We start from the raw sequence: 288,358 nt of genomic DNA on the forward strand, positions 1-288,358 counted from the left end.
GCCCTCCAGACTTAATTTCTTCGAAAATTACAACCATTTTGCCAAAATCGCCGAAATGAAATATAACCAATTTTGAGGTTTTTAAAACTGCGACTTTGGACCCGAACATTTTGAAAATCGCTTTGTTTTTCAATACAATTTTTTTTACCTTTTCATAAGTGCCTCTAAAATACACTAAAGGAAATTATTTTGTTGATTTTCGTTCCGGATGTTTTTTGGCTAGATTTCTTAAAAAATGTCAAGTATTTTTTTCAGAATTGCCAAAATGGAATGTAGAAATTTTTGGAAAACAAGAATTGACTTTATTTCCATTACCTTCGAAGATTTTTTTATAGATCTCCAGAAATTGCTTTTGACAAAATTTATTCACACTTTTTCATTGAACTCTGTCAATTTTTAAACTTTTTAAAAAATTTAATTTTGAGACCAAATATTTCGAAAAATTTAATACATTTTTTTTATCCAACTGTCGCAATCTATCTTCAAGAATTGTTTGTACATTTTTAGGCAACTACGTGAAAAGCTCAATTTTTCAATACGAAATTTTTGAACTTTTTTCCAATACCTTTGAAATTTATCAAAGGAAATTTTTTATTGATTTTGGCCTCCAGTTTTTGGCTTAATTTGTTAGAAAATTTCTATTTTTTTCAGAATCGCCAAAATAAAATATGGAAATTTTTGGAAAACCTTGAAAAGTTGACTTTTTTCTACCTTTCTTCCACCACTTTCCAAAAATTACCCAAAGAGATTTTTTTAGATATTGAACTTACTTTTGGTCTCCTTTCTTGGAACAATCCTACCATTGTTCCAGATTAAAAGATAAAAATGATTTTGAACCAAATATTTCGAATCTTGGTATATAACGCATTTTTTTTTATTCATCTCGTCGAAAACCATTTCCCATAATTTTTTGTGGATTTTTTGGTCAAAGAATTAATTTTTCAATATGAAATTTTTGACATTTTACTGAACAAAGTCGAAAATTATCAAATTTTTTTTTATTCATTTCGACCGGAAATTTTATACGGCTTGTTTTTTCGAAAATCCAGAATAGCCAAAATAAAATAACAAATTTTCAAATATTAAAAAAAATGACTGAAGCTGATCTATATTCCAGAATTTTTTGTGGACCTTTCTCAACAGCTCAATTTTTCAAAACTCCCCCCTTATGAAAATTTCGACTTTTTTCGACCACATTTGAAAATTACTAAAATATTTTTTATTGATGTCGACCTCCAGACTTAATTTCTTCGAAAATTACAACCATTTTGCCAAAATCCCCGAAATGAAATATAACCAATATTGAGGTTTTTTAAAACTGCGACTTTGGACCCGAACATTTTGAAAATCGCTTAGTTTTTCAATACGAATTTTTTTACCTTTTCATAAGTGCCTCTAAAATACACTAAAGAAAATTATTTTGTTGATTTTGATTCCGGATGTTTTTTGGCTAGATTTCTTAAAACATTTCAAGTATTTTTTCCAGAACTGGCAAAATGGAATGTAGAAATTTTTGGAAAACAAAAATTGACTTTATTTCCATTACCTTCGAAGATTTTTTTATAGATCTCCAGAAATTGCTTTTGACAACATTTATTCACACTTTTTCATTGAACTCTGTCAATTTTTAGGACTTTTTTAAAAATTTAATTTTGAGACCAAATATTTCGAAAAATTTAATACATTTTTTGTATCCAACTGTCGCAATCTATCTTCAAGAATTTTTTGTACATTTTTAGACAACTACGTGAAAAGCTCAATTTTTCGATACGAAATTTTTGAATTTTTTCGAATACCTTTGAAATACATCAAAGGAAATATTTTATTGATTTTGGCCTCCAGTTTTCGGCTTAATTTATTAGAAAATTTCTATTTTTTTCAGAATCGCCAAAATAAAATGTGGACATTTTTGGAAAACCGTGAAAATTTGACTTTTTTCTATCTTTCTTTCACCACTTTCCAAAAATTACCTGTAGAGATTTTTTTAGATATCGAAGTTGCTTTTGGTGTCCTTCCTTGGAACAATCCTACCATTGTTCCAGATCAAAATAAAAAAATAATTTTGAACCAAATATTTCGAATCTTGGTATAGGACGCATTTTTTTATTCAATTCGTCGCAAACTATTTCCCATAATTTTTTGTGGATTTTTTGGTCACAGAATTAATTTTTTAATATGAAATTTTTGACATTTTACTGAACACAGTCGAAAATTCTCAAAATTTTGTTCATTCATTTCGACCGAAAATTTTGTATGCCTTGATTTTTCGAAAATCCAGAATCGCCAGAATAAAATAACAAATTTTCAAATATTAAAAAAAATTACTGAAGCTGATCTATATTCCAGAATTTTTTGTGGGCCTGTCTCAATAGCTCAATTTTTTAAGACTCCCCCCTGATGAAAATTTCGACTGTTTTCGACCACGTTTGAAAATTACTAAAATATTTTTTATTGATTTCGAACTCCAGACTTAATTTCTTGGAAAAGTACAACCATTTTTCCAAAATCGCCGAAATGAAATATGACCAATTTTGGGGTTTTTTAAAACTGCGACTTTGGACCCGAACATTTTGAAAATCGCTTAGTTTTTCAATACGAATTTTTTTACCTTTTCATAAGTGCTTCTAAAATACACTAAAGGAAATTATTTTGTTGATTTTGTTCTCCGAATGGTTTTTGAACTTAATTTCTTCTAAAATTTCGACTATTTTTTGGGAAACAAAAATTGACTTTTTTCCATTACCTTCGCAAATTACCTAGAAATTTTTTTATAGATCTAGATTTACTTTTGACAACATATATTCACTTCAATATTCACACATATTCAATTTTTAATACGAAGTTTTTGATCTTTTTTCGAATACCTTTGAAATACATCAAAGGAAAATTTTTTATTGATTTTATCCTCCAGTTTTTGACTTAATTTCTTAGAAAATTTTTTTTTCAGAATCGCCAAAATAAAATATGGAAATTTTTGGAAAACCTTGAAAATTTGACTTTTTGCTACCTTTATTCCACCACCTTCGAAAATTACCTAAAGAATTTTTTTTTATATTTCGATCTCCAAAAGTTATTTTTGGTTTCCTTTCTCTCTAAAAAAGTAAAAATGTTTATTAATTTTATTTTACTTTTTTTCCGCATATTTTACTTCTGGCGAAAATTTGGAAAAATATCTAATTTGTTATGCAACGAAGATTCGGATTGCTGATTATGTAAAATAATAAAATAAACGTAGATCTCAAAGAAAACCAGACGTTGCATAAAATTTATTTTTCCTAAAACTTGCTTAAAGCGCCTATTTTGCATTTTTCGGGCCTAAATTCCCCGTTTTGATCGCCTATTTTAGGTCCTATTTTGTTTTAGTTTATTAGCCTAAAATCCGCCGTTTACTTATGAATATAAGTATTTAGAAAACATATGTCGTAACATCAATCAAAGTTAAACCGAACACGTCCTCATATCTTTCCGGCGACTTTTCCCAAACCTCCTCTCTGCGAAAACTCCTCGAAAATTCCTCCTCCTCAATATTCCAGACCCAGATATTCCCCAGTCTCATTTATCGAAACAATGAAAACGTAAATAACGAGCCAACAAAAGCGAGCCGGGGCTTCAAAATGAAATCAAATCTGTGCCGAGGAAAATAAGTGTAAGAGATTGACGTCGGATGAAAATTGAAAAAGGAAATTTCTTTTTAGACTCAATTGTTTCGCTCGGCTGGTCCGTACGGTCACCGGACAGTGTATAGACCAACTTGATTAGCAACAGTGCTTCCATCTCCGTTTCCCCTTTTCGAATTTAGCGGCAGAAAGAGTAAGAAGGGCACGATGTAGGGGAAGTCGGACGACGATGGAGTCTGCATACAACGAGATTATGGTACCATTGTATCCCGACTGCGATGCAAACTAAACTCCAGGGAGTTCTGTTATTGGATAACCTGGATGTTAATACCGATGGGAATCAGCTCCAGCCTTCTGATGTTCGCTTGTTTGTCTGCGCCCTGTTATTTCCAGGTTTTGCATAAAAGAGGTGCATGAATGGGGAAGGAGGGTGCATTTAGTGTGGATGTTTGTGTTTCTGGGGCGGACAATAACGGGATGCTTACCGAAAAATGGGAAAATCGGCAGGGGCCGGGATAAGTTTTTCTACACATTTCGATAAACTGACACTTATAAATTTTCAATTCATTTTGCCAAAATAAACTAGCTATAGTTTATGATGTATGTCGGGGTTTTATTAGTAGTTAGTCATTAATTTTCGCTTTTTTGAAAAACACAAAATATGTTAATTTCTTATTGTAATCGAGTCCGTCTATCCGTCTGTCCGTCTGTCTGCCGTCCCGATTTTTATTATACCAATAATATCCGAAAGTATTTTTGAGTTTTTACTCAAAACTGTGCAGATTTTTGGAAAAAAATCAAAATTGTAGTAATAGTTTTAATTTATTATTTGCCTTACAGGCTTAATAAGATTCCCAGTAGAGGTACAAATTAACTTGATCTACATAATACAAATGAGTCAATACAATAAATATTCGAGTTTCATATAATAGTAATTGTTCTATTCTTTCTGCTTGCCCACTCCTTGCCTTAGTTTCCTTATTTTCCGTACTTCTTTCATCCATTCCAGTCCTCTTCCATCCTCGTTTAGCACTTCTTCCCTACTTTCCTCCAATTCTCTCAATCCTTCACATCCTTCCATCCAAAAATTATTCTCTTTCTCTTCATTTCCGCACCTAAATCTCGCCATCATTCTTTTCTCCTTTATACTCTCTCTCTCTGTGTACTTTGGTACTTCATCCTTTACTATTTTTCTATACTCTGCATTATATCTAGACTCCGATATTCTCGATCTGCGTTCTTGCTTATTTATATCCTTATCTCTTACACTCAGTTCTTCTTTCATACTCCTTCCCATTTCTCTCATTCTCTCTATTTCTTCACATGCGTATCCCTTTCCTTCATAATACTTGTCCCTTTCGTTCCAAACATGTTTTCCCCCTTCCTTTCTTATTTCTTTCCAACATTCTTGCAATATTTTACAGTCACCTCTCTCACTAAACTTCTCTTAAAATCCAATCGCCCTTTTACCCGCTTCCACTCTCATTTTCTCCCTTTTTGTTTCTTCTCTCACTATATACCCCGGCGTACACTTTTACAATCCCAATGTCCATTTTAAGTATTTTTCTTGGACTCTGTCTATTTCTTCATATTCCCTCCTTCCCCAAATCTCAGTTCCGTACAAAAATACACTTTTGATCAAACTATCAAACATCATCATTCTTCTCTTATAATCATGTCCAAATTTTCTCTCTCCTATTCCCCATACTATTCCTATCACTTTGTTCGCTTTCGGACCATTTCTTGAATATGCGCTCTATCTCAGTTATTGCTCTTTAATGTATATCCTAAGTACTGGAATTCTTTCACCTGTTCAATCTTCTTCCCTCTCCATGCCCATTCTTCCTTCTTCTTTCTTACTTTCTTCCCAAACACCACCATTTTTTTTTCTTTCACATTCAATTCCAATTCCTTTCTTTGTACGTAATTCTCTTTAAATAATGGACTTATTATGCCTTCTCTCCCCTGTCAAGGAAACCCTTTTCCCTTCCAAACTCCATATACCACATCCCATATCCTTTCTTTCACTCCTTCTGTCCCCAACATCCACGCTTCGTTCCGGATTCCATCCCCTCCTGGTGCCTTTCCTCTTTTCAGTCTTTCAAACTGTTTTCCTATTTCATTTTCTGTTATTTCCGAACCTCTCCACATTTCTTCCGTCGTTGTGATTCCTTTATTTATTTTGTAACATTTTTCCTCACAACCTTCCAATAATTCCATAAAGTGTCTTTTCCATTCATGTATTTTGATTTTCCTACTGACTTCAGTCTTCCTTCTCAGTTCCTTGTTTATATATCTCCATACTTCTTCTTCTGTTTTCAGGGACTTTATTGTCTTCTCTTCTTCTTCTCATTTTTCTCTTTTTCTTTCTTCACATTTTCTCCTATAATTCTCTCTTGCTTTTAAGTACTCTTTTTTCCTTCCCCTGTTATACTTCAATTTTCTTAATTTTTCTCTTCAACATTCTCGGTTCTATCCATTATTCCTCCTTTGCCATATGTATATCTTTCTTTTTTCCGTAGCTTCTACAATTAAGTTGATCAGTTCTGTTATCACACCTTCTATATCTTCTTTTACTTCGAATTTCTTTTTTTTTTTAGTCTACTTCTGTATCTTTGAATTCCCTCGTCATCCCATATTCTTTTTTCTATTTCTTTCCTTTCGTTTCTTCTCTCTTGTTTTTCGTACTCTTGCTCTTTTCCTTTGATTTTTATTTCTAGTGGCATGTGGTCTGATTCTGCAGTTTCCCTCACTTTGACACTCTCTATTTCTTCCCACGCCTATTCCTTGACAATCCCATAGTCTATAATTGATTCTCTCCTAGCCCCTACGTACGTCCATTTTCCTTCTTCATCTCCTTCCTTGTTTCCATTCAAAATTTCCCATCCCATTTCTTCTATTATCTTCCACAATATTTTCCCTTCTTTGTTATTTGCTTCGTCTTTTGATCCTTTTTTCTCTCCCGTTTCTTTATCTATTATTCTTGTCCCCTTACGGCCCAGTCTTTTTCCTTTTCTATGTTTATCTTGGTTTCCTCCATTTTCTTGCTATAAATGATTATTATTTCCCATCTATTATTATCCAGTTGTATTACTTTCTTGATTAGTCCCTTTTCCAATTCTTGCATTTCTTTTCGAATTCCCATTATTTTTTTAAGGTTATGATAGGCATTATAAATTTTTATTCAAAATATATTTACTTATCCCCTCCAAAAAAGTGATGACGCCAGCTCAAAATTTTGCCGAATAAATCCTATCTAAAATGTGCAAAATATGATGAGTTTTTACTTGTGATTCATCATCGCATTCATATTTTTTATTGAAATTAAGAACGAGTCACCCCATTTTCCCGAAAATGTTAATGTCTTTATTTAATAAGAATTATAATAATGATATTCAGAACATTGAGTCGATTATATAGCTTACTACTTAATAGTTTTGATTCTCTGTTTTGAGTGGACGAACTCATTCAAATCAAACTAATTTCGACGTGACATTCTTCCGATGTGTAAACATAAACAATTTCAAGTTGTTTTTCTTTTCGAGGATAACCTAAGGACGTACAGTAATGGAGTCGATTTGGTACTTTCATATTTTTTCGATATTTCATAACCCCCACGGGGAGGCTCAGGGATGCTGAGTCTCCCCTAGACCTGGACAAGTTATAATTAACCAAATGTGAATTACAACATCGAAAATCAGAATACAATGTAGTGTTTTATTCAATAAGCGGAAATGAGATCCATAAAAAAGTCTGGACCGTCGGCATTGTGATCCGGTTATTGCAATTCGTAGAAAACATCGTTCAGTTTGGTTTGTGTTTTACTCTCATGTCTACAGTTTGATATGTAGAGAGCGGATTTCTAGGTTTAATGCTTTTTGTGAAAAATCTAAGCACTTCAAAACTTTTTTATATCTGTAACTATGATACAATTTGGAGTCATTTGACACATTTTTTTTATGCTTATTTACTTTTTTTTCAATTTTATGCATATTAAAACTTATATGCTTATTTAATGCTTTTTTCGACGAATATGAGTTTTAATGCATATTTTGTTCAAATGCCGGCCTTGTCTGGATGATAAATACTTGTTAGTTAGGCGTATCGTATCGTATGCATTTTACTTGGACTTGACCATTGAAGTACACTTACTCAAGACCCTTTCTGTGAATAGGTTCCGGTCGTTTGGGTAATAAAATTTTATTATAGGATTGGAAAAATACTCCATAGATTTTATGACTTTAAATCCTTACTTCCGTTAATAATGAATTAAAGCTTTTAACCAGATGTTCTTTTTCGGCATTTTGCGGCAAGACCGTTGAAGATTTTCTAGAAAAAAGGATTATTGTACCCAAATACCTACCTTAAAATTTTTCTAATGGAAACTTTTAAGTAAATGAACCGTTTATTTCACAACCATCAGTCTATCGCATCTGTCGTAGTACAGTGTTATACGTGGTTCTCCCTTGTTACATGTTGAGTTCTTTTTGGTAATATTACTAATATTTTAAAAGAATGCCGAAAGTAAAATCGACGCCGGATGAGTGGATAAGGGATTTTCCAGAATTAAAATTAGAAAACAACAAAATATTCTGCAGAGCTTGTGTGAAAACCGTAAGCCCACTATTTTTTTTATCTATTTTCCTTTGTTAATCCTGTATATGTACGTTGTTTTAGATTCAAAGTGATAAAAAATATAACGTGACGCAACATGTCAGAACGACTCTTCATGTAGAAAGGAAGAAAATGTTTGAAGTTTCTAAAATTAAACAGCAGACCATACATGAATCTGTTGCATCTACTTCCACAAAAGATGAGCAGTTTCAGGTTAATTTCGATTTATGTAAAATGATGATCCAGTCCAATATACCTTTAAAAAAATTGGAGAAAGGCCCTCTTCTAGAATTCCTTGAAAAACACTGCAAGTGACATATTCCGGTTGAAAGTACTCTCCGAAAAAATTATGTAGGCCCAATGTTTCAACAAGTTTACAACGAAATTAAACATCGCATTGGAGATAATTATTTATGGTTCGCTGTCGATGAAACAACCGATAGTTGTGGAAGATACGTGGCAAGTTTAATTGTTGGAATCTTAAATGAAAATTTCCCTAGTCGAGGGTATGTAGTAATTTTGAAAATGTTAGATTAAACAAATGGCAATACGATTACCAGATTTGTAAATGACAGTCTTACGTCACTATTTTTGCCAAATGCCGTACCGGCGAATAAAATTTTATTGATAATCTCGGATGCACCTCGTTATATGTTGAAAGCAGGGAATAATCTAAAAATATTGTACCCCAATTTAACTCACTCTACTTGCGTTGCCCACGGTTTAAACAGAGTGGCTGAAGGAATACGTTTGCAGTTTCCTACTGTTAATAAATTAGTGGCAAATGGTAAAAATATTTTTGTTAAAGCCTCACTAAGAGTGCAACATTTTAAGGAAAATTTTCCAAACATACCATTGCCCCCAGAGCCGATTATAACGAGGTGGGGAACATGGTTACAAGCCACATTTTATTATGACAAATATATCAAAGAATTTGAGGAAGTAGTTACGGAGTTTAGCGAAGATTCTTCTCAATCGATTAAAGATTGCATAAATATTTTGGAAAACAAAGATTTGCGACAAGATCTAAGAAGCAATTATCAATTCGTATGTGAGGTAATAGAAAAGTTAGAAAAACCCAACATGTTGTTGGTAGATGCCATAAACTTAGTGAAAGAATTTAAACAACAAGCAAACGCAGTAAGGGGTGATATTGGTACCAGAGTATCTCAAAAACTTGACGAAGTGTTAAATAAAAATGCAGGTTTCGGTGTTCTTTCCGACGTTGCTCGTGTTTTACAAGGCCAGAAGGTGGAAAATTTGGAGTTAGATTCAACATTAGTTGCAAAATTCAAATTTGCGCCAACAACGAGTGTGGATGTTGAACGCACATTCCCCAATTTTAAACACATTTTAAATGATCGGCGAAAAAATTTTACAGTGGACAACTTGGAACATATTACAATCATAAATTGTTTTAAAGAAAACTGAAATACGTGTGTAAAATATAAAGTCTAGGATTATTATAACAATATTTTATCCAAAGTTCTAAGAAGTGTTCTTTGATTTGTAATATGATTACGTTTTTAATGCTTTTTTGCTTAAAATAAAACTTTTTTATTGAAAATGTTGTGCTTATAAGCGCTTATCTTAATTTTTTTTGGGTTTATAAATCCGCTCTCTATTGATAAGCGTTATCGCTATTTGTCTTAAACTATAAATAGCGTAAATGATTTTCAGTTCAGTCGCACCTTTGGACGAGGGAAGTTCTGTCGAACTAATCTTCGACCAATTTTTAAATCTTGTCACGACTTATAGTTTTACAATTAATTTAAAAAGTTCAACTACGAGAACAGTTTTCCTCCATGGTAACGTTTTCCACGACACACATATATCATTAATGAAAATTCAAAAATCACAGCTCCTAGCGCGCTTCTGAGAATTAGAGAAGCTTTTACGCTTCGTTGTTCTTTTGTCTTGAAGAAACAAAGCAAGTTTTCTCGTGTCTTGTAGAAATAACTCTTAGAAATTTGAAGGGAAGAATATCCCCGACTTCATCCTCCCGTCACGTAGAACTCGGTCATTAGTCCTTATTACTCATAATCCTGCGCACAGGTGCTCATAAGCCGTCTTACCGCGCCTGCATACTTGATGTTCCTAATGGTCGGCGGTGGTGAATTACATCCACCCCATCTCCCACAGGATCTGCCCTTCTGCAGCGGGATAACGCAACAACCCGCTAAATCTTCGGTCAATAATGCATAACGATCAGGGTCGTAGCGAGAACAGATTTCAGAAAAGGGACGCTTAAAATCAAGGAAACAACAATCACGGACTACAGTATCTTTACACAAAAATTAGTATTATCATTGTTAAAAAAAACGAAGGGACTTAGACGAGTAGAAGCAGGAAGTTAGATTGGTCACACATACTCCGGCGGTTTTTGACTACGGCCCTGATATCTCTAAAGAGCCGAAACGGTGTTGGATTTCAAACTTTCCAGCTCGCTGTTTCCGTGCCGAAAACTCGAAATTAATTGGGAATGTTGAAAACTTCGTTCCATTCAAAGGAATCAGGACGTTAATAATTTAGGTGGAAGAAAGGCGCATATGTTGATACTAGAAGGCCGTGCGTGTAACCCAAGCCCTCTACGACCGTTCTAATCCAACTCCTGCCGTGCTTCAACTGTCAACACTTGACAGTCGATATAATCGCCCCAGGCCGGCCGATATCCTCCTACGCTTCATTTATAACTTATTGTGCTGTTTGTTCCTCTTTGCGGGATATTGGAGTCGGAGTGAATGGAGAGGTGCGCTATTTTTAGGGTTTAATGAGAGGCTGATAGCGTTAGCAAGGACTTTTTGCGAAGAGCAGTGGTGTGGAAGCCGTCAAAAATATCTAGCAATAAAAAACGAGAATTGAATAGATCAAATTAAAAATAGATGTGGGAGCGGTGGAAGAATGCGGGATTTTCGCATGTATAATCGGGTAATAAAACGGAAAATTGCCTGCCTAGAGTGGAAACTAAAGGCGGATTCATAAATCATTGTATGTAAAGTTGTATAAAACAGTTTAATTGTTTTTGTCCATTTAAGAAAGAATTACTTGTCCCAAGTTGTCTAATTGCATCGAATCCTAAGATTGGGCACATCCTATTTTTGTTATTTTATTTATATAGTTATTTTACATTGTACAGGGTTTCCATAAATAATTATAAGGTCGAAGTAGGTCATGAAGACGTGCCGCTTCTCAGTTTGAACCTTACTAAATGCCCAGGGGCGCACGACAAATACCACACGCATCTGTATAGCTGGTTGCCTAAATTCTTCACTCTCTTTTTAGTTTCAAAAATGTTCTGTAATCCATTGGTTAATGCCCATTGTTCGATTTCATATCAACAACCTCCTCCAGATACTGAAGATCTTCCACGAGATTTGCTTGTGTTGACACTGCCCGTAACGATGTTTCTCAAAGTAAATCGTAAAATGTTTTAATTTTATTTTTTCAAGATATAAGACTGATTTTGGCATTTTTGACATTTTCGACCATTTTTCAACCAGAAGTCATTTTCCGCTTGGATTTTTAAAAATTCCGTCAAAATCGCTCGGTATAAAATCTAAGAAAATAGGTGATGGGTGAGCGGTGCTAGCATTTGATAAGATGAAACTGATTTTGACACTTTTGACATTTTCGACAATTTTTCAACTATTTCGAAAAATTAGTTCAAGACATTTTCTTGTAGATTTCGATATCCAGAAGTCATTTTCGGCTTCGGAAATTCCTACTATTTTTCCAAAATTTAGCGCTTTTTTTACTGTTTTCACCTCCTAGATTCTATTATTATTTTCCACTCCCACTCGACAGAAGAACATAATTGGCCCCGCCCACCCACCCTGCCTCCTTTTCAGTGATTGATTTTATCTGATCTGAATGAAAGGAATTATTTTATACTGAACAGAAATAAAATTAGTCGTTATAATTCGAAGACATGCCCTCTAATAAAATAAAGGGTGGGTGGGCGGGGCTAGTATTTGATAATATAAAACTGATTTTGGCACTTTTGACATTTTCGACGCTGTTTCAACTATTTACGAAAATTAGTTGAAGACATTTTCTTGTAGATTTCGATATCCAGAAGTCATTTTCGGCTTCGTTTCTTCAGAAACTCCTACCGTTTTTCCAAAATCGTTAATTGAAATATAGCAATTTTTATAAGTGCATGCTAAGATAAGACTGATTTTGGCAAATGACATACCCTCTAAAAAATAGAGGGTGGGTGGGCGGGGCTAGTATAAGTATACATAACAAAAAAATTACTAGTAGCGCTTTTTTTACTGTTTTCACATCCTAGATTCTATTACTATTTTCCACTCCCACTCAACAGAAGAACATAATTAGCCCCGCCCACCCACCCTGCCTGCTTTTCAGTGATTAATTTTATCCCAGCTGAATAAAATGAATGATCTTCTACTTAACAGAAATAAAATTAGTAGTTAGAATTAGAAGAGGGGTAAGTGGGCGGGGCAAATGACATACCCTCTAAGAAAATAGAGGGTGGGTGGGTGGAGCAAGTATTTGATAAGATAAGACTGATTTCGGCACTTTTGACATTTTCGACAATTTTTCAACTATTGCCGAAAATTAGCTTTTCCAAAATCACTAGATAAATATAGCAATTTTTACAGTTTCGTCAAAATAGCTAGCTATAAAAATTTTGTAAATAAAAAAGGAAATTATTATTAATTTTTGTTTCACAAAAATACAATTGCCTCCAGAATGTAATTGGTGGTTTTTATATATTTACAAAAATGTTTCAAATTTGTTTATCTGGGACAATAGAGAAGTCAGGACAGGTCAGCTCACCTTAGATCAAGTCAGGTCAGGTGCGTAAAATAAGAAATAAATTTTATAATAAATAGTATAACAAAAAAAATACGATTAGCGCTTATTTACTGTTTTCACATCCTAGATTCTATTATTATTTTCGACTCCCAGTCGACAGAACATAATTAGCCCCCCCCACCCACCTTGTCTCCTTTTCAGTGATTGATTTTATCCGATCAGAATGAAAATAATTATTTTATACTAAACAGAAATAAAATTATTCGTTAGAATTAGAAGATGGGGGGTTTGGCGGGTGTAGTACTTGTTAAGATAAGACTGATTTTGGCAAATGACATACCCTCTAAAAAATAGAGGGTGGGTGGGCGGGGCTAGTATTTGATAAGATAAGACTGATTTTGGCAGTTGAAAACATGTTCTTGTGGATTTCGATATCCAGAAGTAATTTTCGGCTTCGTTTCTTCGAAAATTCTTACCGTTTTTCCAAAATCGCTAATTGAAATATAGCAATTTTTACAGTTTCATCAAAAGGAAATTATTATTAATTTTTGTTTCACCAAAATACAATTGTATTAAGAATGTACTTTGTGGTTTTTATATATTTACGGAAATGTTTAAAATTTGTTTATCTGGGACAAACACGTTAGGTCAAGTCAAGTCAGATACATGAAACGAGAAATAAATTTTATAGCAAATAGTATAACAAAAAAAAAAAAATGATTAGCGTTTTTTTTACTGTTTTCACATCCTAGATTCTATTATTATTTTCCACTTCCGCTCTACAGAAGAAAATAATGAGCCCCGCCCACCCACCCTGCGTCCTTTTCAGTAATTGATTTATCCGAACTGAATGAAATGAATGATCTTATACTGAACAGAAATAAAATCAGTGGTTAGAATTAGAAGACTGATTTTAGCAAATGACATACTCTCTAAAAAATAGAGGGTGGGTGGGCGTCTCTAGTATTTGATAAGACACGACTAATTTTGGCATTTATGATATTTTCGACCATTTTTCAGCTATTCCCGAAAATTAGTTGGACATTTTCTTGTCGGTTTCGATATTCAGAAGTCATTTTCGACTTCGTTTCTTCAGAAATTCCTACCGTTTTTCCAAAATCGCTAGTTGAAATATAGCAATTTTTACTGTGTCGTCAAGTACTTGCTAAGATAAGACTGATTTTGGCAGATGACATACCCTCTAAGAAGATAGAGGGTGGGTGGGCGGGGCTAATAGGAAAGGAAAGTAATCTGATGTATTCCGAACTTAAACTTGGTTTGTGACTCAATTTTTGAAATGATAATATTAATTCAAATATAGTAATACAGATATATTGTGGCCAATGGGAATCAAATACGAAAAACTAAAACTGTTACTAATGGAAACATTTTATGCCAACTTAATTCATGTGACATGTTTGGCTCACGCCTTAAGTTTAGTAGCTGAACTTACAGTAGACGCCGCTTAATATGATCACGGTTAATGTTATCAACCGCTTAGTGTGATCAAAATGGCTTGGAACGGGCCCACGCAATACCAATGCATTAAAATTTTTCCGTTTATTGTGATCAATATTTCGCTTATTGTGATCAATCTCGCAATTCTTATACAAGCGGGAATTGTTTTTTTGGAGAAGCGAGACGATTGAAACTACTATTGTTTTTTAATGAACATTCATTGCTCTCAAAAGATAAATTCGCTTATACTATTCACTTTATACTCTCATAGATCTTAGCTTATCAGAGAAAAAAAAAAATTCTCAGCCCTTACTTAAGAAACTTCTACAACCACCAAAGGAAATCGAGGGTTCCTTTCTCAGAATGGTAACCAAAATTTATTTTAAAATTTCTTCTGTTTATGTACCTTTATCTACCAGCACAATAAACACTATCTTGTTCATGATTTTGTATTATTTTGAGTTTTACTGTCTCTGATGATGGTTTTCGCTTATTATTATCAGTCGGTTAGTGTGATCAATTTGTCTGAGTCCCAAAGTGATCACATTAAGCGGCGTCCACTGTATCTGGAATCAATTTGAAGATGTCAACGGTTTAATTTCCAATGTAAAGAAAGTATTTTTTAAAGTTGATTTGAGAATCCAGCCCTTCCGGATTGTACATTGCCTCCAGAACCTGTTCTGGCAAGATGGGGCTCATGGATTGAAGTGACAATATATTATTTAGATCATTTTGACGATATAAAAAAGTTTTTTTTAATGCTATTCATAATTTTGTTGTGTACTTTTAAATTAAATGAAACACTTTAGGTTATTATGGAATTTGACTCCACAGTGTCGAAATGCATCGCCGGTGCTCAATACTATTTCCAATAAAAGCATCTCAAACATAATTTGGCTTACATAAAACCCATTTTACCATCTAAAAAACAAGTATAACTAGATTAGAGACCATTGGGCTGACCTTAATTCACTCTGTGGATACAACAGAGCAATGGAATAAGCGATTGGAAGAAACTCCGGGAAGAGTAGGTGAAATGGCATTTAAAAAGCTGCAAGATACTTTACAAAAAAATACCGGGTATTAAAAGCTTAAACTTGTCACCAAAGTATTACAAGGCGAAAATGTAGAAAAAGATTTAAAAATGAAACCCACGACATTTCTAATTTTAAATATTCTCCTTTAACACCGTGTGATGCTGAGAGATCCTTCTCTACGTATAAAAATGTCCTAACAGACAACAGGAAAAAATTCTCTGTCGAAAATTTAGAAAAATTATTATGCAAATTGTAACGAAGATTAGGATCGCTGATTATTATATGTGAAATAATAAAAAAAATGATCTAAAATCATTTAGACAGGACTCCCCTAGCACCTGAAGACAAATATTCAAACAAATTCAATGTGCTAGAAAAAAAAATGTCGACAAAGATGGGATCTAACCCAGTTCAAGGTCCCTAAGAAATCTACATCAGCTCCATCCGCAGTCGTTATGCACGTAACCCAAATATCACCTATGCGCACACAAATTTTTGTAAACTAATTGTGATAAAAATCAAGGCAGACTCATAAGTCACAAATATAGGACGAGTATTTTATGTTGTAAATTGTAAATATGAGTTACTACGAAACAAAGAGTATCAGGTTGGCGTTTAAATAAACAAAAGAAAAACCTGTGATAAAAAAGCAGTAGATGAAGTAAAATAAAAAAAATCGATAATATTTAATACCTGTCATTCTAAAAATAATAATAATAATAATATAACCTTTATTGCTAAAATACATAGTATATAATAGGCGATAGAGGTTAAAATGAGGCTGTATTGTTGACACACAGCAAGGCGAAGTTTATTTTACATATAGTTTAATGAAATGTTTAAATTAGATTGTGAACAGAATCAAACACCAAATAAAACGGTTTATAAACAATTAATAATATTTAATTTGAATATTCTTGGGAAAAAAATTGAAAAAAAAAATTTCTTCTTCACGAAAAATCAAAAGGAGAAATTATCTGAACATACGCACTTAAGAAAAAGCGTGCATAAAAAATTAAATAAAATACTTACAAAATATACAACAAAAAGACGTTAAAAAAATGTTTGATGAAAAAAAATAAGGCAAAATTACCGATCAAAATAGCCTTCATAAAAGATTAAAAAAATGTAAAAAAAAATGAAAAAATTCTAACCTCTGGGCTTCTTTTTCTGCTACAATTTAGCGAATCCCCTCATCTTCATTTACGAACCCACTGCAACAAAAAACACATGAAATTTTTGTGTACACAAAGAAAAATACCATAGAAGTTAACAACATGCATTATTGTAACATACAACATTATATATATACTAATTTTTAATAACGGTGCACTTCAACATTCACAGGTTTAATAAATAGACAAAATTACAAAAAAAAAATACCAATCACAAAATAAATTCTTAGCAAAATTTTACACATTTGCTAATTAGATAACAGATTCAAAATACGCCGAAAAAAAGAGTTCCACAGAATATTTGCCTAAAAATTCGCTAACAAACAAATAGACGGAAACGGAAAATCGATATTTTCACTTCATAAACTGTTCAGAAAACAAGAAATGAAAGTTTAATACAAATAACCCTGCTACACTACGTTTGGAAATTAAGAACATTCTAGAGTTAATTTAACCGAAACTTCAACAAACCCAAACATTAAAGACCACTGTCTGAAACGTTTTGCTGATTTAGTGAACTTATTTTAGTTGTCCCAAATACAAAAATATTTTCAAAACAATTCTGAAATTTAAAAAAACGATAGCGATGATTGCAATGAATAATATTATTAATTGCAGTGAAGCGTAAAACGTAAAGACGGTCCATAATGAGATAAAAATCAAAATTGAATTTCATTTTTAAATAATTAACATTGATAAAATTAAAAACTTTTTAGATATTCCAAATTATTTCAGCCGAAAATGCCAGTTTTAAAGAATAAGTACAAACATATTTACTAAGTCGTTAAGTAAAGATTTGTACAATACAACTACTTGTGCCTTAACATCCGTATTTTTATATCAATTCAAAATAAATAATTGAAGAAATAAGACACAATACATTGAATAATAAACCGATACATACAGCCTAATAGCAACACTTACCCTTTAAATCCTGATTTGTTTCCCTTCCGCGCCGATCCTTGCAGACTCCTTCCTCATGGACACATCACAACACTCACCTTTCACTTTAAGCCCGAAACCAAATTATTTTTAACAAAAATAAACCACTTAAACAATTAATTTACTCACAGCACACGCGTTCAACAAAGACAAAACCGACAGAACTCCTTTGCATGCGTAACGCGAAAAATGAGCAAAAAATTCTCGCCGACACCTTATCAGAAATTTTTTGCAGAGTTTTTTTGTCGATGCATCGCACACTAAATGAATCTGAATTAAAATACTACAACATTATTCATTTTAGCAGAACATTATTTTCGCGCTGCGTGGATGAATAAGAAATTACGAATTTACATACAATTCGCCAAAAACAAATTAGAAAATACGTTTTTCGAAAATATTTTATTTTTCGACAGTTAATGACACAAATTTTTCACCATTTCTGCTAAAATACTCATGTCAAATAGATTCATACGGAGTGTTCTATTAAACATTCGCTGTAGACTACATATAGAGTGTTCCGTTTAACGGCTGCATTTGTCTACTTTCACGTTTTATCGACGTTGCAAAATCATAATATATAAAGTAAAAATCTGAACAGATTAATCAACGAAATCACGTTTAAGCCTTGTTAGTATACCAGGAGGGGTGAAGGGTTGCGTGTATAGTTTACCGCGCCAACTCGATCATGTTTTTTCGCTACGAATCCGCGTCTCGAAACCGAACACCCCCAAACAGTAAACAAAATTGCCATAAAAATTACCAACGCATCTCTGGGCGCACTCAGTTTGTGTCCCAAATGTTGCAATCTGCGTATCGAGTTACCTGCGATAATTCGGTAACAAAGGCGTATCGTACGCGGGGGCCGATGCGCTCAGACAGGCGCGCTTGAAATTAGAGTAAGCCATGGAAAATGAGCCGCCTGCTAATAAGGTGGCCGATTACAGGCTAAATTTGATCTTTGATGCGAATAATATCGATTTTATACCCTGTTGCACGCCTCATTCGGTATAGGGTTCAGCAGAATTCGGTTACAAGGAGCGCTACTCGTCTTGTGAATGTAGCCGAACTTGTTGCCAACTGTCGGGACGAAAATTCGCGAAACGTATGAATGGGCGCTAATGGCCGGAGTAATTTGTTGGAGCTTTTGGGAAATCCGAGAGGATTACGGGTCTGTTTCCTGTACCTTTTTAATCGCATCAGTAAGAAGCTTTGCAGCGCAAACATGCAAACAGAGGTGCATACAACTGCGGTGTAGTAGATATTTTAGCTTCGATTTGAGGAGGGTGTGCCGGACTAATCTGACAAACCACAATGGAGAAAGCGGATTTGGGAAGATGATTGACACCGGTGGTTCTGCGAGGACCATTCACTCTGCCCATCTAAACGTTATGGATATTTTTTGAAAACAAAATTTTGTAAGAGTGTGAAAGCCTATTATTATTGGTGCACAGTTTCCGAAGCTTTGAAACAATTTGTAGAAGATTTAAACTGCAAGTTAAGTATCAATTTTGCATCAAGTTTAAAAATTTATTTGTTAATATAATCCGCAGTAACACAGCTTCGACTTCTATAGTCTGTGTTTATTAATTATAATTTCCCTTTCTTCTCCATATTATGTCCACTATACTATACTTTTTTACACCCCTACAATTTACCTTTCTATCCATTGATGCCTACACAGTTTGAAAATGTTTGACTATTATTTTTAGCTTACGCTTGGGAAGTAAAAATTAGGTAAGAGTTTTATTCTTTTTACAGTTTTTTGAAGGCACTTTTGCAATTCCAGAGTAAGCAATTAGTAGTTTCGAAATTAGTTTTTTACTGGACTACGAATGACAGTGACACCAAGACAGAGGGACCGCGAAACCTGCATTTTAGTGTTCTACAAGTTGTGAGACCCTCAAGAAAACATAAATAAAAATAGTAAATTACAAATATCTCAAATTTGTTAGGAATGAAAAATATTTAAAAATAGAGTGCTTTTCGTAAAACTATACAGACGACAGACAGAAACGAGAGACAAAACATGAAAAAAAAAAACAAGTAAACGTGCCGAATATTACAATACTTCCTTACCTTACGGTGGGAAAGTAAAATGAAAAACAAAAAAGAAACTAAAAAAGTAATGATTAATTTATTGATAAAAATAAAATAAAAGAGAATAAAATATACAGGATCACAATTACTTATTACAAAAAATGAGGTAAACTGAACCATTTAGAGCTGCTATTTATTTCTTTTTTTTCAAATATACCAAAGTTACACTCTACAACTAGACAACAAGATATATTTTGTTAAATGTAACACCGTATATATTATTACTGTTATTAAATTTCTCATTAAAAAAATAGGTATGAGTATTCAACATATTATTTGCATTTCTACATAAAAAATGATCATATTTTTTAAAAAATCTCAACTCCGACATGTTCAAAGATGACTACTAGCATTTAATACAAAAACTTTTAGTCTCCTTCTCTTTGAAAACATAAAAAATTTGATATCTACAGAACGATTTAATATGCTAGTTGGTTGTTTTTTCATATTATCATTAAAACATACAACATTCGCGAGATTATCTTTAAATATATTTTGAGATTTATTCTAACAGTTTTTTTTTTTTTTGAAAAACCTGGCATTAGAAAAAAACTTATTTAGAGACAAATTCAAAAATCAAATTAAAAAACAACATTATACAAACTTCTAATTCTTCAATTTTAAAAATGATAAAGCTGTGAATTTTTAATTTTAAATATAACGATTTTCTTTCCATTTAGAAATGCAAATACATAATTATCTTAATACCGTGATTGTTATATTTAAAGCAATTTGAAATAATCTCGGGGACCATTTATATCTTCTTTTTGAAGTAATTTGAAAGAATCCCGGGGTCTCTTGCGCTTTAAAGGCTATTTTAAAGGCTCTCGTTGACTCCTTTTGTTTTGTTTTTGAAGTAGTTTGAAAGAATCTAGAAGATCCCTCGTATTTCAAATTTTTGAAGAAGTTTAAAGTAATCTCGGGGATCCCTTGTGCCTGGTTTTTGAAGTAGCTTGAAAGAATCTTGGGGATCTCTTGTTTTCTTGAAGTATTTTTAAGGCTCTCGTTGACCCCTTTTGTTTTGTTTTTAAAGTAGTTTGAAAGAATGTCGAGGACCTTTGAATTTTGTTTTTGAAGTAATTTGAAAGCATCTTGGGGATCCATTTTGCCTGATTTTTGAAGTACATAGTTTAAAATAATCTCGAGGAGCCTTATGTCTGGTTTTTGAAGTAGTTTAAAAGAATCTTGAGTATCCCTTGTGCCTGGTTTTTGAAGTAGTTTGAAAAAATCTTGATGACCCAATGTCCCTTTTCTTTTTGTTTTTAAGTAGTTTTAACAACTCTCGGGGACCCCTTTTGCTTTTTTTTTGAAGTAGCCTGAAAGAATCTCGGGGATCCCTTTTGGCTGGTTTTTAAGCAGTTTGAAAGAATCTCGGAGACTCCTATGTCCGATTTTTGAAGTAGTTTAAAAGAATCTCAGGGATCCCTTTTGCCTAATTTTTGAAGTACATAGTTTAAAATAATCTCGGGGACCCCTATGTCTGGTTTATGAAGCCGTTTAAAAGAATCTTGGGGATCCCTTGTACCTGGTTTTTGAAGTAGTTTGAAAAAATTTTGGTGACCCAATGACCCTTCTGGTTTTTTTAAGTTGTTTTAACGGCTCTCGGAGACCCCTTATGTTTTGTTTTTTTTTTTGAAGTAGTTTGAAACAATGTCGAGGGCCCTTTTATTTTGTTTTTGAAGTAATCTGAAAAGATCCCGGAGACCCCTTTAGCCTGGTTTTTGAAGTAGTTTGAAAAAATCTCAGGGACTTCTAAGTCTGATTTTTGAAGTAGTTTAAAAGAATCTCGGGGATCCCTTGTGCCTAGTTCTTAAAGTAGGTAGTTTTTGAAAAAATCTCGGGGATCCCTTTTGCCTAGTTTTTGAAGTAATTTGAACGAATCTCGGGGATCCCTTTCGCCTGGTTTTTGAAGTAGTTTTAAAGAATCTCAGGAACCCCTATGTCTAATTTTTGAAGTAGTTTAATAGAATCTCGAGAATCCCTTGTGCCTGGTTTTTGAAGTAGGTCGTTTGAAAAAATCTCGGAGATCACTTGTGCCTCGTTCTTGAAGTGGTTTGAAAGAATCTCGGGGACCCCTTTTGCTTTGTTTTTGAAGTAGTTCGAAAAAATTTCGGGGATTCTTTGTGTCTGGTTTTTGAAAAAGTTTTAAAGAATCTCGGGGATTTCTTGTTTTGTTATTGAAATAATTTGAAAGAATCTTGGGGACCCCTTGTGTTTTTTGAAGTAGCTTAAAAGGATCTCGAGGACCCCTTTTGTTTTGTTTTTGAAGTAGTTTAAAATAATCTCTAGAAACCCTAGGTCTGGTTTTTGAAGTAGTTTAAAAGAATCTTGGGGATCCCTTGTGCCTAGTTTTTGAAGTAATTTGAAAAAATCTCGAAGACTCGTATGCCTGACTTTTGTTGAAATAGTTTAAAGGAATCTCGGGGATCCCTTTTGACTGATTTTTGAAGTACATAGTTTAAAATAATATCGGGGACCCCTATGTCTTGTTTTTGAAGTAGTTTAAAAGAATCTCGGGGACTCCTAAGTCTGATTTTTGAAATAGTCTAAAAGAATCTCGGGGATCCCTTGTGCCTGGTTTTTGAAGTAGGTAGTTTGAAAGAATCTCGGGGATCCCTTTTGCCTCGTTTTTGAAGTAAATTGAACGAATCTCGGGGATCCCTTTCGCCTGGTTTTTGAAGTAGTTTTAAAGAATCTCAGGAACCCCTATGTCTAATTTTTGAAGTAGTTTAATAGAATCTCGAGGATCCCTTGTGCCTGATTTTTGAAGTAGGTCGTTTGAAAAAATTTCGGAGATCCCTTGTGTCTCGTTCTTGAAGTGGTTTGAAAGAATCTCGGGGACCCCTTTTGCTTTGTTTTTGAAGTAGTTCGAAAAAATTTCGGGGATTCTTTGTGTCTGGTTTTTGAAAAAGTTTTAAAGAATCTCGGGGATTTCTTGGTTTGTTTTTGAAATAATCTGAAAGAATCTTGGAGACCCCTTGTGTTTTTTGAAGTAGCTTAAAAGGAGCTCGGGGACCCCTTTTGTTTTGTTTTTGAAGTAGTTTAAAATAATCTCGAGGAACCCTATGTCTGGTTTTTGAAATAGTTTAAAAGAATCTTGGGAACCCCTTGTGTTTAGTTTTTGAAGTAGCTTGAAAAAATCTCGAAGACTCGTATGCCTGACTTTTGAAATAGTTTAAAAGAATCTCGGGGATCCCTTGTGCCTCGTTTTTGAAGTAGGTAATTTGAAAAAATCTCGGAGATCCCTTGTGTGTAGTTCTTGAAGTGATTTGTAATAATCTCGGGGACCGCTTTTGCTTTGTTTTTGAAGTAGTTTGAAAAAATTTCGAGGATTCTTTGTGTCTGCTTTTTGAAAAAGTTTTAAAGAATCTCGGGGATTTCTTGTTTTGTTTTTGAAATAATTTGAAAGAATCTTGGAGACCCCTCGTGTTTTTTGAAGTAGCTTAAAAGGATCTCGAGGACCCCTTTTGTTTTGTTTTTGAAGTAGTTTGGAAGAATGTCGGTGACCCTTTTAATTTTATTTTAGAAATAGTTTGAAAGAAATTCGGGTATTCTTTTTGCCTGGGTTTTGAAGTAGTTTGAAAAAATCTCAGGGACTTCTCAGTCTGATTTTTGAAGTAGTTTAAAAGAATCTCGGGGATCCCTTGTGCCTGGTTTTTGAAGTAGGTAGTTTGAAAGGATGTCGGGGATCGCTTAAATTTTGTTTTTGAAGTAGTTTGAAAGAATCTCGGGAATCCCTATGTCCCCTTTTTGAAGTGATTTAAAAGAATCTCGGGGATCCCTTGTGTCTGGTTATTGAAGTAGTTTGAGAGAATCTTGCAGACCCCTTGTGTTTTTTTGAAGTAGTTTAAAAGGTTCTCGGGGAACCCATTTGTTTTGTTTTTGAAGTAGTTTAAAAGAATCTTGGGGATCCCTTGTGTCTAGTTTTTGAAGTAGTTTTAAAAAATCTCGAAGACTCGTATGCCTGACTTTTGACATAGTTTAAAAGAGTCTCGGGGATCCCCTGTGCCTGGTTTTTGAAGTAGGTAGTTTGAAAGAATATCGGGGATCCCTTCGAATTTGTTTTTGAAGTAGTTCGAAAGAATCTCGGGGATCCCTTGTGTCTGGTTTTTTAAGTAGTTTGAAAGAATCTTGGAAAACCCTTGTATTATTTTTTGGAGTATTTTAAAGGCTCTCGTTGACCCCATTTGTTTTGTTTTTGAAACAGTTTGAAAGAATGTCGGTGACCCTTTTAATTTTGTTTTTGAAATAGTTGGAAAGAATTTCGGGGCTCCTTTTTGCCTGGGTTTTGAAGTAGTTTGAAAAAATCTCGGGAACTTCTCAGTCTGATTTTTTAAGTAGTTTAAAAGAATCTCGGGGATCACTTGTGCCTGGTTTTTGAAGTAGGTAGTTTGAAAGGATGTCGGGAATCTCTTAAATTTTGTTTTTGAAGTAGTTTGGAAGAATTTCGGGGATCCCTTTCGCCTGGTTTTTGAAGTAGTTTGATAGAATCTCGGAAATCCCTATGTCTACTTTTTGAAGTGATTTAAAAGAATCTCGGGGATCATTTTGCGTGGTCTTTGAAGTAGTTTGAAAGAATCTCGGAGACTCGTATGTCTGATTTTTGAAATAGCTTTAAAACATCTCGAGGATCCCTTGTGGCTGGTTTTTGAAGTAGGTAGTTTGAAAGAATATCGGGGACCCGTTTAATTTTGTTTTTGAAGTAGTTTGAAAGAATCTCGGGGATTCCTTGTATTGTTTTTAAAATAATTTGAAAGAATCATGAGGACACCGTTTCTTCGGTTTTTAAAGTAGTTTGAAAGAATTTTTGGACCCCTTGTGTTTTTTTGAAAAAGCCCTTTTTTGAAGTAGTCGGCCCTTTTGTATTGTTTTTTAAGTAGTTTGAAAGAATTTCGGGGATCCCTTTTGCCTGGTTCTTGAAGTAGTTTAAAACAATCTTGGGGATGCCTTGTGCCTGGTTTTTGAAGTTGGTTGAGAAAATCTCGGGGATCCCTTTTGCCTGGTTTTTAAAGTAGTTTGAAAGATTTTCGGGAACCCCTATGTCTGATTTTTGAAGTATTTTGAAAAAATCTCGGGAATCCCTTGTACCTGGTTTTTGAAGTAGTTTGAATGAATTTCGGGGACACCTTTTTTTGTTTTTGAAGTAGTTTGAAAGAATGTCGGGGATCCCTTTGATTTTGTTTTGAGGTAGTTTGAAAGAATCTCGGGGATTCTTTGTGTCTGGTTTTTAAAGTAATTTAAAAGAATCTCGGAGTCTCGTGATTAAGGACGGCTAGCGGGAAAAATTTAGACTGGCGCCTGAAAGACCGAAATTTTGTATATAAAATTTGGATGGGCACCGACGCTACTGCCGTCCCTGATCTTAATAATTGCTAATAATCAAAAGTCTGTTTTATTTTCTTTCTTCATAAAGAACCTAAATCTATTAACATACCTATATTATGTTGACCTTTGTCTGAAAATTCTATAGGTATATTTGAAAATAAGATATTCAACCTGTATATACATAATGACTCTACTAAAAAAAAAAATGATCGAAGGCATGAAGGTAGAAGTCTACCGCCATTGTCGAAGATTATTTCGACAGAACTTTCCTCGTCCCTGAAATACAATCCAACAAATCCCGCTTTTTTAAAAAATTGTAAGTACAATTTGATTTTGCGACATTTTATTTGTGATAAGTTCTAGATATAAAAAATTATTACTAATAGCATTGCAATAACAGGTTAAGAAAAAGACATAGTTTGGATTTTTTGCGAAAATTTTGTTGCCAAGGTAAAAAATCAAAGCGGATTCATAAACCACAAGTATGAGAGTATGTGTTTTTTTTCGAATTTTCTCAAGTTATATCGACAAAAAAAAGGCATCAAACTTACAGGACAGAAATGTATAAGAAGTAGATAGAAAATCAATAAGAAAAAAATTGAACTGTATACAACCGACTAGAATTTAGCACACGACGTGGACTAGAACTGTTAATTACTCATTAAACAAAAACAAAAATTTGCTTCGTGTTAAATAGTTCGTAGACACCAATAATAATCTACGACGATCTCGAATCTTTAAGCGAAAAATTTATTCCGCCTCGATTTTCTCTTTAATTCCAAATATTGCAAGAAAGCCTCCTCCCTCAGCTTCGTCCCTTGTATTTTCAGCATTCTCTCGACACAAAAACGATCCTCAATCCACAACCAATTATTGCCCAGATAAAATCTCCCTTTATCTTTTTTTGTTTTTTCTCACCAGATAAACACGATGGTCGAAATAATGACGAAACCGTAACAATAACCACTTCCTTCGGCAGAAGCGAGCTTTCTAATGTCGAATCCCTCATTTAACGCGATGGCCTCAAAGATAGGGTGGTCGACAAGAAACCGTCATTTTGTACATCAATTAAAACACGCTCCGTGTGACAATAGATGTCGAAATGACAAAGTGTGATAAGTCGCGATAATAAAGACACTTAACAATCGTATCAACGATCTTTTTGGTAGACGGCCTCACTAATGTCATCTGCCAATGGGTTTTGTGTTACCTACCGTTGGGGGATTCGACCAGATAACGCACGCTCCCAGCTCTCTATGTGATTACATCTAGACCATTTTGTCATCGACGTTTACCAGATTTTTATTCGCTGGTAAACAAAAGGTGCGACGAGTGCAAGAGGCAGTAAAATTAGCGTTTGTGGTGATCCATTCACTGATTCTAAAACCACAATGACCTCGTCACCCCATTGTGGACGACAGCTTTAGGAGACGGTCCATCAACCTTTGACATGGATGCCGTAAAGTGTCTTATTGGTGTGACCACCGGTGTCATCGGTTCTTATATTTATGTGATACGGAGAACCATTATGCGGACAAAAGGTAATAATTGTTAACTGTGTCGAAAAAATGTATTGCCACAGTAGTAAATTTAAAAAATGGTAGCCGGAAGTGAGAAAAATCCTTTTAATAACTACCAAACTATTAAATTACACATTCTGCAAAAGTGAAATCCTACACCCAGCTTATCGCAAATCTGTGGCTGTTTCCACTGGAATTTTGTTATTTTCGGGCCTTTGTTCAGCGTCTCTGTGTATAAAACACAACATAAAGGGTTCTCCAGATTGCAGATAACCATGAACAAGATGTCTGATCTATTTATACACTGCGAGCTTCTTTATAAAAGTTTGAAAGGAGTTTGGTACTCACTGATCTACGCTTTGTGTTGATTCGTTCAAGGATCAAGGATTACATCATGTCATCCCCGAAAACATAAATATCCTATTTACATCTGTTAAATTGGTAATTGTAACAAAACATACATAATTCAATCCTATTACTATACAAACTCAACTAAAAAATGAGGGGGCGACTCTTGTTTTGTTGCATACGGTATTATGAGCTTAAAGTGATGTGTTAAATGCGAGGGGGATCATCTAAAAAGCATTTAATTCATGCTGCAGATTTAAGCTTGCTATACTTATTTGGCTGAGGCGGAGTGGGAAAGCTGACATGGGGGATTACATAACCTGGATTTTTTTATGTAATGCTAAGAGCGTGGTAATGAAGTTAACACAACCGCAGCTTTTACAATAACTTAAAAAATTGGTCGAAAGTTATTTCGACAGAAGTTACCTCGCTCCTGAAGTACAATCCAACAAATACTGCTTCTCTGAAAAATTATAAAATTTTATTTTGCCGAATTTTACTTTTTCGTGATAACCTCTATAGAGTAAAAATAATATAGAAGGTACTAGTCACAGTGTAAGAGAAAAAAAGGTGTCACCTGCATGCTTAAAAAAAGATAGTTGGGAGCCCGATAAAATTTAATATTCTTAAAAAAAGACACTTGGAGCCCCGAGAAGGTTCCACATTCTTAAAAAAAAATGCATTAGAGATCCCCAAGAAGCTTTTACATTTTTAAAAAAGACAGTTGGGTCCCCCGAGAAGGTTTCATAATAGACAAAAGGACATTTGGGGCCCCCTAGAAGTTTTCACATTAAAAAAAACGGTTGGGACCTCGAAGAATGTTTCACATTAAAAAAGAAGATTTTTGGTGCCACCAAGAAGGTTTCATTTTCTTAAAAAAAGACATATTTGGCTCCGAGAAGATTTTACATTTTTAAAAAAGCTAGTTGAAACCTCCGACAAGGTTTTACATTCTTAAAAAAAAGGCAATTGGGACACCTTAAAAAAAAGATATATGATGCCCCCAAGAAGGTTTCACATTTAAAAAAATTGATTTGGGACCGCCGAGAATGTTTCACATTCTTAAAAAAAAGACATTTGGAGCCCCGGAGAAGGTTTTACATTTTTAAAAAAAGACAGTTAGGTCCCCCGAGAAGGTTTCACATTCTTAAAAAAAGACATTTGGGGCCCCGAGAAGGTTTTACATTTTTAAAAAAGCTAGTTGAAACCTCCGACAAGGTTTTACATCCTCAAAAAAAAGGCAATTGGGAACTCTTAAAAAAAAGATATTTGGTGCCCCCAAAAAGGTTTCATATTAAAAAAAAACTGATTTGGGACCGCCGAGAAGCTTTCACATTCTTAAAAAAAGACATTTGGGGCCCTGGAGAAGGTTTTACATTTTTAAAAAAGACAGTTAGGTCCCCCGAGAAGGTTTCACATTCTAAGAAAAAAGTACATTTGGGGCCCCCGAGAAGGTTTTACATCCATAAAAAAAACATTTGAGGCCCCCGAGGTTTTTTTACATTTTAAAAAAGGACAGTTGGGTCCCCGGGAAGGTTTCATATTCTTAAAAAAAAGGAGATTTGGGGCCCCCGAGAAGGTTTTACGTTTTTAAAAAAGACAGTTGGGTCCCCCGAGAAGGTTTCACATTTTTAAAAAAGACAGTTGGAAGCTCCGACAAGGTTTTACATTCTTAAAAAAAGGCTATTGGGACCCCGAAAAGGTTTCATATTATAAAAAAAAAATTTGTGGTCCCCGAGGAGGTTTTTTTACATTTAAAAAAAGACAGTTGGGTCCCCCGAGAAGGTTTCATAATAGACAAAAGGACATTTGGGGCCCCCTAGAAGTTTTCACATTAAAAAAAACGGTTGGGACCCCGAAGAATGTTTCACATTAAAAAAGAAGATTTTTGGTGACACCAAGAAGGTTTCATTTTCTTAAAAAAAGACATATTTGGCCCCGAGAAGATTTTACATTTTTAAAAAAGCTAGTTGAAACCTCCGACAAGGTTTTACATTCTCAAAAAAAAGGCAATTGGGACCTCTTAAAAAAAAAGATATTTGATGCCCCCAAAAAGGTTTCACATTTAAAAAAATTGATTTGGGACCGCCGAGAATGTTTCACATTCTTAAAAAAAAGACATTTGGAGCCCCGGAGAAGGTTTTACATTTTTAAAAAAGACAGTTAGGTCCCCCGAGAAGGTTTCACATTCTTAAAAAAAGACATTTGGGGCCCCGAGAAGGTTTTACATTTTTAAAAAAGCTAGTTGAAACCTCCGACAAGGTTTTACATTCTCAAAAAAAAGGCAATTGGGACCCCTTAAAAAAAGATATTTGGTGCCCCCAAAAAGGTTTCACGTTAAAAAAAAACTGATTTGGGACCGCCGAGAAGCTTTCACATTCTTAAAAAAAGACATTTGGGGCCCCCGAGAAGGTTTTACATTTTTAAAAAAGACAGTTAGGTCCCCCGAGAAGGTTTCACATTCTTAGAAAAAAGAACATTTGGGGCCCCCGAGAAGGTTTTACAATCTTAAAAAAAGACAATTGGTGCCCCCGAGAAGGTTTCACATCCTTAAAAAAAATATTTGGGGCCCCCGAGAAGCTTTAAATTTTTTTAAAATACATCTGAGGCCCCCGAGAAGGTGTCTAATTCTTAAAAAAAAACATTTGAAACCCCAGAGAAGGTTTTACATTTTCAAAAAATACATCTGGGGAACCGAAAAAGTTTTAAATTCTTAAAACAAAAAATTTGGGGTCCCCGACGTTTTTTTACATTTAAAAAAAGGACAGTTGGGTCCCCGAGAAGGTTTCATATTCTTAAAAAAAAAGGACATTTGGGGCCCCCGAGGTTTCCTATTCTTTAAAAAAAAAAAAACATTTGAAACCCCCGAGAAGGTTTTACGTTTTTAAAAAAGACATCTGGGGCCCCGAGAGGGTTTTACATTTTTAAAAAAGACAGTTGGAACCTCCGACAAGGTTTCACATTCTTGAAAAAAAGCCTATTGGGACCCCCGAAAAGGTTTCATATTCTTAAAAAAAAAAAAATTGGGGTCCCCGAGAAGGTTTTTTACATTTAAAAAAGACAGTTGGGTCCCCCGAGAAGGTTACATATTCTTAAAAAAAAAAACATTTGGGCCCCCCGAAAAGCTTTTACATTTTTAAAAAGACAGTTGAAACCGCCGACAAGGTTTTAGATTCTTAAAAAAAGGCAATTGAGACCCCCGAGAGGGTTTTACATTTTTAAAAATCCAGTTGGAATCTCGGACAAGGTTTTACATTTAAAAAAAAAAAGGCAGTTGGGACCCCCGAAAAGGTTTCATATTCTTTAAAAAAAAAAAAATTGGGGTCCCCGAGAAGGTTTTTTACATTTAAAAAAAGACAGTTGGGTCCCCCGAGAAGGTTACATATTCTTAAAAAAAAAACATTTGGGCCCCCCGAAAAGCTTTTACATTTTTAAAAAGACAGTTGAAACCGCCGACAAGGTTTTAGATTCTTAAAAAAAGGCAATTGAGACCCCCGAGAAGGTTTTACATTTTTAAAAAACCAGTTGGAATCTCCGACAAGGTTTTACATTAAAAAAAAAAGGCAGTTGGGACCCCCGAGAAGGTTTCACAATAAAAAAAAGACATTTGGGACCCCCGAGCAGTTTTCACATTAAAAAAACAGTTGGGGCCCCGAAGAATCTTTCACAATATAAAGAAAGATATTTGGGGCCCCCGAGAAGGTTTTACAGTTTTAAAAAAAGACAGTTGGCTTCCCCGAGGTTTCACATTCTTAAAAAAAAACATTTGGGGCCCCCGAAAAGCTTTTACATTTTTAAAAAGACAGTTGGAACCTCCGAGAAGCTTTCATATTCTTAAAAAAAAAAAAAAGAAATTTGGGGCCCTCGAGAAGGTTTTACATTTTTAAAAAAGACAGTTGTGATCCCCGAGAAGGTTTCACATAAAAAAAAGACACTTGAAACTCCCGAGAAGGTTTTACATTAAAGAAAAATATTTGGGGCCTCCGAGAAGATTTTACAGTTTTAAAAAAGAGAGTTGGGACCCTCGAGAAGTTTTCACATTCTTAAAAAAAGTCATTCGAGCCCCCGAGAAGGTTTTAGATTTTTAAAAAACACATTTGGGGCCCCCGAAAATATTTTACATTTTTATAAAGACAGTTGGGTCCCCCGAGAAGTTTTCACATTAAAAAAAACAGTTGGGACACCGAAGAATGTTTCACATTAAAAAAAAATATGTTCGGGACCCCCAAGAAGGTTTTACATTAAAAAAAATACAGTTAGAACCCCCGAGAAGGTTTCACATTTTTAAGAAAAAGACATTTGGGGTCTCCGGGAAGGTTGTACGTTTTTAAAAAGACAGTTGGAACCCCCGAGAAGATTTCGCATTAAAAAAAAAGGTCGAAGATTACTTCCAGAGTACTTTCTTCGCCCATAAACTACAACTTGTCAAATCCAGGTCTTTCCAAAAATTAAAAGATTTGATTTTGCGAATTTTATTGTTTTTTATGGAAAACATCGTAAGCTAAAATAAAAATATGTATCTAATGTTTGAGTAAAGGTAAAGAAACGTGCTAACCGTTCGTTACAAGTGAATTTTTCTATTACAAAATTTTGTGTTGATGTCATCCACATTTTTGCAAGGACATATGTAACAATTTGAATGGATGGATTGTAATACTGATATTTAAAGTATTGTATTATTGTTATTCTTGAATACAGATTTATATTCAATAAAATAACAAAACAATTTAATCACGTCTGCCGTATGTAATAACAGAGGTACGACTGAAATCATTTAAGGTATTCGTAATTTAAGACAAATAGCGATAACACTTATCAACCCTTAGACCTGAGAGTGAAATAGAAACTAAACTAAAAGATGTTTTCCACGAATTGCTATAACCGGATCACAATGCCGACGGTCCAGACTTTTTTATTGCTCTGACTTCCGCCTATTGAATAAAACACTACATTTTATTTTGATTTTCGATATTGTAATTCACATTTCGTTAATTATAACTCGTCTAGATCTACGGAAAGCTGAGCAATCCCTAGCCTCCCCTAGCTACGGCCTTGTCTAGGGGTTATGAAATATCAAAAAAATATGAAAGCACCAAATTGGCCGATCGACTCCATCACTGTACGTCTTTAGCTTATTCTCAATAAGAAAATCAACTTGAAAGTGTTTATGTTTATACATCGGAAGAATGTCACGTGGAAATTAGTTTGATTTGAATAAGTTCATCCTCTCAAAACAGAGGATCAAAACTATCAAATAGGCTACAATCGATAAAATATTCTGAATATCTGTATTATAATTCTTATTAAATAAAGACGTTTGTATTTTCACATTTTCGGGAAAATGAAGTGACTCGTTCTTAATTTGATCAATTAAAAATATGAATGCGATGATGAATCACAAGTAAAAACTCATCATATTTTGCACATTTTGGGGTAGAATTTATTCCGCAAAATTTTGAGATAAAGTCATCAATTTCTTAGGAGAAATAAACAGATTTATTTTGATCAACAATTTACCATGTTTGCAATTACTTTAAAACGTCTGCAAGTATTCAGGTTTGCAATTCTTGATTTACTCATTAGAATAAATTGACTGACTTATTAATTTTTCGACTCACCCTGCATAAGCAACTCGCTTACGCTCAGGAAGAAAATTATCTTAGGGGAAAGTCCCCCTTATTGGACCAGTGCCTGCATTGAACCACCCTATTTTTTTTTAATCTAGAATAGTTGCCGACATCTAGTGCATATTATTCGAAAGTATTTGGCGCCAAAGCAGTCTTGTGTAAAATTCCATTCTGTAGCGGTAAGTGTCTGCTTGTTAAATTGCAAAGAAATTTTGCTACCATTGTGATACAACTTTTCGCATGTTTTTGTAAGGATATATAGCCTAAATTATTTCATAAATACAGTGCACAAAGACTACATTGGTCAAAGCGTAATAAAATTAAGAACCTAACCTAGAAATAAATATGTTTTATTTCGTTATAGCGTTTTAACACAAGAAAATAGTAAATTTTATACCAGCGCGTATATTGGACCACCTTAGATTCTCCTTATTTGGACCGGTCTAATTGAAGGAACTCCCGATTTGACCAATCACGTCACAGTATCTAGGCGCGTAATTTTAGAACTTCGTATTACAATGCCCAATAATAAATTTTTTTATAATAATCTATTAACTATGATTTTATACTAGATGGATGCGGAAAAACAAGCAAAAAAGAAGTATTATAAATGGAGCGAAGAGGACGTGGATAACGCACTAACTGCTTTTCGTAAAAATCGACTAGAGTTGAACGAATGTTGTCGGCAATTTAATGTGCCAAAAGCCACATTTAAAAGACGTTTGTCAGATAGTAACAAACACATTAAGGGCAGTACGAAACGCGCCGGGGTGATTACAACGTTGCCTGCCGAATTAGAAGCTGATTTAGTGGAACACGTCCTTAGGTTAGAAGCTTGCTTTTTTGGAATCACCAGATGAGATGTGATGAACCTTGCATATCAATTGGTGGAGAAAAACAAAATATACCACAGATTTAACAATACTCTACAACGTGCTGGAAAAAAATGGTATTACAATTTCATCAGAAGACATCCCGAACTATCACTTCGATTACCAGAAAAAACATCCATGGCTTGGGCGAAGGGTTTCAACAGAGAAAATGTTACAGAATTTTTTAACATATATGAACGTATTTTTTTTTTCACATTTTAAATAAAATTATGTTCATTTCATGCATTTTTACCAAGAAGGTCAAATTTAAGAACCGGTGGTCCAATTCAAGAATATAGTGGTCCAATTTAGGAACCCAGTCTCCTAATTTGGACCACTTGCAGACCTTAAAAAATTATTTTTTTTAACCAATTTGGATGTTTCAAAAAATTCTAAAAAAATTACCAAACATTGAAAACATGTCAAAGTTAATGGCTCAACACTAGATAAGTTAATATCGTATTACATTTTGGTATTAATTGAAAAAATGTCCCACTAGGTCCGAATGAGGGGACTTTCCCCTATTATATCTTGAGACTCAAGTTATAATTATTACCAATAATTGTGTTTTGTATTTTTATTTTTATTTTAATTTGTGGCTTTCAAATGCATTCACTAAACACACCAATTCCAAAAACAATACGTTTTTCATTTCGGCGACATGCCGTTATTGTTTTTCAATCGGCGTGCAAATTCAGATTTGCATTGATAAAAACTGCAATTACATAAAATCACTGAGTGAATTTAAAACGCTTCTGCATTTGAAATAAATCCAAATAATGAATCAATATAAAATAGTTATCAATTATTTTTCGCTCTGTTAGATTTTGTGTGCATAGACAGAAGTTGGTGATGCAGAAAAATACAATAGGGAAGGGTGGATGGTAATCGCTTTGTCCCATTTATATTCAAAACGATTGACCGGGGCTTTTGATACACCAGCAGAATTATGTATTAGCAACACTTTTATTCTTACAACGTTAAAATTATCATTAAAAATCAGTCTAGGTCGTTTCTTGCGACGTTGTAGGGGGACTCGGGACCCAACCTTCTGGAACCGTTGTTGTACCATTTTGGCGCATAATAAATCAAATAAGCCACCAGGGACGCTAGAAGAATGACCAGCAGCGACAGGAACGAAATTAAAATCCTGTGGGACTTTTTCCCGAATTTTTGGGGGTAGCACAACGGCACGTTTCGCTCAGTTACGTCGATTAACTTCTTCGAGTTGAGGGTGGTCGGAGATGTACATCTAAAAAGAAAGTACAATCACTGTAGCAAGACTGTATTAATGGTTGCCTATTCACACTTACTTAATCTTATCGCTTTTGTACAAATTGTCCACTTCTTGAAGCCACAACAAATCGCAGTCACAAGTCCACGGATTATCCGTCAAATCGACCAAATCCAGCGTCCTAAAAAGATACTTGTAGGTGATATTCAAGTGCTGTAACGCATTTCCAGACAACGACAATCTCTTCAACTTAGAAACCATATTCTTAAACATCGCCCCGAACACCAGCTCGTTAAATTCTTTCAAATTGTTACAATTCCGAATCGACAACTCCTCGAGAGCTTCCAAATTATAGAAAGCGTACGGATGAATATTTTCCAGTTTTTTCATTCGATCGAGTCTGAGGGTTTTCAAAGAGTGATAACTCAACTGTTTCACTTCAAGGACTGAGATATCCGAACCAGAGAGGTCTAAATATTCTACAGAGTACGGCACCCGGGGGACTTCCTGGAAGTGGTTATCGGCCAGTGAAAGGTGCTTCAAGTTGGTGTAATTAACGAAATATAAATTCCCGAGATCGGTTAAGTTCAAATTATCTAACTTGATTGTTGAAATGTTCAAACTAAGACCGAGCTTGTGGGTTAAGAAATCCGAATTTTGGGTCAGCCATTCACCAAGAGCGTTGTCGTTGTAGCTCAAATCTATAAACTGGAGTTGAACTAGTGGCAAGAAGACGTCGATTTGAATTGTATTAATGTGGTTGAAACTCAAGTCCAAGTATGTCAGTTTTTGGCAGTTTTCGAAAAGGGCTCTATTATCCAAGGTAGTGATCTTGTTGTGACTCAAAATCAGTTTTCTTAGATCGGGGATTTCGCTGAAAAATTTGTCACTAATAGAGCTGATTTCGTTGTATGATAATATCAAAGTCTGTAAGGTGCGGCTGGAAAGTTTGTTTTTGTTTTCGTCCAGTTCTTGGATTTCGTTGTGCGACAAATCCAACAAGTTTAAATCAGCAGTCAACTGATCCTGACTTGGCACACTCTGTAGATGTATTCTAGAGCAGTCTGCTTCCGTAACCACTGAACTCTCGTCTTGGCTTGTAACACGTTTACAGACACAATAATTTTCGGTTTTTCTTACGGAACATAGTTGGTCGGACGCCCCGTTTTGGAAAAATAAAAATATAAACACTATTGCGGCGGATAACTTGTACATTTTCACGGTTTACTGAGTGTACAACTCACACTAAATAATTTAGGTGAAAGATTATCACTATTATCACAGTTCAATGAGTTCTCGATATTTACAGGTACTGCTACTGATATCTAGGGTAAATAAAACAATTGTGAAAATAATCTTAGGTTTATCTGTTCGTATTTGCGATATAATTAATAAATATTGTTTTATCTATGAATCATAATCCGCTACAGTAAAAACCTAATATGTATTTTTTTGATCTATTGGAACTTTGTCTCCGCTAAGGTCGATTAGATATTATAACTACAAGGGCTTACATTTTGCCCTTTTTTCTTAATATTCTTTCTTTTCACAACAAGACAGGTAAAACATGTTTAAAATGGGTGGAGCTTAATTTTTGGCTTCGTTTTTTCTCAATACACATAGTATTCTTTGAACAACGCGATACTTAAAAAACATTTTTATTATTTCTTGTGGAAAAATAAGTATTTTGCAGTTAAGCGCCGCCCCGTTGGTTCACGGCGAATAAAAAAATCATCACAATTGAGACAGGGCGGGTGGGCGGGGCTTATATTTAGCCCTTTTTTCTTAATATACATAGCCATCTTTTCACAACAACACACAACAAGAAACTTAAAACATGGTTAAAATGGTACATTTTTGCAAGGAAAAATGTATATCGACAGTTCTTTATACCAATTTTCCATTTTAAACATGTTTTAAGTTTTGTGTTCTGAAAAGAAGTCTACACATGTTAAAACAAAAAGGCAAAATGTAAGCCCGCCCACCCACCCTGTCTCAATTGTGATGATTTTTTTATTCAAAGTGAACCAAGGGGGCGGAGCTAAAACTGCAAAATACTTATTTCTTTGCACGAAATTAAAAACATGTTTTTCAGTATCGTATTAACCCCGCCCATCCACCCCATCTCAGTTGTGATGATTTTTCTTAAGTTTCTTTTTAGAAACCTAAAACAAGTTTGAATAGGTAAATTTTTGTAAGGAAATGTATATACAATTGAGATCGAGACGGATGGGTGGGGCTTCTGTTTTGGTTTTCTTTTTAAATTAATACATTTTGTTTTATTTGTGTCACCTGATTACTTAGGAAATTATTTCACATGGAAATTTCTCGCAGAAAAATAAGTTTTTTTCACAACAAGAAACGTGATACATTTTTGCAAGGAAATATGAATTTTGCAATTATGGGACGGAGCCTAATTGCAAAATCGATATTTCTTTATACGAATTTTCCATTTTAAATATGTTTTAAGTTTCATGTTGTGCTAAGAAGTCTACACATATTAAAACAAAAAGGCAAATTGTAAGCCCGCCCACCCGCCCTGTCTCAGTTGTGATGATTTGTTTTATTCGCCGTGAACCAAGGGGGCGGAATTTAACTGCAAAATACTTATTTCTTTACCAGAAATTAAAAACATGCTTTTGAGTATCGTGTTGTTCAAAGAACACTATGTATGTTAAGAAAAAAAGCCAAAATATAAACCCCGCCCACCCACCCCATCTCGATTGTGATGATTTTTTTTTTTTATTCTTAGAAACTTAAAACACGTTTAAATTGGTAAATTTTTGTAAGGAAATATGGATTTTGCAGTTACGCTACGTCCCCTTGCGTCAAGACGAATAAAAAAATCATCACAATTGAGATAGGGCGGGTGGGCAGGGCTTATATTTTGACTTTTTTTTTTCTTAAAATGTGTAGTCATCTTTTTACAACAAGAAGCTTAAAACATGTTTAAAATGGTAAATGTGTATAAGGAAATATCGATTTTATAATTATGCTCCGCCCCTCGGTCTGACAACGAATGAAAAATTCATCACGATTGAGATTGAGGCGGATGGGTGGAGCTTCTGTATTGGTTTTCATTTTTAATTAATACATTTAGTTTTATTTGTGTCACATGATTACTTATGAAATTATTTCACATGGAAATTTGTCGTAGAAAAATAAGTACTTTACAGTTAAGGTCCGCCCCTCAGAATTGAGATAGGGCGGGTGGGCGGGGCTTATATTTTGCCTTTTTTTTCTAAATATACATAGCCATCTTTTCACAACAAGAAATATGGTACATTTTTGCAAGGAAATATTGATTTTGCAATTATGGGACGGAGCCTAATTTCAAAATCGATATTTCTTTATACAAATTTTCCATTTTAAACAGGTTTTAAGTTTCATGTTGTCTAAAGAAGTCTACACATATTAAAACAAAAAGCCAAAATGTAAGCCCGCCCACCCGCCCTGTCTCAAATGTGATGATTTTTTTTATTCACCGTGAATCAAGGTGGCGGAGCTTAACTGCAAAATACTTATTTCTTTACAAAAAATTAAAAACATGTTTTTGAGTATTGTGTTGTTCAAAGAATACTACGTATGTTAAAAAAAAACAAAATATAAACCCCGCCCACCCACTCATGTGATGATTTTTCTTATTCTTAACAACTTAAAACACTTTTAAATAGGTAAATTTTGTAAGGAAATGGATATACGATTGAGATCGAGACGGATGGGTGGGGCTTCTGTTTTGGTTTTCTTTTTTAATTAATACATTTAGTTTTATTTGTGTCACCTAGTTACTTACGAAATTATTTCACATGGAAATTTCTCGTAGAAAAAATAAGTACTTTACAATTAAGCTCCGCCCCTCGGCTTACGACAAATAAAAAAAATTCATCAGAATTGAGATAGGGCGGGTGGGGGGAGCTTATATTTTGCCTTTTTTTCTGAATATACATAGCCATCTTTTCACAACAAGAAATGTGGTACATTTTGCAAGGAAATATGAATTTTGCAATTTTGGGACGGAGCCTAATTGCAAAATCGATATTTCTTTATACGAATTTTCCATTTTAAATATGTTTTAAGTTTCACATTGTGATAAGAAGACTACACATATTAAAACAAAAAAACAAAATGTAAGCCCGCCCGCCCACCCTGTCTCAATTGTGATGATTTTTTTATTCGCCGTGAACCAAAGGGGCGGAGTTTAACTGCAAAATACTTATTTCTTTACCAGAAATTAAAAACATGATTTTGAGTATCGTGTTATTCAAAGAATACTATGTATATTAAGAAAAAAAAAAGCCAAAATATAAACCCCGCCCACCCACCCTATCTCAATTGTGATGATTTTTCTTATTCTTAGAAACTTAAAACACGTTTAAATTGGTAAATTTTTGTAAGGATATATGGATTTTGCTAAAGTCACTAGATCTACTATTACTTTTACTTTATTTCAAGATCGAGTCACATTAGATTTTGCAGTTACGCTACGCCCCCTTGCCTCAAGACGATTAAAAAAATCATCACAATTGAGATAGGGCGGGTGGGCGGGGCTTATATTTTGACTTTTTTTTCTTAAAATGTATAGTCATCTTTTTACAACAAGAAACTTAAAACATGTTTAAAATGGTAAATGTGTATAAGGAAATATCGATTTTATAATTATGCTCCGCCCCTCGGTCTGACAACGAATGAAAAATTCATCACGATTGAGATCGAGGCGGATGGGTGGAGCTTATATATATCTTAATATACGTCGTATTTTTTGAACAACACGATACTCAAAAACACATTTTAATTTCTCGTAGAAAAATAAGGATTTTGCAGTTAAGTTCCGCCCCCTTGACTCACGACTAGTGATGTAAAAATGCCGTATTTTATTTTTGCGGTATAAAACCATGGTATAATACCGTTTTATACGGTATTTTATATGGTATTATATTCAAATTTTGGCGCCAACATTTTTCATTTTTAGCTTTATGGTAAACGTCATCTGGTGATTTACTAACTAAAGTCGCGATCTTTTCTATAGAACCACTCCCTAGTGTAAATTTTCAAAATTTGTTTGGTGTAAGTAACGTTGACGGGTTTCTGGGGGAAAACATATGCGTCAAAAATCTGACAGGTTAGATGGCCCCATTGTTAATGTAGATATTTTATTTTAATAAATAGATGAACAGAACGTACAGTCTGCACGGGATACAGTGCGACATAGCTGAGGGCAACCGAAAGATTCGTGTTGTGCTAGTTTCGATTGCCATATCAACTACCGCTACCAACCGCGTTCGGCGTAAAGTACTAGATGACAGGGCTACCAACTTGACTTTTTATCGAGTGGTTCCGTAGAAATGACCACTACTGTAGTAGAGAGAATAAAAGAAAAACACTTCACGAAGAATTTATTATAAAAAAAAAAAAAAACAATAAACTATATAAATATGAAAATAAAACATTTTTCTCAATTAAAAAAAAATTAACAAAAGTAGAGACTATTGTTTTATTGATCTTCATCAACTACGTGATATTATCATCGGCAATGTCGAGATCATTATCTACATCGTCTTGCAATTTGAGGATATTCTCATTGTCATCCTCATAATCATAAATATTATTTTGCAATGATAAATTGCTTTTAATGTAACTTAATGAGTTAAAAAAATTACGATTGACATAACCTAAAAATTTAATTTTATACCAGTGGTATAAAAACATTTTATACATACCGTATAATACAGTTTTAAACCGTGGTATTATACAGTCTGTATTATACACTCACATCACTACTCACGACGAATAAAAAAATCATCAGAATTGAGACAGGGTGGGTGGGCGGGGCTACATTTTGCCTTTTTTTTTCTTAATATGTGTAGACTTATTTCGACAACAAGAAACTTAAAACATGTCTAAAATGGTAAAATTTTGTAGTAATTAACTTAAATCCTCTGCTTTTCTCGTGCAACCCCTTTAAATATGGCAAAAGTTGAACATCAAAGTTACTAGCGATGGCAATTTGGCATCGGAGTTTATAAATGACAATTTTCAGTACTAAAAGCAACATCAGCGGGAACTTGCATATCAACAGCAAGTTTATAAATCCCACTTTAAAAATGGGGTCGACCTTGAGGCGTTGTTTAGTCAGTCGCTATGAATGTCACAATATATCCAAACATCATGTCAAGTCAAAAAGATGTGAAACATTCTGTATATACTCAACAAAAATTATAGGCAACCAACAATACACTGCTACTTACTAATAATGAAATCGTTCCCGCTCAACTCGATAAGTACTTAAATGGAAAGCACCTTGTTATTAGCTGAACTAAATAAGAGTGGCACTACTTTTAAACGCCACGAGCTCACTTTTCTGGTACTTTTATTTCAATGATTTTATTTATTTTAATTTAATTCATCTAAATAGGTAATTTTAATTGTTGCATGTTCAATAAAATCAGTTACTTTAATTGAAATAACATAAACTTATACACAATTATTATATTAAATATGGTTACTAGTATATTCCGCGTGATCCGAAATAACTGAGTCTGTTGGCAGTACTTTTTAAACAAAAAGGTGAACTTTTCTTGCGTTTATGTTGGCGTGACGGAAATAATTATGTGACAGATATGTCAATCGTAATAACATGCGATGAATTTAGGTTATGTTTTGAATACCTTTCGCATATTAAAAATGTTAACAATTTCTCGATCTTGACAGCTGACAACTGGAAATTAAGAAAACATCATGATACCAATTTCAACTAAAAATCCAGAATTGCCAACAGACTCATTTTTGATCACAAGTGTTTTCTAATAATTGACAAGGTCATAAGTAACTTTGACTGCATTTTAATTGCTAAATCACTTATAATTATAATAACTAGAAGTTTTACTCTAAAAATGAAGTCATTCAAACATTACTTATATAACGTTTGAAGAAAAAATACTTATTATTTAATGTGTTTTTACTTCGAGCTAGGGAAGTATTGTAATCGCGTCCATCGGCCGACTCCTATTTTCACATTTTCTCGACCCTTCATGACTCCTAGAGCACCATCCTTCACGACTCTTTTAATCACAACACTTACAACAGGTTACAAAATGAAAACACTCAGTAGCAAATACAAATGTGATATTTTTATATTACTCAATTTAAACGCAAACTCAAAATTAAAACAACTACAGCAATGACGTGTACTATTTACACACAACCTAAAATATATGTTAAAAATACCATATCATACCATTTAAAGTCTTATTATATCGAGATTGAAAAAATATAAAACTGGTATTCTACAAATTGAAACTTCGATATCATTTTTACAAAGTTTACACAGAACTTTAGCAAATGACCTAACCTTGAAAACAATCTATAAATGCAGACCGAAGTTTTTTTAGCAACATACATTAAATAAATAATCTGCGAGACTTGTTATTATCAAAAAAGCGTGTATACAGTTAAGACACTAAAACATTGCCTCTGCTGCTCTCCGACGCCGAGACCTGCTCTTCCTGCTTCGAGTTCGAACTAGGCGCGTCCAAACCTCTAAAACTAATATTATACTTCTCTCTGTATTCATTAATTTCGACCCCCTTCTTAGTAATCTGTTCCTTGAGCTTCTCGATCAACTCCTTCAACTTTTCCAAATTCGAAATTAGGGCCGGCAGAACGTCTTTCACTTTTCTTTCAGTCAAAACGCCCCCCACTAATCTGAAACAGCGCCGGTCTTCGTTCACGTTCTGAAGAGTGGCGATCACCATTCTGAAAAAGTGAGGTTATGGTGAAGTTGCGAAAGAAGTTCGAACGATTTACGTAAGTTGGCACGCCGAAGACGTTATTTCCGTTATTCGGGCTATAAATAGCGCGGTTCTTCGACGAAAATGGGGCTATTTTGGGTTATAACCCGAAAACTACTTACTTGTGTTCGTTGGAGTCGGCTTCAAATTCTGTCAGTTTAGACGAGAGATTGCGCTGCTCTTGTCGAAGGGTTTGAAAGCCGTTGAGAATTTCTTCAGGGCTGAGCCCTTTAGAGGACTTACGATCATGCTTTTTCGAATCACTTGCCATTTTTGGTAAACATAAATCGGAGCCGGAATGTCACTTTGTCACGGTCACGTGATTCGGGGTGGCAACCTGGCGCAACTAAACGCACTATTTTTGTTTTTTAAATGTGGAAGAAAGACGGGAATTACAATTTTAAAAATAATTGATTAGTTGCGACGAGTTTGCTGTTGGTTTCGTTTCGTCTAAAATCGCATTTTGTTTTTTTTGTGCAAAATTGATTTTTTTTGGTGAGTGCTCTATTTAGTGACTTTAGTGGATTCGGTAGCCATGTTGGAACTATAATTTATGGGGCAATTAAATTGCTCCAAACGTAGGCGTTTACATTTTACATAAATCGAAAGTGTTTTAAATTAAGTTTTGGTTATTTTCAATCAAAACAGTGTCGGGGAGTGTTTACGACAATTCTTGTTTTCGTTTTGGCCATTTCTTGTGCGAAAATGTGTGCGAGAAGTTCCACCTTTGGAAGAAAAAACCGCTCAGAAGCCGCCGATTAAGACCATCGGATTCCGCTGGTTTTAATTACCATATAAAAAAGTATTGGCGACAAATGCAGAAATAATGGGCTTCGATGAATCGAACCCGGAAGAGCCCTACGGCGCTAAATAACGGAAACTCGCAATTTTTTTCAAATAGAAAAAGACATGTTTACAAAATGTCATCAACGCTTCTGAAGAGTCATTGAACTTGTTATTAATGAGTTAATTTGGAATTCGCCGAAAATTGTTAAACGAAGGTGCCGTCAAACGATCACTCATGACATTGTTTTGTACTAGAGAGTTCCATTTTTGTAAAAATTCATGGGCAACGAGAACCGAGATATGGAGACTGAGTCCATAAAGTCCGAAAACAGTTCAAGATCGAGACGTTCCAGGGGGCATAGAGAGAGAAATAATTACCGACAGCATTCCCATCGAAGCACCAGGTAAAAAAAATTTTGTTTAAGTTAGTGATTGAAATCGCTTTTCAGAAGTAGTAAATCGCGCAAGAACGACGACATGGCCCCCTTTCAGACCGCCGTCACGCTCACCCCCGACAACCGCGACGGACAAGAAGTCATCGAGGTCCAAATTTTGCCCCAGGATGACAACTGGGGCGAAAACACCACTGCCATAACGGGAAACACGTCCGAACAGTCTCAATCCACCGAAGACGTGAGCAACTGGCCTGGTGAACCTGACACCGGGCTGTCTTTCGTCTGCCAAAGATACATGGGAACAGTGCTAACTTACGTTCTTTCCATAGTGGCCTTCCTGAGCCCCCTAGCCATGGTGGTTTTACCAAAACTGGGCTTCTTCCCCGCGCTGTCGTCACGATTGGGGCTAGCAGACAGCACCAAGCTGCTGGCTTGTGGCGCCGAATGCAAAGGACAGTTAGTGTCTTTAGCTTTCAAAATGGCAATACTGGCAGTAGGGGCGTGGGCGGTTTTTTTGCGGAAGCCGCACGCGACTCTGCCTAGGTTTTTTCTGTTCCGAGCTGCCGTGTTGGCGTTTGTTTTAGTTTGTAGTTTCGCGTATTGGTTGTTTTATATTGTTCAGGTGACGGAGACGGCCAGGGCTGCCACCACTCCGGAAGAAACGGTAGATTATAAGGCACTAGTAGCGTATGCTTCTAGTTTGACTGATACGTTACTTTTTATTCACTACTTAGCTGTAGTTTTAGTGGAAATAAGGCACCTGCAACCTATGTATTACATCAAGGTTGTACGGAGTCCAGATGGCGCTAGTCGTGCTTACGGTATAGGGCAGCTGAGTATCCAAAGGGCGGCTGTTTGGGTCCTCGAGAAGTACTACACCGAGTTTCCGATTTACAACCCGTACTTGGAGCGCATCCCGGTGTCCAAATCCCGGAAGAACTCCTCTAGTTTTAAGTTCTATGAAGTCGACGGTGTCAACAACACGAGTTTGCAGCAGTCCCAGTCCCGAGCTATGTTGGCGGCGCATGCGCGCCGCCGTGACTCGAGCCACAACGAGCGCTTCTACGAAGAACACGAGTACGAACGAAGAGTGAAGAAGCGCAGGGCGAGGCTAATCACGGCCGCTGAAGAGGCTTTCACACACATTAAACGCTTACATAACGACCAAGTGCCTGCCATTCCGATGGATCCTCACGAAGCCGCGCAGGCGATTTTTCCTTCGATGGCTCGGGCCTTGCAGAAGTACCTCAGGGTGACGAGGCAGCAGCCGCGTCACTCCGTAGAGTCGATTTTAGCGCATTTGGCCAATTGTTTGAGCAACGATCTCACCCCTAAGGCGTTTCTGGAGCAGTACTTAATCAGCGAGCCGGTTTTGCAGAACGAGAAGGAGGTGAAGGAGGTGCAGACGTGGGCGCTGATTTGCGAGGAGTTGCTGACGAGGCCTATAGGGGATAGTACTAGTTTTCAGCTGAGGCAGAACGACGTGTCGCTGTTGTGTTCTATAAGGAAGTTTCCGCATTTTAATATTACGGAGGAGGTGGTGGATCCGAAAAGTAACAAATTTGTTTTGAGGTTGAATTCGGAAACGTCGGTATGACCTATAGTTTACGATCGACTGATTTAGACATATCAGTTGACGAGTTGATATTCCATTTGTATAAGTACTGTGTGTATTTTTGTAAAAACGGTTTTTCTTTTTTGTATAGGATACTCAAGCAATTGTGATATGTTTTGGTTGCAATAATCATTTCCGCTCAAAGAATACTCTCTATTTATTTCTTTTTTACTTTTTTATTATTGTTTACGAATGCACAAAGTGTAAATTTTAGCACAGCGTAAGTTAATTCCGATAGTGAATCTCGATTTTACTATGTACATACTTCATGAGTCCAATTTCTTGTAAACTGTTGTTGATATATTATACACACGTGGAGTATTTAGAAAACCATTTACAAAAATGTAGTCGAAGTAGAAATAGTTTGCAATACTTTGGACGAAAGGTGCCTAACATTTTAGACAAATTTTTAACATGTGGGTGCAATTTCTATACTATGTAGCCTTTTAGCTTATCGCAAAGATCAGTATTCCAAAAATAAGACATGAATGTAACATTTTATAAATCTATTGATGTATGTACACCGTTTTGTGAAGTGTGAATAAATGTACTAATTTTTAAAAAGTTTTTTTTTTCAACATGTATATATAAATTTGCCGCTAAAATTGCAGTTTCAACGAAGCGGCAAAAGTAACGCCCATGTTAATATGACGCTCTTTATAGACCTGATAAAACCAAAATGTGTTACATAATCCACGTTTTTTTTTTAAGTAATTTTTCTCTAATTCTTCATTAAATTGAAAATATAAACATAAACACTATTGTTGGATTTTTAATTAACGTTTGAATGAACTTTGCAAACAATAAAAAAGAAATGCAGTAATTAAGTATCAGTTAATTGTTAATTTACATGAAAAATTTCCATTTTGGTGCGCGACGCTTACCACCCAAACATTGTTGCCTGTGTTTGCAAGCTGCGGTGTCCGAGTGGTTAAGGAGATGGACTTGAAATCCATTGGGTTCTGCCCGCACAGGTTCGAATCCTGTCCGCAGCGTCCTTTTTTTTTTCATTTTGTGTATGCATATAAATATGAAAATTGCATAAACGTGTAATATTTGTATTTGATTTTAATAAAAAAAGTAAATTTTAATGTCACATACACTGGTATCTATGTACGAGATTTAAAAAAAAAATCAAGCAATTCTGAAAATGTCGGAAATCACCAAGTACACATTGACTGTGTTTTTGAAATTTTGGTAGTACACTGATTTACAGAAAATGATAAAGTTAATAAAAATTACTCCTATAATTTATCCCTCCAAAATGTTGATAAATTTAAAACATGTTTAAAATGGAAAATTTGTATAAGGAAATATCCGTTTTTAAATTAGGCTCCGCCCATAATTGCAAAATCCATATTTCTTTGCAAAAATGTACCATTTAAATCATGTTTTAAGTTTCTTGTTGTGAAAAGATGGCTATGTGTATAAAAAAAAGAAAAATATAAATACCTGTCAAGATAAGACTAATTTTGGCAAATGACATATCCTCTAAGAAAATAAGGGTGGGTGGGCGCGGCTAGTACTTGCCAAGATAAGATTGATTTTGGCAGACAACTTATTCTTCTAAAAAAATAAAAATAAAAAAAGAAAAATCGACAAATTGAAAAATCGGATAAATGAGAAATCGGAAAATTGTACAACTGTATAATCGGAATATCAGACATCGAAATATCGGAAAATTGAAAAAAAAACAAATCTTATAAAATCCAACTCGAAATTCCAGTTTTCATTTTTTTTAGTTTTTAGATTTTTCAACTTTTTACGTATGGTTGTGTGTTATTTTTTTGAAGAAAACGAAGGATGATGATTATTATTATTATTATTATTATTAAATAATTTTATCACAAAACTGAGTGTTTTTAAAAAATTAGCTTCAAGAACAACAACACCAGGGAATTTTGAAGAAATTTTCACTTACGGTAGAATCTAAGATTTAAAACAAAGTAAAAACTGGCCACCCACCATTCTGTTTTGATCACTCATTTTATTGGCTCTGAGGCGGAAGCTCGGTTTTATATTGACAAATAATAGAATCTTGGATTACTTTTTTCATAAAAATTTATTTTTACCAGTTTTTTTTTTCGAAAAACTAGTGCCGAAAGTAATCACAATGAGGTACAATTGTAAACGCCGCCCCCTGTTTTCCGAGCCAATGAAATGATTTATTAAGGTGGAGCTTGTGCGAATGGGAGGAGCATCGGGAGTACAGCTCGTAAATATGATTCTCACGTCAGGCGTGCTTATTTACCATCAGCTTAATACCTTCTAGTGATTTTGTTTAACATTTTTTCTATTTTATCATCAATGGTTTAACAGATTTGCCTAAGATAATAATGTTATTAATTAACAGTGTTAAGAGTAATCACTAGAATGAAGAGCGGGTGGGTGGGCGGGCCTATTGCTTGCTTATAAAAGGGTGTAGGAAAAAGTTAACCTAGCATCACCCACTCACCCATTCTCTCATTTTTTTTCTTCTCAAATAAGATAAATTTTATAGCAAATAATGTAACAAAAAAAAAGGGATTAGCGGTTGTTTTTTTTTTTTTTATAGCCTACACACTACAAAAGAACATACATATAATTTATATATATTTATACCGCGTGTCTGAAAAATTTCGGATTAACTCTCCACTACGCTCTTAATCATCAAAATCTTTCGGTATGGAAAAAATAGTACAAAAATTCCTTCTCGCACTTTGGTGGAGTTATATAATGATTTTGAAATTGGTTCTTTTGCTAAGTTTAATAACTAAACAACTAATAAAACTTTTAGTTAATATTTTTCTCGCCCATGACCATGTTTAATTACCATTTCAGTTAGAATTAATATACAAAGAAATGATTGTATTGTTTTTGTAATAGTGAGTTAATTTTAGGCCCCTGGTGTTTCATTTTCGGATAAATTGAAAAGAATCTGGTGTTTTGTTGCTGGATGAACCTGAAAAAATATTTTGAGCTTTCAGTGTTTTATTTTTTATGAATTTGAAAAAATCTTGAGTACCGCAATGTTTTTTTTTTTTTTTGTAATTCGGAAGACTCTTGTGTACCTATGGTGTATTATTTTGGGAGCCCTTGGAAATTTTGTGTGTAAATTATTTAAAACAATTTTGGGGGACTTTAGTGTTCTATTTTTGGAAAATTCTGACCTGACCTGTTTTTGAGTTAATTTTGGGACCTCGCTTTTTTTTTGAAAAATTTAAAACAATTTTGAGGTTCTAGGTGTTCTTGTTTGGACAGAATTTGAAAGTGCTTTGGACCCTCTAGTGTGTTTTCTTATAATAATTCAATTAAATTTCTTAAAGGATACGTCATTTGCTAAAATTAGTCATATCTTGGCAATTACTAGCCCCGCCCACCCACCCTCTCTTTTCTCAGAGGATATGTCATTTGCCAAAATCAGTCGTATCTTGGCAAATACTAGCCCCGCCCACCCACCCTCTCTTTTCTTAGAGGATATGTCATTTGCCAAAATTAGTCTTATCTAGGCAACTGCTATCCCCGCCCACCCACCCTCTCTTTTCTTAGAGGATATGTCATTTGTCAAAATTAGTCTTATCTTGGCTACTAGCCCCGCCCACCCAGCCTCTCTTTTCTCAGAGGATATGGCATTTGCCAAAATCAGCCGTAACTTAGCAGGTATTAGCCCCGCCCACCCACCCTCTCTTTTCTTAGAGGATATGTCATTTGCCAAAATAAGTCTTATCTTGGCAACTACTATCCCCGCCCACCCACCCTCTCTTTTCTTAGAGGATATGTCATTTGCCAAAATAAGTCTTATCTTGGCAACTACTATCCCCGCCCACCCACCCTCTCTTTTCTTAGAGGATATGTCATTTGTCAAAATTAGTCTTATCTTAGCTACTACTTTGAAAAAATTTTCCAGACATCCGGTATATCCAGATTTATAAATGTAAACACAAAAATTCCTAAAAATTCTACATATCTTTCAAAAGATTTCACAGTGTGTCCATAAACGTTTATAAGTCAAGTGGCTTTTGCAAAAATTGTCAAAAATGTTGATTAAAATTTGCGCACTTTTATTAAATGATTTACTGGTTATCTAACTCGCAGGCGCAATTTATCGAAATATATATTTTTTGAAAATAAAAATACCTCTATTGACAAGTTTAAGTAAATTAGTCTATTGTTCGTTCTGCTTTGATTTGATAGCGTACAAAACCCATAAGCAATGCAGTTGAATATGGTCTAAAATAATTTTTGTAACCAAGAAGTACATGTTTGACATCGGTATTTGTCTTTAAAGTAAAATTTTTAAACTCGTAAATTCAAAGTTCCTTAAAATTCTTTCGCCCAAAAGATTCTACAGTGTGTCTACAAACTTTCATAGGTCAAATGGCTCATGGAAAAGTTATCAAAAGTATTGTTCTAATCAAATTTGCCACTTTTATTAACCTTGAGTTACTGGTTGCCTATCTCGCAGGCGCAATTTATTATAATTAATTAAAATGAAGGATTTTTTAAAATAACAACACAAGTTGAAGTCAATTAGTTTAAAATAAGAAATTAACAAATCTCAGACTACATTATTATTATTAATAATAGGCAAACATTAGTAGACAAATCTAATATTTTTATTTTTCAACTTCTGGTATTTATCAAATATAAGGTGCTAATTTAGTACACTTCCCCCTTAAAAGGGCACGACAAACCGTAGTTTTTTGCCACTAAAAAAATCGGCATTCGGATGACCAAAAGTATAACGAAAGTCGCTTCAAACCATAGTAATTAATAAATATTATCAATTTATCACCAATAACAATCCGAACTCACCCAAAAACGCGCACAAGAAACGAGTAACCAAAAACCACACGACTCCACGATCAGTTAAGTTTTTTGAACGAAAACACCATATTCATAAATACAGTGGAGAAATGATAGCTTTGCAGGCATTGCAAAACTTAAAAAAAAATAACGTTCTAGATAGGGGAACAATGGCAATAGTGTTAAAAATAAAACAATAAAACTTCATTTATTAGTCAGATTCCATGTAAAAGTCGTTGTTTTCATCTTCCGAACTTGCTTCATCAAGTTCCATTTTGTCTTTATCATTCTTCATTCTTTTTGCTATTTCGTCACCCAGCTTCATCACGTACTGAATGGTAAATTTGTTAAATTCGCAACTAAAAATAAACAAATAAATTATTTTCTCTGGTTTAGGTATTTTTAAAAAACTTACATTTTTGAGATTTGTTCGTATTTCCTATGCAAGCTCTTTTCCAAAGCCAACAAATACGCCATATTTTTCTGCGGGGCGATTTTAGGCCCATGAATCGTCAGTAAATTTTGGGCCCAAATTAAATAATACTCTAGATGTCGCGAACTGTCCAAAGCGCTAGAAACAATTAGCAAAAGCCTGTGGACGTATTGTTCACTCAAGGCAGCAACAATTAACTCAACTAAAAATTAAACAATTAATCAAAAATCACTTCAAGTAACGTGAAAATATTACCATCCTTGACCGGTATATTTTCCATGACTTCTTGAATTAAAGGAGCCTCGTTGAGTTTCATAGCCATCGTCAGAGCTAACAAAATAATAATAATAGTAATAATAAGGTGAAGAGCGCCCCCAAACAATCACTAAACCTACCATTAAGATTGTCTCCATCTCTGAGACAATTTTTCACCGCTTGTGGCGTAATCCCGATCTGTAAATCCCACGGGTCGAAAACTAGACCCGACGATAACGAATAGACGAGGAGTCCTTCAGTGGTGGCAGCAGCCCACTGTTGCCCAGTTGGTGAAAATTGTAAAGAAAAAATGCGCACTTCAGGCTTTAGGACTCTACTAGCCATATCACCTTTCCTCGCCCCAGGCAATTTAAGCGTCACGTTACCCCCTTCCATCTCCTCGCGTTCCTCCACAAGAGCGACGTTGCCAAACTCGTTCAGTTTTCGCCGATTAATGAAATCCTAATTTCATTATGGATTATTAATTTGAAGTATATGTATAGCAAACACTTACATCCACTGCATCCAGTGACCGATTCTGCGTAACCTCAAACTTTTTCACAATCAGAGACTCGGCAATGTTGTAAATGCAGACGTTCTTTGATTGGCCACCCGCCAAAAGAAACTCCCCGTCGGCGGAATAACACAAGCTTGTAAAAGCTCTGAAATTGTTATTTTTATCTCTACTTCAATTGTTTTATTGCAGTTGTCATACTTAGCCTGAAGCGTCTTCTTCGCTGTTATTAAATCGGTATCCGACCGTCCGCTTCCTAAGTCATTTCTGCCTTCAATACTCTTCAGTTGACTGGCAGTTTTCACATCGAAAATCACAATTTGACCGTCCAGGGTTGCCACAGCCACTTCTTGTCCGTTGGGTTTAAAAGCCACACACAACCCATCTGACAACAGTTCCACTGTTTCATGGGCTGAACCCTTCTCAATCGCATCCCATATTCGCAGAGTTTTGTCCCAGGAAACCGAAGCCATGCAGGTGCTGGTGACACTAGGACTGAACGCCACACTAGTCTAAAACAGTATTCAATTCCATCTGTTCGGTAAACGGTAAACGCGTTACTCACCACTGGCCCCTCGTGCCCGCTCAAAATCTCCAAAAGCTTCCCGGTTTTGATTGACCACAAGAAAATTTCGAAGACGTCTTGGCCGCCAGCGGCCACGAATTCTCCGCTACTGTCCACAGAAACCGACGCGAACTGAACAGGTCTGGGTGAGGCGAAAGTGCGGAAATTTCGGTAACGGATTAGGTCGTAGGCTCGCACAGTGCCATCCAGGGATGCCGATACCAGGAATTTTTTTGAGCCGCTGAAAGCCACGCTGGTTACGGCACTGGAATGTTCACTGAAAGTGACAAAGCAGAAGCCCGAGTGGACATTCCAGAGTTTGACTTTGCCGTCTTCGCCGCCGCTGGCGAGGAGTTGGCCGTCCGTGGAGTAGCAGATGCTGCTCATGTTGTTGGAGTGGCTTTGTTGCTTCAAACGGTAGATTTCGCCTGGAAATTTTGATTAAATGCACATAAACTGTTCAGGATGTTTTTAGACAAAAGTGAGGCATGAATTTTTTTCTTCACGTTGGATAAACTGATTCATTGACAAGATGGTTTGTCTGTCAGTACGTGAGACTGACGTTCACTTGATTTGCTACATTTATTACTTCTCGAGCGTAAGCGAAGGAAGCTGTATGTCTGTCTGTCTGTCTGTCTGTCTGCCGTCACATATTAAACTAAAGTATGATTCATTAATGAATGCGTAAAAAAGTCTCTCCCGGAAACTTAACAAGAATAACGTGTACTACATTAGTTGCTTATCGGCGGAGTGACCGTCGTCGTCGCGTCCAGATCTAAACAATTCATCCAAATATATAAACAAACATGTGTTACTCTGAATGTTGAACCAAAATGTGGTCTAAGGTTACTTATACACAACTTCCCTCGCCCTTGAAATACAGTCGAACAAATACATAGTTTAGCTTTGTCTAGATAATGCCAACGTGGTTGGCGAAACGCGTCGAGAAATATTTTGTGTGTTTTCGGTGTTGTGGAAATACACGTTCTATAAAATACAAAATGTTCGAAAAAGTATAAAATTTGATTTTGAGAATTTTATTTTTACATCCTGAGCATAAGCAAAGAAAGTATTTTAATCGAGTATATCGGGGGGCGACTGGCTACTTTTATGTTTTCTCGACATTTCATGACCCATAGAGTATGAAAAATTAGGTCTCGTGGCTCAGTCTGTGTACCGTCTGTTCAGATTTTTACTAGGCAGATAATCTCGAAACTTTTCATTATTTTCTGTTAAGTGCTAATACAACCCCTGTATTTTTTTATTCTTAAAGATAAACCTGTAGTTCTTTGAGCAAATTTGTATCATTTTAAATGTGATGGCAACCAGTAGAACCGGAAATGACGTCAACTTTTATTTTTTTCTATGGAACACTAGTTATATTTTCTCATAAATGGAAAGATTAATTTTTTCTAAAAAATCAAAAGCAACTAATATTCTAAAATCAATATTTAAAAAGTTAATCAATAAAATAGGCGAAAAATTCATATTTATTTATGACAATCTAGTCGCTTGAAAAATTTACAGTCATGTCATTTATTCACATAAGTGATTGTTGTCGTATCGACTCTGGATTATTTTTCCCAATAGGTGGGTCTTGTTTACGCAAGTATGATTTTTTTCATAATTTTTGAGCTCTCACTTTTTCCAGAATTGCGCTAAATATAGGTAACACTTAGTAAAAATGCAACGATTGTTTAGGAATTTTTGATATTCACCTACAATTTTGGTCCGGGATTTTAACATGTTATGTTTTTCGATTCAGCTTCTCGAAATCTATATTCCAGATTTTGTTGTGGTTTTTTGGACAAATTCGCCAAAATTCAAATTTTCGGGTTATTCAAAATTTTTGATCATTCTTCGGAAAATCCCAAAAAATTTACGTTTTTTAATTTCAACATGTAGAAGTTTCCTACGGCATTATTTTTTCTCTAACTGCTACCATTTTCTCAGAATCACTGAACAGAAATGTGATAAATTATGAGATTGTTTGAAAATTTGAATTTGAAGGCGAATATTTCGAAAACCAGTTGTCGTATCGACTCTGGATTATTTTTCCCAATAGGTGGGTCTTGTTTACGCAAGTATGATTTTTTTCATAATTTTTGAGCTCTCACTTTTTCCAGAATTGCGCTAAATATAGGTAACACTTAGTAAAAATGCAACGATTGTTTAGGAATTTTTGATATTCACCTACAATTTTGGTCCGGGATTTTAAGATGTTATGTTTTTCGATTCAGCTTCTCGAAATCTATATTCCAGATTTTGTTGTGGTTTTTGGGCAAATTCGCCAAAAGTTCAAATTTTCGGGTTATTCAAAATTTTTGACCATTCCCCGAAAAATCCCAAAAAATTTACGTTTCTTAATTTCAACATGTAAAAGTTTCCTACGGCATTATTTTTTCTCTAACTGCTACCATTTTCTCAGAATCACTGAATAGAAATGTGATAAATTATGAGATTGTTCGAGAATTTGAATTTGAAGGCGAATATTTCGAAAACCATTTGTCGCATCGACTCTGGATTATTTTTCCCAATAGGTGGGTCTTGTTTCCGCAAGTATGATTTTTTTCATAATTTTTGAGCTCCCACTTTTTCCAGAATTGCGCAAAATATAGGTATCCCTTAGTAAAAATGCAACGATTGTTCAGGAATTTTTGAGATTCACCTCCAATTGTGGTCCGGGATCTCAACATGTTATGTTTTTCGATTCAGCTTCTCGAAATCTATATTCCAGATTTTGTTGTGGTTTTTTGGACAAATTCGCCAAAAGTTCAAATTTTTGGGTTATTCAAAATTTTTGACCATTCCCCGAAAAATCCCAAAAAATTTACGTTTCTTAATTTCAACATGTAGAAGTTTCCTACGGCATCATTTTTTCTCTATCTGCTCCCATTTTCTCAGAATCACTGAACAGAAATGTGATAAATTTTGAGATTGTTCGAAAATTTGAATTTGAAGGCGAATATTTCGAAAACCAGTTGTCGTATCGACTCTGGATTATTTTTCCCAATAGCTGCGTCTTGTTTGCGCTAGTATGATTTTTTTCATAATTTTTGAGCTCCCAGTTTTTCCAGAATTGTGCTAAATATAGGTAACACTTAGTAAAAGTGCAACGATTATTCAGGAATTTTTGATATTCACCTACAATTTTGGTCCGGGATTTCAACATGTTATGTTTTTCGAATCAGCTTCTCGAAATCTATATTCCAGATTTTGTTGTGGTTTTTTGGACAAATTCGCCAAAATTCAAATTTTCGGGTTATTCAAAATTTTTTACCATTCCCCGAAAAATCCCAAAAAAATTACGTTTCTTAATTTCAACTTGTAGAAGTTTCCTACGGCATTATTTTTTCTCTAACTGCTCCCATTTTCTCAGAATCACTGAACAGAAATGTGATAAATTTTGAGATTGTTCGAAAATTTGAATTTGAAGGCGAATATTTCGAAAACCAGTTGTCGTATCGACTCTGGATTATTTTTCCCAATAGGTGGGTCTTGTTTGTGCAAGTATCTTTTTTTTCATAATTTTTGAGCTCCCACTTTTTCCAGAATTGTGCTAAATATAGGTATCACTTAGTAAAAATGCAACGATTGTTCAGGAATTTTTGATATTCACCTACAATTTTGCTCCGGGATTTCAACATGTTATGTTTTTCGATTCAGCTTCTCGAAATCTATCTTCCAGATTTTGTTGTGGTTTTTTGGCTAAATTCGTCAAAAGTTCAAATTTTCGGGTTATTCAAAATTTTTGACCATTCCCGAAAAATCCCAAAAAATTTACGTTTCTTAATTTCAACATGTAGAAGTTTCCTACGGCATCACTTTTTCTCTAACTGCTCCCATTTTCTCAGAATCACTGAACAGAAATGTGATAAATTTTGAGATTGTTCGAAAATTTGAATTTGAAGGCGAATATTTCGAAAACCAGTTGTCGTATCGACTCTGGATTATTTTTCCCAATAGGTGGGTCTTGTTTGCGCAAGTATGATTTTTTTTATAATTTTTGAGCTCTCACTTTTTCCAGAATTGCGCTAAATATAGGTATCACTTAGTAAAAATGCAACGATTGTTCAGGAATTTTTGATATTCACCTACAATTTTGGTCTGGGATTTCAACATGTTATGTTTTTCGATTCAGATTCTCGAAATCTTTCTTCCAGATTTTGTTGTGGTTTTTTGGCTAAATTCGTCAAAAGTTCAAATTTTTGGGTTATTCAAAATTTTTGACCATTCTTCGAAATATCCCAAAAAATTTACGTTTTTTAATTTCAACATGTAGAAGTTTCCTCCGGCATTATTTTTTCTCTAACTGCTACCATTTTCTCAGAATCACTGAATAGAAATGTGATAAATCATGAGATTGTTCGAAAATTTGAATTTGAAGGCGAATATTTCGAAAACCAGTTGTCGTATCGACTCTGGATTTTTTTTTTGCCAATAGGTGGGTCTTGTTTGCGCAAGTATGATTTTTTTCATAATTTTTGAGCTCTCACTTTTTCCACAATTGCGCTAAATATAGGTAACACTTAGTAAAAATGGAACGATTGTTCAGGAATTTTTGATATTCACCTCCAATTTTGGTCCGGGATTTCAACATGTTATGTTTTTCGATTCAGCTTCTCGAAATCTATATTCCAGATTTTGTTGTGGTTTTTGGGCAAATTCGCCAAAAGTTCAAATTTTTGGGTTATTCAAAATTTTTGACCATTCCCCGAAAAATCCCAAAAAATTTACGTTTCTTAATTTCAACATGTAGAAGTTTCCTACGGCATCATTTTTTCTCTATCTGCTCCCATTTTCTCAGAATCACTGAACAGAAATATGATAAATTTTGAGATTGTTCGAAAATTTGAATTTGAAGGCGAATATTTCAAAAACCAGTTGTCGTCTCGACTCTGGATTATTTTTCCCAATAGGTGGGTCTAGTTTGCTCAAGTATGATTTTTTTCATAATTTTTGAGCTCTCACTTTTTCCAGAATTGCGCTAAATATAGGTATTACTTAGTAAAAATGCAACGATTGTTCAGGAATTTTTGAGATTCACCTACAATTTTGGTCCGGGATTTCAACAGGTCATGTTTTTCGATTCAGCTTCTCGAAATCTATCTTCCAGATTTTGTTGTGGTTTTTTGGCTAAATTCGTCAAAAGTTCAAATTTTCGGGTTATTCAAAATTTTTGACCATTCTTCGAAATATCCCAAAAAATTTACGTTTTTTAATTTCAACATGTAGAAGTTTCCTATGGCAACATTTTTTCTCTAACTGCTACCATTTTATCAGAATCACTGAATGTAAATGTGATAAATTTTGAGGTTGTTCGAGAATTTGAATTTGAAAACGAATATTTCGGAAATCGGTTGTGGTATCGACTTTTTTTCCAGAATTGCGCTAAATATAGGTATCACTTAATAAAAATGCAACGATTGCTAAGGAATTTTTGATATTCGCCTTTAATTTTGACTTGAGACCTTTAGCATGTCGTCTTTTTCGAATCAGCTCCTCGAAATCTGTCTTCTGGGATTTATTGTGATTTTTTAGGCAACTTCGCCAGAAGCTCCAGTTTCCAGAATCTCTCGAATAATATATGTCAAGTTTGACTCCAGATATTTCCAAAAGTAGTTACAGTATCGACTTTGACCGTACAAAGTGGGTTAAATTTAGCAATAAGATGATTGTTTATCTTTAAAAATAAAAAAGTTACAGGGGTTGTACCAAGTAAAAGAAACACGTGGTATAATATAATATATCATATCAACTTTGTCCTACATAAGCAAGTAATAGCCCCGCCCACCCACCCTCTCCTCATTCTGGTGACCACTCTTAATACTGTTAATTAATGACAACATTATTATTTCATTAGAATCTTAGACAAATCCGTTAAACCATTGGTAAGAAAATAGATAAATTGTTAAACAAAATATTCAAAAAGTATTAACCTATAATTATAAAATAATAATGAGTGATTAAAATGGAATACAAGTGGGTCAAAATAGAAATCAATTCTCATTTTCCAGTAAATAAAAATTATAATAAAGAAGGTGGGCGGGGCTAAATTTAGCTTGTTTCTACAGTCTTATAAGTAAGAAGTAGCCCCGCCCATCCATTCCTTCTTCAATCTAGAAAGTATTCCTAATATTGTTCAATCTTATCTTAACAAATGCTTACTAACCCTGACCATTCGCTCTCTATTTTCTTGGAGGCTATATCATTTGCCAAAATCAGTCTTATCTTAGCGGAAACTAAGCCCCGCCCAGCCACCCTTGAATTCCTTAGAAAGTTTGTGATTTGCCAAAATCAATCTTATTTTAACAAGTATTAGCCCCGCCTATCCGCCCTGGTTAGAAGAAATGGAGAAGAATCAAGGAAAGAAGAGGATTCAGAGAGTAGAAGTGCACGACTGACATCGAAGAGAGAAGTTAGTCAACCTGGGTTAGAGAAAATTCTAACAGAATTCAACTTTGAAAGATTTAGATGAATATAGGTATAAAGTTTCCATGAAATTGGAAAACATCCGAAAGATCGAGAGCGAAAATCTAGAAAAATTACGTCGTTCATACAATTACGCTAATATCAAATCTAGATGTCTAGAGTAAAAATCAAAGTGGTTTCATAAACCACAAATACAAAAGTACGTTATTTTAAGAAATTTACGTCATCATATTGTTGAATGAGAATTGAAAATTTGGGAACGAAATATTGAAAAATTGAATAAATGAAAAAGCAAAAATAATTCAAAAACTTTAGTATTTAAAAAGTTAAAGTTTCGTAATTCATTTTAAAGCTTCTACTTTTGTTTGAAAGAGTTCCAATTTTTGGCAAAACTGCTTCGTTTTAATGTAAACAACGGTAAAATTTTAAAATGAGGACCTCACGATTTATGCTATATTTTTATTATTTCAAAATTTAAAGCTTACGCTTTGACAATTATATCTTAAACGTCTAAAAATCGATCTTCGAAATTTGAATAGTCAAAACTTTAAAATTATACCGCAAGCCTTACGATTTAAAAAGTCAAAGCCTTGAACCTAATTTTGACCTTTTGACTAGTTGTCACGAGAAAAAAGCGTCAATCTTGTTTTTAATTTTATTTCGTTTTACTGAAAATATAAAGAATACATCACACTTGAAAATTTTAAAACAGTAAAGTTTTGATATTTAAACAAATGTAGTTTCGACATCCAAAAATCGAATTTGAAAATTCTGAACCTCCGATTTTATTTGTCAAAAACTGTCAGTTCTAGATATTCGTGGTATAGGTTATAATTATGTTTTATCACCAAGAATCTGATACAATTATATGGAAGTTTTGAGATTCAAACTTCAACTCCGGACTTCGAAATATTATAGTCCAGAAATCCAAAAATCGATATTTGTTGGCTAGTACTTGCCAAGATAAGACTGATTTTGGCAGATGACTTATTCTTCTAAGAAAGACAAATTGAAAAATCGGATAAATGAGGAAAATTGTACAACTGTATAATCGGAAAATCAAAAACTGAAATATCAAAAAATTGAAAAAAAAAATTTTATAATATCGAATTCGAAATTCCAGTTTTCATTTTTTTTTAGTTTTTAGATTTTTCAGCTTTTAAATATTTCATTTGATAATTTGTTTGACAATTTTGCAGTTTTTAATTCCAATTTTATGATTTTTCTCAAGTTTTAACTTTACAATTTTGGAATTTTTTGATTTTTAATTTTTCAAGTTCTCAAGTTAAAATTTTTCCTTTTCACGATTTGTCATTTTTCGATTTTTTAACTAAAAGAACAAATTTATTCGAACGGAAATTTTGAAAAACCGAAAAATCCAAAATTGAAAATTAGAAACAAAACTTTTTGATGTTTTAAAGCAACAGCCCCGCCCACCCACCCTCTCTTCATTCCAGTGACTACTCTTAATATTGTTCAGTTTTATCTTAGTAAGTTTTTTTAAAACAGTAAATTTTTATGGGGAAATATCGATTTTGCAATTATGCTCCGCCCCTCGGTCTGATAACGAATGAGAAATTCTAAATTCATCACAATTGAGCTTGGGGCGGGTGGGTGGGGCTTCTCTTTTGGTTTGCTTTTTTAATTAATACCTTTAGTTTTCTTTGTATAACACGATTACTTAAGAACATATTTCAGATGGTAAGTAGTTTCTAATTAAGCTCCGCTTACGACGAATAAAAAAAAAATCATCAGAATTGAGATAGGGTGGGTGGGTGGGGCTTATATTTTTTCACAACAAAAAACTTAAAACATGGTTAAAATGGTGTAATTTTGCAAGGAAATATGGATTTTGCAATTATGGGGCGGAGCCTAATTGCAAAATCGATATTTCCTTATACTATTCCATTTTAAATATGTATTTTTAGTTTCATGTTGTGAAAAGAAGTCTACACATATTAAAACAAAAAGGCAAAATTTAAAAACTAAATAAACGAAAAATTGGAGAATCGAACTTAAAAAAATCGAAATTTTGAAAATTTCAAACTTGAAAAGTTGAAATATTGCATATCGAACAAGAAACTAAAAAATTCCAAAGTTGAAATAGATCAATGGAAAAAATAAATGAAATATCTAAAATTTGAAAAATCGAAGGACTGAATAGCGAGAAACTGAAAAATTAAAAAATTCAAAAGTTTAAACATTGAAAAAACGAAAAATAGTAAAATCCAAAAATTGCTAATCCAAAAATTGAAAAATGAAAAATTCAGAAGTCGAAAATTCAAAAATTTTAAATTATAAACTCGAATAATTTTATTGAAGAAATAAAAAATTAAAAATAGCACAAAAATAAAAAAAAATGGAAAATCATAGAATCGCAAAAATGGACAGTTGAAAAATTTTAAAGTAGAAAATTCAAAAAATTCAAAAATTTAAAATTGAAAAGTCCAAAAATTTAGAATGTATGTGTCAGATGACGTTTTCTTAATTTTTTTTCAGTTTAAATTTTTTTAATTTTTGGCTTTTGAGTTTTTCAATCATTCAATATTTCGATTGTCAGTATCTTTTTGACTTTTTGAGTTTTCAATTACTCATTGTTTCGATTTTACGATTTTTGAATTTTTAGATATTGTAATTTTTTGTTTTTTTAATTTTTCAAAGTTTCGATTTTTGTTCTATTTTTAATTTTCCGTTTCTTCAATTTTTCCATTAGGAATTTTTTAATTTTACTGCTTTTCGTTTTTTTTTCAATTTTTAAAATTTCTTGAACGAGTTTTAAACTTTCGGCATACTACAAAACCTGGGCCCATAACCTGGTCAGAGCTTCTTACAAAACAAGTTTCGACATACTACGGTTTCTTTTAATAATTCATGTGTCAGACGATGTTTTCCGAGAATTTTTTCGAGTTTTCAATTTAAATTTTTTTTCATTTTCGACTATTGAGCTTTTCAGTCATTCACTATTTCGATTTTTTAGTCTCTTGATTTTTAATTCTTCGTTTTTCAATTTTTCGAACTTTTAATTTTAATCTTTGAGTTCTCGACTTTTAAAGTTTTTAATTATTCATTATTTTAATTATTTAATTTTTTGGTGTTTCGATTCTTGTTCTATTTTTTATTTTTAAATTTTTATACTTTCTTGAAGAAGTTTCCGAATTTTCAGCATACTACAGTCTCTTTTCATAATACTTATATGTTTCAGAAGACGTTTTCTCCGAAATTTTAGCAAACCTGGATCCATAACCGGGTTTAAACTATTTTTATGTATAAGTATTCAGGAAATAATAAATATTATGCAATTATGGTTAGAAGTTACGGCAGTCTTTTTTTAAACGTTTAAATGTCAGACCCCTCTTTATTGGTTTCTTAGCAACTTTAGCAACCATGGGTCCATAACCTGGTCAGAGCTCCTTGGTCTTCAAAACTAAACGAAAATCTTTTTATAATTTATTGTCAGACGACTCTTTATTGTTCCTGGGTCCATAACCTTGTGAAAGCTCCTTATATTGTGTATTTTGTGCGTCTTATGAACGTAGAAAACCAGAAAAATTATTATCGAAAAAGTTATCAAATCAAAATATTGTTTATGAAGGTATGTTTTTATAATTTGTATCTCACACGACTCTGTAGTTTCTTTAAAAATGTTAGAAAAACCTGGGTCCATAACCGGGTAAAACATATTTACATTGTGTAGTTTGTGCGTCCTATAAACGTAGGAAATCTACAGAAAGAATACAAAATGAAGCTATTGTTTTCAACATTTTAACATTTTCACTAAATCTTTGGGTGTTCGTTAAACTGAAAAAGTAATAAATTTGGTCTTAATTTTTTAAATATGAAATATATGTATTTATTGTTTTTTTTTTTAAAGTCCACCACTTGTTGATTGCAGTTGCCATAACAAAAAACCCTATGAGTTAGTAATTTTTGTTGAACAAATTGGCAATGATTATTTTTAAAATCTGTCACAATTTTTCCGCAAATTGTCACTTTTCAAACTGAAACCATCAAACACATTGAATGGCGAAAAATTTTAGTTTATAAATAAAATAATGTGACAGAAAATAAAGAAAATAGGTTGTTGATTTTTATGCAACATTTGTCAAAATTTGACACTTTGCAAAGTTCAAAAAAAAAGTGAAATCGGCGAAAAAATTTGTACTCGAGTCTTCCTTGCAAAGAATTTTGCATGTCGGTGATTAAACCAACATAATCAAAAATGTTGATAAGGATCACTATTACTTATTCAAATGAAGCACGTTACATGTCAAATCAAAATTATTTTCAAAGGTAACTATGCCATCTTTCTTTTTTTATTTATTCTTACTTAAGAAAAATCAAGTCATCTCGAAAACAAACGAAGCAAAAAACATAGCGACCCTGTATATAAGAGAGACTTACTTTGCCATTCCCAGACTAGGAGTTGGCCCAGCCCACCACAACCAAGAGCGATCCAATCCCCCGTCGAGTTCAACGAAATCGACGAGATTTTTTGATTGGATATAGATAACGAGTGAATTAAACTGACGTCGGGGAGTTCGTGAATGAAGAAAGATCCGTTTGAGAAGCCTATGGAAAGTTGAATCAGTTTTGAAGTAACAATATTTACAGACACATCTACCTGTAATTAAAATTTTTGTTTTTTTGTGATACGCGGCAGAAGTGAGCACCGCTTGACTGTCTTCTTTTCGCGCTTCATCCGCTAAGTAGTGACGCGCTAACCGTTTATAGAAAAATTTATCATTTTGATCGACTTTTTCTTCTTTGTTGTCTTCCAAAGCGGCTGCAATTTCAGCCTCTGTGGGTTCTATGGCTTTAGTAATATCGATATCGTCTTCGTCAGAGTCGGCTGATTCTTTCTATAATCAAAAAATCTGTTAATAAAAAATAACGCTCTGTTTCTGCTTACCTTTTTTTTCCTTGGTGGTGCCTTATCCAATGGAACTAATTTATCTGGGTCTACACTACACTCCCATATACACGCCTGTCCATTCCTACTAATCGTCGTAATATCATATGTATAGTCCTCAAAAAAGCACCCCACAATGCTATCAGTATGATTTCCCAAAGAATAAATCCGGAAATTACTCCACCTAAATAAAAACCATTAATTATCAATTTCGTTGCTAAGCATAAACCATACTTGTCCAGAGGGTACAACTTAACAGCCATATCTTTTGACCCAACAGCCAAAATTCTTGAATCAAAAGACCAATCAAGACAGGTGGTTTCATCATAAGCCCCATGGAAAACCCGCTCCATGATAAAAGCGTTATATTCACCAGATAGAGGTCCCGGGGCTTTAAACACAAAAACTACAAAAAAAACCGTTAGTTAACGAACTCGCACAAAATCGCCACAACCATTGTTTTCTTTGCACACTGCGAAATGTTTACCATCGGGGCTAAACTTCACAGCTCGCACTTTCCGTTTAAACCTGTACTTGTGGACGATGGTTTGTGAGATTAGACTGATCCAGTGGGCTTCGCCTTCTTCGTTTATGGCAATGAGGGAGCAGCCGTTGGGGCTTAAATCTAAAGCTGTGTAATTGTATCTGCTTTCTACAGGTAGTGTGGTCACTTTGTCACTAAAATTAGTATGGTTGTATTACTTAATTTTGGTAAGAGTGGAAGCGGAGTTACTTTTTTAAGTCGAAAATGCTTAATCGGTTGCCGACGGGGCTTACAACCGAGTTTCCGTCCGGGGTGAATATCAAATCGCCCTTTTTATACACAGTTCCGAGGAGATTGTTAAACTGGAAAAAAAAGCTAAAGGGTTGTTATATTAAAGTGTTTATTACCTTATAAGAAAACTTCATTGCAAAAGAGTTGAATTTGCACGTGTTATAAAATCTTAATCACCACAAACATAACCTTAAAATAGATGTAAACATAACCTAAAATGACAAATTTATTGGTGTGTAGGCAACCAACTATACACCTTACGCCATTCCACCTTTCAAATAAAAAAACCTGTCATGGTTGCAATGAAAAACTTTGTCCGTTCACGATCTTTATATAGTAGGGTTGGCCATGAAAATCTAGTAGTTTGTTGGTATTATGCAGAAGAATAAAAATTCCCTGAACTTTTTCCGTTAGGTTATGTTTTATTAAATTAAAGTTTAAAAAATATGCCAGAATATAAACATTGTTGCCGATACTTTCAGTTTTCAGTACCAATGACCAAGTTAACGGTATCCATAAAACTTTACGCTATTTAAAACAGTTATTCGGCTTTTTGTGTTTATTTCATATGTAAGGAACAAACACTAAAATTTCACTTAAACACTGTTTTTATACGATCTAAGGGTTCTACCACAGTAGATCAGTAACGAAACTTCAGCAATATTTGCGGAACGGGTGTGACCTTGGTAGCCCGTTCCCGGGAAACACGAAGATTCAAATATTTCGTAGCATTCGTATGTGATGATTCATATAATACTAATAATTGTACACAAAAACAAAAATGGTTGGCATGTACTAGTGACATTGGTCATTTTTTTCTTTCTTATAAATTATCAATATATTCAAGTAAAACATTTTTATTCAATTTTTACGTTTTAAACTGCGTTTATTAAATCCTTAACAAGTCTGACAAATAAGTTGTTATCCACAAGTGAATTGCAAAATTTTTAATTCACTCTTAATATTTTTAAATCACTCACAAAAAAATAAAAAACAACTTCAGGAACATAAACATTATGCTTATTATTTTTAATAGTTTTCACAGAATACCATTTGTTTACAATTTTCACTAAAAGGTTGCTGCAACTAAATTAGTATTGTTTGACATATTTGTTTGGTTCTGTGAGGCGTCAATTTGGTAATTGTATAAATCCCACACCAATAGAATTCCAAAAAACGTTTCGGGAACTATTTACTACAGATTATTTCGATACAAGTGTAAGAACCAACTATGAAACACTATTTTATTTGAAATGAAAAATTTGCTAAGGTGTTTTTTTAAACAAACTTCCACAACACATCTTCCCTGTATTCCGGTCTCTTCAACAATCATTAAGTGATGTGAGTTACCGGAAACTCACCTTGAAAGAACACAAATGGTATGTTTGTGGAAACTCATTAATACGAAAATTCTTACACCACCACTTCTGCGAAGTTTGTGTGAACTTTGCACATTCTTACGAAGTGGTACATCCTGTTTTAATTGTGTGACATTTTAAAGTCTTCAATGAAGATGTGATTTTTGGCGATTTAATGATGCCACCTAAACATTTTGCAGTTTATACTCCGGTAATGGATAATACATTTTGTGAGTTTTTCCCAATTTATGCACCGTAGTCGTTAACTGGTTTGCGGCTAAAAAACGAACCATACAAAAATACCATTCCACCACCCCTACAAAGACTTTCCTCTTGATTACCTCGTTTTAGTTTTTATTAGAGTTAGAATTTTTTACACACTAAAATTTAAAAATAAATCTTGGACCGCTCAAACACGCACACACCGAAAATTAAACTATTTCGTTTAACCTGCAGTTTGTTGACCTCTTTAGCCTGTAATTTTCTAGTATTTTTTACATGTATCGTAAGTATCTATTACTTTGTTAAAATTAATTTTACGTTTGTTTTTAACCCCATAACCCAACATCCCGTACGATTCCGTAATTAATATGACATTTCTTATTGACAAAACCAGACAAAACGTTCACCGAAAACCTTAAAATGAAAAAGAAACTATGTTCTTCAAGGTCGGAGCACCTTTAGAACGCTAGAGACCTCTTTATGTCGTCCCGTAAGCTCCCCATGTATTTCTTATGGAATCAGCTGAGACTTTCATAGCCCTGAATATAGTAACAATGGCAAGTGAACTAACAAGTGACTTGAATGCAATTGACAGTGATAATAGTGGGAAATTATTCAGTGCAAAAGAATTAAATACGTAAGTATTAGTTTATTTATAAATATAAAATATTTTACATTGGTTAATATTGTGTGTAAATACATACTAAAATCTTTGTAAGGTTTTCTAAGTTATCTTTCTTGCTGTTTTGAGGGTCATACGGAAAAATTGAGAAAAAAACTACGAAACTTAATAGAGACTTAATATATACAGGCTCATCAAAATTGATTGAGAGAGTTGGTACCCCCTGTTTTTGTCGTGAAGTTTGTCAACTTTATGACAGATTTGTTTAAGGTTATATGGCAGTGAATTCAGTGGCGTGACAAAAATTAGAAACTTCAAATCTGACAACTAATGTTTTTACCAAAAAAAAGTCGAAAAAAGACGCCACTGAGTTTTGAAATTTGAAACTTGAAACTTCAAATCTGACAGCTAATATTTTTATACAACTTAATAAACCAAATTATTCAAGTTCAGGTTTACCAACTCTCTCAATCAATTTTGATTACTCTGTATATATATATGTGTGTGTGTGTGTGTGTGTGTGTGTGTGTGCGTGTGAGTGAATATTTCTTTTTAAAAGTTAATTCTGTCCTAAATATATATACATGTTATTAATAATTCTATTTATATTTAATCATTTTTAGTACTGCAAAACCACCATGCAAAAACCAAAGCAGAGTATCAAAAAGCGTATAGGGAACGCGAAAAAGCTAAAAAAAAATGAAAATAAGCAAGAAAGGTACGATATAAAGCAAAGATATCCTCTAAAGTAATGAAAATATTTAAAAAGTTTATTGATTATTCTTTTAAATAATTAAAATAATAAAAAAAAATTCTCCCTTCAATTCCAAACATTTAAATATATATATATTTTGATAATTCTATTTTTATTAAATCATTTTTAGTACTGCAAAACCACGAAAAACCAAAGCAGAGTATCAAAAGGAGTATAGGGAACGCCAAAAAGCTAAAAAAAATGAGAATAAGCAAGAAAGGTACGATATAAAGCAAAGATATCCTCTAAACTAATGAAAATATTTAAAAAGTTTATTGATTATTTTTTTAAATAATTAAAATAATTAAAAAAAATTCTCCCTTCAATTCCAAACATTTAAATATATATATATTTTGATAATTCTATTTTTATTAATCATTTTTAGTACTGCAAAACCACGAAAAACCAAAGCAGATTATCAAAAGGAGTATAGGGAACGCCAAAAAGCTAAAAAAAATGAGAATAAGCAAGAAAGGTACGATATAAAGCAAAGATATCCTCTAAACTAATGAAAATATTTAAAAAGTTTATTGATTATTTTTTTAAATAATTAAAATAATAAAAAAAAATTCTCCCTTCAATTCCAAACATTTAAATATATGTATATATTTTGATAATTCTATTTTTATTAATCATTTTTAGTACTGCAAAACCACGAAAAACCAAAGCAGAGTATCAAAAGGAGTATAGGGCACGCCAAAAAGCTAAAAAAAATGAGAATAAGCAAGAAAGGTACAGTATAAAGCAAAAATATCTAGTAAACTAATGAAAATATTTAAAAAGTTTATTGAATTTTTTTTTTTAAGTTAAACAAAAAATCTATTTTTATCATTTTCAGTACCGCAAAACCACGAAAAACAAATGCAGAGCGTCAAAAGGCATTCAGGGAACGTCAAAAAATGATGAAAATTAAAAATAAACGAGAAAGGTACAATACAAAAATATCGATGTGTATGTATACATACGAGGGTGCTCCCTTTTTTTCGAATTTTATTTTTGGCCTCATCTACGAAAAAGTATTATTGTGAATTAGAAAAAGAAAAATTACTTTCTGAGTTTAGAATAATAATTCGTGTGTGGAGTGAAAATATATAAATTCAAAGAAAAGAAGCACTCAAATGTATACAGGGTTAGTCACGAGAGAATTACTTCTGAAAATTATTTTTACGCAACCCAAAATACGAATACCATATACCATTTGATACTAACTGAATTTAAAATGAAATGCTTAATCCACGATTGCTTTGAGTTTGACAATCTCATTTTGACAATTGTGGAAAAGGAGGTTACGCGAGTGTCCATGGTGGTACCGCAGCCAGTCGGAAATCTCTTCCGGCGCCGCTAATAAATTTGTCAGTGTGCCTCTTGATCTTTCGCAACCGATTAATCACGAGAAAATTATTTCTAAAAATTCCTTTTACGGCATTTTATTCAAAGGTTACAACACGAACTCAAACAAGTAAGTAAATAATTTAACTACTAATCTGTTGAAAATGTTGGGCATTTTGGGGGGATGCTACGGCTTTTTTGTAAATGGATGGCCGAAGAAGTCCAGAGGTTGCAGATTTGCACTTCGAAGAGGCTCTAGGTGACGCAGAGATGGCGAATTAACACATGCACATTAGCGGGGGACAACATTGGTAGAGCACTTACGGCTTCAGTATAGCCCAGATTGATCTGACTGTATGTCGTCGATCCAATGGGGCTCTAGAGGCGAGTCAACGATGAAAAAAAAATGTTAGAAATTAATTAACGTCAAAGTGACACTGCCAAAGTCAAAGCAATCATGGATTAGGCATTTCATTTTAAATTTAGATAATATCAAGTGGTACAGGGTATTAGTATTTTGGGTTGCGTAAAAATAATTTTCAGAAGTAATTCTCTCGTGACTAACCCTGTATATAGAAATGTTTTTTTTTCATGTTAAATATATTTTTTTTTAATAACGCTACATTAAATGCACCATCTAAAACTAAAAAAACTCAATCTGAACGCTGTAAAGAGTATCAGCAGAAATCTAGATTGAAAAAGCAGCGTGTTCAACTTGATGCTTTACTATTTGAAAAGAGTGAAGTTCCACAATCGTAAGATATTCATTTTTGTAATTCACATTTACTATGTAAAGAAACCCATTTAAATGTTTAATATTTTAATTTCAGAAAAAAAAATCAAGTTGATTGATATACAGAATGTAACAAACAAAAAATTTATTATGAGATACAACGAAATTTTGACTGATCGAATCATCTAAAGAGCTGTATGTATTTCAAAATTTGTATCTAACTTTTTTCATAATTGTTTGACGTGACAACGTCTTATAATTCGATTGAGCCGGCTGCACGCACGAAAAAACATGACTCATGCGGCGTTACCTCGCTCTGAGGCGTTCCATGTAAGGCTTGAAGTGCAAGCGAGAACGCGGAACGAGCGACAAAGAGGCACAATCGGCCTTCGCGTTCGGCAGCGTTCGCCATCCGTCTCTCTCCTACTTGAGTGAGCGATGCGTTTGCGTGGACAGCTGCTATATTATAGTACATTTACATGTTTTGGTCGAGTATCAAGTGCAGTGAAAAGTGAATGTAGTGTCAATTTTTTATACCAACGATAATTGCAGCGATAAAGGTAATGATTCTTTCGATATTAATTATATGTTCAGTGATATATTGTCGAATATTCGTGCTTTCATCATTAAAATAAATAGCATCGGTCTGCTAGTGCAGCTATTGTAGGTTATGCTATAATTGAATTGGACTGCGCGTTGCTGTTTGGAAACCGTATAAGTAATGTTGTCAACATGATTAGGCAACCAGTAATATCCATTGGGGGCAAAAGAGTACTGAGCGACATAGGAAAATTATGGAATATTTGTTTTTACATCAAACACTAGAGGTATTTAATGTTTGTTTAGCATCTAATTAACATATAATCACAAACAACATTGCTTGAAACAAATATTTATTTAATCTGATAGCTAATATGCAAAAAAGACATTTTTGACGTGACAACGTCTTATAAATCGATGGAGCCGGCTGCATGCACGAAAAAGCATGACTCATGCGGCGTTACCTCGCTGTGCAAGCGAGAACGCGGAACGAGGCACAATCGGCCTTCGCGTTCGGCAGCGTTCGCCATCCGTCTCTCTCCTACTTGAGTGAGCGATGCGTCTGCGTGGACAGCTGCTATATTATAGTACATTGACATGTTTTGGTCGAGTATCAAGTGCAGTGAAAAGTGAATGTAGTGTCAATTTTTTCAAGACACATTAAACTAAAAAAATTGACATAATTGTATTTATGCGTATAAATAAATCTAACTTGATCAATTTCATTGTAATTTCTAATTACCTCCTTCTCTATATACATACAAATCTATTAAACAAATGAAATTAAAATTTCCTTTTGAAAAATGCTACCATTCCATCAGTATTTTCTTAAGACGTTGTCACGTTCAACTATCGTCAGTAAACCGACTTTACAGACAACCGATTTTTTTTGTCATTACAAAGGTGGAACATTTTATATTAATAGATTTGAAACGAAAAAACTATTGAACAAACTTTATGAATCTCAACAGACTTTGAGAAATCTGTTAAGACTGTCATAATAATGTGATATAATTTTGAAATTAATTACTATAAATCGATTTAATATATTTATACATACACTATACATAATCGTTTTCCTGGTTAAGTTTACACGGTTCCAACCCGGAAAACGATCATGTATAGTATATGTATATGTATATTATTCCGACCGTAGAAGCCTCCGAAATTATATACATATACTTACCGAATTTTAATTGATATCAATTTTGAATATCTGTGTCTAATCCTGTTATCAAATTCATTTCGTTATTCGCTTATTTCGATGACGAATCTGAATTGCGAAATAAATTTTTAGAACAAGGTAATTTAGTTGAATATGGTGATTATTTAATGGATCCTGATTTAAGATGTGATCGTCTAATTCGCAAAATATATTTTTTAAATTAATGTCTTAATTCTTAAATTAAACCATGATACAAGTAAATTTACTTATATCATGAATTAAACAGGATCAGTTATTCTCGGCCGTAGGTAGCGATTAGGATGAGTATAATTTTATGTTTTGAAATAGAAAAAGTAAAATTTGAACAACAGTAATTTTATATGTATTAATAGTAAAACTGCCCTATTACAACAGTTCCCTTAGCTTTGCTAAGGAAGTAAAAATAATGTAATTAGTTGTAATAATTAGTAATTACTAAACCTGTGAAATGAAACAGTGGGATCTTGTCCGTATCTTTGTTGGCAGTTAAATGCCACGCAAGGCTTCACCACAGTGGATAAAATGTCATTTACACGTAACAATTTAACTAAAAATTTAATATTTTATAGAAAACAGTCCAAAATGAACGAAGTGCCCCAGTTTTTTGCTATAATTGGGTTCGCGCCAATTTACACCAATGATGCTTTTGCCCCGAATGGGTATTGTGTGTTGCCTAATCATGTTGACAACAGTTTAGAGCGGGCACGAGCAGTCCAATAATAGTAGGTCCATGTATAATTGACAAAATTAAAACAATAAGTTAACAGAACTATTTCACGATGAGTAAAAAATCGATGGCTTTACTATTTAATCGAAATAATTATCGAGCGTAGCTATGATTTAAAAAAATTAAAACATAAATATTAAATCTTCCACATATCACAACAACGTGTCTGAAATTACAGGTTGGACCAGCCCAAGATTCGTAAAGTACATAGGTTGCCTGGTAAGTATGGGCCAATCAGAGCGAGGCGGAAACTGGCGGGAATTGACGTCACTCAGCAGCCTCATTTAAACAACGTTATGCATAACGTGACTCGCTAACTGTTCAGCAACAATCAAATTTTGTTGTCAAATCAAAAATAATTATGTTAAATGAAAAAAAATGTACTATCGTCAAATAAAATTGTAGCTCACAGACGCTGTGAACACTGTTAATCACAAATTTCTTGGAGTGAAGTAATAGGTGACAGAAAAAAATTTGTTAGTACCTTAGTATTATATATTTACTTATTCAGTTAATTGACATGTTTTACTGTTATAAAGACAACAATCTAGTTCTACTGCAAGTCATCTTAGTTTTGAGTATATCCTGTATTCGTTTAAAATTGTCGTGTCTACTTCAACATATTTTTTAAGCAACTTGTGATCTTTTTAAATCAACACATGAAATTATATTAGAATAAATTATTGGTATCGTTAGTGTTGTTACAGGTAATAGTGCAAATCTTACTTGAATGCCGCTCGTTTATTTGGGTAAATGGTGGGTTTAAAATAATAACAATAAAACTACGATAAACGAAAAGACGTTTTAATTTAGAGTTTTCTTCATTTTTTTTACTGTTTTTGTAGATGCACCTGCTAACGCATGCTTCCGTTTCCGCAGTTTCCTCTGCTTTATTTCCGCTCTCTTTGTCCGTTCTGTAATGGCAGTGGTTGAGCTACATGACTTGGGCAGTAAGTGTAGAGAAGGAACAGCTAAAAATTATATATTTTAGAGAATATGTTACAAAGCATAAACCACGTTACATACCGTTTTTTTTCAATTTTTTTGGCCTAATTTTTAATAATCTAGCTTGCAACAAATCTTCATAATCATCGGGTGTAAAATGATCGCTGCAAACTCTTTTATTTTGTGGGTCAAATTTGTCTTTCCGATGGCACTTCCTAACCCATTCCTTCCTAATCTGGGGATCTTTAGGGAAGTTAAAAAACATCTGACTTTGTCCACTTTCTTTCGCCTTCTTGGAATTGTTCTTGCAAATAGCAACGCTACAAATACTTCCTCCAGGCATCTAATAAATTAAAAGAATATAGCTAACACATCACTTGTTTACAATTAATACCTATTACCATAAAATACTACTATAAACACCGGTAGAACAACAAATTTTCAACAAAATCACTCAGTTTCACTACAGTTAACAAACTGTCTGCAAGCTGTGGGCACGCTGGATGACGTAGCAATATGGCGACACCTCCCACCACTCGTTAGTTACCAGGCAACCTATATACTTTACGAATCTTGGGACCAGCCAGCCGTCAAAGGGAACATTTTCTCCTATATCAAACACATTGAGGCGGGCTTTTTAAACACTAGATTTACGAAAATCTTAATATTTCCAAATTTTAAATTTTAAATGTAAGATTTATAAACAATAATTTAATCATTGTTTATTCTTATAATGAATTATTTGAAATTATTACTTTTTTATAACAAATTACAATTTAATTTGCAAAAATAATTAAGTGACTATTGAAAAAATTTAATTATATTATTAAAATAATAAAATCAAAATTTAAATTTTAACAGCTGAGTAAAAATTTAAACAATAAATTTTATTCAAGTATTTTGTTGTATTTTTATTTTTTTAAATTTAAAATGATTTTCTGAATGAAGAATTTTATGAAAAAATTTTTTAAATTGTTTCGAACGACGATTTATTTTGCAGAACTGCTTACAAACGCACCATGGAAAAAAAGCCTGACAAACCAGAGGATGTTACGAATAAGCCTTTACCTTCAATGAGTGAACCCATGGAGGCTCAAGATGCTGTAGCATTTACTTTAGCAACGCCATTCGCGCAGCCAATAATCGCTGCTTCAAAATCAAAAGCCCAAAAACAACGTGAGTACAGACAGCGTATCAAAGCATCTAGAACTCCTGCTCAGGCGGCTGCTGCGAGAAAATCGAACAACGAAAGACAACGCAACAACAGATTACGCCAAGCTGCTAACTTGGCTATTGCCAGTAATTCTCTTGAAACGACAACTACATCACCATCTTGTTCAGGGGAAGAGTCAAACAATGTTCAAACTAGAAGTCAACGACAACACGCGCAACAACAATCTACCACCACTGCAGATCAACCTGATGAGCGTGTCAATCTCACAAATGAGCCACTCTTTCCTGCAATTCCTGTTCCCATGGAGGTTCAAGAAGCTGTTGCATCTACCTCTGCGACGCCATTTGCAGAACCAATAACTGCAGCTCCAAAAACAAGGGCACAAAAAAAACGTGAGTACAGACAGCGTATCAAAGCATCTAGAACTCCTGCTCAGGCGGCTGCTGCGAGAAAATCGAAAAACGAAAGACAACGCAACAACAGATTACGCCAAGCTGCTAACTTGGCTATTGCCAGTAATTCTCTTGAAACGACAACTACATCACCATCTTGTTCAGGGGAAGAGTCAAACAATGTCCAAACTAGAAGTCAACGACAACACGCGCAACAACAATCTACCACCACTGCAGCTCCAAAAACAAGGGCACAAATACAACGTGAGTACAGACAGCGGATTGCTGCATCCAGAACTCCTGCACAGGCAGCAGCTGCAAGAGAAGCACGTAATGCAAGAGATCGAAACAACAGATTACGCCAAGCTGCTAACTTGGTTATTGCCAGTGGTTCTCTAGAAGCGACAACTACATCCTCATCTCGTTCAGGGCAAAGGTTAAACACCGTCCATATTGATACTCAACGACAATTTACCGACCAACAACGTCAAACTTTAGCAACAGAACCAGCAGAAACTACTGTACAACCAAGTAGTTCTTCAGATCAAATTGAAGTTCAAGCACAATCTACTTGGAACACTAAATGGTCATCATCAATCATAAGATTCAAATCTACTTTTTGACGTGACAACGTCTTATAATTCGATTGAGCCGGCTGCACGCACGAAAAAACATGACTCATGCGGCGTTACCTCGCTCTGAGGCGTTCCTTGTAAGGCTTGAAGTGCAAGCGAGAACGCGGAACGAGCGACAAAGAGGCACAATCGGCCTTCGCGTTCGGCAGCGTTCGCCATCCGTCTCTCTCCTACTTGAGTGAGCGATGCGTCTGCGTGGACAGCTGCTATATTATAGTACATTTACATGTTTTGGTCGAGTATCAAGTGCAGTGAAAAGTGAATGTAGTGTCAATTTTTTATACCAACGATAATTGCAGCGATAAAGGTAATGATTCTTTCGATATTCTTAATATATATAAATCTCGTGTCACAATGTTGGTCCTCAATGGACTCCTAAACCACTTAACCGATTATAATAAAATTCGCACACCATGTGCAGTTCGATCCAACTTGAGAGATAGGATAGTTTAAATCTCAAATTATAGTCGCAATTTTAATTTGTTGCTAATTATTTGTCTGCTATTATTTGACAGTCACAATTATCTGTTAACTCCAAATGATTCTAACAGATGTCGATACCTTTCGACTGGGTTCATAGATAAATAATACTACGTAAATAGAATGCAAACTCCCACTTGATTTTTGGTCTCAATAAACGCCCCCTGGTGCCTTGTGGCCGGTGCTAAAGCATGAACTACTAGATGCGTCATTGCTGCATATTTTATAATTAATATTTTATTTTTATTATCACTAATAATATCAAAAACACAAAGTAGAATAATATACAATTTATTAGTATTGTCTACGATTTTTTGACTTTAATTTTTTTTGGTACATTATACAAGCGTTTTGATATAATGCATTTTTATGTGTGGAAACTCTTGTATCGCGACCGCTTAAAATTAAATTCAAACCTTTTACAAACGTAAAAATTGTTAAATATATAATTTTATTACATATTTCACTTTCAATTAATTCCTTATGTTCACAATGAAACGAAAATTTGACATGATGAGATACTATAAACGAAATTTTGTTTTTGATGTTGTCGAAAGATGTACAATTGTTTAAAACGATTCTTGAAATATTATAAATTCTGTTAATGTTTTTTATAAAATCTAACTTACAATATTGCAATTTTCTGTTATTACAATTGTATTCTCTTATACGTATTAATTTGTAACATTGTTCGTCTTCCGAAAAATTGTTTAAAATTTGGGTTTTACAATATTCACACTTCAAATTTCTTAATGTTTTCGCAACCCAGCCAGACACACAACCAACAACACTTTTATGAAGATCTTTTTCTAAATTATATGGAGACAGTTTTGAAATGTACATATTCACGTTTAAAATTTCGTAACTCGTTTCATTTACTGAAGGTTGATTTATGTTTTTATCCACAAGTCTTTTAATATGAAATAAATCCGGTATGTTCGTTTTCTCACAGTTTGCGCCCACTGAATTTGAACTATAAAAATTGCGTAATAATAGAGATTTGAAACTTTCCTTAAATTGGGCTGCCGTTAGATTAGTTGCTCGATTTCTTTGACTTCTGATTTTGCCAAAATAGTTTTCAATAACATCTTGATTTAAACATCTAGGTAAAAAATATTTGCACCTGCACTGTTCTACTAAAATTGTATGTAAATCCACAAAACCTTCTAACGTTGTAATCCAGTTTTTTATACACGGAGGTACTACCATTTTTCCGGCCTCATCGACGAAATACATATCACCCAAAATTTTGATAGCTTCCTTCCAAAAATGTTTATGACCAGAAGATTTAAATACGCCCCCAGAAAATGGTTTTCCGCACCGTGGTTGAAAAGTACTGCCATTTACACTGTCGAAGAGCTTGTCAAAAAATTTTATAATTCGTGCTGTTCCCATTGCCTCGTGTGTTAAACTGCATTCGGCTGTAAAATTAAATTGTAAATGAATCTGTTAATTATTTTTAAATTTGTATTTACTAGATTTAACCAATAGCGTAATAGTCGATGCCATTGAGTGACTCAAAACTTGTGTCGCATAGCACACCTTCATCTTTTGAATTTTTTCCGGAATTACGTGGTGATCCGTAATTTTGTGTAGAGCCCGTAATTCTCCACATGTTTGATCACTGTAGTACGCATCGATTATATGTTTCCAATTTGCAACCAAAATTTCCTCGCTTGTTTTCCACACTAAATTTTTAGTAAGCAGATTGTTCCTAATACATTTAATTAAATGAGGCGTGTCATATAAGGGAATAATTTCTTGATCCCCTAATAAAATTCTTCTTTTAGGTTCCATCCCTTTATGTATATAACGTTGTTTCGACTCCTTTAGCAGAGAATTTATAGCTGCTTGGTTTGGTTGGCCTTGATCACAAATTGTAACCAGAATTTTGAATCCACAATTTTGTATTTTTTCAACCAGAGTTTTTATAATAGTTGTCAATATGTAAGATTTTGTAGACGAAAAAGAAAATGCAAAGTATATTGGCTGTTGCCATTTTTTAAACACTCCGCGAATGAAAAAAACAAGAACATGATCTGCTATCTGTAAATTTTGTTCAAATCCAAAATTTTGAAATCCGAAAAATGTATCCGTATATTTGTGATAGTCTATGTGGGGCATTATGGACATTTCATCAAAAATTAATGCACATATTCTATCTTGGTTATTTAATTTTGAAGCAGATTCTTTAAGATTGTCGAAAATTATTTTGTTTATACCAACGTCTACTGGAATTTTGTTCAACATAGACATAATTGTTTGACGTGAAGGCAGTGCAAAAATCTGTCTCATTTTTCTATAACATCTCCCAGACTGTTTATAAAACATTAATGCAAATAATTTATCTTCAGTGGTAAACCTGCGACCCTTTGGTTTGACATTTCGTCTTTTTAATTGTGATAAACAAAAATTTATAGCATCCTGACTTAAAATTTTGCTTTCTAATTTTACTTCAAATTTGGAGTATAATTTCAATCGTTGGCGATACGAAGTTACCTTAATTTTGTTTCTACGGGCTGTACGCGAAATATTCCTAGAATTTGAATGTAAATTTAGTATTCGAGAAGATTCTTGGTTTAAAGTTTCGTTTAGGGTTTCTCTGGAATTTCGAGATACTTCAGTACAAAATTTTTGAGAATCCAGTATAGAAATAGGGTTTACGGGATCATGGGTGTGTCTTTCGGGGTCGTTCATATTATCTGAAATTATTGTAAAAATTATCTATGGCATTCACTTGCACACAAATATTTACCATGCATAATTTGAATTGTAGGAATGGCAGTATTTTTAAGTTTTTGATTGGGGCCAAAATCCGTTTCTTTAAAATGTACATCGCAAAGAAAATATCCATTTTTATATATTTTCGTGGGATCTAATTTGCCTAAATTTGGATTCCCTGTCCGTTCCAACCAAATTTTAAAACGCTCGTTGTATTTGTAGGGGTTGGGAAAACGATGGCGTTTAATAATTTTAGTGTTTAGACATTTCAAAACACTGCATAGTTTCATATTTTACGCTTTGTTATCACGTATAATCACACAAATGACACTTTTATACTAATCATAAATGACATTAGTTTTTTTATTGTTTCTTAAAATTGGCTGTGGAAGTTGTCGCCAAGTAATTTTTGGAAAAAAATACTTCACTGCTATCAGTGCTATGCAAGATACATAGTACTATGTATCTTGGTGCTATGTATCAGTGCTATCTCTTATTATGTGGCCGGTACATAAGCCTAGACACAAACCTGGGACACGCATTACAGCCGAGTTTGCATTCTATTTTACGTAGTATTATTTATCTATGACTGGGTTTCTAATATTTAAACGATTAAATTATTATTGTCAGTCAAATGCCACCGAAAGAATCTAACCTCAACAACGCGAGCAGCAAAGGGTCACGACGCAAACGTGTTGAAAGAGCTCAGCAATTACCAGAACAAATCGAAACAAGAAATGCAGCTGAAAGAATCAGGACTGCAGAAAGTCGTGCACAAGAATCTCAAGAACAGCGTGACGAACGTGGGCAACAGAATATTACGAGAACAAGAGCGACACGAGAACGAAACATAGCTACAGTACGAGTACTAGATCGACAAAGGCAACGGATCAGCCGCTCATTAACACGTGCATCATTCGTTCGGCTTGCCTTTGAATATGCACCAGATATTAACTACTCAGGGCATTCAAAAATTGCTATCGGTGGAATGGATAAAGTATGTCAATATTGTCAGGCATTGAAATTTCGGAATGAAGCAGCCGGCATGTGCTGCGCATCAGGAAAAGTTGTGCTGTCACCTCTACCCGCTCCGCCGGAGCCTTTATTATCCCTTCTTACTGGCAATTCAGATGATTCCAAATTATTTTTGCGTAAGATACGCAAATTTAATTCTTGCTTCCAAATGACGTCATTTGGGGCAACTAAAATTTGCGATCGTGCATCCGATGGACGTAATTTTGAAACTACATTCAAAATTCAAGGCCAGGTGTACCATAAAATCGGATCACTGATGCCAATGCCTGATAACAATCCGAAATTTCTTCAAATTTATTTTATGGGCGATTGTGAAGAGCGCGTGACGACTCGGTGCCTGTATAATTTTATTGAACAAGCAGAGGAAAGAGCAATTGTGATATTATTGGAAAATTTTTTAGAAGATCACAATCAACTAATTCAATTGATCAAAAGAGTTTCGCCACGACTGCAAAATGACAATTATCAAATCGTCATAAAAGCCGACAAAGTACCATTAGATGAACATGCTGGTAGATTCAACGCTCCAACTGTTGATGAGGTTGCTGTTATCATGGTTGGTGATCCAGTTGACAAAAGATCTATAAAAATTACACGGCGAGACAACACTGTCAGTACGATTTCGGATCTACACCGTTCATATTCAAATTTTTATATTATTTTTATTTAACCTCCATTGAAAATTATTTTGCACTTATTATTTCAATGTGCTATGATAACATGTTTTTCAGTTCCTCTTTCTAATATTTAAACGATTAAATTATTATTTTCAGTCAAATGCCACCGAAAAAATCTAACCTCAACAACGCGAGCAGCAAAGGGTCACGACGCAAACGTGTTGAAAGAGCTCAGCAATATCAAGTGTAAGAACATTTTAATTAATTGTGTTCAACGTACTTCCTCTTCAAATCTCAATCCAGTGAATTTGTATACCAACATCAACATTTTCGTCTTTGTTCGTAAATAATTTCATTGTACTAAAGGGTTGTAGTAGTAGAAAGTCAAATAAGGAGATCACCATATTTTTTTACAAATACCATCTGTGTGAAAAAGCATAGTGGACTCCGTGACTGATGTTCTCTTATTGTTCCTCTTAGATTGTTTACTATAATGTAATATAACAAAAACTTTAGCCACAGCAACGCGTGGCCGGGTCAGCTAGTTAATTATATGTTCAGTGATATATTGTCGAATATTCGTACATCCCATCATGGAAGTTGATACCGATATACCAATTCTTCTTTGTGGCGACTTCAACACAAATGTGAAAAATGACGAAACATTCATCAAATTCATGAAAGACATGTTTAATGTCGATTATGCATCAGACGTTAATAACTCAACAACACTAGGAGGCACCACCATCGATTTGACTTTTTCAAGACACATTAAACTCGAAACACTCCCTTTCATTTCCTATTTTTCCTATCATCGTCCTATTCTCAACAGAATAACACATATTGTAAGAAATTAAATATTACACATGTTTAACAGTTGTAAAACAATTGCTCAACGCACATTTATACTTGTAAAAACTATTAAATTGTAAAAAAAAATTGACATAATTGTATTTATGCGTATAAATAAATCTAACTTGATCAATTTCATTGTGATTTCTAATTACCTCCTTCTCTATATACATACAAATCTATTAAACAAATGAAATTAAAATTTTCTTTTGAAAAATGCTACCATTCCATCAGTATTTTCTTAAGACGTTGTCACGTTCAACTATCGTCAGTAAACCGACTTTCCAGACAACCGATTTTTTTTTTTCTAGGGCTCGAATGGAAGCCTTACGACGACGACAGAATCCCTCCCCACAAAAGTAAGTACCCCAATAATTTTATTTATTGTATAATTTTAATTGAACGTAAATTCCAAACAATTTTTGTCTATTATTTCTTGCGCTCTCGACAGTGTATGCACTTGTATGAAAGAACGTCTTCCCGCCATTTTTCAAAAACAAAAAAAAAACACACAACGTAGGTTCTTATTTGTCAGACGATCACAGCCAAGGCCAAACTTTGAATTTTTGAATTTTTCGCGGGCCTTTCAAACTCTTTCAAGGTCAATTTTTAAGGCGGGAAGTTTGGGTTATCACAATGTCGATGATAAGTTTCTATAAATTGCCACTCCACCTGCTGCATTTGTTTCAGAATCTGATCGATTATTCTGCCGGGCTACACATTCAAAATTTTCAATTGAAATTGGATCACAATTATCACGCATCCACGTTTCAGTCAGAATCAAATAATCAGACCTTCGAATCACTGTGTTCCGCGTTCTCGCTTGCACTTCAAGCCTTACATGGAACGCCTCAGAGCGAGGTAACGCCGCATGAGTCATGTTTTTTCGTGCGTGCAGCCGGCTCAATCGAATTATAAGACGTTGTCACGTCAAAAAAGTAGGAGACATCTGTTCAACTAGTACGTTTTTTTGCAGCCCACAGGAGTTCCCAATTACGATCAAACAAGAACTGCTAGAAGTCGAAGACATCAAAGAAGAATTCGACGTCAAAGAAGAATTCGACATCAAAGAAGAATTCTCAATCCACGAAGATCCTCTACAAGTCACACCATTTGAGAATCTCCCGAGTACCAGCACCCAAAACAATGTTGCCGTTAAGGAAGAACCACTAATTCAAGTGAAGAAAGAACCCAGTTTTGACAGTGATAGTGTGGAAGAACTACGTGTAGTGAGCCCAGTAAACCAAGAACAGTCGCTTCCAAATCTACATCTGGATTCTGTTGATCTAATGTTCCTTGACTTTGCGCGAAAATTTAAAACCTTTTCGGCTACAACACAGTTCTTTTTGAAGAATAGGTTTTTCAAAATGATGGCCGATGCAGAAATGGAAGAAAGTAGTGGGACGCAAAGTGTTTGTGTGAATGGTTTCTTGTAGGTACGATAAGACTGAAAATTATGAGAGAAAGCTGTAATAGATTTATACCATTAGTTTTGTATAGAACACGTGTTTTGTTTTCCTTCGTGCCCGATCCTTTTAGCTTGTTCCAGGTAAGTACTACTTGATGACAGCTCAAGTCCTTCTAAGAATTTTCTTCCACTTAAGGAAATATCACAGGTAAGTTTCTTTAATCTTCCAAACTGCAATTTAAATTCTGAGATAAGCCTCACCCAGAATATTGCACGCAAATCTTTGTGAATAATTAGCCAAAACGAGAGATGGTAGTACCAAATACTAAAAATTTTGACACAAAATGACTGTAGCATTATAAATCAAAATTAGCAAAAAAACTCTCTAACATCTTAGCAGGAATGAGCTGATTAACCACCCAATTTTGAAAAATTGTCCCGTCCATCGTTTTATGATAGTCTCTATCGTTATTTTTTGAATTTAAAAAATTGTTACAACCACCCAAGAACCCCGTTGAACAACCCACGTGGAGAATAGTAAACCTTGATCCTTCACTTTTAATGTTGGTGGAATTGCTTTTTAGATCAGTATCGTGCACCCAGCGACGAATGGACGAACCATTTTGATAGATCCATGTTTCATCCAAATACACGAAAGTCAAATTTTTACAGGAATTTAGAAACTGTAAATATGTTCTCAAAAACGTAATTTTGGCAGCAACGACATGTTTTTGTTCACATTGAATTTTGCGACCATTTACTTCCCTGTGTTTATAACCCATTGACTTAAGAATTTTGTATAATGTGGTTCGCCCCCCTTTAAATTCCAACTGTTCCCTAGAATATGCCAAAAGAGTATCTACAGTGAAATATTCGTTTTTTTCATTAAGTTGCCAAATTTGTCGTTGCAGGTTTTTCCGAAACATATAATTTGTAAATAAATCCGTTGGTTTTCGCTTGCCAGATAGTGATGTTTTTAAATTTGGTCCCCTGTTGATAAAATTTTCGCCACAGTTGATGTTCCTACCTATGAGAAAAAAAATTAAAAATTATTTTACAGCGTATTTTTACATTACAGAAAATATGTTCGAGACACTCATAGTTACTTCTTCGAAAGAAAAATCGGGTCTGTCTTTTCGAAACTCCAAAAAACATCTTTTTATTGCAATTTTTGTTGCAGTAAAACTATTTTAGGCATTTTCTGTTTAAATAATGTCGCAATGATCTGTGAATCAGTCACAATAACAAATTATCTATACAGACAAAATTAAAACATTTGTTTGCTTGATTGTTTCTAATAATTCTGACCTGACCTGTTTTTGAGTTAATTTTGGGACACCGTTTTTTTTTTGACAAATTTAAAAGAATCTTGAAGATCTTTTATTATGCCTGTTTGGACAGAATTTGAAACTGCTTTGGAGCCTCTAGTATATTTTCTTATAATACAATTAAATTTCTGAAAGGATATCATTTGCGAAAATCAGTCTTATCTTAGCAGATGCTAGCCCCGCCCACCCACCTTCTCTTTTCTTAAAGAGTATCTCGTTTACCAAAATCAATCTTAGCAGGTGCCAGCCCCACCAGCCCACTCTCTCTTTTTTTAAAAAGTATGTCATCTGCTAATATCAGTCGTATCTTATCAGGTACTAGCCCCGCCCACCCACCCTCTCTTTTTGTAGAGGGTATGTCATCTGCCAATATCAGTTTTATCTTATCAGGCACTAGCCCCGCCCACCCACTCTCCTTTTTTAAAGGGTATGTCATTTGCTAAAATCAGTGTCTTATTAAATGCTTTTTTGGTTTGTTTATTAATGAAAAATTACAATAAACTGATTTTGGCAAATAACATGTCCTTTAAGAAAGGGGAGGGTGGGTGGGCGGGGCTAGTACCTGCTAAGATAAGACTGATATTGGCAAATGACATACCCTCCAAAAGAAGAGAGGGTGGGTGGGCGGGGCTGACACCTGCTATGTTTGGAAAATTCTGACCTGACCTGTTTTTGAGTTAATTTTGGGACACCGTTTTTTTTTTGAAAAATTTAAAACAATCGAGGTTCTAGGTATTCCTGTTTGGAAAGAATTTAAAAGTGCTTTGAAGCCTCTACTGTCTTTTCTTATAATATTGCAGTTAAATTTCTTAGAGGATACGTCATTTGCCAAAGTCAATCCTATCTTAACAGGTCCCAGCCCCGCCCACCCACCCTCTCTTTTTTTAGAAGGTATGTCATCTGCCAATATCAGGCGTATCTTATCAGGAACTAGCCCCGCCCACCCACCCTCTCTTTCTGTAAAGGGTATGTCATCTGCCAATATCGCTCTTATCTTAGCAGGTACTAGCCCCGCCCACCCACCCTCTCTTTTTTTTTTAAAGGTATGTCATCTGCCAATATCGCTCTTATCTTAGCAGGTACTAGCCCCGCCCACCCACCCTCTCTTTTTTTTTTAAAGGTATGTCATCTGCCAATATCAGTCTTATCTTAGCAGGTACTAGCCCCGCCCACCCACCCTCTCGTTTTTTAGAGGGTATGTCATCTGCCAATATCGGTCTTATATTAGCAAGCACTAGCCTCGCCCACCCACACTCTCTGTTTTTAAAGGGTATGTCATTTGCTAAAATCAGTGTTTTATTAAATGCTTTTTTGGTTTGTTTATTAATGAAAAATTACAATAAACTGATTTTGGCAAATAACATGTCCTTTAAGAAAGGAGAGGGTGGGTGGGCGGGGCTAGTACTTGCTAAGATAAAACTGGTACTGGCAAATGATATACCCTCCAATAGAAGAGAGGGTGGGTGGGCGGGGTTGACACCTGCTATGTTTGGAAAATTCTGACCTGACCTGTTTTTTAGTTAATTTTGGGACACCGTTTTTTTTTTTGAAAAATTTAAAACAATCTTGAGGTTCTAGGTATTCTATTCCTGTTTGGAAAGAATTTAAAAGTGCTTTGAAGCCTCTAGTGTCTTTTCTTATAATATTGCAGTTAAATTTCTTAGAGGATACGTCATTTGCCAAAGTCAATCCTATCTGAACAGGTCCCAGCCCTGCCCACCCACCCTCTCTTTTTTCTTAAAAGGTATGTCATCTGCCAATATCAGTCTTATCTTAGCAGGTACTAGCCCCGCCCACCCACCCTCTCTTTTTTTTTTAAAGGTATGTCATCTGCCAATATCAGTCTTATCTTAACAGGTACTAGTCCCGCCCAGCCACCCTCTCTTTTTTAGAGGGTATGTCATCTGGCAATATCAGTCGTATCTTATCAGGTCCTAGCCCCGCCCACCCTCCCTCTCTTTTTGTAGAGGGTATGTCATCTGCCAATATCAGTCTTATCTTAGCAGGTACTAGCCCCGCCCACCCACCCTCTCGTTTTTTAGAGGGTATGTTATCTGCCAATATCGGTCTTATCTTAGCAAGCACTAGCTCCGCCCACCCACCCTCTCTTTTCCTAGACTGTATTTCATTTGCCAAAATCAGTTTTATCTTATCAGGCAATAGCCCCGCCCACCCACACTCTCCTTTTTTAAAGGGTATGTCATTTGCTAAAATCAGTGTCTTATTAAATGCTTTTTTGGTTTGTTTATTAATGAAAAATTACAATAAACTGATTTTGGCAAATAACATGTCCTTTAGGAAAGGAGAGGGTGGGTGGGCGGGGCTAGTACGTGCTAAGATAAGACTGGTATTGGCAAATGATATACCCTCCAAAAGAAGAGAGGGTGGGTGGGCGGGGCTGACACCCGCTATGTTTGGAAAATTCTGACCTGACCTGTTTTTGAGTTAATTTTGGGACACCGTTTTTTTTTTGAAAAATTTAAAACAATCTTGAGGTTTTAGGTATTCCTGTTTGGAAAGAATTTGAAAGTGCTTTGAAGCCTCTAGTGTATTTTCTTATAATATTGCAGTTAAATTTCTTAGAGGATACGTCATTTGCCAAAGTCAATCCTATCTTAACAGGTCCCAGCCCCGCCCACCCACCCTCTCTTTTTTTAGGGAGTATGTCATTTGCCAATATCAGTCTTATCTTAGCAGGTACTAAATGAAGTAGAAAAGTGGCAATCCAGCTCAAAGCAAATGTCAATCAGACTACTGACCGACAAAAAACTAAATCATCAAATCAGTTTATCCAACTTAAAGAAAAAATATCAAAGCCTATTTTACTATATAAAGATCGTGAATGGATAATGCTCATAATTTTTTATTATTAGCAGTGTGGATGAATCTTGCACCCACTAACTTTCCAGATTGTTGTAAATAATAGACCTTTCTCTAATAGTAATTTATTTAAGCAATAGTTAACCTAAGTTATGTTCTACGAGTTCATTACAAAATACATATAGGTATGTTTAACTGGACGGAAAATTTAACAGTTTAAGAATAACATCCCGATATACAGGGCCCCAAAGACTGCCCAAGCAGTCGGCAAACATGTATATCCTCCTGAAATGTCAATTCTAGAAACCGTTAACGGACGGTTAAGTATCTTCCTTACAGCTTTTAAGTACATCTATTCAGTTACTTCTCTACTTAAGTAGTGTCACTAAGTGTTACCCTATTCAATTTTGAACACTTTTGAGTATAAATACCAAAACTTCGTGTTTAAAAATAATTTAGTTACTCCAAATCCGTGATTTATACCTGATTAGACGGCGAAAGCGTTCCTAGATTAGTAGTCCATTCCTTGCAATCTAACCTTATTGAGCAAATTATAAAAATGGCAGTGTAAATCGAGAATGGACTTAAGTACATTACATTCTTTGGTACAAAAGTGCGAATAAATAATAGTTCTCATACTTCCCTGGTAATGATGTCAATAAAAAATCAACTAAAACTACTTAGGTTGCGGAGTTGTAGATCTCCTGTACGAAGACGATGGTAAACTAAGACCAGGAGGCAAACTGGCAGTGTTGGAAAGTGTGTTATCCAGTTTTCGCGCCTCGTGCTCCAACAAAAGAGCATCGAGGGACGGATCCTGGGACACCGTGCGCAAAGAATCGCCCAAGGCCTGCCTCAGCTGCTGCATCTCGCGGCCAGCCTTAGTACTCCTGAGAACGTACTGCTGTCGTCTTTTGATTTCTTGGTTTAGTTGTTCTCTTAGCAGAGTTACTTGGTTCTCCAACCGTGCCACTTGCTGCCGATGACTCTGCTCTCTGGCCTCCAGCAACCTCTCAGCTTGCAACTGAGCCGCTCTATATCTCTCAATCTCCGCCCTATCAAACTTAGCGTCCAATCCCGGCCGCTGAGTCCTCAACCTCATCAACTCCGAGTCTTTCTCGGCCAACTCCTCCTCGAGGTGCGAGATTTTGTGACGCAGCTCTCTATTTTCTTGTTCGTACCGTTCCAACTCGTTGATTCCCGAATCGCTTTCGTACTTTTCCGGGCGCTCGAACGACTTGCTTCGAGTGGTCGATTTGGCCAAAGACCGCTCCATGTTTCGCTTTTCCGCCTCCACTTGTCGCACTTTGTTGTTGAGGGAGTCGACTTTTCCGCGAAGCTCGCTTCGCTCCCGCTGCACGGCCTGCAGCTGCCGGTGGAGCTCTTCTTCTTGGTGCGAGCTGATAGCGCCGTCTGCTGGCCACTGCGCTAAGCGCAGCTGAGATTCGAGGCCCGAGCGCTGCACTTCGTTGTTCGCTAGCTCGTTGTTGAGGCGAGTCACTTGGTCCTGGAGGATTTGGTTGTTGCGTCTCATCTCGGCCAGGTTTTGTTGGGTGCTTTCGAAGCGTTCGGTGAGAACGCGGCGTTCATTTTCGCTGTTGGCGAGGGACTTGTGGAGCTGAAATGGGGCGAAAGTAGAGTAGGTGCGCATGCGCGGTATCAAGCGATCAGATTCGGACGCAGGGCATTCGCACTCAGGTCCCTATCATACACACATCATAATTTTTTTTCTTTACCTGCTAAAATGGACAAGTGCACTCAGGCTATTAAATCTGAACAAATAATTTGCATTTGATCCTAACATTATATAATTTCGTCATCAAATCGTAGAACGAGGTTATTTTTGAAAAATTATAAAATTTTGTTGCGATTTTTTTTTTCTGATAAGCTCTATAAAGTAAAAACTAGTGGAGTAAATAATACTTCCGCTGCTTTTTTGACTTCAATTTGTAAGTTTTTAATATTTCTTTTTCGGTTTTTCGTTTTCTTTATTTTTTTAATTTCTCGTTTCTTCAATTTGAGTTTTCTCAATTTTTCGTTTCTTCAAATTTTCGATTTGAAATTTTTTGTTTAGGTCTTTTTATTTTCTTTATTTTAAAAATTTTTCGACTTTTCAAAGTTTCGATTTTATAACTTTTTGTTTCTTCAATTTCAGTTTTCTCAATTTTTCGTTTCTTCAAATTTTCGAATTGCGATTTTTGTTTTTTTTCTTTAATTTTACATTATGCAATTCTCCCACTTTTCATTTTTAAATTTTTGCAATTTTTCGATTTGCAATTTCATGAATTCTCAATTTTTTAATTTTTCATTTCTTCAATTTTTCGGTTTGTAAATTTTCTTTACTTTTTCAATTTTTCGGTTTTTCGACTTGCAATTTTTTGGTTTTTCAATTTTAGATTTTTCAGTTTCTTGATTTTTCATTTTTAAGTTTCTTCAATTTTTTATTTGCAATTTTTCTAGTTTTCATTTTAGAATGTATGTAATAAGGATTTGAAAATTTTTCACTTCTTCAATTTTACGATTTTAGAATTTTTCCGTTTTTCAATTATTGCGGAAAAATTCTAAAATCGTTTTTAAAATGTTTTCATTTATTCAATTCCAATTTTACGATTTTTAATTTTTCAATTTTTTGATCTGCGAATGTTACAGTTTTTCGACTTTACAATTTTGACGATTCCGTAATTTTTCGCCCTCGCGTTTTCTAGTCTTTCTAATTTTTCTATTTTTTTTTTAGTTTTTCAACTTTTCAATTTTTCGTTTCTTTAGTTCCTCGATTTGCAATTTTTTGATCGTCCACTTTTTCGATTTTGAAGTTTTTAGAGTTTTCAGGTTTAAATTTTTCAGTGTTTTAACTTTTCAAATTTTAAATTTTTCAGTTTTTAAATTTTGCAATTTTTCGCAACTTTTTTCGTTTTTTTGTTCAATTTTTCGATTCTTCAATTTTTTTATTTCTTCAAATTTTCGATTGGAAATTTTTTGCTTCGGTTGTTGTTTTTCTTTATTTTTATTACTTATTTACAATTTTTTGGTTTTTCGTTTCTTCAAATTTTCGATTTGCAATTTTTCAATTTTCCGTTTTTTTTGTTTCTTTAATTTCACAATATGCAACTCTTCGAGTTTTCGTTTTTAGATTTTTGAGTTTTTAGATTCTTGCACTTTTTCGGTTTGTAATTTCATGAGTTCGCAATTTTTAATTTTTCAATTTTTCATTTCTTCAATGTTTCGATTTGTGATTTCTCGTTTCGGTATTTTATTTTCTTTATTTTTTCAATTTTTCGGTTTTTCACTGTTCTGATTTTATAATTTTTCTCTTTTTCAACGTGAAAATTTTCAATTTTTCGATTTCTCAACATTTGTTTTCTAAATTTTCGTTTTTTCTATTTTTGATTTGCAATTTTTCTAGTTTTCATTTTAAATATGTTTCTTTTTTTGCCATTTCTGAATTTTTCAAGTTTCTCGATTTTTAATTTTCCAATATTTCAATTCTTCGGGTTTTGAGGTTTAAATTTTTCAGTGTTTCAATTTTCCAAATTTTGAATTTTTCGATTTGAGTTTTTCCAGTTTTTAATTCTTCAATTTTTCGCTATGGTTTTTCGTTTTCTTTATTTTTTCAATTTTTCCTTTCATTTTTTATTTCTTCAAATTTTCGACTTGAATTTTTTTGTTTCGGTTTTTTGTTTTCTTTATTTTTATTATTATTTGCATTTTTTTATTTTTCGACATTCCAATTTTATAATTTTTGATTTCTTCAATTTCAGTGTTTCAATTTTTTCTTTTCTTTTTGTTTTTTTAATTTTACGATATGCAACTCTTCGAGTTTTCATTTTAAAATTTTTCAGTGTTTCGGTTTTCCAACTTTTGTGTTTCAATTTTTAGATTTTGGCAATTTTTCGATTTGTAATTTCGTGAGTTCTCAATTTTTAATTTTTCAATTTTTCATTTCTTCAATTCTGCGTTTCTTTATTGTTTTAATTTTTCGATTTTACAATTTTTGGGTTTTCCAATTCCAAAATTGAAAAATTACAAAATCGTAAAATTGAAAAATCTAAAAATTCAGGAAACGAAAAATTGAAAAATAGAAAGAATAAAAATTGAAAAACTTAAAAAATCGAAAAAGTGCAAAATCGAAAATACGAAATATTGTAAATTAAAGAAATCGAAAAATCGGATAATTGAGAAATCCAAAGACTGAAATTCTGAAAAACTGAATAAACGAGAAATTAAAGAAACATTGAAAAAATAAGGAAATGAAAAAAGCAAAAATTTTGATACACAATGGAGATAATAAAAAGTTAAAAATCGGGAAAATGAAAAATTGTAATATTGAAAAATTGCAAATGGAAACGTTGAAGAAACGAAAAATTGACAATTTGGAAGTCGAGAAACTGAAAAACTGCAAAAATTATAGCCAAAAAAAAAGAAAAATAACAAAATCGAAAAACTGAAAAGTTAAAGAAAATGAAAAAAAAAATTGTAACGTCGAAAAATTGAAAAATTAAAAAGTCAGAAAATGAAAAAGAATAAATTAAGAACTAGAAGAATTGAAGAAATAAAAAATTGAATAATCAAAAAATTGTAAAATAAAAAAAAAGAACTTGAAAAATTGAAGAAACGAAAAATAGAAGAATGAAAAAATTTAAAATTGAGAAACTGAAAAATCGAAAAACGAAATATTGGAAATTAAAGAAATCGGAAAATCGATTGAGAAACCGATAGATTGAAAATCCGAAAAACTGAATAAACGAAAAATTATAAAATCGAAAGAAACATTGAAAAAATAACGGAAATGAAAAAACGCAAAATTTTGATACACAATGGAGAAAATAAAAATTTTAAAATCGGGAAAATGAAAAACTGTAATATCGGAAAATTGCAAAATTTGGAAATTGAAAAAAAAAAAATTGAGAACTTGAAAAATAAAAATCAAGAACTTGAAAAATTGAAAAAACCAAAAATTGTAAACTGAAAATTTGCAAACCAAAACACTGAAAAAATAAAGAAAATAAAAGCACGACGAGAAAATAAAAAATTATAAATTAAGAATTAGAAAAATTGAAGAATGAAAAATCGAAGAAATGAAAAATTGAAAAATCAAAAAATTGCCAAACTGAAAATAAAAACAAATCAAGAACTTAAAAATAAATATCAAGAACTTGAAAAATTGAAGAAACGAAAAGAAAAATTGGAAAATCAAAAAGCCAGAAAATGAAAAACAATAAAGTAAGAACTAGAAGAATTGAAGAAATAAAAAATTGAAATATCAAAAAATTGTAAAATTAAAAAAAAGAACTTGAAAAATTGAAGAAACGAAAAATAGGAAAATGAAAAAATTTTAAATTGAGAAACTGAAAAATCGGAAAACGAAATATTGGAAATTAAACAAATCGGAAAATCGGATGAGAAATCTACAGATTGAAAATTCGAAAAACTGAATAAACAAAAAATTATAAAATCGAAAGAAACATTGAAAAAATAACGGAAATGAAAAAACGAAAAATTTTGATACGCAATGGAGAAAATAAAAATTTTAAAATCGGGAAAATGAAAAATTGTGATATCGAAAAATTGCAAAATTCGGAAATTGAAAAAAAATTGAGATCTTGAAAAATAAAAATCAAGAACTTGAAAAACTGAAAAAACGAAAAGTAGAAAAATCGAAAAATTAAAAATTGAGAAACTGAAAAATCGAAGAAAACGAAAAATTGTAAACTGAAAATTTGCAAACCAAAACACTGAAAAAATAAAGAAAATAAAAGAACGACGAGAAAACAAAAAATTATAAATTAAGAATTAGAAAAATTGAAGAATGAAAAATCGAAGAAATGAAAAATTGGAAAATCAAAAAATTGCCAAACTGAAAATTAAAAAAAATCAAGAACTTAAAAATAAATATCAAGTACTTGAAAAATTGAAGAAACGAAAAGAAAAATTGGAAAATTAAAAAGCCAGAAAATGAAAAACAATAAATTAAGAACTAGAAGAATTGAAGAAAGAAAAAATTGAAATAGCAAAAAATTGTAAAATAAAAAAAAACTTGAAAAACTGAAGAATCGAAAATAGAACAATGAAAAAATTTAAAATTAATTGAGAAACTGAAAAATCGAAAAACGAAATTTTGGAAATTAAAGAAATCGGAAAATCGGATGAGAAACCCACAGATTGAAAATCCGAAAAACTGAATAAACGAAAAATTATAAAATCGAAAGAAACATTGAAAAAATAAAGGAAATGAAGAAACGAAAAATTTTGATACGCAATGGAGAAAATAAAAATTTTAAAATCGGGAAAATGAAAAATTGTAATATCGAAAAATTGCAAATGGGAAAATTGAAGAAACGAAAAATTGACAATTTGGAAGTCGAGAAACTGAAAAACTGCAAAAATTATAGCTGAAAAAAGAAAAAGCAAAATTACAAAATCGAAAAACTGAAAAGTTAAAGAAAATGAAAAAGGATAAATTAAGAACTAGAAGTATTGAAGAAATAAAAAATTGAAATATCAAAAAATTGTAAAATTAAAAAAAAGAAGAGCTTCAAGAATTGAAGAAACGAAAAATAGAAAAATGAAACAATTTTAAATTGAAAAACTGAAAAATCGAAAAACGAAATATTGGAAATGAAAGAAATCGGAAAATCGGATGAGAAACCGATAGATTGAAAATCCGAAAAACTGAATAAACGAAAAATTATAAAATCGAAAGAAACATTGAAAAAATAACGGCAATGAAAAAAACGAAACATTTTGATACACAATGGAGAAAATAAAAAGTTAAAAATCGGGAAAATGAAAAATTGTAATATCGAAAAATTGCCAAATTTGGAAGGTGACAAACTGAAAAATGGGTAAAAATGATAGTTCAAAAAAAAAGAACAAGAAAAATTATAAAACCGAAACATCAAAAAAATCGAGACATTGAAAAAATAAAGAAAATAAAAAACGACGAGAAATTAAAAAAATAGGAATTAAAAATTGAAGAAATGAAAAACTGAAAAATCAAAAAATTGCAAAATTAAGAAATTGAAAAAAAATCGAGAACTTAAAAAATAAAAATCAAGCACTTGAAAAATTGAAGAAACGAAAAGTTGAAAAATCGAAAAATTAAAAATAAAAATTGAAAAATCGAAAAACGAATAATCGAAAAAAACGAAAAATTGTAAAACTGAAAATTTGCAAACCGAAACACTGAAAAAATAAAGAAAATAAAAAAATATAAATTAAGAATTAGAAAAACTGAAAAATGAAAAATCGAAGAAATGAAAAATTGAAAAATCAAAAAATTGCAAAATTAAAAAAAAATGAAGAACTTGAAAAATAAATATCAAGAACTTGAAAAATTGAAGAAACGAAAAGTAGAAAAATTGGAAAATTAAAAATTGAGAAACTAAAAAATCGAAAAACGAATAATTGTAAAATTGCAAAATTGAAAAACTAACGTTCGCAGATTTTAGAGCATTCGGTTTTGCAGTTTCAAAGTTAAATTGCAAAATGTGGTTAGGTTACACAATTGTGATTTTTTTTCCAAAATCTGGATGTCTAAGTTGAAAACTCAACACGGATTCAAATAAATTTACCATTGTAAACTTTGGAGATGAGGTCATCCAATTGGTGGTGGGGATGATTAGCCAAAAAACAAATATTCAGACAGACATACAGACAGACTTTTTTCATACCCTTGGGGCCATGAAACGTCGAGAAAACATAAATCTTTATTTTTGCTACATAAATCGAGTACCAATGAAAAAATAAATTGACACTAACAAATAAATATCAATCCAAATTACCCTTAGGTGTCCCGAGTGCAAGTATCCACTGGGATTAGTGTTTTGTTACCTGAGTGAGGCAAATATCCATCTGTCAGATTCACACTTACCTGTTTAAGCTTCTCGGCTCCTGTTTGCGATGAGCTCGTCACCTCCAACAGCGACCTCTGTAGGGTTTGTATCTCCGTTCTGAGTTCATTCTCACCAGTGGATGCTTTCTCTAGCGATAAAGTCAACTGATCGATCGTGGACTTCAGAGACATACAGCGTTCTTCCAAACTCGCCAGAGTACGACTCTGATGATCGCACTTCTCTTGTAATTTCTAAAACAACCCGATAACATATCTGATCATCCTAGATAACGCCCCACCTGTATGGTGGCATCTTTTTCTTGCAGCATCATCTGCAATCTCTGCAAATCACCCTCCGTCGACATCCTCTGCAGCTCCAATTTCGTCGATCTGCTCTCAGTCCTGCTCAACTCCTCCTGCAGCCCGCGCTTCTCGGCCTCAAGCCTCCCTAAAGCCATCTTCATCTTCTCCAGCTTATCCTAAACATTCGCAACTTTTCCGTTAGAATCTTATCAGACGATTGCTGATTAAGCGATTACAATTAAAAAATCATATTTATAATTAACAAAATAAATAAAGATATGAGACACTTAAAGTCAACGATTTTTTTTAATCACCTCGCACTGCAATCTCTCTTCATTTCCACTGCTTATCGATAACTCCAACGATACGATTTTGTCGCGCATCTGCTGATTCTCTTCCATTTTTTTGCTCAGAGCGGTAGTCTAAACGAACGATTAGTGAGAAAATGCCACGAACTACAACTGACGTCATACTTGCGACTGCAACTCGACGGACTTTTGGCTGAGTTTCGCCTCCAGAGCCCCTTTCTCATCTTGGAGGCCTCTCAAAGTCTGCAACACCTTGTTGAGTTTGCTGTCGCCTTTGCTCTGACTTTCGTGTGCTTCATGTAGCTGCTTCTTGATTGTGGAAACTTGGGTTTTGTAGTCGTCCTAGAATCGACAGTAGAAAATGGTGATGAAATTTTTTATTGTCTTACCCTTTCGCGTTCGATCTGTGCCACTTGCTGCATTAAATTGCGTACTCCTTTGCGTACGACTTCTGGATCCACGTCGATTGCGCCATCTCTTCCATCATCATGTCCTGGAATAATAAACACAGATTTTGGAATAATAAACCGGAGAGCGTACATAAATAATTAGATAAGTGGTTTTACTGTGATAAGGTTTCCGGCTGATAATGGTTTATTCCCGTAATTAACCGGAGATTTTTTGGAATTATATTCATTGTCGTTTCGAAATTGAAGTAAATACGCTTTCGTTATGTAAGGATGTATTGATTGGCGGTTTTGAAGTAATTTTAAAAGCATTTTCATAAAATAAACACTGACGTAAAACCGATGCTGGGAACAGAATTTAGTTTGTGTGTTTTTTCGCTTGTTTTATTTGTATTTATTACGTAATCGGCAGATTAACACAGCATATTTGCAAATTTGTTATCAATGTTTCAGCAACACGTATAACGAGACTTTGATTCGACAGAGTACTTGAAAAGTGTAAGTCGACATGTCAATCATTTTTTGATGTTTTTGTAAATATGGAATAAACGAATGTAGCGAATAACAAAGTCTAATACAGTTGAAAAGGTAAAAATAAATCTTTTTTTTAAACTACACAAAACATATGTATTGCTTGTCAAAATTGTGGTGTTGATATTATTTTCTTAAAAGCTTCGTTTAAGATCTATATACAGTGTGTTCATAAAATATGTAACACAGCTCATAAAAACAATAACCACAAAAAATAATGCAAGCGCTGAAAAAATTCGGAATTTTTCTGAAACTCTAAAAAAACAAATTTGATTTTTTTTACATATCTCAAGTTGTGACGATTTTTTATTGGCAATTTTTTCAACCAAAATTCTGTCCAAATTAATGGTCCGCGTTGTCGAATTAAAATCTCTATTTAAACGTAACAAAAATATAGGTTATTCCATAAAATATATATACAGGGTGTATCATAAAAAGTGACAGAATTTTAACGGCAGTACTGATTTGAAATTAATTAGACCCATATTGTTTATTTTAGCTGAAAACTCAATAGGATGAAAATTATAATATAAACTTCAAACTAAATTTAATATATTCGTAATAAACAAAGCAACTTTATTCAAATTTTGTATAAGACGAGTCTGGTTGAAGATCGTTTGTTACCTCTGGCAGGACTCCACCTCCTCGATGGACTGAGCAACCGATACGGCATGCTCACAGACCCATCCAACTGCACTCCCGCAATCCTGCGCAAAGTCGAAACAACGCTGAAAAGCTTCTGCTCCACGTCGCGTTTCAATCCTTCCAGCTGCGCCAATTGCGCTTCCAAAGCTCTGACTCTGCCTTCGGAACCTCCGAGTTTCGCCTACGACACCCAATGCAATCTCGATCACAAAATAAACAATTACTCTCACCTTCAACTCTTGGATCTGCTGCGTAGCATCCACCAAACAAACCTCCAAATTGTGCTTCTGGTCCTCCAACCGCTTCTCCCTAGCCCGGCTGTCTTCCAAGTGGACCAACAAATCTTGTTCTCGGGCGTGCCACTGCTCCTCCAACTGGGCGCTGTGCGAGCGAGTCCTGCCCAGTTCTTGACGGGTCTGGTCTAGGTTTCGGTCCAGTTCGGACATCTGGAGAAGACGTCATGGATACATGATTAATTGACAATTGTGGGGGCGGATCTAGATACGTAGGAACCTAATGCTACTATTTATTTGGGTCCGTTTTTTCTTATTATAAATAGGAGTTGTTTAGAAAATTTAATTTGAATAATGTCAATACTTTAATATACATATGTAGAAAAAAAGAAGAAAGTAGCAGGTTAAGGTGTAAAGAAACTTGTGAATTTTCGACATTTTATTAACTCCTGTTCTTGTTGAAACTTAAGTTTCCTTATTTATCTTCCACTGAGATATTATTTCCGCTCAAGCATATGATTAGATTACTAATAAGTGGCTGACTGGCTGCAAGTCATAAATTACTGGAACTACTGAAAGTGCTCAGTTTTGCATTTTGAACCGTCTCGAGATCCTATGTGTCAACAAACGCTCAGGCGAATTGTATTTTTGTAATAACCAAATTAAAAACAAATCTATTTTATTTTCCTGATGCTTCAGTATTACAAACATCCTTAAAATCTGCCTCTGGTCGGAAGCTGCACAAGTACGCACAATGTAAAATATAATTACAGCAGATAACCAACGGGAAAAATGGCCTCTCAACAACATGCATAGTACAATTTTGTTTGATTCGAATGAGTTTATCACCTCAAAATAGAGAACTCGAGAAATCAAAAAATTGGAAAGTGGAAAAAATCGAAAAATCAAAAATGGAAAAGTAGAATGATTGAAGCATTTGAGTATCGAAAATCGAAAACTCGAGAAATCAAAAAAATGGAAAACTCTAACAACTGAAGAATGGAAAAATTGAAAAATCGGAAATTCAAAATCCACGAATGGAAAAATTCCCAAAATTGAAGTATTGAAAAATTGAGAAATCAAAAACCTGAAAAATCGACAAATCGTAAAATTTTAAACGTTGAAAAAATTTGAAAAGCACGAAAAATCGAAACACTGAAGAAATGGGTTGAAAATTTGAGAAATCGAAAAGTAAAAAAAAAAATTTAAAGTTTAAAAACTGAGGAATGTGAAAATTGAAAAATCAAAAAATCAAATAATCAAAAATGGAAAAGTAGAATGATTGAAAATTTGAGCATCGAAAATGGAAAACTCGAGAAACCAAAAAATCGAAGTCAAATAATCGAGAAATCGAAAACTGAAGAATGGATAAATTTTAAATCGAAAAGTACAAAAATTGAAAATTCCAATACTGAAAATTCTAAAAAGTAAAAAAATTGAAAACTCTAAAAACTAAACAGTGGAAAAATTGAAAAATCGGAAATTAAAAAAATCGAAAATTCGAAAATTTGAGAAATCGAAAAATTGAGAAATCGAAAGGGAGACAAATTGAAAATTTTAGAATATAGAAAACACGAAAGTCCGAGAAATCGGAAGAAAACCGAAAGTTCGAATATCTAAAAATCCAAGAATCAAAATAAAGAAAAAACGAAATATCGAAAGTGGAAAAATGGAAAATTCCAAAATCTAAAAATCGAAATTAAGAAATTCAAACATCGAAAATTAAAAAAATGGAAAAATCGGAAAGGCGAAAAAACAAAAAATCGTAATATTGAAAAATTGAAACATCGACAAATCGAAACATCAAAAAATCGAGAATTCGAGAAACAGACAAACCAAAAAATCTAAAATTAAAATATCGAAAAATTGAAAAATCCACGAATGGAAAAATGCCTAAAATTGAAGTACTGAAAAATTGAGAAATCAAAAACTTGAAAAATCGACAAATGGAGAATTTTAAACATTCAACAAATTCAAAAGCAAAACAAATCGAAAAATCGAAACGAGTAGGTAGTTGAAAACTGAAAAATCGAAAAGTAAAAAAAAATAGAAAATCTAAAAACTGAGGAATGTAAATATTGAAAAATCAAAAATTGAAAAATAGAATGATTGAAAATTTGAGTTTCGAAAATCGAAAACTCGAGAAATCAAAAAATCGAAGAGTCAAATAATCGAGAAATCGAAAAACTGAAGAATTTTAAATCAAAAAATATAAAAGTTAAAAATTGATAATTCCAATATTGAAAATTCTAAAAAGTAAAAAAAATGAAAATTCTAAAAACTAAAGAATTGAAAAATTGAAAAATCGGAGATTCAAAAAATCAAAAATCGAAAATTAGAAAATTTGAAAAATCGAAAAATTGAGAAATCGAGGAGACAAATTGAAAATTTTTGGAATATCGAAAAAACAAATTCTGAGAAATCGGAAGAAAACCGAAAATTAGGAAATCTAAAAATCGAAAATCGGAAAGTCCAAGAATCAAAATAAAGAAAAAACGAAATAGTGAAAGTCGAAAAATGGAAAATTCCAAGATCTAAATATCGAAATTAAAAAATACGAACATCGAAAATTAGACAAATGGAAAAATCGAAAAGTCGAAAAACCAAAAAATCGAAATAGTGAAAACTTGAAACATCGACACCTCGAAACATGAAAACATCGAGAATTTGAGAAATACACGAACCAAAAAATCTAAAATTAAAATATCGAAAAACTCAAAAATTCACGAATGGAAAAATTCCCAAAATTGAAGTGTTGAAAAATTGAGAAATCAAAAAATTGAAAAGAAAAAAAAATCGAAAAAAAGAAACATTGAAGAAACGAGTTAAAAATTGAGAAATCGAAAAGTAAAAAAAAATTGATAGACTAAAAACTGAGAAATGTAAATATTGAAAAATCAAAAAATCGAAAAATCAAAAATGGAAAAATAAAATGATTGAAAATTTGAGTATCGAAAATCGAAAACTCGAGAAATCAAAAAATCGAAAAGTATAAAAATTGATAATTCCAATATTGAAAATTCTAAAAAGTAAAAAATTGAAAATTCTAAAAACTGAAGAATTGAAAAATTGTGAATTTTTGGAATATCGACAAAACAAAAGTCCGAGAAATCGGAAGAAAACAGAAAATTCGAAAATCTAAAAATCGAAATTCGAAAAGTCCAAGAATCAAAATAAAGAAAAAACGAAATAGTGAAAGTCGAAAAATGGAAAATTCCAAAACCTAAAAATCGAAATTAAAAAATTCGAACATTGAAAATTAGAAAAATGGAAACATCGAAAAATCGAAACATCAAACGATCGAGAATTCGAGAAACAGACAAACCAAAAAATGTAATATTGAAATTTCTAAAAAGTAAAAAAATTGAAAACTCTAAAAACTGAAGAATGGAAAAATTGAAAAATCAAAAATTTGAAAAATCGAAAAATTGAGAAATCGAAAGAGACAAATTGAAAATTTTCAAATATCGAAAAAATGGAATTCCGAGAAATCGAAAAAAAAACGAAAATGCGAAAATCTAAAAATTCAAAAAACGAAAAATCCAAGAATCAAAATAAAGAAAAAACATTGAAAAATCGAAACATCATAAGACCGAGAATTCGAGAAATAGACGAACCAAAAAATCTAAAATTAAAATATCACAAAACTGAAAAATCACAAAATGGAAAAATTCCCAAAATTAAAGTGTTACAAAATTGAGAAATCAAAAACTTGAAAAATCGAAAAATTTTAAACACTGAAAAATCGAGAAGTCGAGAAATCAAAAAATTGAAAAATCAAAAATGAAAAAGATCAAGAATTCGCGAAATAGACAACCCAAAAAATCTAAAATTAAAATATGGAAAAACTGAAAAATCCACGAATGGAAAAATTCCCAAAATTGAAGTGTTGAAAAATCGAGGAATGAAAAACTTGAAGAATCGACAAATCGAAAAATTTTAAACATTGAAAAAATTGAAAAGCAGAAAAAATCAAAAAATCAAAACACTAAAGAAACGGGTTGAAAATTTGAGAAATTGAAAAGTAAAATAAATTGAAAGACTAAAAAGTAAGAACTGTGGAATGTAGAACTTGAAAAATCAAAAATTCAAATACTCAAAAATGGAAAAGTAGAATGATTGAAAATTTGAGAATCGAAATTCGAAAACTCGATAAATCAAAAAATCAAAAAGTCAAATAATCGAGAAATCGAAAAACTGATGAATGGAAAGATTGAAAATCGAAAAGTATAAAAATTGAAAATTCCAATATTGAAAAAAAAAGTAAAAAAATTGAAAATTCTAAAAACTGAAGAGTGGAAAAAGTGAAAAATCGGAAATTCAAAAAAATCAAATTTGAAAAATCGAAAAGGAGACAAATAGAAAGTTTCTGGAATATCGGAAAATGAAAGTCCGAGAAATCGGAAGAAAACCGAAAATTCGAAAATAGAAAAATCCAAGAATCAAAATAAAGAAAAAACGAAATAGTGAAAGTCAAAAAATTGAAAATTCAAAAATCTAAAAATCGAAATTAAAAAATTCGAGCATCGAAAATTAGAAAAATGGAAAAATCGAAAAAAGAAACAATGGAAATATAGACAAATTGAAACATCGACACATCGAAACATTAAAAGATCGAGAATTTGAGAAAGACACGAACCAAAAAATCTAAAATTAAAATATAGAGACACTCAAAAATTCAGGAATGAAAAAATTCCCAAAATTGAAGTGTTGAAAAATTGAGAAATCAAAAACTTGAAAAATCGACAAATCGAAAAATTTTAAACATTGAAAAAATTGAAAAACAGAAAAATCGAAAAATAGAAACACTGAAGAAACGGGTTGAAAATTTGAGAAATCGAAAAGTAAAAAAAAATTGAAAGTCTAAAAACTGAGGAATGTAAATATTGAAAAATCAAAAAATTGAAAAATCAAAAAATCGAAAAATCAAAAATGGAAAAGTTGAATGTTTGAAAATTTGAGTATCGAAGGTCGAAAACTCGAGAATTGAAAAAATCCAAAAGTCAAATTATCGAGAATCAAAGACTGAAGAACCGAAAAATTTTAAATCGAAAAGTATAAAAATTGAAAATTCCAGTACTGAAAATTCTAAAAAGTAAAAAAATTGAAAACTCTAAAAACTGAATAATTGAAAAATTGAAAAGTAGGTAATTCATAAAATCAAAAATCGAAAATTCGAAAATTGAGAAATCGAGGAGACAAATTTAAAATTTTTGGAATATCGAAAAAACGAAAGTCCCGGAAATCGAAAGAAAACCGAAAATTCTAAAATCTAAAAATCGAAAACTTTGTATGAAAGGAATTTGCATTTCAGTAACGAATTCTACGTTTAAAGCTCAAAAGATTACGTGCTTGGATCAACGAGCGGATAGCTTTGAAAAGAAACAACTTTAAAGAATGTGCTACATTATATTTTTATACGAATATCGTGTCTGACTTGTAAATTTTCAAAACAGAATTATGCATTTGGTTCGTTGGTTACTAATTTCAAGCTTTTTTGGTAATTCTCCGTACAAAACTGTAATCTTTTCAATCATTTTTTATGATATTGTAAAGGTATTTTGTATTGTGCTTTCGAGGCTTAACATAATATATTGTAAAACCAGTGGGGTGCACGAACATGAAACTTAATTTATAAGGGTGGGAATTGTGTACACTGTATTATAACCGAGATTATGTCTAGCAGGGTAATTTTAAACGTATATTAAAAAAAGTACATTTATGAACTTGCATTGTTAGTTAGTAGGAGAATGTGGACTAGCTTTCATTTTAAACATTGATTATTGGTTTATCATTTATGTTTGGGTTCTTTACTTTTCTTAGAAAAATAGTCTACTTTATCTTTTAGAGGTTGTTTTAGTTTAATTCTCTCTATAGATTCCAATAATTGTTAAGTAGTTAGTGAATTATTTAGTGAATTATGAAAAAATATTATTTTGTAGTCACTCAAAAAGAAGTGGTCGAAAGCTGTTCCGACAGAACTTCCCTCGCATTTTCAAGTTGAGTTTTTACTTTACACAACATTTTTGTAAGAAAATAGAGGGCGGGTGGGCATAGCTAGTATTTGTTAAAATAAGATTGATTTTGGTAAATGACTGAACAATATTAAGAGTAATCACTGGAATGAAGAGAGGGTGGGTGGGCGGGGCTATTGATTACTTATGAAAGATTCGTTAGGAAAAAGTTAATCATAGTTAATCAAAATAAAAAAAACGAAATAGTGAAAGTCGAAAAATGGAAAATTCCAAAATCTAAATATCGAAATTAAAAAATTCGAACATCGAAAATTAGAAAAATGGAAAAATCGAAAAAACAAAAAATAATCGAACTAGTGAAAAATTGAAACATCGACACATCGAAACATCAAAAGATCGAGAATTTGAGAAACACACGAACAACACAAAAATCTAAAATTAAAAAATCGAAAAATTTTAAATATTGAAAAAATTTAAAAGCAAAAAAATCGAAAAATCGAAACATTAAAGAAACGAGTTGAAAATTGAGAAATCGAAAAGTAAAAAAAAATTGAAAGTCTAAAAACTGAGAAATGTAAATATTGAAAAATCAAAAAATCGAAAAATCAAAACAGGAAAAATAGAATTATCAAAATTTGAGTACCGAAAATCGAAAACTCGAGAAATAAAAAAATCGAAGAGTCAAATAATCGAGAAATCCAAAAACTGAAGAATTTTAAATCGAAAAGTATAAAATTGAAAATTCCAAAATTGAAAATTCTAAAAACTGAAGAATTGAAACATTGAGAAATCGAGGAGGCAAACTGAACATTTTTTGAATATCGAAAAAACGAAAGTCCGAGAAATCCGAATAAAGCCGAAAATTCGAAAATCTAAAAATCGAAAAGTCCAAAAATCAAAATAAAGAAAAAACGAAGTAGTGAAATTAAAAAATTCGAACATCGAAAATTTGAAAAATGGAAAAATCGAAAAGCTGAAAAGTAGAAAAATCGAAACATCAAACGATCGGGAATTCGAGAAATAGACAACCCAAAAAATCTAAAATTAAAATATGGAAAAACTGAAAAATCCACGAATGGGAAAATTCCCAAAATTGAAGTGTTGAAAAATCGACAAATCGAAAAATTTTAAACATTGAAAAATCGAGAAGTCGAAAAATCAAAAAATTGAAAAATCAAAAATGAAAAAGTAGAATGATTGAAAATTTGAATATCAAACATCGAAAACTCGAGAAACCAAAAAATCGAAAATTCAAATAATCGAGAAATCGAAAAACTGAAGAATGGAAAAATTGAAAATCGAAAAGTATAATAATTCAAAATTCCAATACCGAAAGTTCTAAAATAAAAAGTAAAAAAATTGAAAACTCTAAAAACTGAAGAATGGAAAAATTAAAAATTGGGAATTCAAAAAATCAAAAATCGAAAAGGATACAAATAGAAAATTTTCGAATATCGAATAAACGAAGCTCCAAGAAATCGGAAGAAAACCGAAATTTCGAAAATCTGAAAACCGAAAATCGAAAAATCCAAGAATTAAAAAAAAACAAAATATCGAAAAATGGAAAATTCGAACATCGAAAATTTCAAAAATGGAAAAACCAAAAAGCCGAAAATTCGAAAAAACAAGAAATGGAAATACTGAAAAATTGAAACATCCAAAAATCGAAACATCAAAAGATCGAGATTTCGAGAATTAGACAAACCAAAAAATCTAAAATTAAAATATCGAAAAACTGAAAAATCCACGAATGGAAAAATGCGCAAAATTGAAGTGTTGAAAAATCGAGGATTAAAAAAATGGACAAATCAAAAATGGAAAAGTGGAATGATTGAAATTTTGAGTATCAAACATTGAAAACTCGAGAAACTAAAAAATCGAAAAGTCAAATAATCCAGAAATCTAAAAACTGAAGAATGGAAAAATTGAAAATTGAAAAGTTTGCACAAAAATAAAAATTCCAATACTGACAATTCTAAAAAGTAAAAAAAAATTAAACTGTAAAAACTGAAGATAGTGCAAAAGGAAAAATTGGAAATTCAAAAAATTAAAAATCGAAAGTCCGATATTTCGGAAGAAAACCGAAAATTCGAAAATCTAAAAAACGAAAATTCAAAAATTCAAGAACCAAAATAAAGAAAAAACGAAATATCGAAAAATCGAAAAATCCAAAATTAAAAATCGAAATTAAAAAATTCGAACATCGAAAATTTGAAAAATGGAAAAATCGAAAAGCCGCAAATTTAAAAAATCGAAAAAAACAAGAAATGGAAATATTGAAAAATTAAAACAACCAAAAATCGAAACATCAAAATATCAAAATTTCGAGAAATACACAAACAAAAAAATCTATAATTAAAATATCGAAAACTGAAAATCCACGAATGGAAAAATTCGCAAAATTGTGTTGAAAAATTTTAAACATTGAAGAATCTCTAGAAATCAAAAAATTGAAAAATCAAAAATGAAAAAGTAGGATGATTTAAAACTTGAGTATCAAACATCGAAAACTCAGAAACCAAAATATCGAAAAGTCAAATAATCGAGAAATCGAAAAACTGAAGAATGAAAAAATTTAAAAACCGGAAATTAAAAAAATCAAAAATCGAAAATTCGCAAATTTGAAAATTCGAGAAATCGGAAGAAAACCCAAAATTGGAAAAACTAAAAATCGAAAATCGAAAAACCTAAGAACCAAAACAAAAAAAACGAACTATCGAATGTCGAAAAGTGGAAAATTCCAAAATCTAAAAATCAAAATTAAAAAATTCGAACATCGAAGATTTGAAAAATGGAAAAATCAAAAAGCCGAAAAATTGAAAAAACAAGAAATGGAAATATTGAAAAATTCAAACATCGAAAAATCAAAACATCAAAAGATCGAGAATTCGAGAAATAGACAATCCAAAAAATCTAAAATTAAACTATCGAAAAACTGAAAAATCCATGAATGGAAAAATTCCCAAAATTGAAGTGTTGAAAAATCGAGGACTCAAAAACTTGAAAAATCGACAAATCGAAAAATTTTAAACAGAAAGTGCAGAAATAAAAAAATTGAAAAATCAAAAATGAAAAAATAAAATGATTGAAAATTTGAGTATCAAACATCGAAAACTCGAGAAACCAAAAAATCGAAAAGTCAAATAATTCCAAAATTCCAATATTGAAAATTAAAAAAAGTAAAACAACTGAAGACTCTAAAAACTGAAGCATGGAACAATTGAAAAATCGGAAATTCGAAAAATCAAAAATCGAGAATTCGAGAAATCGAAAAGGAGACAAATTAAAAATTTTCGAATATCGAAAAAAACAGAAATCCAAGAAATCGGGAAAAAACGAAAATTCCAAAATCTAAAAATCGAAATTAAGAAATTCGAACGTCGAAAATTAGAAAAATGAAAAAATCAAAAAGCCTAAAAATTGAAAAACAAGAAATCGAGATACTGAAAAATTGAAACATCGAAAAATCGAAACAGCAAAAGATCAAGAATTCGAGAAAAAGATAACTCATAAAATCTAAAATTAAAATATCGAAAAACTGAAAAATCTACGAATTCCAAAATTTCCAAAATTTGAGTGTGGAAAAATTGAGAAATCAAAAACTTGAAAAATCGACAAATCGAAAAATTTTAAACATCGAGCGGTCGAGAAATAGAAAAATCGAAAAATGTAATATTTAAATAAATTAACTCAATCATGAATTTTTTTGAGACACCCCCTATAAGTTAATCTAACAAATGCAGTCAAAGCATTCGGTTTTGCGGATTCAAGATTAAATTGCAAAATGTTGTTTTATAATTTAATTTTTTTCCAAAAATCCGGACGTTTCGGGTAAAAACTGCATAGCGTCATAAACTACATGTGTAGGACTATGTTAATTTATACAATTTAAAACCCATTTACTACGTGCAATTTTGAGGTGACGTCATCACATTATTGGTGGGGATGAGTAGGCAAAATTTGACAACAATAGGCTCAGTAGTTTCGGAGATTATCTATCTATTAAAAATCCGGACAGACGGCAGACAGACGTCGACCCTGGATGTGTGAAGCAGAAATTCCACCATTGAGCTACGTCAGTGTAACGTATTAAACAACAAACAAATATAGTAATAATAAACAAAATTAAGATAAGATTCGCAAAACACAACTACAGGAGTACCCCACAAGTACAGAAGTACCTATATTATTTCACACAAATCGGTTAATATTAATTATGCAATATAATGAGCGAAGGTCATCAAATTGTTGGTGGGAGTGATTAGCCAAATTTTGATTACGTTTTATCATCTACATGATATTCCTAACATACATACAAAATTTGACAACAATCGGACCAGTACTTTCGAAGATTATCGGTCTAATATAAATCCAGACAGATAGACAGACAGACAGATGGAAAAGGTAGACCTATTTAAAAACATAAGAGTAAGGAATAACTAGTACACACTTGTTTCTTAAGTTGGTGGACTTCCTGATGGGCGCGTTCTCGCTCTTCCACTTCATTTAGAAGTCGGGCTTGTAACTCCTTCTCTTCGGCTTGCTGCTGGGTGCCGGCCGCTTGAGATCTCTGGAGCTCTTCGTAGATGGACTGCGCCTTATGTTCCGACTGCAACTGCTCCTTCTCCAAGTCTCTTATCTGGTTCTGGAGCCTGTTCTTCTCATTCTCGATGGAAAGTTTGATATCTTCTAGATCTACAACACACCGGTTTAGTAAAATATTTAGCAATACCCGATTCTGCTTACTCGTAATCTTCTGGAACGTTTCTTCCAGCTGTCTACTCTGCTCTCTTTTTTCTCCCTCGATTTTCTTTACGTGGTCTCTCAGCTCCTTATTCGTGTTGTGATACTTCTCTTTTTCGAAGTTGCTATCCGCCAGGAGTCTCCTAATATCGGTGATTTCCTTCCTGAGACTCTCCGAGTTATTCTCAGCTAAAACGACACGTTCACATTCCATTCAAGCACTATTCAAACACTCAGTCAATACCTTCTTTGAGCTTCCTGATCGTTTCGTGGAGTTGGTTGTTGATACTTTCACTCTTGTCTTCGCTCAGATGTAGTTGAACTTTCAAGTTCTCGACTTCCGTCTGCAGTCCGTCTCTTTCCACTTTGATCTCTTCGATCCTCTGGTCCAACTTCACCTTCTCCTCCTCGGCACGCGTCCTGCTCTCCTCCAACCTCGTCCTGTACTTGCCTAGTTCTTCCTTCAACTGGTTGATGTTCGAGCGGTCCTTCTCGAAGCGACCATTCGCCTCCCTTTTCAACCTCTCTAATGCCTCTCTTTCATTGTTCAGCTCCCTTCGCGCATCCTCCAGGCGATCTTGCAACGCTTGTTGATCATGATGCGCTTTCGTGCAAACAACATTTGTTTAAATACCGGCGATGTTTGTGGATTTAATTTAACATTTTCTTTGTCAATTTTTAACGAGGATCTGGCGAGTAAATATGTACCAGTTCGAAATGATAAAAATGTATTATTTATGCGACGGTAATTTTAGAAACAAGTCATTTCCCAAAACGACAGGATGATATCATGCTAATGGTGCTATTTTAATCAATGAAATCAGCACGTGATTTAGACTATTCTTTAAAAATAAGTTTCACTCCGATCGAAATCGATCGAACGGGAGCCGAGAGGTATTTCAAATTCGCAAACGACGTTCGTAAAAATGCCGAAAATGCGAATGCGAGCGGCTTATTCGGATTTCTAGTGTCGCTCATTTAAATAACGAGTTCCGAGCGACGACAACGTGATAAAAGGAAAATATAACTTAATTGGCCCGTGGCCATTTATTCAAACGCTTAGCGCAAATCGCCAAAACCGCGTTTCTGAATTAAATTTGCATTTTAGCGCATGGAAACACAAACAGTGAAAGTGCTACGTTTCAATGCGACCTCGGAGGACAAATCGAAGCGCATCGGTAAAACCACGCAAAAACTGGACGCAGTCCAAAAAATTGGTGGAATGTTATTGCGATAGAACTTCCCTCACCCCGGAAGTGCAGACCAACAAACCCGCTTCTTTAAAAAAATATAAAAATTGTTTCTTTGTAAAGTACGTAAATAACACTCGCACAATCTTTTTGACTTGAATTTTTCAATTCTTTAATTTTTCATTTTTTTGTTTCTTCAGTTTTTCGAGTGGCTCTTTAACGTTTAATTTTTTTCAGTTTTTCAATTTTCCAACTTTCCAATTTTTCGATTCTTTAATTTTTTATTTTAGTCTTGTCGATCCCTCTACAAAATTTTGTAACATACGTTTAAAAAATTGCGATTTTTTTGTGAACTCTTCCAATGCCAAAAAATGTCAAGAAAATTGGAATAATGTGGCAATGTCCCATCCAAATTTCAAAAATAGATTGTCATTATAACTTAGGCTAATAAGAATATGTAAAAAAAACCTAGGGTTAGATATTGACTCTGTATAGTTAAAAATAATTTCAGAGTATAGTCCTCAAAAAATCGTAGAACCTTCTTTGACTTTTTTCTATCTCTAATAATGATTAATGAGATATCGAGGACAGCACGTTTGGTGTCTCACTCTGTATATTTATCTCCAAACTATATTCCACAATGTTCCTATTCTTTTATTCACAATAACTTTCAATTTTTAGATTTTACAATATTTCGTATTGAGTTTCTCGAGTTTTCAATTTTTTTATTTTTGAATTTTTCGATTCTTTCTTTAATTTTTCATTTCTTAAAATTTCAGACTTGGAATTTTTCATGTCTGTTTTTTAGTTTCTTTATTTTTCCAATTTTAATTTTTTCAGTTTTTCGTTTCTTCAATTCTTTTTAATAAATTAAATTTGTTTTTTTGGTTTGTGTTAACTTGAATTTTTTTCTATGATTTCATTTGGTTTATTCTGGGTTAATAAAGTTTTTATCAGTATGCATTGTCAGCTAACCTTTTGTATTTTTGTGCAATAAATTCTATCTGTCTTATCTTTTTTCAATTTTTCGATTTGCACTTTTACAGTTTTTATTTATTTTATTTCTTCAATTTTACAACTTCGAGTTTTCATTTTAAAATTTTTCAGTTTTTCGATTTTCCAACTTTTGGATGTTTCAATTTTTAGATTTTGCAGCTGTTCGATTTGCAATTTCACCAGTCTTCAGTTTTTGATATTTTGATTGTTAGATTTTTCAATTTTTCATTTCTTCAAAGCAATTTTTAGCCACGGTATTTTTTCTTTATTTTTTCAATTTTTCGGTTTTTCAATGTTCTGTTTTTATAATTTTTCTTTCCTTCAATGTGAAATTTTAAAATTTTTCGATTTTTCAAGCTTTCGATTTTTTAATTTTTGATTTTTCAATCTTTCGTTTCTTTCATTTTTGATTTTCGGTATTTCCAGTTTTCAATTTAAATATGTATCTGACAATAATTATAATTTTTCGATTTTTAATTTTTTAATTTTTCCACATTTTTGGATGTTTCAAATTTTAGATTTTGCAATTTTTTGATTTGCAATTTCACGGGTTTTCATTTTTTGATTTTTCAATTTTTCGATTTGCAGTTTTTAGTTTCGTTTTTTTTTGTTATTTTTTCAATGTTAGGTTTTTATAATTTTTCTTTTCTTCAATGTGAAATTTTTTAATTTTTCGATTTTTCAAGTTTTAGATTTTTTAATTTCTCGATTTTTCAATCTTTCATTTCTTCCATTTTTGATTTGCAGGGTTCCAGTTTTCCATTTAAATATGTATCTAATACTAATTATAATTTTGAAAATTTTTACTTTTAGGATTTTAGCATTTTTGGATTTTTCAATTTTTCGATTTTTAATTTTTTAATTTTTCCCTATTTTTGGATATTTGAAATTTTAGATTTTGCAATTTTCTGATTTGCAATTTTTCGTGTCTTCAATTTTTCGATTTGCAGTTTTTCGTTTTTTCAATTTTTAGTTTTTTCAATGTTGTGTTTTTATAATTTTTCTTTTTTCAATGCGAAATTTTAAATTTTTGGATTTTTCAGCTCTTAGATTTTTTAATTTCTTGATTTTTCAATTTTTCATTTCTTTCATTTTTCGAATTTTAATTTTTCCCAATTTTGAATATTTCAGTTTTTAGATTTTGCAATTTTCTGATTTGCAATTTCACGAGTTTTCATTTTTTAATTATTCAGTTTTTCAATTTCTCAATTTTACATGTTTTCAATTTTTCGATTTGCAGTTTTTCGTTTCGTTTTTTTTGTTATTTTTTCAAAATTTCAGTTTTTCAATGGTCTGATTTTATAATCTTTTTTTCCATGTAAAAATTTTAAATTTTTGGATTTTTAAATTTTTCGATATTTCAAATCATAGATTTTTTAATATGTCGTTTTTTTTAAATTTAGATTTATCAGTTTCTTGATTTTTCAATTTTTCGTTTATTCAATTTTTGACTTTTTCAATTATATGATTTTAAAATTTTCCCATTTTCCAATTATCGGATTTTAAAACTTTTTCATTTTTTTTCGATTTTTAAGTTTTTCAATTTTTCGTTTCCTCAGTTCTTTGAATTGCAATTTTTCATTTTTGCACGTTTTCGATTTAAGTTATGTCCGATTTTTGAGTTTTTCGTTTTTTCAACTTTTCGAATAAAAAGAATGGAAAAATTGCAAAATTGTAAAATTCAAAATCAAAAATGAAAAAATGAAAAAAGTATAAAATGAAAAATTGAAACATTAAAAATTGAGAAACTTGCAAATCGAAAAAGTGTAAAATCGAGAAAACGAAATATATATTGTAAAATAGAAATTTTGAAAATCAAAGAAATGGGAATCCAAAAATTGCAAAATTGAAAAATTTCAAAATTGAATAAACGAAAAATTATAAAATCTTTGAAGAAGCATTAAAAAAATAAAGGAAATGATAAAACGAAAAACTGTGATAGAAATTAAAAAATAAAAAAAAATTGAAAAAATGAAAAATTGTAAAATTGGAGATTTGCAAATCGAAAAATTGAAGAAACGAAAAAATCAAAAATTTGGAAGAAATCCAAAAATTGAAAAAACGAAAAATTATGAAACCGAAAAATTGAAAATGGAAAAATTGAAAAATTAAAGAAAATAAAAAAATGAATTTTAAAGTAAAAATAAACGATAAACGTAACGTCAAGGTTTCTCGATTTTTAGTATCTCAATGTTTCAATTTTTCGTTTCCTCATCTTTGATTTGCAATTTTCCAATTTTTCACTTTTTCGGTTATACAATTTTTCATTTTTGCACTTTTCAAATAAAAAAAATGGAAAAATCGAAATTGTAAAATTGAAAAACCGAAAATGAAAAAACGAAAAAGTATAAAATGAAAAATTTGAAAAATCTAAAAATTGGCAATCAAAAACTTGAATCATTGAAGAAATGAAAAATCGAAAGATTAAAAATTGAGAAACTTTCAAATCAAAAAAGTGCAAAATCGAGAATCCAAAAATTGGAAAATTGAATAAACGAAAAATTATAAAATCGATGAATAAGCATTGAAAAAATAAAGGACATGAAAAAACGAAAAATTGATATAAAATCGAGAAAATAAAAATTAAAAAATTGGGAAAATGAAAAATAAAAATAAAGAACTTGAAAAATTAAAAAATGAAAAATTGAAAAATTGATTAGATTTGTAAATCGAAAAATTAAAGAAACGAAAAAATGAAAAATTTGGAAGACGAGATATCCAAAAATTGAAAAAACGAAAAATTATGAAACCGAAACGTTGAAAAATGGAAAAATTGCATAATTAAAGAAAACGAAAAAAAAGAAAAATTGTGATATAAAAAACAGATTTTTCTAAAAATTATAAGATTTGATTTTACCAATTTTAAGTCAAAGATATGTACGTAATGTCAAGGTTTCTCGATTTTTAGTATCTCATTGTTTCCATTTTTCGTTTCCTCATCTTTGATTTCCAATTTTCCGATTTTTCACTTTTTCGATTTTACATTTTGTCATTTTTCGATTTAAGTTTTTTACAATTTTTGAGTTTTTTGATTTTTCAACTTTTCAAATAAAAAAAAAAAATGAAAAAATTGCGAAATTATGAAACTGAAAAACCAAAAATGAAAAAACGAAAAAGTATTATAAAATGAAAAATTTGAAAAATCTCAAAATTGGCAATCAAGAACTTCAAACACTGAAAAAATGAAAAATCGAAAGATTAAAAACTGAGAAACTTTCACATCAAAAAAGTGCAAAATCGAGAAAACGAAATATATATATTGTAAAACAAAAATTTTGAAAATTAAAGAAATCGGAAAGTCGGACAACTGGGAATCCAAAAATTGCAAAATTGAAAAATTAAAAAATTTGATAATCGGGGATTTTATAAAACAGATTGAAAATTAGAAAAATTGAATAAACGAAAAATTATAAAATCCATGCAGAAGCGTTGAAAAAATAAGGACATGAAAAAACGAAAAACTGATATAAAATCGAGAAAATAAAATTTAAAAAATTGGGAAAATTAAAAAATGAAAAATTGCAAAGATTTGCGAATCGAAAAATTAAAGAAACCAAAAAATGAAAAATTTGGAAGACGGGAAATCCAAAAATTGAAAAAACGGAAAATTATGAAATGAAAAAAAAAACAGATTTTTCGAAAAATTATAAGATTTGATTTTACGAATTTTAAGAGAGAGGAGATTACGTGTCTAATAAAAATGGATATAGACAGATAGACAAACAGACGGAAACGGAAGTCCACTTTTTTCGTCCTCTAGAGGTCATGAAACTCGAGAAAACATGGAAGTGGCTAGTAGCTTTCGCTCAGGAAGTAAAAAAAAGCGCAAACCGAATCAAAATGGCATTTAATTAATGACCAAGTTTAAGTCCCTCACTTTTCGCAGTTTTCATCAACGATTAACCGAACTCATTTATATTGTGTGACGTTTTAAATCAAATGCCTCTGACTGGTTTCTGAGAGTGAAAGAGTTATACTACAACAAGTATTGACGTACTTATTAACGTTTAAAGCAGCAGAAATTTTAGTTTCTACGTTGGCGACTTTCACACACACTTGACTTACGTATAACTGTTTCAGTTGCATCAGTAAATAATAAAAGCAAAATAAATCATCTAGAAACAGAAAAGATCAAGAACCAAACAAGACGTTGTCTACTGTTTTACCGATCAAGAGCGCTTTCTGTTTATCGTTTTCGGCCCTCAACATCAGCTCTTCGTGCTGTTGCACCATGTTGTCGATGTGGTTTTGCAGCGACTCAATCCTGTCGATCAACTGCTGAATCTCGGCATCTTTTTCATGCGTCAATTGCTGTAAAGACTGCTGCAGACGCTTCTCCAATGTCGTCCTAATTTTTTCCCTTTCTTCTGTCAATTTCTTGATATTGTCTTCATTTTGTGACTTCAATTTCTCTATAGTTTGTTTAAATTCCATCTCCTTGTTGCCACTCTGTTGCAGCAAACTATTTTTAACCTCAATGCACCTCTTCTCCGACCTTTCTAGATCTTTAGTCAGGCGAGCAATTTGCGCCTTGAGTTGCTCTTGTTTAACCAAAAGTTCTTGTTGTTCGCTCTCCAGCTGGAATTTCTTGGCTTCTGAAGCTTCCAGGTTCGTCTGTGTGTCGAAAAGCACAGCTTCCAAAGCTTCTTTCTCGGAACGCACTGCGGCGAGTTGTTCCTGGAGGCGCTGCATGTCTTTGTCCAAGGCGTCCAAAGCGCATTGTTTTTCTTCGCATTCTTTCACCAGGTCTTCTAGGTTTCTGTTAACGCGGGCGTTGGTTTCGTTGGCTTGTTCTAGTTTCTGGCGGGTTCTGATTAGTTCGTCGTTTAGGGCGTCTCTTTTGCGCCCCAGAACGGTCAACTGGTTGCTGAGGTCGTTTCTTTCTCGCGTTACTTGGTTGAGTTCCATTTCGATCTGGAAATTGTGGGTTTAGTACAGTCGGTTCGGGATTTTGGGTACACAGATTTTTTTTTAGGTTCTGTAAAGGGACCAAGTGTGAGTCTAAAAATGAGTATTCGGAACTGGCCTTCTTGACTCTGACAAAAATTTTGGGAATTTTTGCAATTAATAATAATAATAATAAACCATTAATAAAAAAATTAAGAAAAACTACAACAATGAACTATTTTTTAAGTTTCACATACATATTTTTTAATACGGGAAAGTTCAGAAAGTGTTTTTTTTTGGATTATGGGAATGTTGTAATAATAAAAGTTTCAACATTTTCGAATATGTACATACATATAGCTTTCAAATTACCTCTAATCTTGAAGTTTGTGAAATTTTCATCTTTATTCTAAGGTAATCTATAGATATTGAATATGTATAATGTTAAGCTTATTCTGGTTCTCTTTTTTTCGATAACTGCTGTATGCATTTTTTTTACTTAGAAAAAAAAAGATTTTCAAACCGAATATTTCTAAAATCTTGCCCCAGGATTACAAACCCGCTACATTTTTCGAATCAGCACGTCGAAATATATATTCCCGAATTTTTTAGGAATTTATGATAATTTTTGAAAAGCAATTTTTCAAAATTTTGGCAAATTTTCGACTTTTTTCAGAATTTAACTCAAGACATTCTCTTATAGTTTTCGATCTCCAGGGGTTGGTTTCAGCCTCGTTTTTTTCGATAACTCCTACCATTTTTGCATTGCATTTTTTTTATATAAAAAAACCATTTTCAAACAAATTATTTCAAATATTTTCCCCCGAGACCATACATACGCTATATTTTTGGAATCAGGAATCAGCACGTTTAATTCTATACCTGATTTTTTAAAGAATATATTGGTAACTTTCAGAAAAGCAAAATTTTTCAAAATTTCGGCCAAATTTTGACCTTTTTCGAAAATCCACTAAATAAATTTTCTTTTAGATTTCGACCTCCAGAAGTCGGATTCGGCATGATTTTTTTCAATGCCTCGTATGACTTCTAGAATCGCCCTCTGAAATACTACAGTTTTTTTTTATTCATAAAGAAAAATGATTTCCAAACCGAATATTTCTAAAATCTTGCCCCAGGACCACAAACCTGCTTATTTTTTGAATCAGCACGTCGAAATGTACTTATATTCCCGATTTTTTTTGACAATTTTTGAAATGCAATTTTTCAAAATTTTGGCAAATTTTCAACCTTTTTCAAAACTTAATTCAAGATATTTTCTTCTAAATTTCAATCTCCAGGGGTTGGTTTCGGCCTTATTTTTTTCGATAACTCCTACCATATTTGCATTACTTTTTTTTTTAATAAAAAAAGTTTTTCAAAACAAATATTTCTAAAATTTTGCCCCGAGACCATAAATACGCTACATTTTTGGAATCAGGAATCAGCATGTTTAATTCTATACCTCCGAATTTTTTAGGAATTTATTGGTAATTTTTATAAAAGCAACATTTTTAAAAATTTTGGCCACTTTAGACTTTTTTCTAAAATTAACTAAATAAATTTTGTTTTAAATTTCGACTATAACTTTTCTAGAATCGCCCACTAAAATAGTGCATGTTTTTTATTATTTATAAAAAAGAAATGATATTCAAACCGAGTATTTCTAAAATCTTGCCTAAGGACCACAAACCCGCTTATTTTTCGAATCAGCACGTCGAAATATATATTCCCCAATTTTTTAGGAATTTTTTGACGATTTTTGAAAAGCAATTTTTCAAAATTTTGGCAAATTTTCGACCTTTTTCAGAACTTAACTGAAGACATTTTGTTATAAATTTCGGTCTCTAAGGGTTGGCTTCAGCCTCATGTTTTCGATAACTATTACCATTTTTGCAATACATTTTTTACATAAAAAAAAAATTTCAAACAAATATTTCTAAAATTTTGTTCCGAGGTCATAAATACGCTATATTTTTGGAATCGGCACGTCGAAATCTACATCGCTGAATTTCTTCAGAATTTGAAAAGAAAAAATTTTCAATTTTTGACTTTTTTCGAAAATTAACTGAAGAAATTTTCCTATACATTTCGACCTACAGAAGTTCATTCTCAAATCTTTCCCTGGAACAATAACCACGCTATATTTTAGAATCAGTGCCTTGAAATCTATATACCCGAATTTTTTCGCAAATTTTTCAAAAACAAAATTTTTGAGTCCCTTCCCCATAAAAATTTTAACTAATTTTCGACCTTTTTTGGCACTTAACTAAAGACATTTTCTTATATATTTCAACTTCTAGAACTCGTCTGTGGACTCATTTTTTCGATAGCTCCTACCATTTTTTCAGAATCGTCCATTCAAATATTGCAATTTTTTGTAATTTAAAAAAAAAAAAAAATCAAACCAAATATTTTTTAAATCTTGTCCCGAAGCAATTAAAAATATAATATTTTTAGGATCAGGATGTCGAAAAGCTAATTCCCTGATTTTTAGTAATTTTGTGTCAAATTTTTCAAAAGTACGTATTTCAAAATTTTGGCCAATTTTTGATCTCTTTCGAAAATTAACTAAAGAAATTTTCTTATAAATTTCGACTTTTCAGAAGTTAGTTTCGGCCTCATTTTTTCGATGATACCTATAATTTTTCCAGAATCGCCCATTGAAAAATTGCAATTTTTGAAAATAAAGAAAAAAGATTCTCACACCGAATATTTCTAAAATCTTTCCTCGGGACTACAAACACTGTATATTTTAGACTCAGGGCCTCGAAATCTATATCCCCGAATTTTTCGCAAATTTTCCAAAAACAAAATTTTTGAGTCATTTTCGCCCTTTTTTGAAACTTAACCAACGACATTCTCTTATAGATTTCAACTTCTAGAAATCGTCTCCGGCCTCATTTTTTCGATAATTCCTACCATTTTTTCAGAATCGCCCATTCAAATATTCCAATTTTTTGTAATTTAAAAAAAAAAAAAAGATTTTCAAAACAAATATTTTTGAAATCTTACACCGAGACAATTAAAACTACGTTTTTGGGATCAGGATGTTGAAAGCTACTTCTCTGATTTTTTAGTGAATTTTTTGTAAAATTTTTCAAAAGTAAGTTTTTCAAAATTTTGGCCAATTTTTGATCTCTTTCCAAAAAATTAACTACAGACATTTTCTTATAAATTTCGACTTTTCAGAAGTTGGTTTCGGCCTCATTTTTTCGATGATATCTATAATTTTTCCAGAATCGCCCATTAAAAAATTGCAATTTTTGAAAATAAAAAAAAGACTCTCACACCGTATATTTCTAAAATCTTTCCCTGGGTGTATAATAAATACTCTACTTTAGAATCAGCGCCTCGACATCTATATCTCAGAATTTTTCGATAACTTTTTCAAAAGCACAATTTTTCAATGAAAATTTCGGCTAATTTTTGACCATTTTCGAAAATTAACTGAAGAAATTTTCTTAAGTTTTCGACCTACAGAAGTTGATTCTCAAGCCGAATATTTCTAAAATCTTTCCCAGGAACAATAACCACGCTATATTTTAGAATTTTTGAGTCCCCACCCCATGAAAATTTTGACTAATTTTTGACCTTTTTCGAAACTTAACTAAAGACATTTTCTTATATATTTCAACCTCTAGAAGTTGTCTCTGGCCTCATTTTCTCGAAAACTCCTACCATTTTTCCAGAGTCGCCCATTAAAAAAAAAAAAAGATTTTCAAACTAAATATTTTTGAAATCTTGTCCCGTGATATTAAAAACTAGATTTTTGGGATCAGCATGTCTTTGCTATATCCCTGATTTTTTAGTAATTTTTTTGGCAAATTTTTCAGAAGTAAGTTTCTTAAAATTTTGGCCAATTTTTTATCTTTTTCGAAAATTAACTAAAAAATTTTCTTGTAGATTTCGACTTTTCAGAAGTTGGTTTCGGCCTCATTTTTTTCCATGATTCCTATAATTTTTCCAGAGTCGCCCATTGAAATATTGCAATTTTTGAAAAAAAAAAAAAAAAAAATTTCACACCGAATATTTCTAAAATCTTTCCTCGAATCTATAAACACTCTATAGTTTGGAATCAGCGCCTTGAAATCTACATCCCAGAATTTTTCGGTAACTTTTTTAAAAACAAAATTTTTCATTGAAAATTTCGGCCAGTTTTCGACCATTTTCAAAACTTAGCCAAAGATATTTTCTTATAATTTCGACCTCCAGAAGTTAGTTTCAGTCTCACTTCTTGGATAACTCTTACTTTTTTTTTCAGAATCGCCCATTCAATTATTGCAGTTTTTCGGGTTTTTGAAAAAATTCATTTTCAAACAATATTTTTAAAACCTTGCCCCGGGATCTAAACATTCTATATTTTTGGAATCGGCACGTCGATATATACATCCCTGAATTTTTTAAGAGTTTGACAACTTTTTGAAAACCAAAATTTTTCAAAATGTTGGCGAATTTTTACCTTTTTCGAATATTAACTCAAGAAATTTTCTTATAGATTTCAACCTATAGAAATTTATTATCAAACCGAATATTTCTAAAATGTTTCCCCGGAACAATAACCATGCTATATTTTACAATTTTTAAGTCTCCGACCCATGAAAATTTTGGCTAATTTTCGACCTTTTTTGAAACTTAACTAAAGACATTTTCTTATATATTTCAACCTCTAGAAGTTGTCTCCGGTCTCATTTTTTTGGTAAGTCCTACCTTTTTTCCAGAATCGCCCATTCCAATATTGCAATTTTTTGCGATTTAAAAAAATGATTTTAAAACCAAATATTTTTTTCCCGTGACAATAAAAAATATATTTTTGGGATCAGCATGTCGAAAGCTATATCCCTGATTTTTTAGTATTTTTTGGCAAACTTTTCAAAAATAAAAGTTCTTCAAAATTGTTGCAATTTTTTTCAGAATCGTCCATCGAAATATTGCGATTTTTGGATATTAAAAAAAATATTCTCAAGCGGAATATTTGTAAAATTTTTCCCCGGGTCTATATAGACTCTACATTTTAGAATCAGCGCCTCGACATCTATATTGCAGATTTTTTTTTAAGCAAAATTTTTCAATTCTCCGCCATGAAAATTTTGGACAATTTTCGACCTTTTTCAAAATATTTCATTAATTTAATTTGTAAAATCTTACTCGAGGAACATAAATACGCCAGATTTTTGGAATTAAAATTTTTTGGGAATTTTTTCACAAATTTTTCAAAAACAAAAATAAAAATTTCGACCAATTTTCAAGCATTTTTGAAACTTTACTAACATAGATTTTGAACTCCAGAAGTTAATTTCGTTTTTCATGGAATATCTGTAAATTTTTACATACTCGGATTAGCGTTTTCTTAGGCTTTAAAACCAATTTATGTTTGAAATCGTGTTGTTTTCTTGAATTTTTTGTTATAATGCAAATTTAATATTCATAAAAAAAAATTCAATAGGTCAATAGGGTTATTTTTACCATCTGTGTTGCAATATTTTACAGACAGATAAATAAAGTTTGCTTTTTATTAAAATTCAATAGTAACATACAAAGTGTTCAGAAAAAAAGTAAAATATAATTTTCAAATAGTCATAATTCAAATTCACCGAGGAACAGTCAAAAAATACGATCAAAGGCAGCCATGGAGTTTTGAATTTTCGCCTTTTCACATTACTGTCAATTTGTAAATGTAACGATCAAAGACAAACTGTCAACAAGCCATAGCTACCTTTGACAGTGTTTTTATTGCTTCCTCGGTATATCAAAAATCCTGACTAACGGTATCAGTTTTGCTACTGCGAAAATCGTATGTTTAATTCAAATTGTTGACATTTTTATGACAAATGGACAAACAGGTACGTCAAGGTAAACACTTGATGTTAAGTTTTTAGTATCACACTATCTGTGTTAACTAATAAATAAAACATAAACAAAAACATGTTTCAATAATTTGGACCAAACACATGATTTTAGTAGGAGTAAAACTGATCCCGTTAGTTGAATTTTCTTACTTTCAGAAAAAAAGAGTTACGTCTCCTGAGATTCCTTATTCCCTACAATATTGGGCACAGTTATCAATAATTCTATGATTATTTTTTCGGGATTTTTCGGTATTTCGTGGTATTTTTTTACTATTTATAAATACAATCTCTAAAAATTCTTATCATAATTTTTTACGCTTCACTCATATTTTTTTTATTATTGATATTAAGTGGAAAAATTATTTATAAAATTTTATTACATTATCCACAAAAACGCCATGGACAAAATTTTTGGCAGACTTCAGTTATGGACACATGAAAAAATTAATTGTACCCTTAGTTTCAAGGTGACCCTCAACCAAAATACACGGTTGTCCGTTTTTTATCGCTGGATTGACAGGATTTGAATTTTCCAGTTACCTTTCCTTTGTCGATTTCCAAAAACTTGCACTTTTCCGAAAGCGACACCTTATCGGACTCCAAATCCAGTCTTTGTTGCTCCGCCTGGAGCAGCTCCTTCCGCAAAGACTGAATATCGTTTTGCTGATCATTGGACTGCATTTGCAAAGCCAGCTTTTCGTCTTCAAGCTAAAACAACCAATTAACACCCAACAAAATAACCCCCCTCAAACAACCTTCTTCAAATCGTCCAGAAGCTTCTTCTTATCACTTTCCAAATTCGCCGCTATATTCTCCTTCTTCATCAACGAATCGTGAACGTTGCTCCTCTCCCCCAGAATCCGCTCCAACTCCATCTCGTACTCGCCTTTCGACTTCTCCAAGCTACTAATCAAGTTCTCGGCTTCCGCCTTCTGTTGCTCAAGCATGTCGTGCGACAAATACAATTTGTGTAGATCTTCGCGCGTACTCAACAATTCCTCCCTGATCCTGCTACACCTCTCCTCTTCCCCGCGAAGATTGATCTCTCGAATGCTGGCTTCCTGGTTCAGGCGATCGATCTCCGTTTGCAGGAAAATCTTCTCGTCCTGCAAACCGTCGATCTCCTTCTGCAGTTTGTTGTTGTTCTTTTGGAGTTTGTCGTAGTCGGCGTTGAGCGACTCCACTAGGGAGTTGATTTCTACTCGGTGACGGTCTAGCGCGATCTTTTCGGTTTTTAGAGTGTCCAGGGACTTCTGGAGGAACTCTTTGTCTTGGGCGAGTTGTGAACACTGTGAGCGACTAGCATCTAGCTGTGCCACCAGTTCTTTAACCCGGTTTTCTAAACCAGCTACGTTTTCTTCGGAGTTATCGAACTGCTTGCGAACTAACAAAAGTTGCTCCCTATTTGATTGGAGCTTCACCTGGAGGCGCATTTTTAATTGTTTAATGTGTTGTGGGTAAGAAATGTGGCGTACTTACCTGTAGTTCATGTATCATGGACTGATACCTATGTAGAGCTGCTTGTACTGCAGATATGGTGCTCTCAGCAAAAGCTGCTGGGGAAGTCATACTACGCGCTAAGCCTCTTTTTGGCGATCTAAACATTTAACTCGGTTTCAAATTTTATTTATAAAGGGTGAAAGCATACTTCTGGGGCACAGGTGTGGAAGCACTGAGATGTACATGAGTGGTTGGAATCAGTTCTGGATCTTTTGTTTCGGCGTCTTGGATCAGAGCGTGAGCGATGTCACGCAAGGCCCCTTGGAGGATGTCGATTTCTTCTTGCATTTTCATTACTTGGGATACGTTGTGCTCGGCGTCGGCACATCTTTCTTCCTAAATAGAGAACAAAGAATCTACTGAGCTCGCAGAGTGTAAATTTCTGAAAAAGGTGATACATGAATCTTACCGAAATTATCTTGTCATTCCGCTTCTGTTTGTGTTAAAATTTAGATTTTTATATGCCAAAATTTCATAGTAAATCGAATTATTTCTTGAATTTTCATTATATTAAAACCGCTTTTTTGTATTTTTTTATCACGTCATATTTCAAAAACTATTCAAAATTTTGTCCTAGTTTTTAAACGGTACTGATACTTTTAAATTTACAAAAAAATATATCTTTATTATTTTAAATTATCAACATGGGATTTTTTTTATTATTAAATTATTTTAAAATGTCCAATAATAAAAAAAATCTCGAAGGTATGAAAATTTCAATCCACCTTTTGTGGAAGTAACAAAGAAATATTTTTTTGGTAGAAATTCAAAAACACTAGTACAGTAAAAATTAAAATTAGTATATTTGGTTATATCACAATTAAAAAACTAAGACACAATTTTGAATAGTGTTTAAAATATGACGTAATAAAAAACCAAAAAATGCAATTTTAAAATTATGACAATTCAAGAAAAAAATAACACGAATAAAAGAGGAATGACAGAAACTTTAAGATAATTTGTGTAAGATTCATGTATCAACTTCTTCATAAATAGGTAAATTTTTGGTAACTGACAGTACCACTACAAATTCTCCCATATTCCTACGGGTTTTGTTATAGTTAGTAGTTAAATAGCCGGCCATTTTCAAAAATAGCCTTAATAGCTGGATATTTATCCAGATCTTTAACCGGATACTTTTCGGCTATCTATTTACTAACAATACTAGTAGGTTTTGTACACTGTATAGTCCAAATGGCTCGAAAATCTAGGAAGCTATGAAATTTATTTGAAAATAATAATGTTGACATTACCATTGCTTGACACCTTTGACAGTTATGTGACCGTCAAAGTCCCTAAATTAGTGTTGCCGTTGACGTTGGGTTTTCAACCAATCAAATTTCGGTTGTGGCTAGTACTGCCAACTTGAAGGAAAATCTCCTGAAGTAGAGGGAACCATGGTATAATAAGACCATGAGGGGGGGGGGGGGGGGTGAGGACATTTTTCTGGTTACAGTACTTACTCCTTAATTTTCCCTTTATAATACTTTATATTCTTTGAACAAAACGATATTAAAAAAAAAAACATGTTTTTATTTCTTGTAGAGAAATAAGGATTTTGCAGTTAAGCTCTGCCCCCTTAGTTCATGATGAATAAAAAAAAATCATCAGAATTGAGATAGGGTGGGTGGGCGGGGCTTCTATTTTGCCTTTTTTTTCTTAACATACATAGCCATTTTTCACAACAATAAACTTAAAACATGGTTAAAATGATACAATTTTGCAAGTAAATATGGATTATGGGGCGGAGCCTAATTGCAAAATCAATATTTCCTTGTACAAATTTTCCATTTTAAACATGTTTTAAGTTTCATGTTGGGAAAAGAAGTCTACACAATCATATTAAAACAAAAAGGCAAAATATAAGCCCGCCCACCCGCCCTATCTCAATTCTGATGATTTTTTTTATTCGCCGTGTACCAAGGGGGCGGAGCTTAACTGCAAAATACTTATTTCTTCACAAGAAATTATAGACATGTTTTTGAGTATCGTGTTCTTCAAATAATACTATATATTTTAAGAATAAAAGACAAAATATATAACCACGCCCACCCACCCCATCTCAATTGTGATGATTTTTTTATTCTTAAAAACTTAAACTATTTAGATCAGGGCATGTCTGAGTGGCGCTTTAATTTTTTTCTTACGATTTCTAACGATTTTGCAATTAAACTCCGCTCCTTTGGCTCTCGAAGATTAAAAAAAATATATTACAATTGAGATAGGGCGGGTGGGCGGGGCTTATATTTTGCCTTTTTTCTTAGTATACGTAGTCGTCTTTTCAGAACAAGAAACTTGAAACATGATTAAAATGGTAGGTAAATTCTTTAGACAAATATGGATCTTGCAATTAAACCACGCCCCTCGATCTGACAACGAATGAAAAATTCATCACAATTGAGAATTAATTGACTTTATTTTTTTCCTAATATACATAGTATTCTTTGAACAACACGATATTCAATGACATGTTTTTAATTTCTCGTAGAGAAATAAGGATTTGAAGGTAAGCTCCGCCCCCTTGGCTCACGACGAATAAAAAAAATCATCAGATTCGAGACAGGGCGGGTGGGCGGGGATACCTTTTTCCTTTTTTATAAATGACGATTTTCAGCTCTAAAAGCAGCGTCAGCGGGAACTTCAACGTCAACAGCAAGTTTATAAATCCCACTTAAATGTCAAACGGATTACCAAAAACCATGGCCAACTAAGATCTAGCCCTGGCGTCCGCTGCGCTCCATACCTCAAAAATCGTTGGGTAAATAGCGCTATCTACTGTCATTTTCTTTAATCAAACAAATTAAAAGGTCATCTTTTTATCAAAAGGACCGTAGTTTTGATTGATTAAAGGCGATCATTTTGAAAATTTACAGAAAGTATTGGGATAAAATGTTTTGCATGTGGAGTAAAAGCATTCAAAATCAGAAAAACAGACAATTTATATAAAAGCAGCTCAGAAAAACTTTGTGTCAAAAATATATACAAACCGTTCAGGATGTTTTTAGACAAAGGTATATGCAAAGATCCCTAATGAAAAATGAACTTTATCATATTAGGTTAAGTTGTTTTGTAAGGTTAGAAAATCTGACCAAAACTGTAACACTGTTGGTTGCCAGTAATTTTAGACTTTGTATTTTCCAGTCCAGTAAGTAGGATTCAAAGCACTGAAGTAAACGATTATTATTTTAGTATTTAATATGCATTGTCAATATAATCAAATTTAAAATCTCATTTGAATAAGTAATAAGCAATTAAATTTTTTAAATAACAAATTTTTAAAAACTTTAACTTTAAAAAAGTCACAGAAAATATAAAAAAAAAAGAAAAATTTTATGGCTCACTTTTCTCTATAAACATCCTGAACTGTTTATAAAGGTCATAATTTTCGACCTATGATCACTCAACTTACCAAAGTTTGCATATCTTTCAGCAACTGCTGAATTCGCTCTTCTTTCATTCTGACCTCAGTCTGGCAACTGTCGTGATGGATTTTTAGAGAGTCGAGTTGATGCTTAAGATCGGTAAGTTCCTGCTGGTGCAAATACCGTTCCTTACCCTAAAACAAACCAACAGTTTTTCTCCCCAAAATTAAAAAAAAAACTTACACCGAAAACCGTTTCCGTGAACAAATTCGTGTCCATTCTACAACAAGCCGTCATCATATCTTTACCCAAACTGCTAACTTCGCTCTTCAAATTGTTCAAATCTCTCTCCGTGGTTGACTGAATCTCCATAAACAACCGCTTCACCGCAACAACGTCCCTCCACAAATTCAAAAGCCTGTTGTGTTCGCTGCTATAGTAATCATTGAACGCTTGCTCTTCGTCCTTCCATTCGTCTTCCTTGATGATCATCTCCTCTCTTAGTGCCTCCCAATCGTTGGTCAGTTTCTGAAGATCTCCGGTCAGACTCTCGTTGGTGTTGTGCGACTCCTCTAGTTGTTCCCGTAAAGTCATATTCAGCTGCATTAGTTTCTCGTTTCTGTACAATTAAAAATTTCATTTAAAAAACAATACTCATAAAATAAACGCTCCTACTTCCTCTTTTCCTCGTCTAACCGTCTCAAAGCCGTCTCCAGATCCGTTATCCTCTCCTCCCGCATTTCTCGTAGGTGTTGTTGTGCCTGTTCCAGGGCCGTACTTTGCGGTACGCTTGGAACGTGCACTGGTGTTCTGGATGTGGAAGGTTCGGAGTACTTGGAGCTGTCTATCATTTGAGCTTCGAGGTCGGCGCATCGTTGTTTGTATTGTAGGACCTGCGAAAAGTATAGTAGATTTGGGGGGATAGGGGTGGGGGTGGGAGACCTTCGCTTGTAGACGACTGACTAGGGCCGCTTGGTCTTGTTGCGCTTGCCGGTAGGCGTCCAAGCGGCGCCGGTAGATGGAAGCTTCTTCTTGGAGTCGTTGTCGGAGGTCGAGTTGTCGGGAGGAGTCTTCGTCGCTGCTTCCGCCGCCGTCTCCACGTAAGCGACCACCATCTGCCCTGCTTCCACTGGCACTACTCGACTGGAATTGTAGCAAGAAACTCTTAGTGGAATATGCAGGAATTTTGAAAATTTACCTATATTATTTTAATTATTTCTGTGTTTATTTATTTTTGACATGTTAGAATATGAACTGATTATACATATTTTTCTAAGATTATAAACAATAAAAAATTCCCTTAAAGATCTAAGATATATTTTTGTCCACTAAAATTTAATTCTGCCTGTGTTAAAATAATTGTTTCCACTTTTTTTGTTAATTGTAGAAATGCTACAAGAAAAATTTGTAATTCAAAATGTGCCAAGAATCCTCTAATTGCTAGCTTTACATTCCGTTCAAACTGAGTTATTTTTAACATTAAATTTTTTTTTTTCATTTTTAGTTTTTTTTTCACATTTTTTTCACTTAATTTCGCCAAAACGATTTCAGATTCCCAATCTACAAAGTCGCTCTTCTTTCCTCTCAATTAGAGGACTTTTAACTCTTTCAAAAAATCGTTTTTCAAATTTTTGAAAAATATATTCTTACTTTCCTCGTTTATTTAAAAAGATGCCGCAAAAAATATTTCAGATTTGCAACTTGCGAAAAATTCTTCATAGATTAGCTTTTTTTACTCCGTTTTACAAATGATTGAGAAATTTTTGAAAAACTTTTTCTCACTTTCCTCGCTCATTTAAAATTAAATTTACATAAAGACCTTCAAGATTTGTCATGTGCAGATAATTTTCAATCAACTATCCGTTTTTCTATATGAATAGATCCATTTTTAAAGTTTCAGAAAAAATATTTGAAAATTTTTGGAATTTTTTACTCATTGAATTCGCTTAGTTGAAGAGATCTCGCAAAAATGATTTTAGATTCATAGTTTGTTTAGAATTCCCTAAAGATGAACCTTTTTTTTTTCTCTAATAGACACATTTCGAACGATTTTTAAAAAATTTTGGAAATTTTTTTGAATTTTTTTCTTGATTTCTCAGTTACTATTTGAAGGGGTATGGTAAAAAGGACTCCAGATTCGGAATTTGCGAAGTATCATCTATAAACTTGCCTCTCAGGGGCAGTTTTCTTTGACTTTTTTAAAAAACCGTTTTTCAAATATTTGAAAAATACATTCTTACTTTCCTCGTTTATTTAAAAAGATGCCGCAAAAAATATTTCAGATTTGCAACTTGCGAAAAATTCTTCATAGATTAGCTCTTTTTTTCTCCGTTTTACAAATGTTTGAGAAATTTTTGAAAAACTTTTTCTCACGTTCCTCGCTCATTTAAAATTAAATTTACATAAAAACCTTCAAGATTTGTCATGTGCAGATAATTTTCAATAAACTATCCGTTTTTCTATATGAATAGATCCATTTTTAAAGTTTCAGAAAAAATATTTGAAAATTTTTGGAATTTTTTACTCATTCAATCCGCTTAGTTGAAGAGATCTCGCAAAAATGATTTTAGATTCATAGTTTGTTTAGAATTCCCTATAGATGAACCTTTTTTTTTTTTCTCTAATAGACACATTTCGAACGATTTTTAAAAATTTTTGGAAATTTTTTGAATTTTTTTCTTGATTTCTCAGTTACTATTTGAAGGGGTATGCTAAAAAGGACTCCAGATTCGGAATTTGCGAAGTATCATCTATAAACTTGCCTCTCAGGGGCAGTTTTCTTTAACTTTTTTAAAAAACCGTTTTTCCAATATTTGAAAAATACATTCTTGCTTTCCTCGTTTATTTAAAAAGATGCCGCAAAAAATATTTCAGATTTGCAACTTGCGAAAAATTCTTCATAGATTAGCTCTTTTTTTACTCCGTTTTACAAATGTTTGAGAAATTTTTGAAAAACTTTTTCTCACGTTCCTCGCTCATTTAAAATTAAATTTACATAAAGACCTTTAAGATTTGTCATGTGCAGATAATTTTCAATAAACTATCCGTTTTTCTATATGAATAGGTCCATTTTTAAAGTTTCAGAAAAAATATTTGAAAATTTTTGGAAGTTTTTTACTCATTCAATTCGCTTAGTTGAAGAGATCTCGCAAAAATGATTTTAGATTCATAGTTTGTTTAGAATTCCCTATAGATGAACCTTTATTTTCTCTAATAGACACATTTCGAACGATTTTTAAAAAATTTTGGAAATTTTTTGAATTTTTTTCTCGATTTCTCAGTTACTATTTGAAGGGGTATGGTAAAAAGGACTCCAGATTCGGAATTTGCGAAGTATCATCTATAAACTTGCCTCTCAGGGGCAGTTTCCTTTGACTTTTTTAAAAAACCGCTTTTCAAATATTTGAAAAATACATTCTTACTTTCCTCGTTTATTTAAAAAGATGCCGCAAAAAATATTTCAGTTTTGCAACTTGCGAAAAATTCTTCATAGATTAGCTCTTTTTTTACTCCGTTTTACAAATGTTTGAGAAATTTTTGAAAAACTTTTTCTCACGTTCCTCGCTCATTTAAAATTAAATTTACGTAAAGACCTTTAAGATTTGTCATGTGCAAATAATTTTCAATAAACTATCCGTTTTTCTATATGAATAGATCCATTTTTAAAGTTTCAGAAAAAATATTTGAAAATTTTTGGAAGTTTTTTACTCATTCAATTCGCTTAGTTGAAGAGATCTCGCAAAAGTGATTTTAGATTCATAGTTTAGAATTCCCCGTAGATGAACCTTTTTTTTTTTTCTCTCTAATAGACACATTTTGAACGATTTTTAAAAAATTTTGGAAATTTTTTAAATTTTTTCTCGATTTCTCAATTACTATTTGAAGGGGTAAGGTAAAAAGGGCTCCAGATTCGGAATTTGCGAAGTATCATCTACAAACTTGTCTCCCAGGGGCAGTTTTCTTTAACTTCTTTAAAAAAGCGTTTTTCAAATATTTGAAAAATATATTCTTACTTTCCTCGCTTATTTAAAAATACTGGAAAAAAAAAATTGAGATTCGTACTCTGCCGATGATTCACTAAAAGTTACCAAATTTTCCGTTTGAATACAGCCACGTTTAAAAGAAATAGAAATCTTTGAGACATTTTCAATTTTTTAATAGTCTCAAAAAAATTGTTGAGACATTTTTTGGAAAAAAATTTTCTGGCTTATTTAAAGAGGTATTTTATAAAGGACTTCATATTTATAATCATCGGATCATTTTCGATAAACAATCGATTTTTCTGTAAAGTTTCCAAAAAAAATTTTTGGAAGATTTTTTATAGTTTTATTAGCTTAGTTGAAACGATCTGACAAAAAGAATTTCAGATTCATTTTCAGTGTAGAATTTTTCATAGATTAGGTCTTTTTTCTCTAATAGAGCTATTAGGAGCAGTTCGAAAAAAAATTTCGGAATTTGTTAATTTTCTTTTCTCGATTTCTCGGTAATTTGAAGAGATATCGCCCAAAGGATTTCAAATTCGTAATCTACGAAGTATCTTCTACAAACTCGCACTTCTTTCCTCTCAATTAGAGGCACTTTTAACCCTTTGAAAAAACCGTTTTTCAATTTTTTTTTAAATATGTTCTTACTTTCCTCGCTTATTTACAAAGATGCTGCAAAAAATATTTCAAAATTTGTAACTTGCGGAAAATTCTTCGTAGATTTGCTCTTTTTGCACTCCGCTGGAGTGAATATTTTAAAAAAATTTTTGAGAAATTTTTGAAAAACTGTTTCTAACTTTCCTCGCTTATTTAAAATTAAATTTACATAAAGAGCTTCAAAATTTTTAATCTGCGAATAATTCTCCATAAACTATCCGTTTTTCTGTATGAATAGATCCACTTTTAAAGTCTCCGAAAAAAATGTTCGAAAATTTTTTGAAATGTTTTACTCATTTTTTCGTTTGGTTGAAGAGATCTCGTAAAAAGGATTTTAGATTGATAATTTGTTTAGAATTATCTATAGATTAACCTTTTTTTCTCTAATAGGGCCATTTTGGACGATCTTTTAAAAATTCTGGAAAATTTTTGAATTTTTTTCTCAATTTCTCAGTTATTTCGAAGGATATCGTACAAATGATGTCAGATTCGGAATTTATGAAGTATCATCCACCAAATCGCACTTCTTTCCTCATTTCAACCCTTTCAAAAAACCGTTTTTTAAATTGATTTGAAAATATGTTCTTACTTTTTCGCTTATTTAAAGTGATACCGCAAAAAATATTTCAGGTTCATAATCTGCGGATGCTTCTGTAAACGCTACTAAATTTTCCGTTTAAAAAAATAATAATTGTTGAAAAATTGTCAGCGGTATTTTTTGTTAGTTGAAGAGATATCGCAAAAAGCATTTCGGATTTGCAACCTGCGGAAAATTGTTGATAGATTAGCTCTTTTTTCAGTCCACTAGAGCCACCTTCAATATTTTCAAAAAATTTTTGAAAAACTTTTTCTCACTTTCCTTGCTCATTTAAAATTAAATTTACATAAATAGCTGCAAGATTTCTAATGTGCGGATAATTCTCGACAAACTATCGGTTTTTCTGTATGAAAAAATCCACTTTTAAAGTTTCCGAAAAAAATTTTTGAAAATTTTTGGAAATGTTTTACTCATTTCTTTCGTTTGGTTGAAGAGATCTCGCAAAAAGGATTTTAGATTGATAATTTGTTTAGAATTCTCTATAGATTATTCATTAACCTTTTTTTTTTCTCTAATAGAGCCATTTTGAACAATCTTTTAAAAATTTTGGAAAATTTTGGAATTTTTTTCTCAATCTCTCAGTTGTTTCGAAGGATATCGTACAAATGATGTCAGATTCGGAATTTAGAAGTATCATCCACAAAATCGCACTTCTTTCCTCATTTTAACCCTTTCAAAAAACCGTTTTTTAAATTGAATTTGAAAACTATGTTTTTACTTTTTCGCTTATTTAAAGTAATACCGAAAAAATATTTCAGGTTCATAATCTGTGGATGCTTCTGTAAAAGCTAGTAAATTTTCCGTTTGAACAGTCACGTTAAAAAAAAAATTCAAAAATTATCAAGGGTATTTTTTGGTTAGTCGAAGAGCTATCGCAAAAAGCAACTCAGATTTTTAACTTGCAGAAAATTCTTAGTAGATTAATTTTTTCACTCCGCCACAGTCACCTGTAATATTTTCAAAAAAAATTTGGAGAAACGTTTGAAAAACTTGTTCTCACTTTCTGCGCTTATTTAAAATTAAATTTACATAAAGGGCTTCAAAATTTGTAATCTGCGTTTTTCTGTTTGAATAAATCCACTTCTAAAGTTTCCAAAAAAATTTTTGAAGATTTTTGGAAATTTTTTCTCGTTTTATTCGTTTAGATGAAGAGATCTCGCACAAAGGGTTTCAAATTCGTTATCTGTTTAGAATGCTCTATAGATTAGCTCTTGGTAATATGCGGACGATTCTCTAAGAGCTAGGAAATTTTCCTAAATTTTTTGAATAGAGCCACCTTAAAAAACATTGAAATTTTTGGAAAATTTTCACCAGCATTTGTGCGATTAGTTGAAAAGATATCGCAAAGAACATTCAAGATTTGTAACCTATGGAAAATTTTTGCTAGGTTAACCCTTTTTTCCGCTTCGCTAGAGCCACCTTCAATATTTTCAAAAAAAATTTTGAGTAATTTTTGAGGAACTTTTTCTCACTTTCCTCGCTCATTTAAAATTAAATTTACATAAAGGCCTTCAAAATTTGTAATCTGCGTTTTTCTGTTTGAATAAATCCACTTTTAAAGTTTCCAAAAAAATTTTTTGAAAATTATTGGAACTTTTTTCTCGTTTTATTCGTTTAGGTGAAGAGATCTCGCACAAAGAGTTTCAAATTCGTAATCTGTTTAGAATGATCTATACCTTTTCGTAATATTCGGATGATTCCCTGAGAGCCAGGAAATTTTCCTAATTTTTTTTAATAGAGCCACGTTTAAAAAAATTGAAATTTTTTGAAAATTTTCACCAGCATTTGTGCGACTAGTTGAAAAGATATCGCAAAGAACATTGAAGATTTGTAACCTATGGAAAATGTTTGCTAGGTTAACTCTTTTTTCCGCTTCGCTAGAGCCACCTTCAATATTTTCAAAAAAAATTTCGAGAAATTTTTGAAAAACTTGTTCTCACTTTCCTCGCTCATTTGAAATTAAATTTACATAAGGGGCTTCAAAATTTGTAGTCTGCTTTTTTCTGTTTGAATAAATTCGCTTCTAAAGTTTCCAAAAAAATTTTTGAAAATTTTTGGAAGTTTTTCTCGTTTTATTCGTTTAGTTGAAGAGATCTCGATCAAAGAATTTCCGATTCGCAATCTGTTTAGAATGCTCTATAAATTAGCTCTTTTTTCTTTTCTAAGAATACAGCCAGCCATTTTAAATGGTTTAAAAAATAGGTTTTTTTATTTTGTTCTCGTTTTCTCGGTTATTTGAAGAAGTATCGCAAAAACGATTTCAGATTCGTAATCTGCGAAATATGATCTACAAAACCGCATTTCTTTCCTTTCAATTAGATGTAACTCTTTCAAAAAAACATTTTTGAAAAATATCTTCTCACTTTCCTTGCTTATTTAAAATGATGTCGCAAAAAATATCAGATTCGTAATATGCGGATGATTCTCTAAGAGCTAGGAAAGTTTCCCAAATTTTTTTAATAGAGCCATATTTAAAAAAAATAAAATTTTTGGAAAATTTTCACCAGCATTTGTGCGGTTAGTTGAAAAGATTTGTAACCTGTAGAAAATTTTTGCTAGGTTAGCTTTTTCCTCTTCGCTAGTGCCACCTTCATATTTTCAAAAAAAAAAAAAATAAAATTAGAAATTTTTGAAAAATATGTTCATGATTTCCTCGCTTATTTGACGAGATATTACAGAACGGATTTCAGATTTATAATTCTCCATACGTTTTTCTGTTTAACTACTTCCACTTTGCTTTTAAGTTTCCAAAGAAAACTTTTGGAAGTTTTTTACTCATCTCATTCACTTAGTATAAGAGATCGCAAAAAAATTTCAGATTCATAGTTTGTTTAGAATGCTCTATAAATTAGCTCTCTTTTTCTGTAATAGGACCATTTTAAACGTTTTTAAAAAATTTGGAAATTTTTGAAAAATATTTTCCTCACTTATTTAAAGAGACACCACACAAAGGATTTCAGATTTGTAATTTGCGGATAATTCTCGATAAATTATCAATTTTTTTCTCTTTGAATAAATCCACTTTTAAGTTTCAAAAAAAAAAAAAAAAATAGTTTGAACGTTGTCAACAAAATTTTTTGGATGTTTTTTAGTTTTTTCTCCTATCATAGACTTAATTTAAATATTAAATTAATAAAAATTTTTGGAAACGAGTTTCTCGAATATTTGCAGAGGTATCTTAAAAAATATTCCAGAATCGTAGTCTGCCGATAATTCATAAGCAATGTTTTCCTTCAAATGGAGCCATTTTAAAAAACATGTAAATTTTTATCTTTTTGAAGGTTCTAACCAATAAGGTTTAACGTGTAAAAAAAAACAGCTGAAAATGACAAAAATTTACATCATTTTCGTTTAGTGGATGTACCCTGAATGCAAATAATAGGGGATTCATTTTCACTCAAAACATACAAAAAAATCATAAATTACTAAATTTAACGAGAAAGAATAACATCAACTAAAAGTCCGTTTTGTCTACCTCTTATCAGATTCGCACATTGCATAAAATTCAATTCATTGCATAATGGCACAACACAACGTCTATTTTCGAGTCATGAAGTTTATTAGCTCATCCTGGACTTTGAAACGTTTTCCGAGAAATCATTATCCAATTACAACTAAAGTGATAAAGATAATGCGTATATTTTTGTTAAATCCTCAAACGCCAACAATAGAACACTTGTTGCACTGATAACAATAAAAACACAATGACCATTTCCTGGAAAACGATACTCACTTCAGTCCGAGACTTCGGTCTGTAAGCTGGCGGTCTCCTGCGATCCCCCAAATTCATTTTCGGCGGATCGATTTTCTTCACGGGTGGCTGTAACAAACAAAATCCTTACGTTTCGTTCTTCGAATTAGTCACTCTGATCTTTGAAACCATAAAGATACCAATCGGCTTAATTACGATAATCGCAATTTGCAATTACACCAACAATAAACATAAACAGTCGCTAATAACACGAAAACGGGCTAAATCCGGAGTCAAGGGGCAAATTCTTGAACTATTTTTTTCTGTGTCGAAATTTTCGAAAATTTTGAGTTTAGTAGGGGTCGTTAACCCGCGCGATTACACATGATGCGTGTGAGAGACAGAAAGCAAGGGTTTTCAGTACCTGGCGGAGTCATTTGCGTGTTATCAGAGCTCGTGGACTCCCAGGGAAAAGACGTTTCTGGAATTTACAATTTTATGCGTTTTACTTGAGCGAAATGGGTGAACTCTGGAAAAACTCATTACTTAACTTTAATTACTTAAGGTGATAATCGATATTTGCAAGGGGACAAAACAATGGCGGTGATTGCTATCGACTAACGCTTCCGCTTTTCTGAAACGAAATGGCAAAAAATCGTGTTGTTTTCTTGAACTAATTAAAAAAATAATATTTTTAGATTTTGAACGCTTAACCGAAATTATGTAAGTAATCTTCAGAAATACACAAATAAATGGACTTTTTCCTCTTAATTAAAATACCGATAAGCCCGATAATAATTTTAAAATTAGTTTGGCAATTCGATCGATTTATTGTTTCCGTACGGATTTGTGTTGACCCAATTAACGCTAGTTTTTGGACCTAATCGACATTGGAACTTGGTTGTCATCTTAATTAATAGCATCTTTTTACTGGCTATCGCTCGTAATTTAATCGTAAATCATTTTGTTGCCTCAGAAAACGCTCACGTGCAATTCGAATTCCGAATTCTTGATTGTGGTATTTTTAAAATAGTTTTCGTAAATATGTTTATACAACTAATTTTCGAGCGATACCAAAAAGTAAACAAATTAAAGACATAACAAAAACCTTAAACAAAACTCTCATTATCTACCTTCAGCTCAAAACCAAAATAAATATGCACCTTCCTGTTATCAAGCGTTCAATGTAACAAGTGAGTCATTGTTTTTATGCAAAGATTGACAAGAAGTGACATAAAATAAAAACAAAACCTTATGTTTCAAGTACGAAATTTCTTTTTGTGTGCCCTTTGTGTCCTCTATTTATAGTCCTTCATTTCTCTATTAACCAATTTCATCCTACATTATTTTTTTATTGTAGATGCATGCGTTCAGAACTTTTGCGATAAAAAATGTTTAATTGTAATTTTGGTTGCATAAACTTCTTTTTTAAAGGTTGCAAAAAGTGAAAAAATTATGTGCCACAAGTCCAGAAAGTAACTTTTACAGACTCATCTGGAGCTTACCAGGTAATCTCCACGCTGGCTCGTAAAAGGAAACTCTGGACAGACTTTCCGAGTTAAATTGTTTGAGCTGAAAGAAAAATTCGTGCGCAAAAATACCAAGAATACTGTTTTACAGGTTGTAGTGTCCTGGTTTGAATTAAAATTAGGGTAGACGGATGTTTTAATTGAGTATTATCCTATAACACACACCTTAACTTCTCTCTGGAGATTGCTAATAGTTTATTTCTGGTATTTAAACAAATTTTAAACCTTGATCCATTTTGAAACAACAACCTTGAAATTTCCATCAGTCAAATTAATAGCCCGTCGACTCTCGAAAAACGGGAGGCTTTTTTTTTACGAGTTCAGTAGTATGTTTAAAGTCTAATTAGTTTTTTGTAGGTTTAGTAACATTTTGCGGCTTGAATTCGAACATTTATTCTCTAGAGCGTAGCGTTTCTGGGACCAACTTATTGTGATTTTGATCGTGTTGAATACGTGTTTTTGTTCATTTGTATGTGATATGGGGGTTTCGGTCCACGAGTTAATCGCATTTTGATTTAACTAATAACTTGAAAAAACACATAATTTTAACACTGTGTAATTTTTTTGTTATTTGAAGCTGTTTATACAGTGTGGCTTAATTTAACATCATGTAAATGATTGAATGTCTTTATAGAGTATGGCGTAATTTGGCATTTAAACTAATCTTAAACATTGATCCATTTTGAAAGACAGGACTTTGAAATTTTCATCAGTCAAATTAATATCCCGTGGACTCTCGAAAAACGAGAGGCTTTTTTCTTACAAATTCAGTAATTTGTTTCAAGTCTAATTATTCTCTTGTAGATTTAATCACACTTTTCCGGCTTGAATTCGAACATTTATTCTCTAGAGCGTAGCGTTTCTGGGACCAACTTATTGTGATTTTGATCGTGTTGAATACGTGTTTTTGTTGATTTGTATGTGATATGGGGGTTTCGGTACACGAGTTAATCGCATTTTGATTTAACTAATAACTTGAAAAAACACATGATTTTAATATTATGTAACTTTTTTGTTATTTGAAGCTGTTTATACAGTGCGGCTTAATCTAACATCATGTAAATGATTGAAAGTCTTTAATTGAGTATGGCGTAATTTGGCATTTAAACTAATCTTAAACATTGATCCATTTTAAAAGACAGAACTTTGAAATTTTCATCAGTCAAATTAATATCCTGTGGACTCTCGAAAAACGGGAGGCTTTTTTCTTACAAATTCAGCAATTTGTTTCAAGTCTAATTATTCTCTTATAGGTTTAATCACACTTTTCCGGCTTGAATTCGAACATTTATTCTCTAGAGCGCTGCGTTTCTGCGACCAACTTATTGTGATTTTGATCGTGTTGACTACGTGTTTTTGTTTATTTGTATGTGATATGGGGGTTTCGGTCCACGATTTAATCGCATTTTGATTTAACTAATAACTTGAAAAAACACATGATTTTAACACTGTAATTTTTTTGTTATTTGAAGCTGTTTATACAGTGTGGCTTAATTTAACATCATGTAAATGATTGAAAGTCTTTATAGAGTATGGCGTAATTTGGCATTTAAGCTAATCTTAAACATTGATCCATTTTGAAAGACAGAACTTTGAAATTTTCATCAGTCAAATTAATATCCCGTGGACTCTCGAAAAACGGGAAGCTTTTTTCTTACAAATTCAGTAATTTGTTTCAAGTCTAATTATTCTCTTGTAGGTTTAATCACACTTTTCCGGCTTGAATTCGAACATTTATTCTCTAGAGCGCAGCGTTTCTGGGACCAACTTATTGTGATTTTGATCGTGTTAAATACGTGTTTTTGTTCATTTGTATGTGATATGGGGGTTTCGGTCCACGAGTTAATCGCATTTTGATTTAACAAATAACTTGAAAAAACACATGATTTTAACATTGTGTAACTTTTTTGTTATTTGAAGCTGTGTATACAGTGTGGCTTAATTTAGCATCATGTAAATGATTGAATGTCTTTATAGAGTGTGGCGTAATTTGGCTTTTAAACTAATTTTAAACATTGATCCATTTTGAAAGACAGAACTTTGAAATTTTCATCAGTCAAATTAATATCCCGTGGACTCTCGAAAAACGGGAGGCTTTTTTCTTACAAATTCAGTAATTTGTTTCAAGTCTAATTATTCTCTTGTAGATTTAATCACACTTTTCCGGCTTGAATTCGAACATTTATTCTCTAGAGCGCAGCGCTTTTGGGACCAACTTATTGTGATTTTGCTCGTGTTGAATACGTGTTTTTGTTCATTTGTATGTGATATGGGGGTTTCGGTCCACGAGTTGATCGCATTTTGATTTAACTAATAACTTGAAAAAACACATGTTTTTAACATTGTGTAACTTTTTTGTTATTTGAAGCTGTTTATACAGTGTGGCTTAACTTACCATCATGTAAATGATTGAAAGTCTTTATAGAGTATGGCGTAATTTGGCATTTAAACTAATCTTAAACATTGATCCATTTTGAAAGACAGAACTTTGAAATTTTCATCAGTCAAATTAATATCCCGTGGACTCTCGAAAAACGGGAGGTTTTTTTCTTACAAATTCAGTAATTTGTTTCAAGTCTAATTATTCTCTTGTAGGTTTAATCACACTTTTCCGGCTTGAATTCGAACATTTATTCTCTAGAGCGCAGCGTTTCTGGGACCAACTTATTGTGATTTTGATCGTGTTGAATACGTGTTTTTGTTCATTTGTATGTGATATGGGGGTTTCGGTCCACGAGTTAATCGCATTTTGATTTAACTAATAACTTGAAAAAACATATGATTTTAACATTGAGTAACTTTTTTGTTATTTGAAGTTGTTTATACAGTGTGGCTTAATTTAACATCATGTAAATGATTGAAAGTCTTTATAGAGTATGGCGTAATTTGGCATTTAAACTAATCTTAAACATTGATCCATTTTGAAAGACAGAACTTTGAAATTTTCATCAGTCAACTTAATACCTCGTGGACTCTCGAAAAACGGGAAGCTTTTTTCTTACAAATTCAGTAGTTTGTTTCAAGTCTAGTTAGTCTCTGGTAGGTTTAATAACATTTTTACGGCTTGAATTCGAACATTTATTCTCTTGAGCGCAGCGTTTCTGAGACAAGCTTATTGTGATTTTGATCGTGTCTAATGTGTGTTTTTATTTATTTGTATGTGATATGGAGGTTTCGGTCCACGAGATAATAGCATTTTGATTTAACTAATAACTTGAAATAACAGATGATTTTATCATTGTGTCACTTTTTGCTGTTCGAGGCGTTTGATAGAGTGTGACTTAATTTAACATCATGTAAATGATTCAAATTCTTGATAGAGTATGGCGTAATTTGGCATTTAAACTAATCTTAAACATGGATCCATTTTGAAAGACAAGACTTTGAAATTTTCATCAGTCAAATTAATACCCCTTCGGCTCTCGAAAAACGGGAGGCTTTTTTCTTACGAGTTCAGTAGTTTGTTTCAAGTTTAGTTAGTCTCTGGTAGGTTTAATAACATTTTTACGGCTTGAATTCGAACATTTATTCTCTTGAGCGCAGCGTTTCTGAGACAAGCTTATTGTGATTTTGATCGTGTCTAATGTGTGTTTTTATTTATTTGTATGTGATATGGAGGTTTCGGTCCACGAAGTAATAGCATTTTGATTTAACTAATAACTTGAAATAACACATGATTTTATCATTTTGTCACTTTTTTGTTGTTTGAAGCGTTTGATAGAGTGTGACTTAATTTAACATCATGTAAATGATTCAAATTCTTGATAGAGTATGGCATAATTTGGCATTTAAACTAATCTTAAATATGGATCCATTTTGAAAGACAGGACTTTGAAATTTTCATCAGTCAAATTAATACCCCGTCGACTCTCGAAAAACGGGAGGCTTTTTTCTTACGAGTTCAGCAGTTTGTTTAAAGTCTAATTAGTTACTTGTAGGTTTAATAATATTTTTGCGGCTTGAATTCGAACATTTATTCTATAGAGCGCAGCGTTTCTGAGACAAGCTTATTGTGATTTTGATCGTGTCTAATGTGTGTTTTTATTTATTTGTATGTGATATGGAGGTTTCGGTCCACGAGATAATAGCATTTTGATTTAACTAATAACTTGAAATAACACATGATTTTATCATTGTGTTACTTTTTTGTTGTTTGAAGCGTTTGATAGAGTGTGACTTAATTTAACATCATGTAAATGATTCAAATTCTTGATAGAGTATGGCGTAATTTGGCATTTAAACTAATCTTAAACATGGATCCATTTTGAAAGACAAGACTTTGAAATTTTCATCAGTCAAATTAATACCCCTTCGGCTCTCGAAAAACGGGAGGCTTTTTTCTTACGAGTTCAGTAGTTTGTTTCAAGTCTAGTTAGTCTCTGGTAGGTTTAATAACATTTTTACGGCTTGAATTCGAACATTTATTCTCTTGAGCGCAGCGTTTCTGAGACAAGCTTATTGTGATTTTGATCGTGTCTAATGTGTGTTTTTATTTATTTGTATGTGATATGGAGGTTTCGGTCCACGAAGTAATAGCATTTTGATTTAACTAATAACTTGAAATAACACATGATTTTATCATTTTGTCACTTTTTTGTTGTTTGAAGCGTTTGATAGAGTGTGACTTAATTTAACATCATGTAAATGATTCAAATTCTTGATAGAGTATGGCATAATTTGGCATTTAAACTAATCTTAAATATGGATCCATTTTGAAAGACAGGACTTTGAAATTTTCATCAGTCAAATTAATACCCCGTCGACTCTCGAAAAACGGGAGGCTTTTTTCTTACGAGTTCAGCAGTTTGTTTAAAGTCTAATTAGTTACTTGTAGGTTTAATAATATTTTTGCGGCTTGAATTCGAACATTTATTCTATAGAGCGCAGCGTTTCTGAGACAAGCTTATTGTGATTTTGATCGTGTCTAATGTGTGTTTTTATTTATTTGTATGTGATATGGAGGTTTCGGTCCACGAGATAATAGCATTTTGATTTAACTAATAACTTGAAATAACACATGATTTTATCATTGTGTTACTTTTTTGTTGTTTGAAGCGTTTGATAGAGTGTGACTTAATTTAACATCATGTAAATGATTCAAATTCTTGATAGAGTATGGCGTAATTTGGCATTTAAACTAATCTTAAACATGGATCCATTTTGAAAGACAAGACTTTGAAATTTTCATCAGTCAAATTAATACCCCTTCGGCTCTCGAAAAACGGGAGGCTTTTTTCTTACGAGTTCAGTAGTTTGTTTCAAGTCTAGTTAGTCTCTGGTAGGTTTAATAACATTTTTACGGCTTGAGTTCGAACATTTATTCTCTTGAGCGCAGCGTTTCTGAGACAAGCTTATTGTGATTTTGATCGTGTCTAATGTGTGTTTTTGTTTATTTGTATGTGATATGGAGGTTTCGGTCCACGAGATAATAGCATTTTGATTTAACTAATAACTTGAAATAACAGATGATTTTATCATTGTGTCACTTTTTGCTGTTCGAGGCGTTTGATAGAGTGTGACTTAATTTAACATCATGTGAATGATTCAAATTCTTGATGGAGTATGGCGTAACTTGGCATTTAAACTAATCTTAAACATGGATCCATTTTGAAAGACAGGACTTTGAAATTTTCATCAGTCAAATCAATACCCCGTCGACTCTCGAAAAACGGGAGGCTTTTTTCTTACGAATTCAGTAGTTTGTTTCAAGTCAAATTAGTTTCTTGTAGGTTTAATAACATTTTTGCGGCTTGAATTCGAACATTTATTCTCTAGAGAGCAGCGTTTCTGAGGCGTATTGAATGTGTTTTTGTTTGTTTGTATGTGACATGGGAATTTCGGTCCACGAGATAATCGCATTTTTATTCAACTAAGAACGTGAAATAACACATGATTTAACATTGTGTAACTTTTTTGTTGTTTGAAGCTGTTGATAGAGTGTGGCGTAATTTAACATCATGTAAATCCTTTATTTATTGAAATTCTTGATAGAGATTGGTTTAGTAGACTAATTTGCGAATACCGGGTAAAGAATATAATATGCGGCAGCTTTTTTTAGGCATGGAAATTTGAAGTGTGATTGGATATCATTGTAATAGATGGGAGAGGGTTTTTCAGTTGTTATGATCTGTGTAACAAAACTGCCAGCAGACGATAAAATATTAACACAGTTGATAACGCTGTAATGTTCACAAAACATTTCTATTTTGAATAGACATTTTTTGACTCCAAAGGTCGCATATGCAATATTTTTTAAAATAAAACCATCTGTAAATAAAATGTTTATGCGGAGAAACACGAGCTTTCGCCATTTCTACTAACGTCAACAGCTCGGAAAATAAACTATCGATCGAATTTTAATCTAAACACAATGTTTAAACATTTACTCATCCTAGATACACACGAAAATTGTAAATTGACGACAATTTAATAATTACATTTTCCGTGTCACTTGTGTTACTTTGTAACAGCAAATATTCGACAACAGGAAATTTATTTTTAGCCTGAAATGTGTCACACTAACGCATACATGCATAATAAGTCTATAAATATTTAATCCCTTTTCGATTTTTTTTACACAAAAACTATTGATAAAAATTGCTTAATATAGAACACAGAAATCACGTCAAAAAATAGTGTTTTTGACACCTCATCAACTCCAATTTGATAAATCGATTACGATAACACTTTCACCTATCCCGATTCTAATCAAGATTTTATCACTCCCAAAACTAGGTTACGTGTGTCCCACAGACCTAATTTTTCCCCGATTTTGCCACGTAATTTCCAACATTTCCATGCGCCGATCATTGACTGCACCGAGGAAGAGATAATATTTTTTACGACGTGACTACAAACCCGTGCTACTGGACTTTGGTCGTCTGGATGTTTCATTTATAGATCTGGGGTCCACCAAGGATTTCCGTCCACCAACTTGGACTTTTGTTTCTCATTAAGTAAATATCGTAAACACACAGTTCTCTTGAAACCGTGATACCGAAAAACGCTAGACTTTGGCACTTTTGGGAGATTACGATCGTTGTGAAAGTGCAAAATCAAAATAAGCGGAACTGTTAATTGGTGATTTATCAAAAGTGAACCAAAAAAATTGCCTTCATGCTCTAGTAAAAGGCGGCCACAACAAACGTAACCAGACGAGAAGTAAATATTTATTGGATGTTATTTAGCCGAATAATTAGTTCGATATCGTGACCTGCCTTGGAAATAGGAAAATTTTGATAATGCATTGGCTACGTGAGACATGATGCGTTTATTATCCGTATTTGAGTCAAAAATGGGTAAATATCATTTGTCTTGTACAAATGGGTCGGTGTGAAGGGGGATTCTATCACGTTTCGGGTCCGTGCTCTGTGGAATTTTTCAATAGAAATTAATTGGAAAAGGAATATAAAAATATCAATCTTGATACATATAAAGTAATTAAAAAAAATATTTACCTGTCGCTTTCTTCACCCATAAGCAAAATCCCGAATGTCCAACTACTCATGCATAATTTATTTTTGTATTAAGAATTTTGATTAAGTTTTCAATAAAACATACAAGATTTCGTAGTAGCGACGAAATTAAATATAATATATCTTAAAATACAACAAATCACGCCGACTCTTCGTGTGATTGAATTAATTATTCCGCATCTGGTAGGAAAAACAAATTTAACGATAAATCTGTAGTAAAAATTCCAAATTATAAATTATTCTACGTTTATACTTACAGTTCACACAAATGTTATGGCTAATCGACTGAATTTTATAACCTTCGGTATTAACAAAATGCGGGTATTTTATTTTTTCTGGGTACGATCGATCATATTACCGCATAATAATGCTCATTATTTTAAAAAGGCGGGTGAATCATTCAAACTACTTCTACTGGTACCTTCACCTACAGCAGAAATAGATAATTTTCCATTCTTGATAATATATATGTATAAAATATGCTAATGAAATTGGCTATTTCTGGAAAATAAAAAAATATATATAAAGTTATGTACAGAGAACTTTCCCCGTTTATCAAACATTACCACGTCAGTTCGTACTTTTCGATAAAAAACACTGTTAAAAAAATTTTTAAATGATAATAATTTTTTGGTTTAACTTTAATGGTGAACTGTTTCTGAAAAAAATGGTCCAAAGTTATTTAGACAGAACTTTCGTTATCTCTGTTCAACAAAGTACAATACGAGTACTTTATAAATTTTAAATATCATTTATCATGGAAATTTTAAGGTGACGATATTTCTAAAATATCTATAAAATTTGACAACACTCTGTCCAGTAGTTTTGGAGATTATCTGTTTAATAAAGACGACAAACAGACAAACGAAAACGAGGAACAAATTCTTTCTTATTCTATGGGCCATGAAACGTCGAGAGAACATAAAAGTAGCCGTCCGCCGGATGGGCCTTATTACAATACTTCCTAGCTTTGGCTCGTGAAGCAAAAATGAAAACAGACAAATTGGTTAATTTTCTGACATCTTAACTCGTTACAAAAATTAAAAACATGTAAGTGACATCATCAATTTTTTTGGCGGGGATTTGTCACGGAATTAAAATTTTTTAAGGTTTTGTAATCATTAAATTAATGTCAGAGCATTTTTTTCAGTTATTCTTAAATTTTTTAAATAAACACTTTTGATATACATGGTGTCCCAATGTCTGGTGATATTTCATTCTCTATAAGTTGTTGAAAAAATTCTTTAACGCAGTCCAACAGAAGTTATCTCCGGTTACAATTTAAAATTATTTTCAAATATACAGGGTGTTTCATTTGAAAGTTACATACACCATATTTACAAAGAAAGCTTACCAGACGAGTTCGAAAATCGTATAAAATACGAGGTGTCTCATTTGATTTGATCACCCTGTATTATATGTGCAAAAATTGCAAACCTCAGTCTTTATAAATGATTTAAATTATGTCAAAATTATTTGAAGTGTTAATTAAAAAAGACTCTTATCTTTTACTTCCCCGATCTCAACTGCGAAAATTTTTTCATTCGACATGTTTTAAGTTTCTTGTTGTCGAAATGAGTCTACACATATTAAGAAAAAATATTATATTATAATAGCATACATGGGATGAATAGCTAATTTCATGCTTCCTCGACGTTTTATGGCCATTAGAGTACGAAAAAACAGGTCTCCCGTTTTCGCCTGTCTGTCTTGTCTGTATGTCATCTGTGTCGATATTAATTAGCCAGATAATCTTCGAAACTACCGAACCGATTGTTGTCAAATTTTATATGTGTTATGAATATCATGTAGATGGTAAAACGATAACCAAACTTTGTCCATTCATCGTCATCGTCTATACTAAACGTTATTTAAATTTTATAAAATAAGATACGCCTACACGTGCAGTTTATGAATCCGTAGTAACTTTTAGAAAAAAAAAAGAAATCAAAAAGTAACGTGAGATTTAAAAATTGAAAAATTGAAAATACGAAAAATCGAAAATTCAAAAGTAGAAAGATTGAAAATTCGTGTAGCGAAAATCGAAAACTCAAGAAATCAAAAAATCGAAAAACTGAAAAATGAAAAAATTAAAAATTGAAAAGCAAAAAAAAAATTAAAATTGGAATATCGAAAAGTTGAAAAGTAAAAAAATGGAAAGTCTAAGAATAATTGAAGAATGGAAAAACTGAAAGGTTGAAAATTCGGAAAAACCAAAAATCGAAATTTGAAAATTTTAAAGAATTAAAAAATTGAAAAATCTGGAAATCGAAAATGCTAATGGCGAAAATTCCATGAATCAGATATCAAAAAATCGAAAATTCGAAAATCTAAAAATCGAAAAAAGAAAAATCAGAAATTCGAAAATCGACATTTCGAAAAATCGAAAATTCAAAAGTTGAAAAACTGATAAATTGAAAAATGGGGAAATCGAAATTAAAAAAAACATAAAAACTCGAATATCGAAAATTTGGAATTTCCAAAAATTCGGAAAGTCGAAAAATTGAAAAATCGACAAAATGATAATCGAAAAGTAAAAAAAATCGAAAAATCCAAGAACTTGAACAGAACAATTGAAAATTGGAGGAATCAAAAAGCAAAAACAAAATAAACTTCTAAAAACTGAAGAATATAAAAATTGAAAACTAAAGAAATCAAAAAATCGAAAAATAAAAAAAAATGAAAATTGGAATACTGAAAAACTGAAAAGTAAAAAAAATGGAAAGTCTAAAATTTAAGAAAGGAAAGACTGAAAAATTCGAAAAAATCAAAATCGAAATTTGAAAATTTGAAAGAATTAAAAAAATTTAAAAATCTGAACAGCGAAAATTCCATGGATCAGATATCAAAAAATCGAAAATTCGAAAATCTAAAAATCGAAAAAAGAAAAATCAGAAATTCAAAAATCGACATTTCGAAAAATCGAAAATCTCAGTATCAATCAAACTATAGAAAAAATGAAATATCGAAGAGGGAAAAATCTAAAATTCTAAAATAGAAAAACTGATAAATTGAAAAATGGAGAAATCGAAATTAAAAAAAAATAAAAACTCGAATATCGAAAATTTGGAACGTCGACAATTCGGAAAGTCGAAAAATTGAAAAGTCGACAAAATGATAATCGAAAAGTAAAAAAAATCGAAAAATCTAAGAACTTAAATAGAAAAATTGAAAATTGGAGGAATCAAAAAGCAAAAACAAAATAAAAAACTGAAGAATATAAAAATTGAAAAATCAAACATTCGAAAAATCAAAACTCGATTGAAAATTCGAGTATCGAAAATTGAAAACTAAAGAAATCAAAAAATCGAAAAATAAAACAAAATGAAAATTGGAATACTGAAAAATTGAAAAGTAAAAAAAATGGAAAGTCTAAAATTTAAGAAAGGAAAGACTGAAAAATTCGAAAAAATCAAAATCGAAATTTGAAAATTTGAAAGAATTAAAAAAATTTAAAAATCTGACTAGCGAAAATTCCATGAATCAAATATCAAAAAATCGAGAATTCGATGAATCTAAGATTCGAACATAGGAAAATACCGAAAATCCGAAAATGTAAAAATCGAAGAAAGAAAATTCAAAAATCGACATTATTTGGAAAAATCGAAAAATCCACGTATCAAAATATAGAAAAAATGATGGAAAAATCTAAAATTCTAAAATAGAAAAATTGATAAATTGAAAAATCGGGAAATTAAAAAAAATTAAAATTCGAATAAAATTTGGGGTTTCGAAAAATCGGAAATACAAAAAATGAAAATTCGAAAAATCGGAAAGTCGAAAAATTGAAAAATCGACAAATTGATAATAATCGGAAAGTTAAAAAATTGAGGAATTCTAGAACTTGAACAGAAAAATTTGAAATTCGGGGAATCAAAAATCGAAAAAGGAAGATTGAAAATTGGACCATCGAAAATCGAAAACTCGAGAAAACAGAAAATCGAAAAATGAAACGGAAAAATTGAAAAATTCAAGTCTAAATACCGAAGAATGAAAAAAACTGAAAAATCGAAAATTGATAAAACAAAAATCGAAGAATCGAAAAATCGAAACTGAAAAAAACCGAAAATTGAAAATATCCAAGAATTAAAAAATTGAAAAATCCAGTAATCGAAAAGGAAACAAATTGAAAATTGAATATCGGAAGATTGAAAATTCAACGAATTAAATATTCGAAACAACGAAAATCGAAAAACCGAATAATCAAAACATTGAAAATGGAAAAAACAAAAATTCAAAAAAATTCAAAGTCGAAAAATTGAAAATCGAAAGATAAAAAAATGAAAAATCCAAAAACTTGAATGGAAAAATTGAAAATTCGAGGAATCAAAAAGCAAAAAAAAAAATGTAAATTCAAAAAACTGAAGAATATAAAAATTGAAAAATCGCAAATTCGACAAAACAAATCGAAAAAGAAAGATTGAAAATTCAAGCGTCAAAAACGAAAATTCGAGAATACAAAAAATCGAAAAATGCAAAAACTGAAAAATCGAAAATTCAAAAAATCAAAAATCGAAGAATCGAAAATTCGAAAATGTAAAAAAACGAAAATTGGAAATATTGAAGATTTATAGAAATTGAAAAATCGAGCAATCGAAAAAGAAACAAAGTGAAAATTGAATATCGAAAAATTGAAAATTCAATGAATTAAGTATTCGAAAAAACGTAAATCGAAAAATCGGAAAACCGAAAAATCTAAAAATCGAAAAACTAAGTAATCAAACATTCAAATTACATAGGGCACTCCATTTAAAAAATACAATTTTGGTGAACAATGTTTAAATGAAACACCTTGTATATTTGAAAACAACTGCCAATCGCAGCTCTCAATTATTTACATCACGCTGTATGGAAAAATATGTTCAATAGTTCATAACAAACGCGTGATCTTCCCCAACAACATCAACCCTGTATATATTTGTGTAGAACCACTACAATTTAAATTAAAACTAACGAGATATCATTAAACTACGACTAAGAAGCATGGTAAACTGCATATGACAAGTATATTTTTTCATAAAAAATTGTGATCGCGTCATCAATTTCTGGGAGGCGATAGGTTAACAAATTCCAGTTTTCGTTTTGGCACATGGACGACGATTTCAAAGTTAGTCTAAAATTTTAAAGCAATCAGTTTCGTAGTTTTGTAAACTGTTGTCAAATTTCAAGTGTGTGTTAGGAACATCCTCCAGATGGTAAATCCTTAACCACACTTTGTCTAATCATTCCACCAACAATTTGATGGCGTCACCTCAAAATTTTGCATTGTAAATGCTATTTAAATTTTATAAAATAATATATTCCTGTATTTGTGGGCCCTTTTTTTCCTCTCGTACACTACGACTATTATTACCTATATTTTTTAGCTTATAGGGGTTACTATAAAATAATTAAAATATCGCAAACTTAACTATCAGGTGCTAAAACTAAACCATTAAAAAAACTTCAACAATTAAATTTTTCCTAAGCTGTGAGATTTATAAAATAAAAAAGATGATACACTAGTTTAACTTTAAGGGTCATATATGATTTAAATGATGAGTTCACCTTAAACATGATTAATCTTAACTGTTTAATATTACTTGCGCTTTTTTAATTATTTGTTAGGTTAAACAAAAACAAAAGTTAATGATTAATCAATCTCCAAATATAGATTTAACCTACCGTAGTTCACTGATAAACTAACTCATTTTTATGAACATATCCAACGAATGATTACTTTAATAGTCCAAATAACCATCATTTAGCCACTAAATTTAGCACAGTTGCTTGGATAATTGTTACCTTACAATGTTGCTTATCGAATGGTTATTTTTAAATCCAGTGAAGGAAGCACTGCTTTATAAATAAATGTGCACTGAAAATGTAGTTGTAATAACAATTGTATGTGCAACTCGTCCGGTAAAACTTTTCATGCCTTGTGAAATAACTTGATTTTCGTAGCAAAATACAGTCCAAATTTTCCATAGGAACTATTGTACACCTACCGAGTAGGTCAAAAATGCCAAATTATTTCACAGAATAGTTACCATCAGCAACAGCAAGGATGTCAACAACAAAATAAAATAAAAATAACAATAATTATTTATTTTTCTAAACAGCAACAAAAACATAATAAAAATAAGTGTACATCTACAAGCAACATAATTGGCCTCGTGCAAACATAAATTGTTCACCTTGTAGAAACCGCCAACGTCAACCCGCCTAATTGCCCACTAAAGCTACTACATAATTTTATTATCAAAAACAAAACAAACACATCACACTCACTAAACGGAACAATCAATTAAACTGAATGCGCTTCAGCACGAAAATTACACAACGAAATCGAAATTTCCAAATTCAGAAACTACAACAAATCATTTTTTGTGTCCACTACTACAAGGTGCTGGCCGGAGAGATCTTCCACTTACTCTTGGCATTTCCCTCTCTGTAGTGTCCTCAGCAGGAGGCGGTGGTCGCGGAGGCGGCGGAGACGCGTCACGTTTGTACGTTCGCGACGTTATGAGATCGTCAAAATACAGTTCCGATTCGGAAGAAGGCACGTAAATCGGTGCGCGAGAACCTACCGGGAGGCATCGAAACATCCCCTCTTCGTCAAAAAGGGAAAAAATGAGCCGGTCCACTGATGGGTTAATTTGGAAGGGGGCGTGGGGTGACAACTGTAGATGCATGGCACGAAATATAAAAAGTCCGTTAAAACGCTGAAACTTGTCAAAAAAAATATATGGGAGCTTTCAGTGTCAGGTGCATTTTTTATCCTCTTGGTTAACTTTTTTTTAATTAACGAGCGGTAGCGAAGGGAAATATTGTAGCACGGTTGTGTCGTTTTACGTTTTCTTGGCGTTTCACAATCGCAAAATACGAAAATGTGGGTTTACGCAATGTTTACTACTTATCGAACTACTCTTGCTTGGAACTTTGATACATTTCGTATCAAATCAAATACCACTTCCAAGTATCATATACAAAAATGCAGATTTTGATTATGTGTTTCTAAAGCTACTGTAAATTAAATTCAACGACGGTGGCATCACCTGAAAACCCATCAGTATTTCTTATAAAATAGTTTCTTTTCTTTCATTTCCATCTGGCGTGCTCTGAATTTATTTGTCTAAATTTATTTATGTATTTTTCTTGCACTTTTTATGTTCTTTATTGCAGTGTGGAGTTTGGTTATGAAATAAATTCAATAATTTACTAATAATATTAAAATAATAATAATAATAAAAAAGATGAGCCTAAGTTTTTTAAAACATTCATTATGAAAAATTTTAAAAATCTAACGAATTCTATTAAACTCATTTATGATTAAAATTTGTTATCATTTGTACATATTTTTACATTACATTTTGTCGTCAATTTTTTCATATTTTTTAATGGGACACACTATATCTCTATAATATTTATTTGCTTGTCTCTAAGCAAATTTTTTTGACTCCAGGTTCATTGGGTTTATCTTAACAATAATTCCTAAAAAAAAATATTAGGATAAACCTCAATAGATTTAGGTTAAAAAAAGAACTATGTAGAGATAAGCTCAAAAGTGTTATCAAATACAGTATGTCCCACTTGAAAAAATGAGAAAACAAATTTGTACATTTAAAGACCCTTCAAGTTGAGAGTTCTAAATGAGCACTTTTTTATATACAAGTGCAAATATGTTGATCACAAACTTTTGTATTTTATATCATTTTTCTCCTTTTTTTAGTAAGGAATTAATTTAATTAATTTAAATCCTTATAAAAATATATAGGGTGATATGTTAAAAAAAAAATTGTTATTTCAACATGTACTTATTTTGAAGTAAATCCTAATAAATCTTGTTGTTTCGAAAAATTATAAAATTTTATTTTCCGATTTTTGTTTTGTGATAACCTCTGTAAAGTAAAAACCGGTAGCGTAAACAGTAACTCAGAAAAATAGAAAATCGCAAAATAGAAAAACCGAACAGAGAAAAATCAAAAATCGAAAAAAATCGAAAAATCTTCCCTGAGTGAAAAATCAAATATTGAAAAATCGAAAAGTAAAAAGACTGAAAAATCGAAAAACCAAAGAACGAAAAAAAAACACAAAATCGAAACTTCAAAAAATTAAAAATCGAACAATCGAAAATTTGAAAAATCGAAAAATTGAAAAACTGAAAAATCCGAATATTAAAAAATCGAAAATGCCATGAATCAAATAGGAAACAAAAATTCGAACAAACGGAAAACCGAAAATTCGAAGATCTGAAAACGGAAAAACCGAAAAGAGAAAAATAAAAAAAAAAGAAAAATCGGAACATCGAGTAATTGAAAGTTCGAAAATCAAAAAAATAGAAAAACCTCCGGAAAGTGAAAAATTCAAAAATTGAAAAATCGAAAAGTAAAAAGGTTAAAACCCTAATATCGTCAAATCGAAAATTCGAAAAATCGAAAACTCGAGAAATCAATAAAGTAAAGAATCTGAAAAATCGAAAAATTAAAGAATGGAAAAATTGAACTAAAGAATGGAAAAATTGAAAATCGAAAAAGAAAAAAATTGAAAATTCGAAAAATCGAAAAGTAGAAAGAGATTGAAAACTGGAGTATCGAAAATCTAAAACTCGAAGAATAAAGAAATCAAAAATTAGAAAAGTTGAAAAATCGAAAAACTGAAAAATGAAAACATTGAAAATCGAAACTGCAAAAAATTAAAAATCAAAACTTTAACCAATCGAAAATTTGAAAAATCGAAAAAGTGAAAAATCGGAACATCGAAAAAGAAACAATTTCAAAATCCGGATATCGAAAAATCGAAAATTCGATAAATCAAATAGATATTTAAGAACAAAAATCTGAAAGAACGGAAAACCGAAAATTCGAAAATCTAAAAATGGAAAAATTGAAAAGAGAAAAATCAAAAAATAGAAAAATCGTAACATCGAATAATTGAAAGTTCGAAAATGGAAAAATAGAAAAATCTTCCGAAAAGTGAAAAATTCAAAAATTGAAAAATCGAAGAACAAAAAGGTTAAAAAATTCTAATATCGACAAATCGAAAATTCGAAAAATCGAAGAACTGAAAAATTGAAAAATCGGAACATCGAAAAGGAAACAAATTGAAAATCCGGATATCGAAAAATCGAAAATTCGATAAATCAAACAGATATTTAAGAAAACAAAAATCCGAAAAAACAGATAACCGAAAATTCGAAATCTAAAAATGGAAAAATTGAAAAGAGAAAAATCAAAAAATAGAAAAATCGTAACATCGAATAATTGAAATTTCGAAAATCGAAAAACAGAAAAATCTTTCGGAAATTGAAAAATTCAAAAATTGAAAAATCAAAAAGGTAAAAAACTCTAATATCGGCAAATCAAAAATTCGAAAAATCAACAACTCGAGAAATTAGTAAAGTAAAGAACTTGAAAAATCGAAAAATTGGAGAATGGAAAAATTGAAAATCGAAAAGTCAAAAATTGAAAATTCGAATATCGTAAAAACTAAAACAAATTGAAAAAGTCTGAAAACTGAAAAATGTAAAAATTAAAAATTGAAAATTCGAAAAACCAAAAAACGAAAAATCGAAAAGTAGAAAGAGATTGAAAACTGGAAAATCTAGAACTCGAGGAACAAAAAAATCGAAAATTAAGAAAGTTGAAAAATCGAAAAACTGAAAGAAAAAATTGACAATCGAAAAAACGAAAATTTTAAAAATCGAAGAATTGGAACAATAAAAGGAAACAAATTAAAAATTCGAATATCGAAAATCGAAAATTCAATGAATCAAGTATTTGAAAAATCGGAAAACCGAAAAATTAACAATTCGAAAATCGAGAATTCGAAAAATTCAAGAATCGAAATATAGAAAAACCGAAATATCGAAAGTCGAAAAGTCTAAAATTTTAAAATCTAAAAATCGAAAAATGGAAAAATTGAGAAATGTAGAAATCGAAATTAAAAAATAGAAAATTCGAATATCGAAAAGTCAAAAATTCGAGATATGTATCCACAAATCGAAAAATTGAAAATCGACAAATCCAAAAAATTAAAAACCGAAAATTTGAAAAATCGAAGAATTGAAAAAAGAAAAATCGAGAAATCGGAAAGGAAACAAATTGAAAATGTGGATATCGAAAAATCGAAAATTCAATGAATCAAATATTCGCAAAATTGAAAAGTAGAAAGACTGAAAATTAGAGTATCGAAATTCGAAAACTCGAGGAATCAAAACATCGAAAATTAAAAAAGTTGAAAAATTGAAAAAGTGAAAAATGAAAAAATTGAAAATCAAAAAATCCAACAATCGAAATACAGAAAAAACGAAATATCGAAAGTCGAAAAATCGAAAATCTAAAAATCGAAAAATGGAAAAATAGAAAATTAAAAAACTAGAAAAACCGGGAAATCGAAAAGGAAACAAATTGAAAATTAATCAAAAACCAAAATCCGAAAAATTGGAAAACCGAAAATTCGGAATCTAAAAATCTAAAAACCGAAAAATCAAAAATTTGAAAACCAATATTTCGGAAAATCGAAATATCGAAAGTCGAAGATTTTAAAATTCTAAAATCGAAAAATCAAAATGCCAAAAAATAGAAAAATTGAAAAAACGAAATTAAGAAAACCGAAAAATCGAAAATTGAACTTTCGAAAACTTAGAAAATTCGATGGATCAAATATTCGAAAAATCAAAGTCGAAAAATTAAAAAATCGAGAAATTAAAAAAGCAAAAATTAAAAAAAATCAAAAATTCGAATTCAAAAAATAAACAAATCGAAAGACCGAAAATCGTAAATTCGAAAAATCCACAAGAAAAACTCTAGAAATCAAAAATCGAGTGATCTAAAATCCCGAAAGTTGAAAAATCGAAAGTCGCAAACCGAAAATCAAAAATTCGATGAATCAATGTCCGAAAAATCGAAGATGGAAAAATTCTTCCTCTAACCTTAAAGCGTTCATAATGTCAGCGCACTAGTTAATTTGTAAAATGTTATACAAATTTAATTTTTTTCCCAAAAATTTGGAATATAGGGTAAAATCTCAACACGGGCTCATGAATCACACATGCAAGAGTTCGTAATTCTGTAAAATAAGGAACATTCGGCAAAACGGTAAAATGACGTAACATTTCTTGGGGAGAGCATAAACGGAAAAACTTTGATTCACGATTTACCAACCTTACGATAATTTGATTGGAAAACGTTGTTATAGAACTTTGATTTTTCAACACGGATTCATAAACCACGAGTGCAGGAGTATCTTATGTTATAAAATTTAAATAACACTTACTACAGTAAATTTTTGATTAGCCAAATTTTTGCTAGTCGGAAACGGGAGACCTATTTTTTCGTACTCTAAAGGTCATGAAACGTCAAGAAAACATTAAAGTAGCCAGTCGTCCGGTGGACTCGATTACAATATGTATGTAACTATAATGTGGAACCTTTAAAAGAAACACCTATATGTCTGAAAAAAGTCAATAATTCAGGGGAATGCGTATTCTTCGACCGCCAGATTCTTAGAACAGCCTGTTTAATTTTTTACATATTGAAACAGTGTTTTCAAACCATTTTTCATTGAACCTAGTTTAACATATTTTATAATTGTCTGCATATTTACACTCCTACCTATACTACCTATAAACTAGGGTTAAATATCGCTCAGAATTACCTTTGTTTTGACACCGCATTGAATTTATTTAGAAATTTTAAATAAGTCGATTTTGAAAATTAAATGGAAACTAAATTAAACTACATATAAATATATTTGAAGAAAGTGCATTTCGCTCAATAGATACACATTCCCCATTTAACAACGAAAATCGACCATATTTCTCCGTCAAAACCCAGCACAAAACAATTCTCCATGCCAACAATATTTACAATTATGAAACCGTAAACACGAACTCTATTACAAACAGAAATCTGTTGCATAACGAACCCACCCACATCACCTGCCTTTATCTATTTCCTCCAATAAGCGTGCCTACTCGAAATAAATCAGACAAATTGGGCTATCCCGATCCATATAAGCAACCCAAATAACTTAGGTAGCGTTTAATCCAAATGAAACCAAAGACGACTTAAATAGAATAATTTGCATAAACGAAAGCAAGTACTTGCTTGAATGCGTTTATTGCATGGAAGAAGTTAAATCACCAAAAATTCACTTGGTACAATGGTTTTCAGTCACGGACGTCTTTAACTCGAAACCAAACGACGGTTACTGATTTTTGTAAGCGCGAATTTTCCCACTGCGAGCTTGTAAATCATTTATCAGGTGCTGACAGGTCAAAAGAACAATCATTTCGTGGCGATCGATTCATGTATGGATGCAATGGTGGAAATTTTGATTGAATGGATGCACGGTTGTAGAGCTAAAAGTAGATGTTTGTTCGAAAAAAAAAGGAGTAATAAACGATAATGGGTGATAATTTCACTAATTTTGTAAGTGCATAAGTACTTAGATACAAGTTGTAAACATGATTTTTTTATAACTATTGTTTCATAATTTTTTTTAAATCTAAAACTTGAGTGCGGATTATTGAGGGTGATAAGGAGCTTCCTTTGGTTTATAGAGATTGGCAGTATCCGTATTTAGCGTTTATTATTACATGAGTTTGTTATTTTATTAAGTACGGAATAATATATTGATTAAAGCGGTTTAGGGTTATAATGATAACTAGGGGTCAGCCTTTTTCTACAATAACACGATGTGAAAGCATTGTTCACTTATAGAACGAGTAACGACAAAATCAAGGAACAAGAATTGTTACTTTGTAATATTATTATGGTTTCGGTCTATATTTAATTTTTGAGTTGGAGTGATAAACATCCGTTTCTAGAAATCTGCTGTCATAAATAAGTGGACTTTTTAAAGGAGCTGTAATTATTTACGTACGAGTAATTATTTACAGTGCATTTAAAAATGATCGAAACACAGATAAACAATTTATTTCAGAATCACCTAAAGTTTTTCCTTATTTTGAAAAATGGACGCACAGGGTGGTTCACTACTTTGGTCACATACGACAAAATAAAGCAAAATGAAACTGTTTTTTTTTTCTATTCATCTAATGCTAAATATTAAATCAGCTAAAGTTTTACTGAAACTTGTTTATAAATTTGCTTTTGAAAAAGTACTTAGTTAAAAAAAAAACGAAAAAATTCAGGGATATAGATGCTGATTCTAAAACTATAGCGTGTTTATGGTTCCGAATAAGATTTTAGAAACATTTGGTATGAAAATCCTGATTCTGGTGAAATAGTAGGAGTTAATGAAGAAATGAAGCCAGGACCACAGTCTTTAGGTCGAAATTTGTAAGAAAATGGTTTTAGTAAAATTTCGAAAATGATCAAAAGCTGGCCGAAATTTTAATACTCAAAAATTTCGGTTTTAAAAAAACTGACAAAAAAATTCCCAAAAAATTCAATAATGTAGCTTTCGACGTGTTGATTCCAAGAATTTAGCGTGTTTATTGTCCCAGGGCAAAATTTTAGAAATTCGGTTTGAAAATATTTTTTTTATAAATCCAAAAATTGCGATGTTTCATTGGGCGATTCTGGAAAAATAATAGGAGTTATCGAACGAATGAGACCGGAATTAACTTCTATAGGTCGAAATTTATAGGGAAATATCTGTGGCTATTTTTCGAAAATTGTCCAAAAATCGGCCGAAAAATTCAAATTGAAAAATTTTGCTTCAGATATAGATTTCCATGTGCTGATTACAAAAGTATAGCGTGTTTATTGTCCCGGACAAGATTTTTGAAATATTCGGTTTGAGAATCTTTTTTCTTTTTAATTCAAAAAATTTCAATATTCCAACGGGCGATTCTGGTAAAATGGTAGGAGTTATCAAACAAATGAGGCCGAAATCAAAGTCTGTAGGTCGAAATCTATAAGGAAATGTCTTTAGTTATGTTTGAAAATACCAAAAATTGGCCGAAATTTTAATACTGAAAAATTTTGGTATTAATAAAATTGACCAAAAATTGCCAAAAAATTCAAGGATGTAGATTTGGACGAGCTGATTCCAAAAATATAGTGTTTATTGTCCCAAGTCAAATTTTAAAAATATTCAGTTCGAAAACCTTTTTATTTTTTAATCCAAAAAAGTGCAATGTTCCATCAGGCGATTCTGCAAAAATGGCAGGACTTATCGGAGAAATGAGATTGAAACATTTGTAGGTCAAAATTTATAAGAAAATCTCTTTGGTTATTTTTCGAAAATGGTCTAAAATTGGTCGAAATTTTCAAATTGAAAAATTTTGCTTTTGAAAAAATAGTTACAAAATTTAGAAAAAAATCGGTAATATAGATTTCGAGTGCTGATTATAAAAATACATATAGTGCGTTTATGGTCCCGGAACAAGATTTTAAAAATATTCGGTTTGAAAATCTTTTTTTTTTTTTTTATTAAAAAAATTGCAGTATTCCAACGGGAGATTCTGATAAAATGGTAGGAGTTATCAAAAGAAATGAGCCCGAAATCAAAGTGTTTAAGTCGAAATTATAAGGATATATCTTTATTTATGTTTGAAAATGATCAAAAATTGGCCGAAATTAATACTAAAAAATTTTGATTTTTAAAAAATTGACCAAAAATTCGCAAAAAATTCAAGGATGTAGATTTGGACGAGCTGATTCCAAAAATATAGAGTGTTTATTGTCCCAGAGCAAAATTTTAGAAATATTCGGTTTGAAATTTTTTTTTTTAATCCAAAAAATTGCAATGTTCCATCAGGCGATTCTGGAAAAATAGTAAGATTTATTGAACAAATGAGACCGAAACTAACTTCTGTAGGTCGAAATTTATAGCAAAATGTCTTTGGTTATGTTTTGAAATTGGTCTAAAATTGGCCGAAATATTCAAATTGAAAAATTTTGCTTTTGAAAAAGTAGTTACAAAATTTCGAAAAAACAGCGATATAGGTTTTGACGTGCTAATTTGAAAAATAGTGGAACAAGATTTTAGAAATATTCGATCAGAAAATCAATTTTTTTTTATCGATAAAATTTCAATACTCCAATGGTTGCTCCTGTAAAAATGGTAGGAGTTATCGAAGAAATGAGGCCGAAACCAACTTCTGTAGGTCGAAATTTATCAAAAAATGTCTTTCGTTACTTTCCAAAATGGTCAAAAATTGGCCGAAATTTTCATTTTCAATATTGAAAAATTTTGTTTTTGAAAAAATCGAGAAAATATTCTCAAAAAATTTAGTGACATGGATTTCGTCGTGCTGATTCCAAAAATATAGCGGGTTTGTGGCCTCAAGGCAAACTCTTAGAAATTTTCGGTTTGAAAATCTTTTTTTTTAATCCAAAAAAAGCATGCAGGATTCTGGAAAAATGGTAACGGTTATCGAAGAAATGAGGCTAAAACTAACTTCTGTAGGTCGAAATCTATAATTTGTTGGGTTTCTAAAATTATCGAAAATTGGCGGAAATTTTCATAGTGAAAATTATTGTTTTTGAAAAAGTTTACAAGAAAATCCCAAAAATTTCACGAACATAGATTTCGACATTCCTCTTCCAAAAATATAGTGTTTATTGACCCGGAACAAGATTTTAGAAATATTCGATTTGAAGATCTTTTTTTTTTTAATCCAACATATTGTAGTCTTCGAACGAGTGATTTTAGAAGAAATGGTAAGGGTTATTAAAGAAATGAAGCCCAAACTAGCTTTATTGGTCGAAATCTATGAGAAAATGTCTTCAGTTAAGTTTCAAAAATCGTCAAAAATTAGCCGAAATTTTCATTTTCAATATTGAAAAATTTTGTTTTTGAAAAAGTTAAGAAAAAAATCCCCAAAAAATTTTACATGGATTTCGCGTGCTGACTCCAAAAATATAGCTGGTTTCTGGCCTCGGGGCAAAATTTTAGAAATATTCGGTGTGAAATTCAATTTTTTTAAAAATCGAAAAAATGCAATTACCTAATGAAGGATTCTGGAAAAACGGTAGGAGTTTCAAAGAAATGAGGCCAAAACTAGCTTCTGTAGGTCGAAATCTATAAGAAAATGTCTTCAGTTATATTTCAAAAATCGTCAAAAATCAGCCAAAATTTTTATTTTCAATACTGAAAAATTTTGTTTTTGAAAAAGTTGAGATAATATTCTCAAAAAATTAAGTGATATGGATTTCGACGTGCTAATTCCAAAAATATAGCGGGTTTGTGGCCTCAAGGCAAAATCTTAGAAATTTTCGGTTAGAAAATATTTTTTTTTTAATCCAAAAAAAGCAATATTTTCATGCAGGATTCTGGAAAAATGGTAACGGTTATCGAAGAAATGATGCTGAAACTAACTTCTGTAAGTCGAAATCTATAATTTGTTGGGTTTTTGAAAATTATTGTTTTTAAAAAGGTTTACAAGAAAATCCCAAAAATTTCACAAACATAGATTTCGACATTCCTCTTCCAAAAATATAGTGTTTATTAATCCGGAACAAGATTTTAAAAATATTCGATTTGAAGATCAATTTTTTTTAATCCAACATATTGTGGTCTTCCAACGAGTGATTTTGGAAAAAATGGTAAGGGTTATTAAAGAAATGAAACCCAAACTAGCTTATATTGGTTGAAATCTATGAGAAAATGTCTTCAGTTAAGTTTCAAAAATCGTAAAATTTAGCCGAAATTTTCATTTTCAATATTGAAAAATTTTGTTTTTGAAACAGTTGGGAAAAAAATCCCCAAAAAATTATACATGGATTTCGCGTGCTGATTCCAAAAATATGTATAGCTGGTTTATGGCTTCGGGGCAAAATTTTAGAAATATTGGGTGTGAAACTCAATTTTTTTAAAAATCGAAAGAATGCCAATAATCTAATGGAGGATTCTGGAAAAACGGTAGGAGTTTCAAAGAAATGGGGCCAAAACTAGCTTCTGTAGGTCGAAATCTATAAGAAAAGTTCTTCAGTTATGTTTCAAAAATCGTCAAAAATTGGCCAAAATTTTTATTTTCAATACTGAAAAATTTTGTTTTTGAAAAAGTCGAAAAAATATTTTCAAAAAATTTAGTGACATGGATTTCGACGTGCTAATTCCAAAAATATAGCGGGTTTATGGCCTCAAGGCAAAATCTTAGAAATTTTCGGTTTGAAAATCTTTTTTTTTTTTTAATCCAAAAAAGCAATATTTTCATGCAGGATTCTGGAAAAATGGTAACGGTTATCGAAGAAATGAGGCTTCTGTAGGTCGAAATCTATAATTTGTTGGGTTTCTAAAATTATCGAAAATTGTCGGACATTCTCATATTGAAAATTGTTGTTTTTGGAAAAGTTTACAAGAAATCTCAAAAATTTCACGACCATAGATTTCGACATTCCTCTTCCAAAAATATAGTGTTTATTGACCCGGAGCAAGATTTTAGAAATATTCGATTTGAAGATCAATTTTTTTTAATTCAACATATTGTAGTCTTCCAACGAGTGATTTTGGAAAAAATGGTAAGGGTTAGTAAAGAAATGAAGCCCAAACTAACTTATATTGATTGAAATCTATGAGAAAATGTCTTCAGTTAAGTTTCAAAAATCGTAAAATTTAGCCGAAATTTTCATTTTCAATATTGAAAAATTTTTTTTTTTAAAAGTTGGGAAAAAAATCCCCAAAAAATTATACATGGATTTCGCGTGCTGATTCCAAAAATATGTATACTGGTTTATGGCCTCGGGGCAAAATTTTAGAAATATTGGGTGTGAAACTCAATTTTTTTAAAAATCGAAAAAATGCAATAATTTAATGGACGATTCTGGAAAAACGGTAGGAGTTTCAAAGAAATGAGGCCAAAACTAGGTTCTGTAGGTCGAAATCTATAAGAAAATGTCGTCAGTTATGTTTCAAAAATCGTCAAAAATTGTCCAAAATTTTTATTTTCAATACTGAAAAATTTTGTTTTTGAAAAAGTTGAGAAAATATTCTCAAAAAATTTAGTGATGTGAATTTCGACGTGCTAATTCCAAAAATATAGCGGGTTTGTGGCCTCAAGGCAAAATCTTAAGAAATTTTCGGTTTGAAAATCTTTTTTTTTTAATCCAAAAAAAGCAATATTTTCATGCAGGATTCTGGAAAAATGGTAACGGTTATCGAAGGAATGAGGCTGAAACTAACTTCTGTAGATCGAAATCTATAATTTGTTGGGTTTCTAAAATTATCGAAAATTGGCGGAAATTTTCATATTGAAAATTGTTGTTTTTGAAAAAGTTTACAAGAAAATCCCAAAAATTTCACGAACATAGATTTCAAAATTCCTCTTCCAAACATATAGTGTTTATTGACCCGGAACCAGATTTTAGAAATATTCGATTTGACGATCAATTTTTTTTAATCCAACATATCCAACGAAAGAAATTAGGCTGGAACTGGCTTCTGTAGGTCAAAATCTAGAAGAAAATGTCTTCAGTTAAGTTTCAAAAATTGTCCGAAATTTTCATTTTCAATATTGATTTTTTTTTTAAACAGTTGACAAATCCCAAAAAAAATTAGAGACATGGATTTGGATGTGGTGATTCCAAAAATAGGTATAGCGGGTTGATGGCCTCGGGGCAAAATTTTAGAAATATTCGGTTTGAAAATCTTTTTTTTTTAATCCAAAAAATGCAATATTTTAATGGGGGATTCTGGAAAAATGGTAGCGGATATCAAAAAAATAAGGCTAAAACTAATTTCTGTAGCTCGAAATCTATAAGGAAATGTCTTTAGTTAAGTTTCGCAAATTGTGGAAAATTGGGCAAAATTTTCATTTTGAAAATTTTTGCTTTTGAAAAAGTTGTCAAAAAATTCCCAAAAATTTCATAGATATAGATTTCTGCGTATTGATTTCAAAAATATAGTGTTTATTGTCCTAGGGGCAAGATTTTAGAATTATTCAATTGGAAAATCAATTTTTTTAACCCAATATATTGTAATATACCAACGAGTGATTCTAGGAAAAATGGTAAGAGTTATCAAAGAAATAAGACCGAAACTAGCTTCTGTAGGTCGAAATCTATAAGAAAATATCATCAGTTAAATTTCAAAAATCGTCAAAAATTTGCCGAATTTATTATTTCAAAATAAAAAATTTTGTTTTCGAGAAAGTTGACAAAAAATTACCCAAAAATTTAGAGGCATGGATTTCGATGTGCTGATTCCAAAAATAGGTATAGCGGGTTCAGGCCTCGGGGTAAAATTTTAGAAATATTCGGTTTGATTTTTTTTTTAATCCAAAAAAATGCAATATGTATTTAATCAAAAATTCTAGAAAAATTAGAACAGTCTGATCATATTAATCAAGATAACTTAGCTTAATTATTATGTTATTATTGTGTTGTTTTTAAAACAATTAAGATGGTTTTCTAAATATTAAGCGCTTAAATGTGGCAAATAAAAAATAATAACTATCCCTGCTTTTATATTATCTTACATCCTTTTTTATATTTTTTTTAAGTCCTACCAACACTTTCAATATGATAGTACTTAATAAGGATGAAAATATAATGCACACTATAATTTAGAAGCCACTTTTACTCGAAAAAAAAAATAACAAAAAACATCATAAAATTTATTTCATGAAGTTTATTGAATGGTTTGTATGTCAACATAATAACAAATTTTTATCACAATCAATTTTTCTACAAAAAAATCAGAGACGTATCTCTTTATTTATACAATGTCTCAAGGTTACCTACAAACGACCTCCTAGAGATAAATTCGATAAATAAAAAAAATTGAATATAACAGGTACTTCGAAATTTATAGACAAGTAAATAGCAAAAAAGGAAACATCGACATCGACAAAATCTATCTCGTCAACAACACTAAATCTGAAAATACTTTCTACTTTCAAACGTACCTAATAAAAACATTCAAATAATTATTTTAACATAGCCGAAACTATGAAGAAGATATTACATAAGCAAATATATTTCCAGTTATTTATTAGATTAGAATATCACCTTTTTTATATCTGCCCTATTGAACCTAATAAATTTTGACACGAGCACGAGATGATCTATTTCTAAATCAATATTTCGTACAAATGAACAAAAATGCTTTAGAGTCGCAAGAACAAATGTCCTTTAAGTTACCATAAGGTGTTTGAAAATCGTATTTCATTGAACACTAAGTAACAACTCAAAAACCAGACAAGCAGTTCTAGTTCGTGTTACACACTTACGTAAACATTTTCAGCAAATAAAAAATATATACATAGTAAAGTATCCACAATGTTCAAATCCTAAGCCAAGTAAGGAACAACACAATTATAGATATAACCCACAAACTAACAAATTTTCACACGTCATGTATGAGCGATCTTATGAAATCAAGTTCAATGCACTATATTATAAACTTATCCTATCATCAGATTTAGAAAAAAATCGCTTGTTATAAAACAGATTCCATAAATCTTAAATACGAAAACAAAATACGCACACTCAGTGGCGGGTCGTGATATGATCCACAAAATTTGTTTGTTCAAAGGGTACTTGTCTATGTTGACAAATAGCACAACGTTATGAATGAGCTTTACACTTTTAGTTTTTATAATTCGCCATCGCTTGCAACATATTAATATAAAATAACACAATATTAAAAAATTCAACTACCACAATTTTATTAATACGATAATGTTTATGATGAAAAAAACGGGAATATTTTGCTCAAAATATCCATCCGTCCTATCATAGTCGTAAGTATCAATATTTTCACAAAACTTATCGCAACATGAATTTATTACCACTAACAAAAAACTGCATGTTTATGCTCATCGAACGTATCGTGATTAAACCTAGTTAGCAAAGCAGGCGCTTAAATAAAAACACAAAACGTACATCTATCGATAAAACCCAAACAGCTATTAAAAACACAGTCAAATTTAAAATTGAGATAGGCCTTTTACTATGAAACCGCATATATAATATCCTCGATTATAATATTGGTGGCTGTAACTGGCACGATCGGCCCGGAACTCGCAATAGGGATGAACCACATATCGAACGCAGATTTATCCGGAGATAGGAAGCACGGTTTCCGGTGTTCCGGTTTCAAAAAAAGCCGGGCGTCTTGGGTAATTGCTTTGGAAACAAATCGTTCGCGAAGATATCAGATTAAGTGGTTTGTTTTTGACAATTGAATTGATGGGTTGGTAATGGTTAGACGTCTGCTACGATCTCGGCTTATCAAGTGTACATTGTTCTCTGTACCTAGGCGCTAACGTAAACTGTTCAGAAGTGGTCCACTGAACTTTACTTTGAATGAGTGACGTTTTGATGAGGTTTTTGTTTACTTGCCTTGGAATGAACCTCGGAACTGAATATTTTTAACTAAGTGAATTTGATCCAATTATAAGATATCGCGACACTTTTCAACATTAATAAGTGATTAGAAATATTTTTATTTGAGAAGCAGCTAATTTAGTTCCAACGTGTTTTATAGCAAATAAGCTAAACAATTTTTCTCGTCTTACAGAGGAAAAGTGTCTTCACACATTTCTAACAGACTCAAACCCGTTATTATCCCCGCGACGTTGAAAAACTTCAAAAAACAGTCAAGTTAGGTCAGGTTAAGACAGGTCAGGTCTGGTCAGGTCAGGTCAGAACAACTTAAGTCAGGTCAGATCACTCTCTTGAAATTTTTCGGTTGGTGGCATTGCATTAAGAAAATGTTACAAGCATTTCATGAATTCTTAGTAGATATGCATAGTCTTCATTCAACAATAAAATACTTAAAATATCAAATGGTATATTTGAGGTTAGAATTATGGTTTAAATGTTGTGTTGTCGAAAATAGGTGTAGATTAAGAAAAAAAGCCAATAATTAAGCCCCACCCACCCACCCCTGTCTCAATTGTGATGAATTTTTTATTCGTTGTCAGATAGAGGGGCGGAGTTTAATTGCAAAATCCATATTTTTTACAAAAATTTATCTTTTTTTATAAAATTAATCGCCGAAATGGAGGCGGGTGAGTGGGTGGTGTTTATATATGTTCTTCTGCAGAGTGGGAGTGGTAAGAATTGACAGAAATTAGGTTTGTTGTGGTATTTGTTATTTTTTTATTTTTTTTTTTTATTTTATTAATTACGTCCCCCAACAGGCACTGAGGCCCAATTACAGGGGAACTGGACATACACGTTACACCCAGAGCCATGGCGGGAATCGAACCCACGACCCAAGGTGTAGCGGGCAAGCATGATGCTAACTAGCCCACCCCGGGTCCTCAAGTATAATATTATAACTTGAGTTCAAATCGAAAAATTGACAAATAAAAATAGGTTAAAATCGAAACATCAAAAAACTGAAAAATCTAAAACTCAAAAATTCGAAAAATTGAAATATCAAAAATTGAAAAATTGAGAAAACTACACATCAAAACATCGAAATAATGAAAAATCCCAAATCTGAAATATCGAAGTATGTATCTAAAAACTGAAACATCACAAAAATTAACCTTATTAGATTAAACCAAACCTGACTAACCTAACCAGATCTGACAAGAAAAAAACAAACTAAACCAAACCAAACCAATCCGAACCAATTCAAACCCAACCAAACCTAACCTTACCTGACCATTAGATCAAACAAACTTACAATCCCAACTAAACCTGAGCTGACATGATTAAGCTTGACCAAACCCTAGGTCTACTAGATGTGACCGAACCTGATCTAACCGGTAATTTAACTTATTAACAATATGAATATCAAAATGATAAATTCAGAAATATTTCTACTGTAACGGTTATTCAAAAATGACTGATTACAATTTGGAGTTAGAGGCGGGTTGATCAAAAATGGGTTAATCAAAAATTATGTTTGCTCGGATATTTAGCTCCGATCTATTTTGCCACAAGCATATCTCTATTGAAATGGGTCGATATTAACGTCAAATTATCTTGATTACAATATTCCATTCACGAGTTTATAACAATTTTCAGTATTTCCCCAGATAAGACTTAATTTGGCCAAATGGCATACCCTCTAAAAAAGTAAAGGGCGGGTGGGCGGGGCTAGTACTTTGTAAAATAAGACTGATTTTGCCAAATGATATACCCTGTAAAAAAATAAAGGGCGGGTGGGCGGGGTTAGTACTGGCTAAGATAGGACTGATTTTGATAAATGTTTTTTTTGCCAAAGGATCTACAATTTAAAAACTATTCTGATGTTCTGATACACAAATTTTCACGACAGGATAGATATGGGAATGTAGAATTAGTCCGAAACTTTTAGAAAAATTGGAATGGAGGAAAATCCGTCTAGAATTTTCAACTTTAGGTGTATCACCGGATTTCAAGACAGGGCAGATCTTAGATTCTTTCCACTTTGTAGAGCAAACCTCTGTTTCAACAGATTTATCAAATATTAATAGGGTGGCTTAACAATTTGGAACTTGCAATACCTAATTATCAAGCTTGGGATATGACCAGAACCTGATGGCATAACCTGGTTTTAGTCTTTGGCAAAATCAGTCTTATCTTGGCAAGTAATGGCCCCGCCCACCCACCCTTTATTTTCTTAAAAGATATGCCATTTGGCAAAATCAGTCTTATCTTAGCAAGTACTAGCGCCGCCCGCTCGCCCTTTATTTTTTTGGAGGCTAATACTTACTAACAGAAGACTGATTTTGCCAAATGATATACCCTGTAAAAAGTAAAGGGCGGGTGGGCGGGGCTAGTATTGGCCAAGTTAAGACTGATTTTGCAAATTACCATACCCTAATGTTTTTTTTGCAATTTAAAGTCATTTATTTTATATATTTCCGACGACTACATTCGCCAAAATTGTGAGATGACGTCATAAATTTTTTGGAAGGGGATAAACGAATAAATCTTGATCAACGATTTACCATGACTACGACAACCTTAAAAAATTTCAGGGTATTCGGTTTTACAATTTCAAATTGCAAAATGTTGTTACGCAGTTTTGAATTTTCCAAAAATCTGGATGTTTTCATCTTTGCAGAAGAAGCGAAAAATTGAAAAATCGAAAGATTAAAAACTGCGAAACTTAAAAATCGAAATGTTGAAAACTAAAGAAATCGGAAAACCAAATAATTAAGAAAAAATTAGGGAAAGGAAAGAACGAAAAACTGTGATAAACGAGAAAATGAAAATTAAAAAAAACTCAAGAACTTGAAAAACTGAGGAAACGAAAAATTGAAAAAATAAAAATTGAAAAATTGAAAAATCGAAAAATTGTGATATCAAAAAATTGGTCGAAGGGGTAAATAAATCCAGATTTTACAAAAAATTGTTTAAGATTTCCCTAATATTGTTTCCGCAGTCCATATTTTTTTTTGTAAACAATATTTACTGTAAAAATTTTTTGTTATTAGAAGATAGAAATTGCATTGCTAATTTCAAATTTTAATGCTGAAAAATTTTGGTTTTAAAAAAATTGACAAAAAATTACCAAAAAGCTACGAGCGATTCTGAAAAAATGAAACCGAAACTAACTTTTGTAGGTCAAAATTTATACGAAAATGTCTTTCGTTATTTCTGGGAAAAAAATCTGAAATTTTCAAATTGAAAAATTTTATTTTTGAAGAAGTCAAAAAGTTGTCAAAAAATGTACAGACATGGATTTCGCGTGAGAATTCCAAAATTTTAGAAATATTCGGTTTGAAACTCAATTTTTTTAAAAATCGAAAAAATGGAATATTTCAATGGGGGATTCTGGAAAAATGGTAGTAGTTATCGAAGAAAAGAGGTCGATACCAACTTCTGTAGGTCGAAATTTATACATTTCGAAAATTGTCATAAATTGGCCAAAATTTTCATTTTCAAATCGAAAAATTTTGTTTTTGAACAAGTAGTTAAAAAAATTCGAAAAAAATCAGGGATTTAGATTTCGATGTGCTGATTCCCAAAGTATAGCGTGTTTGTAATCCCGGACAAGATTTTTTGAAATATCCGGTTCGAAAATCTTTTTTCTTTATAATTCAAAAAATTGCCAACGGGCGATCTGGCAAAATTGTAGGAGTTATCCAAGAAATGACGCTGAAACCAAAGTCTGTATGTCGAAATCTATCAGGAAACGCCTTTAATTATATTTCGAAAGTGATAAAAAATTGCCCAAAATTTGTATACTGAAACATTTTGATTTAAAAAAATTGGCCAAAAATTGCCAAAAAATTGTTGATGTAGATTTCGACGTGCTGATTCCAAAAATATAGCATGTTTATTGTCACAGGGCAAAATTTTAGAAAAACTCGGTTTGAAAATCTTTTTTTTAAATACAAAAAATTGTATGTACCATCTGGTGATTCTGGAAAAATGGTAAGAGTTATCGAAGAAATAACACAGAAACCAACTTTTGAATGTACATGAAAATGTCTGGCTATTTTTCCAAAATGGTCGAAAATTCGGTCAAAATTTTCAAATGGAAAATGTTTGCTTTTGAAAAAGTAGTTGCAAAATTCGAAAAAATTCAGTGATATAGATTTCGATGTGCTGATTCCAAAAATGTAACATGTTTATCGTCCCAACAAAAGATTTTAGAAATATTCCGTTTCAAAACAATATTTTTTATCAAAAAAAAATGCACAATTCCAATGGGCGATTCGGGATAAATGTAAAAGTTATGGAAGAAATGGGGCCGAAATTAACATTTGTAGATGGAAATCTGTAAGAAAGGTTTCGAAATTATCGAAAATTGGGCGAAATTTTCATATTGAAAAATTTTGCATTATGAAAAGTTGTTAAAAAATTCCGAAAAAATTCATTAACATAGATTTCGATTTAATCCAAAAAATTGCAATATTCCAATGGGTGATTCTGAAAACATAGTAGAAGAGTAGTGGAAGAAATGAAAATTGGCCAAAATTTTCATCCAGGGGTATTGAAAAATTTTGTTTTTGAAAAAGTTACCAAAAATACCCAAAAATTTATTTAAAAATGGTAGTAGTTATCGAAGAAATGGGCCCAAAACCAACTACAGTGGGTCGAAATTTATACGTTTCGAAAATGGTCAAAAATTTGCCGAAATTTTCATTTTCAATACGAGTTATGGAAGAAATGAGGCCGAAACTAACTTCTGTAAGTATAATTATATAAGGAAATGTCTTTATTTAAGTTTTGAAAAATATGAAAAATTGGTCGAAATTTTCATATTGAAAATTTTTGCTTTTGAAAAAGTTGTCACAAAATTCCCAAAATGTCATGGTTATAGATTTCTAGATATTGATTCCAAAAATATAGTGTTTATTGTCGTGGGGGCAAGATTTTAGAATTATTCGACTAGAAAAATGAAGCCAAAACGAGCTTCTGTATCTCAAAATCTATAAGGAAATGCCCTCAGTTAAGTTCCAAAAATCGCCAAAATTTGGCCGAAATTTTCATTTTCAATATTATAAAAAAAATTCGGGTTTATGGCCTCGGAGCACAATGTTAGAAATATTCGGTTTAAAACTCTTTTTTTTTTAAATCGAAAAAATGCAATCGAAATCTATAATGAAATATTTTTAGTTAAGTTTCGAAAACTATAGAAATTTGGCCGAAATTTTCATTATCAATTGTATTATAATTTTTTTTTTTTTTTGAAAAAGTTGACAAATAATCCCCAAAAAATTTAGAAACATGGATTTCGATACCACAAATATAGTGTTTATTATCCCGGATCAAGATTTTAAACATCAATTTGAAAATCTTTTTTTTTAATCCAGTATATTATAACATTCCAACGAGTGATTCTGGAAAAATGGTAAGGGTTATTAAAGAAATGAGGTCGAAACTAGCTTCTGAAGGTCGAAATCTATGAGAAAATGTCTTCGATTGAGTTTCAAAAATCGTCAAAAATTGGCCGAAATTTTCATTTTCAATACTAAAAAATTAAGTTTTTGAGAAAGTTGAGAAAAAAACAACGGAACAAAATGTTAGAAATATTCGGTTTAAAATTCATTTTTTTTAATAGAAAAAATGCAATCGAAATCTATAATGAAATGTTTTTAGTTAGGTTTCGAAAACTATAGAAATTTGGCCGCAATTTTCATATTGGAAATTTTTGGTTTCGAAAAAGTTGTCAAAAAATTACCAAAAATTTAACGAACATAGATTTCGACGTACAGATTCCAAAAATGTAGTGTTAATTGTCTCGGGGCAAGATTTTAGAAATACAATATATACTGTATAAATATTTTGTTAATAAAAGATAGAAATTGTATTCTGATTCGCTTTTCATCAAAGATTGAATCTGTTTTTTCATTGCTTGCTTTTCCCAGCTCGCTGTAATATTTAACCGAACAAAAATTGGTGGCTTTTGGTGCCACAAACATAGATAAAAGTGGACACAACATTATGGTAATTTAAATTTGCATCACAATGGTTACGCTATTTAAATTTTTAGTACACCACAATAGGAACTGGAAGGCAATGCACTCATTGAAGGTTTAATCCAAAATAAGTAGCAAATCTCTAAATAAATAAATTAAGTTTTGCACAAACAAAAACAATAATTTCGCTAAAATCCGTAAAATTTTCGCGTTCCGTACCATACAGACTCTATTTTTGTACACTAATGAAATTTTATGGGTCTATTAGTGTCATTTAATCCAACAGTGGTCACTATTTTAGATACTACAACTTGTACAGCCTTGAAATGTGCTTGAAGTTCAGGGTTGTATTTATGACGAAAATTGGTTGTTAGAGATTCATTCACTCAGCTAAGTACTGAGTCAAAATAATTTCATTACGCTGAAAGTCAACTACATATTGACCTATAAACACATACAACAAATTAATATTCTATTACTCTACGCGACTCGTACAAACATTACAGTTAAATTGGTTACAGAAGAAAACAAATCCGACTCTGTTCACTGTTTGCCGCTCTTTCAGTTTTAGGTCGTAAAATTTTATTAATATACAAAAATAGTGTTCTTGTGTGTAAAAGAACGTATGAGAATAAAATTTAGACAGGAGTCATTTGTAATTTTAATAAATGTTAAAGAAGAATTTGATCACAACTTTTGTTTCTCATTATGTTTTTATCGCATTTTTCTCCTTACAATTAAAATTTAAGTATTCTCAGAAAAAAAAACGTTCATTGCTTGAACATTATTTGGAAATTCATTTCCCAAATACGGAGAAAGCTTGACTTAAAATTAAATGAAAAATTTACCTCCATACCCACGAACATCAAAAATAACCGTCGCAAACAACACGAAATTTTCAAATTTCTCACTAGTCACTATTCAGAAAAATTAAACTATGTACTATCAAAAAATAAAATTCAGTCTTGTTGCACTACATGTAGGACATTTACCTCCACCTACGACTGAAAACAAACTAAAAAAATATCTCTTGGATAACGACTTTTATTCCATTGATATTTTCTTTTCAGATAGATTTCACATTTCATTGTAGTTTGCTATTTATTCTTTACTTAACACACTTCTGGAAGCAACTTACAGTAGTTACAACACCGCACAAATAAATTTATTGTCATTAATTATTATTATTGCTAAACAAAAAATGGCCGATGGTGTTTATGCAAACATCATCATGAAATCGCCATTTTGAAATCTGTTCTATCTGCGACTGCAGAAAACAATTTCGACTTGAAAAACCTTTTTTCTAGTTTATTTGGACATTCAACTCTACCTAATTACACCAGTACTCCTTAAATTTTTTCCGAAAAACAAAAATCATGTTCATCGTAAAACCACCTAAAACCTATATTGTCCTAAAACAACCCCCAACCTGCAGATTTCCCCGTCCATAAAAAATACCTATTTTTGTGTCGTGCGTCAACAACGCAGTTATTAAAAAAAGAATGACCTTTCTTGCAAGAAAAATATCAAAATAATATTTTAAACAAGCGTGATAATACTGTCATAATAGGAATGCACTTTTACACTCTGAATTGTATAATTGGCTCATTTTTTATCCAATTACTGTAATTGGAAGAAACCAGATTCGCTATCTGCGAAGATTTGCCCCTCGGTATTACATAAAAAATCACGTACTGACCGTATGCATGCGAAATTCTTCTCATTAATTGTAATTACCACACTCATCAAAATTAATTTGGATAAACATCATAAGACGTTTTAATTAAAATTATTTTTTGTTTTTCGGACTTTGAGTTACCAAGGAAGCAGAAGCAGACTAAACACGCCGGAAGGTCGCAAGGGTTTCGCGGAATTTGGCCCAAAATAACGCCAAAATATCCGGCATTCTTGAGACTTGAACAAATTGTCAAAGATAAACCCTGAAACCGACTAATATTATCGTACGCTCAAAAACTTTCAAATGAAATTCTTCGTTAATAGCTCATTTATCATTTGAAAAATGGTACAAAAAGGATAAGACACATTTATTGCCACGATAATTTTCGTATCGAAAACAGCAATGAAGGAAGGGTAATGAGGTTCAACTGGATTCTCGTATCGCCATCAATTAATTAGTAGCACCAAAGGCATAAAAATTGATTGTTTTTACACTCTAATATCAAACTGAGTCATTAATAACAATATTTAAATCAATAACAGCCGTATTTGTGCAAAATGTACTAAAGTTGTGCGGCATTCAGGCAAGAATTTTTCTGAAAATTTTCGCGTTTTCGCGCGAATGCGTTTGCCTACGTGTCTCAGGTAGTCAAAAAATACAAACCTCGAGCAGTTCAGGTGGTGGAGAGTGTCGAGGGTTTCATATTTGACCCCGATTCAATACACATTGCAATAATCTCGACCTGAAGATCATAGTCCAGATGTCTGCCATGGGTCAATAAGGCAAGCCTGCCGTCGTCGAACAGCGCCGTTCGATTAATACTAATCAATATTCATGATCTGAAATAAATTTTGGAATTAATACTATTTCTCCTATCAGATGTCGTGTCTGAGAGAATTTGCAAACGTTGCAAAAGCAGCGATTAAACCGAAAAAATTATGACACAAGACAAAATTAGATGTTTTTATGTAGGCCATAAATTAAACTTGGCGATAAATCTGTATCTGAAGCTACGAAGAAAAAATATAAATAAAGGATAGGTAATCAAACTACGTCACGAGTGAAGAAAATAATAGGCATTATCGCGCTTGCTTGCGCATTTAGGTGTTAAGAATAATGTAGTTACTAAACGGTTATAATTTGTCGAGTGCAAGTAAATGGAAAATCATGTCGAGGAAAGATTTTTTCGATTGAAACAATTAACCGCTGCAGTCGAAAATCTTTGAGAAAATTATTTATTGTGGACAATCCGAGATATCGCCAAGTTCGCGTGATATCGTGACAAGGAAACAATGATTTTTTCTTCCCCTAATGCCTCATTCGTAATCTCGATATTTTTTCATACATAACATGTCCTATAATTTGTGCATTTACTCTAAACGTCGTGTTTTTATAGAGCTTTCAATCATTTTTCGGGGGGTACGAATGAAAAGGTAGTCACTGATGAGTATTTTATTAAAGATACAAAACAAGACTTAATCATTGTACTTAAGTCGGTTTACTAAATCGAGCAGTTAATGTAACATACTAACTTGTATATACACAATATATACAATTACAACAATAAAAAACAACAATGAATATGAAGTTTGTACAAGTGTCTATAATCCGTATAAATAAATGCGACCTTTGTTAACCAATGGTCAGAAATAAATAATCGCAACGTCCATACACTCAAACCCAACCGTAACAATACTCAGGCTGTATTCTCTCTCCTAATGAGATAATGGTCACTAACGCACCGGGTTTGTCATCGGCCTTGGGAAACTATCTTGTCGCCTCTGCATGAACCCCAACATATTCTTGAACGGCAACAACATATGGTAGTAGGCACAGTACGGCAACGGATCCCAAATCGCAAACAAAGCCTCCCTCTTATCAATAACGGTACCAATCAGCCTAGTAACAGCCTCTAGGTTCGGGTTCCGGATGGTCGTCATCACGGTTTCGCTCATCCAGTACCTTCCATTCTCACTAATCAAAGGCCCGGAGTTCTGGCGACTGAAGTGCCTGCACGGCTTCCACAGCAACCTTGGATGAACATTCGTGTAGCAAATATAGGGCAGCGAAACCCCAACTCGGCTACTCAGCGGTATTATAGTACCACTATCCTTCGGTACGACAAACCTGAAGCTCACGTGTCCCGTGATGGGTCTCAACAAATTCAACTTATTGAAGAAGTTGGTCAACCAAGTGTTGATTTCTTTATGTTCGATGGGTACTAACCCGTTGTTGGTCTTGTCCATGCGACAAGTCACATTTGCAATCACCTGTGATTGCTTGATGGTTGTGCATGTCAAGAAATGGTCGCCTTCGACGTCCTGGACGACCACCCATGGTCGCTGCTCGCTCAAGTCGTTGGGTAGTTTTAAATCGGCTCGGGACACCGGGAGGATCATTTTGGAGCGTTCGCGCAACCCGCTGGGTCCGGCTGTGGTCATGATGTACCGACCCATTCGGATAGCGCCCGTGTCGTACAACTGGTATACATCTTCGCGTGACGTGACGGCGTGATAAGTGGGTGTGGGGATGGAGTACTTCTGACACCGTTTTAGTACCTCGAGGGTATCGTCAAGCGCCCAGACTTCTTTGATTCCGGGGCAGAAACAACTACACCCGAGAAGCTCCAAGTGGGGTTTGGCCACAGCATCAAAGTACGCCGACGTCGTCGAACTAACCGGAATGTAATAAACCGCTTGTTCTTTATCCACGATCTCGCATAAAGCCCTCACGTAGTTCTGCTGCTGGTCACTCGTGGGTTTAGGTACTGTATAAAAGCGACTCACGGCAGTTGAGAATCGTGTCAAAGCAAACAACCCATCGACTTCGCAGACCACGACTCTAGCACCCGCTGAGTAGAAATTCCTGGCTAGATGTAGAGCTTGAATGGTACTGCCTCCACTGATCAGAACCGTCCTCTTCTTACGAGTTCTTTCGCTGCTAGGCGACAAAACAATCGATAGAAGCATCTTGATCACAGTCCACGGCAAATTGATTAATTGCGTGAAGAACCAAACCCACATGGAGATCCACAGCATCGGCAAGGCGAAAACCAGCTGTCTCCACGTCTGGGGCAAAACCGCCAGAACTACCGCCTTCGCAATCCTGAGGAGAAAGCAAGGATACCACCCTATGATATCCGCAAGGGCCGAGAACGACTCATCCTCTTCTTCTCTCTGGTTCACGACCGGACTCTGGCTTCGCGAGTCCCTGCAGTCTGAGCGGATCACAAAAGGCTCCTGGATGACGGCACCGGCGGAAACCGTTCTTCGCAGCCGCCTTCTTCGCAGGGTGCTGTCCGGGGACGTGGAGATGGGCGAGAGCGAGTTCGGCGAGCTGGGGCTTTGGAAGCCGGAGCTGCTGCTGATGCTGCCGGCATGGATGCTCTCGTTGCTCGGCCACACTCGTGATAAACTTTCAGATGTGCAAGTGGGCATCTTGGAAGGCGCACCGACACGGAATAATAACACTGATGTGTGCCACTGTCAAGTCATTAATTTAATAAACGGTCGGAAACGATGCACACATCTCTTATAAAAGCTACAGTTGTACTATGCCCCTTGGTTCTGGGTACCCCTTCCATTCGACGCCGGGAGAATCACGTCGGACTATTGAGGTAGTCTTTATTATATTATGGCGCTTATCGGAATTTGTGTTCACAATGATAAGGACTGGAGTGTGATTTGGTTGTTATTAAAAATGGGCGAAGTGTGCCGAAATGGAGCACACAGTGTTAACTGATTCGGTAGCAAGATAAAAAAATCGTTACAAAAAAAAGTTGCAACCTGGGGAGTTTTTTGGACAATTCGTATAAATCGGTTCGTCAAGGTTAATTAAAACAAAAATTAAGGCCATTTTAAATTTAAAAGACCTTTGCGAGGGTTACATAATTTATAAATAAAACTAACACGACAACACACTTAACTATGACTACTAGTTTGGATTTAGAGGTCTATTTTGTAACTCTTAACGATCTCGCTAGAGCATCGTTAACTTACGATAATCGTTCCCATAACGATTTTGGGACTGATAGCGATTTTGTAACATATATCGTCTCGTTACGTAGCGATCGTATAGTTAGAATGTCAAGTAGTTGCTAAGATAAGACTGACTTTGGCAAATAAAATACCTTCTAAGAAAAGAGAGGGCGGGTGGGCGAGGCTAGTAATAGCTGCTAAGTTAGCTATTAGCCCCGTCCACCCACCATCTCGTTTCTTAGAGGGTATGTCATCTGCCAAAATCAGTTTTATCTTAACAGGTACTAGCCCCACCCACCCATCCTTTCTTTTCTTAGTGGGTATGTCGGCTGCCAAAATCAGTTTTATCTTACAGGTACTAGCCCCGCCCGCCCACCCTTTCTTTTCGTAGTGGGTATGTCATTTGTCAAAATCAGTTTTATCTTAGAGCCTATTTCATTTGCCAAAATCACTCAGTGCTAAAATAAAACTGATTTTGGCAAATAACATATCTACTAAGAAAAGAGAAGGTGGGTGGGCGGGGCTAGTAGCTGTTAAGATAAGACCGATTTTGGCAAATGACACCCTCTAAGAAAAGAGAGGGCGGGTGGGCGGGGGTAGTAATAGCTGCTAAGTTAGCTATTAGCCCCGTCCACCCACCGTCTCGTTTCTTAGAGGGTATGTTATCTGCCGAAATCAGTTTTATCTTAACGGGTACTAGCCCCACCCACCCACCCTTTCTTTTCTTAGTGGGTATGTCGGCTGCCAAAATCAGTTTTATCTTACAGGTACTAGCCCCGCCCACCCACCCTTTCTTTTCTTAGTGGATATGTCATTTGCCAAAATCAGTTTTAAATTAGAGCCTATCTCATATGCCAAAATCACTCACTGCTAAGGTAAAACTGATTTTGGCAAGTAACATACCTATTAAGACAAGGGAGGGTGAGTGGGCGGGGCAAGTAGCTGCTAAGATAAGACTGACTTTGGCAAATAAGATACCTTCTAAGAAAAGAGAGGGCGGGTGGGCGGGGCTCGTAATAGCTGTTAAGTTAGCTACTAGCCCCGCCCACCCACCGTCTTGTTTCTTAGAGGGTATGTCATCTGCCAAAATTAGTTTTATCTTAACAGGTACTAGCCCCACCCACCCACCCTCTCTTTTCTTAGAAGGTATATCATTTGCCAAAATCAGTTTTTTCTTAGAAGATACTAGCCCCGCCCACCCACCCTCTCTTTTCTTAGTGGGTATGTGATTTGCCAAAATCACTCAGTGCTAAGATAAGACTGATTTTGGCAAATGAGATACCTTCTAAGAAAAGAGAGGGTGGGTGGGCGGGGCTAGTACCTGTTAAGATAAAACTGATTTTGGTAGATGACATAGCCCCTATGAAACGAAAGGGTGGGTGGGCGGGGCTAGTAGCTGTTAAGATAAAACTAATTTTGGCAGATGACATACCCTCTAAGAAAAGAAAGGGTGGGTGGGTGGGGCTAGTACCTGTTAAGATAAAACTGATTTCGGCAGATAACATACCCTCTAGTGTTGTTATCAGATCAACTTCAAATTTATTATCTGCAAAATCGGTCAACCATGTGAGCTAGAACCACGTGGGTTAAACTTCAAGTTGAATAATAACAAACCTAAGATTATTTAATTTATTTTTGAAAAACCTAAAACATTCTGAACTATTTAAAAAATATATAACGAACTTAGAACAAAAATTTAAAAACTCACACGGTATTTGAACAGCGAACAAAACATGGCACGCAAAGCAAAATAATATGACATTTTTTTTAAGATTATCCGGTGATTCATAAATAATAATACATATTTTAACCGAAATTAATAATAAGCTCGCTTTAGTACTGAAAAAAAAGTTTCAGGAAACGTTTATTTTGTACGGTGGTAAAAAATCAATAAGTGAAGTATTACTTCACAAGGTTTCTAAAAAACGATTTCAATTATTTATGATTTTCAGTACCCTGTGATTACGCAAAACTTAATTTAAATCGCCAAAAAAAAGAAAAAAAACTTAACCTATATCGACTGAACAATAGTGTATATAAACATTGCCAGAAAGGGAGAAAGGAACACCCATGCGCTAGTGGGATTTGAACCCCAGCCCGTTGCACACAACGAGTCTGGCTCTCGCCAGCTCCCGCTGATCCAACTGACCCGCACTTCAACCCCTAGTTGAAATTGTAATTCTCTTGCGTTTCGACGCGAACTGTCAAACCCTCCCCTTTAATTCCGCGGTTTATGGCTAAATAAATCTCGCTCAACGTGGATTTTTACCTGCAATACAAAAGCAATAACCGAAAATCTCTTGAAATATCACCTACTTGGCTGTCGATTTTTCCCGAAACGATGACGTCATCGCAAAAAATCATTAACAATTATTGCGTGTGTTTTAATAATGCAATTTTGACCATTCTCCTTGAAACAGTTACGTCCTCCCTAGTGCTATCAACATAAATCTTTTATCCCACCACAATGTTGATGACGTCTTTTAAAATTTGTTACTATTCAAAAATGCACCGATGACGTCAGGACCCACAAAAAAAACGTACAAAAAAAGTTACCCTTATTGACGTCAACCGGAAATGTTTAAACTTGTTCCAGCAAGTGTACAATCTTGGTTTTCTGCATTATTTTTCCAAATTTGTGTACCTTGGTGAATTTTTTTGTATAAAATTTGATTAAAAAAATTGACACATTCTATGACTATTTTCTTACTCGCTACCAACTATAAATCTGTTTAAAATACTTAACTTACCGTATTCACTATCTTCAGTTGAATTTAATACACAGCTTTTCTTAAACTACTCATAAAAAGCTTTTTTGCTAAAAAAAATCTAAATCTCAGTCTGAATCACCATGGCAACCAAGCAAAAACAATGAAAACATGGCACAAAGCCCCATACGTCACTACCTGCCAACTAGATCATTTTCAGCCCAAATTTCGCGCCCATATCTAATCAATAATCAAATCACTGAATATTCATTTTTCAACTCCAAAATAATAAAACAATTTAAATTCAAGCAAAACTTCTGCACATGAGCATACTCCCCGAGCGTGAACTTGTGCACAAGAATTTGACAGTTGACGAACAAATTGTAAATAAAGTGGTTTAAATCGGCCACACTAGGGTAAGTACGGTAAAAACACCAATTGCTACTCACATATGGCTTGTAAACAACCACCCTGTAAATAATTCTGCCGCAAAAAGTACAAAACCACAAAAAATTTCATCATCACTTACAGGTTACTTCGATACAAACAAACCCAAGGTTGGTATTACTGTCGACGGAAGCGGCGCGAGATTCAAACCAAAATGGACCCGAAAGACAATCACGAAAGTATCGAGCAACTAACACGAATGAAAATCGCCTGCTCACGCATTTTCCAAAACCAGAAAGACGTGGAGAGTGTGAAAGAGCTGCAAAATTTGATCAGAAGTGCGCGACCTACGATTGTGAAAACTTTGGAACCGCTTATTTTTTCAGTTTTCTTTCCAGTGTTAAAAAGTATCTCTGAACCCAATTCAAGGTATTGCAAGCTTCGGTGTGTTTTCTTTATAACGTTAATTAATTTTAGCTTTAAAGAAAAAGACAAACAGCAAGTAGTTGACACTTTCAAAGTGTTTTTTGAAAAAATCAGCATTGAAAAGCTTCCATTATTTTTTAACATTTATGGCTTCCTTTTGTTTGAAATTTACGACCACTTAAACCACTCTGGTAGGTAATAATTGTTACTAAGTTCAACTACAGGTGGTGTTATTATTTTCCAGTGTTAAAAATTAGTGAAGAATACAAATTGAGTATTGTGGAATGTATGACAGCGCTTGCAAAATGTTTAAAGTCGTCTTTAATCGCAGAATTGTATGTTAAAGAAAATGCACCCAAGTTGTGTCAGATGATTTACGTTGTGCTAGAAGTGGCTAAAAATGAACAATTTAGAGCTTTAAGGTAGGCTAATTTGTGACGTAACGTTGTGTGGCAGCACTGCCAGCGCCAAAATTCAAAGAACCATAACAAATGTTGTAGAATCGCTGCCATAAACTGCATTATGGCAATCGCGCACGTTCTCGACGACCACGACTTCAGCGACTTAGTAATGCGGGACCAAATTGCCGAAGTCTTTCTGTTTTTCCTTCCAGGAGTGGCAAGCCAGTTAAAATCGATTGCACTAATTGACGAAAAGTACGGACACAAAGTTCCAAGCGTACGTAAAACAGTCACAAAGTTGCAAAAAAGTATAAAAATGTTGTAGGTGGCTCTTAAAGCATGGGGCCGCATCGTCACTCTATTAATGCAAGATTACAACGCCTGTGACCGCAAAATCCACCTAAATCAACCAACGACGAACCCCAAACTTGTCAAAACCCGCTGGAAGGACGAAAACGAGTTGAAACAATACATAAAAAACACGCAGAGGTCGCCTGAATGGTACAAAGAAACCGATAAAAAGTTGCAGCAGATTATTGTCGAGTTTGCTAAACTCACGCACCATTCGCACCCCAATGTGCGCATGGAGCTTGTAAATATGGCGTCGTTGCTTCTCGAGAATTGCGTACACACTATGCCCACGTCAATCAGTCATGTTATCGATATAATCATTATTTTATCAGAAGACTGTGATTCTTTCGTCTCTCAAAAAAGTAAATCCGTTTTGGATGACTTGTCGCAAAAGCTTGTAACGAACGAGTATAAAGCGCTACTGGATAATTTAGAAGAGAGTTTTTACGGGGTGGTGACGAGTATGCCGCGGAAATTTAACGGGATTGGTAGGTAGCGGGTTGTTCTATGTAGAGTAAATAAAGAAGTTTTTTGTAGATGAAAGGGTTCAAATTGTGGCTTTAAATTCCTTGATTGGTTATGTCGATCTTTTTGGGAAACATTGTTTAACACGAATTTTACACTCCACGGTTCATTTGAACCGGCTCGTTTTGACTTTGATTCATGTGTGTGAGTTTAACAGGAGCGATGTGAGCACTCTGGAGGAATATACGACGACAGGTTTTAATTTCGTATCTCCGGTATTTGATAAATAATTATATTTTTTTTTTGTAGATTATGACCTCAACCAAGATTTGCACACGTCTTGGAAGAAATTCCGCCATTTTAAGGATGTCGTAGTTCTTAAAAAAATTGAAACGGTTTGTCGTTTGTTAGCTAAATACGGAGCGACTCCAATAGTGACTGATTTTCTGTTAGATATAATAATTTCAGAGCCTGAGCAACGAAAAGAGGCAATTTTTCTGTTAAATGAAGTGGTAGCAGGTGATTCGCGATCCTTTAGTAGTGTAATTTAAAATAAAAATATTTCTTTTTAGGTATTGAACTGAACGATGATCATAATTTCAACATTGTTAAAAACGTGGTATCAACCTACGTTGATAGTACCCACTGGTACCTGCCTCTTTCAGTCATGATAGACGAATATGGATATGAACACACCCTAGGTGACGTTCAAACTAACATTATCCAAGTTTGCCTTCTGGTTGAAGGAATTGGAAAAGTAGCTTCCATTCTAAACACCAATTTTAAGCAGTTTTTGTTAAAGACGTTGTATTTGGTTTTGGAACGAGCGGGTACCCACAAAAATATCTCATTTATATGTAAAAATAAATCAAATTTTTAGGCAGCGCCCACCCACTTGTACGATCCGCGGGACTGTTAGCCCTTTCCGACATTAGTAAAGCGTGTGGTTGTCACACCATAACAGAACTTATTAATAACAACATAGACTATTTTTCCTTTCACATTGAAAGAAAACTTAACCGTGGGAAAGAAAATGCAGGAGGGTTAGACGTTCTAGCGGTTGTCATCCAATACAGTACCAAAGAAGTACTAAATTCCACTTGCGACGTTGTTAAAGAGCTACTTTTGCGCACGTACGACAACAGAAGTAACCTCAATTCGTATCTACACGTTTTTAAAATGTTCGTGTGTGGTCTTCACAAGTGGCTACGTATTGAAACGGTTGACGCACCTTTCAAAACGAAAAAACAAAAACAGGAAGAGTTTGAAGACTTTCGAGTTTCAAATATTGAACCCATTGAGGATTTTTCGGACGGTGTTATGGGTAAGAGCGCCGAGGAAATGTACAAAGAAGATATGGAGAAGAGTAGAAGTCAAATTGAACAAGAGTGTAACGAACCGGTAGAAGAATACAAGAAACCGGAGCCTCCCACGCATATTAAATTAACTGTAGCCATCTTGAGTCGCACTCTGCATTACCTACCATCGAAAAACCAAACTCGGAAGTTGCTAGTTTTGGAAATTTTGAAAAACGGTCTCCCTGTGTTGAAAGAATGGGAAGATGAGCTTTTACCGATTGTTCACCAAATATGGTCGCCTTTAGTGGACAGGTTTAAGGAAGGTGAAGACGCTGTGATAGTTAACTACAGTTTTCGGTTGCTTGTGGTTTTGGCAAAACTTTCCAAGGAATTTATTAGATCACGAACCGCCAAGTGAGACTTTCGTCTATTGTATTTTTTTTTTTTAACTAATTTGTCTGCAGGGAAGTTTTGCCTAATGTTTTAACTATTCTTGATAAACTGGCCAAAGAAAGTTACTTAAAAGACAAAGGATCTGCGTACAGGTATAGCCAAAATTATAAGCTGCAGTGCACAATTTTGGAAAATTTGGCCCCAATTGTCACCGATTTGGATATGTTGCAGCAGGATTTTGATAAGACGATGGAGACGGTGTTTAAGTATGTCAGTGATAAACAGCCCATTCCGTTGCAGGTAATTTGTTTTATTTTTCTTAGGGTGGCTGCCCTTTTTAAGTTATACGTTGACGACAATATGATCGAAAAAAGCGTGTAGTGGGCCATGACATTTATTTTTAAAATAATGATGTTGGCATTACAACTTTGACACTTTGTTTGACAGTACAGTTTTCAATTTTTGTTCGATCATGTGTTTGTTAAAGTGAAACTGAACAAGTTTAGTCAAAAACTATCACATAAAATGAAACTTACCTTTACGTTTTAGAAATCCGCTCTAGTGTGTTTTGAGACGTTGGTGAAATACGACCCAAAATCGGCGGCGGAAAAAATAAACTCTTTGGTAGAAGATGCCCCTACAGAGTTTGAAAAAAACGTGGCGGTGATGAAAAGGTACTTGAATGAATAAACTGTTTTATAAATATTGTTTTATTTGTATTTTCCAATACAAAAAATTTAATTGCACACTTTTTTAAATTAAAATTATCAGTAATCTGTACATAAGTGACCGTTTTATATATTAACTATAATGTACTTATTTTTTTCAACTTGAGTCCACCATGTATCATTAAAAGTACTGCGTTAAAATAAATTATACAGTCTTTAAACTAGAAATAAAAATGTTTACAATTGAGACAAAATGAACGGATGCAACTAAAATAGAAATTAAAACTACTTAAAAAATATAACGTTAAATCAGAAATCATATTTCCATACAAATAAAATGGGGATGTATATAATGCAATTCATACAAAATACGATGACACTTTTACAACACTTCCACAAAAACAAACATATAAAATAATAAAACGGACGTAATCTAGGACTCGAAAGTGTCGTAAAAATCTCACGAAAAGAATCACAGGTTTGCAAGTGAATCCTCACTTTAACGCTCTTAAAAGCAAAACCTAAAATCGTCGAATTTGTACAAAAAACTCAGTTCTCAGTACTGACCGGCTCTCTAGCATGATGTATCTGCACGTGCTTATTATGATTCGACTTAGTCGTGGAAGTCTTCCCACAAATATGGCAGGAATACGGCCTCAAGCCACTATGTATGCGCATATGATCTTTGAGATAATAGGACCGATGAAAAGATTTCCCGCAGACCTTACAACTGAACATTTTCTCGTTCTCGTGCTCTTTGACATGTCTCTGGCAGTTGTACTTTCGGATGAACTGAGCCCCGCAGTGGTTGCAAGTGTAGGGCCTGATGCTCTTATGCGAGTTCATGTGAGCGATGTAGTCGGACTCCCTGATGAAGGCGCCCTTGCACTGGTCGCACTTGAAGGGCTTGGACACCCGCGACGCGTGCGTCCACTTGTGCAGCTTCAGGTTCCACTTGGTCGTGAAGTCCTTATTGCAGATCAAGCAAGCGTAGGGTCTTTGGCCGCTGTGGTTACGTATGTGGACTTCCAGCGAGGACTTCAGGTACACCCCTTTGCAAATGGGACACTCCACGTTCTCCGCGTTCTTGTGACCCGTCGGAAGAAACCTGTCGTTGTGCGCTCTGCGCATGTGCCGCGTTAAACTCGACATGTGTATGAACTTTTCGTTGCAATGAGTACACGATTTCGGCTTAGCGTCGTGGATTTCCTTATGCCACGCTAGCTTTTTTTTCGAGTGGAAAACCTCCTTGCAGAAGCAGATGTAATCTTTGACTTTCTTTTTTATGTTTAGGTGGTGGCGGTTGCGGTGTTGGACGAGGTTAGAGTGGCGGCGGAACGTCTCGTCGCACAGGGGGCACTTGATGGGGGCTTCCCCCGTGTGGATGTGCCTGTGCTCGTCCAACTTCTGCTTAGTAAGGAAAGACTTCTCGCAGACGTCGCATTTGTACGGTTTGATCCCCAGGTGTCTCCTCATGTGGAGCTGGATGTTCTGGCGTCTGTAGAACAACCTCCCGCAGATTTTACACTCCAGAGGGTGAATGCGCAAATGCTCGGAAAACTTATAGTCGTTCGGGAATTGTTGATCACAGGTCATACATTTATGTCGAGTTTGTGCGGTCACGTTATGGACGCTGATTTTGTGTTCTTTTAACGCTTTAGCGTTGAGAAGAACGCAGTCGCAGATGGGACAGACGGTTTTTAGTTCGACGGAGAGGTCGTCGCTTTTGACCGCAGCGACAGGTTCTTCGCACGGTACCTCAGGTACCTTTTCGGTTTCGGGGGGAGTTTCCATTTTTAATTTATTGGTGAAGACGTTGTCGAAATTTTCGGGCTTATCCGACTTGAATTTGACTACTAATTTTTTTATTTTGCTTTTGCCGATTTCGGAGCCTATTCGATTCGGTTTTCGTTTCTCTGGGTGCTTCTCCGCTTCGTGTTCTTTGCGATCGCGTAAACACGTGAAGGCTTCGTCGCACGACGGACACTTGAAGTTCAGCGGAGGCCCGGTGAAACTCACGATGGTGGGAGTTTCGCTTTCGTCGGGGTAGTTGACGTGGGGGGGAATGCGGCTCTGGAGAGGCGGCACCTCCACGTCGGAGCTATCCGACGCCTCCCAGTTCTCTCTGGCCAGAAGGTCGTACGAGGTGGACATTCCCGAACTACCCTCGTTGTACTGCACCCGATTCCACGTGATGTCGCTCGAGCCCCCTATGCTCTCCTGTCCCGACAACTCCCCCCTCGGAGGCATTCTCTCGTCAGCCCTTATGTTCACATTCGAACTCTCCCTCGACATACTCTCTTCAGCGTCTCTCTGCTCGAGAAAACCATCTTTCGAGTTATCGATCATTCCGCCGATCGTCATTAACACTCCGGGTCTGTCAGGGCCATTACCTTCAAAATTTTCAACTTGAGAAATGATCTGACTAGTCGAAAAATCATTTATTTCATTAATTACCACGTGCATCCCATCCATATCAACAAAATCTAACTGATCGGCAGATTGCAAGATATTGGAAGCGGTGTAAATAGGGTTACTCTCGTACGTCTGACTCAACTCCACCGACGTGTACACCGGCGGAGTCTCGCTCTCCCCCACGAAATAATACTCCTCGGGAGGCTTCGGCACCTCCTCCAGCGCCTCCTCGTCCTGCACCGACTGCGGCGACATCTGGTTGCTGCTCTGCGTCTGGCACGCTTTGTTCAACTCGGAGCCCTCCGACCCGGCCGGCGACGGCGCCTCGTCGTTTTCCGTCGGCGCGTAGTTCTCGCCCTCCTCGTCCATCTCGTACACCTCCATGTCGAGGTTGCCCTCCGGCTGGCCCTCGCTCTTCGCTTCCGGCTCGTCCTCGATCTCGTCGATCTTCTTGCACTCCTCGCTCTCCGTCGACGACGTGTCCGTCGAGCTGCACTCCGGCTGCGACGTGGACGGCGGCAGCTCGAACGGCAGCGTCCGCATGGGCGACAAGCAGCCGCTGCTCATGATGACCTGCTGCTGGTAGATGCACGGCATCATTTGCGGGTTGAAAATCGTGGGAATGACGTATTGCTGAGACGGGGGGTTCACGTTTAGTACGTTTTGTTGCGGAGTGGTGGTCATGCTTTGTTGGTAAATGAAGACGTGGTTGCCTTGCAGAGAAGGGATGCTCGGAGGCATGTTTACTAAGTTACCTTGATTCCAAGTTTGGTTTACTATAGCTGTGTTCACGTGGGAACTGATCGAGCTGCCGTCGGGTTGGGACGAAGAGTTTCCGATTTTTTCCACTTCTCCGGTTTCTGACAAGCGGACTAGGGCTTCAATCACCTTCTGTTTTGGATGGCTGCTTAGGTGGGTCTTTAGGGTTATGCCAGGTCTGAGGTATAATGTACAAACGGGACAGGATATGTTGTTTGAATCCATTTTGTGCGAGTTTGTGATTGTGGATTCTGTGGCTCAGCTGTACACTCCTCTGACTAGGTTATTGATCTGTTATAACAAAATCAATGATGAGTGTTCAAGAACGGTAAAAACAGAGGAAGCGACTGAGCTTGGGTGTTTTAGGGCTAATTGTGCTTTCAAAGCGACGATATCGCGAACAGGAATCAACTTAATCATTTTTGTCCCAAATAAACAAAAAATACAAAGCACTCAGTAAACAATGAACGCTCCTACTAAAGTCTAAAAGTAAACAGAGGACGACTTACCTTACTACAACTAGATGTTCATTTTGAAGAAGTGCTGGATTCACGAAAACGTCCGAAATTGGAATTTTAATGATTATTAAACCCGTAGGACAAATTTCAGTCAGCCATCATGTTTGACATGACAAAGAGCTGGGGACATTCAATTTGTTCGTATTAGGTTGGCACCGCCAGAGACACAAATCTTTATTTACTGACAGGGGCGGACTGCTTTTTTTAACATGAAAATCGTAAATCCGCAGAAAGTGCAAAGCAGTACGACAACCTTAAAAAAGTACACCACAAAAACCAGAGAGCACACGGGATTGGTCAAAATCATGCAAAAAAAAAAGTCGTTTTGAAATCGATTGATTTAGAATTTAATTTTGTGACACAAGTTTGTTTTTCAAACTCTGTTGGCTACAAAACATTCATACTTTTCGAAGTACAACAAGTACAGCAAGAATGTCAACCTTGTTTTCAAAACACATTTTTTTTCAATGACGTCATTGATCTTTTTATGATTAGTTTTGGTACATGCTTTACATTTTTAATGTAATCATAATAAGATTACTTAAAATTTTGAAAAAAAAAACAATTTATGGAAAATTCGAGATGTTAGTGAATGAAAAACGATTTGTTTTATTAATGTTTTAAAACAGGTTTTTGTTTTAATTAATATTATTATTATTTTAATTACCTTTTTTAGATTTTTGATGTGATTGATGGTAGTTTTCGTTTTAAAAAGAGCAGAAATTTTGAAATTTTAATAATATTACCAATTCCATGCTAACAACTACAGCATTCATTCGTCGTGAACCAAGGGGGCGGAGCTTAACTGCAAAATTCTTTTTTCTATACGAGAAATTAAAACATGTTTTTGAGTATCGTGTTGTTCAAAGAGTAATATGTATATTAAGAAAAAATTAAACCCCACCCACACCTGCCCTGATCTAAATATGTAGTAAAGAATAAGTTTTCATTCGTTGCCAGACCTAAGGGCGGAGCCTAATTGTAAAATCCATATTTCTCTACAAAAAATTACCATTTTAAACATGTTTTAAATTACTAAGAATAAGAAAAATCATCACAATTGAGATGGGGTGGGTGGGTGGAGTTTATATTTTGCCTTTTTTTTTCGTAATACACATAGAATTCTTTGAACACGATATTCAAAAACATGTTTTTAATTTCTTGGAAAGAAAAAAGTATTTTTCGGTTAAGCTCCGCCCCTTGGTTCGCCGCGAAAAAAAAATCATCACAATTGAGATAGGGCGGGTGGGCGGGCTTACAGTTTTATTCAAAAAATATTGGGCACTGTCATTCTATCATTTATTACAAATCGTATGTGATTCAAGACAGATATGACACTACTGTCAGTAAATTAAGGTTATCTAAATTAAGCACATTTTACAAGTTATAACATTAGTAAATGACAGCTGCCCAATATTTTTTTAATTTTGACTTTTTGTTTTAATATGTGTAGACTTTGGATTTTGCAATTAGTCTCTGCCCCATAATTGCAAAATCCATATTTTCTTACCATTTTAAACATGTCTCAAGTTTCTTGTTGTGAAAAGATGGCTACATATATTAAGAAAAAAAAGTCAAAATATAAGCCCCGCCCACCCACCCTGTCTCAATTCTGATGATTTTTTTTTGTTCGTCGTAAGCTGAAGCTGAAGCTTGCATTTGATAAGATAAAATAGAACCCGAAGATAAAACTGACTTTTGACATTTTCGACTATTTTTCAAGTATTTTCCGAAAATTAGCGAGAAAAGTGAGAAAAATTTTTCGTAATTTCCAAATTTTTTTTTTTTTTGAATCAGTTAAAAGACGATCTGACTCGACGGAAAATAGTTGGCTTTTAGATAATTTTTCGCAGATTACGAATCTAAAACATTTTTGGCGATTTATCTTCAAATAACTGAGAAATACGAGGAAAGGACTCCAAAAATCCCCAATCTTTCCAAAAATTTGAAACTGTTCCACCAAATGGATTTATTTGAGAGGAAAACATTGAGTTTCTAATTTTATAGAGTACTAATCGCAAATTTATCTCATGAAATACTAGCCCCGCCCATCTACCTACCCTCTATTTTCTTAAAGAGTATGTCATTTGCCAAAAATTGTCTTATCTTAGCAAGCACTAGCCCCGTCCACCCACCCCTATTTTCTTAGAGGAGTATCTCATTTGCCAAAAATTAGTTTTTTTCTTAGCAAATACTAGCCCCGCCCACCCGCCCTTCCTTTCCTTGTAGGATATGTTATCTGCCAAAATCAGCCCTGCCTTAGCAAGTACTAGCCCCGCCCACCCGCCCTCTATTTTCTTGGAAGGTATGTGATTTGCCAAAATCAGCATTATCTTAGCAAGTACTATAAATGGCAAAATAAATTATTAAACAATAATTAAATACCACTTGCTAAGATAATATTGATTTTGGCAAATCACATACCTTCCAAGAAAATAGAGGGTAGGTGGACAGCACTAGTATTTGATAAGATAAAACTGATTTTCCCACTGTTGACATTTTCGACTATTTTTCAACTATTTCCGAAAATTAACGAGAAAAGTTTGAACAATTTTTCGTAATTTTCAAAATTTTTTTGTCTGAAGCAGTTAAAAGACAATCTGACCCAACGGAAAATAGTTGGGTTGTAGATAATTTTTCGCATCTAAAATATGTTTGACGATTTGTCTTCAAATAACTGAGAAATGCGAGGAAAGGACTCCCCAAATCCCAAAAATTTTCAAAAAATTTGAAACCGTTCCAAATGGCTTAATTTGAGAAGAAAACATTGAGTTTCTAGTTTTATAGAGTATTAATCGCAAATTTATCTTATGAAATATTAGCCCCGCCCACGCACCCACCCTCTGTTGTCTTCTTTTAGCAAGTACTAGTTCCGCCCACCCTCTCTCTATTTTCTTCAGGGGTATGTTATTTGCTAAAATAAGTTTTTTTTCTTAGCAAATACTAGCCCCGCCCGCCCACCCTCTCTTTCCTTGTAGGATATGTCATCTGCCAAAATCAGTCTTATTTTAGCAAGTACTATATTATATATTGAAATTGTAAAATAAATTATTAAACAAAATTAAATAGTACTTGCTAAGATAAAACTGATTTTGGCATATCACATAGCTTCGAAGAAACTAGAGGGTGGGTGGGCGGGGCCAATATTTGATAAGATAACACTGATTTTCACACTTTTGACATTTTCGACTATTTTTCCGAAAATTGGCGAGAAAAGTGAGCAAAATATTTGGCAATCTCCAAAAATTTTTTGTCTGAAACAGTTAAAAGACGATCTGACCCAACGGAAAATGGTTGGCTTAATTGTAAAATCCTTATTTTTCTACGAGAAATAGTAATACTAAGGCCCTTTCAGAACACAACACTTTTTTAAGGATTTCACCCTGTTTTTCCAAAGATAAGCTTTTTTAATTAAAAATTTTACCCTGTTTTTAAGGTATATTTAAAAAAACAAATATTTCAAACATTTTATTGTTATTAAGGTAGGTATATTAAAAAGTTACAATGTTAATGCATTTTGACCTATTTACCCCGAACAATCTATCCGATTTTCAAGGTACCTTTGTTAACAGTTAAAATTCACCTTTTTGTTCCTGTCGTTCTGTTGGGCCACTTCAAAACAATTTGATTTTTTAATCATTTTGCCCTGTTTTTCAAGGTATGTTTTTAATAAAGTTAAATTTTTAAGAAATTTACGCCGTTTTTTTCAAAGGTGAATACGGCAAAATATAAACCCCGCCCACCCACCCCATCTCAATTGTGATTTTTCTTATCCTTAGAAACTTAAAACAAGTTTAGAATGGTAAATTTTTGCAGGGAAATATGGATTTGGAATCAGGCTCCGCCCTAGGGTCTGGCAACGAATGAAAACTTCATTACTACATATTTAGATCAATGTAGGTATGTGTGGGGCTTAATCTTTGGCTTTATTTTTTTCTTAATATACATAGTATTCTTTGAACAACACGATACTCAAAAACATGTTTTAGTTTCTCATATAGAAATAAGGATTTTGCAGTTAAGCTCCGCCCCCTTGGCTCACGACGAATAAAAAATCATCACAATCGAGATAGGGTGAGTGAGCGGGGCTACATTTTGCCTTTTTTTCTTAATATGTGTAGACTTATTTTGACAACAAGAAACTTAAAACATGCCTAAAATGGTAATTTTTTGTAGTAATCAACTTAAATCCCCCACTTTTCTTCTACAATCCCTTTAAATACGGCTAAAGTTGAACATCAATGTTACTATTATCAACGGCAACTTGGCAACGGAGTGGGAACAGCAATTGCAACTGGAACTTCAACGTCAACGGTAAGTTTATAAATCATAAATCCCACTTACATTTTATGCTGTAGTTGTCAGCGAAAACATTTCAAAACAAAAAAAACGAGCCTATTTCATAAAAACGTTTTTTTTAACACGTGTACAACAACTCCTTTAGTTATTTTTCGAAAAATAAAATGCAAATCAAAAATGATATAAAAAAATAAACGATGGCTCGCGAGTCTACTGAAAAACTTACACTCAGAAAAATCGAGAAAAATATTATCAAAAACACTTGAAAAACTGTCGCTAGTCCGCCCCTGCGTAAAACACCGTTAGTTGTTACCAACATAAGACCCATCTAGGGACAACTGTCGGCCTGTCGGCAGTGACGTGTGTCAAACCATTACACATGTCAATTAAAATTTAATTAAAGGAAAAATGCTGTCAGCGTATTTTAATGAGTAAATTATTTACACAATAAAACAGCAATGACGAACGTAAATAGTAAGTAGTGCAATATTTTCTTCAGTCTCGCACTAATGCGTTTATGCCTCAGGCAGTTTAGACCAGCTGAGAGTCTGGAGAGAAAACAACGACCGAAAAAGCAGAGAAATAATAGAAATATGGATCAGAAATCTAAACTCGAACGTACAGAAACTGGGAAAAGAGAGTAAGTTCCAGTTTGCTAATTACTCGCGTAAAATCCGCGCTTTTAGAACCTCTGGTTTTGGAGCAAGTGTGCATAGCAGCCCTAGATTGCAACGAACTGGGCATCGCTCAAAAGTGCATTCAAGAGCTATACAAAGACTTTCCTAAAAGCCTAAGAGTGAAAAAATTCGAGGCCATGTTTCTAGAAGCCCAAGAAAAATACGAAGAAGCGATTGAAATCTTAGACAACATTATAAAGCATGATGAGACCCACAGCGGTGCGAAAAAACGCAAAATCGCTATATTGAAAGCCCAAGGCAGAAACGTGGAAGCCATAAAAGAACTAGCAGATTATCTGAAAATGTGAGGTTAGCTTTTGTGTTTTCTGTAATAATCGGTGGTTTGTAGCTTCATGGCGGATGTTGAAGCTTGGCAGGAACTCAGTGAGCTATACATAACTGAACAAGACTTCAGTAAAGCCGCTTTCTGTGTGGAAGAGTTAATCTTGCACAACCCCCACAACCATTTGTTGCATCAGCGCTATGCAGATATAAAATACACTCAAGGGGGCTTAGAAAATATAGAAATCGCGCGTTCGTATTACTGCCAAGCAGTTAAACTGAACCCTAACAACATGAGGGCCCTGTATGGTCTATACTTGGTGGGTGCCCCATTTTATAACACTCATAAAACTTGTAATTTGTCAATTACAGGCCACCACTGCGATCGCAACATCACAGAAGTGTTCATCTCAAAAGAAAAAAGAAGCGTTGAAATTATCAGAGTGGGTTTTGGATGAAATTCAAAGCCAGTACAAAGATGTGGAGGTTAGTGATATGGAGGAGCGACTAGGGGCACTACAATTAAATTAAGCACTCAGTAGTAATTGTTGTTGGTTGATGTTCTTGTTCACTAAATGTTACGTGGTTTTTGTGGAATAAAGATTCTAAAGAAGTAACCTTAATTACAATCAATATATTAACAAAATTAAAATACACACAACTACTGCAGCCCGTGCGATTTACGACCACTGTCTGATGAAAGCCCTTCTGTTAAATTCTTTCCAAGGGGTGTGAACATAGTATCCTTGCATCATGGGGTCAATCAACTTGTCTTTATCGACAGTTTTGTACAAAGGCTCTCCGTAGTAAGTACCCACTTCCCAACCTTCTACGTTCTTCATCAACTCGGCTTCCTCGTCCCGATTTCTTCTGAGTTGTTTCAAGTATTCGCGGTCGCGTTCGGCTAAGAGCAAGGGAAAAATTGCGAAGCGGCCAGAACGCATTTCAATCTCGTTCCGGTGCAGTCGTTTGCAATTCAGGTAGTAGAGAAAGCCCGCGGCGGCGGTCATCCCCAAATAACCCCCGATTAGAGCCCAACCTAAAAGTGAGGTTAGGTAATTACATAACATATTCATAGTTAAAATCGTAAAAAACGGAAATTAATGGATGGATTACCGCTGAAATATGTTTTCGCGGGGATTCTTTTGTAACTTATGGGTTTGTAGCCCCCCTCAGGGGGCATATCTTGTTTTTTCGCACTGGCTGAAGTAGCCATTTGTTTTTTATTGACAGTTAAACAATGGCGGCGGAATCTGTCAAAGCCGGTTATTTTGTTACAGATTTCTAGCACGATTTTCACGATTTTAATTTTTATTTCAACTAATTTGTAGATTTTACTCTAGTGGAGAAGCCAGTCGTGCTAAGTGGGTATTATTGTGTCGATTTTCTAGCTTGGTTGATTTTATTTTGTAGTTTTTGCTGCAAAGTTCGTTTCGCCGCTAGATGGTGCCACCATTTTTAATCAAAAAATCATGTGGCAATGGACATATTTGTATGATTTGATAAGAAATTGTGATGGTGTCAAAACATATTTGTGAAATTAATAATGATATAAAAATGAGTTGTGTGACCAATCGGTATTTGGAATCGATAATCGAGATTATAAGAAATTTGTTGAATTCTTGACCGGGGTAACAACATGAGTTGAAATGAAGAAAGTTAAAAATTCCACAGATATTCACCAAAAACAGGGCCAGGAGCTGTCTAAAAAGCTGTATAGGTGGGTGGTACGTCACGCCTTATCAGTGTCTAACCTCACTCTCTCCTCAGATCAACAACCGAACATGCTAAACGTTTAGACGATGCTCGAAGCTGCGCCCGAACCATCGGCGACTTGTTCACCCCAAGTCTGCAAATCAAGCGTCGAAAATTTTGCGAGTACTGCGAACAGCTGATTTTTTCCGACCCCATGTTGTATGGGAAGAAGGGCGAAGAACTGCTTTGGCGCAAGGGGTATTACGACGTGGTTTCTACGGCGAAGAAGCTGAAAAAGAGGGAGTATAGTCAGGAGGAGATATGCAACTTGCAGACGCACATTAACGCCGGAATTGGCTTCTACCACCACTTGATCTCTAGGTTGCAGTGCGAATTTAACCTAGATTTGACCCATGTGATAGATTTTTCTGTCGAGTCACAGGCCAACAGTGACGTCAGAAGCGATTGTTTGGATTGGGCGACTTCGTCCGTACATCAGTGTTTGATTTATTTGGGGGATTTGAGTAGGTACCGGCTCGAGGTTAACCCAAAAAGCGAGCCCATTTTGGCGTTTCGGTATTATTTACAAGCAATTTCGTTCAAGTCGGACCACGGGATGCCCCACAACCAAATGGGGACTCTAGCGATGAATAGAAACAAATTCTTAGATGCGGTTTATCATTACATGCGTTGTTTGGCTTGCACGGTTTCCTTTGAAGGAACCATCAATAATTTGCATAGCTTGTTTGATAAAAATTCCAAGTACTTGGAACAGTTACCACTAGAACCAAACCCCGACTGTATTTCCCAGACTGACAAAAACGACCAACTTAAACGCTTCATCGCTAGGTTCCTTCTCCTAATAGACATATGGTACTTTAACAAAAAAGTCACCAAAGTATACAGTTTGTGTCACCAGACTTACAAAGACCTTGAAGAATGTTTATCTTTATTGAAAACGACAAACGAGAGCTGTGAATCCCCCACGGAGAGCGAAACCGACTCCGTTACGTCACCAGAACTGCTAAGCAACGATATGATTTTCAAAATCGTAGTAATCTGCCTCCTCTGCATCTCCAAACTCCAAAAAACCGGCCACAATCAAGTTTCCACCGCCGTTGCTTTCACCCTTGCCATTTACTCCCAATTGGTCCAAAACGTGACCAACCACATCCACGAAAGCGTCCTAAACTACCCCCTACCAGAAGTCGAAGTAAAAATGGAGCAGACAAACGGAATCGTTACCGATCTCCTGAAGAAGAACCACCGAAAACGAAACACTTCGAAACTGCGACGCCGTAAAGCTTTACCGGTCGAGATCGAGTCGGACGCCAGCGAAGGGGAAGACCCGGCCGAAGCCGAATCCGCGGCGAGTTCGGACGACGACGACTCGTTTGTTTCCGACGACGAGAATATTCTGGCGGAATCGTCCGACGAGGAGTCGGACGTGAAGAAATCCGACGATTCTGTGAAAGAAGAGAATAAAGAAAACGGGACTGAGAACGAAGACAAAGTCGATGTGATTAAGAAAATCAAACGGATGGATGTTAACGATATGCTCGAGATTATCACAGAAGAGGGATCTTTGCAAGCTGTTAAGGTGATAAATGATTGGTTGATGCAGGATACGGAAATTATTAAGTCATGCGGGACGAATACTAGGAGTTTGTTGCGACAGATCACAAATATGTTGAATTTGATTAATATTAATATCAAAAGTTCAAAGATATCTGGGATCAAGTTGAATGTCGCTAGTGTGATCAAGAATGAAGAGAAAATCCCGTTGAGCGAAGATATCGTCTTGAAAGGGGTTGAGATTTTGGCGAAAGCTCACAACGACTTGGATTGGAATTACTTGCATAAGCATGGGATGAACACTAAGGAGGAAAGTGTTACTAGGATCATAAAATTTATGTCGTTTGGGAAATTTTTGACTAGTATTGAGGAGACGGGTATTACTTTTGATGAAGATAAGAATGTTTTTGTTTGCAAGTGTGAAGATAATGAGGAGGAGAAGCCGTCGAATGCCATTGTTGAAGATCTAGTAAGTATTTCTAAATGTATGAGTATCAGAGTTGTTGGAATTTATTTCACTATTACGTTTCACGCTACATAAAACTGTTATGTCTCAATTATCCGTAAGAATAACACCTGTTATGCCTGAAGCGTCCGCATGCCCGGGATTTGTTATGCTTCAGCCACCACTTTATTTAAAATTTTAAAATATGAGTTTATACGGTGCTCACTTTCGCTCTGGACAAGAATCTCTGGAGAAAAAGTGGTAGTTTTAATGGTACAATTTGAGCCCAAGGAAAATAATACAACTCGCTGCTCTTGCTAAAAAAGTGGCGATGTGATGTAATACAGACTCGGTATACATAATTACAACTTTGTTTCGTGAAATGCGGTGGAAAATCAGAATGAGTCATATTAAATTAGCACTACACGTTTTAACCTTATGGTTATGTTCTCATTTCCTTTAATAAATTCCAAGCAATCCACTTTGATGTTTTTTATCGTTTGGTAGCAATCTGATTTCGCGTTTTTGTTTTATCCAAGCGAATTTTGTCGGTGTAGCCTTGAAGTTTACACTGATTTCGTTTTTTTAGTGACGTCGTTTACACCGTTAAATCTTATAAATCAAATTTATTTTTCCATGGTTTATGAATCAAAATTTGGCTAATGAAAAACTTACATTGGTAAATGTTGTTTAAATTTTATAAAGGAAGATACTCCTTCAAATGTTTTAAGGTTATCGCAAGGATGGTAAATCGTGAATCAAAGTTTTTCCGTTTATGCTCTCTTCAAGAAATGTTTATCTCATTTTATAATTTTGCCGAAGTTTCCTTATTTTACAGAATTACATACTTTTTGCATGTGTGATTCGTGAACCCGTGTTGAGATTTTACGCAAAACGTCAAAATTTTTGGGGAACAAATCAAAATTGTATAACATTTTACAATTTAATTTTGAAATTGCTAAACTAGTGCTCTGAAATCATGAACGCTTTGAGGTTATAGGAAGAATTTTTCAATTTTCGATAACTCAAGTTTTTGAATTTTAGGTCACTAGATTTTAGATTTCTTGAGGTTTTTTTTTTTTCAATTTTTGGAATTAGCGATTTTCGGTTTTTCGATTTGTTCATTTTTCGAAATTCGAATTTTCGATTTTTATACTTTTCGCCTCTTCATTTTCTCGATTTTTCAGTTTTTCGTTTTTCCGATTTTTTTAATGTGCCTTTTTTTCAATGTTCAATTTTCGAAAGTTCGAATTTTCAATTTTTCGATATTTCAATTTTTTTAAATTCTATTTCTCGATTTTTCAATTTTTCTATTTTTCGACTTTCTATTTTTCGATTCTTAAAGTTTTCGATTTTTCGCAATTTTCGGTTTTCCCATTTTTCAAATTTTCGTTTTTTCGAATACTTAATTCATTGAATTTTTGATTTTTCGTTATTCGAATTTTCAATTCTACAATTTTTCCGTTTTTGATTTTCAATTTTTAGATTTTAGAATTTTTGCGTTTCCGATTTTTCGAATTTTCGTTTTTTCAAATACTTAATTAATTTAATTTTTGATTTTCGGTTTTCAATTTTTGATAACTCAAATTTTTGGATTTTAGGTCACTCGATTTTAGATTTCTCGAGTTTTTTTTTTTCGATTTTTGAAATTACCGATTTTCGGTTTTTCAATTTCTTCATTTTTCGAAATTCGAATTTTCGATTTTTATACTTTTCGCCTCTTCATTTTCTCGATTTTTCAGTTTTTCGTTTTTCCGATTTTTTGAATACCTTTTTTTAATTTTCAATTTTTTAAATTCTCTTTCTCAATTTTTCTATTTTTCGACTTTCTATATTTTCAAAGTTCGAATTTTCGATTTTTCGATATTCGATTTCTCAATTTTTTTAAATTCTATTTCTCGATTTTTCTATTATTCCATTTTTCGATTTTTTGACTTTTATATTTCGAGTCTTGGAGTTTTGTTTTTGTGCAATCGTCGTTCGAACTTTGGATTTTTCCGTTTTTGAATCATTTCTATTCTTAGATTTTCGAATTTTCGGTTTTCTGATTTTTCGAATTTTCGTTTTTTCGAATATGTACTTAATTCATTGAATTTTTGATTTTTCGATATTCGAATTTTCAATTGTACGATTTTTCAAACCTTCGATTTTAAATTTTTTGGATTTTCGATTTTTCAATTTTTCCATTCTTCAATTTCTATACTTTTCAATTTTTCCACTTTTCGATTTTTCGATATTCCAATTTTCAATTTGTTTCCTTTTCGATTTCCCGATTTTTCCATTTTTCAGTATTTCAAATTTTCGATTTTGAATTTTTTTGAATTTTCGACTTTCAGTTTTTCGATTTATCGATATTTCCAATTTTCGATTTTTCAAATTTTCAGTTTCCGATTTTTTCATTGTTCGAATTTTCCGAAATCTCGATTTTAGAGTAGTTGATTTTTCGGTTTTTTGATTTATGATTTTTAGATTTTCAAATTTTTGGTTTTCCGATTTTTGGATATTCGAATTTTCAATTTTTTCTTTTCGATTTCTCGGTTTTTAAATTTTTCAATTGTTTTTTTTTTCAAATTTTCGATTGTTCGAAGTTTTTATCTTCAATTTTTTGATTTTTCGATTTTCAATTTTTTCATTCTTGAATTTCGTGGCTTTTCAATTTTTTTACCTTTCGAATTTTCAATGTTTCCGTTTCGATTTCCCGATTTTTCAATTTTTCGATATTTGAAAGTTTCGATTTTTATTTTTTTTTGAATTTTCGATATTTCAGTTTTCGAATTTTCGATTATTCGATATTCAACTTGTCAATTTTTTAATTTCGATATTTCGAGTTTTCAAATTTTCCATTTTTCGATTTTAGAATTTTCCATTTTTCAACTTTTGATGTCTTTTTTTTTGTTTCAATTCTTGGATTTTTGATTTTTCGAAATCTCGATTTTCGAATTCTTGATTTTTCGGTTTTTTGTTTTATGATTTTTAGATTTTCAAATTTGTGGGTTTCCAATTTTTGGATATTCGAATTTGCAATTTTTTTCTTTTCCATTTCCCGATTTTTAAATTTTTCTTAACGATTTTTCAAATTTTCGATTATTCGAAGTTTTTATTTTCGAGTTTTCAACTTTTTTATTTTTCGATTTTTTTATTCCTCGAGTGTTTCGATTTTAGGTACTAGAATTTTCAATCCTTTTACTTTTCAATTTTTGGATTTTTTAAATTTTGGGTCTTTCGATTTCTCGAAGTTTCAGTGTTTCCCATTTTTCAATCTATTTGATTTTTAATTTGTTTTAAAAGTCAAAAAATCGAGGGATGGAAGAATCGAAAAGTCGTAAAATCAAAAAATCCAGAAATTGAAAAACAGTGAAACCCAAAAATTGAAAAATCGGGAAATTGAAATTTGCGATTTTTTTGTTTTTAATTTTTACGGTGTTTCAAGCAGTTTGTGGATTTTCCGATTTTTCGAATTTTCGATTTGTGTCTTTCTCTGTTTTTCAGTCATTCAAATTTGCATTTGTAAATTTTTTAGATTCTTCATTTTTTCCTCGATTTTTCGATTTCGGGATTTTTGAATTTTAGATTTTTCAAATTTTCGAATTTTTGATGTTTCGAATTCTTGGAAATTTTAATTTTTCAATTTTTAAATTTTAGTTTTTTAATGATTCGATTTCTCGATCTTTCGATTTTTCGACTTCTCAGTTTTAGATTTTGGGTTTCTCAATTTTTCGACTTTCAATTTTTTCGTTTTTCAATTAAAAATTTTTGAGATTTTCACTTTTTCGAGTTTTCGATGTTTCGATTTCTCGAGTTTTCTTTTTTTTACTTTTCGATTTTTAAATTTTCAATTTTCCATGTTTTCCATTTTTTGATTTCTCGATTTTTCGGTTTTTCGATCCTTCAATTTTTCGATTCATCAGTTTTTGGATATTTTGATTTTTCAGTTTTAGTTAAGTTTTATACACATTTTGCGATTTTTCGATTTGTCAGTTCTTCTAAATTTTCCATTCTTCAATTTTTCGAATTTTAAAATTCTAGATTTTCAGTTTTTTAATGTTTCGATTTCTCCATCTTTCGATTTTTCTACTTCTCGGTTGTAATTGATAAATCCAAAATTTGAAAAATTAAAAATCGAAAGTTCAAAAAATCGTGGAATTGAAAATCAAAAAAAAAATTCGAAAAGTACGATTGCGAAAAACTGAAAAATCTAAGAATCGAAATATAGAAAAAATGAAATATGAAAGTCGAAAAATTGAAAATCGAAAAGTAAAAAAATTGGAAATTCGAATATCCAAAAATCGAAAAGTTAACAAATTGAAAAATCTAAAAATTGAAGAATGTCAAATCTGAAAAAGGCAAGAATTCAAAAAATCAAAAATCGAAAACTCGAGGAATCAAAAAATCGAAAAGTAAAAAAGTTGAAAAATCGAAAAACTGAATAATGAAAAAATTAAAAATCGAAAAATCAAAAAATTTAAAATAAAAACTTCGAACAATCGAAAAGAAAAAAATTGGAAATTCGAATATCCAAAAATAGAAAAACCAAAAATTTGAAAATCTAAAAATCATAAATCAAAAAACCAAAAAATCAAGAATTCGGAAAACGAGATCTCGAAAAATCAAAAATCCAAGAATTTAAATATAAAAAAACGACAAGTCGAAAAATGGAAAATTTGAAAAATCGAGATATCGAAATTAAATAATTGAAAATTTTAATATCGAACAATCGAAAATTCGAAAACTGAAAATTCGAATATCAAAAAATCGAAAAGTAGAAAAATTGAAAAGTTTAGAAAATGAAGAATGGAAAAATTGAAACATCGAAAATCCAAAATATTTAAAATCGAAGGCTTGAAAAATCGTAGAATTGATAATTTGAATATGGAAAAATCAAAAATTCAATGAATTAAGTATTCGAAAAAACGAAAATACCGAAAATTCGAAAATCAAAAACGGAAAAATCGAAAATTCGAAATCGACGATTGCGAAAAATCGAAAACTCCAAGAATCGAAAAATAGAAAGTCGAAAAATGGAAAGATCGAGAAATAGAATTTAAAAAAATTGAGAAATCGAATATCAAAAAATCGAAAATTCGAACTTTCGAAAATTGAACATTGAAAAAAGGAAAATTCAAAAAATCGAAAAACTGAAACATCGAGAAAATGAAGAGGCGAATTCCAAAAATCGAAAAAAAAACTCGAGACATCTAAAATTGAGTGAGCTAAAATTCAAAAATTAGATAAATTAAATGTTCGAAAAATCGGAAATCGAAAAATTGTTCATATAGTGTTGGACTCATCTTATCTGACCTAAGCTGACCTGACCTGACCTGACCTGACCTGACCTGACCTGACCTGACCTGACCTAACTTAACTCGCTTTGCCGCGGCCGGGTCAAGTGATAACCTGACTTAACCTGATTTGATCTAACCTGACTTGAATTGATCCGATTTGACTTATTACAGACTGTTCAAGAGCGTCCTCAAAGATCATTCTTGAATGTCAGAGTACATTTTTTTATAAATTTGTCACCAAATGAGATAAGAATAAAACATTCTGTCCACACAAATCAAATTTAATTTAAAAATTCTAAACGCTTCTTCAATTTAGGCACTCTCCAACGACTTTTTGCCAAAAAAAATCAAATCAAATTACCTCCCCTTGCACCCAACCCTCAAACCCTATTAAACCCTCAAACTTTTCCACAAACCAGCCGCCACGTAACAAGTTGAAGAAGTGTAGCCATTCGATGTCGGATGGCGCGGTATCGCCAAGGGAACAAATACCACTCTCATTACCGCGCCGCTGGTCCGGAAACGATGCGCGGATGCGACTCCGGAATGCGTCCGGAGTGTGTTCATGCGGCGAAATGCGCTCGATTCCATATAGATGCAAATGAGTCTGCTGGTGCGATTTCAGCGGCAATTTTCACGAAATGCGCGTAATTACATCGCTTCCGGTTTGTAGAGTTCGCGCGCGTCTCGCCGTGTTTAATTAAGACAACCCCAAACGTGCGAAGAACGAGGGGGCGGGAAGGGTCGTGTACTTTTGGAATTCTTATGAGATGTGGGATTCAATCCCGACATCACGCCGAGGATATCGGATTGCGAGAGCATGGAATTAATTAGTCGCGAGTCGATTCAGAGGCGAAATTTGACGGGAGGATTTCCGGGGGGTTTTTCTGACACCGAACCACCAAGAGAGAGGAAAAGTCGTCGAAAAGAAACGGAAAATGCGTTTTATATCAGAGCGTTGATTTGGATCCACTAAAATTTGATTGACCTTACGGGAACTCGCTGTAGAGGAGATATAACAATTTTTCCCTTTTTTCTATGAGAAAATGATATTAATATAGATGTATTATACATCAAACTGCAGCTTTTTTGTGTTCTGAGCCCCTGAAAACAGTCCAATTCAACAAAAAAATGTGACAGAGAAATTTCGTAAAAAGCGCCATTGTCTTATGATTTTTTCTATTTTTTGAGTGTTAAAACATCATAGAATCGCTTGAAAATTCTCACACAGTCAAAGTAACGTATTTTAAAGGCCCCTGTTGTATTTTTTACTAAAATGAAAATATACCATAAATTAATTCAAAATACGTGGAATGATTTTTAACAAAAACGAACAATTACTGAAAAAAATGGGCTTGAATTCAACACAGTTTGACTGGTTAGTTCAGGGCCACTACGTTAAAGTAATTATTATTACCGTTCTCAGCTGATTTTTCTAAGTCATAACGATAAATTCGATTTTATACAAATCGTCCGGAAGAATCAACGCTATTGTGTCGATTGTTATGGAGTTATAGACGGGAAAAATGGGCTCTCAACAACATGCACAGTGCTTGAAGTGTTTATGTTTGTACATTGGAAGAATGTCACGTACAATAAATTTGTTTTTTTTTATTCGAATGAGTTTATCGCGTCACAACAGAGCACTAAACTCATTAATAACCCTCAATTGAACAAAATGTTCTGAATATTAATATTATAATTCTTATTTTATCATTATTTTATTATTATAAAGACGTGCGTTTTCTCACATTTTAGAAAAAATGGGTTGGTACGTTCATAATTTGATTAATAAAAAAAAATGCCGCTTCTTTGAAAAGTTATAAAATTTAATTTTGCGATTTTGTTTTTTACCACTATAAAGTGAAAACCAGTGGCATAAATAACAACTCCAAACATTCGAAAAATCGAGAACTCGAGAAATCAAAAAATTGAAACACTGAACAATCGAGTCGAAAATTTGAGAAATCGAAAAATAAAAAAAACTGAAAAATCTGAAAACTGAAGAATGTAAAAATGAAAACTCCAGAAATCAAAAATCGACAAGTATAAAAATTGAAAATTGCAATATTGAAAACCTGCTAAAATAAAATCGATTTTGGCAAATGACATACCTTCCAAGAAAGGAGGGGGTGGGTGGGCGGGGCTAGTACCTGATAAGATAAGAGTCATTTTGGCAAATGACATACTTTCCAAGAAAAGAGAGGGTGGTTGAGCGGGGCTAGTACCTGCTAAGATAAGAGTAATTTTGGCAAATGATATACCCTCAAAGAAAAGAGAGGGTGGATGTGTGGGGCTAGTTAAAAACAGATAGGTCAGAATTTTCCAAAAATGGAACACCAAATCCCCGAAAATTGTTTTAAATAATTTACAAAAAAAATCTCCGGGCTCCCAAAATAATTCACCGTGGGTACCCAAGAGTCCAAAAGTAAAAAAAAATGAAATCTAAAAACTGAAGAATGGAAAAATTGAAAAATCGGAATTTCAAAAAATCAAAAATCGAAAATTTGAAAAATCGAACAATTGAGAAATCGAAAAGGAGACAAATTGGAAATTTCTGAATATCGAGAAAACGAAAATCCAAGAAATCGGAAGAAAACCAAAAGTTCCATAATGTAAAAATCGAAAATCGAAAAATCCAAGAATCAAAATAAAGAAAAAATGAAATATTCAAAGTCGAAAAATGGAAAATTCCTATGTGTCAAACAAAGACAAAATTGTATTTTTGTAATAACAAAATATAAAGCAAATCAATTTTATTTTCCTTTACATTTAGCCCAGAAGGGGTGCCTTAACTTCAGGGGCCAATGCGGCCAGTACGGACAATGTAAAATATATTTACAACAGATAACCGACGGGAAAAATGGCCTCTCAACAACATGCACAGTGCTTGAAGTGTTTATGTTTGTACATCGGAAGAATGTCACGTACAAATTTGTTTGATTCGAATCACTTCAAAATAGCACTAAAATTATTAATAACCCTCAATTGAACAACATTTTCCGAGTACTATTTTTATAATTCTTATTTTATCATTATTTCATTATTATAAAGACGTGCGTATTCTCACATTTTTGAAAGGGGGGTTCAAGGTCATTTCGACGTAACTTTCCTCGCTCTAGAAGTTAAAGCCGCTTTTTTGAAAAATCATAAAATTTGATTTTGCGATTTTGTTTTTTAAAAATTCGAAAAGTAGAAAAAATCGAAAAATCGAAACACTGAAGAGTCGAGTTGAAAATTTGAGAAAAGTCTGAAAACTGAAGACTGTAAAAATTGAAAAATCAAGAAATCGAAAATGAAAAGGTTGAATGATCGAAAATTTGAGTATCGAACATTGAAAACTCCAGAAATCAAAAATCGAAAAGTATAAAAATTGAAAATTTCAATATTGTAAATTAGTACCTGCTAAAATAAGACAGATTTTGGCAAATGACATACCTTCCAAGAAAAGAGAAGGTGGGTGGGCGGGGCTAGTACCTGCTAAGATAAGAGTGATTTTGGCAAATGAGATGCCCTCTAAGAAAAGAGAAGGCTGATGGGCAGGTCTAGTACGTACTAAAATAAGACTAATTTTGGCAAATGATATACCCTCTAAGAAAAGAGAGGGCAGATGGGTGGGGCTAGTTAAAAACAGATAGGTCAGAATTTTCCAAAAATAGAACACCAAAATCCCCGAAAATTGTTTTAAATAATAAAAAAAAAAAAAATTCCGGGCTTCCAAAATAATTCACCATGGGTACCCAAGAGTCCAAAAGTAAAAAAAAATGAAATCTAAAAACTGAAGAATGTAAAAATTGAAAAATCGGAAATTCAAAAAATCAAAAATCCTAAATTTGAAAAATCGAACAATTGAGAAATCGAAAAGGAAACAAATTGGAAATTTTTAAATATAGAGAAAACGAAATTCCAAGAAATCGGAAGAAAACCAAAAGTTCGATAATGTAAAAATCGAAAATCGAAAAATACAAGAATTAGATTAAAGAAAAAATGAAATATTCAATGTCGAAAAATGGAAAATTCCAATGTGTCAACAAACGCTCAAGCGAAGACAAAATTGTATTTTTGTAATAACCAAATTAAAAACAAATAAATTATATTTTCCTTTACATTTAGCCCAGAAGGGGTCCCTTAACTTCGGGGGCCTAAACGGCCAGTACCGACAATGTAAAATATATTTGCAACAGATAACCGACGGGAAAATGGCCTCTCAACAACATGCACAGTGCTTGAAGTGTTTATGTTTGTACATCAGAAGAATGTCACGTACAATTTTGTTTGATTCGAATCACTTCAAAACAGCACTAAAATTATTAATAACCCTCAATTGAACAAAACTTTCCGAGTACTATTTTTATAATTCTTATTTTATCATTAGTTCATTATTATAAAGACGTGCGTTTTCTCACATTTTCGAAAAAATGGAGTGGTACGTTCTTAAATTGATCGATACAAAAATTGATTCAAGGTCATTTCGACGTAACTTTCCTCGCCCTAGAAGTTAAAGCCCAATAAACGCCCCGTTTTTGAAAAATCATAAAATTTGATTTTGCGATTTTGTTTTTTAAAAAATCGAAAAATCGAAACACTGAAGAGTCGAGTTGAAAATTTGAGAAAAGTCTGAAAACTGAAGAATGTAAAAATTGAAAAATCAAAAAATCGAAAATGAAAAGGTTGAATTTGAGTATCGAAAATTGAAAACTCCAGAAACCAAAAATCGAAAAGTATAAAATTTGAAAATTCCAGAATTGGAAATTAGTACCTGCTAAAATAAGACAGATTTTGGCAAATGACATACCTTCCAAGAAAAGAGAGGGTGGGTGGGCGGGGCTAATACCTCCTAAGATAAAAGTGATTTTGGCAAATGAGATACCTTCCAAGAGAAGGGAGGGTGGGTGGGAGGGGCTACTACCTGCTAAGATAAGAGTGATTTTGGCAAATGAGATGTCCTCTAAGAAAAGAGAGGGGGTGGGTGGGCGGGTCTAGTACCTGTTAAGAAAAGATTTTCGATTTCTCAATTGTTCGATTTTTCAAATTTTCAATTTCTGATTTTTTGAATTTTTCCATTCTTCAATTTTTAGTTTTCAATTTTTTTACTTTTGGACTTTTGGGTACCCATAGTGTATTATTTTGGGAGTCCGTGGAGATTTTTCTGTAAATTATTTAAAACAATTTCCGAGGACTTTGGTGTTCTGTTTTTGCAAAACTCTGATCTACCTGTTTTTGAGTTAATTTTGGGACCCCGTTTTTCTTTCTTTTTTTTTTTTGGAAAATTTAAAACAATTTTGAGGTTTTAGGTATGCCTGTTCGGAAAGAACTTGAAAGTGCTTTGGAGCCTCTAATGTCTTCTCTTATAATAATTTGATTAAATTTCTTAGAGGATACGTCATTTGATAAAATCAGTATTATCTTAACAGGTACTATCCTCACCCGCCCACGCTCTATTTTCTTAGAGAATATGTCATTTGCCGAAATCGGTTTTATTTTAGTAGGTACTAGCCCCGCCCCCCCCCCTCTTTTCTTAGAGGGGATCTTATTTGCCAAAATCACTCTTATCTTAGCATGTATTAGGCCCGCCCACCCGCCCCCTCTCTTTTCTTAGAGGGCATCTCATTTGCCAAAATCACTCTTATCTTAGTAGGTAGTAGTCCCGCCCACCCACCCTCTCTTCGCTTGGAAGGTATCTCATTTGCCAAAATCACTCTTATCTTAGGAGGTAGTAATCCCGCCCACCCACCCTCTCTTTTCTTGGAAAGTATGTCATTTGCCAAAATCTGTCTTATTCTGGGAGATACTAATTTACAATATGGGAATTTACAATTTTTATACTGTTCGATTTTTGATTTCTGGGGTTTTCGAATGGTACAAACTGCAAGTCGAGATCTTGAACCATTTTAAAATCGTGACCTGTAATCTTGAAAAATAATTTTTGAGATGGGACTTAAAGTCGATTTTGGTTGAAATTGAATTAATATTCAACACTGATGGCAGAAATGAATTGTACACCACAAATTTAGTCTAGAAGCTTAAATTCAGATAGATCGGAAGAGTTTAATTTTTTCAGCTCGTTTTCTGTGATTGCAAAAGTTTTATATTTTCGAAAATATAAAAATCGAAAATCGAAACATCCAAGAATCAAAATACAGAATGTTGAAAAATGGAAAATTCCAAAATCTAAAAATTGAAAAGTCGAAAGGTCGAAAAAACAAGAAATCGAAATATTGAGAAAAAAACCTCGAAAAATCGAAACATTAAAAGATCGAAAATCAGAGAAATGGACAAACCAAAAAATCTAAAGTTAAAATATCGAAAAACTGAAAAATCCACGAATCGATAAATTCCCAAAATTGAAGATTTGAATAATTGTTGAATTAAAAATTGGAAAAATCGAAAATGTGACATCTAAATAATTTGACTTACTCATGAATTTTTTTGAGACGTAGAGAGAGTATAAGCAAATTTATAAAATATTAATACAGTGATAAATCACAAGTATAAACTCATTATATTTTGCACATTTAAGATAGGATTTATTCAGCAATATTTTGAAGTGACGTCATCAATTTTTTAGATGGGGGATGAGCATTTATACATTTTGATCAAAAATTTAACATGCTTATGATAACTTTAAAACATCTCCAAGATTTCAAAGCATTCGGTTCTGCTAATTATCTAGGTATTCAAGAAAATCTAATTTAAGAAAAATGTATTCGGCCGCTAATATAGCAATAATAAACAAAATCAAGATAAAATTCGTAAACTACGAAAGTATATTATTACGTACAAAATCGGTCGAAAAAACAGAGAAGTCCATGGACTCGATTACAATACTTCCTTAGCTTACGCTATTTTTAAAAAATCACCCTACTTTTTGCTTTAAAATATTATCTCAAAAAGTTCAAATGCAAAATTATCTCTAATCAAACCAGGAAATTTTAATCCTTGTCCACTTTATTGTATCAAAGTGTTTTGGGATTATGGAAACCCGCAATGAGGAGGCGGAGCAATCTAATATCCCTCGCTTTTGACAGTTCATAGATCTTTCTTTAGCAAATTGTTTATTGGTGAATAAAAATATGTTTGTAAAAAGTGTATTTAAGTACCAACGGAAGAGCATTGAATTTTATTCATATTCTTAAAAAAAAAATTTTGGGAAAATGGAGTGAGCCGTTCATTAATTTTTTGAGCTGCCTGTATAAGCAAATCTAAAAAATATGAATGCAAGGATAAATCACAAGTAAAAACTCATCATATTTTGCATAATTTGGGTAGAATTTATTCGGCAAAATTTGATATATATTTTGATTAACAATTTACCATGCTTACAATAACTTTAAAACGTCTGCAAGATTTAAGTATTCAATTTTGCAATTTATTTAATAAAATAAATTGACTGATAAATCACAATGTTTTTCTCTCAAGTGGGAATGGTAACTAATTGAATCTAGGATGTGAAGAAAGTAAAAAAAAGTGCTGATACGATTTATTTCTTATTTGAAAAGAAAAAAAGAGAATGGGTGGGTGGGCGGAGCTTTAACTTTTTCGAAAAATAATCGTAAAATTGAAGAAACGAAAAATTAAAAAATCAAAAATTCACAAGTTGAAATATCGAAACATTGAAGAAATGAAAAAAATTCAAAAACCGAACGTTGCAAAATAAAAATCGAAAAAGTGGAATTATAATCAAGATTTGTGAAAATCAGTCCTATCTTGGCAAATACTAGCCCCGCCCACCCGCCCCGTCCTTTATTTTCTTCTCTCTACTCATTCTAACAACTAGTTTTATTTCTTTCTGTTCAGTATAACATCCACTTTTTATTCAGACTAGATAAAGTCAATTACTGAAATGGAGACGGGGTGGGTGGGCGGGGCTTAATTTGTTCTTCTCTCAAGTGGGAATGGAAACTAGTTGAATCTAGGGTGTGAAAAAAGCTTGATCACGCGGTCTACAATAGTAGATAATTTTTACAATCCCATTTCGTAAAATTTGCATTTTTTATTGAACACAGAAATTCACTTCACTGATACTCTATAAAATAACGTCCTCACTTTCAGGAACAAGAAGCCGAAAGCGGCTCCGTCATCACGGACAAGCTCGACGACAAAGAGGCCGACAATAAGGGCCAGCTTATGAAAATGAAACACATGGGTCAGCTGTGGCTAGCCTCAGAAGTGCGGGCTTTAGAGAGCCGCGTCCGAGGGAAAGCCTCCCTTTCACCGTACCTAGTCTTGGATGCCGACGCTTTAATCAAGTACACCTTCATGGTAAAGCACTTCGTGCACTCGCGCAAATTCATCGTTCTAATACCATCCGCAGGTACGGCGTCCCATTTTGAAAAGTGACAAAATCTTTCATCCCTGTTGTAGTTGTTTCAGCCTTGGACGACCTAAAACGCGAGCAGTCGGAGGCCCGGGACGCCATTCGGTGGCTGGAGTCGCAGTTCCACCGCGGCAACCGGTTTTTCCGGGCCCAGAGACCGCAGGAGAGAGCCGCGATCCCCTTCATCAAGTACCCGAAGAAGAAGGACAAAGAGATGTGCACGTACATCCAGATTATCGAGTGCTGTTATTTTCTGGCCGAGCAGCAGAAAGGCGCCGCTAATTTAATTACGCTCCTCATCGGCAACCAGAACGTATTGTCCAATGGAGAGAATAAGGAGTTTAGTTATGTCGGATTGGCGCAGTCGGCAGGAATTTCGATCGAGTCTATCACACAGTTTTATAGTAAATGGAAAAAGAATTACAAGGCGAGGAGGTGAACGGAGGAGGAGCGGGTTGCGGTTGATGAGCTCATTTTATGATTCGGTTTTTAACGAAAACTGCGAAGGTGGTTTTATTAAAGAAGAAACTTTATTACTGGAATTTTTAACTGTGAACTATAGCGCATTTTATTTCATGTCAACTGATTTTCGTTGTAGTTTTATCTTTTATTTGTCAACAATAAACTAATTTAATCATTCTAGTCGAGAGTTTTACTGGGCGGGGAGACGAGAAAGCTACTCACATTAAGCAGGAGCTAAGTGGTGGAACTGCGGAAATGTTGCAAATGTTTAACATAAACAAATAAATTAAGAAGAGAAAATATAAACATTTTTAAATAAAAGTAGCTGTTGTGGGTTGTCAATGACACATCTTTCGTTTAACACTTCACTAAAATTAGAACTTTTTACAAATCGAGTGTTTACCGTGCTATTATTGACGTAGCAGTGACGTCATAAGGAAAGTTTTTTAAAACAGGGTGTGTAAGCAGCAGAAGAGCTCGAATTACAAACAAATATATTTTTTATTTATTTTATTCTGATTACAAGTGTTTGTAAATGGAATCCGAACCAATATTTGCCACCATGTTTACGTCAAGGAGGCAACTCATTCAACATGGCTCTCGGTGAAGTGTAAATATAACAAATTTCATTTCAATCAGAATTTACTTTCCGATTTTGAGGTACAGAATGCGTTGGACAACACAAACAAAATGAAAAAATACAACTGGCAACATCGCATGTAGTGGATGACCAGTGACATAATAAATATAGAAAGGCTTTGTTACATTGTGCGCAAAATGGCGGAATGTGTTCATAACCGCACACGACGCGACGAAGGGTAATCTAAGCGATGTAATTTATTCTATGATTAATTCAACGTAGTGTTCTAAATTGCCAAGAATGAATTCTTTATCGAACAAAATCGATATTCTACCCGTTAAACTAGGTAACAGTCAGGACAAAGTGATGGAGTGCATGACTAATATCTTTCGCTCGACAAAAAAACGATATTGAGAGTATAAAATTCACCAGTAATGCAAGTCTATGTTCTATTAAACTGGGATGGCAGTTTGATCTCGTGTACTCATAAATCGTGGATTTTCCTAAACCAAAAAAGCCCGATATTTTGAAATTTATGTTCAGAAATTGCTTTGTTACAAGGACCGGAAAGCACATTTTTTGTCGTTTTACTCAGAAGTAAACAAAATTTAAAAAAAAGGAAGTCAAAAAAAGCGACAAGAAAACTAAAAAAGGGGCCCAAAAAATGTAACTAAAATCCAAAAAAATACGAAAAAGGGGTAATAAAAAACGAAAAGAGCGACTAAAAAAAAAAAGTACAAAAATAGGTAAACAACGGTACAAAAAACGACTAAAAAAAAGAACTGACAAAGACAAGATCACAAAATACCGATAAAAAATGGCGGCCAAAAAATGTAACGACAATCCAAAAAAAAAAACGTAAAAAAAGGCTAATAGAAAAATGCAACAAAACGACTAAAGAAAAAGTGAAAAAATCACAAAAAAGAATCCAACAAAAAAAAACGACAAAAAAATGGATCCAAGAAAAGGTGAAAAAAGGGCTAAAAAAAGCGACCAAAAAAAAACTGAGAAGAAAAGGTGAAAAAAGGCAATTAAAAAAGGTAAAAAAACCGGAAAGAAAAAAGGCGACGAATAAAGCGGCAATAAGAAGGTGACATACATACTTAATTACAAAAATGGGTAAACAACGCTACAAAAAACGACTAAAAAAAGTGAACTGACAAAGACAAGATCACAAAATACCGATAAAAAACGGCGGCCAAAAATGTAACGAAAATCCAAAAAAAAAGGTGACAAAAAAGCAACCAAAAATGAGTAAAAATATGACAAAAAAAAGGCGACTAAAAAAATCGGCAAAAAAAAACGAAAAATAGAGCGCAAATAAAGGCTAATAGAAAAATGCAACAAAAAAGTGATATAAAACGACTAAAGAAAAAGTGAAAAAAAGGACAAAAAAATCACAAAAAGAATCCAAAAGAAAACTCACAAAAATCCAACAAAAAAACGACCTAAGAAATTACAAAAAAAATGATCCAAGAAAGGGTGAAAAAAGGACTAAAAAAAGGCGACCAAAAAAACTGAGAAGAAAAGGTGAAAAAAGGCGATTAAAAAGGTGCAAAAATCCGAAAGGAAAAAGGCGACGAATAAAACGACAATAAAAAAGTGACAGAATTAATTACAAAAAAGGTAAAAAACGCGACAAAAAAAGGCTAATTGAAAAATGCAACAAAAAAATTGACAAAAACGACAAAAGAAAAAAAAACTTGATAAAAAAAAGAGAATTCGCAAAAAAATGTCACAAAAATGCGTTTTAAAAAGGCGACAAGAAAACTAGAAAAGAGGGTTACAAAACGAAGGCGAATAAAATATCCAAGAACAAAATAGACAAAATCGCGTCAAAAACGACAAAAAACATTGTCTCAAAAAAGAGCTGACAAAGAAAAGATCTCAAAATCGCGAAAAAATGAGGCCCAAAAAATGTACCTAAAATCCAAAAAAATACGAAAAAGGGGTGATAAAAAAAACGAAAAACGGCGACTAAAAAAAGTCAGAAAAATGGGTAAACAACGTTACAAAAAACAACTAAAAAAAAAGAACTGACAAAGATAAGATCACAAAATACCGACAAAAAATGGTGTCCAAAAAATGTAACGAAAATCCAAAAAAATACGTAAAAAAAGGTTGACAAAAAGCAACCAAAAAAGCAACAAAATGAATAAAATGGCGACTAAAAAAATCGTCAAAAAAAGCACAAAAAAAGATTCCAAAAGAAAACTCACAAAAATCCAACAAAAAAAAAACGATTAAAAAAAATGGATCTAAGAAACACGAACAAAAGGGTAAAAAAAGTCGTCCAAAAAACTGAGAAGAAAAGGGGATTAAAAACGATACAAAAATCTGAAAGAAAAAAGGCCACGAATAAAGCGACAATAAAAAGGTGACATTCTTAATTACAAAAAAGGTAAAAAACGCGACAAAAAAAAAGACGAATTGATAAATGCAACAAAAAAATAGACAAAAACGACAAAAGAAAAAGTGAAAAAAGGCACAAAAAACGTAATAACAAAAAAAATTCACAAATAATGCCACAAAAATACAATTTTAAAAAGGCAACAAGAAAACTTGAGAAGAGGGCGACAAAACGGAGGCGAATAAAAAATCCAACAAAATAAGACAAAAACAAGATGACAAAATCGCGTCAAAAACGACTAAAAAAAATGTCCCAAAAAAGAGCCAACAAAGAAAAGATCACAAAATCGCGCCAAAAAAGGGGCCCAAAAAATGTAACTAAAATCCAAAAAAATACGAAAAAAGGGTGATAAAAAAAAACGAAAAACAGCGACTAAAAAAGTCACAAAAATGAGTAAACAACGTTACAAAAAACGACTCAAAAAAAGAATGACAAAGACAAGATCACAAAATACTGAAAACGAAGATCCAAAAAAAATACATATAAAAAGGGTGACAAAAAGCAACCAAAAAAGCGACAAAATGAGAAAAAACGTGACAAAAAAAGGGTGACTAAAAAAAATCGGCAAAAAAAGCGAAAAATAGAACGCAAAAAAAGACTATTAAAAAAATGCAACAAAAAAGTGATAAAAAGGTACTAAAGAAAATGTGAAAAAGAGACAAAAAAATCACAAAAAAAGAATCTAAAAGAAAACTCACAAAATAAAAAAAATGACAAAAAGTACGGATCGAAAAAAGGCGAATAAAGAGCTTAAAAAAGCGACCCAAAAATCGAAAAAAAGACTTTAAAAACCCGACGACAAGAAGAGCGACCAGACAACGACGAAGAATGACTTACAAGAGAAGGTAAAAAAAGTACTATTAAAAAAGGTACCAAAAATCCGAAAGAAATAAGGCGACGAATAAATCGACAATAAAAAGATGAAAAAATTAACTACAGAAAAGGTAAAATATGCGACAAAACAACAAAACAAAAAGTGAAAAAAGGAACAAAAAAAATGTGTCTTAGAAAAGGAATCCAAAATAAAGGCGAAAAGAAGGGCTGCCAAAAAAGCCAAAAAAAGAAGGTGATAAAAAAGCCGCGACAAAAAAATGACCAGAAAACTATAAAATAAAACTGAGAAAAAGAGGTGAAAAACTAGGCGATTAAAAAAAGCAAAAAATGCTTAAAAACTGAACAAACGGTGTCACAAAAAGAGGATCCAAAAAATACGACAAAAAAAGGCACAAAAATACTAAAAAAGACGCCAAAAATTTGAAAATAGAGCATAAAAGGGTAAAAAATAGCACCAAAAAAGCTAAAGAAAACAAGACAAAAAAAAGAGAAAAAAGTGCAATAAAGAAAAATACGCAAAAAAACATAACAAGAAAACAACCAAAAAACACGTCAAAAAGACGTCTAAAGAAAAGCGAAAAAAAGATACAAATCATACGTGAAAACAAAATTTTCAAGTAAGGCGTGACAAAAAAAATGCGACCATAAAACGTAACAAAAAAGGATTTAAAAAAACTGACAAAAAACTACTAAAATGCGAAAATGTAAGTGAAATTCAAAACAATACAAAAAAAAGGTGACAAAGAAGCGAACAAACAGCGACTAAAAAAACCCACAAAAAGGGTAAAAACACATAAAACGACTAAAAAAAACTGAAAAAGGACCAAAACATGAAGTGACAAAGAAAGATCACAAAATCGCGATAAAAAGTCGGCCAAAAAATGTAACTGAAACAAAAAAAGACGTAAAAAAGGGAGTCAAAAAAGTGACCAAAAAAGCGATTCAAAAAAGGATAAAAAAAAGCTAAAAAAAGAGCCACTAAAAATCATCAAGAAAAAGCGAAAAATTGGGCGACAAATAAAGGGTAATAGAAAAATACAACAAAAAAATGACAAAAAGAACGGATCAAAAAAAAACGACGTTAAATGGAACGACCAGAAAACGACAAAAAACACAGAGAACAAAAGGTGAATAAAGAGCCATTAAAAAAGGTACAAAAAATCCGAAAGAAAAAAGGCTATGAATAAAACGACAATAAAAAGATAACAAAATTAACTACAGAAAAGGTAAAAATTGCGACAAAAACGACAAAAGAAAAAGTAAAAAAGGGACAAAAAAGTCACAAACATACAATTTAAAAAAGGCGACAAAAAAGATATTACTCCGAAACGAGATCGAAAATAAAGGCGAAAAAAGGGCTGCCAAAAAAGCCGAAAAAAGAAGGTGATAAAAAACTTGTAACAAAAAAGCGACCAGAAAGCGACAAAACAAAACTGAGAAGAAAAGGTGAAAAAATAGGCGATAAAAAAAATGCTTAAAAAAACTGAACAAAGGTTGTGAAAAAAAGAGGATACAAAAAATACGACAAAAAAGATACAAAAATACTAAAAAAGACAACAAAATTATAAAAAATACCATAAAAAGGTAAAAAAAATAGCACAAAAAAGCTAAAAAACCAAGACAAAAAAGCAAAAAAAAGTGCAATAAAGAAAATTACGCTAAAAAACAACAAGAAAACAATCAAAAACACGTCTAAAGAAAAGCGAAAAAAAGATACAAATAATACGTGAAAAAAAATTTACAAGTAATGTCGTCACAAAAAAAAACGCGACCAATAAACGTAACAAAAAAGGATTTAAAAAACTGAAAAAAAAACTACTAAAAATGATCCATAAAATGGGTAAAAAGATAATCAATCCAAAATTACGAAAAAGAGGGTGACCAAGAAGGGAAAAATCAGCGACTACAAAAAAAGCACAAAAAGGGTAAAAACACAAAAAACGATTTAAAAAACTCAAAAAGGACCAAAAACTGAAGTAACAAAGAAAGATCACAAAATCGCGACAAAAAAGTCGGCCAAAAAATGTAACCAAAATAAAAAAAAAGACGTAAAAAGGGAGTCAAAAAGGTGACCAATAAAACGATTTAAAAAAAGGTACCAAATGCGACAAAAAAGGGCCACTAAAGAAATCATCAAGAAAAAGCAAAAAATTGGGCGACAAAAAAATGTTAATAGAAAAATACAAGAAAAAAAAATACAAAAAGTGATAAAAAACATCACAAAAAAGATCCAAAAGAAAACTCACAAAATTCAACAAAAAAATGACAGAGAACGGATCCAAAAAAAAGCCAAAAAAGAGACCCAAAAATCCGAAAAAAAGAGCGACCAGAAAACGAAGAAGAAAAGGTAAAAAAAGAGCCATTAAAAAAGGTACAAAAAAATTCGAAAGAAAAAAGACGATGAATAAAACGACAATAAAAAGACGACAAAATTAACTACAGAAAAGGTAAAAATTGTCGACAAAAGAAAAAGTAAAAAAGAGAGAAAAAAAGGTCACAAACATCCAATTTAAAAAAGGCGACAAAAAAGATATGACTCAGAAAAGAAATCCAAAGTAAAGACGAAAACAGGGCTGCCAAAAAGCCAAAAAAAGAAGGTGATAAAAGACCTGCAACAAAAAAGCGAAGAAAGAGAAGAAAATGTGAAAAAATAGGCGATAAAAAAAAACAAAAAAGGCTTAAAAAACTGAACAAATGGTATGACAAAAAGAGGATCCAAAAAATACGACAAAAAAGGTACAAAAATGCTAAAAAAGACGACAAAATTATGAAAGAAGACCATAAAAGGGTAAAAAAATAGCACGAAAAAAAGCTAAAAAAAAAGGACAAAAAAGTGAATAAAAGTGCAATAAAGAAAAATACGCAAAAAAGCAAAACACATCATGGCGTGACAAAAAAAAGGCGACCAAAAAAAGTAACAAGGAAGGATTAAAAAACTCACAAAAAACTACTAAAAATAAAAAATGATCCATAAAATGTTTAAAAAAATGTAACTGAAATCCAAAAAGATGTAAAAACACAAAAAACGGCTAAAAAACTCAAAAAGGACCAACACATTAAGTGACAAAGAAAGATCACAAAATGATGACAAAAAAGTCGGCTAAAAAATGTGACTAAAATAAAAAAAGACCTAAAAAGGGAGTCAAAAAGTGACCAAAAAAGCGATTCAGAAAAGGGTAAAAAACGCAATAGAAAAAAGCCACTAAAGAAATCAAGACAAAGCAAAAAATTGGGCGACAAAAAGGGTTAATAGAAAAATACAACAAAAAAACGACAAAAAGTGATAAAAACGATAAAAGAAAAAGAGAAAAAAAGGATAAACAAAAGTCACAAACATGCAATTTAAAAAAAAGGCGACCAAAAAATGTGACTCAGAAAAGGGATCCAAAAAATACGACAAAAAATGCATAGCAATGCTAACAAGATGACAAAAATATGCAAAAAAACATAACAAGAAAACAACCAGAAAACACTGCAGAAAGACGTTTAAAGAAAAAGCGAAAAAAAGAGATTATACGTGAACAAAAAAATTTACAAGTAAGGACGTGACAAATAAAAGGCGAACAAAAAACGTAAAGAAAGGATTAAAAAGCTAACCAAAAAGTACTAAAAAATAATCCATAAAATGCGTAATAAACGGAGACACGAAGAATAACCCTTAAAAAATTGGTCTAAAGAGTTTAGACAGTACTTCCCTCGCTGTCGGAAACTTGACGACTGCATGGCTATTGTGTTTTTTTCTCATTACATTTTTGTAGTGGGAATTTAAAAAAAATTGCGATGACGTCATCAACATTTTTGCAAGGACACGTATATCAGTTGGGATAGATGTAGTGTAATACTAAGAATAAAATTATTGTATTCCCAAATTTTCGGGAAAATGAATTGGGTCGCTTTGAATATTGATTTTTTATAATCAATAAAATAACGAAACAATTTACTCACCTATACGGCAACTGAAAATCGTTTATGTATAAACATTCTTAATTTAAGATGACAAGTTGTTTATTGCTTCGACTTCCGCTTATTATATAAAACATTGGGTTTTATTTTAATTCTTGACGGTGAAATTCACAATTGGTTGATTATAAACATGTCTATTTCACATTCGCGGAACCAAGTGAGCGCATAAAACAAATGGAGGTCTGTAATGTTAAAGTCGATGTAAATAATTGTGCTACCCTTATGTTTCAACCGAGTTTTTCCTTTAACAAATTTTGTGTCTACCAAATTGGGTTGGTTGGGGTGTAATACTAATAATAAGTGTTGCCTTTAATTTAATCAATAAAATAAATTGACTTTATTAATTTTTTTGAACCACCTCTTAAGAAAATCTAAAAAATATGCATGGAATGATAAATCACAAGTACAAACTCATCATATTTTTTGCATTTTAGATAGGATTTATTCAGCAAAATTTAAGGGTGACGTCATCAATTTTTTTAGGAGGGATGAACAAATACATTTTGAACAAAAGTTTACCATGCTTATAATAACTTTAAAATATTCCCAAGATTTCAAAGCATTCGGTTTTGTAATTCCTGATTAAATCGATAAAATAAATTCACGCCTTCATTAATTTTTTTGAGTCACCCTGCATATGCAAATCCAAAAATATGAATGGAATGATAAATCACAAGCACAGACTCATCATATTTTGTACATTTTAGATACGATTTATTCGGCAAACTTTTGACCTGACGTCATCAGTTTTTTGTAGAAGATAACCAAATATATTATGACTAAAAATTTATTATGCTCTTTATAACCTTAAAACATCTGCAAGATTTCAAAGCATTCGGTTTTGTAGTTCCTGATTAAATCAATAAAATAAATTTACGCATTCATTAATTTTTTTGAGTCACCCTGTATATGCAAATCGAAAAAATTTGAATGAAATGATAAATCACAAGAAGAGACTCACCATATTTTGTACATTTTAGATAGGATTTATTCAGCAAAATTTTGTGGTGACGTCATAAACTTTTTAGGGGGGACGACCAAATACATTTTGATCAAAAATTTACCATGCTTATGATAATTTTAAAATATCTTCAAGATTTCGAAGCATTCGGTTTTGTAGTTCCTGAGTAAATCAGTAAAATAAATTTACGCTTTCATTTATTTTCTTGAATCACCCTGTATATGCAAATCAAAAAAATATGAATGGAGTGATAGATCACAAGTACAGGCTGATCATATTTTGTACATTTTAGATATGATTTATTCGGCAAATTTTCGAGCTGACGTCATCAAGTTTTTGGAGGGGATAAGCAAATATATTTTGACTAAACATTTATTATGCTCTTTATTACCTTAAAACATCTGCAAGATGTCAGGGCATTCCGTTTTGTAGTTCCTGATTAAATCAATAAAATATATTTACGAATTCATTAATTTTTTTGAGTCACTCTGTATATGCAAATCCAAAAAATATGAATGGAGTGATAAATGACAAGTACAGATTCATCATATTTTGTACATTTTAGATATGATTTATTCGGCAAACTTTCGAGCTGACGTCATCAAGTTTTTGGAGGGGATAAGCAAATATATTTTGACTAAACATTTATTATGCTCTTTATGACCTTAAAACATCTGCAAGATTTCAGAGCATTCGGTTTTGTAGTTCCTGATTAAATCAATAAAATATATTTACGCATTCATTAATTTTTTTGAGTCACCCTGTATATGCAAATCCAAAAAATATGAATGGAGTGATAGATCACAAGTACAGGCTCATCATATTTTGTACATTTTAGATATGATTTATTCCACAAACTTTTGAGCTGACGTCATCGAGTTTTTGGAGGGGATAAGCAAATATTTTTTGACTAAAGATTTATGATGCTCTTTATAGCCTTAAAACATCTGCAATATTTCAAAGCATTCTGGTTAGCAGATTAAAAATTAAATTTCAAAATGTTGTTTTATAATTTTGATTTTTTTTCCAAAAATTTGGACATTTCGGGTGAAAAGTCGATTCAGAGTTGTAAACTACATGTGTAGGACTATGTTATTTTATACAGTTGAAAACCCATTTACTATGTACAATTTTGAAGTGACGTCATCGCATTAGTGGTGGGGATGATTATGTAGTATGTTTACATAGTTAGCACCGTCTATAACTTCACAGGGAATACAATTTAAGTCCATGCAAAAATGTTTTAAAAAAAGTTTGTGTGCTTATGTAATAAAAATTGCGCTGCATTAGGTTAAAAAATGCTCTGTGACATCGGTAAAGTCTCTAAGTCGAGCATCCCGTTCCACCTAATACTTTACTTTGAAAGCAAGCCGGCACCTCCGCTGAAAGCAACCCTTACACTTTTACCTATTATCCCCGGCGCATCCGCCACATCCCGCCGCCCACTCCTTCTCCGCTCCCCAACATTTTAATTCTTGATTATCCGCAAGTCAGAAAGCGCCCCAATAAAACCCTTACTTTACGAATCCTCAAAGCTGCGGCTCTAATTTTCCAGCAGTTAAGCCCCGTCTCCACTCACCGGCAATAAAAAAGTAATTTGTTTTTTCTTCAAGTTGTCATTTGGAAGTTCTCCAGCAAACCACCGAGCGACCCATCAAACAAGCATCAGCGGTGGCGGCACGGCACTCGTGAATCATGTAGGTTCGTGACCATTGTTCCATAAGTAATGGACTCCTCGCGCGTCGACGGTAAATCTTTGAGCAACGTTATTTAATTCGCTCACGACACGGAGTTCGCACGCGATCGTCATTGTGTGGGGTGGTAATATGGATGGCTGTCGGTCTGCGGTTACCATCACGCCATACGACGCTGTGCCAGCCGGTGATTGCCGCCGACGAAGACATAAAGGCCCTCCACCTTGCTAAATACCGACGTCTTCGATGCGGGTTAATTAGTCGCATGGCGGGGGCGGCGGATGGCTCCGGTGTTCGGTATTCTGATTATGGCGATGGGTCGGCGGCGCGGCGATGGTTGATTGGGTCCACTTAGGAGGAAGAATTAGGAGGGTTTAATGGGGGCAGGGTAGGGTTTCGTGAGGAAGGCATTAATCGCAGACGTTTTTGAAGGGAGGTCGAAATTACTTGGGTATTTTAATCTGATAATGTTGTGCGAGGGGTCGGGAACAAGCGTTCGATGATCAAACGGTGGGTCCGTATGAGAGAGGAAAGGTCGGAGTCATGCGATGTTTTATTGGGCGAAGAGAAATTCTTTATTGAAGAGTTCGGCATTTTTAACGAATAAAATGTTGCTATCTCTGTCTTTCTCGTATTCTCTTTTCGTATATGTACAGAATAATTTGTTTACGAGTAATTCGAATGGGATTTGTATACATTAAGCTCCAAATGTTTGATAATATGTTGTATCGTTTGTGTATATAGTGCACTGTAATATACAGGTCACGTCAGCTTAGGTCCGGTCAGGTCAGGTCAGGTCAAGTCAGGTGCAATGATTTAAAAAATATTTGACGCTATACAATAAAACTTATTTAATTTTTTTTTTAAATCTACAGTGTATTTCGTTTGAATATTTTAAACGTAATACCCTACATTTTTGTTAAGTTCAAAAATATTTTTAAACAGACTAATTTTTGAGTTTTTTCACGAGTTTTTAAGTTTTCGATTTGCAATTTTTAGGTTTTTCAGTGTTCTGATTTTCAACTATTTTTTAATGTGAAATTTTTCAATTTTTGGATTTACCAATTTTCCAATTTTCCAATTTGTCTAGTTTTCACTTTAAATCCATATGTAATAATTATTGTCATTAAAAAAATCACTTTCAATTTAGATTTTAAAACTTTTTCATTTATTTGACTTTTCAATTTTACAATTTTTGGGTTTTCCAGTTTTTCGGTTGGGTTCGTTTCTATTTCTTTCCAATTTTTCGATTAATTTTTTGTTATTCGATTTTTAAGGTTCTCAATTTTTAGTTTTTCAATATTTCTATTTTTCGTTTCTTGAGTTGGTTTGCAATTTTTCGATTTTTCACTTTTTCGAATTTTCAGTTTTTCCATTTTTCAAGTTTTGGAATATAAAAACCTTAAAAAATTGCAAAATTGTAAAATTGAAAAAACGAAAATGCATTAAATAAAAGTTTTCAAACATCTAAATTGGTAATTTAGGACTCGAAAAACTGACGAGATGAAAAATAGAAAAATCAAAAGAATGAAAACGGAGAATTTTAAAAACCTAAAAAATTAATTCGGAAAATTGGATAATTGAAAAATCCAAAAATTGAATATTCCAAAATTTAGTTTGCAATTTTTCGTTCCGGTTTTTCATTTTCTTAATTTTTTTCAGTTGTTAGATTTTTCAGTGTTCTGATTTTCAAAATTTTTTCAATTTTTGGATTTTCCAATTTTGCAATTTTTCTAGTTTTCACTATAAATATGTAATAATTAATATTATAATTAAAAAATCACTTTCAATTTAGAGTTTAAAATTTTTTCATTTATTTGAATTTTCAGTTTTACAATTTTTGGATTTTCCAGTTTTTCGGTTCGGTTCGTTTCTATTTCTTTCCAGTTTTTCGATTCATTTTTTGTTTTTCGATTTTTAAGATTCTCAATTTTTGGTTTTTCAATATTTCTATTTTTCGTTTCTTGAGTTGGCTCGCAATTTTTCAATTTTTCACTTTTTCAAATTTTCAGTTCTTCCATGTTTCAAGTTTTGGAATAAAAAAACCTTCAAAAATTGCAAAATTGTAAAATTGAAAAAACGAAAGTGCATTAAATAAAAGTTTTCAAACATCTAAATTGGGAATTTAGAACTCGAAAAACTGACGAGATGAAAAATAGAAAAATCAAAAGAATGAAAACGTAGAATTTTAAAAACCTAAAAAATTAATTCGGAAAATTGGATAATTGAAAAATCCAAAAATTGAATAATCCAAAATTTAGTTAGCAATTTTTCGTTCCGGTTTTTCATTTTCTTAATTTTTTTCAGTTGTTAGGTTTTTCAGTGTCCTGATTTTCAAAATTTTTTCAATTCTTGGATTTTCCAATTTTGCAATTTTTCTAGTTTTCACTATAAATATGTAAAAATTAATATTATCATTAAAAAATCACTTTCAATTTGGAGTTTAAAATTTTTTCATTTATTTGAATTTTCAATTTTACAATTTTTGGGTTTTCTAGTTTTTCGGTTCGATTCGATTTTATTTCTTTCCAGTTTTTCGATTCATTTTTTGTTATACGATTTTTAAGGTTCTCAATTTTAATTTTTCAATATTTCTGTTTTGCATTTCTTGAGTTGGTTTGCAATTTTTCGATTTTTCACTTTTTCGAATTTCCAGTTTTTCCATTCTTCAAGTTTTAGAATAAAAAAAACCTTCAAAAATTGCAAAATTGTAAAATTGAAAAAACGATAATGCATTGAATAAATGTTTTCAAACATCTAAATTGAGAATTTAGGACTCGAAAAACTGACGAGATGAAAAATAGAAAAATCAAAGAATGGAAACGGAGAATTTTAAAAACCTAAAAAATTAATTCGGAAAATTGGATAATTGAAAAATCCAAAAATTGAATAATCCAAAATTTAGTTAGCAATTTTTCGTTCCGGTTTTTCATTTTCTTAATTTTTTTCAGTTGTTAGGTTTTTCAGTGTTCTGATTTTCAAAATTTTTTCAATTCTTGGATTTTCCAATTCTGCAATTTTTCTAGTTTTCACTATAAATATGGAATAATTAATATTATCATTGAAAAATCACTTTCAATTTAGAGTTTAAAACTTTTTCATTTATTTGACTTTTCAATTTTACAATTTTTGGGTTTTCCAGTTTTTCGGTTCGGTTCGTTTTTATTTCTTTCCAATTTTTCGATTCATTTTTTGTTATACGATTTTTAAGGTTCTCAGTTTTTAGTTTTTCAATATTTCTATTTTTCGTTTCTTGAATTGGTTTGCAATTTTTCGATTTTTCACTTTTTCGAATTTTCAATTTTTCCATTTTTAAATTTTGGAAAAAAAACCTTCAAAAATTGCAAAATTGAAAAATTGGAAAAACGAAAATGCATAAAATAAAAGCTTTCAAAAATCTAAAAATTGGAAATATAGAACTTGAAAAATTGACAAGATGAAAAATAGAAAAACCAAAAGAATAAAATTTAAAAACCTAAAAAATTAATTGGGAAAATCGGATAATTGAAAAATCCAAAAATTGAAGAATCAAAGATCAAAGATTGAAAATTTGAATATTGAAAAAAATCAAGAAAATGAAAACTCAATAATGGGGAAAATGAATATAAAAATTCAACAATTGAAAAGTCGAAAAATTCTAAAACCGAAAAATTGAAAACGTGATTTTTTTTAATTATAATTAGCGATGTTACATTTCTAAAATAATAATTAGAAAATTGCTGTATTTTGTAAATTTTTGTAAATGTTCATATTTTTTGTTTTTTTTTGTCGCCTTTTATTTTCCTAGGTTTTTTTTTGCTTTTTTTGACGACTTTTTTGTAGGTTTTTTGTCGCCTGGTTTATTAATTGTTTTTTATTACTTGTTTTGTAACTTTTCTCGTTTTTTGTGGGTTTTTTGGATTCCTTTTTAATTGCATTTTTTGTAATTTTTTTCTTCATTTGTTGCTGCCTTTTTTGTTTTCTTTGTCGTACTTTTTCACACTTTTCTTGTTTGCTTTTTAGTACAACTGTTTGTTGTATGTATTCTTAAAGATCATTATTATTATTATTATCATTCATTTTTGGTATTTCCTTTGGTCTTTTTGCTCGCTTTTATTGTTTCGTCTTTTGACGTCTGTTTTTATTACCCTTTTCTTAGTATTTTTTTATTATCCTTCTTATCGCTTCTTTGTTGTTTTTTTCTTAACGTTTTTCTTTATAGTTACTTTCTCACTTTTTTGTGTCTTTTATGTTGCTTTTTGGCTCATTTTTTGCCGCCTGTTCAAAAGAATAAAAACGGAGAAATTTAAAAACCTAAAAAATTAGGAAAAAATCCGAAAATTAAATAATCCAAAATAAAAAATCTAGGAATCAAAGCTCAAAGATTGAAAATTTGAAGAACTGATAATCTAAAAAAAGACTGAAAAAATCAAGAAAATTAAAACTCAATTATGGAGAAAATGAAAATAAAAAATCAACAATTGAAAAGTCGAAAAATTCTAAAACCGAAAAATTGGAAAAAGTGAAATTTTTTAAAAGTTATAATTAGCGACGTTACATTTCTAAAATGAAAATTAGAAAAAATGCAAACCAAAAATTGAAGAAACGAAAAATGGCAAAAGTGCCAAAATCAATCGTATGTTATCAATTGCTAGCCCCACCCACCCACCCTCTATTTTCTTAGAAAGTATGTCATTTGTCAAAATCAGTCTTATCTTAACAAGTACTTTCCTCCCCTTCTCATTCTACCAACTAGTTTTATTTCTGTTTAGTATAAGATCATTCATTTCATTCAGATCGGATAAAATCAATCACTGAAAAGGAGGCAGGGTGGGTGGGCGGTTATACTATTTGCTATAAAATTTATTTCTTTTTCCATGCACCTGACCTGCCAAAATCCATCTTATCTTATCAAATACTAGAAGAATAGAAGCTATAAAACATTTTACAGTTTAACTTAGAGACAATAAACCAACTGCTCTAAAATCTTGCAAGAGTTTTAAGGTTAATTTAAACATGGTACTTAAGTACATTTTTTACCGCTCCAAAAACTAGATGAAATCACATCAAAATGTTGTTGTATTTTATAAATTCACAGTTTTTATGGCTTTTTTGTCGCCTTTTTACAGTCTTTTTTGTCGTCTTTCATTTTCCTAGTTTTTTTGACGATTTTGTAGGTTTTTTGTTGCCTTGTTTATTGTTTTTGTATTACTTTTTTTGTAAATTTTCTCGTTTTTTGTGGGTTTTTTGGATCCCTTTTTAATTGCATTTTTTGCACCCATTTTTCACTTATTCTTTACTCGTTTTTTTATCACTTTTTTGTGATTTTTTTTTTTGCATTTTCCAATTCGCCTTTTTTTGTCGCGTTTTTACCTTTTTTTTGTAATTAATTTTGTCACCGTTTTTCACCTTCTTTTCTCAGTTTTTTCGTAGCCTTTCTTTTAGCCCTTTTTCGCCTTTTCTTGGATCCATTTTTTGTCTTTTTTGTATCGGGTTTTTGCGAGTTTTCTTTTGGATTCCTTTTTTTGTGATTTTTTTTGTCTCTTTTTCACTTTTTTTAGTCGTTTTTTAGCTCTTTTTTTGTTGCATTTTTCTATTAGTCTTTTTTCCGTTCAATTTTTCGCTTTTTTTGCCGATTTTTTTAGTCACTTTATTTGTCAAGTTTTTACTCATTTTGTCGCTTTTTTGGTTGTTTTTTGTCACCCTTTTTATATTTATTTTTTTTAGAAATTCGTTACATTTTTTGTCAGAATTTTGTGATCGTTTTTGATGTGATTTTGTCATCTTGTTTTTGTCTTATTTTGTTGTTGGATTTTTTATTCACCTTCGTATTGTAGCCCTCTTTTCTAGTTTTCTTGTCAAGTTTTTTAAATTGCATTTTTGTGGCTTTTTTGTGGATTCTCTTTTTTTTAGCAAGTTTTTTTTGGTGCCTTTTTTCACTTTTTCTTTCGTCGTTTTTGTCAATTTTTTTATTGCATTTTACAATTTACCTTTTTTCTTTCGGATTTTTGTACCTTTTTTAACAGCCTTTTCTTCACCGTTTCTTCTTAGTTTTTTGGATCCACTTTTTTGCCATTTTGTGGATCGTTTTTTTGTTGGATTTTTGTGAGTTTTCTTTTGGATTCTTTTTTTTTGTCATTTTTGTTGTCTCCTTTTTCATTTTTTCTTTAGTCGTTTTTTTATTACTTTTTTGTTGCATTTTTCTATTAGCCTTTTTTTACGCTCTATTTGTCGCTTTTTTTTGTCACATTTTTTACTCATTTGGTCACTTCAAAAATATTTTAGAACAGACTAATTTTTCAGTTTTTTTCACGAGTTTTTTTTAATTTTCTTAATTTTTTTCAATTTTTAGGTTTTTCAGAGTTCTGATTTTCAAATATTTTTTTTTGGATCCCTTTTTAATTGCATTTTTTGCAATCTTTTTTTCATTTGTTGCTGCCTTTTTTGTTTTCTTTGTCGTACTTTTTCACACTTTTCTTGTTTGCTATTTGGTACAACAACTGTTTGTTATATGTACTAATACTAATAAACATCATTATTATTATTATTATTATCATCCATTTTTGGTATCTTCTTTGGTCTTTTTTCTCGTTTTTTATTTTTTCGTCTTTTGACGTCTGTTTTTATTACCATTTTCTTAGTATTTATTTATTATCCGTCTTATCTCTTGTTTGTTGTTTTTTTCTTGACGTTTTTCTTTATAGAGTTATTTTTTCACTTTTTTTGTGTCTTTTATGTTGCTTTTTGGCTCATTTTTTGCCGCCTGTTTTTATAATTTTCTATGTCGTCTTTTATTTGGTTTCTTTTTTTAATCCCTCTTTTGTTTCCTTTTGTGTTTTTGTCAACTTCGTGGCCCTTTTATCACTTTTTTTGGGTCGCCTGTTATTCTCACCCATTTTTTGTTGTCGTTTATGTCACATTTTATCGAATTTTATGGCATTCTTGTTGCTTTTTTGCTTTTGCACATTTTTTTGTGGCATGTTTTTTTTACGTTTTTTGTTTCGCTTTTTCTGGATTTTTTGTCACTTTTTGCACCTTTTTGCTTCCCGAGCGTAAGCGAAGGAAGTATTGTAATCGAGTCCATAGGACGAATTGCCACTTTTATGTTTTCTCGACGTTTCATGACCCCTACAGTACGAAAAAAGTAGTCTCCCGTTTCCGTCTGTCTGTCTGTCTGTCTGTGTATCTGTCTGTACCCACTTTTATTACACACGTAATCTCCGAAACTGCTGGACCGATTGTTGTCAAATTTTGTATGTATATTAGAAATATAATGTAGATGGTTAAATGTTAACCAAAATTTGGCTAATCATCTCCACCAACAATTTGATGCCGTCATTCCAATGAATGGTATTCTAAAATGATTTGAGCGTTAGACAAAAGTATACTCATATACCTTGTAGTGTACAAATCCACTTTCAGTTTTTCGCTAAACGTTCAATTTTCGCAAAAGATTTGCAAGGTATAATAACGTTTTACGCCCGAACCGGGTTTTTCGTCCTTTTTAACGCTATATTTGTAGCTTCATTACGAGTTTTTTTTTAACTTTTTTGCATTCTTTGTTAGCTTTTTTTTATTTGTTGCATTTTTAGACATATTTTTTTGGTTTTTTTCCGTGCGCTTATTGATTTTTCATCTTTTTAGTTTCCGAGCGTAAGCTATATTGTAATCGAATCCATAGAACGACTGATTGCTTTCATACTTCTTTGTTATCCTTTTTTAACTTCTTTTTCGCTGCATTTTTTTTGTCCATTTTTTTTGTCGCCTTAGTGTCGTTTGTTTTGTAGCATTATTTTTGTCTTGTTTTTGTATCCCGTTTTGTTGCTTTTTGGTTGACTTTTTTTCTCGATATTTTGCCGCTTTTTGTGTTTCTTTGTCGCCTTTTGCAGCGCTTTATAGTCACCTATTTTTTCACTTTTTGATAGATTTTTCTGTATCATTTTTCTGACGCTTTTACTTGAATGCCTTTTTTCGCATTTTCTCGTTTATTGTGGAATCTTTTATCCCTTTTGTTATCGCGTCTTTTTTATCAACTTTTTTTTGACCCATTTTTTTGTCACATTTTACTGTCCCTGTTTTTTGGTTCGTTCTTTTCCGATGTTTCTTCGCTTTTCTTGTGTGTATTTGTTCCTTTTTTTGATGTTTTTTTTTGCGGTGCTTTTCGTCGCCTATTATTGTCACCCATTTTTAAGGCAACTTTTGTGTCCTTTTTTGGCTCCCTTTATTTTAACATTTTCTTGTAATTTTTTTTGTGCCTTTTTTCCGCTTTTTGTGGGCCTTTTTGCTGTTTGTACGGCTTCTTGTAGCTTTTTCGCCACTCTTTTGATAGCTCTTTTGTAACGTTTATGTTGGTCGTTTTTTACATTTTTTATATTTTTAAGTTTTTTTTTTTTTTTGAAGAATGTTTTTGTGGATAGCATAACCATGAGAGCCTAGAACGATGAGAGTTAAGATTACAAAAAACATATCAAAGACAATAAGAAATAAATCAAAATTCGTAGGCAAGCATAACAAAAAAAACTAGTTCTCAAATTCGTTCTGGTGCTATAAATATAATAAAAATGAATAAAATCCGGCATGCTACTAAATCGGTTTATGTATCATCTGTGTAAAATTAACAATAGAAGCAGCTCTAACCCGAGCTTGAGAAAATTTCAGCCGTAACAATTACTTCTTAATTATTGTTTAATAGAGTTTAAAAGTAAAACAAATGTCTAAGTACTAAAATAAAGTTTTATTTCTTTTTATAATGGACTTTAAAAAGCTTAGTGGTAACTTTATAATAGCTTATTTCGTGCAGTTAACAGTTATGCCTTTAATAAAACATGCAAACCGTTACAATAAAATATTAGTGCTCGGTAAATTATATTTTTTTATAGCTTTAGTCAACAATAAAACAATCACAACCATCGTTATAACTCTTTTAGTAAAAATATTTCTCAATCCGCACTAAAAAATTTAATAAACTATCGACGTGTTTCAGCAGCTACGCTTCCACTGATTTGTTGTAGTTAGTTAACCCGTTTTCAGAAAACGTGACAAAATCATCTAGTAATCGTCATACGGACTTAAACTTGATTACAACATTCAAACGGTAAATCAAAAGTAAATTTGAAACCCTTAATTTCCCACCTTGCTAAGTAGTGACGTCTTCGATGGGCGTTAATTAGTTGCATAACGGGGACGACGGATTTGGGTATTTTGATAATGATTATGGGTTGGAGTCGCGCTAATTGCTGATAGAGTCCATTTAGGAGGAAGAATCCGAACGGCTTAATGGGGGTGGGTTAGGGTCGGGTTTCGTGAGGAAGGCATTAATCGCAGATATTTTTGGGGGAAGCCGGAATTACTTGCGTATTTTAATCGGATAACGTTGCGCGAGGGCTGAAGTAAACAAACAGTCTTTCAGTGATTAAACTGCGAAAGTTTCCACAGGGAAAGGGAGAGGGTTGAACGTATCATATGCAATAAAATATTTATACGTCGTATTAGTGTATTTATTTTCCAAACAACAACCCTGTGATGAAAATTTGGTAAACTAATTTTACAGTGTACAAAACCACGGGAAAATTAGACAGGGTTAAACCAATTGTACAAATCAATTGAAATTAAGTATAGAGATACAAGAAGTTGTGTTGTAATTATACGTAAAAAAGAGCATTTTTTTCTGAATTCATTGATGTAGCACAATCATACTTTAACCGCAATAAATTTGTTTCTTTTGTTGTAATGAATTAAATTTATTATTTTTTTTTAATATGAAAGATTTAGGCAACCAGTTATACAGATGCGTGTGGTATTTGTCGTGCGTCCTTGGGCATTTAGTAAGGTCCAAAACTGAGAGGCGGCAAGTGTCAGCACCTACTACGACCCTACAATCATTTATAGAAACCCTGTACTTAGTCTTTCTTTTATAATAAGACATTTAAAACATGATCAGAATAGTAATTTTTTTATGTGAAATATGGATTTTGCAATTAAGTTCCGCCCCTCGGTCTAACAATGATTGAAAGATTCACCAGAACTGAGATCGGGGCGGGTACAGGGGTTTACTCTATGGTTTTCTTTTTTACTCAATACATATATGTGTGTGGATTTCTGTGAACAATACGGTTACTTAAGAATATATTGCACATGTACATTTATTGCAAAAAAACAAGGATTTTGCCATTAAGCTCAGCCTCTCGACCCACGACGAATAAAAAAAATCATCACAATTAAGACAGGGTGAGTGGGTGGGGCTTATAATTTGCCTTTTGTTTTCTAAATATACGTAGTCTTCTTTCTACAACGAGCACTGAACTAAACAATTATTATTTCAGTTTTTAATAACCATAGTCAATATAATCGAATTTAAAATTTATATTTGCATAAGTAATAATTACGTTTTCACTTTCAACATTTTTGAAAATTTCTAAAAATTTCGATATTTCAACGGACTATTCTGGAAAAACGCGCTTATTAAAGATATAATGCCGGAAGTGAGTTCTAGCACTCGAAATCTACAAGAAAATGTATTTGGTTAAGTTTCGAAACGGTCAAAAATTGGCCGAAATTTGAAGAAGACCATTGAAAAAAATTTCACTTTTAAAAAAGTTGTCTAAAAATTGTGAAAAAATTCAGGGACGGAGATCTCGAAATGCCGATTCCAAAAATATAGAATGTTGAAGGTCACGAAACAGAATTTTTGCTAGAATCGGTATTAAATGCGATTTTTTGAGAATTTCTAAAAATTTCGATATTTCATCGGTTGATTCCGGAAAAATTGTTGCAGTTATTAAAAGAACGAGGCCGGAAGTGAGTTCTAGAGCTCAAAGTCTATAAGAAAATGTGTTTAGTTAAGTTTCGAAAATGTTAAAATTTGGCCGAAATTTGAAGAAGGGAGGACCATTGGAAAAATTTCACTTTTAAAAAAGTTGTCTAAAAACTCAGAATAAATCCAGGGATGTAGATTTCGACTTGCTGATTCCAAAAATATAGAATGTTGAAGGTCACGGAGCAGAATTTTCGCTAGAATCGGTATGAAATGCGAATTTTTGAGAATTTCTAAAAATTTCGATAATTCAACGGTCGATTCTGGAAAAACGGTTGGAGTTGTCAAAGAAACGAGGCCGAAAGTGATTTCTAGAGCTCGAAATCTACAAGAAAATGTATTTAGTTAAGTTTCGAAAATGTCAAAATTTGGCCGAAATTTGAAGAAGACCATTGGAAAAATTTAACTTTTAAAAAAGTTGCCTAAAAATTGTGAAAAAATTCAGGAACGTAGATCTCGACATACTGATTCCAAAAATATAGCGTGTTGATGGTCACGGAGCAACATTTTCGAAAAAATCGTAACGAAATGTGAATTTTTGAAGATTTCCAAAAACTACGATATTACAACCGTCGATTCTGAAAAAACGGTTGGAGTTGTCAAAGAAACGAAGCCGAAAGTGAGTTCTAGGACTCGAAATCTACAAGAAAATGTATTTAGTTAAGTTTGGAAAATATCAAAAATTGGCCGAAATTTGAAGAAGGGGGGGACAATTGAAAAAAATTCACTTTTAAAAATGTTGTTTAAAAATTGTGAAAAAATTCAGAGATGTAGATCTCGACAATGCTGATTCCAAAAATATAGAGTGTTGATGGTCACAGAGCAACATTTTTGAAAGAATTATAACGAAATGCGAATTTTTGAAGTTTTTCCAAAAATTTCGATATTTCAAAGGTCGATTCTGGAAAAACGGTTGGAGTTGTCATAGAACCGATGCCAGAAGTGAGTTCTAGGACTCGAAATCTACAAGAAAATGTATTTAGTTAAGGTTCGAAAATGTCTAAAATTGGCCGAAATTTGAAGAAGGGAGAACCATTGGAAAAATTTCACTTTTAAAAATGTTGTTTAAAAATTGTGAAAAAATTTACGGACGTAGATGTCGACATGCTGATTCCAGAAATATAGGGTGTTGATGGTCACGGAGCAACATTTTCAAAAAAATCGTAACGAAATGCGAATTTTTGAAGATTTCCAAAAATTTCGATATTTCAACGGTCGATTCTGGAAAAACTGTTGGAGTTGTCAAAGAAACGAGGCCGAAAATGAGTTCTAAGACTCGAAATCTACAAGAAAATGTATTTAGTTAAGTTTCGAAAATGTCAAAAATTGGCTGAAATTTGAACAAGGGGGGATAATTGAAAAAATTTCACTTTTAAAAAAGTTGCCTAAAAATTGTGAAAAAATTTAGGGACGTAGATCTCGACATGCTGATTCCAAAAATATAGCGTGTTGATGGTCACGGAGCAACATTTTCGAAAGAATCGTAACGAAATGCGAATTTTTGAAGATTTCCAAAAATTACGATATTACAACGGTCGATTCTGGAAAAACGGTTGGAGTTGTCAAAGAAACGATGCCGAAAGTGAATTCTAGAGCTCGAAATCTACAAGAAAATGTATTTAGTTAAGTTTCGAAAATGACAAAATTTGGCCGAAATTTGAGGAAAGGGAGACCATTGAAAAAATTTCACTTTTAAAAAAGTTGTCTAAAAATTGTGAAAAAATTCAGGGACGTTGATCTCGACATGCTAATTCCAAAAATATAGTGTGTTGGTGGTCGGGGAGCAACATTTTCGAAAGAATCGGCATGAAATGCGAATTTTTAAATACATATTTCTAAAAATCTCGATATTTCAACGATCGATTCCGGAAAAACGGTTGGAGTTATCAAAGAAATCAGGCCCGAAGTGAGTTCTAGAGCTCGGAATCTACAAGAAAATGTATTTAGTTAAGTTTCGAAAATGTCAAAATTTGTCCGAAATTTGAAGAAAGGGGGACCATTGGAAAAATTTCACTTTTAAAAAAGTTGTCTAAAAATTCTGAAAAAATTCAGGGATGTAGATTTCGACTTGCTGATTCCAAAAATATAGAATGTTGAAAGTCACGGAGCAGAATTTTCGCTAGAATGGGTATGAAATGCGAATTTTTGAGAATTTCTAAAAATTTCGATATTTCAACGGTCGATTCCGGAAAAACGGTTGCAGTTATCAAAGAAACGAGGCCGGAAGTGAGTTCTAGAACTCGAAATCTACAAGAAAATATGTTTGGTTAAGTTTCGAAAATGTCAAAAATTGGCCGAAATTTGAAGAAAGGGGGACCATTGGAAAAATTTCACTTTTAAAAATGTTGTTTAAAAATTGTGATCAAATTCAGGGATGTAGATTTCGACTTGTTGATTCCAAAAATATAGAATGTTGAAGGTCACTGTGCAGAATTTTCGCTAGAATCGGTATGAAATGCGAGTTTTTGAGAATTTTACAAATTTCGATATTTCAACGGTCGATTCCGGAAAAACGGGTGCAGTTATAAAAGAAATAAGACCGGAAGTGACTTTTGCGGTCCGAAATTTGCAAGAAAATGTATATAGTTGAATTTCGAAAATGTCAAAAATTAACTGAATTTTGAAAAAATCTCAATTTTAAAAAAGTTGTCTAAAAATTGTGAAAAAATTCAGGGACGTAGATCTCGACATGCTGATTCCAAAAATATAGTGTGTTACTGGTCACGGAGCAACATTTTCGAAAGAATCGGTGCGTAATGCGATTTTTTGGAGATTTCTAAATATCTCGATATTTCAACGATCGATTCCGGAAAAACGGTTACAGTTATCAAAGAAACGAGGCCGGAAGTGAGTTCTAGAGCTCGAAATCTAACAAGAAAATGTATTTTGTTAAGTTTCGAAAATGTTAAAAATTGGCCGAAATTTGAAGAAAGGAGGACAATTGGAAAAATTTCACTTTTAAAAATGTTGCTTAAAAATTGTGAAAAAATCCAGGGACGTAGATCTCGACATGCTGATTTCAAAAATATAGCGTGTTGATGGTCACAGAGCAAAATTTTGGAAAGAATCGGTACGAAATGCGAATTTTTGAAAATTTCTAAAAATTTCGATATTTCAACGGTCGATTCTGGAAAAACGATTACACTTATCAAAGAAACGATGCCGGAAGTGAGTTCTAGGACTCGAAATCTACAAGAAAATGTATTTAGTTAAGTTTCGAAAATGACAAAATTTGGCCGAAATTTGAAGAAGGGGAGACCATTGGAAAAATTTCACTTTTAAAAATGTTGTATGAAAATTGTGAAAAAATTCAGAGACGTAGATCTCGACATGCTGATTCCAAAAATATAACGTATTGACGGTCACGGAGCAACATTTTCGAAAGAATCGTAACGAAATGCGAATTTTTGAAGATTTCCAAAAATTTCGATTTTGCAACGGTCGATTCTGGAAAACCGGTTGGAGCTGTCAAAGAAACGAGACTGAAAGTGAGTTCTAGAGCTCGAAATCTACAAGAAAATGTATTTAGTTAAGTTTCGAAAATGTCAAAATTTGGCGAAATTTGAAGAAGGGGGACCAATGGAAAAATTTCACTTTTAAAAATGTTGTTTAAAAATTGTGAAAAAATTCAGGGACGTAGATCTCGACATGCTGATTCCAAAAATACAGCGTGTTGATGGTCACGGAGCAACATTTTCGAAAGAATCATAACGAAATGCGAATTTTTGAAGATTTCCAAAAATTAGGATATTACAACTGTCGATTCTGGAAAAACGGTTGGAGTTGTCAAAGAAACGAGGCCGAAAGTGAATTCTAGGACTCGAAATCTACAAGAAAATGTATTTAGTTAAGTTTCGAAAATGACAAAATTTGGCCGAAATTTGAAGAAGGGGAGACCATTGGAAAAATTTCACTTTTAAAAATGTTGTCTAAAAATTGTTAAAAATTCAGGAACATGCTGATTCCAAAAATATAGCGTGTTGATGGTAACAGAGCAATATTTTTGACATTGAAATACGAAATTTTTAAGAATTGCGATATTTCAATGGACGATTCTGGAAAAACAGTTTAATTTATCGAAGAAGTGAAGCCAGAACAGAAGTGAGTTTTGCGGCCCAAAATCTACAAGAAAATGTATTTAGTTGAATTTCGAAATTCGTAATCATAAGTTTCGATATGAATACATAAAATCAAATAAGTATAAGTGTTAACAGGAGTGTAAGTAGAATGTGTTGTAACAAAATAATTTGCGCCATTTTAAATTTCAACAACAGAAGTCAGAAATGTTGCAACTGGGTAATACGATTTCTAAATAACAATAAATGTGACAAAGTGGCAAATCAGCCTTAAGTGAGCGCCAGTCTCACCCACTGACAGACAAACCATTTTGTCAATGAATCAGGTCATCCAACGAAGGAAAACTTTCATGACCCACTTTTATTAAAAAACATCGTGAAATATTTAAAATGTGCATTTATGGTGGATGCGCCGGGTTAGTTTTAATTAACCACGTTCCCGCCGCCAAAATAATTCGAAATTCGTAATCAACCGCAGCTTTGCTACTGTTTGTCACTCCACACCCCATAAATAATAAACCCTTCGCAATAATCCGCGATTCGTTATTAAAACCCGATATTATTAACATTTATGAATCTGCCGGCTGACCATTTCAGTTTAGTGAATCCGAATTCGCATTACATGAATGAATGACAAACCGACCCATTAGCTATTATAGCTTATTCAACGTCCTGTATATGTATAATGAAGAGGGTTGAGCGGCCGGACGGTCGGTGGCGGCGGCGATTGTGGCGTTCGGCGGCGGTTCGCACCCGCAACCACCTATCTGCTCATTAGCCGAGTCTCGCGGTGCATTGCACACTCTATCAACATTAAATTAACCACCGGCCGCGTTGCTAAACACTGCACATTACTGAAGCGGACAGTTCGGCTCGGGGCGATACGTGATGCATAAAGGGATGGACGGGATGGGGAGATAATTAACGATAGATGTATCGCCGGTAATGGCCGGGTTAAATTGATTCGGGGTGCGATAATCTTTATTGTTATCAATCGGGTTTCGGGGATACGGGATGGATGTAGTCGCTTTGGCAAGTTACAAAACAAAATTCGAATGGGATTTTTGGGGAGTCAACGTGCTTTAATAAAGGGTTAGGGCGACGTTTACGTTTTGAAGCAAAAGAGCTGTTATTGCTTTTTGTTTATTAGCTTTATTAAGGAACAAGAACTTCATAATAATAAATTTAAGCCGGATTATTCAGAGGCAGTCCACATTTACTGAATTTATAGCTCGTGACGCAACATATTTAAAACACAAATCAATCAAAAAATAGACATTAATTTTTTTAATTTGCTGTACATGTTTGAAAAAAAAACACTATTTACTTAGGTATCAAACAACACCATCGTAATTTATTTATAACATATCGTTATGAGCTCCGAAATTGTCGTGACTCTATATTATATTAATTTGTTCGGATAATACAGTTCTGACATGTTATTAATTGATACGATCCAATGCCACTAAAACATAATATTTACATAAGGTCAGTACTAAATAATATATCGACTTCAGCGTAAGCATGCTTGGTGATGAAAACGTAATTAATTATTCAAATTAATTTAACGTACGAAATACATAAATAACTTATAATATTAACAGATTAGAACTTGATTTAACTGTCCTTTCATTACTTAATTACATAGTTTGACTAAAAATACAACCAGTGAATAATTAATAGTGTTAGTTCAGTAGAACTTGCCTCACCTCTGCGAACACGAAGATATGATTTTTGTGGCAGGTTTGCCGATATACGTTAGAAGTTTTTCTTGGACACATTAATTTTGATATGTAACGCAACACTAACCACGAGATCCTGTGTCCCCAGATGCTCAAGGAAATTAGATGTAGCGTTGTTGAGACAATCGATGAACTAAATGGGTTCAGACCAGGAACGGACTGTCGAGGGTGTCGACGTGGAAAATAAACAATAATCCCTTCACACTGGTGCACACATACCCCATCACTATGAGCAGAACATCCCACTACGCTGCATATATGACAACAAAATTGTTGTATCGCTTTCAAGTTTTAGAATTATTGTTTCTATTTTTATTTGTAACAAATTTTATAAAAAATATTTATTTAGATTTTTTGTCTTGGAAGTAGATATTATAATTCGTGCTATCAAAGACAGCTTGATTCAGAGTTGATTTGTGATTTATAACGCAACAATTTGGCAATAAAATAATACTACTAATAATAATCACTAATATTTAATGGTAAACCAAATATTGATGCCTGATGCCATTTTCAAGGTTAACGTGATATTATTTTGAGTGGAAAAGTCATATTCAGCTCTAACTCAAAACGTTTTCATCCTATTACGGATTTATAGTGTGTGTCCAACTGTCCATTATGGTGCAAATTACCGTCAACCTTCTCGACATAGAGATTCTAAAAATATAGTGTGTTTATGTCCAGATCCAAGATTTTAAAAATATTCCATTTAAAAATCCATTTTTTAAAAAATTCCTAAAATCGAATATATTTCGTTGGGCAATTCTGCGAAAATGGTATGAGTTTTCGAATATATGGAGCTGAAATCTACCAAGAAATCTCTTTGGGTAATTTTCGAAGGTGATAGAAGAAAGGTCAAAATTTTCACAATGTACTAAGAAACGATTCATTTTGGCAAATGACATATCCGAAAATAAAGGGCGGGTGGGCGGGGCTAGTATTTGTTAAGGTAAGATTGATTTTGGCAAATCATATACTCTTTAAGAAAATACAGGGCGGGTGGGCGGGGCTAGTTCTTCCTAAAGTATAACTGATTTTGGCAAATGATATACTCTTTAAAAAAATAGAGGGTGGGTGGGCGGGACTAGTATTTTCTAAGACACAAGATTGTCTGATATTAATAAACCACTAGGAAAATCCAAGATTATTTGAAACTCTTTCAAAATTGTCAGGAGCCCCCAGATTTCAGTTTTAACTCCCTACTGGGTTAAAATTCTCTTTGTGAGGACGTTTTAACTCCCTACTGGGTTAAAATTCTCTTTGTGAGGACGACGCAGGTATAATAATCCCAACAGGGCAAGTAAACGATTCGTACAGAAAAACGAAACAAAAATTCAACTTTTGAAAAAGTTTTATAAAAATCCACAAAAAATTCTAAGATATAGATTTCGATGTATTGATTCCAAAAATATAGCAAGAACAAGCTTTAATAAATGTTCACTTTTAAAATCTTTTTTTAATCCTAAAAATTTCCATATTTCATTAGTATTTGTTAAGGTAAGACAGATTTTGTCAAATCATATACTCTTTAAGAAAATATTTGCTAGTTCTTCCTAAAGTATAACTGATTTTGGCAAATGATATACTCTTTAAAGAAATAGAGGGTGGGTGGGCGGGGCTACTATTATCTAAAATACAAGATTGTCTGACATTAATAAACCACTAGGAGAATCCAAGATTATTTGAAACTCTTTCAAAATTATCAGGAGTCCCCAGACTTTAGTTTTAACTCCCTACTGGGTTAAAATTCTCGTTGTGAGGACGAAGCAGGTATAATAATCCCAACAGGACAAGTAAACGATTCGTACAGAAAAACAAAACAAAAATTCAACTTTCGAAATAGTTTTCTAAAAATCCACAAAAAATTCTACGATATAGATTTTGATGTATTGATTCCAATAATATAGCAAGAACAAAATTTAAGAAATATTCAGTTTTAAAATCTTTTTTTAATCCTAAAAATTTCCATATTTCATTTGGGCATTCTGGAAAAAAGTAGAAGTTTTCCAAGAAATGAAACTGAAAATCACACAAAAAAGGGCTCAAAATCTACAAAAAAGACTTTTTTCGTTATTTTCGAAGATGGTCGAAAAAAGTCGTAACTTGTATTTTCCCAATTTAATTTTAATTTGTACCATTATAGCAGTACTCAAAGAAACCGAAAAACCTAAAATTTAAAAAATCGAAAGATTGAGGAACTGCAAAATTGAAAAATCGAACTAGTCCAATGTTCGAAAAACTAAGAATTGAAGAAAAGAGGAATTTTAAATTTATAAATATTGATTAAAGGTAAAATTGAAATATTGAAAAAATTGAAAAATCGAAAAATCTGAAAGCCAAAAATCGAAAAATCGAGAGATCGAGTGATCAAAACATCAAAAAATTTAAGAATCTAAAATTAAAAAAAAAATCGAAAGATGAGTGATCGAAACATCAAAAAACTGAAGAATCTAAAATTTAAAAAAAAATCGAAAGATGAGTGATCGAAACATCAAAAAATTGAAGAATCTAAAATTAAAAATTCGAAAAGTTCAGAAATAGAGAAACATCAAAAAAGTCAAGAATGGCAAAAATTGAAAGATGGAGAAATCGAAAAATTAGAAAGTCGAACCATCAAAAAATCCCAACATTAAAAAATTTTAAAAATTGGAAAATTGAAAAATGAAAATATTGTTGCCTTGAACGGGTGATTAAAATCGGCGTGGGTAAATTCAACAATTTAATTTTTACTAACTCGAATTTACACGACTAACTATTACAGCGATTATGTACGAAATAATTCCGGCGCAACTTGACTGGACTCACTTAACTCAACTGGCTGAACAATAATCGTTCCCGAAGGTGGCCTCTACTTAAACCCATACTTCCTTCTAGATGTGTGGCGATCGGGATCTTTCTGGATCATAGGCGTCGTACCGGGGCGGCTATGGGTTTATTTCGTAACAATATTGAAAAATCCAAAAACTGAAAATTAAAAAAAAATTATAAATTTATAAATCGAAAAATTATTAAATCTAAGCAATATTGATGAATCGAAAAATAAAAATTCTCAAAATCTGAGTCATGAAATTGGAAATTCCAAAAATTGGAAAATCGAAAATCTGAAAAGTCGAAAACCCGAGAAATCAAAAAATTGAAAAATCCAAATAGTCGAAAAATTAAAAACTGAAGAAAAGAGAAATTGGGTAATCGAAAAACGGGAAATTAAATCAACGACAATTCAAACCATATACAAACGAAAAATCTAGAAATTGAAACATCAAAAAATCGAACTGAAAAATTTAAAAAATTGAAAAATTGGGAAATCGAAAAATTAAAGAATGAAAATATTGAAAAATCCAAAAACTGAAACATTAAAAAAAATCTAAGAAACATTGAAGAATCGAAAAATAAAAAATCTCAAAACTGAATAATAAAATTGAGAAATCCAAAAATTGGAAAATCGAAAAACCGAGAAGTCGAAAACCCGAGAAATAAAAAAATTGAAGAATACCCAAAATCGAAAAATTAAAAACTAAATTAAAAAAAAGTTTGGAAATCGAAAAACGAGAAATTGAACCAACGACAATTCAAAACATAAACAAACGATAAATCGAGAAATTGAAAACTAAAATGTTGGAAAATATAAAATACGAAAAATTGAAAAATCGAAAAAAAAAAATTTAAAATACAAAAATCCTACAAATCGAAATAACTCATTTAGCAATTCTGGAAAAATGAGAACGAAAGTAACTTCTAGAAGTCGCCATCTACAAAAATATCGCTTTGGGTAATTTTTGAAAGTGTTCGAAAAAAGATCAAAATTTTCGCACTTTGTACTGAAAAATTGAGCTTTTGAAAAAGTTTTCTAAAAACCCTCAAAAAAATTCTAGAATGTCGGTATATGAAGGATTAACGTTGAAACGATTAAAAAAATATTTATATAATTTATGGTCCAAGAGCAAGATTTTAGAAAAAAAATCTGTTTGAAAGTCAATGTTGAAATTTTCAAAAATGGTTCAAAAAGTATTAAAATTTTCGTAGCTATAGGAAAATTTAACGTTCACAAAAAATTCTAGGATATAAATTTCGATGTATTGATTCCAAAAATATAGCATGTATACATATGATCCAAGAACAATATTTAAGAAATATTCAGTTTGAAAATTTTTTTTTTAGTGCTAAAAATTGAAATATTTCGTTGGGCAATTCTGGAAAAATGGTATGAGTTTTCGAAAAAATGAGGCTGAAAATAACTTCTGGAAGTCGTAATCTACCAAGAAATCTCTTTGGATAATTTTCGAAAGTGGTAAAAAAAGTCAAAATTTTCACAATTGGTTGTATTGAAGAATTCAACTTTTGAAAAAGTTATCTAAAAATTCAGAAAAAATTCTACGATATATATATGTATTGATTGGAAAAACATAGCATGTCTATGGTCCAATAACAAGTTTTAAAACATAATCCGATTGAAAATAAAAATTTTTTAAGCAAAAAATTTGTCGTACCTATTTCATTCGGCCATTCTGGAAAAAAGTAGAAGTTTTCCAAGTAATGAAACTGAAAATCATTTAGAGCCCAAAATGTACTCACTCACTCATTCAAAATTTGAAAATAGAAAAATTGAAAAATAGAAAAATCAAGGAATTGAAAAATCCAGAATTCAAACAATTTTAAATTTCAAAACTCAAAAAATTAAAATATTGAAGAACTGAAAAATTGAAAAATCGAGAAATCGAAATAGTCCAAATTCGTGGAATTAGGAATTGAAGAAAAGAAAAAATAAGAATGGAATAATCGAAATATTGAAACATCGGAAAACTGAAAAATCGAAAATGTTGGATTTTTCGACTTTTGGGTTTGGATTTTTCAAAAATTTAAAAATTCGAAAAATTCAGAAATAGAAAAATATCGAAAAAATCGACGATCAAAAAATTGAAAGAACGAAAAATCGAAAAATTGGAAAGTCGAACAATCAAACAATTTAAAATTTTAAAAATCGAGCAATTAAAATGACTAAAAATTGAAAAATTGAAAAATCGAGAAATCGAACCATCAAAAAAACGCAACATTGAAAAATTTTTAAAATATAAAAATTGGGAAATCAAAAAATTAAAAAATCTAACAAATTAAAGAATCAAAAATTAAAAAGTTTCAAAACTGAATTATGAAATTGACAAATCCAAAAATTGGAAAATCAAAAAGCTGAAATGTCGAAAACCTGAGAAATCAAAAAATTGAAAAATCGAAATAGCCCAAAATCGAAAAATTAAAAACTAACAAAAAAGAAAAACAAAAATTTTAAAATCCAAAAATCTTAAAAATTCAAATAACTCTTTTGGCAAGTCTGGAAAAATGGCAGAAAAAATGAGAATGAAAGTAACTTCTAGAGTCGCCATCTACAAAAATATCTCTTTGGATAATTTTTGAAAGGGTTCAAAAAAAGATCAAAATATTCACAAGGTGTACAGAAAAATTGAGCTTTTGAAAAAGTTTTCTAAAAATTCACAAAAAAATCTAGAATGTAGGTGTATCAAGAATTGATACTGAAATGATTAAAAAAATATTTATATAATTATGGGCCCGCAGAAATATTTTAGAAAAAATTGATTTGAATGTCAATTTTGTTTAAATCCTCAAAATTTTCATGTTACTTCATTAAGGGATTGTGGAAAAATGGTCGAAGAGATCAAAATCTATAAGAAAATCTCTTTGAGTAGTTTTTAAAGATGGCTGAAAAAAAATGTGGTCCAAGAACAAGATTTAAGAAATATTCAGTTCGAAAATATTTTTTTTAATCCTAAAAATTTCCATATTTCGTTATGAAAATCATTTATGGAGGTCGAAATCTTTAAAAAATCTTTTTCGATAATTTTCGAAGTTGCTCGAAAAAATGTCGAAATTTTCATCAGAAAATCAAAAATTGAGCTTTTCAAAATGTTTTCTAAAAATTCACAAAAAATCTAAAATGACAGGTGTTTTCGAAAAAATGAAGCAGAAAATCACTTAAGGGGGTCAAAATTTACAAAAAAATCTCTTTAGGTAATTTTTGAAATTTTCATACTGAAAAAGTGCGCTTTTGAAAAAATTGTTTACAAATTCACAAAAAATTCTAGGATATAGATTTCGATGTATTGATTCCAAAATATAGCATGTACATGGCCCAAGAACAAGATTTACGAAATATTCAGTTTGAAAACCTTTTTTTTATCCTAAAAATGTCCGTATTTCATTAGGCTATTCTGGAAAAATAGTAGGGGTTTTAGAAAAAATGAAGCTGAAAATCATTTATGGAGGTCGAAATCTAGAAAAAAATGTTTTTTAGTAATTTTGGAAGGTGGTCGAAAAGAGGTCGAAATTTTCAAAAGGAAGAAATATTGAAAAATTGAGATTTTGGAAAAGTTTTCTAAAAATTCACAAAAAATTCTAGGATATACATAGATCTCCACACACTGATTCGAAAAATACCGCGCATTCATTGTTCATAGTCCAGAGGCAAAAATTTCGTAAGGGAGGAAAAACTGAGCTTTTGAAAAAGCTGTCCAAAATTCACAAAAAAATATTCTAGGGTATAGGTCTCTACGTACCGATTCGAATAATATAGCCTTCACTGTTTATAACTCCGTAACAAGATTTTTAAAATTTTCAATCTAAAAAATATTTTTTTAATCCTAAAACTTGGCATATTTTATTAAGCCGTTCTGGAAAAATGATTTTTCTAAGAAATGAAGCAGAAAATCACTAATGGAAGTCCAAATCTACTAAAAAATCTCTTTAGGTAATCTTTGAAGGTGGTCGAAAAATGGTCGAAATTTTCATACTGAAAAACTGAACTTTTGAAAAATTCTAGAATACTCACTACTCTGATGTAACCCGTCTTGAGTTAAATTATCAATATTATCAAATTACCTAAAATGAAATTAAAAAAAAATGTATTACTTTAAAGTATATAATTAGTTAGACAATTATTGAACTCAACTTTAACAAAGCAACTTATTTAAATTATTTGGGATGACGTCATCAATTTTCCGGAATAGATGAACAAAAAAATTTCAATTATAGTTTTACGGAAAACTGTGAAAGGATTACATAATTACGTAATCTCCGAGATAAATTTTAAAAGCTTGATCAGTGCTTATCCCTCCTAAAGCGCCTTTCCTAAAGTTAAATTGTGGTTAACGTTTCGCCATCTTTACGATAATCTTACGAGACACTTTAAAAGTCCAACGTTGCTATTCCAGTAGTTTCGGAAATTATCTCCCTAAAAATCTGTCCACCTAACGCTGTTCTACGACCATGAAATTAGATCCTCTTCAAGATATGAATTGTTTTAAAACGACTCCCATATCTCGGTATTTTTATAGGATATTTATTGCCCCTTCATCTTCCCCTACCGTAAACGCCACTATCAACAGCTCCTTAAAGCGAGCCGGCCGCTCCTCCCTCTCTCTCTTCCATCCACGATGGGCCAATTTACCACAGACAATCCACATAATGATCCGCCGGCCACTTTATTAATGTACCCTCATCTTCATGCGTATTATATTTAACAGTTTTTTACGGTCTCGAATATAGCTATTAATATTTTAATGCCAGCCTCGAAAAAGAGAACGATAAAGACGCTTAAGTCGTTTAACCGCATCTTGTTTTTTTTCGACCACACAAGTTCACCAGTCACGATGCATCTTCGCCTCGTAGGTGCAGAAAAATGCCGTTAACTCGAGATGTATAAGACGTTGTAAACGCAGCTATAAATGCCGCCTGTCGTGGATGAAACGGGAAGTCAGAGGGGAGTGCAGCAATAAGCTCAGAATTAGTCTGGATTTATCGATTACTTAGTGTGCCACCATTTTTATACGAGATCAGCGGCTCCTTTATGCGTCTACCGGGTTCCTCGGCGGTTTGCCGGTGCGTGATACAGTCGGCGAAAAAAGCCACAGCGCAGACACCGAACGGACATCCCCCGGACGTCCGCCCGTCCGAACACTGACCGACCCGAACGTCCACTCAGACGTCCTGAGCTCCTGATACCGCCTCGGACGTCCAGAGGCCATCAAATCCCGCCGCTGGAGCCTTCTCGGTCGTTAATAAGTAATTCAAACTCCGGTGGAAGTCAAGGTGTTCGTTACACGCCGGCAAATACTCCAGAACCCTCCAACTCCTGGAAATTAAAAACCCAAAACATGGCGATAGAATTAATTCATCGTTAAAAATTTCAAGCTTTAAATCGACGCTTAGAAGTCCACTCGCGTTCGTGCGAAAAATTTCATCTAGACATCTTTTTCATTACGTATTCCATTTTTTGCAGGGGCGGGTTTTAGCTTTTAAATCTTTAAAATTAATTTCGTATTCGTTAAGGATAAACAAAGCGGCCGTGTTTTTTCTGCTCTGATTAATAAAATATATACCTACACAAAAAATATCTCTTTTTAATACACCGTACCTCGCGGGACTTTACAATTTTTTTGGGTGCATTAAATGCCGATTTAGGAGCATTGTTCTGACCGAATTTAAGTGAAGCGCTGCTGGTTCTTGGTAATGAACGGATTAGGGGATGAATATTTTATTCAAACGTATCACATATTCCGTAATTCCGCTGGTTTTTGTTAAAAGTATGTTGTAATTAATTCAATCAAAAGCAACCGCCATGTCACTCAAGCGCTGCATAATTAAACCGTTTTTTCGCGAATCCACTGTCTTTTTCTTTTATTTTAAAATCCATCGATTCGCCACATGAAAAAATAATGCGCTGAAGTGTCCTTTTCAAAAGTCGAAACGAAACCTCTATTAATAATTCGTATTTTGGGTTGCCTACACTCGAGTCGTTTCTCGCCTAAAAGCACTTTCATACTTGCACCACCCAAGGTACTTTTTTCCTCAAATGACACAAATATATTATCGTGAAATTGATTAAGCCGACCTTGGACTTACAACCTCTTACTTATTAAAACAAAAACCGACAAAATCAATTTATTTATAAGTTAATAACATTTTTACAAAAACACAACGCTGCAATATTATTTTAAACAACAATTAAAAGCAAAAAGATTAATCGGACGCAATTAGTGATGAATTATGTGCTTAAAACGGTTTATTTTGTAATTTATTGCGCTTTATAGAGGCAAATTTTTACATTTATGAGAATGATGCCAGTCCTAAATATAATCACTTCATAAAAACAAATTTATATCGAGCATTAATTAAATTCAATTGTTAATTAAAAAATGTACATCAACAGGGAAACGACAGAGCAAATAAACGCCGTAAAGCAAAAATCGTAATTAAGCTGGAACGGCGCTTTTACACTAGATAAAAATTTAAAGCACTAAAGCCGGTGTCACAGCACAACATTCATGGTCTAAAGTTTTTTAGTTTAACTAAGCTCCAGAGCTTTTTAGCCAATTGCTACGAGTATCGCCCACAATCAGCAAATTAAAACTTGCTTGTAAATATGTTAAAATCACAGCTAAAGTAATGAGAAATAAGTTAAACACAATTTTAAAATTGTACCAACATGTACCACGATTTACTTTATTTTTTACCGCAACGATAATTAAAACCGTAAACGTTAATATGTATTTGGATATTGTACAGTCGTCTACAATAAACAAATTTTTGTTTCAAAATTCTAGACACTCCAAAGTGCGCTTTCATTAATGTAGGATTCTGAAACCAGAAAAACGTGTTTTATCACAATATTAATAACCCTGTAAAATAAATTACGTAAAATCAAATGCATGCAGTATTTTTGATTTTGATTGATACATTAAAATTTAATATGCGTAGCAATATCGTTAAAATTTGTTATTAGTTATTTGAACTCTTGCCATTAACTTTGTTTTTATTCGCTTCTAAGCTGTTTTTAAGTATGTAGATACTAAAACTGAAATTTGATTACATTCCAGTACTCAATACAAACTTTAAATAAAATTCGAAAACAAATTTTAGATAAGATTCAACAAAAACACATCACTTGAATGTGTTTCTATATTTTAAAAATAATTAAAAACGCCATAAAAGTTATGACTTCATCGCTTTTTTTATAGGAACACTATCTAGTATAACTTTTTTGTGGTGTTGTTATTTGAGAGATAGGCAACCAGTAATTCAGCTCCAACGACAATTTGGCAGCTGTCTCAAAGAAACGACGAATTATTATTAAAAATGCAATGACAAATTTTCCAAATCCAACTTGAAATACAGTCTTTTATCATCACTCTGTACATAATTTTCATTTAAGGAAACATTTGTTAACGTGAGCTGCATTTTAGCAACTATTTAGACATTTTTTACAATATTTTTCTAAAATTGCAGAGAATCAAAAACATCTCATAATATTTGACACAGAAACCAAAATTGTGCTCAATTTGATGCATTTAATGACGTCATAATTTGACAATGTCAGTCAAAAATTTTCAGGTAAATGCATCTCGTTTGAAAAGTCGTCAGCTGTGGTTTATGTTGCTACTTTAAGTTTGAGAATTCATACAATATATTAAAAATGTGTTTAAAGTTGTGCAGACGGACTTCCCTCGCCTCTGAAGTGTCAGTCCTCTGAAAATAAAAAAGAAAAATAAATAAATGTATTGATAAGTCACAACAAAACTGTAATGTTTTGCACATTTTAGATGGGATGTATAGGGCAAAATAACGATTTACGAGGTAAGCGCCAAATATTCTCGGCCTAACAAAGAAAGAGACCTGATGGAAAAAAATTAAATATTTATATTTCAACATAATCTCTGTTAACTTCAATACATTCAAAACTACGTCCAACTAACAGCTCTATGCGTTTAAAAAAATTATTTGAATCTTTATCACTAAAATGATGTAGTACTGCCGTTTGCACCTCTTTATCCGTCCAAAACGTTTTCCTTGCAAGTCGTTTTTTAACTTAGAGAACAGTTAATAATCGTTCGAAGCTAAGTCAGTACTGTAGGGTGGGTGATCAAGTTACTCGAAGTCACAGGCCCCTATAGCAGCTTGAGAAAGACATGCGGTATGAACGGGCGCATTTTCATGAAGCAATCGAACGCCTCTTGTTAATTTTCTCGGCCTTTTTTCCCAAATACGTTCTCCTAATTTATGCAGTAAGTAAGCATAATATGTAGCGTTGACAGTGGTATTTCATCCTTTAAAATTAATCAACAACATTCCTTTACAGTCCCAAAAAATTGTGGCCATGATTTTTTTGGAAGATTGGTTCGTCTTCAAGGGTTTCTTACCCCATGCGAAATAACTGTGATCATTTTTTTTAGTAAAATGTGAAGGACAAGCTTCAGCAAACACAAAAACCATCCTGTCCTTAATACCCTTTAGAGCAATTCCATCTTTTGATAAGAATTTGATTGCCGTTCGATTTTCAATTTTTAACAGGCATGATGAGTCCATAATTTTTCAAATATTACTCCTCAAATGTATCAAAACTAATGGGCAGTGGGGCTTGAAATTTTACACACATACTGCGGGGACCCTCTAGTCTTTTATGAGTTGTACAAATTTCCCGACGAGCAATCGCAAATATATCAGGCCGAGAATATTTGGCGCTTACCTCGTATCAAGTTTACAGTAACCTTAAAACATTTTCGAAATTTCGGTTTTCCCTTTCCAAAGGTAAATTGTAAAATATTGTTATGCAATTTTGGTTTTTTTTACAAAAATCTGGATGTCCAAGGTAAAAGCTCAAAACAGACGAAGTCATCACTTTTTGGAGGGGCCCTAAACAGATATATATTTTTTTATTTACCATTACAAGATTTCAAAGTAATCATTTTTGGAATTGCAAAGTTAAATTTTAACAAAAAAGGGCTACAAGAAAAATCGGGTAAGAAAATGGGGTCAAAAATGACAAAAAGGCAACCAAAAAAAGATGATAGAAAAGACAAAAAACGCGACAAAAAAACGCGACCAAAAAAAATTTTATTCAAAAAGTGCCATAAAAGGCCATGAAAAAGATGACCAAAAAAAAGAGGTGAGAAAAAAATGGTTAAACAAAGTGACAATAAGAACGCATTGAAAACAGCTACCAGAAAAATTGCGACTTTAAGAAAATGGAGTCAAAAGCGATTAAACCAAAAATGGTGAGAAGAAAGTGAATAGAAAAGGACCAAAAAACGCTGCAAGAAAATGCGAAAACAACGATAAAAAAATGGATTAAAGAAAGATAAAAAATTACCAAAAAAACGAGACAAATAAAAGGTAAAAAAGCAAACAAAAAAAAGGTGATTAAAAAGTAGGGGAAAAAAACGCGGCAACAAACAAAATGGGATTAAAAAGTGACAAAAAATGTCCTAAAAGATATGAAAAAAAAACGGCAAGAAAAGGCAAAAAAGGATGACAAAAAATGGATTAAGCGAAGAGGTAAAAAAAGCAACTAATAGAATGCGAAAAAAGCGAAAAAAAGGTGATTAAACAAAGGAGCAAAAAACAACGCGGTGAAACAAAAACTACAAGAAAATACGACCAAAAAAATTTATTCAAAAAAGTGCTGTAAAAAGCCATAAACAAGGGGGCAAAAAGAACGCGGTGAAAAAAGCTACTTACCAGAAAAGGGGACTAAGAAAATAGAGTCAAAAAGCGATAAAAAAACAAAAATGGTGAGAAGAAAGTGAAAAAAAATGACTAAAAAGAACGCAACGAAAAAGGATGCAACAAAATACGTAAACAACTATAAATAAAAGCAAAAAAGGTCAAAAAATGGATTAAACAAAGAGAAAAAAATGCAAAAAAATTGAAACAAACAAAATGGGACCAAAAAATGACAAAAAAATCTCTCAAAAAAATGTGAAAAAAACGACAAAAGAAGGCAAAAAAAGAATGACAAAAAAAGGATTAAACAAAGAGGTAAAAAAAGCAACAGAAGGCGAAAAAAGAAAAAAAAAAGGAACAAAAAACCGACAAGAAAATGCCACCAAAAAAATGTATTCAAAAAGTGCCATGAAAGGCAATAAAAAGGCGACCAAAAAAATGTAAATAAAAAGAGCTGAACAAAAAAATGATTAAACAAAGGAGCAAAAAAGATCGCGGAGAAACAAAAACTACAAGAAATTGCAACTTTTAGAAAATGGAGTCAAAAAGCGATAAAAAAACAAAAATGGTGAAAAGAAAGTGAATAAAAAAGAAACAAAAAACGCAACAAAAAAAGGCTGCAAGAAAGTGCGAAAATAACAATAAAAAGAGCGAAAAAGGTCAAAAAATGGATTAAACAAAGAGAAACAATTACCAAAAAACAACAAACAAAATGGGACCAAAAAGCGACAAAATAATGTCGCAAAAGATGTGAAAAAAACGACAAAAAAGGCAAAAAGAACGGCAAAAAAGTGAATAAACAAAGAGGTAAAAAAGTAATTAACAGAAGACAAAGAAACGAAAAAAAATGATTAAGAAAAGGGACAAAAAACCTATTAAAAAATGCGACAAAAAAAGGTATTCAAAAAGTGCCAGAAAAGGCCATAAAAACGTGACCAAAAAAAAGCAAAAAAGAGGTGAAAAAAAAAGATTAAACAAAGGAACAAAAAAGAACGCGATGAAATGGAGTAAAAAAGCGATGAAAAGAAGAAAGTGAATAAAAAAAAGGATCAAAAAGAACACTACAAAATAGGCTGCAAGAAAATGCGAAAACAACAACAAAAAGAACAAAAAAGGTCAAAAAAAATGGATTAAACAAACAAAAATATCAAAAAAACGAGACAAATAAAACGCAAAAAAAACAAGCAAAAAAGGGTGAGAAAAAATAAGATAAAAAAAACGCGACAACAATCAAAATGGCACCAAAAAATGAATGAAAAAGTGATAAAAAAAAAATGTCGTAAAATTTAACAAAAAAACGACCAAAAAAAGGCAAAAAAGTTGATTAAAAAAGGGAGAAAAAAAGCAGACGAGAAAATGCGACCAAAAAAATATACTAAAAGGGAACAAAAAGGACGCGTAAAAAAAGGTAAGAAAAAAAAGATTAATAAAAGAAAAACAAAAAGAACACGACAAAAGAAAGCTACAAGAAAATGCGACTAAGAAAATGTATTTTAAAAGGGACAAAAAAAGCCACAAAAAAACTGGCAAAAAAACGACAAAGAAAATACAACAAGGAGATAAAAAAAGACATAAAACATGACAAAAAAACTTATTAAAAAAGTAGCAAAAAATAGTCGCAACAAATATGGAAAACCAAAAACGACAAAGAAAAGCAAAAAAAAATGATCAAAAAAGAGAACAAACAAAAAGTGACAAAAAAGGCTACAAAACATGCGACAAAAAACAAACCAAAAAAAGGCAAAACAAAAATGGAAAAGAAAAGGATACAATAAAGTGACAAAAAAGAGGCAAAAACAAGGCGACAAAAAGTGCCACAAAAAATGTGATAAAAAAGGACAAAAAAACAGCGACCAAGACGTTCATTCCAAAAAATCAAAAAGGTCACAAAAACGTATGACAAAAACCGACAATAAAGGCGAAAAAACAATCAGTCTGGTAGTTTCAAAGATTATCTATCTAATAAAATTCGACACATACCTACAGACGAAAACCATCATATAGTGAACCAAGAGTTATAAGGTTATATGGCCATCATAAAATCATCCCATTGTGTCGAAGTTAAGTTGTTTACAATAGAAAAGGTTTTAGGGTCGTAAATAACGTGTCCACTGCAGCTCGACCGGCTCTTGTGGTTTCGTTCAGGGGCGGCTTTCACTAAATATGAAAATCCACCACTCCACTATTTCTTTACTACCTGCAGCCGCTGAGGGTTCCGAAATAACCACTCGCTTTGAAAGCCGGCCCTGTTAAATATGAGCAAGAAATGTTTAGAAGATGATTTATTATTATTATTTATACTATTTCGTACTCTAAGGATCATGAAACGTCGAGAAAACATGAAAGTAACTATTCGTCGGATGGAACCTATTGCAGTGCGCTCGGGAAGTAGAAAGCATAATATGCATATGTTTCAAATCAGATTTTCTTTAAAAAAATGTAATACGTCATCAACTTTTTAGTAAGGACAAATATATGGGTTTAGATAAGTACATAATGTGTATGAAGATACTGTATGTGGAGGAACACATCAATAAAGAAAATTCAAACGAGATTCAAATTTTTCAGGTGACGTCATAAGTTTTTTGAAGGAACGAACAGATAAGTTTTGGTTGATAATTTACTGTGTTCGTGACAAGCTTAAAGTACGTAGATGCAAAACTTCAGAGCATTTTTTTTTAATAATTTCTAAAATAAATTGTAGAATTTTGTTGTACCGTTAGAGTAAACCTCACCTGAGACATTATACCTACCGATAGCAATAAAAAAACGATCAAAGACAACTATGGATTTTTGACGAATCGATATTCTAAACATATACTATAATTTGCCAACTACTCGTCCAGTAGTTTCGGAAACTAATGGTCTAACAAAGCCGCCAACAGGCGCCAAACATTATTAAAACGGAAATCGAGGACCTTTTTTTGACATTCTACAAGCTATGAAGAAAATCAGTCAGACATGCAAATTCTTAAATCACAGGTGGAAGAGCACGTTCCTGTTGACATCGCAGATAAATTGATTTAATAATGTTTAGAGACAACGTCATCAATTTTTGGGCTGGAAAAGTGAAAAAATTTTAATCGTCGCTTTGTTATTTATTAAATGACCGTCACAATACTTCCCTTATCTGTCTCTGGAGAAGCAAAAATATGATAAGGCGAATTTCTCAATTTAAAGACGCTTTAGGTGATTAAACAAAGCCTGAGTCACAGTATCACCCAGCACTAATTTGTTTTCAAAAACTGAAACCAATCCAATCACCATACAAACCAAACCCACGTTGAAATATTTACACTATTATTCACCTTCCATCGGAATTATTTTCTCACTTTACGGATTTACACAATTAGAACCGACCAAGTAATGAACGCGATCAACAGCGAAAGTCGTTTTACTCCAAAACTGTACTGACACACATCTGACATGTACCAGATTAGTCACCAACTTAAAATTTTACAAAAACAAACTTAGAGTTGGGTGCTTCCGAGTCCGATCTGACTCCGCGTAATCGGGCCTTAACTCAAGTCGATCCTCCAGTCTGAATTCGCAATCCTGCGGAATTTATGATAACGTCATTATATTATTCGTAAAAACACGGTTAAGTGCTGGTAAATTGTTTTATGATATCGTCGCGCTGCCCCTCAAACTCGATTAGAGAAGGGTTGGGGGCGGCGGCCCGCCCACCCGCCCGTCTCGCTCGATGTCCGCGAATGAATCAGCCTGTGACTGTAATAATACACAAGGCAACACTCCACTTCAACGCCGCATCGTTAGATGGAGCACTTAATTGCAAGTGCTTTCACTCCAAACAAAACATTTTCCCCGCCATGTACATATCTTTCATATTCGCAGTTTTCGTACATAAAATATCAATTAAGCGAGGGCGAAGTGAAACGCAGACGTTTTCACCAGACACGTTTCCCTCTATTTACATCTGGGGTCTTAAATCTACCTGAACTTTTCAAACGACTGTGGCGTAATTAACCTTTATCCGGCTGTACAGTCGGCAGTGGAGGAATTGTTGAGTTGAGTGTACCTTCACACATGCCTCGTACATGTGTGTTGACACTGTACCTTACACATGCTGGTGTATGTAAGTAGTGAGGTAAGGTTAGGTCTCGTACTGTATACCTACGTACACATTAAACCGGTGCTATTATAGTAGCTACTCGGGAGAGAGATGGCGCTACTTCCGCTGCACGAGCGCGACAGAGACGCCGACTTCCTTATCGTTCTAATGTAAAGTGTCGCTCTTTATCCTTTAAGTAAATGGGCGTGGTCTGCTCTCCCATTGGCGCGTTCGCGCGACAGCCGCTCGTCAAGTCCACGTTGACTGCGGATTTAATCTTTCTCACTTTCCACTTTCATGAGGCCATAATGCTGTCTCGGTTTATAAAGAGCGGCACCGAACAAAAAAGACCGAGACGCCCAGGATGCGCCAGACAAGGACAGCCGCATAATCTTAAGGAACTGGAATTCGCAGTACGATTCTCATCTTTTCAAGACAGTCCAAGCGTATACTTATACAGGGGGCTTCGAAGGGGGGGGCGCAGGGAATTTATATGTTTCCTAAGGGTACACTCCCATCCACAAACCAAAACGTCTCGCTCCACTGAAGCACACCGTATAAATGCGCTCGAGATAATGACAAGTTTTTAATTAATTACTAACCGTGAAGCGAGCATTTATTTTAATTTAATAAATGCGCCGATTTCGCCTAATCGGTTCACACACGGTGGTTCACACGTGACGGGGTGGTGACGTCACGGGGCGCTAATTGGATGCGGGGTGGCGCGTAATTGCCACAAATACGGAGAGGAAATTGACGCGGAGTGACGTCACGGCTTTTTTGGAATAGGTCGGGGATGCTATTTTTACGCTACGGCGAAAATTACCTGCATCAAGGTCGTGCCGAAATTATGCGTCGCAGCAATAAACATTTTGAGTGCCACTCGGGCGGCCGAGGCACTTAACGACAGTGGCGGCGCGTGAGACTAGGTGAAGGCAGTCACTTTGCGATATTAGGAGGGAATAAAATTTTTAATATGGGGATTTTAACACAGCGCGACGTCTTGAGATCCCGTGAGGGGTTTTAGGGCGTTTTTAGGGTTTCAGGTGGCGGGTCATCCGTCTTGTTTTCGACATTATTAGAAGGAAGAGGTAATAAATTACAAATTAGTTGATGAATTTTAGATTTTATTGATGGTGTCACTCTTGAAAAAACTCATCGTTCAGTTTTTTGTTTTGTAATTCCAAAGCACTTTTATATCAGTGTTGTAGAAGTCTACAAACATGTTTTGTTATAATATTAATAACTAGGTATACATGGCTTTATTAACTTTTTTCACACATCCTGTATAAATAATTCTAAAAAATAGAAGAAGCATTGAAGCATAGTGTCATGGACATTTCAAAATGAGAGTGACTGACCACCAAATGTTGACTTGACGTCATCGAGTTTTTGGAAGAGATGAACAGATGTTCCATGTTCGGTTTCGTAATTTATAATATAAATTGTAAAATTTTGTTATACATATATAACTTTTTATTTTTTTTCCAAAAGCCAGCTTCATGTGCGATCTTTTATAGTACTTTATAGTTAGAAAAAACAAGTGTTTAATGACTTTGACGTATGAGTTAGCGTTCGCTTTTTGTGTGTGTACAGATTAATTTGATAATATACAGGTTCAAGTCAAGTCAGGTCAGATCAGGTCATACTTACACAATTTAAGATTAAATATACAGTGTGTTTCGTTTGAAAATGATACCTTTTTAAACGTAATGCCCTATATGTATATTTTTGTAAGTTATAAAATGTTTTTGAACACAGTTAGATGGACAGGCGATCGTAAAATCACCATAATCATTTTTTCTTGGCATTTTTGTGTCTTTTTTTTAATTTTCCTTGTTCTTTCGCCTTTTTTTATCCCATTTTTTATAAACTTTTGACGATTTTTTGTCACCTTTTTCTTCGTCTTTTTTTATTATTCTTTTCTACCCCTTTCTTGTACCTTTTTTCGTTTTTTTTTTTGTAGTTTTTGTCCCTTTTATTTCACTTTTTTTGGCCCATTCTTTCTTCAGTTTTTGATATCTGCTAAGAAAGACTGATTTTGGCAGATGACATACTCTCTAAGAAAAGAGAGGGTGGGTGGGCGGGGCTAGTACCTGCTAAGATAAGATTGATATTGGTAAATGACCTACTCTCTAAAAAATGAAGGGTAGAGTAGAGGGTATATCATTTTGACAAAATCAGTATTATCTTGGCAAGTATTGACTCCACCCACCCACCCTTTGTTTTCTTCGAGGGTATGAGATTTGCCAATATCAGCCTTATCTTGGCAAGCACTAGCTCCGCCCACCCGCCCTTTATTTTCTTAGAGAGCTAGTACCTGCTAAGATAAGACTGATTTTGGCTAATGAGATCCGTCTGAGAAAATACAGAGCGGATGGGTGGGGTTAGTACCTCCTAAAATAAAATCGATTTTGGCAAATGACATACCTTGTAAGAAAAGAGAGGGTGGGTGGGCGGAGTTAGTACCTGCTAAAATAACACCGACTTGGCATTTTTGTGTCTTTTTTTTATTTTCTTTGTTCTTTCGCTTTTTTTATCCCATTTTTATAAACTTTTTGACGATTCTTTGTCACCTTTTTCTTCGTCCTTTTTTATTATTCTTTTCTACCCCTTTCTTGCACCTTTTTTCGTTTTTTTTTTGTAGTTTTTGTCCCTTTTATTTCGCTTTTTTTGGCCCATTCTTTCTTAATTTTTTGATATCTGCTAAGAAAGACTGATTTTAACAGATGACACACTCTCTAAGAAAAGAGAGGGTGGGTGGGCGGGGCTAGTCCCTGCTAAGATAAGATTGATATTGGTAAATGACTTACTCTCTAAAAAAATGAAGGGTAGAGTAGAGGGTATATCATTTTGGCAAAATCAGTATTACCTTGGCAAGTATTGACCCCACCCACCCACCCTTTATTTTATTCGAGGCTATGCCATTTGGCAATATCTTGGCAAGCACTAGCCCCGTCCACCCGTCCTTTATTTTCTTAGAGAGCTAGTACCTGCTAAGATAAGACTGATTTTGGCGAATGAGTTCCCTCTAAGAAAATAGAGAGCGGGTGGGCGGGGTTAGTACCTGCTAAAATAAAATCGATTTTGGCAAATGACATTCCCTGTAAGAAAAGAGAGGGTGGGTGGGTGGGGCTAGGACCTACTAAAATAAGACGGATTTTGGCAAATGATATATCTTCCAAGAAAACAAAGGGTGGGTAGGCGGGGCTAGTACCTGATAAGATACGAGTGATTTTGGCAAATGAAATACGCTCTAAGAAAAGAGAGGGTGGGTGGGCGGGGTTAGTACCTGTTAAAATAAGACCGATTTTGGCAAATGACAAACCCTGCAAGAAAAGAAAGGGTGGGTGGGCGGGGCTAGTACCTACTAAAATAAGACCGATTTTGGCAAATGATATACCTTCCAAGAAAACAAAGGTTGGGTGGGCGGGGCTAGTACCTGATAAGATACGAGTGATTTTGGCAAATGAAATACGCTCTAAGAAATGAGAGGGTGGGTGGGCGGGGTTAGTACCTGTTAAAATAAGACCGATTTTGGTGTGTTTTTACGTCCTCCTTTTGGCGCTTTTTTGTCCCTTATTTTTTGGACACTTTGTATTATCACCCATTTTTTGTCGTCATTTATGTTACTTTTTATCGCATTTTTTGTACTATTCTTTTGTCCTTTTCATTTGATTTCTTTTGGCCTTTTTGCTTTCGCATTTTTTGTCACATGTTTTTTTCACTTTATTTCTCGTTTTTTGAATTTTATCGTTTTTTGACTTTTTTTTTTAATCGCTCTTGGTGTCTTTTTCATCGTCTTTTTTGTCCCTTTTTTCGTATTTTTTAATTCCCGAACGTAAGTTAATTCAGTCGATTGAGCAACTTGCCATTTTCATTTTTTCACATTTATAGCCCTTAGAGTACAAAAAACGTGGTCTCCAGTTTCCGTCTGTCTGTCTGTCTGTCCGTCTATCTATCTGTCTGCCTTCGAAACTACCAAACCGCTTTCTATCAAATTTTGTATGTATATTAAGGTTATCATACGGATAGTAAAACGCTAAAAAAATTTGGCTAATCATCCCCACCATCAAAGGGATGGCGTCATCTCCAAAATTTTCAAAACTAAATTTGTTTTTAATTATATAAAATCTATCTAGACATCTAGATATTTGAAAAAAATCTTGCAAAAGTTTTAAGGCTTTTGTAAGTATGCTAAATCGTTAATCAAAATTTATCCATTTATCCCCTCTCAAAAATTGATGACGTCATTTAAAACTTTTACTGGATAAATCCTAATTAAAATCAGCAAAATATTATGACTCCATACCTTTTTTTTATCAATACATTCATAGTTTGTTTAGTTACTTATACAGAGTAACTCAAAAAATTGATGAATGAGCCAATCTATTTTATTAATCAAATCAAGAACGGATCACCCCATTTCCCTGACAATTTGATAACTTTAGATGAATTTTTTTAACAACACCTGAACGTGTTCGCTGGGCTCGCATTCCAAACGTTCTCATTTTTTAAATTTATTCTCAGAAATATTCAAAGAAGAATCTTAGCGAAATTGTTTGGGGTCAATTTTGATCATAAATCTCTAGATTTAAAAAAATACACCCTCAGATTACGAGCGCAGTGAGCACGTTTAGGTCGTCCCAACTTTAGTCACAATTGTTTCAAGATACATTTTTTGTAAATAATTTAGCTTCTCAGAGACATCAGTGGATTATTTTTAATAGTACCTGCACTTGCTCGCTGCGCTCGCGTTCTAAGTGTTCTTTTTTTGTGGTTCAGTCTCATAAAAGTTTTTAAAAAAGAATCTCAATAAAGCCGTCTGGGTTTTGTTGTAACAATAAATCTCTAGAGTTATTACTTAAAAAAAAACGAACTTTTAGAAAGCGAGCGCAGCGAGCACGTTTAGGACGTTTCAGTCCCACAGACGTTGGTGTTTAAACTCACATTTTTAAAAAACAACAAAATTGTTTTAATAATTTAGCTTCTCAAGGACACCAATAAATATATTTTTTAAATACACCTGAACGTGCTCGCTGCGCTCGCATTTTAAGCATCTTTATTCAGCTTTATTTTCACAAATATGTGCAGAAAATGTATCAGCCAAGATATTTGGCTTTTGTTGTAAGAATAAATCTATGAATACAGTTTTTTGTAAATAATTTACCTTCTCAGAGACAGCAGTGAATTATTTTTAATAACACCTGCACATGCTCGCTGCGCTCGCATTCTATGTGTTATTTTTTCGTAGTTCAGTCCCATTAAAGTGTGAAAGAAAGAATTTCAGTGAAGCCGTCTGAGTTTTGTTATAACCAAAACCTTGTCAAGGTACTTTTTTGACACTACAAAAATTTCTCTATGAGGTAAATTACTCCGAAAAAATGACCATCTAAAATGCGAGCGTAGCGAGCACATTTACGACGTTTCAGTCCCACAGACATTAATGTTTAAACTTACATTTTTAAATAACAACAACATTGTTCTTAATAATTTAGCTTCTCCGAAACACCAATCAATAATTTTTTAAAATATACCTGAACGTGCTCGCTGCGCTCGCATTTTAAACTTTTTTTTTAGCTTTATTTTCACAGATGTATGCAGGAAAGAGTCTCTCAGCGAAGTTGTTTGGGTTCTATTGTAAGAATAAATCTCCATACTTTTACAAAACACACTTTTGGAATTTTACAACGACGTCATCAAATTTTTGGAAGCCATGAACAATTTGATCAAAGTCAAAAGAACTGATTTTTTACAAAATTATATCTGTTTTTATTTGTGAAATGTTAAAACAGAAAGACTATGGTAAATTACCCAGTTGCTAATAAATACAACAAAACGAACCACAATTTATCATTTCATAGAAACCATAACAGATAATAATATGTTTAAAAATAAACTTTATTTATCCTATTGCATGTGCATTTTCGTTCAACAGTGTTGCAACATAAAAATCTTACCGCATGAGGAATTCGAGCCTATCTAACTCACGTAATTAGTAATGGAGGATTGTTTACATTGTGGGGAACTCAACCTCAGCTTAAAGATACCCTTATTAGGAAATATAAATCTGTGTTACCCGATAGGGGAGAGAAGACAAAATGGCTTCAACGACCCCAAGTGGTCAGAAGAATTTTAGAAAATGTTGTGTTAGCAACGGGACCTCGCTGGTGCTCCGATATGATGTCGCGCCAGCCGAAATTCCAGCCGTCTGAGGGTTGATTATCGTCGGTTAATATAAACATTAGATAAGATGCAAGGGAAGCAGTGAAGGGGGCAGTCTGTTCTTTCTTCTTGAGGAATAAAGACGTATTCTGATTTGGCTCTCGCGTTTCCTTTTCCATGTGTAATTTTGGGGATTTGATATCATTTGATATTAGTTCAGAAGTGGGATTGTGCCACGTGCAGTGTAGTGATAACTGCAAGAGTACAGTGCGGTACCTTTGTAAAAACAACAGGAGGATGGGCCGGAATAGAAAACGACGGGAGCCTTCGACCTCCTCAAGTGACGAAGAACGACATCAACGTCAAGGCTGTTCTTCAAAACGACCCCGGGAAAAGTATCCCAGTGAGAGAACTCGCCGGAGCTCGGAGACGCGACGTGCGAAAGGAGGATCCGGCGAACGTATCGAACGTCTGGAACGACTGGTGGAAAAATTGGTCCGGGAAAGATCCACGGAAACAGGGACGAGCACGAGTCAGGGTAACCAGATCAAGTACATTACTAGAACTGACTGTATCCCGGAATTTGTTCCGGGCAACCCGAATATGTCGATTACCCGCTGGCTGTTCAAGATCGACCAGTTAGGGGAGGTCCACGGTTGGGATGACGTCGAAAAGGCGTACCACATGCAGAATGGACTCCGTGGCTTAGCCAAAAGTTGGTACAATAGCCTCAGCAATATTAATTATCCGTGAGCTGAGTGGAAAAATCTTTTAATGAAAGCTTTTCCCGAGCACACCGATTATGCATCCTCGTTACACAAGATGTTGAAACGCATGAAGGACCCCAGCGAAACCATGGCAACGTACTATTACAACAAAATAGAGTTGTTGCAAGTTTGCCATATTTCGGGAAAGGACGCTGTTTCATGCGTAATAGATGGATTGGCGAACGTAAGTTTGCAAAATGGGGCACGAGCGGGCAGATATGATTCTCCAGAAGCCTTATATGAAGAATATCTGTCTCGAGTGCAAGACGAAACAGACGAAAGTAAACGAGAGAAACACAAAATGCATTGGCTGAGAAAGGAGAGTCGTGTAGACCGGAATAGGTACTTCCGAGGGGAACGTCCCCAAACGAGCGGCTCTGATCTTAACTCTACGAAGGGGTTAAAATGTTATAATTGTCATGGCGTAGGTCATATGGCGGCAAAGTGTCCGAAACCCAAGATAGTGTGCAAACGTTGCACTCGTTTAGGACATACGGCCGAAACTTGTACAAAGAGTACTAAAGGGAAAGAGGTATTGACCACGCAAAGTGACAAATGTGGCCAACGTGTGTATTTTGTGGACTGTAAAATGAATGGTTGTTCGACACGGGGTTATGTCGATTCCGGGAGTTCGGCGATAACAGTACAAGCTCGCACAGCTGACGAGGCTAAGATTGTGTATAAACCGTCCCGGGCGATGATAAGAGGGTTCGCCGGCGGAGTGTCACCGGTAATCGGAGAAGCCAGTGCTACACTTCAAGTAGGGGATGTGAAGGTCGATGTCCCTGTCTTCATTATTGCCGATGACCTACAAACAATACCGGTCATAATTGGACAGCCATTTGTGAATCATCCAGATGTCCTGTTGGTGATTAATGGCGACAAATTGTGGGTGTCGAAGAAATACGATCTACCGGCTCTTGAAGGGGTCGAACCGACGAAAGTCGCCGTATGGGCGAAGGAGGCTACTGTGATCCCGCCGCAACATGTTGGACATGTCGAGGTGGAAACATCATACACCGGTACCATCTACGTGGACCTGACGTCGAGGCAGTACGAGCGACATAACCACGTCATCCCCAGGTGTGTTTTTGGCGGCCTCCAGGGTGTCCTGCCTGTCATGAATTTCAGCACGGAGGAACTGCATTACCGGAAGGGACAAACAATCGTTCGTGGACAAAAATGCTACGAGGAACCGGTAAAAGACAGCGATCCTGTAAGTAATTTCATTTTGGCAACTCAGATTTCTCGCACTCCATTTACATTGCAGGATGTCAGTGTGGATCCAGGGACCCCGAGTAATGTAACAGAAAGTCTGTTACAATTACTGAACAAATATCGAGATTGTTTTGCGCAAAATCTGAACGAACTGGGAAAAACAAATTTAACCGACATGTCTATTAAATTAACCACGGACGAACCGGTAACGTACAGGCCTTATCGGCTTGCTTGCATATTTTTCTAGTTTAGATTTAATGTCTGGGTACTATCAGGTAGGCATGAATGAAGAATCGATTCCAAAAACTGCTTTTATAACACCGGATGGACATTTTGAATTTTTGCGTATGCCGTTTGGATTAGTAAACGCTCCTGCGGTATTTCAACGTCTCGTTAATCAAGTTTTAGGAAATTTGCGCTTTGAAAATGTTGTCGCATATATGGATGACATTTTGTTACCTGCGACTGATTACGAATCCGGCTTGCGAATGCTCGAGAAAGTTCTGCAGAGCTTCCGTGCATCACATTTAACGTTGCGATTGAGTAAATGCCATTTTTTCCAAAAGCAATTGGAATATTTGGGACATGAAATAACGAAAGACGGGGTACGACCAGGCAATAAGAAAATAATGGCGGTGCAAAGTTTTAAAACACCCGAAACAGTACGTGAAGTCCGTCAGTTCATCGGTCTTGCGAGTTATTTTAGAAAATTTATACGTGATTTTGCCACCATAGCGAAACCATTGACTGCATTAACGCGAAAGGGGACAGACTTTGTCTGGAAAGATGAACAAGTTAAAGCTTTCGAAATATTAAAGGCCAAATTAACGGAACGGCCACTCTTAGCGCTATATGACGTTAATGCGGAAACCGAAGTTCACACAGACGCTAGCAAGTTGGGGTTGGGCGGTATTTTAATGCAGAAACAAATAAATGGCCGTTGGCAACCTGTTATGTACTTTAGTACGCAGACAACTAAGGAGGAACAGCGGTATCACTCGTATGAGTTAGAAACTCTCGCAGTTGTTCAAGCTCTAAAGCGATTTCGTCCTTATTTATTCGGAAAAGAATTTCGGGTGGTTACAGATTGCAATGCATTGCGAACGGCGTTCACAAAACGGGATATTTTACCACGAGTTGGACGGTGGTGGCTAATGATGCAAGAGTACGACTTTACAGTAGTTTATAGGCCGGGCAGCGGAATGAGTCATGTTGATGCGCTAGGTCGAAATCCGGTGGAAGCTCCAATAAGTTTTGACGAACTAGATTTATTAACAATAAACCTAACTGAAGACGATTGGGTGCTCACCGCACAATTGCAAGACGATCGTATTGCGTATTTACATGAAGTTCTGTCTCGAACTCCTGCGGACCGTGATGAGAAAAACATCCATACGGAGTATAAATTACAAAATAATAGAGTTTTTCGGAAAACCGAGGACGGATTACGATGGGTCGTTCCCAAAACAGCCCGACGGCAACTAACGATGCTTTGTCACGACGAAAAAGGGCATTTTTCTGTCGATAAGACTTTTATTTTAATGAAACAAAATTACTGGTTTCCGTCAATGCGACAATATGTAAAGCGGTATATTTCAAGTTGTTTAGGATGTCTGTTTAATAAAGCTCCTGCGGGAAAACAACCTGGTTTCTTACATCCAATAGAAAAAGTCCCAGAGCCTATGCATACTATACATTTGGACCATTTAGGTCCGTTCGTTAAGAGTAAGCGTAAAAACACACATTTCTTAGTAGCTGTAGATGCGTTTACGAAATTCGTAATTATGAAAGCTGTGCCTAATACGAAAGGGGTGCATGTCGAAAACTTTTTGCGAAATAAAATCATCGAAGCTTTCGGTGTTCCAAAGCGGATAATTACCGATCGTGGCACGTGCTTTACTAGCAAAAAGTTCACGCAGTTATGTAAAACACTCGGTGTTAAAGTGGTACTTAACGCAACGGCTACGCCACGCGCAAACGGGCAGGTAGAACGATATAATCGTACGATTTTAGCTTCCCTATCAGCGACGTTCTCTGATGAGGAAAGCTGGGACAAAGAAGTCCCAAAAGTAAGTTGGGGTTTGAACACTACGGTTAATAAAGCTACGGGAACAACCCCATTTAAGTTGTTATACGGTTACGAACCACGGAGCGCGCACGATGCGTTCATTGTAAATGAAGTTGGTACTGATCAGTATAATAAAGACTTGGCCAAGACACGAGAGGCAGTTGGGGAAAGTCTCCGACTGCAGCAAGAACGTGAAAAGTCACGTTATGATCGCAGACGTTGCGAACCGAAGAAGTTTCGGATTGGACAACTGGTCCTGGTGCGAAAAGTTCGCACCACAAACGAAGGGAGTAGTAAGAAGTTACTACCTAAGTACGATGGGCCCTATACGATTAAAAAGGTGTTAGATCATGATCGCTACGTTATCGAAGATCCGAAGGGATCCCAAAGAAGCCAGAAACGTTACACTGGTGTTCATTCTGTGGACAAATTAAAGCATTTTCGAGTCTGTCAAAGTGACGATTCAGATGCTTCTCGGTCTGACGAGGCTAACGACTAATTATTTGTGTGTTTGCAGGTATGTGTGTCTCATGATGCTTAGGATGCTGGTGCCCCCCCAATCACAGTTTCTCGAGGACGAAACAACGTCAGAACGGCCGAGCTGTTAGCAACGGGACCTCGCTGGTGCTCCGATATGATGTCGCGCCAGCCGAAATTCCAGCCGTCTGAGGGTTGATTATCGTCGGTTAATATAAACATTAGATAAGATGCAAGGGAAGCAGTGAAGGGGGCAGTCTGTTCTTTCTTCTTGAGGAATAAAGACGTATTCTGATTTGGCTCTCGCGTTTCCTTTTCCATGTGTAATTTTGGGGATTTGATATCATTTGATATTAGTTGTTAACACTACGCCAAATTTGATTTTTGTAAACATTTTTATTTCTCGTACCATTTCAGCACTGCAATTTAATTTTGCACCACATTTGAGTATCAACAACTGTAACGACCAACATATAAACAAATAAATAATAAATTCTCACAATCTGAAGCACGACGTAAGTTTAAGTGAACTATGAAATTTGAAACATCTGTCGACATCCTACCACAAATAAGCAACCGTTTATTTAAAAAAAATACTCAAAAATACAATGCATTGAAAAAAGTGGCCTTTGATAAAGAATTAACCGGACATTGCGAAAATTTAATAAACAGATCATTTAAACAAAAAAAGGTGACAATAACTGGGAAAAATTTAATTTTCGTGTTCCAATTTACTTTATAATGTTTAATTTAATGCTTATAATAATAATTTTTAACAGATGATAACTTTAATAAATCATTGTTTTCACTGGTGTCACTGCAATTTTATTGTTCGTGTAAATCACTTTATATGTGGAAATTATCCCAATTATACACAGTTTTTTTAAATTTAATTTGTATTGTTCCGACATGATCGACGTGAAATGAGGTGTCAGTAGCAAAACTGTTTTGAATGTTGGTTAAAAATGACACTTTATTTTAAGTGAGAAATACAACCAGCATCTGCGTTAAACACACTATCTTTTTTTTTAGCTTGTTTGTCTAATATATTTTTGATGACACCGATTAGAAGTTTTCTTTCAAACCTGCTTTATATTTGGAATTACAAAAAAGATTTTAAATTCACTATAAAAGTGTCAGTCACCTCCATGCTGGGTTCTTTGAAAACGTTTCTAACTCCATTGTGATGACTCTTTTCTTTGAATTGTAGAAGATTCAGAGACCTATTTCTTAAACTCAGACTTATTAGTAATCTCATTTACAATACTTAATGGAAAATTGAGGGCGGAAATGGGGATAGAGTGTTTAACTCCAGTTTCGACATAGTGTTGAATTTGTTATGAAAGTAAAAATTGTGTACTTAGTTTCTGTGTTGAAACTTTCTCCGCAGCCCACATGCATCCACCACCACTGGCGCTCGTCTCGAGTGACACCTGTGACCCTCAACTCGCAACTCTTACTTTAACTAAGGCGCAATTCACACTATTTTCGTGACAGGTGTAATAACAGGTCGCCCACGTCGCCACAATACGCGGTAATTGCAGTTCCCACAGACTTCGCAAAAATAACAGACCAGCTTTTTTGAACTGATAAAGATCGCAGTCGGCCATAATTGACATTTCAGGCAAAAAATTGACAGTTTTACGGTCACAGGATGCGAACGTATGAGTAAATCTTATCAATTTATCTGCAACTGAATTTTTAAACAGTCCGCAACTTTCGTGTTTTGTTTGCGGCAGAAAAAGCGCGATTGATCGCCCCATAATTCCGTATTACCACATAATTATAAACAGACCAATCAAATCGCGGCTTGTAAACTCCAAGTCAATGCAAAACACCTGTCGATTAACGGCCGCGGCTAAATGACAAATGGATAGTTTTATTATTGGTTACTAATTTACGGAGGACGGGGAGGGGGAACTTAATGAAAATATAGATTTATTGTGTAAATAAATACAGAGAGATAAAATTTTGTTGGTGTACTCAAAGTTATGGTGAAAATAAACAAAACATTTACTTAATTTGCTTTTGAAACGTTTATATTTAACCGTTAGTGTTGACATTTGTGGTTATGGCTATAACGCCATGTTAGTTCCGACATGTGGCTCGACGGTTCAAGGACAAACACGACTGACATTGGGCAAGGTCTTGACGACGTACAGATGGCTTCAAGATATACCACGTACGTTATACAGGGTGTTCAACTGTTGGATTTTGAGACACCCGGTATTAGGAGTGTATGCGTTCGGGAACAAGGACAACAACACCGTAAATTATGGTTATAATTGATGCCTGCTCAATATTCCAAACGTCTATCAATTAGCTGAAGTTATTAGTTTCTTTTAAAATCTAATTAGTCTGCACGAGATTAAAATAAATATAATTTCACAGACAATGTTCAACATTACGATTAGTATAAATAACTGAAGTTAAATAAAATAGAGTGCTGTGACACTAATTTTGACCAAGCCAGGTTCACACCCGAGCAAATCCTCAAATCAACAAAGTATACAGTTATGGTTCAGTTTGTTTCTTGTGCACTAATTGAAATCTTTTTCTGAAGAAGATGATTCGGTGACATCTGCTCTCGAAGAGGGAAAAAGTATATTGAATGGTCTCTCAGGAGATACGAGATAACAAGTCAACACGTTTTCTGCTTTTTCTAGTTCTGTGTACTGCATGATAAATACGGTCGATGAGTGTGTAAACACACTCGTGAAATTAGACACTGAAGTGGAGCATGATCTTAAGTCGTCTAATTTGGTGTTTTTGCAACATTTTTTATTTTTTTAAGTCGCAAAATAAATAATCGATTGGTTCATTCAAGGTTCAACGTGCTAATTGTACAATATCCTCCAATATTTGAAAACAAAAATTACAAACACGGTCGAGCTGTACAAACAATAAATAATCAATAACTTGATAAGTATCTTGAACAATCAATTATGCAAAGCAAATACCGATGTTTATTCTCTTTTATTTGTTCAGGTACCCACTAAGAGTATATAAAGGCGCGCCAAGGTCGATGAACTTTTTGCTAGTTGCTTTTAACAACCTTGTAATTAAACTGTTTGTGAATGTACGAAATTTATAATGCATTGTTGGTTATGCTTTTACGCTTTACAAATTTGCTATTTACCTTTCAATCCCGGCCTGTCGATAAACTCGTTTGCTATTCACGTTTTACACAGGGGATCATTTCGGACGGATCTTTGACGACATAATTAATTCAAGGAGTGTACACCTGGTACAAAGAGATTCGCCTGCGTGATTTCGCCTCCTTACTTCCCTCGTGTGATACGGAATCGTTTCGACGTTTTATTTGCTCCCTCCAGTTTTTGCGATCGAAATCTTCATGACCTCGTTGCTTTTTAAAACATGCGAGATCATAATTCTGATGAGCTGATGACTAAATTATGAAATGCGAAACGTGTCGAAACTTATCAAATAATGATCTTTTTTGCCTATTGACAATCCGGTACGAGTAGGAGCGAATTCAATAATAACCATTATCTCTCAAGTGCTGATTAGTAAAGATTACACTCGAGGGAAGTTTTGTAATAAGTAATACTTTTCTAGATTCACAGATTGATAGGTTTCACAATGACTTTGTCTTTGATATTTTTAATGCGCTGTGTAAACAGATTGGAAAGTACTTGACATAACTCACTCGACTTTCAAAATTAGCAAATTGTTTTCTTGAAGTAGGAACTTTGTGTTTACATTTTGACTTTTTGCACAACGTGGTGTAAAATCAGTGTCGTTTCTTGATCCCGAGCGAAACCGCCGATCGTCCGACCGTTCTAACTGACAAAAAACCCCGCCTCTATTAATACCAACCGCAAAGAAAAAACTGTGGTCAATAGTACCAATAATTCATATTCTCGGAATTATTACCGAGCTCGGTTTTATTTATTGCACTTATCGTTGAGTGCATGATTGAGAAATTTAAATAAATTATTAACGAGATTAATGGAAGTAGACATTTTCGTTTAAGTGGGTTTACAACACTTTACTGTGATACGTGTTATCGGCGAAATAATAATGATAATGATAATATTAAAATGTCAGCTCTTATCTTTACATGTCATCAATACAATAAAATATGATTATTACGTATCAATATAGTTCTCTTTCATTATGTATGTTACACACATATTAGCTACCATTGTCAGCTGGTGGATCAGTTTTGATATTAGAGTCAAAATTGGGAGTTTTCTTGACATGTTGGAACACCTGCAGGTGTCGTGTTGACACTAATCACAGATTGCTTTGTTTTATTTCCTGGGGCAAGGTTGGAGCCTGTAATGAGTGTTTGAAGTGGTTGGGTTTTGGCAATTGAAGTAAAAAATCAAGTGAAGGTTATAGTGTTTGATAGTTCAAGCACCGACAGTTTTGTGGAAATTTTAACACGTTTTTAATTCAATGAGTCATAACAACTGATAGTAGTTACTAAATACATGAAATACCAAGGTAGATGTGTAATTAGATTAAAAATCGAAATTTAATCTAGATTGCAAATCTCGACTACTATTTCATATCTAGAGACGTTTGACATTGTTTCCTGATTTATTAGTTTTATAATTGTAAGTGTCATAGTGATGATGTAATTTTCGATTGGCTTGTAATTTCGAATGTTATCAGTTCAACAACTAAACGTCTATAAAAATTTTCATTGCGGATTTATGGTTAAACTCATGGTTAGATTCAATCTGTTAAAGGTTGAAGATCATTTAGGTCAGGTCAATTTTATAGGTATTTTAAGGATATCGTGCAGCTGGTGGAACCCTAAACAAAATTTGTCTAATCGTCCCTACTTACAAATTCATGACGTCACCCCAAAATTTTGCGTGGTAAATGGTATTTAAATAATATGAAATAAAATACTCTTGACTAGTAGTTTCTCAAAAAATCCAAATTGTATAAGGGAAGAAGCGTTTGTGACCAGTAAAAATACTTATTAAAATTTTGATTAAACCAGAGACAGACTTTTTATTATTTTGAATAAAAAAAAATCTCGAAAAGAATTAAGACCTCGGAAGACCATTTGTATAAAACTATTTTTTAAATTTTGTCTGTCTAATTTATTTAAGTTGTGGGTTTTTTTTCTTATCTTTGTGTATTTGTGTATTCCAGGAAGTACCCACATATTTACAGTGTTTAGACATAAATAATTACTTTTAGACGCCTGGCAGTCCAACGGTTTAATGATATTCCTGATATTTACTTTCCGAAATTTTTGACAGATATGCGCAATATAGGTAGCTGAGTATACAGGGAAATGATCATTATTTGTTCGCACTTTTTCGTCACATATTTTTAACGTCCTTTTGTAGCCTTTTAGAGTTTGGTTTTTTGTTGTTTTTTGTTGCCTTTTTTCGCTTTTGCTATTGTTTTGTCGTCGTTCTGGTAACTTGTTCTCTCCCCTTTTTTTGTAGACATTTTTGCGCATTTTTTATCGTATTTTTAGTCATTTTTTTTGTTTGTTTTATCGCTTTTTGGTAACTTTTTTCTTGTCCCTTTTTTTGTGGAGACTTTTTCCGCCTGTTATTGTCACAATTTTTGGTCGTATTGTTTTGGTTATATTTCTTGTGTACTTCTTTTGATGCCATTTGTGTTTCATTTTTCTAACCTATTTTGTTCCTTTTTGATACTTTTTTGCAAACTTTTTTGACGCTATTTTGATTGCTTTTTGGTCGTCATTTTGTATCGCATTTTTTGGTCGTACTTTTTGTGAACTATTTTTTGCCTTTTTTGTAACATTTTTAGTCGTTTGGTCGTCTTTTTAGTTTTTTTTTCCTCCTCCCTTTTTCTTTCTCTTTAGACTTTTTTGACGTTCTTTTGTAAACTTTTTAGGAGTCTTTTTATGGCTTTTATTGGTCAATTTGTTTCTTTTTTTCTATTTTTTCTTGTCGTTTTTTTCGTCCCTTTTTCCACCTATTTTTTATATTTCCGCTGTTTCATTTCTGAATTTTTGTACAGTTATGAGCAATATACAGGGTGTTTCTTTTATTTGATACAACCCCTGTAACTTTTTTATTCTTAAAGATAAAATTGTAGTTCTTTGAATAAATGTATCATTTTAAAAAATCTATGTGATGGCAACGTCACATTTCTATTATCACTTCCGGTAGAACCGGAAATGACATCAACTTTAATTTTTTTTATGGAACACTAGGTATATTTTTTCATAAATGGAAAGACTGATTTTTTCTAAAAATCAAAGGCAACCAATATTTCTAAAATCAATACTTAAAAAATTATTAAATAAAATACAGAAAAATTCATATTAATTGATGACAATCTAGTAGCTTGAAAAATTGACACTCATGTCATTTATTCATATAGGTGATCTTTTAAAATGATTCAAATTTGGTCGAAGAACTATATGTTTATTTTTTAAAATAAAAAAATTACGGGGGTTGTATCAAATAAAAGAAACACGTGGTACATATAGGTGTTTCCCCTTAACAACTTAATAATATTTATATATTTTTTTAGAGATCTTATAAAACTAATTACAACTTTTTTTTGGAAGACCTACTTTTTTAAAATTCTTGAAGCGATTATTATTTCTTTCAGCTCCTTTTTAGTTGCATTTTTATGGCAGTTTTTAAATCGTATTTTCTGGATTTTTTGACGTATTTTTGGGGTGACGTTTTATGTTGTTTTTTGGTGGTTTTTTGTCCATTTTTAGTATTTTTTCTCGCCCCTTTTTTTGTAGACGCTTTTGACGCGTTTTTGGAAACTTTTTTGGCAATTTTTTTGGCTTCTTGATGGTAATTTCTTCCTCGACCCTTTTTTTGCGGACTTTTCTCTACCTTTTCTTGTAGCATTTTTGGTCGTAATTCTGTGGACCTTTTTGTTCCTTCTTTATCGCCTTTTTTCTTTCTTAATTTTTTTATTTTGCAGTTTTTCGATTTACAGTTTTTCAGTTCTTTATTTTCTTTATTTTTACAATTTTTCGATTTTGCAATATTCCGATTTTATATACATACTTATATTTTTTGTCAATTTAAATTTTTCATTTTTCTTTTCTAGTTGTCATTTTAAATTGGTTTTTCGATTTTCCAAGTTTTGAATGTTTCAATTTTTAGATTTTACAATTTCACGAGATTTCAGTTTTCGATTTTTCAATTTTTCCTACCTTCAATTTTTCGGTTTGTAGATTTTCGTTTCGGTTTTATATTTTCTTTATTGCTTCAATTTTTTGGTTTTTCAACATTCTGACGTTATAATTTTTATTTTTTTTATTTGTTAGTTTTCGGTTTTTCAAATTTTCGATTTTTCATCTTTCAGATTTTTTATTGTTCGTTTCTTCAATTTTTGATTTGCAATTTTTTTGGTTTTCATTTTAAAAATTTAATAACAATCATAATTTTTAAAATATATCACTTTTTCAAGTTTACAATTTTAGAATTTTTCCATTTTTAATTATTGGTTCTTCAAACTTTTTCATTTATTGAACTTTTCAATTTTTGGATGCTTCAATTTTTGATTCCTTCAAATTTTCAATTCGAATTTTTTTTCTATACCCTTATTTATTACTCTTATTTTATTTATCTCACCTATTTTTATCGCTTTTTAGTAACTTTACTCTCGCCTTATTTTGTAGACTTCTTTAGAAACTTTTTTGGTTATTTTTTTGTCAACTTTAAGGCAACTTCTTTCTTGTCCCCTTTTTTACAGACTTTTCTCTATTTTTTTGCAGCACTTTTGGTCGTAATTCTTGTGGACTTCTTTTATCCCTTCTTTGTCGCTTTTTTTTCTATTTTCAATTTTTAGATTTTGCAGTTTTTCGGTCTAAAATTTTTCGAGTTTTCAATTTTTTATTTTTTAGTTTTCGATTATTTAATTTTTCGTTTCTTCAAATTTTCATTTTGCAGTTTCTACTTTCAGTTTTTTATTTTTACAAACTTTCGATTTTTCAATGTTCCGATTTATTATATAGGAGTATATTTTTTGTCAATTTAATTTTTTTCAATTTTTCGATTTGCAGTTTTTCAATTTTTCACTTTTTTTTGTTTCTTCAATTTAACGATTTGCAACTCTTCGAGTGTTCATTTTAAATTTTTCGATTTTTCCATTCTCCAATTTTTCAATGTTTCAATTTCTAGATTTTACAATTTCACGAGTTTTCAATTATCGATTTTTCAACTTTTCATGTCTTCAATTGCTATTTTTTTTTTCTAGTTTTCAATTTTTGATTTTTCAGTTTTTCGACTATTTAATTTTTGGTTTTTCCAGTTTTTGATTTGCAATTTTCAAGTTTTCATGTTAAAAATGTAAAAATAGTTTTTAAAATATATCACTTTCAATTTTACGATTTTGAATTTTTTTATTTTAAAACTAAAGAGCTACATTTTTAAAATTTTGAAATGATTAGATATTATTCCTTCAACACTTTTTAACTTGCATTTTTTACGGAATTTTACTTGCCGCATTTTTAGATCGTATTTTCTGGACTTTTCTCGATATATTTTTGTCCTTTTTTTGCTTTTTAGTAACTTTTTTCTCGCTTTTTTGTATACTTTTTTGCGCCTTTTTTTGGAAACTTTTTTATTCATTTTTTTGTTATCTTTCTGGTAACTTCTTTCTCGTACCCTTTTTTGCAGACTTTTTTCTTTGTCTTTTCTTGTAGCATTTTTGGTCGTCATTCTTATGGATTTTTTTGATGCTTTTTTTTGTCGCTTTTTTGTCCTTTCTTTATCGCCTTTATTATGGTGTTTTATTATGAATTTTTCGTCTTCATTTGTTTCGTTTTTTGGTGCTATTTTTGAATTTCTTGTGGACTTCTTTAACGCCCTTTTGATTGTTTTTTTTTTGTAACCTTTTTTTGTCCCTTCTTTAACGCCTTTTTTTTGGTAGCATATTGTTGACGTTTTTTTTCGTCGTTTTTTTGTTGCCTTTTAATTGGTAGTATTTTTTTGTCGTTTTCTGGCACCCCCTAACTTCATAGTGACTTTTTTATCTTAGTAAATTTTTTTGGTGCTTTTTTTGTTGAACTTTTTTGATGCCTCTTCAGTCTCTGTTTTATAGCCTTTTTGTCCCTTTTTTTGTCCATTTATATTTCCTTTTTTGTGGTGACTTATTTTTGTGGTCTCTTTTGTTTCGTGTTCATCGCCTTTTTTTACGTTGCCATTTCTGTTGCTTTTTGTGACGTTACTTCCTTGTCATTTGTTGTAGGGTCTTTTTTTATTTTTTTTTTGTTGGTTTTTTATCATTTTCCTTGTCACTTTTTTGGTGGTAAAAAATTGAAGACATACTCACAAAATTTTATTTTGAAAATACCATTTGACATGCATAGCATGTTTCTTTACCTTTACTAAAATAGCATTAAAACACCATTTTTACTTATAAATAAATAAATAAAATTTGCAAAGTCACAATTTATGATTTATTTACCTAAGCAACTGGATTTGTTGAATTGTACCTCAGAGGCGAGAAATTTCTATCTAAATATGTTGAAAATTACAACAATTAAAAATTAATTTACAATAGGTATCATTTGTGTACAAAGTTTTTGAACATAAAACGCTGAAAAATAACACATATTTAAGCATTTATAAGAGTTATATATTTCCTACTGTTTACTGTTTGAGTGCACCTTTATACAAAATAACATCATTACTCAAAAAACCTACAACAAAAATGTTGAATTGACGATAAAACGCCAATAAATCAGAAAATGTATATATTTAAATAAAAACAAAAAATTGAACTTGATTGACCCCAAGAAAGCTTTTAAAAATAGAACAGGTTTTATCAATGAACGAACCCTCGACTCCTTACGCCATCACCTGTGGCCCAAAATGGCGCCTGACTTTTTGACACCATCCCGGCGACCACACGCAAATTCCGCCTCGCGTCGCACCCCGAATTGGCCCTCGGTCGCCCTTCGTCCTTAGCACGGCATCGATAATGAATGCCGAACGTATAAAAGGGCAAAGGCGGCCATCATCACAGGGCATCGTGCGGACGCTTTGTATAGTGACCAAGTGGCGCATTCGGTCTGACCAAGCACCGCTAACTGAGACCGCGCTCCGGTTCTCTGCGGCTTGGCTATTAAACAAGGGTTCACTCTCAAGCGCCGCCACCGCTGCATTCCCAAGCGACCGCAAGACCCAACTTGCCTCTTCTATATCCAATTAGTAACTTAATTAATATTGATGCCGCATAAAGAATCTCTCTAGGAGGTTTATCATATTAACGACTACAAGGCGTTACAACGGCGAGTTTCTGAATTTTTAAGACGGCGGTGCGAGTGGGCGGCCAGCCGCCAGGGTGGCCGACATGACGAACGAATTCGCCATTCGTAATTATTATGTCTTCACTGTGGAGGAGGCTTCGTTCGGGACGTTACTTGCGGTTTATTTGTTGCTGAAGAGTGAACTAATGGAGAGTTTTTTGCAATTAATTTTTTCAGGCGTTATTTGAAAGTAATCGGTCTTAACTTTCCCGACATAGAAGTTCGTGTGAACTGTGCAAACTTTCCATACTGTGATTTTAGCGAAGTTCTTAAGATCCGGGGGTTTGTGTTATTTTTAGAGAGTGGGTAAGTGGGCGGAAAACACAAAATTGGTCTAAGGAGTTTATACAGTATTTCTTTTGTTCGTTGGAGCGTGACCAATACCCCTTACATGACAGGGGGTGCTTCTTTCACAAGGATTAACTGTCGAAGAAATCTAAAAGAAACAGTTGGTCCAAGGTTATTTTGACAGAACTACCCTTGCTCCAACAAATCACCCAACAAATCACGCTTCTTTGGAAAATTATACAAATTACCTCTGTAAAGTAAAAACCAGTAACCTGAATTTTTGAATTCTTTGAGATTTTTGGAATTTTTCGATTGCGTTTGGCGAATTTTCAATTTATATTTTCTTTTTTTTCAGTTTTTCGTTTTTTCAATTTTTCGATTTAAAATTTCTCGAGTTTTAAATTTTAAATTTTTCAGTTTTTCGAATCTTTAATTTTTGATTTCTTCAAATTTTGCCAATTTTCGTTTCGTTTTTTCATTCCCTTTATTTTTTCAATTTTTCGGTTTTTCAATGTTCTGATAATTTATAATTTTTCTTTTTTCAATGTGAAATTTTTAAATTTTTAAAATTTTTAATTTTTCGATCTTTCAGTGTTACAGTTTTTCCACTTTTCAATATTGACGAACGACTCGATAATTTTCAATTTTTCGTTTTTACAGTTTTTTGATTTACAATTTTTCGGTTTCAATTTTTCAACTTTCACATTCTTTAATTTTACGTTTTTTCAACTTCTGATTTTTTAGTTTCATGATTTTTCAGTTTTTCGAATCTTTAATTTTTCATTTATTCAAATTTTCCATTTCCTAGTTTTCATTTCGATTTTTGATTCTCTTTATTTTTTCAATTTTTCGGTTTTTCAATGTTCTGATTTTATGATTTTTCTTTTTTCAATGCGAAATTTGTTAATTTATGGATTTTTCAATTTTTCGATCTTTCAATGTTACAGTTCTTCTACTTTCCAACATTTCAGTTTTTCTATTCTTCAATTCTTCGATTTGCAAACCGTTCTTTTTTCAATCTGTGAATATTCAAATTTTCGATTTTGCAATTTTTCGATTTACAATTTTTCGGTTTCAATTTTTCTATTTTTCAATTGTTACATTCTTTAATTTTCCGTTTTTTCAATTTTAGATTTTTTACTTTCATGATTTTCCAGTTTTTCGAATCTTTGAATTTTCATTTCTTCAAATTCTCGATTTGCCATTTTTCGTTTTGGTTTTTTTTTTGTTCTCTTTATTTTTTCAATTTTTCGGTTTTTCAATGTTCTGATTTTATATTTTTTCTTTTTTCAATCTGGAATTTTTCAGTTTTTCGATCTTTCAGTGTTACAGTTTTTCGACTTTCCACTATTGACGATTCTATAATTTTCGATTTGCCGTTTTTCTTTTTTCAATCTGAAAATTTTTAAATTTTAAATTTTTCAATGTTTCGGTTCAATTTTTCGATTTTTCAACTTCTGGATTTTTCTTATTTTTCGTTTCTGCAATTGATGTACAATTATTGTAGTGTTCGTTTTAAATATGTAATATGTACTTACATAATAGTGATTTTTAAATATTTCACTTTATCCGTTTTATAATTTTAGAATTTTTCCAATTTTCAATTACAAGATTAAAATTTTTTTTTGGTTCCTTCAGTTTTTCAGTTTTTCGATTTTCCAAATTCTAGATGTTTCTATTTTTATACTTTGCAGTTTCACGAGTTTTCGATTTTCAATTTATCAATTTTTATTTTTTCAATTTTTCAGTTCTTGAATTTTTCGATTTGAAATTTTTCGATTTGCAATTTTTCGTTTTGGTTTTTATTATCTTTATTTATTTATTTAAATTTTTCGATTTTTCAATGTTCCAATATTATAATCTTCCTTTTTTCAATGTGAGATTTTTAATTTTTTTGTATTTTTAATTTTTTCGATTTTTCGATATTTAATTTTCAATTTTTCGATCTTTCAGTAGGTATTACAGTTCTTCGACTTTACAATATCGACGATTCTATCATTTCGAGATTTTACAATTTTACTTGAAATTTCGATTCATTATTTTTTTTTAATTTTCCACTTTTTCAATTTTGCAATTTTTCAATTATCCTATTAACGAATTTGGATTTTAAAAATTTTTGATTTACAAAATTTCGGTTTCAATTTTTCGATTTTTCAACTTTCATATTTTTAGTTATCCGTTTTATCAAATTCAGATTTTTTAGTTTCATGATTTTTCAATTTTTCATTTCTTCAATTTTTGATTTGCAATTTTTCTAGTTTTCACTTATGTGAAATTAATAATTTTAAAAATATTTCACTTTTTCAGTTTTATCGTTTTAAAATTGTTCTATTTTTCAACTATTGGATTTTAAAACTTTTGCATTTATTCAACGAATTATTCGACTTTTCAATTTTTCGATTCTTCAATTTTTCATTTCTTCAAATTTTCGATTTGAAATTTTTCGTTCCAGTTTTTTATTAGCTTTATTTTTTAAATTTTTCGAGTTTTTCATATTCCGACTTTGTAATTTTTTGTTTTCTCAATTTCAATTCGTTTAATTTTTCGTTTCTTCAATGTTTCGATTCTTGTTTTTTTTTATTTCTTCGATTTTACGATATGCAACTGTTCGATTTCATTTTTCCCATTTTCCAATTCTTGGATGTTCCAATTTTTGATTTTTCAGTTTTTTATTTCGATCTTTTCTTTATTTTTCAAAATTTTTGGTTTTTCGTTGTTCTGATTTTATTATTTTTTCAATGTGATTTTTTTCAATGTCTGGATTTTTCACATTTTCGGTTTCCATTTTTTTTTTCTTTCAGTTTTAGATTTTTCTGCAACTTTTCTAGTTTTCAGTTTAAATTCGAAATAATAATTAGGAGTATAATTTTGAAAAATTTTAATTTTTTCAATTTAGCTATTTTATAATTTGTCCACTTTTCAATTATTGAGTCGAAAAAATGAAAAAAAATTTACGATTTTTAATTTTTCAGTTTCTCGATATTTAATTCTAAAATTTTTCGATATTTCAGTGTTACAGTTTTTCGACTTTACAATTTTAACAATGCTATAATTTTTTGATTTTACAATTTTTTGGTTTTCCAATTTTTCCACTCGAATCATTTTTTCTTCTTTCCAACTAGATTCATTAATTTTTTTGAATTTAAAGCTTGTCAATGTTACAATTTTTCGTTTCTTCTGTTCTTTGATTTTCAATTTTTCGATTTTCCATTTTTTCGATTTTGCAATTTTGATTTTTCAGTTTTCCGATTTGTCATTTTTTCCGATTTTCTAATATTTCAATTTTTTATTTTTCATTTCTTCAAATTTTCGATTTGTAATTTATCGTTTGGGTCTCTTATTTGCCTTATTTTTTTCAATTTTTTGGTTTTTCAATGTTCTGATTTTATCATTTTTCATTTTTCAATTTTTGATTTTTCAATTTTTGGATTTCCAATTTTTCGATATTTCAATTTTAGATTCTTTAATTTTTCGTTTCTTCAATTTTTGATTTGCAATTTTTATAGTTTACGTTTTAAATATGTAATAAGTACATAAATTTTAAAATTTTTCTCTTTTTCAACTTTACTATTTTAGAATTTTTTCACTTTTCAATGATTGAGTCGAAAAAATGAAAAAGTTTTGAAATTTTTTCGTTGATTCGATTCTTCAATTTTTCAATTTTTAATTTTTGTTTTTCGATATTTAATTTAAAATTTTTGGATATTTCAATGTCACAGTTTTTCGACTTTGAAATTTTTACGATTCTATAATTTTGAGATTTTACAATTTTACTTGAAATTTCGATTCATAATTTTCCACTTTTTCAATTTTGCAATTTTTCTTTTTTTCAATGTGAAAATTTTCAAAAAAATTTTGGATTTTTCAATTTTTTGATTTACAAAATTCCGGTTTCAATTTTTCGATTTTTCAACTTTTGTTATTTTTAGTTATCCGTTTTTTCAATTTCAGATTTTTTAGTTTCATGATTTTTCAATTTTTCATTTCTTCAATTGCTGATTAGCAATTTTTCTAGTTTTGATTTTAAATATGTAAAAGTAATAATTTTTAAAATATTTCACTTTTTCAATTTTACCATTTTAAAATTTTTCTATTTTTCAACTATTAGATTTTGAAAATTTTTCATTTATTCAAGGAATTATTCGACTTCTCAATTTTTCATTTCTTCAAATTTTCGATTTGAAATTTTTCGTTTCGGTTTTTTATTAGCATTATTTTTTAAATTTTTCGAGTTTTTCTACGATTTGACGATATGTAACTGTTCGATATTTCATTTTTAAATGTTTCATTTTTCCCATTTTCCAAGTTTTGGATGTTCCATTTTTTAGATTTTTCAATTTTTCATTTCTTCAATTTTTTTTTGATTTATCGTTTCGGTCTTTTCTTTATTTTATTTTCCCAAATTTTTGTTTTTTCAATGTTCTGATTTTATTTTATTTTTAATGTGAATTTTTTCAATTTTTGGATTTTTCACATTTTCGGTTTAAATATGAAGAAATAATATTTTTTAAAAATTTTCATTTTTTCAATTTAACTATTTTATGATTTGTCCACGACAAAATGAAAAAGTTTAAAATTTTTTCATTTATTCGATTTTTCAATTTTTCGATTTTTTATTTTTTCGTTTCTTGATATTTAATTTTAAAATTTTTCGATATTTCAGTGTTACAGTTTTTCGACTTTACAATTTTAACGATTCTATAATTTTTTGAGTTTACAATTTTTGAGTTTTCCAATTTTTCAACTCAATTCATTTTTTCTTCTTTCCAACTAGATTCATTAATTTCCATTTTTTCGATCTTGCAATTTTGATTTTTCAGTTTTCTGATTTGTCATTTTTTCCGATTTTCTAGTATTTCAATTTTTTATTTTTCATTTCTTCAATCTTTCGATTTGTAATTTATCGTTTGGATCTCTTATTTTCCTTATTTTTTTTCAATTTTTTGGTTTTTCAATGTTCTAATTTTATCATTTTTCATTTTTCAATTTTTGATTTTTCAATTAATTTTTGGATTTCCAATTGTAGATTTTTTAATTTTTCGTTTCTTCAATTTTTGATTTGCAATTTTTATAGTTTTCGTTATAAATATGTAATAATTATATAAATGTTAAAATTTTTCTCTTTTTCAAATTTACTATTTTGGAATTTTTTCCACTTTTCAATGATTGAGTCGAAAAAATGGAAAAGATTTGAAATTTTTTCGTTTATTCGATTCTTCAATTTTTCAATTTTTAATTTTTGTTTTCCGATATTTAATTTAAAATTTTTGGATATTTGAATGTCACAGTTTTTCGACTTTACAATTTTGACGATTCTATAATTTTTCGATTTTACAATTTTTAGGTTCTTCAATTTTTCGATTCGATTCGCTTTTCCTTCTTTCCAATTTTTGTATTCATTAATTTTTTTTTAATTGTACGTTTCTCGGTTTTTAGTTTTTCAATGTTTCAATTTTTCGTTTCTTCAGTTCTTCGATTTTCAGTTTTTCGATTTTTAATTTTTCCATTTTTCAGTTTTCCGATTTGTCAATTTTTTCCGATTTTTTAGTATTTCGATTTTTTTCTTCCAGTTTTCAATTAGTCGAATCACAAGTGGATAAACTGCAAAATTGTATAATGAAGAATCAAAAATGAAAAAACGAAAAATGACAACTTTGAAAAATCTATAAACTGGCTTGATTTCCAGTTCACTTCAAAAATTGAAGAAACAAAAAATTCAAAAATCCCAAGATTATTATTGAAAATTATTAAAAATCGAAAAAGTGCCAAATTGGAAAGACGAAATATATTTTGTAAAATCAAAGTATTGCAAATTAACGAAATCAGAAAATCTGATAACTGGAAATTGCAAAATTGAAAAATTTGAAAATTGGAAAATGGAGGAATTGAAAAATCAAAAATTTAAAATCTGACAAATTGAATAAATGAAAAATTATAAAATTGAAAGAACATTGAAAAAATAAAGGAAATAAAAAAACGCAAAAATGTGGTACAAAATCGGGAAAATGAAAAATAAATATCAAGAACTTGAAAAATTGAGAAAACAAAAAATTGAAAAATCGAAAAATTAAAATTTGCAAATCGAAAAACTGAAAACTGAAAAATTGAAAATCTGGAAGTCCAGAAATTGAAAAAATTAAAGTTGACAAAACGAAAAATTATGAAACCGAAATAGTGAAAAAAGGAAAAAACTGAAAAATGACAGAAAACGAAAACACGAAAAATTGTGATGTCGAAAAATTGTAAAATCGAAGAAAAACGAAAAATTGTGATGTGAAAAAATTGGTCGAACGTAAACAAATCCAGGTTTTTCAAAAAATTATAACTTTTTATTTAGCGAATTTTATTTTTTTATGATAACCTTTATAAGTTAAAATAAACATATGCGTATAAAATTAAAGTAAATCTAAAGAAGCGTAAGATAACCTCAATAATTTTTTTGAGTCATCCTGTATAAGTATGTAATTCTAAAAATTATGAATGCATTGATAAGCCACAAGTATGTATATAGTCATGATATTTTGCATATTTCAGAGAGGATTTATTAAGCAAAATTTTGAGATGATATCATCAATTTCTTGGGAGAGGATGAACGAATAAATTTTTTATGAACGAGTTACCACGATTACGATAACTTCAAAGTTAAATTGCAAAATGAAGTTTGATTTTTTCCAAAAATTTGGATGTTTGAGGTAAAAACTCAGTGTTTTATTTTATAATCCCGGTGGTGGGGATGATTAGCCAAATTTTGGTTAGCGTTTTACCATCTACATGATATACCTAGTATATATACAAGATTTGACAACAATTGGGCCAGTAGTTTCATAGATTATCTATAGAATAGAAATTGATACAGACCACAGACAGACAGACAGACGGAAACGCGAGACCACTTTTTCGTACCTAGAAGTCAGGAAGCAAAAAACGACCGATTTTTCATAACACCAACTTTTCGGTGACGATTCAATTAACGTAACGTAACGTAACGTAAATTAAAGTACACTTAAATTTTATAGTAAGCAATTACGTGTCGAATAAAATAGTCAACAGACACACAGGCGACATACAGACGGAAACTCCTCCCCCATTCCACGTTCTTCTGTCTGTCGTTTCGTCTTCGACTCGATTCAGCACTAAATTTTCACAAACCACCAAACCCATATTTACACCGCTAATGGAAAAAGCTGCATCGGATTAAGCCCCATTAAGAAGCGCGTCATCGCACATTTCCCGCCACTTTATCAACGGACATCTAAATTCGGTCTTATGCAAATTGAGTACGGTAGTAGACGTTGCGATATGACATCCTAACGATTCATTATAACACAAACCGTGTACAAATGTTGAACATAACTGCAACATTCCAACAATGCGGTCGACTCCCACTCACTCCATTTGCTAAGGTGAACACACACTCACACACAGACGCAACTACAGATTTATCCCTCCTGCATGCAACAATCCGGCAAGAGAGCCCGCAGCATAGCTAAACATCCAGCCACCTTCTAATTATCTAGCGAAGCGCAAGGTGAGAGAGATAAAAGAGCGGATATACCGCACCAACGGATTAACAATGCAGATTGTGTAGTTAGAGAGACGGTATTATGACATTCGCCATGTGAGATCCTCAAGGCAGATATGGCAAATATGAGAAACGTGCCATTAAGGCCAGGCATAATAAGGATCGTGGTTCGCTTAACACTACCTGGAAGTGTTCCCACTGGAACATTATTGGTTTAAAGTTTTTTGTTGAACGCGAATTTATACGGACCTTAAAGGCCTGGAACGATTTTCTAAACACGTCGTAATTATATACATTAAAAATTAATTAATTTCTCTCTCGGGTTTTCGGAGCGTCGCCCTTCTTTCGTTCTCTTTTTACTGCTTTTATGTCGTAGTCTTTAATTATTCTTTATTTCTTTTTATTTTCTCTTACTGGATTTTTCCTATCTTCATATTTCACATTTCAACGTTAACGCAGTCTTTCACAAACTTTCAACAGCCACCTATTCCTCAATTGTCTGCAATTTTTCTAGTTTTCAGTTTAAATACGACATAATAATTAGGAGTATAATTTTGAAAAATTTTCATTTTTTCAATTTAGCTATTTTATAATTTGTTCACTTTTCAATTATTGAGTCGAAAAAATGAAAAATTTTAAAATTGTTTCATTTATTCGATTTTTCAATTTTACGATTTTTAATTTTTCGGTTTCTCGATATTTAATTGTAAAATTTTTCGATATTTCAGTGTTACAGTTTTTTGATTTTACAATTTTAACAATGCTATAATTTTTTGATTTTACAATTTTTTGGTTTTCCAATTTTTCCACTCGATTCATTTTTTCTTCTTTCCAACTAGATTCATTAATTTTTTTGAATTGAAAGCTTTTCAATGTTTCAATTTTTCGTTTCTTCTGTTCTTTGATTTTCAATTTTTCGATTTTCCATTTTTTCGATTTTGCAATTTTGATTTTTCAGTTTTCCGATTTACCATTTTTTCCGATTTTCTAGTATTTCAATTTTTTATTTTTCATTTCTTCAATTTTTCGATTTGTAATTTATCGTTTGGGTCTCTTATTTGCCTTATTTTTTTCAAATTTTTGGTTTTTCAATGTTCTGATTTTATTATTTTTTCAATTCGATTTTTTTCAATATCTGGATTTTTCACATTTTCGGTTTCCATTTTTTTGATCTTTCAATTTTAGATGTTTCTGCAATTTTTCTAGTTTTCAGTTTAAATACGAAATAATAATTAGGAGTATAATTTTGAAAAATTTCCATTTTTTCAATTTAGCTATTTTATAATTTGTCCACTTTTCAATTATTGAGTCGAAAAAATGAAAAATTTTAAAATTTTTTCATTTATTCGATTTTTCAATTTTACGATTTTTAATTTTTCGGTTTCTCGATATTTAATTGTAAAATTTTTCGATATTTCAGTGTTACAGTTTTTCGACTTTACAATTTTAACAATGCTATAATTTTTTGATTTTACAATTTTTTGGTTTTCCAATTTTTCCACTCGATTCATTTTTTCTTCTTTCCAACTAGATTCATTAATTTTTTTGAATTTAAAGCTTTTCAATGTTTCAATTTTTCGTTTCTTCTGTTCTTTGATTTTCAATTTTTCGATTTTCCATTTTTTCGATTTTGCAATTTTGATTTTTCAGTTTTCCGATTTACCATTTTTTCCGATTTTCTAGTATTTCAATTTTTTATTTTTCATTTCTTCAATTTTTCGATTTGTAATTTATTGTTTGGGTCTCTTATTTGCCTTATTTTTTTCAAATTTTTGGTTTTTCGTTGTTGATTATATTATTTTTTCAATGCGATTTTTTTCAATATCTGGATTTTTCACATTTTCGGTTTCCATTTTTTTGATCTTTCAATTTTAGATGTTTCTGCAATTTTTCTAGTTTTCAGTTTAAATACGAAATAATAATTAGGACTATAATTTTGAAAAATTTTCATTTTTTCAATTTAGCTATTTTATAATTTGTCCACTTTTAAATTATTGAGTCGAAAAAGTGAAAAATTTTAAAATTTTTTCATTTATTCGTTTTTTCAATTTTACGATTTTTAATTTTTCAGTTTCTCGATATTTAATTGTAAAATTTTTCTATATTTCAGTGTTACAGTTTTTCGACTTTACAATTTTAACAATGCTATAATTTTTTGATTTTACAATCTTTGGGTTTTCCAATTTTTCCACTCGATTCATTTTTTCTTCTTTCCAACTAGATTCATTAATTTTTTTGAATTTAAAGCTTTTCAATGTTTCAATTTTTCGTTTCTTCTGTTCTTTGATTTTCAATTTTTCGATTTTCCATTTTTTCGTTTTTGCAATTTTGATTTTTCAGTTTTCCGATTTGTCATTTTTTCCGATTTTCTAGTATTTCAATTTTTATTTTTGACGGTATTATGACATTCGCCATGTGAGATCCTCAAGGCAGATATGGCAAATATGAGAAACGTGCCATTAAGGCCAGGCATAATAAGGATCGTGGTTCGCTTAACACTACCTGGAAGTGTTCCCACTGGAACATTATTGGTTTAAAGTTTTTTGTTGAACGCGAATTTATGCGGACCTTAAAGGCCTGGAACGATTTTCTAAACACGTCGTAATTATATACATTAAAAATTAATTAATTTCTCTTTCGGGTTTTCGGAGCGTCGCCCTTCTTTCGTTCTCTTTTTACTACTTTTATGTCGTAGTCTTTAATTATTCTTTATTTCTTTTTATTTTGTCTTACTGGATTTTTACTATCTTCACATTTCACATTTCAACGTTAACGCAGTCTTTGACAAACTTTCAACAGCCACCTATTCTTCAATTCAGTGCCACCTGTTTGTTTGTTTTATAGCTAGTTTTCTTCTCTTCATCGTTCTTGATCCAGAATAAGCGTTTGCAGTTGTATATTTTTTATTCCCTCTGTGTCATTTTTTCTGAAGCCAGATTTAGATAATTAATTTAGATAGTTGATATCCTAAACTTTTTAAAATTTCCATAGAATAAAAATAGATTTTAAATTTATACTGGGTCATTTATTAGACAATTGTGCCCATTTATCTGCGGAATCATTAAAATATTTCCAAGACTGACTATTAACTTCCCTTTAAGTGTGTTTCGTAGAATTTTTTCCTGTTTTTTAATAGATCAAATATTCAAAAAAATGTTCCTTAACTTCCAACCATGATTACACAATATTTATAATTCTTTGGATACTTACGCTTAAAACTATAGCTTGATTTGATATTCTTTTTAATATTTTTTTGGATTTTCTACGTTTATAAGATGCACAAAATACACAATGTAAAGTGTTAACACAAGGTTATGGGTGGATTTTTCAACCTTAAGACTTTTTGATTTTCCGTTTTTTCAAATTTTCTATTTGTCATTTTTCGTTTAGATTTTTTATTCTCCTTATTTTTTCAAATTTTCGATCTTTCAATATTACAGTTTTTTTGTTTTTTTAATCTGAAAATTTTGAGGTTTCAATTTTTCAACTTTTAAAATTTTTCGTTTCTTCAATTGTTGACTTGCAATTTTTCTAGTTTTTGTTTTAATATGCAATAATAATAATTTTTTAAACATTTCACTTTTTCAATTTTACGATTTTAGAATTTTTCCATTTTTCAATTATGTAGTATATTTTCAAACTTTTTCGTTTATTCGACTTCAAATTTTCGATTTGCACTTTTCGTTTCGGTTTTACATTTGCTTTATTTTTACAATTTTTCGAGTTTTCAATATTCCGACCTTATAACTTTTTTTGTTTTTTCAATTTCAACTTTTTTCAATTTTTCGTTTCTTAAATTTTTTGATTGGCAATTTTCAATTTTTCATTTTTCAATTTTTAGATTTTTCAATTTTCAGTTCTTGAATTTTTCGATTTGCAATTTTTCGATTCGGTTTTATTTTCTTTATTTATTTCAATTTTTCAGTCTTTCAATTTTATAATCTTGATTTTTTCAACATGAAACTTCAATTTTCGTATTTTTCAATTTTTCCATTTCTCCATTTGTGTTTAATTTTCAATTCTTAATGTTAATTTTTCGACTTTACAATATGGACGAATCTATAATTTTGAGATTTTTACAATTTTGGGGTTTTCCAGTTTTTCGATTCATTAATTTTTTTGGATTTTTAAACTTCTCGATTTATAGTTTTTCAATGTTTCAGTTATTTTTTATTTCTTTAGTTCTTCGATTTGCAATTATTCGATTTTCCACTTTTTCAATTTTGCAATTTTTCTCTTTTTCAATGTGAAATTTTTCAATTAGCTCATGTTTTAATTACACACTCAATTTATAACTTTTCAGTTTTCAATTTTTTGATTTTTCAAATTTTAGATTTTTTAATTTTTCGTTTCTTTAATTGTCGATTAGCATTTTTTCTACTTTTCACTTTAAATGTGTAATAATAATGGTTTTTAAACATTTTTCGTTTCTTCAAATTACACAATTTCGAATCTTTAAATTTTCATTTCTTCAAATTTTCGATTTGTCATTTTTCGTTTCGATTTTTTATTCTCTTTATTTTTTCAATTTTTCGATCTTTCAATGCTACAGTTTTTCGAATTTTCAGTTTTGACGATTCTATCAATTTCAATTTTTCGCTTCTTCAATTCTTGGATTGGTATTTTTTTTTGTTTAGTCTGAAAATTTTCAAATTTTGGATTTTTCAATTTTCCGGTTTCAGTGTTTCGATTTTTCAACTTTTAGATTTTTTAATTCGTCGTTTCTTCAATTGTTGATTTGCAATTTTTCTAGTTTTCTTTTTAATATGTAATAAAAATAATTTTTAAAATGTTTCAATTTTACGATTTTAGAATTTTTCCATTTTTCAATTACTGGATTTTTAAACCTTTTCGTTTATTCGATTTTTCAGTTTTTCACTTCTTCAAATTTTCGATTTGCATTTTTCGTTTCGGTTTTATATTTGCTTTATTTTCACAATTTTTCGAATTTTCAATGTTCGGATTTTATAACTTTTTGTTTTTTCAATTTCATTTTTTCCAATTTTTCGTTTCTTCAATTTTTTGATTTGCAATTTTCAATTTTTCATTTTTTTTTGTTTCGTCAATTTCATGATATGCAACTCTTCAGGTTGAGTTTTTAAATTTTACAGTTTTTCGATTTTATAATCTTAATTTTTTCAATGTTAAACTTCAACTTTTGTATTTTTCAATTTTTCGATTTCTCGATTTATGTTAGATTTTCAATTCTTAATTTTTCTATCTTTCAGTGTTACAGTTTTTCGACTTTACAATATGCACGATTCTATAATTTTGAGATTTTACAATTTTGGGGTTTTCCAGTTTTTCCATTCATTTATTTTTTGGATTCTTAAGCTTCCCGATTTTGAGTTTTTCAATGTTTCAGTTATTTTTCATTTCTTTAGTTCTTCGATTTGCAATTACATATTCGATTTTCCACTTTTTCAATTTTTTGATTTTTGTACTATTAAATTTTTTATTTTTTCGTTTCTTCAATTGTCGATTAGCATTTTTTCTAGTTTTCGCTTTAAATTTTTAATAATAATAATTTTTTGCACAATATCTATAATTGATTGAATATTTATGCATAATTGCATCATATTTATTATTTCTTAGTGCTTATAAAATATTTTTGATTTGATATTCTTTTTAATCATTTTTCAGATTTTCCACGTTTATAGGACGCACAAAATATACAATGTAAAGAGCTCACACCACGTTATGGGTCCAGGTTTGCTAAAATTTTTAAGAAAACGTCGGCTGATAAACAAATTCTAAAGAGAGACTGTCGTATGTGGAAATTTGTAGGAAGCTCCCTCCAGGTTATGGACCCAGGTTTGCTAAAATTACTAAGGAAACAATAAAGAGTCGTCTAATATATGAATTATTAAAAAAAGCACCGTAACTTATATCCATAATTAATTATTGTACAATATTTAGAATTTCTTGAATACTTACACATAACACAATAGCTTGATTTTGTATTCTTTTTGATAACTTTTTAGGTTTCCTACGTTTATAGCACGAAAAAATGGATAGTTAAAAAATTCAAAACTGAAAAATTCAAAAAGTATGAAATGAAATCACGAAAAATTGACAAGTAGAACAAAGTTCAAAAATCTGAAAAACTGAAAATACGAGAAATTAAAATAACTAAAAATTGAAGAAACAAATTACTGAAAAATTAAAAAGTTGAACGGAAAACATTAAAATATATATATATAAGAAGTGAAAAACCAAAACAGAAATTGCTATTCGAAAAATTGAAGAAACGAAAGATTCAAAAGTCGAAAATTCCGAAATTTAAAATTAAAAACTCGAAAAACTCAAGAAAGGAAAATTGAAAATAATTTTGAACAAATATCGAAAACCGGAAAAATTAAAAAAATAAAAATTGACAACTTGTGTTATTGGAACATTGAATAAGTTCAAAAAAGAAATAATGAAAATATCTAAAAATTGTAAAATCGAAAAACTGAGAAGTTCAATACGTGAATTGAGCTACGGAAAATGTTTAAGTCCAAAGATCGAAATAAAAAATTGAAACAGTGAACAATTGAAAAACCAAAATTTCTAAAAATTGAAGAAACGAAAATTTTACTAAAAAATTCAAGACTTGGAAATTCAAAAACTTCAAAAATTTTAAACTGAAAACTTCAAAAATAGAAGAAACGAAAAATTGAAAAGTAGAACAAAAATCGGAAAAAAAAACAGAAAATTGAAACAGTGAACATTTGAAAAAAGGAATAATTAATATATCTAAAAATTGTAAAATCTAAACACTCAGAAATCCAAAAGCTGAAATCGATCTACTGAA

At 32.6% G+C, this 288,358-nt stretch overlaps 12 protein-coding genes, 1 long non-coding RNA gene and 1 other non-coding gene across 28 annotated transcripts; 6 read left to right on the plus strand and 8 right to left on the minus strand.

The window, feature by feature from the left end:
- Positions 1-34,364: 34,364 nt before the first annotated feature.
- LOC135126579 (phospholipase A2 inhibitor beta-like) lies at positions 34,365-35,974 on the minus strand. Its single transcript, XM_064052607.1, has 2 exons — positions 34,731-35,974; positions 34,365-34,669 (listed from the first exon to the last, which is right to left on the minus strand). The coding sequence occupies exons 1-2, from the start codon at positions 35,864-35,866 to the stop codon at positions 34,417-34,419; spliced, it is 1,389 nt and encodes a 462-aa protein (XP_063908677.1). The 5' UTR covers positions 35,867-35,974; the 3' UTR covers positions 34,365-34,416.
- Positions 35,975-41,763: 5,789 nt separating this feature from the next.
- Positions 41,764-42,775, minus strand: LOC135127235 (prefoldin subunit 2-like). Its single transcript, XM_064053644.1, has 2 exons — positions 42,561-42,775; positions 41,764-42,403 (listed from the first exon to the last, which is right to left on the minus strand). Exons 1-2 carry the CDS (start codon positions 42,707-42,709, stop codon positions 42,100-42,102), a joined length of 453 nt encoding a protein of 150 aa, XP_063909714.1. The 5' UTR covers positions 42,710-42,775; the 3' UTR covers positions 41,764-42,099.
- A 122-nt stretch (positions 42,776-42,897) lies between these two features.
- Positions 42,898-45,792, plus strand: LOC135127234 (vang-like protein 2). Its single transcript, XM_064053643.1, has 2 exons — positions 42,898-43,628; positions 43,674-45,792. The coding sequence occupies exons 1-2, from the start codon at positions 43,504-43,506 to the stop codon at positions 45,214-45,216; spliced, it is 1,668 nt and encodes a 555-aa protein (XP_063909713.1). The 5' UTR covers positions 42,898-43,503; the 3' UTR covers positions 45,217-45,792.
- A 355-nt stretch (positions 45,793-46,147) lies between these two features.
- On the plus strand, positions 46,148-46,229 carry Trnas-uga (transfer RNA serine (anticodon UGA)). Its single transcript has one exon. It is a non-coding gene; the product is annotated as a tRNA-Ser (tRNA).
- A 3,979-nt stretch (positions 46,230-50,208) lies between these two features.
- Positions 50,209-64,244, minus strand: LOC135127237 (periodic tryptophan protein 2 homolog). The gene is made up of 15 exons (XM_064053645.1): positions 64,164-64,244; positions 64,019-64,114; positions 63,861-63,973; positions 63,582-63,805; positions 63,362-63,533; positions 63,128-63,311; positions 62,840-63,077; positions 62,620-62,787; positions 51,787-52,214; positions 51,423-51,733; positions 51,222-51,369; positions 50,848-51,169; positions 50,708-50,782; positions 50,435-50,654; positions 50,209-50,378 (listed from the first exon to the last, which is right to left on the minus strand). The coding sequence occupies exons 2-15, from the start codon at positions 64,034-64,036 to the stop codon at positions 50,231-50,233; spliced, it is 2,769 nt and encodes a 922-aa protein (XP_063909715.1). The 5' UTR covers positions 64,037-64,114; positions 64,164-64,244; the 3' UTR covers positions 50,209-50,230.
- Positions 64,245-65,958: 1,714 nt separating this feature from the next.
- On the plus strand, positions 65,959-81,744 carry LOC135127238 (DNA ligase 1-like). Of its 9 annotated transcripts, none has more exons than XM_064053653.1 (8): positions 65,965-66,119; positions 66,989-67,078; positions 67,244-67,333; positions 67,501-67,590; positions 67,697-67,786; positions 79,547-79,636; positions 80,554-80,601; positions 81,219-81,744. In XM_064053653.1, the coding sequence occupies exons 1-8, from the start codon at positions 65,995-65,997 to the stop codon at positions 81,676-81,678; spliced, it is 1,083 nt and encodes a 360-aa protein (XP_063909723.1). In that variant the 5' UTR covers positions 65,965-65,994; the 3' UTR covers positions 81,679-81,744. The 9 variants fall into 9 exon arrangements, with proteins under 9 accessions (XP_063909719.1, XP_063909716.1, XP_063909723.1 ...); XM_064053652.1 differs by lacking the exon at positions 79,547-79,636 and adding an exon at positions 73,337-73,902 and having other exon boundaries at positions 81,219-81,347; XM_064053654.1 differs by lacking the exon at positions 79,547-79,636.
- On the minus strand, positions 72,337-72,879 carry LOC135126580 (uncharacterized). Its single transcript, XR_010280071.1, has 3 exons — positions 72,738-72,879; positions 72,418-72,679; positions 72,337-72,362 (listed from the first exon to the last, which is right to left on the minus strand). It is a non-coding gene; the product is annotated as an uncharacterized LOC135126580 (long non-coding RNA).
- A 4,163-nt stretch (positions 81,745-85,907) lies between the features above and the next one.
- LOC135127240 (rootletin) lies at positions 85,908-178,602 on the minus strand. Of its 5 annotated transcripts, XM_064053659.1 has the most exons (23): positions 178,512-178,602; positions 172,041-172,216; positions 133,527-133,613; positions 125,498-125,698; positions 125,231-125,448; positions 124,799-125,174; positions 124,603-124,749; positions 121,342-121,529; positions 121,173-121,290; positions 120,449-121,114; positions 120,234-120,401; positions 113,127-113,874; positions 107,019-107,378; positions 106,778-106,963; positions 106,482-106,726; positions 96,054-96,269; positions 95,803-96,004; positions 94,630-94,733; positions 94,406-94,582; positions 94,247-94,354; positions 93,929-94,108; positions 93,669-93,881; positions 85,908-87,416 (listed from the first exon to the last, which is right to left on the minus strand). In XM_064053659.1, the coding sequence occupies exons 3-23, from the start codon at positions 133,581-133,583 to the stop codon at positions 86,475-86,477; spliced, it is 5,820 nt and encodes a 1,939-aa protein (XP_063909729.1). In that variant the 5' UTR covers positions 133,584-133,613; positions 172,041-172,216; positions 178,512-178,602; the 3' UTR covers positions 85,908-86,474. The 5 variants fall into 5 exon arrangements, with proteins under 5 accessions (XP_063909729.1, XP_063909728.1, XP_063909727.1 ...); XM_064053658.1 differs by lacking the exons at positions 172,041-172,216; positions 178,512-178,602 and adding an exon at positions 170,548-170,568; XM_064053657.1 differs by lacking the exons at positions 172,041-172,216; positions 178,512-178,602 and adding an exon at positions 148,902-149,198.
- Positions 172,815-174,918, minus strand: LOC135127239 (uncharacterized). The gene has a single exon (XM_064053656.1). It carries the CDS (start codon positions 174,812-174,814, stop codon positions 173,111-173,113), a length of 1,704 nt encoding a protein of 567 aa, XP_063909726.1. The 5' UTR covers positions 174,815-174,918; the 3' UTR covers positions 172,815-173,110.
- LOC135127242 (TELO2-interacting protein 1 homolog) lies at positions 178,399-190,431 on the plus strand. Of its 3 annotated transcripts, none has more exons than XM_064053662.1 (13): positions 178,399-178,478; positions 178,594-178,878; positions 178,927-179,066; positions 179,120-179,297; positions 179,376-179,553; positions 179,602-180,115; positions 180,165-180,347; positions 180,402-180,611; positions 180,665-180,922; positions 180,973-181,804; positions 181,855-182,083; positions 182,333-182,457; positions 190,320-190,431. In XM_064053662.1, exons 2-13 carry the CDS (start codon positions 178,664-178,666, stop codon positions 190,360-190,362), a joined length of 3,105 nt encoding a protein of 1,034 aa, XP_063909732.1. In that variant the 5' UTR covers positions 178,399-178,478; positions 178,594-178,663; the 3' UTR covers positions 190,363-190,431. The 3 variants fall into 3 exon arrangements, with proteins under 3 accessions (XP_063909732.1, XP_063909733.1, XP_063909734.1); XM_064053663.1 differs by lacking the exon at positions 190,320-190,431 and adding an exon at positions 189,960-190,035; XM_064053664.1 differs by lacking the exon at positions 190,320-190,431 and having other exon boundaries at positions 182,333-182,488.
- LOC135127243 (zinc finger protein 12) lies at positions 182,478-186,260 on the minus strand. Its single transcript, XM_064053665.1, has 2 exons — positions 186,135-186,260; positions 182,478-185,916 (listed from the first exon to the last, which is right to left on the minus strand). Exon 2 carries the CDS (start codon positions 185,848-185,850, stop codon positions 183,001-183,003), a length of 2,850 nt encoding a protein of 949 aa, XP_063909735.1. The 5' UTR covers positions 185,851-185,916; positions 186,135-186,260; the 3' UTR covers positions 182,478-183,000.
- Positions 190,432-190,794: 363 nt separating the features above from the next.
- Positions 190,795-192,018, plus strand: LOC135127246 (ER membrane protein complex subunit 2-like). Its single transcript, XM_064053669.1, has 5 exons — positions 190,795-190,916; positions 190,969-191,082; positions 191,129-191,423; positions 191,469-191,721; positions 191,774-192,018. The coding sequence occupies exons 1-5, from the start codon at positions 190,901-190,903 to the stop codon at positions 191,930-191,932; spliced, it is 837 nt and encodes a 278-aa protein (XP_063909739.1). The 5' UTR covers positions 190,795-190,900; the 3' UTR covers positions 191,933-192,018.
- A 2-nt stretch (positions 192,019-192,020) lies between these two features.
- Positions 192,021-192,645, minus strand: LOC135127247 (NADH dehydrogenase [ubiquinone] 1 alpha subcomplex subunit 13). The gene is made up of 2 exons (XM_064053670.1): positions 192,518-192,645; positions 192,021-192,440 (listed from the first exon to the last, which is right to left on the minus strand). The coding sequence occupies exons 1-2, from the start codon at positions 192,615-192,617 to the stop codon at positions 192,082-192,084; spliced, it is 459 nt and encodes a 152-aa protein (XP_063909740.1). The 5' UTR covers positions 192,618-192,645; the 3' UTR covers positions 192,021-192,081.
- Positions 192,646-192,708: 63 nt separating this feature from the next.
- LOC135127244 (nonsense-mediated mRNA decay factor SMG5-like) lies at positions 192,709-209,357 on the plus strand. The gene is made up of 4 exons (XM_064053666.1): positions 192,709-193,121; positions 193,172-195,140; positions 208,451-208,712; positions 208,763-209,357. The coding sequence occupies exons 1-4, from the start codon at positions 193,051-193,053 to the stop codon at positions 209,152-209,154; spliced, it is 2,694 nt and encodes an 897-aa protein (XP_063909736.1). The 5' UTR covers positions 192,709-193,050; the 3' UTR covers positions 209,155-209,357.
- Positions 209,358-288,358: the final 79,001 nt, after the last annotated feature.

This window comes from Zophobas morio, unplaced genomic scaffold (assembly GCF_036711695.1).
Source record: "Zophobas morio isolate AGI-343-1 ecotype UQ-CSIRO unplaced genomic scaffold, CSIRO_AGI_Zmor_V1 ptg000011l, whole genome shotgun sequence".
NCBI lineage: Eukaryota > Metazoa > Arthropoda > Insecta > Coleoptera > Tenebrionidae > Zophobas > Zophobas morio.

Excerpts from the sequence above, each read along its gene's own strand:
- LOC135126579 (XM_064052607.1), bottom strand. The coding sequence starts at position 35,866 with ATGTACAAGTTATCCGCCGCAATAGTGTTTATATTTTTATTTTTCCAA. Across the intron at positions 34,670-34,730 it reads TACAAAAGCGATAAGATTAA|ATGTACATCTCCGACCACCC; the intron begins GTAAGTGTGAAT and ends CTTTCTTTTTAG.
- LOC135127235 (XM_064053644.1), bottom strand. The coding sequence starts at position 42,709 with ATGGCAAGTGATTCGAAAAAGCATGATCGTAAGTCCTCTAAAGGGCTC. Across the intron at positions 42,404-42,560 it reads GCCGACTCCAACGAACACAA|AATGGTGATCGCCACTCTTC; the intron begins GTAAGTAGTTTT and ends TCACTTTTTCAG.
- LOC135127234 (XM_064053643.1), top strand. The coding sequence starts at position 43,504 with ATGGGCAACGAGAACCGAGATATGGAGACTGAGTCCATAAAGTCCGAA. Across the intron at positions 43,629-43,673 it reads CATTCCCATCGAAGCACCAG|AAGTAGTAAATCGCGCAAGA; the intron begins GTAAAAAAAATT and ends ATCGCTTTTCAG.
- LOC135127237 (XM_064053645.1), bottom strand. Across the intron at positions 63,078-63,127 it reads CACCACCAAGGAAAAAAAAG|AAAGAATCAGCCGACTCTGA; the intron begins GTAAGCAGAAAC and ends TTTTGATTATAG. Across the intron at positions 52,215-62,619 it reads CCTAGTCTGGGAATGGCAAA|GCGAAATCTACCGTTTGAAG; the intron begins GTAAGTCTCTCT and ends CAAAATTTCCAG.
- LOC135127238 (XM_064053646.1), top strand. The coding sequence starts at position 65,995 with ATGGAATCAGCTGAGACTTTCATAGCCCTGAATATAGTAACAATGGCA. Across the intron at positions 67,591-67,696 it reads AATGAGAATAAGCAAGAAAG|TACCGCAAAACCACGAAAAA; the intron begins GTACAGTATAAA and ends TATCATTTTCAG. Across the intron at positions 67,787-78,368 it reads ATTAAAAATAAACGAGAAAG|TCAAATGCCACCGAAAGAAT; the intron begins GTACAATACAAA and ends TATTATTGTCAG.
- LOC135127240 (XM_064053657.1), bottom strand. The coding sequence starts at position 149,162 with ATGCATCTACAGTTGTCACCCCACGCCCCCTTCCAAATTAACCCATCA. Across the intron at positions 121,291-121,341 it reads TCCACACCTGTGCCCCAGAA|ATCGCCAAAAAGAGGCTTAG; the intron begins GTATGCTTTCAC and ends TTAAATGTTTAG. Across the intron at positions 94,583-94,629 it reads CACAGATCGAACGCGAAAGG|GACGACTACAAAACCCAAGT; the intron begins GTAAGACAATAA and ends TGTCGATTCTAG.
- LOC135127239 (XM_064053656.1), bottom strand. The coding sequence starts at position 174,814 with ATGCCCACTTGCACATCTGAAAGTTTATCACGAGTGTGGCCGAGCAAC.
- LOC135127242 (XM_064053662.1), top strand. The coding sequence starts at position 178,664 with ATGGACCCGAAAGACAATCACGAAAGTATCGAGCAACTAACACGAATG. Across the intron at positions 179,298-179,375 it reads GAACAATTTAGAGCTTTAAG|AATCGCTGCCATAAACTGCA; the intron begins GTAGGCTAATTT and ends CAAATGTTGTAG. Across the intron at positions 180,348-180,401 it reads GGAGGAATATACGACGACAG|ATTATGACCTCAACCAAGAT; the intron begins GTTTTAATTTCG and ends TTTTTTTTGTAG.
- LOC135127243 (XM_064053665.1), bottom strand. The coding sequence starts at position 185,850 with ATGGATTCAAACAACATATCCTGTCCCGTTTGTACATTATACCTCAGA.
- LOC135127246 (XM_064053669.1), top strand. Across the intron at positions 191,083-191,128 it reads ACAGAAACTGGGAAAAGAGA|AACCTCTGGTTTTGGAGCAA; the intron begins GTAAGTTCCAGT and ends CCGCGCTTTTAG. Across the intron at positions 191,424-191,468 it reads CTAGCAGATTATCTGAAAAT|CTTCATGGCGGATGTTGAAG; the intron begins GTGAGGTTAGCT and ends GGTGGTTTGTAG.
- LOC135127247 (XM_064053670.1), bottom strand. The coding sequence starts at position 192,617 with ATGGCTACTTCAGCCAGTGCGAAAAAACAAGATATGCCCCCTGAGGGG. Across the intron at positions 192,441-192,517 it reads CGCGAAAACATATTTCAGCG|GTTGGGCTCTAATCGGGGGT; the intron begins GTAATCCATCCA and ends CCTCACTTTTAG.
- LOC135127244 (XM_064053666.1), top strand. The coding sequence starts at position 193,051 with ATGAAGAAAGTTAAAAATTCCACAGATATTCACCAAAAACAGGGCCAG. Across the intron at positions 193,122-193,171 it reads CTGTCTAAAAAGCTGTATAG|ATCAACAACCGAACATGCTA; the intron begins GTGGGTGGTACG and ends CTCTCTCCTCAG. Across the intron at positions 208,713-208,762 it reads CGTTCTAATACCATCCGCAG|TTGTTTCAGCCTTGGACGAC; the intron begins GTACGGCGTCCC and ends TCCCTGTTGTAG.